Here is a 238,221-nt window from a genome sequence, read left to right on the forward strand (position 1 = left end):
AGTCATAAAAACATGGAGAGCTATTGTTGGAGCTCAAGACAATACAAATTACTTCCCCCAGACAAAACTGACTCTGGCAGAGATCTCTGGTCTGAAGTAGGATGGTGTTTCTGCCTGTAAACGCCTTTCAAGGCCTGGCTGCCTGAACACAAACAGAAGCAACGTTGTCACCACAAAAATAATAAAACAGCAATCGTTTTGTTGGCTTGTCACATATTACAGCTAATTATTTAATTACTCAAATTTAAAATTTTACTAGATTTAGCATCAAAGCATAAAAATCTAGTGATTGCAGTGTCAGAAAGGAATAATATAATTAACGTATTTAGTAGTAACATATTAAACTGTTGATTGCAGTGCATTAATCAGCAGAGATGATAGATCCATGGGAGCTGGATGGAGCACAGGCCTGTGTGGGGCTGGCCTGGCTCCCCCCTGTCCCATCCTCACACATCCCTGGGCTGGGAGATGCACTGAGGGGACAGCCAGGCCCGTCCCTGCTGCGAGGGCAGCGCAGGGCAGCTGGAGCTGAGCTGCTGGCATCACCACACAGGCACACAGCCTGCACCATCCCCACAGCCAGGCCACGGCACAGGTGGCAGTCTGGGGACAGCCAGACCACAGCACAAGTGGCAATCTGGGGACAGCCAGGCCATGGCACAGGTGGCAATCTGGGGACAGCCAGGCCACGGCACAGGTGGCAGTCTGGGGACAGCCAGGCCATGGCACAGGTGGCAATCTGGGGACAGCCAGGCCATGGCACAGGTGGCAATCTGGGGACATATCAGGCTCCCTTCTCAGGGATGTGCTGGAGACCCCCTGAAGCCGATCTGTTTTGCCCAGGCCTGAGCCCACAGAGCTCAGCTCCACCCTGCTCCTCCCACAGAGACATGACTCACATTGAAACACTTAAATGAACCAAGATCGAATTCCCAGGGTTATCCACAACACAACAAATTCAGAAAGCAGTTGGGGAGTCCTCTTGAGACAAAGAATTTGTTTTTACAGTCACCTCCAGAACTGATCACCCAGCAGTTAGAAGTAGAGAAATTGTTTCTTCCTGACATAAGCCAATAACATTCCTTCTCCCCTCCACAGCCCCAGAGCCAGGCAGCCAACAGAGGGAGCAGGAATTCCTGAGCAGTTCTGCCATCCATCCCCTCGGCTGTTTGCCCGCTGATCATGCTGGCACACAAACCAGGAGGCAGCAAAAGGTGCCAGCCTTACAGGAATAACTGCTCTGAATTCCCTTCTCCTGCAACAGGACGTGGGACAGCTTCACTTCTCAGAGAACCCTGCTCCAAACATGAGCAGTGAGCTGAAAATAGGAAAATGAAGCAAGACACCAGTAAAGGCAAGGCCAGTCTGGAAGGAAGGACGTGAAACAGCGGCAGGATAAGGGTTTACATTATTGAGCTTAGCTCTCTTCCACAAAATACTTCCCTGATCAAAAAGGGTGAAAGAGATGAAACATACAGACTAAACCAGACATACCTGTCTAATAATTACAAATTACACTGATTCATTTCTTCAGATTAATTTCTGTCTGAAGAGAAACACTCTGTATTCGCCTTTCTCCCTCAGCAAGCACAGTGGTCTGCTCGTCTTTCCTGTGAGCCAAGTCACGTTCTCCAGCATCACAGAATGCCCACACCACGAAATCCTGCCCACAATCCTCCCTGAACCCACCCAACTTCCAGACCCACACCTCTCCACATGCACTTTGTTCTCCAGCCACCCCGTGGGACAGATAAATAAATGGTTTTTTCTGTGGTGGATCTGCTTCTTTATCCCAGCTGAAAATGCCGTTATCCTATAGCTTTATCTAAAACCTATAGATTTTTGTTTATATTCACATCACAGCCAGGTTTGAGCTTCCCAGGGTGCTGCTTCTTAGGGACAATGTGTGTTGCTGAACAAACTTTGCAGGGTTTCACAACAGCAAGTGAAAGGTGCACGTGGGCATCAGAAGGGCACATCAGGCTGATACAAATTGCTAAATTCCAGACTGCCCCATCTGCCTGGGACTTCTTAGTGAGGCATTCTTGCAAGCCGAGCACAAACTATTCTTCAAATTAAAAGAAATAATTTACTTAGGGGTTTTTTTTCCTCCCCAAATAACAAAATTCGAATATATTATTTGAAAAATTACATTTTCTTTTTCCACCTCACTGCGTCCAATGATTGTGGTGTGATTATTAAACACTTCATAAATAATAATGTGACATTTTTAGATTGTGTGTCTGATTAAGCAGCCATTCTTCTCTCCCTGACTGCGGCCCTGGACAGATGAGATTGCTGCAGACGCCGCAATCTTTGTGTCTCCTTCCCTGGGGATCAGGGATCAGAAGTCACCCCGTAACCCAATTAAATCTAAGAGGATATGAGCTGATCACTTCGGGCCAGCTCCAAAACTCAAGCTATCCATGGGGCATCTTGGCACAATCTTCTCTGGGCAGCAGCTCTGACCCAAGAACACAGCTCGATGCAGTTTCCAGGGGGGATATTTTACATAGTGAGTCACTTTCTCTGCAGTGCGCAAGAATTTTACTCAATTAGGGTTTGGTATTAAGAACTCTAAGAGCAGGCAGTTCCAGATGAAGACAGAACTAAATCCAGGGAACTGAAATATAAGAGAAGACAGGTGTTATCTACAAGCAAATAAGTGAACTTGAGAGATAAATACTCTCTCAATGAGGCATCAGACAGAGTCCTTTGAGGATCAATGTGTTGCTTCTTCAAAAAGTTTACTTCCCCCTTTTAAACAGTAAAAAAAAATTAAAAATAAAACAAAATTTTAACATTATTTATTAAATAAAAAGCCAGAATCCAGTAGCAATTATCCCTGGTTATTCCAGTGCCTAGGATGCAGCCGTGCCTGTCAGAGCTGTCACACAGAGCAGCACGGTGAAAGGGACATCTCCTCACCCACATTCTCCCTTGCCTAGTATGGCATTTGGGTGGGTTAATCCCAGTCAGAAAACCCAAATACTTTCTCTGTTTTCCTGAGCACAATCACCATTTCAGAAAAATGACCAAAGAAAGCATCCCCTGTCCATAAACCCTCCCAACCATCTGTCTGGATATTACTGACCTTTCATATTATGCAGGCGGGAGGTGGAAAGGACAGGATAAGGAGTGTGGTGGGGGGGGGAGGTGTGGAAAAATGTCTTTGCTGTAACAATGACTTATTGCATTTGGATAATCTCTCTTCTTGTCCCGCTGCTAACATGGTAATCTCTCTCCACCTCCTGCATGTCAATAATGCAATAACCTGCTCCCCGCCTGCATCCATAACACAACAGCCGCTCGCCGCTTTCAGCAGCACTGATGAATTCTAGAATTGCAACAGCTCAGATGGTTCATGCGAGCTCGTCCCTGCCTCCCACCCTCATTACATTTTAATTTCACTTTAAAGACAGTTGCTATCAGCATTGTTTGGCTACAGCTTCTGTAAAACAAGCTTAGGCTGTGTGTGAACTCGGGAGGCTCCTTGGCTCAGCACAGGTGTCGGGATATTTTCTATCAGTGTGGTTTCTTTGTATATTCTCCACTGAAAAGTTAAGGCAAGATTTGCCAAAGACTTAACTAGCCAACAGCTCAATGTATTCTCAGAAGAAGCTGCCCTAAACTCAGCACTTCTGAAAATCTGTTGCTTATGCTCATTGTGGCAGGTCAGATGCTCAGCTCACTGTCCCCATTGCAACCTTCAAATCTGTGCCAGTTACACTGACACCAGTCCACCAGTTATTGATTAAGCAGTGTTGGTTTAAAGCATAAACACACACAAGTGCTCTCCCCAGTCATGTTAAGTAAATTATGGTTTAAAAAAAATTTCATCTGATAACAACAGCTAAAAAAGAGTTAAAGCCAACGTGACAGGATGGAAAAACTATCTGAAGTTCATAATCAAGTATGCTTAATATCAGAGAGCATATGGCAAAAAGATCTTGTAAGAGAATCCTTAATACTACAGTGAGCCTCACACACTGATTAATATCACCTCCTCTGTACAGTCTAGCATGGATAGATTCAAGCAGAAGCTGATAATTTTCAGAAATGCCGCTTCTCATAATGATAGAAGATGAGATTTGGTGAGTTATGTTGAGAATTATTGGCAAAGGTTAGGTGATTTCCCACTGGTGCTAGAGGGAAAACATTGCTTGCAAATTACCAGCATTTGTCAGTACTAATATCACATTCCACCTCAACTGTCAACATTAATAGGTGTCTGTACAGCAAGAAGGGGTGACAATAAGCTTGATCAGACCTTGAAATGAGAAGAGGAGCATGCTATAGAGCATAAAGACATGGAAATGTGCTTGCAGTGGCTCCTGCTTAGCTCCCAACATCCCACCTGTCGCTGTGGGGGTGGCACTGCTCACCACGCTCTGCCAATTATCACATTTGCTTCCCTGTTCTCTCTCTTCCCATCTCTCCCTCATTTGCTGGGTAGAATTCACTGTGCCTCTTCCATCCTCTCTCTTTCCAGTGACTGCTCTGCTTTCACCTAGCTGTCACTAGCCCAGTGTTTCTGTTTCCAGTAAGTAAATGCAAGATGCTTTTCCAAGATGTTTTTCCAAGAAAAAGAATGCAAGATGAGAGGCTTTCTGAAAGGTTTCCTGGTGCCTGGGTAAGGCAGGCTTTGATTATTCTCCTACCAGCCCCCTGCAGAGCCCTTGGACACAGAGCACGGAGCCACCAGGAGGGAGGTGAGAGACAGGGGTCCTTACCAGGCTTCTGTCACCCACCTGGGCATAGCAGCAACTCTCTCTATCCCTTGCAGCATCTAACCCCCTATTTAAACTTTGAAAGTTTCCAGGATTCCTAAGATGGCAAGGTTTGGATGACTGGGAAAGAGCCTAACATACAGCTGTATTTACCTGGTCTATGAGTGCAGAGCTCCTCAGATAAAACCAATACAGGCAGAGGTCTACACTCCTGGCAGGGTATAATCATCACTGGTGCTCAGCTTTTAATCAATGTTGTGCTGAAGAGTTGCTAAGGTATTTTCCTTCCCTGTTTTCCCCCTGTACATATCATGGTCAAGGACCTGACAGTACTTGGAATTCAGCTTTGGTGACCAGTCTTTGTTTCAAGCAGGCAGAATAAACTGTGGCTTCACTCCATACATCTTCATCTTCCAGGCTGCTCAGCCCATGCAGCTGGGGACAGGGACCAGCTTTGTCCATAAGTTAATGTACAGGCTGATGTGCAGTTTGGTGCCCCAACCAAGGACAGCACATAAAATACAGACATCTGCTCTGCTGAGCCTTTCAGCACCAGAGGTAGCATTAATTTAGCTCAGCCACAACCAGAGATAAAAATCATTTCCATTCGGCTCCTCCTTCTGTCAAAGTGAATAAAATGTAGTTCACTTCCTCACCTCGCCTGGCCCCGCAGTGATTAGCATTAGCAAACGCAATCAGCCTGTGGCCACATCACCACTCTGCATTAATGCAAACCTGGGGAGGGCCTTGGCTGCTATCAGCACAGAAAGAGAGCCTCACCTTTTAATATGGTCATTCCTCACATGGGGGCCGGTGATAAACGGAGCTGTCAGAACAGACAGCCAACCCAGCCCGGGCAGAGATGGGAGAATTCTGGGGGCTTCTCATGGAAAGAGAAGGGAAAGCAGTCAATAAACACTGCACAAATCCTCAGGAGTTAGCAGTCATGGAGTAACAAGGCACTCCCTTTCACATAGAACCATAGAATTATAGATTGGCCTGGGCTGAAAGGAATCTTAAGGCTCATTTTGTTCCACCCCCTGCCATGAGCAGGGACACCTTCCCCTATCCCAGGCTGCTCCAAGTCCTGTCCAACCTGACCTTGAACACTTCCACAACTTCTCTGGACAGCCTGTTCCAGCCTCTGCTCAGACAACTCTGAATGCAGGTGCAAATGCTGAATCCTCCAAAACCCTGCATCTGGAGGGCCAAACAATCGTCAACAACAAGCAGCTTCTGTCCGAGGAAGATTTGGTTCTTGGATTGTGAAGGCCCCAGATGTCATCCCTGAGCACTGGAAATATAAAAAGTGTCAGGTTTAATGTTAAATATCTCATTGTAAACCTGTCTGTGATCCTGTGCTTCTGCAGCACACACCACCCACACAAGCACACACCCAGATAATCCAAGAATTAATAGTCAAGTCTTTTACAGCCTCATTCACCCTCTGTAAAATGGGTGAGGAGACACAAGGTTGGTTGCCCTTGGGACTGGACTGTCAGTGTCTCTGTGCAGCAGTTTGGCTTGAAAAACTGCACACAGACTCTCAACCCACATTTAGAAGTCTTTTTTTTCTTAAAACTACTTTCTGTGATCCAAAGAGTTGTTGTTTTAAGGCAGTTTAATTCATTATTCTTCTCAGATAACATTAAATGCTCAAGTGCATTTTTTTTCCTTTTCATTTCTTTCCCTACACTCTCCTCTTTGGCAAATAGGACTCTCAAGTCCCTTCTGATCACTAATAACATGGGCTTTCATACCCTCCTGGAACAAGTGAAATTTCTTTGACGTCTTAACTTTGCACAATTAGATTTTAATGAGAGAATATCACCTTGCCTTGAGCTAACTCTCTTGCTTTGCTCTTCCAAGGCTTTTGTAGTCATTTCCTTACAACTTAGAGAAAATTAAAGTTCAGCACAGTGTTTGAACACTGCGTACCATTTCCCCAGAACTTTGTTTATTCACTTCAGACTGCCACAGGAGGGACATGCTTTCAAAGATGTGATGTAAACCAGGCAAAGGAAGAACATTTTCTGCAAGCCTCCATTGTCCTGACATGGTCTCTCATGTCATCTTGGGGAGTTGCATGCAAAGGCACTTCCCATTGGGTGACACCCAGGGTGATGCTGATAATATAAATAAGGCTCTGATGTCATGGTGCTCAAAATGTCTGAGAAGCCAGACAATTGCCATGCTGTCATTTACAGGAAGGTCCCCAGCCCAGAGAGACACCAGAGCATGGACTTTTCTCAGAACAGTTTGTCCTCTGGGATGGAGCAAAGTGTCCCTGTGAAATGTGGCACAGCACTGAGATCCTGGGCAGACATTCACTGAACCCACAAGAGGGATTCAGTCCCCCTGCAAACTCTTCCCTTTGCTGATAATTTACTGTAATTAAGCCATATGTAAGACTCTTTCACTCTGTCAGAAGCAGAGACCTTCTGCTGCCCATATGCCAGAAAGATAAATGAAGGGCAAAGCTCCTGTGAAGAAGACAAACTTTTTGCTTCTTGATTAAAGAACAGCAAAGACCCTTCTATAAACGTGTCTGCTGGTGCCCAGATGTTTTGATAAATGAGCGAGATCCACAAGGAGTCCCCAAGAACAAGCAAGAAATAGCTGGTGACCACAGGCTTGGTGTTTCCAGCTGCCCTACAGATGCAGGACTGGGTTTTAGCAGGCCCTACCCCTGGCACAGGTCACTGCTGCCAGAGCTGGCTCTGTCCCCAGATTTACACCTTTGAGTAAGGGCAGAGCAGCTGAGGGAAGCTGGAAAGAGCTCACCCTTCTCAGTGGTGCCCACTGGGAGGACAAGAGGCAGTGGGCACTAATTGAAGAATAGGAAATTCTGTTTGAATATATGGAAAAACATTTTCCTTTGAGGATGAAGAACGGGAACCAGCTGCTCAGAGGGGTTGCAGAGGTTCAAAATGGGTGTGGACATGGTCCTGAGGTGGCCCAAGTGGGGCTGGACTAGATGTGTCCAAAGGCCTCTGGCACCTCACCATTCTGTGAATCTGCTACAGAGTATGGAGGAAAGAGCCTGAATTTTGAGCTCTTCGAGCTGTCACAACTGAAATTATTCCAATTTCTTAAAATACCAGAGAAAAGGGAGTTCTCATCTTATAGACAATTTATTTCTGCAGATTTGCCAGACAGAAGAGACAAATATCTGCTGTTGTTTATCTCACTGCACTTCAACAAGTACAACAACAAAAATCTAAATAAGCTCAAACCTTTCATGGAATCTACAGTAAATTGTTAGCCAATGTGGGTTTTTTTAATTGTAAATATATAAATAAGAGCAAGGATCTAGAGTTTAGTGCAATAAAAGCAGAAAGCTGATTCAGCAGAACAAGGCGTAGTCATAAAAGATTTATTACGCTTTATCAGCAATATCCACAGTCTTTCTGTGATTAGAGTTGCATTGTGTGTAATTATCTTATAGAAATTCTGCTCTTTGATGTGCTTTATCCACCATGCTGAAATACACTTCAATTCTAGTGGGTTTTCATGGTTGACTGGAATTTACATTATATCCTTTGGGTCTGCAGGGCCAGCATGGTCTGTCATTCGCAAACTCTTCATAAATATTCATATTTTTATATCTATATATGTGTGTGTGAATATATATATATATATACATATATACATATCTATTATATGTAATTCTGTAAAGAGACAGCCCTAGAAATTCTGTTCCTAAAATAAATACTGGAAAATAAAGAGTCCTCCTTTCCCAGGAGTGATCCTTGATTAGTATTTCATAGTCCAGCCTTCCCTCCCTTTAAACATGAATTAGAGAGTGATTGAAATGTTTACAGCAATTTGCAAGCAGAGGTTACTCTCTGCTTTTAATTTTAAATGTCCAAGTAAATTGGGGAAATAATTTCATCTCAGTTCATTAAGCTTGATTTTCCTCAATCAGAAAAATGTCCTTTTTTTTTTATTTTGCTTTTTAAAGTTCCCTGATTTCTTCCTTACCCCCTATGCCCATCAATGGCTGCTATCAGCCAGGAAAACTACAGGTGTTTGCAGGCCAACCTGTGTAAGATGCAAATGCTTCCAACTACCTTGGCTGTGCACCTGATTGTGCTTTTGTGGAGTTCAGCATGGGGGAAGTAATCACCTTCAATGGGAGCAGAATCAATTTTCTGAATAATCACTTCCTCCTTGGGAGATGCTCAGGACCACGAAGGAAGGGAAAAAGACTGGAGAGCAACGGGTGACAGAGGTTTAAAGAAGTTGGGGGAGGGAGGGGGGCTTTATAAGCAAAATTCATTTTGTTCCCCTGTTTGATAATTAAATGGAGGTTACTCTGATTAATTATGTCCAAAGAATACTCAGAATTGTAGATCTGTGCCATTTCAAGCAACAGATACAGTTGAAATGGATGTAGGAGTTATAATTCTGCCTGTTTTACATGAATCTCACCTCTGTCACCTCTCTCTGGGTGCTGTTCCGTGGATATGATTTGGTTTTCAATTCGATAGCAGAGATAGAAAAATGCACAGAACTAATGAGCAGAATCCATTATTACAAACTGAAGGGACAGTGGGTCTGGTCACCTCCCAGACCCAGAGAAGTCACGAGAACCCAGGAGCAGAAACCAGAGTGTGTCACCGAAGTCATCAAAGGCCAGCCCTTGTTTCTGCAGGAGCCTCCTTCAATGCCTTCAGCAGGAGCAGAGCTGCACCCCCTGGACCACTGAGCCAGGCTTCCTGTCCTGGCATGGGATTCTCCATGTCCAGAGTAATTCCAGCACCTTCCAGGGCTGCAGCTGAGGAGAATAGTCAACAGTCAAACCTCAACAGCAGGAACATTTCCCCAGCCCTTTCCTCTCAGCTGCAGAGGGTACTTCATCATCTGCCCGTGGATTTCTAAGGTGTACATTGAATTAGATTGGATTCCAGGTCAGTTCAAGGAGGGAAGAACATCCTCCATGACCCACTCAGCCTGATCCTCACTTCATTCCAGCCTCCTCCTCCTGGCTTCATTACATTCAACTTACCAGCTCTTCCTATGACAGGCCTACTGAATGACACAAAATCATCAACAGCCTGTTAATTAGCTGTTGTTAGCAGTGTTGTTCACCAGATCTCGACTTGTTTGTGTGGGGAGGAATTATAAATCCCATTCCCTAACCATGCATCCATGCTGCTTGCCAAGAGATGAGGGGTGAGGGATGGAACAGCCAGGTTCCTCAGTCCTCTTTGTTTTTTGTCCATCTGAATGGCAGTGGGGTGGAGAAGGCTGGAGATCAGCGTGCAGATCTGGGTGTGGGGAGGGCAGACACCAGCGCTGTGAGAAGGAAGAGAGGGGGAGACGAGGTCAATACATGGGAGTCAGAACTGAAACAAGTTAAGAGCTGTATGCCTGTTAGCTCCTCACAGCCAAATAATCTGCCTCTGAAAGGGAACACTATCAGAGTGACTGCAGAGGAACACAGATTGGTTTAATAATATCAGAAACTCTTTTGAAGGCAGCTGTGTAGCTTAGAGCAGGTGGGTGCAACTCGACAGGGAGGCCTGTCTCTAGGTAGGGACTTTGTTAAGGAGAAGAAAGGGGGGGAGGGAGAGATATAAATTCTGTTGTCAAGTAACATCACGCTTTAATTTCATGCCACATTATGACAATCTGGTCTGTGAGGCACTCCCAGTGTGTGGCTGCAGAGCTGCTGTATTACAGCTGATAGGCCCGGGAGACCTGCAGCCCTCAGCTAATTGTAAACCCGATTAAATAGCAGTGTGAAGAAGTTTGATTAATTCAATCTATCTCCATGCATCAAGGCCAGAATCAGACATGGCACGAGCTCCAAATCTTTGGAATATCAAGGTCTTTGTTCTTTATGCTTAAAATAAAATAAAATATAAAATAATGTTTAAAATTAAGCATAAGAAAATAATGAAATTATAACATTATGAAATGATTAAATATAAGTGACAGCTCTACTTTTCTTCCTAGAAAATGTATAGCCTTTCTGTCTTTAAAAAATAATGCCAAAAAAAAGCATTTCAATTAGCATCTTTATGTGCTTACCCAGATAAATTACCATACTAATAAACTTCTGATAGACTTTCAGGGGCTGTTTAACCAAGGGTTTCTGATCCTGCTGAATTCATGGTCTCTTGGGCAGGATGGATTTGGACCTGATTAATTTTAGTTGTTTCAATTGTGGAGAAACCTCCAACTGCTCTCTTCTAAGTGCATGTGAGACAGAGAAAGAAGGTTTAAGAGGGACAGTTCCTGCCATCCCAACTGGTCTGGCTGGCCTTTGGAACACCACAGCACCCACTGCACTCTGCACAGAGCAATAAATTCAATTCAATCATTGTACACAATTCCTAAATGCTTATGATACTGCCTTCCACCTCCTGAAATTCTGTGAGACTGCCAAACAGTACATCCAGCTTCTGAAGTCATCTGTTTGAAGAGCAATTCTGACCAAGAAAAGTGTGAATATTCCTAGGGAACATTTTGACTTTGCCTGTTTCTATTTGGAGACAACTGCAGCTGCACATGCTGGAGGTATTTGAGTCTTTCTCCCCACTAGGCAGGGTCTTCACTGATTTCCAAGGAACTGAGGGATTTTTCCATGCTCAATTTGCAGTGAAAAGAGATCTCAGAAGTCAAGTTGCTTCTTAGTGGTCTCTTTTAGTGTCTCACTATCTACAGAAACAAATACAGGAAATGGTTTAAGAGAGATGAGGCTCATTTCCGTGTCTCAATAAGGGATCACGTGTGTGTAACTCCCCCTCCCCTCGGGCACAGCCCACTGCATGTGCACTCACCTGGTCCCTCCTGCATCCCTTATTAATGGGAGGACTTGCAATGGCACCAGGAACAGAGCCACACAAAGAGTAATATTAGATTATTTCTGTTATTCATCAGTATCACAGTTGGACAGAAACCTCTTAAATCTGCCTAAAGTGGCTTCCTATGGATGTTGGTGCTACCACCAAAAAATAATATATTGTGCATACAGGTACAGCTTCCCTGCTACCCACAGGCTGCTTTTTGTGTGTGATTATAAAATATCTGCATGACCCTCCTAAACTGAATATCATTTGATGGCAGAAGCTGAGCAACTGTACTATGCAGGAGCCTGAAACATTTCAGAAGCCTTTTCCCTCCTCTTCCTTTTCTCCCCCACCAGCAAATGTGGAGGACTTCCCAGGCCTCACCACACTCCTGGAATGCATTCTCTCAAAAAGCCCACTGAACCTCGAATTATTATTCCATGTCGAGAAAAGCAGTGAACAGTAGAAAATGACGGTTTACCCAAATGGAGGTGAAAATGCACTTTCTCCTGTACTTAAAAGAAATAACAGCTTTCAGCAAAGATCTAAATCCTAGCAACAAGCACTACATAAATGCAAAAAGGTCATCTCTTTGTTAGAGAAAGGTTACTTTGCTGAACACATACTTTAAAAAAATAATCTACTAAAGGAAGTTAAGCTTGGTAACATTTCTGTTGTATTTGCACATGGAGAGAGCAGGTCTGTGCACTCCCTTTCAGGGCAGGAAAGTGAAGGACGGTTGATTATAATGAACAATTTTCTTCTTCGAGTGGTACAAGGATGAGAATCTGAGATAAGTTTCAAATGGCTACTTAAAAAGGAAATTTGGTCTCTGCTGGGAAAAGCACTGGTTGTCAGCTGTGATTTCACCTGGATGGCAGTAAAGAGGGGCTTTATCTACCCTACTGGAAATGGCCAGAATGATGAGTGCTCCTGCACCCCTGGTGCCATCATGCAACTTTTTCCTTGTCCCCTCTCCTCCTTGGCTGAAAAAATGCTTGGGGTAAAATTTTGGTTCCAGCAAAAGACACAGCAAAACCCCCCTTGCCTTCAAAAGAGAGAGGAGACCCCAAAGTTTGGGAGATGGGAGGCTCTAAGCCAAGAACCTCCTGTTTGAACAGACAAACAGGCAAGGGGCGTGGAGAGAAACAAAGGCACAGAGGGCTGATCTGTTCAAATCCTTATTAAGCAGGAGAGTACATAAGAATATATTTAATTTTACTCCTAGTCAATAAAGTAACAGGCTCTGCAAGCCAGATTGGGTAAGCTGCTGTTCAGAAAGAATCACCGTGAGAAACAGGGAGAAATAAGATGATGAAGCCAAATGTTGAGGGGACAAAGGAGAGGAATGCATAGCAGAAAGTCTATCAGAAATGCCCAGAAAACCTTGGTCCTGCAAAGGACATCAATGAGAATACAACAAGTTATGGGCTGCATGAAACAGGGACTCCAAATCACTTGAGTCCAATTCAGAAGGATGCTGGGGGCGGGGGGGAAATAATCTCCACAGTGTTTATTACGCTGGTCTAGATCCATTAATTCTTATGTGATTCAGTACATCACCTTCTTCCCTGGACCAAGGTCCATCTCCAAGATAACAAGTGTTCAGGAATTACCACATCTAAACAGACATATAAAACCTGGGCTTTTTACCTAGGTCTGTTCCTGTCTTTGGGTGAAACTCTGCCCTGCTGGTGTCAGATGGAAACTGCTGTTGACTTTACTGGGAGCAAGGATTATATTGTCTTCTGGGGAAATACAAACAGTTACCTCCAGAGCCATTAACAGAAGGAGGAGAGAAATCTCTGGTCAATAATAACCTAAGCCTAGGAAAATAAAAATGCAGTTCTCTGTCACCTTGGAAAGATCAACATCATTTGTCATGTGGTGTTTATTCAGCAGAGCAACAACTGCATTTGTGCTTTTGAAGGGAAATGAAAGGGGAAGGTAGCAGGAGGGGGAATGGGAGAGATCTGAGCACAGGAATGTACTGCCACTCCAGCCTGCTATCATTAAACCACATCAGAACTTCATAATCATAGTGTTTAATTAAACAACAGAGGCATGGGTTTATGCATTAATAATGAGGCCTAGCACTTTAGCATGTCAGGCTAAATACAGTTTTAAATTAATAATGTAGCACTGCAGCATTAGTGAGAAAATGAAATCTTATTAACAACTTAATAAAGTCCCTTATTTGCTAAAGTTCCAGCTCTCAGGGAACAGTATTATAGCAAAGCATTTGCATCCCTTAAGGGGGCAGATGGGAGGAGGTGCTGCTTTCTCACACCCTCCATAATTCCATTATATATAGCTCCCGTAGTCACTAAATATTGCCTGGTGTCTGCCAAATGGTGCCTTATGGTGCTTCTAAACCTGGCTGTGACATGCTGGGTAATCTGCAGGCGCTCTTTTTAGACACCCAGGAAGGACACTGCCTCCCTTTTTTCTGGTACTGCACTGGAGAGCCAGCAGGGGATAGATGGATGGATGGATGGATGGATGGATGGATGGATGGATGGATGGATGGATGGAGCACTGCCCACCAGATCAGTGCTCTGCAATCTTTTGTGAATGGTCTTCTCAGGGCTGGGACTGCAAACACTGCTCTGTTAAAGGGACTGAAGCACAGAAAGCAGCTGAGAGCATGAGGGATGGCAGAAAGCAACCATTTCCTGTGGCTTCCAGGGTTAGAAACCATCAGCTCATCACTCACAATGGCCTCTCTAAGCATTCTTGGGACACTGCTCAGTTTAGAGTGTTTTATTTTCAGGACAGACTGAGGGTGTGCATGGTGAGGTACTCCAGCTCTGCTTATAGGAGCCACTATTTAAGCTACAGAAGCTCCAGCAATTTATAACCGGAGTTTCACAAGCTTTTGGCTTCTTGATTCCCACTGATTCACAGACTTGGGTCACCTCAGGCGCACAGTGAATTGTAAAAGACTAAAGACTGGAGCCCCATCTGCTCATCCCTACAGCAGAATCTGAAGCCTAGGGCCAGGTTTCCACTTGTCAACATGTTTGTCACAAATTTACCTACCAAATTCCCATAAATCCAGAGAAACAGCTCAGTATCTCTGCCATCCAAGTGCTGGGTCTCTCTCCACAGGCTTGAAAGTTCCATCTGAGCTTGCCTTGCTGAGGAAACAAAGAGCAGGCTGCAGGACCATAATGAAATGAGTAATGTGGGGACAAGATCCAAAGTCAATGAGCTGACTTGAAATAGCTGAGCATCAAGGCCATGGAGAACTGACAGCAGCAAAGCCACAACCAGCCACAGCCATGAAATTCAAGAGAGATCATTAAAAAAGATTAATAGAGACAGGAGCAGACAAGGTATATCCAGCTATGAGTTTGTCAAAGAAGGGTCTCTTTGGGATGTAAAACACTGATCAAACATCTTGCGCAGCTTGAAAACTATTGAATTAGGATGGAAATCAACCAACAACACCACTGAATGTTAAAAACAAGACTGGAGTAAAGCAGTGGGTCAAATCCTACCTTTGGTTGTGCTCATGAGACCATAGAGCTATTTCATCTTCCTTCCCCTTCTGTCTGCATTCCCTAATTTTGCTCTGAATTTGTTGGACAATGTACCAACATAATGTACCAGTCTTTCAGAGTGCTGGAAGAGCACATGAATGATTTGGGTAAGACCCTAACAATTCCCCTTCTCAGGGTTACAACTCCCTTGAAAAGGAAGAGTCTTCTATATTCCATGCCTCCAAATTGAATTTGTGTTTTCCATCATCCCATATCTTGCTACAGAAAAAAAAAATACTGATCTTGCAAAAAATCTGGCGTGAGATCCTCATTGTGCTCTTTTTTTTGTCTCAGGTCATGCCCAGTTTGATGGACTGAGGAGGAAGATGGGGCAGAATGATCAGTGGGGAGCAGAAAGCCTGTGTGCACTTGGAGCCCTGACCTGCATGCAGAGCCTGCCTGTGCATTCACCTCCTCCTGCAGACACCCAGGGAATGTGGGTTCCACTTGGAAACCACAGAGTTCATGGGAAGTAGCAGCTCGTGCACTCTTTGTGCAAATGAAATGTCTAGGACATAAAAATCACCTTGGAGTGCCTTGTCTTCCATCTCCTCTGTTAAATAATAAATAGAAGCCTAATGGAACTGAGCATGACTGCAGGATGCAGTGCAAGTGAAGGCAGAGCAGACCTATGTGTTCCCCCTTACTTCATCATCAGTGAGTAAATGGGTCACTGGAAAATGAGATCTAAGTAAATCTCCATCCCTTTTTTATTCTGTCTTTATCCTCAACCTACTGTAATGAGATATAGCTCAAAATCATACACCCCTGCTAAAAACACTAAATAGAAACATTACAAATTATCTCATCAAACCGCCTTATGTTTCTACTCTGAGCTCAAGAAAACTTCAGGAAATAAAGTTTTTCATTCTAGAAATCCTTCATTTGGTTTTTAATTGTGCAGCAGGATGTCTTGGGATCTGGTCTTTTTCTCCACCCACCCCCCCTTTTTTTAAATTTTCTATTTATTAATATTTAATCTCTGCACAGCGCAGGAGAAAATCATTTCTGCAATAACATCAGAATGGGAGAGTTAGAAATCAATAGCCAAGCTCTCACAAGACACATTCAATCCCTTCTTAATCCATTTTCAACTGCTCCCTTGTCTTATTAGAACAGCCAAGTTTTCCCTCACTCGTTAGGTTGGGATATTCATGTTGCATGAGGGAACTGAAAGCTCCCAGAGAAGCACAAAACTTTGGAAAAGCAAGAAAGAGAACAAAGCATTTTTGTTTGGGGCAGAAGGCTGGAGATCATCCTGTGCCCAAAACCCTGCTTAAAAAACCCTCTGATTGAAAGCCTGTCCCCATTTCCTTGCATCGTGGCACATCCTGCATCCACTGCCAGCCCCAACCCACTGGAACACCTTTCCCTTTCAGTTTTCCTTCTGGAACATCTTTCCCTTTCAGTTTTCCTTCTGGAACATCTTTCCCTTTCAGTTTTCCTTCTGGAACATCTTTCCCTTTCAGTTTTCCTTCTGGAACATCTTTCCCTTTCAGTTTTCCTTCTGGAACATCTTTCCCTTTCAGTTTTCCTTCTGGAACATCTTTCCCTTTCAGTTTTCCTTCTGGAACATCTTTCCCTTTCAGTTTTCCTTCAGGGTCCTCTGTCACACCCAGCTCTCTCAAGCACCTCAAGCATCACCTCCTCTTCTCATGGGTCACTTCTGCAGGAGTGTAAGAGCCAAACAAGCACACTCAGTGGGAGAAGCCAAAAAGTCAGTGAGCAGGAGAATCCCTTTCACCTTCCTTAGTGCCTCTAACGTTTAAGGATGTGACAACATGGGCTTGATATACGGGCTTGAGCACAGACACCAACAGCCATGACTGCCAGTCTGACCAGGCACCACCTTGACCAAGCCACACCATGACTACACATGAGTTATTCAGCTCTGAACAGCCAGTCCACCCTTTCTTTCTGTGTTCTGCTGCTTCCATTAACACTTTCTTCTTGGCAAACCAAGCACCTTCCCACTGGTATCCTACAGCTCCCGTGCTTCCCCCTGGCACTCTGTTTTATTTCAGTGAAGGAAGGCAACACCTTTGTTTGGACTCCAGGGCAGTAGCTGGGGTCCCGTCACTGCCTTCTCTTCAGTAGTTGCATGATCTGGGATGAAATTCTGCATAAAAGAAGTCAAGCTTTCTCTGGAAATACCTGCTCACTCCTCTCTGAGCAGGGCTCAGTATCTGGAATTCCCTCAGCAGAAGCAATAACGAGGGCTGCTCAGTTTTTAGAGGGTGTATCCAGAGCTAAGGATCGTCCATGCATTTCTCGCTGCCATAAAGAACTTTGTCCTAGTGCTAAAGGGCTGGTAGTCTCAGGAGACCAGGTAGGAGGAACAAGAGAAGGAGACTGGGACTTGGGAGCAGCAGGAACTCTCCATCCAGTTTATATCTGTATACTACCTGCAAGAGTGAAGCAGAGCCATATGGGAGGGAATGATGTCCCCCCCAGCCCGGCTGCTGCAAGAAGCGACTTTGCCAGCAGAGGGAACTGCAGACCGGATAATCTCTCCTTCCCCACTGAAACACTCACCAAAAACCGTAGCTATGCTGCCTCTCTTCTCCTGCCTGAAAAAGAGATGTTTGAGGTTCCTCTGCCACTGCGCTTGGCCAACTTGCTGCTGGTTGGTTTGGTTGTTGAGAGCTTTCTGTCTAAAGGGACTGCTAAAGAAACCCGTTCAAAGAAGAAACCAATTGAAAACTCTGTTTACTGTATTTTTTAAAAAAATAATACTAATCCTGCAAATCCCTATAACTATCTTCTTGCTGCCATCTAGTGAAGGGGAAAAAGTATGACTTGAGTGACATAAGAAGAGCAAAACCTATCCCAGAGGCTTGTACTTGTTTAACAAACTCTAACTTTGAATAAACTGCTTCAAAACAACCTTTAAAGTTGCATGAAGATTTCTCTTTGGAAGTCTCCTTCATAAAATGCCCTCCTAGGTCCTCGAATGGACAACTGCTGGTGAGAGCCTGGCTTTGTCATCATCGTTTTGTTGTACTGAAACTCTTCATGCTGCTCTTAAAGCTGTAGGAATTGTGGTGGTCTTTGCAGGATCAGGCACTAATGGAAGCTTTCACTGCCTTTTATATTACCATGAAAACAATTACAGTAGGAGAACCACAAGCACAGGCTCTACACACCCACCTAATTTCTCAGGCTAGGTTTTATAAGCAGAATCAAACTCCTTGTTAGGACCTGAGAGAGCTTCAGGACTGAGAACAGGAGTCTTACGTGCAGAGTCCTGTGTCTTAGCCTTAAGATTCCCCAAAATAACAGCGGTACATTCCTGCATGCCTGGGGAATTTTTGGGAGGAAAGCCTCAGCTGCGTGACAGACAAGTGATAAACAAGGAGTCAGCAGAAACACAAACACTTCAGCAGCTCCAGTTCTCGTTGCTCTCCTGTCATGCTTCCATGACTTCTGGCTAGTCCAGACCTGTGTTTTTGGCACACACCTGCCAGAGTGCGTTCTGCCTGCTTTCCCCACCTTGGGTTTTTATCTCTATCCACCAATCATTTCCAAACAGCCAGACCCAGCACAGCATTGCCACAGCTTGTGCATTTTCTACACAGTTGTTCTTGCTGGTTTCGTGCTGTTACACACAGGGGATGAAGTATCCACCCATCACTTCCATCAGTTCGGGAGCTTCCAGTAGAGTAACCCCGCTCATCCCGCCCTCTCATCCTTTTGTATTCAGCAGAAAATGAGCCAATCACATAATTTGATGCTTGAACACTTCCTCGCTTTCCACCCTCCTTGTGTTTGGATATAAGATCCAAACCCTGACGTGCTCGCAGCAGTGAGCAGGGCTGTATTTCCTGGGATCCGTAGCACAGGTTTGGGATGACAACCTGAGACCCGAACGTGCTCACGGCTCTTACTGTGCCACTCAGCCTTGGGGATCACTTCGGAATTTGTAGCGCTTTGCCCGCCCCTGGCTCTCTGCCGAGGAGCCGGGTGGGTGCCGGGGGGCGGTGGGTGCCCGATCCCCTCCGGTGGTCGCTAGATGTCAGCACGGGACCGCCAGCCCGGCCCGACAAACCCGCACCGCTCCTGTGAGCGACAGACCCCGGCCCGACAAACCCGCACCGCTCCTGTGAGCGACAGACCCCGGCCCGACAAACCCGCACCGCTCCCGGGAATGACAGACCCATCCCAACAAACCCGCACCGCTCCCGGGAGTGACAGACCCATCCCAACAAACCTGCACTGCTCCCGGGAGTGACAGACCCATCCCAACAAACCCGCACCGCTCCCGGGAGTGACAGACCCATCCCAACAAACCTGCACTGCTCCCGGGAGTGACAGACCCATCCCAACAAACCCGCACCGCTCCTGTGAGCGACAGACCCATCCCAACAAACCTGCACTGCTCCCGGGAGTGACAGACCCATCCCAACAAACCCGCACCGCTCCCGGGAGTGACAGACCCATCCCAACAAACCCGCACCGCTCCTGTGAGCGACAGACCCATCCCAACAAACCCGCACCACTCCCGGGAATGACAGACCCATCCCGACAAACCCGCACCGCTCCCGGGAATGACAGACCCATCCCAACAAACCCGCACCGCTCCCGGGAGTGACAGACCCATCCCAACAAACCCGCACCGCTCCTGTGAGCGACAGACCCCGGCCCGACAAACCCGCACCGCTCCCGGGAATGACAGACCCATCCCAACAAACCCGCAGCACTCCCGGGAGTGACAGACAGATTTTATTTTCTGCCATGGTCTTACACATGACTCACTCCTTTCTGCTTTTTGTTTTGTTTTGGGGTGTTTGGGGGGTTTTTTTGCTTGTTTTTTGTTTGTTTGGTTTTTTTGTTCTAGTCCAACACATCAAAATCTAAATTCCTGATTCTCAGTTTTCAGTGAGAAACCGGGTTGAGTATTTTCAAAGACGTCTATTAACAGCTGCAATTTGAGGGAGAAGTTCAAAGCAAATTCTTCCATGTGCACTTTTTGGTAGCACATTAATCCTGAATGGATTTCAGATTCATACAGGCTCCAAATGATTTCTCTAAGCTGTGTGTTTTGGAATTACATATAAAGCATCAAATCCTCCTGCTCTGCTCTCCTGTAGCATATGCACTTCCCAAGCTACCCTTCAGTGTTGAAATAACCCTTGAGGAACTAATCTGTTTAATAAACCATGGGAGACCCTGTGTGAGAAGTGTTTGCTTCTAATTTTCAGCCCACTTAGATGCACGTGACATTCTTAGAAAGCCAGCAAGACTTGTATTGTGCCTTTACAACCAGAATTCCTGGATGTTTATTAACACTGCTGGTTCTTCTCATTGCAGGATCTTAACACATTACCAAAAAAGTAAATTATTTCTAGCAGGGGACAATCCTGCTTTTAACATTTCCTCTACATCTTTTTAATGGAATTACTTATGCCAGTGATGATATTCTGGTACCTCCTTCCATTTGTTGTGACTTGGAGTGTGGGAGTGGCTCCAGAGATGAGAAGTCACGCTGTGCTCACTTGCATTTGAAAGTCACAGTGGATGTATTGAGTGTCACCGTGAATATACAGAGTGATCTGTCCCAGGAGTAGCTAAGTGGTTCAATTCTCATAAAACAATTAAGTTACTAAAATCGGTAATTGGTCTTCATGGTTGGATAAGCCCGATAAGGGGAGCAAAAGGAAGATGTGACCATATTGTAACATTCAAACACTAGAGGTGAGGTAAGAGAACATCAGTGAAAAGTGTGATGGACAAACCTGCTGCACACTCTGATGCCAGGCTCAGACAGAGCCAGTTTTATGTGCTCCACTCCTCCAAAAAGCAGGAACGCAACCTCCCAGATGTGCACTCACAGAGCAGGGGAGCAGCCTGGTTCAGGCAGCAGCTCTGCAAGCACAGCTGAGGGTGAATGTGTCACTGCTCATCTTGGCTCTCCTGGCTCTGATGTGGAGAAGGAAAGGAGACAAGCTCGTCATTTCACATTAGCACACGGCACACAGGGAGGTGATGGGAAGAGGACAAGCCAACTACGCTTTAGAGAGGGCCTGAGAAAAACAAACCACATTCTGGAAGAAGCCACCTGTCACTGTAACACCCAGGCTATTTACTACAGCAGATAATCTGCCAGGTGCATCTGCAGCAACTGGTTGCATCTGCCTGCAGGCAATATCCCCCTGCTCACATCTTTGTGTCACTGCACAGGATTCAGGATTCAGGATTCATCCCATCCTTTCTAAGCAGATGGTTGAGGGGCCTGGACCAGGCACATGTCATGCATGGAGAAAGCCTGGAATGCCTTTATGCTATGTATAAAACCAACCTCAGAAATATGGAACAGTTTCCAAACTCTAGAAAAGAAAAGAATTGTGACCTCTTTTTGTTGCAATTAAAGTTTAGGCCCTTTTTGTCATCTTGATGCAGGAATATGGGACTAAACACCCTGATTGTCCTTCTCCATGCAGCTCCACCTTTGCCAGTGGCTGCCTCGGATTCCCCTTGAGGTTCCTGCATGGATCAGACACCACCAGTCACGGTGATGGTCCCTCCCACCCTGCAGGCCATGCTGTGGTTTGTGTCCTGTCCCAGGGTCACTGCTGGCACCCACAGCTGGGGAAAATGCAGAGTCCCTTCAGAGAAGGGCTGGGTGATCACAGATCGAGCCTTTTCCTGGCACATGGAAGGGAGGAACACTGTGAGCCCCCAAAGAAAACGGGAATAGATGGGGCCTTTGCCTTGGAAATCTCCCTGCACAACAGGTGCCTTGTCTGTCAACCGCACCTGAACCAGCACGACTGGATCTCAGGCACTGTGTGTGCCCTGCTGCTTCCCTGTGCCTCCAGCATCCAGGGACAGTGCGCTAAACTGAGGGGAGGGGAGGGGAGGGGAGGGGAGGGGAGGGGAGGGGAGGGGAGGGGAGGGGAGGGGAGGGGAGGGGAGGGGAGGGGAGGGGGGGAGGGGAGGGGAGGGAGGGGAGGGGAGGGGGAGGGGAGGGGAGGGGAGGGGGAGGGAGGAGGGGAGGGGAGGGGAGGGGAGGGGAGGGGAGGGGAGGGGAGGGGAGGGGAGGGGAGGGGAGGGGAGGGGAGGGGAGGGGAGGGGGAGGGGAGGGGAGGGGAGGGGAGGGGAGGGGAGGGGAGGGGAGGGGAGGGGAGGGGGAGGGGAGGGGAGGGGAGGGGAGGGGAGGGGAGGGGAGGGGAGGGGAGGGGAGGGAGGGGAGGGGAGAGGAGAGGGGGGGAGGGGGGGGAGGGGAGGGGAGGGGAGGGGAGGGAAGGGGAGGGGAGGGGAGGGGAAGGGAGGGAAGGGGAAGGGAGGGGAGGGGAAGGAAAGGGAAGGGAAGGGAAGGGAAGGGAAGGGAAGGGAAGGGAAGGGAAGGGAAGGGAAGGGAAGGGAAGGGAAGGGAAGGGAAGGGAAGGGAAGGGAAGGGAAGGGAAGGGAAGGGAAGGGAAGGGAAGGGAAGGGAAGGGAAGGGAAGGGAAGGGAAGGGAAGGGAAGGGAAGGAAGGAAGGGAAGGGAAGGGAAGGGAAGGGAAGGGAAGGGAAGGGAAGGGAAGGGAAGGGAAGGGAAGGGAAGGGAAGGGAAGGGAAGGGAAGGGGAAGGGAAGGGAAGGGAAGGGAAGGGAAGGGAAGGGAAGGGAAGGGAAGGGAAGGGAAGGGAAGGGAAGGGAAGGGAAGGGAAGGGAAGGGAAGGGCGCTGCCCTGCGATTGGCGGCGGGTGTCCCCGCGGCCCCTGTCGGCGATATAAGTGCGGCGGGGCCGTTCTGCGCTCACTGCCCGCCCCCAGCCCGGGCGCAGCGCCGAGCGGAGCGGAGCGGCGGGGCCGCCTCCTCCTCCTCCTCAGCGCCCAGGCAGCGGCGGCCGCGCGGGATCGCCGGCGATGGCTGAGCTCAAGTCGCTGGGCAGCGAGGCGTACCTAGCGCTGGCCCCGGGCTACGGGCCCTCGGCTTTCGCCTACGGAGCCGTGCGAGGGGGAGCCGAGGGCCCGCGGGGCCCCTACGCGGGGAGCGGCGGGGCGGACTTCCACGCCGGGGCAATGGGCAAGTCGGCGGAGAGCAGCGGCGAGCAGAGCGGAGACGAGGAGGACGGCTTCGAGGCGGGCGTGAAGGGCGGCCCGGGCTTCGAGCGAGAGGGGAAGCTGAAGGGGGGAGCCCTGGGCAAGAAGCCCAAGGAGCAGCGCTCGCTGCGCCTCAGCATCAACGCGAGGGAGCGGCGGCGGATGCACGACCTGAACGACGCGCTGGACGGGCTGCGCTCCGTCATCCCCTACGCCCACAGCCCCTCGGTGCGGAAACTCTCCAAAATCGCCACGCTGCTCCTGGCCAAGAACTACATCCTCATGCAGGCGCAGGCCCTGGAGGAGATGCGGCGGCTGGTGGCCTACCTGAACCAGGGCCAGGCGCTGAGCGCCCCGCTGCCCGCCACCCTCAACCCCTTCGGACAGTCGCCCGTGTACCCCTTCGGCGGCGCGGCCGTGCCCGGCTGCCCCGAGAAATGCACTGCCTTCACAGGAGCCGCCTCCGCCCTCTGCAAACACTGTAACGACAAGCCTTGACTTCTGCCTTCTTCGGGCTTTTCCTTTCTTTTTGGGTTATTTTTTGGTTTGGGTTGGTTTTTGTTTGGTTTTTTGTTTTGTTTTGTTTTAGTTTTTTTTTTGGTTGGTTGGTTTGGTTCTTTTCCGTGCACTTTTCTTTTCACTGCCATCAGCCCTGGCTTCCTTCCGTCAGTTAAGTCTGGGCTTTCTTTTTTGTTCTTCTCTTAAATACCACCCCCTCCCCATTTGGAAATATTTGGCAGTTCACGTGGACCCCCAAAACACCCACTTTCTACTTTATTTAGTTCCCCCCTTACATGCAACTTCATCTGTAGAGTTATTTCCTTCCCAGCCTGTCAGTGGATTGTGAGCGTAATGTTGCTTTTCGCTTGCTCTGAGCTACAAAGTTTTTGAGCAGTTTTGAAACAGAACTAGAGAAAAACAGAGAGGGAGAGAGATCTGGAAATGGAAACCTCAGCGAATTTGCCTTGGCATGATCGACCTGTGCTAAAAATAGATTTAAAGGAGGGAGGGGAAGCAAAATCCAGCTGCAAACTATGCAATGTTTCAGAATCATGGGCAGAGAGGATTCTGTGTAGCCAGCTGGGGTTGGACTGCACCCGCAAATCCAAATGGAAATCATTTGGTCAGTGCTCACGGGAGGGGGGATGTCCAGTATTCTTGCTTAAAACAGTTGATGCTTCAAAGTAAGATGCTTTTTTTTTCTCTCTTAAAAAAATTAACCCTTTACTGGACTGAGAGGAACCTGTGATTGTATGCTAATGCTTGCTGTTTGCCTGTTTCTCAGCTTGGTTAAGTTTTCCAGATGATTTTCCAAAGTCGTTGCTCATCATGATGAACAAAGCAAAAGGTGACTTAACATATTTATATGTATTTATAATAAATAAAAGACATGAATAACCACTTTCTCTGTCCTACATGTCTCTAAAACCAGCTGGCAGTCCCTGCAGAACCCCTGCTGGAGCCAGGTAAAGCAGAAATGGATGTGACAGGAGCAGCTGAGTGAACTTAGGGGAATGTTCAGAATACTTGGGAAAAGCTTGTGGATGTTCAGCTCCTTATCAGCAGTGATTTGCACTTTTTCTCCAGTTTCTCCTGAACCATGAGCACACAAAAAAGTTGCTTATGTCTGAGTTAAGCAGGCAGGGGTTTAGGCTGTGTGCTCTGGCATTTGCTGGGGAAGGCTGTGCCCTGACAGTGGTGTTTGACCGAGGTTGTTGCAGCAGCGAGCTTAGCTCTGAGCACACCCATGGAAAACATGGCAGGGAAGGAAATCGCTTAAAGACTCTGCTTATCCCTTTGGCTCAGTTTTCTGTTCTATCCACAGCTTGACCCAACATCTGGGGTTTGGGCCACTTAATATCATGACTGAACTAATGATCTCTTGCCAATATTGACTGTGTTCGTACAAGTTACAAAGTGCGTCTCTCGCTGGCTGAGTTCTCGGTGTCGCTTGCGTTGTTTTACTTTGGTTTTCTGGTTTATGTTGTTCAATGCTTTGGTGCCTTGTATGCTTCACTAGTCATTATATAATAATGATAATAATAATTGAGGTGCATTCAATGCTTTCTGTTTGGGTTGGAAATACCCATCCAATGTCAGAGCAACCACATAAACTGGTACAGTCGCAGCCTCAGGGGCTCGAGCTGTCCGTGGCCATTTGTGTTAGGAGTGGGGTGTAACTATTTAGGGTTATTAAACCAATTTCCATGCCTGTCGCTAGTGTTATGCTAATTTGAAAAGGACTGCCATCCCTCTGAAGCGCTTGTCCATGGCACTTAATTTTAATTAATACATTTCCAAAAGACTTTTTGTGTTTGGAAAACGAAGTGTGTGATTAAGCCTTATTCATAAAGACATATGTTTAAAACTGGTTCCTGCTCATTTCCATTTTTATATCTTCATTTCTTTCCTGTAATTAAAAAAAAAAAAAAGAAAAGAAAAAGAAACGAGTAGTTTTACAGAACATTTTATTTCTTGTACCTTTTTCCATAAAAGAAAATTTTGAAAGTGCTCTTAAAGCACGTCTGATGAAGTGAAAGCCAACCAAAACCCCTACTGAAGCAAAAATTACTGGAAACTGCAGATCAGCAAAGGTCACTTAAAATTTTGCAGACTGAGTTTTTGCTAGGAAATATTTGGGAAAAAAAAAGGCCAGTTTAACAGGGAATTATAATTTTTAAGTAGAAGTATGTTACTTCTGGTTAAAACTACAGAAGATTGATTACATTTAAATGGAGATTAGCTTAACTGTTCATTTTCCGCCAAAGCTAAAATAGTTGGAGAATAAGGTACTTAACAGCTCAATATTTCATCTGAGTTTGGTTTAGTTAAAGACTTAAGGCTAAAAATAATGGAATCTGTAATTGCTTCTTTGTCAAATAATTATGGCCCAAAAAAGAAATCTTACTAATTTCAGAACCTAAAAACTCTTACACAGTCAGAGACAAGACATTTTTGGAATGATGGGTTTTAGTACAGTGATTGTTTTAAATCTCTCCCTTTTATTTACATCAGTAAAAACTTTCTCATACTATCATACCTACCTAGAATCCTAAAATTCTACCTTCTGAGAATCCTTTAAATATTCAGAAGGTTCTTCAAAAGCCCACTTGGAATTAAATGATCTCAGGAGGCTAAATAAGGGATTTCAAAAATAAAAGGGAAAACCTGCATTAAAAATTTTTTGAAAGGAAAAATGTCAAGTTTGACTATTTAAGTGCTGTTAAAAGGCCAGATATTACAAACAAGTGCAGAATTTATCAAAGCAATACTAAGGGCAATTAACCTTAAAGTACAACAGTTTCAATTCAAAAGGAAAAAGAAGACGAATCATAACTTTTCCTGCAACAAACAATATTAAGCTAAAACTAAGTTGACCAACTTCTCAGTTAATCTGGAAGTCCAGACCTGTCAGCTGCTTCTGGCCACCCTGGACTTGCAGGATTTTTGCTGGAGCTGGGATGGAGCCCATTCCGAGCCCTCTGAGTTTCCCATGACAGGAAGGCACCTGCTCCGAGGTGATTTCCACCGTGCTGAGCTGCTGCTAAAACTGCTACCAAGTGAATGCCTCATACTTCTCAAAGATGATTTTGTTGGGAGGGGATAAACAAGCAGCTGAGCGTTGCATTTGTGTGTGTGAAGCATCAGTGCTAACCTTGCAGATGTGCGTGGTTATCCTGAGGATGAAGCCCTGTACTTGTCATTTGTTTTTCACCTTCTCTGGCATATTTTGTGTACCATGTAAGGTTTTAAGTGTCTGTTTCCATTTGGTGTTTCAGAGAATATGAAGGGAGGACTTGAGAAAAACTGAAGATCTTTTTTTTTTTTCTGCTCAAATGTTCTTGTTATGATGCCTGTTTTTTTTTTTTTTTTTTAAGAAGGATTTATTGTGTATGCTCAGATGGAACTGAAATACAGATCGTGTGTTCTAATGTACTTATTACCCTAAGTTGTTCATACTTGGAAAACACAATGCCAACTTTTAATTAAATATAATATATTGTTTTCTAACCTCACTTAGTTTTTCTTTGAACTCCAAGACTGAGCAGCAAGAAGTGTCAGAAAGAGGAAATGCTGCTTCACTATCTGTTGCATTTTTTAATTGTGTAATTCTTATTATTAACCAAAATGAAGGTTTTACTAACCAATATATATAATATCACCAATAGGGGATTGGAAACTGCTGTCAGCTTGTACTGCATCAGCCCAGGTTTAACATTAACAGTTGAGCCTGCAAGGTAAAATGTTCTTTAACCAAACACAGTTAAGCAACAGGTTTGAAAATGGAGAGTCCAGAAGGCAGCTGTCTACCTCAGATGCCAGCAAAAAGTTAAATCAGTTCGAGTTCCTGGAAAGAGCATGAGAATCATGAAGCTTTCCTTGTCCTTTGATCCATATCTCTGATTTTGTGGCATTCTCTAACAATACCTGAATATTGCTGCACGCTGAGCTTGTTTCCAAGACTTTAGAAAGTGATTGCTTTCTGTTCTCAGATCATTTTCTGGTATTGTCCTTTACATATTCATTTCTATAATTTCCATTTTCTAAGAGCATTTGACATTTTTCAGGGTGAAATGAATGTAGGGCCTAACCCTGGCGCTGTTTTGCACATTGGCAGTGTTGGTGATATTGGTGACAAGACGGGGCTTGGTGCTCTGGGGCACAGCGGTGGTTTCTGACCCAACAAGCCACCTTTAAGAGGCTTCAGAGGCCCAGAAAAATGTGTACAAGCTTTACACATTTATTATATCAGCCTTGTAGCTTGTGTAAGGTGTAGGGCACGGTGGATAAACCCCTCACATAAAAGCTCTTGTGGCATTTCAGCCTGAACCTGCTCATCGACAGCGAGAGTCACGGCACGTCCCGCCAGGCTGGGTCCTCACACGCAGCAAGTCTCCAGCCCAGTTTGCCACAGCTGGAATTATTTAGTTCACAGTTTAGGAGAACAAAACCAAGCATTCCATGTTTCACTTCCACAGCATTGTGTTCATCAGGTGTGTTCCTTGAGTGGACTCTTGAAAACAAGAGGTTGGACCCTGCAGCGTTACTGAAATTTACCTGTGCTTGTTCCTTGCCATGTGAGTTATCAGGAGAGAAATCATTGCTCTGGTCTGAATCAGTGAAAATGCTTCTAAAGAACGCTAAAATACACCACCAATATTTTCAATTTTCAAAACTGTTTTTATATTGTTCTCTATCATTTGATAGAATTTTGATTAGTATTGCAGAGTAGAAAAGTTGGGGGCGTTTTGTTTTCACTAATCCTGATTAAGGCTAGAAAAGACTCTTGATTACAGTAATTTTAATAATGTAAATTTGTTTGTGATATGTCTTTACTCTTTAATCCCCTTTGGCATTCCATTCAAAGGGAGATGAAAATTTCAGGGATTTATAACATTTAAATCAGTCGTTCCATGAATGTTTCTCAGGCGGTTTTTCTCCTACCTGAAATAAAAAAATACCTAAATGGGTATGTAACATATTTTGTGATCAGATTAGAAATACATTTGCATGTGGTTTTTGTGGGAAAATAGCTTAATATCAAGCACTTTCTCTTTACAATAAAGTATATGTGCATAAGAGAAAATGGAACCAATTATCGAAACCAATAATATATTTGAGATCTTTGCTATTCATTCAGATGTTTTGAAGTAGGATTTTCATGAAGGACTTTATATAATCTTTTGATAATCAAAATTCACATTAATTCTTTTAGCCATTACCCCAAATTCTTATTTCTATTTGTATTTATGAATACATACAGCTTTTAAATTATCCATTTAAGTTTTTTAAGTATTCTTAGCTTCACTTCACAATAGTAAAATCTGAGTTAATGTTTATTCCTGAAACATGGAACAGTTTTGAGCATAACCCTTGTATTTTTTTTCAAGGCCAAATAGATTAATCTTAAGCATTAGCATTACAATAAACTAATGTATAGAGATATTTAGTCAATTTAATTCAGAGTGAAAATAAAGGGGTTTATTTTTTTTTTTTTTGCTATGCTTAAGGCAGTGAAATTTTCAGAACAAAGACTTGCAGAAGACAAAACACAAGTACTTAAGGTCTTACAACACAGAGAAGGAGAGTGTGCTGCTTTTCAAACTCCTTGCCCTGGTGGAGCAGCTCAAATATATCTATATTTAAATTATTTAACAGCTTATTTTAATTTTTATGTCTTCCAATTCATCAGTGATTCATGTTCATTAAAATCTGCTCTGTTAATGCCATTTGTATTTGCTCAATTCCTCTTCCCCCACGCTAACATTGATGTTTTGCGTGTTTGTGTGTATCGATACAGAATTGTACCAGGAATATAACCCAACCTTCCTCAGCTACCAATGGGAAAAAAAAAAAACAAAAACTATCTGCTCTTTTGCCTTAAGTATTTCAAAGGGAAAAAACATGGCTGAGCAAAAAAACATCACCCCAGTTTTTCCTCCAAGCCCACTTTTGTCTAAAGTAATGAGGCCATAGTCAGTTGGCTCCGAGGAGGGTTGTGATTTAGTGTGACGTACAGTGAATCATTGCAGATCCATTCGGACTGCATTCGTTATTTTAATGAGACACAGGCAAATCTGTTTTTTGGCCGCAAACCTTAAGATGCAAGCATAATGTGAAATGGTTGTTGATTGCCACAAGGCAACTGACATTATGGATTTTTATCGCCATCATTATGCACTTTAAAACTCCCCACATCCCAGGATATTCATCCCCTTTCCTTTCCTCCTGTGAATGACAGGGAAGCCACAACATTGACATTTAAAAGTGAAAAGCCCATCTATTTAATTTCTGGGCTTATTAAAACCTTACGTTGCATCCTCTGGTCTGCACTTTATTATTTTATTTTTTTTTTATTCACGCTTTCCCAGAGGAGGAGGAAAACCCCCACCGCAGCACGGTCACCCAAAAAAGGTCACATTCAGTTGGGCGACAGCAGCACTAGGTCCCCACCAGCCTCTGCTTGATGTAGTATAAGAAATGACAATGAGGCGGGCATATCTGTGCCCGAGCAGTAATCACAGTAATGGTGCTCATCAGAATTTACCAGTGCTGAACTTTTCCAGAGTCTGGAGCAATGCTTCCTCCTCAGTGCTACCAGTAAGGGATTTATTGTGCTCGTGTTTGCCTTCAAGCAAAGGGCACCCATTCGATTGTTGAAGAAAACACTTTCAAAATGAGGTTGTGCTGGTAAATGTGGTTGTGTGTGGGCATGTTTGTCAGTGTAAAATGCATATGTTGATGCATATGTGTAGTGTCTTCAAGCGTGCATTCACGAATGAGTGTTCCTATAATTTATTTACCTTCTGTGTCTTCTTTCTGTCATTTTCTGATTGCTTTACCAGCATGTTTTAATATGTTTTCATGAAATTTTGTACAACATCATTTGGCTCTAGCACAGGAAGTTCCATTGCATAAAACCACTGTTCTTCTGAAAAATTGCTTTGGCCTGTTCAAGCCAACAAACTCACAAAATAATATTTTTTATCCTTTTATTTTATCCTTAATAAAAAGAAGTGATGTTTTGGGACAGTACAGGGTGTTGGTTTCCCATTTTGCCACCGGCAGCTTTGCAGTGGGAATGACAGAGAAGCAGCATACCTTGGCTTTCCCTGGTTTCCAAATGAATCCATCCTATTTTTATTGATTTGCTGAAAGTAAATCTCATGTCTTGTGCTCTTCACACAGATGTCATGAAGAAATCCTTATGCCTTCCATTTGAGAATTACATTACCTTAAGTATTTTTTATCTCCTGGCAGCTTCAGTGTAAAGCAAACTCTCCAGCTGACAGCCATAGTGGGTGCACTCAGTGTTTACAGCAGAACTGAGGCTGTAGGGGAAAAAGATGAAAATCTTTTGCAAAATGTTAAAATGGCTGCTGACTTGGAGGCCTCTGGCTCAGTTCTACATCCTTTCCATTGTCCAAGAAAATACAATTTTACTTCCAACAAGTTTTCTCCCCTTGGCTTTTTCCCTCTCGTTCCTGAGTCGGTTTCGTGGAAGATTTGAGGACAGAAAACACTTTAGTTACAGGAGCTCTATTACTCCAAACAGCTCCTGTTGCAATTGGATGTGGCACTGTAGAGAATAATCTTGGTTCCTGGAGATTGCACAACACAGGAGAGCTCATTCCTGTCTGACTAGTCTCCTTTCAGGTGCTTACTTGTAGCAGTCCACAAAAACCCTTTCTTGGGGGTAAGCAATGCACAAAGAGCACCTTCTCACTGCTGTTTCTCTCCTGTGTAGGTTCTTTATTTCACCAGAATTCCAAATAATTTTATTTCGCCAAAATTATTTCACCCAAAATTCCCTGTCAGGCAAGAGTTTTCCTTTTCTTTATGTTTTCACCTTCTCATTGAAGTTCTCATCCTTGCTAATTCTCTCCCCTGTAAATGCTTCTGCCCTCGGTGGGTTTCTGATCCAGCCTGCAGACAGATTTACTCCTATAGAAATACACGATAAATTATTTTTTGACCACATTGAGTGTGTGTGCCTGTAGATATTTATTTTGTTTTGGTTTTTAGAGTTAAATCCAATTTGGAAGCGGTATGTGATCATTTCAGAGGAATTCTAGAGACTTCCTTCCCTTGCCCTTGCAGTTGCCTTGCCCTGAGGCACAGAAAAGATCAAGGCATGTGCCCGTGGACACACAGTGACTGGAGCCGGTGGCTCCCCAGATCTGAATTTAGATGATGTGCTCTTCCTGCTTCCCTGCATGAGCCCCACATCGCTCTGCCCCCGGCAGCATCCACACTGACATCTTCCCTCCCTCCTCACTCTCGGGGTCCCTGGGAAGATCAGCCCTCTGCTGTGGCAGTGGTGTCACCCAAGTCACCTCCTGGTTCCTCTGGAGCAGTGACAGCCACTTGGGAAGGAGGTGTAGCTACATCTTGGCTATTTTCTCTCAGTCCCCTGCTGCTACAGTAGCCCGAGGCGACTCGAACCTACCCTGGGGACCAGCCAGTCCCCAGCTGCTCCCGAGTGGAGGAGCAGAAAGGTGGCTTCAAGCCATCTTTGTTCTCCAATCCTCGTCTTGTGCTGAGCCCGGTCAAGTCATAGGGGAGAATCTGGGCCAGAGTTTATGAAATGCTTTGCTACAGAAACTTGCCCTGGCTGCCAAACGCATCTTTCTGGTTCTCTGAGCTCCCGTGTCCTGCCCTTCTCTTCCTGCCCTGCAAAGATTCCAGCCGGGATCTCTGTGAAAGCACCGGTCTGTAACGTGAAGTGTCATCGCCGGGCTGTCCTTTGCTGCTTTCTCCGTGTCTCTGTCAGTGCTGGAGCCACGGGCTCAGCCCCCGAGAGAGCCCTGCACAGAGCTGCTAACCCCGGCAAGGGAGCAGGGCTGGCACACCCTGCGAGGAGGAGGGCTGGAACTGGCTGAGCAACATCTTGTTTTTCTTTTTGCAGGGAAAACAGACGCTTCTAACAGGGATTTTTTTATTCGTGTAGTCACATCCCTCCTTAGCCTCTGGTTCTGAACCAGCCCCGGTGCACACCTGTAATTCCCCTCCTGGTCTGACACCCAGATCTTGGCTCTCATGCCATGGAGTTAAGCCATTTCTCACACTTATTTTGCACCAGTATTTCTCTCCCAACTTCAGAGAATCTTCTCATTTTCAAATGAGACAAGTACCAGCATCATGAAATTCACTTTTTGTAATCAGCATTATTTGGGCAGATTCTGATACTTCATTTCTACTCCCTGGCCCTTGCTGTGATTTCCTGTGTAACACCTCGACACACACACACGCACACACACACAGAGTTCTGCTGCTGAAACACTCTCAATGGCTGGGTCTGGTTGTCTGGAATAAAAGAACTATTTTCATCTACCCAATGGCATTAATGGAACTGACATGAGGAGTGTTCCAGTTAGAAGGGGACAACCCAGGTGACCAAGCCAAGGCATGGAAAAAATTTTATTCAGCCCAAACAAAAAAGTCTGTCTCTGCTCATTTGCATTGGAGTGTCATTCCCGTCAGGTCCTGCAATAAGAGTAACACTCATTTTTTACTTTAATATAATCTAAAAACTTCTGAGAGCTCTAATTCTGTGGGCTGGGGTTTTGTTGGGATTTGGCCAGCACAAAGTGGCTCATCCTGGCAGTGATGTGAGGGGTATCTGCTCAGGCAGGAATGCCCCAGGACCAGTCCCATCATGGACAAGGCTGATATTTATTTTGTCACAAATATTCTGATGATTCTCTAATGACTTTCAATCGGTTTGCTGCACTGACCTATGATTCATTCATCACATTATCCCAGCTGTGGCCTGAAACACTCTCTTTAAGTTAGAACTGAAGTTTATTCTGATCTCAGTTTTCATTGAGATGTGGTAATGTCCTGAGTTTGGGGATTCATTTGGTCCAGCTGTTAAAATTCAGGAGCAGTATACCCCATATTTGGAGACAGGGGATGGTGGAGTTTAAGCCAAATATAAAAAAACCTCCAATGCAGTGGACATTGATTTTGAAGTAAAAACATTAATAACTTGGGGTGGACTGGAGAAGCTCTTTTCACATAAACTTGGTCATCACAATTCAGAAACCTTGATTTCTAGTGTCCGTCTAAACAGTCGTGTACAGAGGAGACAAAGTGTCTTTATTCATTCAGCAGCTGAAAAGTGGAAATTACATGTCTTTCCTCTTCATTTTCTCTGGGAAAATCTTTTAACTAATTTATGGAGTAGTTAATCTGGTTTCGCACGTGTGTGGGTAAATGAGCATGTCATGCGTCTTCATGTGCAGGAGAAAAAATTGTTTCCTGATGGCAAGATAATGGAAACATATTGGGGGTGAGAGAAGGGTTTCATTAGAAAAGCACAGCTTCACCAGTACGATCCTTGCATATGAATCATGACTCATCTGCTCCAGAATGAAAAAAAAAAAAAAAGAGAGAAAAAAATAATCACTGGGAGTCAGATTATTGTACCTAACTCAACATCTAAAAGTCAGACAACTAATTAAGCCTGGGCTGTCTCCATCCTGAGGAATAATAGATAACAGCTTCCCAAGGGTAATTCATGTCACTGTAGAATAGGTGGACAAGTCGCCTTCTGGGGATGCTTATCTCTTGGCATTGACTGCAGAAGCTACACAGATAGCTCAGAATAGATGCCTGGTTTTCAGGGGCAGGAACACAGCAAGAGGAGCCCCTGCCTTACAGCCTAGTGCTAGAATTAGGACTTGAAATGAAAGCTTAAAAGGTCGTGGTTTCCTAGCAGTTAGAATAATCTGTCCCCAATAAGAAGCAGCCCATCAGCAGCCAGAATAACCCAGGGCAATGTGAAATTAAAAGCAGTTTTCATTAAGGCTGCCAAGGGAAAGTGTTTGTATCTGTGGGAGGCAAGTCTGCTCACTAAATAATATAGGATGATAACAATGAAAGAGATAAATGAATAGGGGCACATGGAGTGAATTATGCTGACAAGTCTGAGTTAAGCTCTGAAAGTTGAAGGCTGTGGACAGTGTCTGCCTCAGGGACTTGGAATGTTCAGCCAGGTCAGAGCCTCTCTCAGAGGCCCATTAGAAAGATCTATTGAGTCATAGAGTCCTAGAATAATTTAGGCTGGAAAAGCCCTCTAAGATCATCATCCAACCATTTACCCAGCACTGCCAAGCCCACCACTAAACCATGTACAATATTTTTAAATCTCTCCAGGGGTGATGACTCCACCACTTCCTTGGGCAGCCCCTGCCAGGGCTTGACAACCCTTTCTGTGAGGAAGTTTTTCCTAATACCCAATCTAAACCTCCTCTGGCACAACTTGAGGCTGTTTCCTCTTGTCCTATCACTCGTTACTTGGGAGAAGAGACTGACCCCCAGGCAAAGTGAATTTATCACAAGATTTTTGAGGGAGGTTAAATTTGTATTTCTCTGTTGCCCAGGAGCTGTGAGCTGAACATGGTTGATGTTATTTGCCGTAAGAAGACGATGCTCAGACACACTGCAAAAATCAGCCAGAATGAACGGAGAGAAAAGTCCCAATTCCACAGCTATAAACTGGGAAAAGAGCAGTGCACATCCAAGATGGCATTTTGCACCTGAGAACACAGCAAACAGCAATGCATTTCTGAAATGCATAGTATGGCACTGCACTGTGTGCTCCCCTCTGACTAATGCCATGTGAAAGTGGCCTGATGCAGTGTGTTATTTGTCCTGATGTATTCTGGAGCTTCTGTGAACAAATGCTAAGGAGGCTGTGAAGCTGTCACGCTTTGTAAAGGCTTCTCAAAGGTTGTAGATTTAGTAGCTACAATTCAAAAATGCAATCGTGTTTTTAAAGCTTTTCTCTTCCCTGGGTGGAGCCTTCACAGACACCCAGAAGGTTTTTTTAATTGATGTCCATAACTCTTCCACGGTTAAAGCAGGGCAGCAGAGAGGGCACTGAACTGCAGTTGCACTGTGATTTACTGCCAAGGTTTGACAACAGTATTCCATACATATCCACTGGAAAATGCTCCTAATTTTCCCTCAAACACAGCAAGTCTGCCATCCGAGATATCTACAAATTCTGAAATTCAGTGATGGAGCGAGGGCGGAGAGATTCATCGCGTTTAACCCGTGACTGCCCCATTTTTCATCCTTACAAGGACATTAAACACAGTAAAACGAGTCCTGTGTCTCCCTGAAGTGGGCAAACGATAGGTTAAGAGAAAGCAAATGAAAGGTAAGATTAATAGCATTTATCATGGCAGATAGACTAGCAGTTTGCTAATTAAAGATGTTAGAACATAGAAGCAGCCAAGGATCAGTGGCTTTTAATGAGGATGTTGTAGGGTGATTTAGGTCTAATTTTCTGCTTAATAAGGCTGGTTTAAAAAGTAATTTTGTTGGGATGTGACTCTCCTAAACCTGTTCATTATCAGTGATGGGACTTCACTTCAACACTCCAGGAAATGTTGTGTTTAATTAATATTGTGTCGGCAAGTGGATATGCTGACAGATGAGAAAAAAATTGATGAAGAACTTTCAAGGACATTGACTTCATTACACAGCTTCATTATAGCCTGAATAACTGGCTAAATATGTCACTGGAAAGATAATGTGCCACTTTTAACTCTTTTCAGTGTGTTGTTCATGTAAGTAAGCAGAGGATTTCTTTCAAAATAGCCACTATTGAAAAAAAAACCCCATCAAGGGATCAGATCTGCATTTTCTCATTGCTTCATTCTCTTTATGAGATTTCTAACTGATGGTAGAGATGTAAAGCAAAATACTGTGGGTTATTTACATTAATTCATCAACCATTTTGCTTGGGCAGAATGTGATGTTAGTAAGCGATATTCTTCACCATTGGGTAATTTTCCACAGTGCCCCTGAGACAGGAGTAGAAGTTAATTTAGAGGTTTTTTATTTCTCTCTGCACAAAACTGCATCCTGAGGTATAGTGATGGATTGATCAGTGCCTATATATATAAATTGGGTACCAGGGTGGGAGGATCTCAAATGGATCTTTTCACCTCAGCTCAGAATTGTTGCACAACCATCCTTATTCCCCACCAAGGAACACCACTTTTAACTCTGATTAGTGGGTAGTGTGTTTGCAGCCAATGCTTCTGCAGCATCCTTTAACTCTCTGATGGTTTTCTTTGCAGACTCACCTTTCCCTTGGTTAAGGTTAAACTACGAGAAAATCACCCTATGAAACAATTTTTTAAAAAAACACACTCTATTAATTCAATTAAATTTTGGCCACTGTAGTAGCTCACAGTAGTTTACAGACCACCCTCCATCACTTCACTGAATTTTCAACCAGAAAAGAAAGCAAAAATAATCTGTTTCAGACTAAATTATGTGACTCAAGTGTGACCTCAGAGACTTTGAGTTGGGGTCCTCTGATCATTTTCATAAGATTTTTTTTCAGCAAGGAAAAAAAGCTTCAAGTCTGATCTCTTAAACAGGAGTTGGGAAGAAAAAAGAAAGTACTGAGCACAGGATCTGGAGCAGCTTTTAGCTGGGGGTTACAGAAAAGCATCCTAAAGGCCTGTTACAATCTTCCTAGTGAAAAACAGGTCCAGCAGCAAACCATTGACTTTTCCTGGGCTTCAGTTGCCTCTTCTTTGAGAAATAAGACTGTTAAAGAAGCAAAGGGAAAATAACCAGAGATCAACCTTTGAGGCTGAAAGCAAAAGAAGAAAAAACTGTCTTCAATCTTAATCATTAGGGTTATTAGCCAAGAGAAGAGGCCCAGGCAGGGGAAGGAGAAGAGATGCTGGCTGGAGGCGACAGCTGGACTTTATCGGATGCGTCAGTTCTCTTTAACACCTCCATTTGGTGGCTGCTGTCACCTTCAGATGAGGGCTTTTACAGGATGGGATCCAGGAAAGCATTCTGCCATGTCAGCCCCATTACACACCAGGAGCTTTGTCCCCATCCCAGGATTTGCATTTCCCCTTTGCCATCGCTGCCGGAGTCCCACGCTCCGGAGCGTGTCCTTGTGCCAGGGGTGGCACCGGGCCCTCCCCCGGCACCTCACAGCTCTGCCCACGTGCCAGCACCCATTCATTAATAATGACTCATTATTTTCTTACCCTCAGTAATAGAAAGGCAACACCCAGCCCAACTGTTCCATGAAAGAGGAGCTGACAGTGTCCTGTCATCACCGCAGAGCTGAACCCGCTGCTGAACCCTCTGCCTGCAGAAACTCAGTGAGACATCCTGGGGCTGGGAAAGAGGAAAGGACCAACCAAAGCCACCATCCCCTCCCTGGAATGGCTCTGTTGGTGCCTGCATAATGGCCCCCCAATGGGTAATTGCAGGATTAGAACCTCAGGGTTTAAATATCACAGGGGGACATCTGCCAGCGGAGCAAAGCAGTGCAGAGATGCTCTGAGACACTCCTATGGATCAGCCCGTGGGAGAGAAGGTGCCTGGGGGATGCAACACTGGCTGAGCCTGTTAAATGTGCATTTGGTTGATATGTGGCATCCTGAGTGAAATTCCAGGATTTTTTCCTTGGATTTTCAATGGTTGGACAGCCAGAAATATCACAAGGACTTAATTTAAAATAGCATCTTTCCTTACCTTGCTCCATGGAGGGATGTGTCTTACCAACTATCTGCACTGGTTATGCATTATACATAACCAATACATTTAATTGCATTGGTTATGTATTATAGCCAAAAATCTGCCTCCTTCCACTTCTGGCTGCCTGATGCCTGCTGCAGTCAGGAAGAAGCACAAATTTTCTTGGAAACAAATTATTTACAGCAGGGCATGTTATTGCCAGACTGGCTCAGCTAAGAAGTAAATGCAGAAGTTTTTCAGAGCCTGTTAAGCCCAGCATGGGTTGAGATCCACTGGAAACCTTAGCCATGTGGGCATGGATGAGGCTAAAGCTGTTTAAAATTGGGTTGAATAAATGTGATGTGGGAATTGATTGAAACTTTTGCTTGGGCCAGGAAGACCCAACTGTGTGGATGCTCCACAGTGGGCACCACGTTCCAGTTTGGATGCAAGATTCTCATTTCAGGGACTCTTGGCTTCTGTCTGATGGGCAGGAAACTCAGGATTTTATTCTGTTTGGCATTTCTTGTTCCTGAGCTCAGTGCTTAATTGTTCCCTGGCCAAGGGGCTAATTAATTCCTATGCAGGGCAATTAAAACACATCAGATGTGATCAGTTTTGCATCGCTGACAGTGAGGTGACACAGAATGCAGCCCTGGACAAGGAAAAGACACATTCCCATTTGCCTTCTGATCCTTCTGCAAACAGAGCTGGATCCCAGGGTGGGGGGCAGGCTCAGACTGAGCTCAGGCAACTGGAGGAGGAAGCAGCCACATTTTTGGGGATGAGCTGCACAGTTCATCCCTTCTCCTGCCCTGGGTTTGGCAGGAGGGAGCTTGGTTTAGTTACTGAAATTGGGATGTGGGCTGTGGGTTAGAGACTGAGAAACCCCAACTGCTCTGGCAGGGCTGTCTGGGTCATCTCCAACACCCTGCTGGGTTGGTGTCACCGTGCCATCACACAGGGAGGAGCTGACACGCCCAGGGACAGTGGGGAGCTCAGGGGCAGGGTAGGGCATCACCTCCTGAGTGGCTGGATCGTGCAGGTAGGAAGATTTGGAAGCAAAGGGTGGTAGAGACCCAGGTGTGCCAGCAGCACACGCCCTGGCTCTCAATAGCAGCCTTTTGCTCACTCATGTGGCTCCTGGATTACCTCAAATGAACATCCACCTTTGGGGCTGGAGCAGAGAGTCCTTCAGCACACACTGTAAAAGTATGCAGATGAAATTTTGAAACCAAAGTGCCATTAGAAATCTGGCTCTTTGCAGCCTGTTGTATAATCCATTACAACACACAATTATGTAATTGTCAGTTTTCCAAGAGTTTAGTATTTGGATCATGCCAAAATCAAAAGTGTGTTCTTATTAACATCCCGAATGTACTTAAGTGTTTAGTAAATAGCAGAAGATACATTTCTTGCCCTAGAGAACATACGGTCTGAAAAATTAATATTGATTCTAGACAAACCAATGTTTGCTTACTAAAATCACGTGCTGAATACTTTATAAACACCCACCCAGCTGCAGGGATGTTGGAAGCTCTGTCTCCCTCTGATGCCATAAACACAGCCTGAGTCTGTATTCAAGGCTTCACCTCACCATGCAGCTTTAAAATTGTGGCAATAATGTTATTTAACAACATCTCCCATCAGGAAGAGCGAAGGTGAAAAAATTCAGACTTTTTTCTTCAGCTCCCCAGTGGGTTTCTTTTAGGCAAGGCCCGTGTACATTAATACAAATCATATTTTATGTTACTCACAGGACATAGAGATAATCAGAAAGCTATCTTCATAAACAGAGGGTTATTCATAATCCCTCACATGGCATTTCAATTATCAGTCTGATGACGATGTGACATTATGGATGAGGTTGTGATTAAATTTTCTTGTGTAATGACCCTAAGTAAATCTTTGCAATTTTCATTTTGCAGAGATTTAATATAGATTGGTGGCCTGTTGTTTGGCCCCTGTTTAATCCAAAATCGCTCATTAAATTGGGACCAGTAAACATCTGATGATTGCATTTCATGGACTCAGCTATGAATTTAACATATTAAATCTACATTCCAGATGGATATAAGCATCTGTTCTCATTATGGTTATTGGTGTTAATCTGAAACCCTGACCTGTTTCCCCTAACATTACTCATATTAAATTCCATCCCAAATTCTAACATATATTGGCATGAGGGCAGGAGGTAACTAAAATACCTTCATGTGCACATAATCCAGTGAAAGATGAACAGCAGAAATTAAGGGACAAATGACACAAACTTCTGGTTCTCAGAAGGTGGCTTTTGCTGCTGCAGAATGTAAAACAACTGCTTTTGTTTTCCAGCATTGAAATATAACCCTGAAAAACCCCAGCAGTCAATGCTGTTTGAACATGTACTCGCTAATCAGCGGGCTTGAGCTGTATCCTTTACAGAGCAGCACAGCCCTAATTTGCAAATCTGATTTGTCACTAAATCTCGTCAGAGTTTGACCCAGCATCTTGCAGGCACTTCCCTGGCAGTAGCCATGCTCCTCTGCTCCAGAAACACTCAGCTCAAAGTCAAATTAATCGGTGACTTCCAAAGACCATTAGGAAGAAGATATGTGTTCCAGGGCTGCTGAGAGCTTCTCCACACTGTATGATTCATGTTTATTGCAGCTGGGGCATTTATTTATTAGATTGCTCAGTGTAATGGGAAATTTTAAATGACACACATTGTATTACAGGGAGGCTTAGCAAAATATTATCTCCCTGTTATTGTAAATCAAACAATTCTCAATGTCAGCATGGATCACCTTTGCTCAGCAGAAGTTTCTCCAGAGGGTTTGTATAGTTCCTTGGATATACATATATATATATATATATATATATATATTATTTTTCTTTCATTTTAGGAAGCATGCCCCCTTCCCAAGCTGATGTGTGAGACAGAGCTCACAGCTCAGTGCTGGGTTGGGATCCTGGCTGCAATCCTGGGTTTACCTTGGCTTCACACCCAGGTCCTGTGCCTAAAGGATCAGACAATTCAGCCCCACTGTATAAAGATTAGTCAGAAGGGTGGGTATAGTTTTTGCCTTGAAAAGGAGAAAAACAGTCAATATTTTAAAAGAGAGGAAGTAGATTTGTTGTACCAATCTTGTACCAAAAGGCACAAACCCCTCCCAACACCTCATTAGCCTATTCCCTGGGGTTTTCCTGGCTTGTTAGGGCAGGAGAAATCCATCCTTTGGGGCGGTGGGAGAGGGAAAAACAGCCAAGAAAACTGCAAGTACCAGGAAAGTCTGTCTGAATTCTAGCAAAGCTGGGCTGCAGCCAAAAATCTGAGTTAAGCCCTTGCTGGGGTTTGCCCTCCTGTAGCACCAGACAGACCATGAATGGCTTTAGCAGGAAAAAACCTTAGGGGAGGGCTTTGGGGGATTTTTAAGTATCAGATATTCACCTGCCAGATAGGAACACTGTCCCTGAAGGACAAAGTGTTGGAAAAAGTACCAAGCTGTGGTTATTGGTTGAGAAGTGAGACGCAGTATTTCCTGATGGCTGCACTGGGCAGTCACTTGTCTGTACAATTTCTGTGTGATTTTCACAGGTTGAAAAGTGCAGAAACACAAATGCTTTATTTCCAATATGGACTGAGGTTTGTACATACAGGAAAAGGGGATTTAAGTGTGTACTATGTATTAGAGAGCATCATCTCCACACAGAAAACTGGCATGGCCTCATGTACCCATTTTGTAATGGGAAAAAATCTGATCTCTGAAATACTGGCTCAGAGACCACAGAACAGAACTGGGCAGGGGAAAGAGCTGCAGTGTCTAGTGGGTGAAAATAGCCACCAAGGTGTGTATTCGCTATCACCGGTGCTTGTAACAGAAGGACAAAACAAACCCAATCCCTGTCATTAGTAATTAAAGCTGCATCACTCAGGGCAGAGCGCTGTGTGTGTGCAATGAGGCTAATTAGCATCAAAGTGCAGTCTGACTGAGGCAGTTTGGTGCAGGCAGCACGGCAGAGGGGCTCAGCAGCGAGGCTGGAGGCATTTCAGACCAAGCAGTTTGGCCTGGGCTTCCTGCCCTGGTTCAGAGGTGGCCAAAATGTTGGTCAGCAGCAGCTGCTGGTGTTGGGATGGCAGCAGTGGGTGCCCGAGTGCAGAGTGAGGAGCTGCTGCCTCAGGTGATCAACACAAAGCCATTTCTGCTCCATAAAATGTGCTTTTTATACCCAAGTGTTGTTGCACCAGGTTTTTACCAGGTTGGTTGCAGAATGAATGGGCAGCAGAAGCTTGGGTGTGTGGGCACCACCAGGAGCCACCAGCTCAGCAGCCTGGGGAGTGGGAAGAGGGCAAGGAAAGGGGTCCTGGAGGAGCTTCTCTGGCAGAGAGGGTTACAGCAAGTGCTGTTTGTTTGGGTCATGCTAGTGGAAGATATTTCTGCCCATGGCAGGGGTTTGGAACCACTTGAACCCTGAGGTTCACTTCCAACCTAAGCCATTCCAGGATTCCATTATGTGATTCTGTTTGCTGGTGCTTCCCCACTGGCTGCAGCCCACAGGAGCAGACACACAGAGTGGCAGATAACCAGCAAGAGATTTCCACAGCCCAACTGTGGAACAACACTCTTTTCTGTAGAGAAAGCCAGAATTAAAAATACCCTCCCTAAGAACCATTTTAAGCAGATCAAGAAACTATGTATGCCAATGAATGCACTCCTTAAATTCCCCCCAGCCTGCAAAATGAGGATTTTTAAGAGGGAATAATGCTGAATACTGATTTGGGGGAACTGTGATGTAGCTCCCAGCACAACAGACCAAAGATTTTAATTGCTTGTTAACTCCCATTGTGGCACACGAGTTAGCAAAGCTGAAGCAGTCTGACATAAATCACATGTCCCAGCCCAATAAATCTCCTCTCCAAGTGACAGCTTTGCAGACAGCAGTGAAGGAGAGCGGCCGATGCCCAGACCTGTACGTACAACTGCCGCTGAAACCGGTGACAGATCTGTTGAGACCAAAACACTTGGCACTCTGCTAATGTCTGTCATTATGGTGATTGATACAGCCCCTCTATCACACTCTGCAGTCGTCTACATTTCCAAAGCTTTATTAAATTACGGCGTCTCCCAACTGTTATCCGGCATCAGTGCGAGGAAATGACCAAGAGCAGCCAGGGACAAGTTGAGGTTTTTCAGCTCTGAAGAGCTGTGGAGGTGAAAGGGCTGAAAGCAGAGGGTTGGCTGACTTCTCTAAAGGCTAAAAAGCTGAGGACAGGGTTACCTTTATGTGTAAGGACAGGAGCTGACACTGTCCCCGCGCTGAGCACTGGAAAGGTTGCTGCTGATAAAAGAAACAGGTTATTCTACCACTTAAAGCTTGGCAGGACCAAGGGACCTGCTGCTGCCTTCAATGTGTAATAATTATCAAGGTTGAAGGATTTATTTTGTGAGCCCTGGTGCTCTCGGGGCTGGGGTTATCTTAATGACTCTGCTGCAAGTGTTCCCTTTGACCTACCTTCAGTGCCAGCCCCAGGAACAGGTGCCATTAGAATATATTCCGCCCCACTGAAAGTCCTGTCTTCATGGAGACTTTAGGAGGAAGAATATACAGATATATTGTTTCTATAAATCCCCTGATATTATCTTTTATCGGTAGTAATAAATGTCCATATTAATTAACTTAATGGTTTTAACTGCAGTAATGACTTTGTATTAAACTAGTGAGCTTTCATGTTCCACATAAAAGCTGCAATATTAAAACTCATCTACAGTATTTTTTTCCAGCTCCTATTGTGCTGAAACAAAGCAAACCTATTGCTGGAATATTCCAGCCACCAAGGCCAGCAAATGAATCAACCTTGCTGTAAATTATATCCACTTTTAAATGGAAGTATACTCAAATTCAGAAGATTTTTGATCAAGCCACAAAAACAATACAAAAACAACGCAATCACTTTTCCCTTTTATTTCTGTATTTTGCTAACAAACAAGTGAATCTGGTACTCAGTCTTTCATCTGTTGCTGTGAACATTCTGTGTGTTCCCATAAATATTTGAGAAAAATTCATTAGTTTTTTGCAATCATTTTGAAATACATGTCATTGCCAGAGCCAAAGCCAGAGGAGGTGTTGGCTACCAGTAAAGGAGAAGGAAATACTGCATGTAGTGAGAGCTGTGAGAGAATATCAAAGAAATAGCTTCAAAATTTCCTTTGCATTCTCCAGGCTGAAATTTCTTTACATTATATGTGACCTCATGCAACTGGAAGAGTGGAAAATGATGATTATCTGTAGCCAGGGCAGTGGTGCAGGAAAAAAAAGCTTATCTCCATAAATTGACATCTGTGAACAGCTTTTCCTGGTTCTACCAGGGCTGTGTCTGAGCCAATTTAGTCACTGGTTTTCTGTGGATTTAAACCAGCACGACTGTCTTCACCATCTGTGTGAACTGGCCCCATTTTAGAACTGGCTGCTACCAGTGCTTTTCCCAGCTCTAAAAAGCTTGGGCAGATGTGTTTGTTCACGGCTCCTAAACCCTCCTGAGAAAGCCCATGACCCCTCCAGACATCCCAACACTGCCTACACAATTCCTTTCAAGCCATCCTTTACCTGCAGCTGAAATTGCAAACAAAACCTCTAAATAAGAGCGTCTGAACACACAGAAAGTGCTGCTGCTTTCCAAAGGTATTTCATCTCTTGCATTCCATTTGGGAGATAAAGAGGGGGTGCACCAGAGGGAGAGGTCCACAAATGGAACCCCACATCCATCCACAAGGACTTCCTTCATGTCTGAGTTGCACTGGAGGACAACTGAGTCTGTGTGTAACAGGATTGGATTTGCACTATAACAGCAATGGATCTCTGCAAATGAAAAATTTCTCCTTAAAACTCTTCATGCTTTCTAATAAAAGCACATTGCGGGCACAAGCTGATTAAAACAGAAGTGGAAGCCAAGCCCTCAACCAGGGCACAGTGAAAGCTTTCTAGTCTGGTCCATAATCCCAAATTCTAAAAACTGCAAATTTATCTCTAAATTCTCCAAGAAAAAATTGCTGGGTTGTACTGGCCCTTACAAGCAGCAAAGTGAATTAAGAAGCAGCTCCCAGTCCTTTGCATGGCCACCAAAAATCAGATCCCACTCCTCCTGCTCTCAGCACTGAGCCAAGCTGCTCAGTGTCATGGACTTCCTCATGGAATTTAGGCTCAGCAGGTCCTTATCATTATGTGTGGGGAGAGTACTTGCCAATGAGCTTATGGTGCAGCGAGGAATGAGGATTTCTTGGCTGGTTGTGATGGGTTTGGGGTTTCTGAGCAGCTTCAAGCAAACCCCAGAGCATCTTCCTGAGAAAGAGATCAGCCAGCATTCAGGCTCCTGATAACTTCTTTAGGTCTTTGTGCTTTTTTGATGGCAGGAGCTGCAGCTGTGGTTGCAGTCTTTGGCAAATCTGAGCCATGGTGGGGCTGTGCAGCCTGGGGCAGTGGAGCTGTGTTGGGGGACATGCCAGAGCCTCGCCTGATGGCTCCCTCTGGGAGTGCTGGTTATCCTGCAAGCTTTATGTAAATATTTTTAAGTGGCACATCTGTCTGAATTACCACCGTGCCCTCCTGGATTGCTAATTGTAGGTTTTAATTCAGCTCTGACGACCAGTTTACATAAATTAGGGAGCTGGCAGTAAGCAAGCTTTGAGGAGATGGGATATGGATTTAGTGAGGACTGATTTTTTTCTCTCTGAAATGCTTCTCCTCACAATCTAGTGTCTCTTCCCTTAGCTTGAATCATTCTGGGAGGAAAACAGAGTAATTCAGCTCTGCTTGTGGAAGGGACACAGAACTGTTTTGTTTTCACCCTGGCACCAGTGTGCCCAGCTCACACCACTGGTCTAATTGACTTTTAACTGGCTATAGAAAAAGAAAAGGATTTGGCATTTAATTTCTGTGCCATACCCCTCTGGCAGGAGTCAGAGCCAGAGCAGCTTGGCATGGCTGTGCTGGCTCAGCCAGGGGAGGCTCTGGCTGACACGAGCACGGTGTGATCCGTGCTGGATGCAGGGTGTGCCAACCAACAGGTTGTTGTTACAGGATCACTGCAAGTCTTCCTCAGCAGCACGGGCTCCAAGCCAGCTCTGGCAGGCAAATAAGGCCCAGCAAAGTGGTTCAACACCCAGCCCCAGCTCCTCTGCCAAAAGGCTGGGACTGTCCACAAAGGCTTTAAACTCACCACTTGTTCTCCTGGCTCTCACCAATGCTGGCTGCATCAACACTCCCTCATGCACGCTCTTGATGTGGCAAACCTGAAATTCGAAATTTTTTGCACCCATTTCCAGCAGTCATCAAGGTAGACATGCCTAAATTAATTCATTTGGTGTGAGGAGAGACTGCTGCCTGCTTGGGAGCAGAAGTTAGCTCAACAGAAGGGTTTGAGAGGGATCTGGAAATATTCCTTGAAGTCAAAATCTTAAATGTTTTGTAGCCAGATTTCACCAGGGAAGATTAACAACATGTTATTTGAATGTTGCCAGCCCCTGTGAGGTACCACACCCCTGGGGTGGATGAAAAATCTGCTTCATCATAACCCTGTTCAGAAGGAAAATATCTAAGTCCTTATATTAAATAACAGCTGAGCTCTTATATCTTGTGGAGAAATGGCCTTTTAATACAAATTAGAGCCCAAATCCAAGCTATGATTAGAGTACATGGTTGAAGAGAAGCCATCTGATCATGTGTCTGCCATCACCAGAGCACACATGATCTGTAATTTCACACTGAGTTCCCAGTTTGCATTTTAGGGAGTTTAAACTTCAAACAGAGACTAATCAAGCAGGTCAGTATTCACTTTCTCCAAACTCTGACCTTAGGACTGTGATGTCTTCAGCTGATATGCTTATCCATCTCATTCCCTGTCTTCTGCCTGAAATTAATCTGGTCAAAGCCATTTTCCTGCTGTCACGTCCTCCTTTTCTCCCAAGCAATCATGCATTTAACACCACAACCACTGACACAACTGATGCAGCCCTTTAACCATCAAGGCACACAGGATTTGTCCCAAAATCTGCCAAATGTCCCTTGCATGGACAGAAGCTGTCCTACAATCGCAGACAGGAAAGTCAGAGTCTCCTTTGGCAGCTTGTGTTTGCAAGCAAAGTATTGCAGCCTTCAAGCAGCAGCAAAGGTGTATTGTCTGATGGGGTTAAAAATCAGTGCTCTTCCAATAAATATGTGTATTCTGCAAGTGAATCAGAGAGGGTTTTTTATTGTTGTCTTCCTCTTGCATCCTTGATTCTCTCCTTTCTTCAGGTGTTCAACAGCTTTAACACAAGACTTACAGAAATAGCCTGACATGTTAGTAGAGATCAGGATGGATGTGCAGTCACCCAGCCACACACTGTGCAAGACCATGGTGCTGCACCTATAAAAAGGAGCCATCTGCCACCTGGCATCTCCCACACCAACACTGCAATAGCCACTGCCCATTAGAACCAGCTTTGCAAGAGAAACAGAGAAAGCAATGAGCAAAACCCATCTATTTTACGAGTGGTTCTTTAGAAAAGTCAATGGTCAGGCAGGATGGGCTCAGAAATAGAGCCTGATTTAAGGGAGGAAAGAATACAAGGAGAACAGGCTGGAAATATCCTGCCAGAGTCAACCTGTTGAGACACACACATGCTTGAACTGAAATGATCTAGCTGACTAAAATAGTTGCTGCAAATGTGTTTTGTGCTGTGACTTTGTTTCATCTCATTTAGACACCTCAAATCTTCTAGATGGTTGGAGAATAAGAAGAATAAAAAATATAAACACCTCCTTTAAAAATATAAACCCAGAAAAGCAAAACTAGATAAAGATGTGGACCTGGGAGAGTTGGTCACTCCCTCTGTCCTGTCTGAAATGAGACTGCAGCTCCTCAAGGCACCAAGTGATGCCTGTGTGCTTTCTTTTCGCTTCCATAAGATGCCTCCCACGTGTTAGACCTTCTAGTCTAGTGAGAACATCCTGATCCCCATCCTCACTGCCATTCTGTTTTCTCACATTCCAGTCTGAGCCTTAAAACACAACATTATCTCAAATCCAAGGAGCCAAACCCAGCACTGATGTGATGGATCTGAACAGGACTGCAGCCAGGTGAATTTTTTGACCCTTTCTTCACAACACATACACCAAGAACAATTAATTTCCTTCACTCTGGTGACAATTCAGCTGCATCCAGGTTGGTCTAGAGCTCATTAAATCTGGCAGAAATCTTTCCATCACTCCAAGAGACCTGGAGCCAGCCTGCTGCCATGTGGGTTGCTAGGGGTGCCACTCATACTGAAGCACAATCATGGTACATCACTGCATCCAGACTTTCCAGAACAAAAGCTTGAGGGTTTTTTTGGGTTTTTTCTTTGCTCTGTCTGGCTGATACTTTTTATGGAATCACCCAAGGGCCAGGTTGTAGTTCTGTAATTGTACAGGGCTGTCATCCTCATAAATATTAAACACCACTTCCAAGTGAAACTGCAGCTCCTTTTACTGCACAAAGCGATGGATATCCCAGCTGAAACCACTCTGCCTCCTTGCTGGTGCCTGCTGAAAAGTGACTGTGGTTCAAAATATTTATCAATGCTTTGTTGTATTGGGAGAATGCTCAGTGACAGATGGACACTCTCTTTAAAACCTCAACGTATGCAAATCTCCATACAAAAGAGCCCAGGATGTTTTTAATATCGCACACTTGCCTCAGGACATGTTTTTAAATCCCCACTTACCAAGGGGCCTGGCTTTTTATCAGTCAAACGCCTTAAGCACTATGTCAATGTGGACATCTGGCCGCGTGTTTAAAAAAATTTTTTATTTGCTAAAATATTTAGTGATGTGACAGGGGTTTTAGCTGGGGACATCAGGTCTAATGGCATATGTTTCAACCCAACTGCTCAGAGAGGAAAAATTAACAAGGTAGCTTTTGGGGCAGTTTACGTTTTAGAGTGTAGTAAGCCAAAACTAAAGGGAAGGGAAAACTAAAGAACCAGGCATAATTTGAGGGTATGAAGAATTGAGGTTTAATGCACTGGAATAGCTTCTTGGGATTGTTCTGATTCTTCTCCATCACTTTGATGTACAAGAGAAATTCTCCTAAGGATCTGTGTGGGTTTTAAAAGATTCTTCCTCCTTTTCAGGCTGAGGTTGGCCAAGGAGATTGGCTGAAACTGTTCCCACGAGGGAGCCTGAGCGGCTGATAAAGGGTTTGGAACCGGTGAGAATGGGTGGGAGATGATTACCAAGGAGTAGATGAATGAAAAACAACAGAAAGAAAGGTGTCTTGAGTCTTTCAGGTTTGTTTCCAACCTTTTACACTTAGCACTCAGCAGTGACAAATTCCCACCCAACACCATCTGGGGAGCGAGTCTCCAAACTTCTCACAGGTTTTGGTGCTCCATCAGCACCCAGACCGTGAAACAGAATTGTGATCCCAGCAGTACCAACCATCAACCTTGCCTTCCTCCCAACTATTCCTAGCAAGCACTTCTTGAAGGATATTGTCAAGCTGGGAAGGGAGCAGAAGGTGTTGAACAAAACCATCCCCAGGCAGTTGGTGATGCCAGGGCTGGTGGCTGGAACCCCTCCGGAGTGGTGAGGGATAACACAACACCCCAGCCTGGTGCCAGAAACCCTTCTGCTTCCGGAACAGCCACCTTTTATCTTGAAAAATTAGATATGCAAAAGTGATTCCCAGCCTACAGATGTGCCATGGTGTGTTTGTTAAAAGCAGGAGCCTCAGCTAATTGTTACTCACCTGCTCGAGCTATTCTGCTCTCAATTAACACCCCTATTATTAGAAAGTCGCCACATGTGAATTGAAACACCAGGCATGTTTGCCTTCTGCATGGGCAACCAGGCAGCCTGAATTGCTTAGAGAAACCCAGGCTTCCTCACCTCAGTGCTGATGCTAAATCTGAAGTCATTTAACCATTCTGTAGCTGGTCCTTCACGAGGGTTTGGTGTGACACTGTTGCCCATGAAGGAAAAGTCATGTGAGGCACATCACTGCTGCCACGTTTGGGTATCGAGGAACTACTTCATGGGAGGGCAAAAGTTTCCTTCCCTTCATTCAGGGAGAAAAATCAACCAGAAGAACCAACCCAGTGTCTGACCCTTTGTCTTCTATCTCTGTGGTACCTGCATTTTATGTCACTGCAATATTCATGTTCACATTTGACGAACTAAGACCCCCTGGGTTGAATGGTGCCCAGTGCAGCTGCAGGTATGTAAGTATGCACAGTTTCAGGTCAATATGTTTGAATAAATGAGGCCACTTTCTCTTCAGACAAAAAGAAATCTGGCTTTTGGACTGGCTGGCAAATGTTGCATCACTCCATCTCTGGGAAAATGAATGAGAAAATGAATTTGGTAGAAGAACTGCAGATTACAATGCAGTGTGATGATGGAAAGCTAATGAACAGTGAAATCCATGGACTTCTGCTCATTTATGCAGAAAAGGCCAAACTGTGCAGGAGCCAATCTCCATCCATATTGGTGTCCTGTCTCCAGCTGTGACCAGAGCTCTGCCACAGGTCCCACATCCCCCAAAATGTTGATGTGACCAAGCCAGTGTGAAATCTGAACACAGCACCACCAGAAATAAGTTTGAATCCTGGAGCACAAAGCTCTTATTTTCCCAAACAAGAAAATGCCTGCTTTTTCCAAAGCGCTGTTTATTGTCATTTACGAGTGGAAAAGGTTGATTTTAATGGAGTTTATTAAAAATGTTTTCACCTGGGAGTTGCACAGATGTTACAGTGGGGCCTGAAAGGTTTGATAGAAGATACCTGTGCCCTTCTCTGACCCTTGTGATGGTGGGAAAGGAGGATTTCTGCAGGGATGAACCAGCAGGTGACAATTGTCTGGAGAGCTGGTCCTGCTCCATGAGGTCCCTGTGGTCCTCCAGCCACCCCCTGGCTTTCATGCCTACCACTGAGGGCTCCCCAGCTCTGCATCTGCTCTTCCCTCAAAGGGAGAGATTTTGGCTTCACCCCATCCCTGTTCTGGAAAGAGACAAAATGTCATGGTGAGATCCAAGGCATATCAAAAGAGTGAGACTCCGTGGTAGGCACCAAGCACAGTGATAGATTTTCTGCTTATTTTCCAAATGAGAAGGTGATATCATCCTCCTGGAGCTAAAGCTTTTTAGCAAACCCCTAAATTACTTTTTTTTTCATTTAATAAAAAGTTCTTTTTCTCTAGAATACATTACTTTCTTTGTGTCATGTGCTTGTCTTTGCTGCATTCCTCCTGAGAGCAGTTGGTCACTCTAGTTCTATGAAGTATTAATACCCCACCAGTGATATTTATGTACCCAGATCTCTCTCTTTTTTTTTTTTTTTTACCTTTAGATGTTCAACAGCATGAATATTCTTATTTTTTATTTAAAACTAATTTGGAGTTCTCGCTCTCTAAGGGGTTTCTAATCACCAAAAAGTGCCTGAGGCTAAAACTGATTGACAGGAAAATGTTGTGGCTTCTGAAAAGTAAATTGTCTATTGACAGAGCAGTATACAAAGGAAAATGCTAAATGCTTATTATTTATGAGCTATTAGGGAAAATGTTATTAGCATCTGTTTCCCACATGGGCAAAAACACCTGTCAGACATCAGGAAACTATAAAACGATGCACAGTTAATAGTTACTTTGTTTAAAAAGTCATTAAAATTGAATGTCAGCTAAAACTTAGGAAAACATTATTCTTCAAAAGGCTTTTAATCTTGCTGTTCAAAAAACCAAAATGAAACAAAACAAAACAAAACAAAACAAAACAAACAAAAAAAAAAAAAAAAGAAAATAAAAGAAAAAGACCTTGCCACATTTTAATTTCTGGGAGCAGAAAGGAAGAAGATGTTTGATTTGAAAGTGATGAGGCAACTTGTGGTACACAACAAACAAGGCATGAAAAAAGAAGAAAAGCAGAGGAAGAAAGGGCCAGGTTGGGTCCCTCCTGGAGCTGTGGGGCAGCAGAGGGAGAGCAGAGCAAGGTCAGGCATTTACAGGGGCTTTCAGTTCATTTTGGGGCTGTTTGGATTTCACTTAAACCTGTAAATAGGGGAGGTCTGCCTTTCTTACAATGGGAGACTCACACAACTAGACCAGATTGCTCCCAGAATTTCACACTGACAGAGAACAGGTTTAGGTGGGCTCTTGGGAAGAAATTCTCCCCTGGGAGGGAGGTGAGGCCCTGGCACAGGTTGCCCCATCCTGGAAGTGCCCAAGGCCAGGTTGGACACTGGGGCTGGGAGCAGCCTGGGACAGTGGAAGGTGTCCCTGCCATGGCAAGGGTGGCACTGAGTGATTTTTAAGGTCTCTCCCAAGCAAACCCTTCTGTGGTTCTGTCATCAGCCCCAAACTACAGTTGCCACAAACCAGGACCAAACTCTGCTCTGCACAGGGTGGGTCACATCCAGGCTGGGCTTTCTTACTGTGTCTGGAAATAAAAAGGAAAGCTGTGGGCAAAACTTCTCACAGAGACCAGCCAGACTCCTGTCCTCTGTCTCCATTCCATCTGAACAAGGGTTTGACTGGATTTTGATGAATTTTCCATGGGCAGAATTTCACAAAGAGCTTCAGTTTGTTTACATAGGGAGCCAATTTCCTTCTAAAAATTCATATATGATTTTCCAAGCAGCCCTATTCAGGTGGCAAACCTGTTCTCCATATTTTATACATAGCTGAGCACAGCAGCAGCACTTCAACAGCAACCCTGGTAAAACCAAAGGCTTTTTTCAACACACAAAGTGATGGCACCTTCCCTTCCAGCTGGTCAGACCTTTAGTACAGGTTTTAAGACCAAATCCAGGGGATGTAGAGCCCGAAAAGTGAAAATATGTCTAAAATGTGTTGTTCTTAGTGTCTGAGTAAGTGTAACAGCAAAATGTACACGCAGAAGCCTTAGTGGAGAACAGCGTGGTCCATCTTCCCACAATTGCACAAAATCCCTGCTGTTGCAAAGGAAATAAATAATTTCTGTCTGTACAATTCAAATTCCTCTCTAGATAGGAATTTCAAACCTGGAATTTTACTTTGGGAAATATTAAGAGAAAACTAGATGGTTTTTGTAACAATCACTCACCCCAAAGTCACTCTTGGTTTTCCTCACAGTGAATGGGATCTCACTGATCCAAGACACAAGGACAAACCCATTGTGACACCAGTAAAAGTGCCAAAGAAATATAAAATAAAATACTGCTTGTCCATTTAAATTATTTAATGTTATTAACATTAATTACCATACTTGGATACCCTGAGTGATTCACACGTTGTCCCTCCCCCCAACCCTCTCCTCCAAAGCTGAACTCTGAATTTTGACATCCGCTTGTTCTCTCCATGGATTTCCTTCCAGCAGCAGAAGGGATTTGGCAGATGGTATCTCACCATCCCAGTCCACTGTGCTCCAAACTGTATTTCCTCTGCATCTCCTTGTTTTGCTCCACAGCCACCAAGGCCCAGCCTGGTGCCTCCCTGTGTGTCCCAGTTTCCAGCTGTGACATCCATGGGGGCACTGGGGGGGCTGGAAGGGTTTGGTCCATGCCAAGACCCAGGGTGGGCTCAATTAGTGCTGGTGGGTATCAGGAACTCTCAGATCTCTCTGCATCCTCTCTGATGAGGCTAAAGAGATGCTGCAGGAGTTCAGTGCTGTAGCGCAAGCAGAGGGTTGTATTTTAGTGTGAAGAGTAATATAAATTATCTTCACCTGGTGGAACCGCTGGTTTTATGACTCAGTTTTATCACAATTTCTTCTGCAGCCCATAAATTGAGATAACGTTTGGTCTGCTCATTGGAAATGGTGTGAGGGATGGAGGGATCAGGCTGAGCTCCTGGAGGGATTGGCCATCCCCAGACACACTGGGAATGTAACAGCAAGGTAAAGGACACCTCATTCAACACCTGGCAATGGCCAGCTGGGGAGGCAGACAATGCTCTCAGTTCATGATTAAATTCATTTCTGGGACAGGTTAAAGTCACAATTACCCTGCTGACACTTCAGCAGCACAGAGCAAAGCAGGCACTTTCCAACCAGCATCATTATCCAGGAGAGGCAAATGTGCTTCCCAGTAACTCTGTTGGGCTGATCCAGATGCCAGGTGCCTTCATGAAGATGTGGGGCTGTCTCCTGCCCTTTCCACCCTCTCTCCCAGCAGCAGCAAGCGCTTCCACCTTGCCTGATCCCCCCAGGCAGGAGCCCTCCTGGGTGGGGACTTCAAGATGGGCTGGAGCTGCCTTTGATGTGCCATTTTCTCTTTGAAATGCAATGTCTCACTCATCTAATCCTCATCACATTCGGGAAGCTTCTCTTCAGTCTTTCAGATCGGGATGTCAGGGGAGTAGAGTCTATTTTTGAAAGGGGCCAGTTTGAAGGGGTTTTTTTTGTTTAAAAAACATAAATGCATTTTTGATCACAATGTAAAGTAACCTTTATGGTGGGTGAGCCTGGTTGGGTTGAGGTTTTATTGTTTTGTGGGGTTTCGAGGGTTTTTGCTTGGGACTGTGTACAGCTGTCAGGCACTTTGGATTTGTCTTCCTAAACTTTTCCCTGATGCTCATTGTATAGTCCATGCATTTCAAACCTCCCCACTGCCTTTCCCACCATATGGGTGGGATCATTCTGGAGAGAGCTGTGCTTAGAGAGAACAAAAAGCAACACCATGCCCACTCCAGTGCCAGGGAGTAAATCCTAATCAGTGGAATGTGCAAAGACTAAAATCTGGTGTAATTTATTCCATTTGGTTCATGGAGATGCTCCCCTCCAACTCCTGTGCATGTCTCAGGAGTGGCAGGGACTTTCTTCCCAAAGAACACCACGAAGGATGGGAGCTTTGCTGTCCTGTCCCAAAATCCTGCATCCCTGTACTTGCCCTCAGCTGGACACAAATGCAGCTGCTGGGTCAATCACGGTGCAGAGCAGCTTCCAGGGACCCCCTGGGTGCCAGGGTGGGGTTTTCTTGGATCCAGCTTTCCTCACAGACCCTACAAACACAGCAGCTTTTCCTCACCCATCCTGGAGCCAGGACCCACGGGCGCAGCAGCGCCAGGGATTTAACTTTGAAACGACTTGCACTCAGCCTGGTTTTCCCCACACTAACCTTTCCTCCTCCCAGCCTTGAAAGTTAGAAACATCTTTTGTATTCCAGAGGCCAAAGGGCCAAACTTGCCTTTAATTAAAATGCATATTCTTTAATTAAAAGCCCCATAACACATGAAGGGCATTCATTGAAATACGATGTGTGACATAGTCATTACCCTGCTGTTAATTACTAATTAATGAAGCTATTTCAATTAATAGCTTCCCCACTGTCACTCTGGCTTTGACAGGGCTCCGTGCTGAGAAGCTGTAGTGGAATCACAGGCGATCGTAACTCCTGGAACAGCACCAAAAGGCATCAGCTGAATATTCATGTCGGACGACGTTAACACTTTTCAATTAAACATAATAAAGTAAAAGCTCTGTCAAAAGTGTATATCAAACATGCCTCAGCCTCTCCCTCTCCCCCTCTCCTCTTCCAGCTTGTCAAAAATAACTACAGAGAAGTAGGAGGGGAAAAAGTGGTTTTTTTCCCTTTCCTTTCGACACTTCAGGCTGGGGCATCGTTTATCAAGCAAGTGGTGCTGCTGCTCGGGGGACGATTTACAAGGAGCCTGGGCGAGCACTTGGGCTCACAGGCAGCTCTTTCCTCTGCCCAGGCTGAGCTTTGCCTTGCACTCCTGTTTCCTCTCCCTTTCCTACAGTAAAACTGCGGTGGGAAGCCGGCAGAGGCCCCCAGGTGCCTCCCCAGCTCTGTACAAATATTTGGGAGCAGAGGAACAACACATTTCCCTGCTGTGGTCAAAGCATTCATTCCCTAGAGCAGTTCTGATTACAGGGCTGTGTCTCCAAGGGGGCTGCTGGTAAGGGCTGTTGCAAGGAGCAAATAAAAAAAAGCTATTTTTGCAGTTGATGATAAGTTATATCAGACCTGAAAACTGCAGAGCAGAGCAGAGCTCTCTTGGGCGCCATCTGGTTGAAGTTTTCCACTCAAAACACTTGGAAAATGAATCCAAGAGAAATTCCTGAGGAGTATTTCCAGATTGAGCCCCAAATGTTTTGTTTGAAGAACTGTTGTTTTGGGGTTTTTTTCTGGCAGATCTTGGGGAGGGGGAGGAATCTTTTAGAGAGATAACATAATTTACAGAAAGCTGGAAATTGGGAGAAAAGGAAGATACTGTCCAGCTGTCCCTGTTTAGGTACTCAGAGGTACAGAGAAGTCTCATATTCTGCTTTTCTTGCAGAAAGCAAAAAAAGATTATGACTTGATGTGGGATACTTCTACCATGGGGGCAGGGAAGGGAGATTATTGTGATTCCTGCAGGAAAAAAGGAAAGAAAACATGAGGAACCACAAAAAGATGTTTCAATCTGTGTCTCAACTCGAAGTTTCTGCCTGAAGCTGAGCAAGATAACGCTCCTTGCATCGCCTGTTGGCAATGCACTGCTGAGGCATGAGCTAACACTCATCATGTGAGGGAACTGATAAATAAATCATGTGGTTTGCACTTATTCTTTGTGTCAGATCATGTTTCTGCATTTCAGTGTCCCAAACAGAGCAGTGGCACACCAGGCAATGTCCTTACTGCTGAGTGCTGAGCATCAGAAGGAAAAATTATTCATCCAGATTCCTGGTGGCTCTGAAGAAATGCAAATCCATTTTTTTCTGTTTGCTGCTCGTTTCAAATTCTTGCTTTGCTCTCTCTGGGTTATCTACCAGGGGTGGTGTCACCTGTCCAAACGTGCCTGAAGGCCCTGGGTAGACAAACACCATCCCTGGGAGCCAGACTAAAGCAGGGATAAAAGGAGGGGTAGGATGTACCCACCACTGGGATTTTCCCACCCACACCACTATCCCAGCCTCCTGGCCAGGTCTTTGCTTCTTCAGGAGTTAAAATCCCCCGTTCTCATCTCTTGCTCTGAGTGCTGGTATCCATCTCAGGCAGGTGGAGCTCCATCCTTCCTCCCATCCCCACCCTTCAGCTGCAGCCAGCTTGTCCCACCCCTTGTACTGAGCCAGGCCGTGGCCCTGTTTCCTTCCCCAAGCTCACAGACATGTAGATGATTGTCTTTGACACTTCATGGTTTCCTGCTCTGGTCCTCCTAGGCTGAGACTGGAAGCAAAAATCAAACCAGCTCTTGAATCCAAGGATTTCATTCTCAGAGGAGTGTGGCTATGACACCCAGCGCTTCCTTGGCTCAGAGGGCAGCATGAAAATTAAGATCCTTTCCTACAATGTTTTCCTTTACTCTGCCTCATAACATCTGCATTTTTTATTTCATTCTTCTCCTCTTTTGACCATCACCAGACCTTGCTAAAGCAGCAAGGGCAGCCCAGCTGATCTATCCAAGCACCACTGAGGAGCCACCATTGTTTGCCCAGCTGCTTGACATATAAAGCCTGGTCTCAGAGGTCTCAATTAGGGTTTGGGGCTGACTCGCCTCCACCTCTCCTGGGAAGAGGTTTTGCCTCTTCTGCTCAATTATAAACTGTGTCTCCTCCATGTGCAAGAGAGACCAGGAGGGAGGGAGCTTTGGGCTGCTTTAGTTGTTACCTCTGAAGCATAATTCAGAGATGTGCATTGCTGTAAGACTTCACAGATTGCTCTTACAGTGTAATAGGCCCTTGATCTGCTATGTTTGTGTAGAGCACAGAGGCCAAATTAATTAATTGGACAGAGCCCCATTTGGTTTGGATGCTGTGCCCCTCTCTCAGAGGGTGCTGCTGGTGGCAAGTGATGCTTACAGAGATTTCTCCCTCTTTCCCTGGTGCTGGAGTGACTTCTGTGCCTGCCTGCCATGTGTCCGGTTTTATTCTTTATTGTTAGAGTAAAGAAAATGCAGAATTCACACAAATCACTTTTCATATATTTACATTAGAAATCCTGTTGTTTTAAAAGATACCAGAGCTCAAATACCAGTGCTGAGAACTTCTGCTCTGTCTCCTGCCATTCCCAATGCTCCTTCTTGCCTGAAAAAGAAAAAAAAAAATGTTTCAGGCTATGTTGAGAGAAGTATTGGCTGAGATTGGAGCTGCTTCCCTGGAAATATTAATCCACCAAACACGGATGAATCTCCTGGAATAATCCTCTCTAATGCACGTTCAGGAAATCAATTCACTGCTTTATTCTTTAATCCAGAAATCTCCAAGGAGGAGGAGGAGGGAGAGGATGAACAGAAGAGGATAAAAAATTGGCACTGCACTTAAGGAAAAGAGAGAAAACCATGTATTTGGTGAGAGCAGTGACACGTTCTTATGGTCAAAATTCACCTGCAAACACCGCAGCCCTGGGAATTGCCAAAATATGTAATTTTTTACTCATGCTCCAGTTTTTAGCTCTGCATTAAACCTGCCTGAAAAGGGTGATAAAGATGATTTTTGCTAAAGCAAAATTTAAATGTTGTACTCCCAGCTAACTCCAGGCACAAAATCCCCAAAGAACAGACACCAGTCTGAAAGGGTTTGTGGTGGTCCTGGATCCAAACCTTGTCCAGGTGCAGAGCAGCCCGTGTTCCACCAGCCCTGGTCCTCCTGGAAGGACAGCCCAGGGCTGTGCAAACATTTCTCAGGTCACCACTTTGTTGCAGTGCTTGTCCTACTTAGAGGCTTCTGTAAAATGAGATTGCAAGGGCAGGAGTTTATGCTGAGCTCTCGCTGGCCCAGGTGGCTCCTGCAGTGGGAACTGCAGCCTCCAGCCCTTTCTAAAGTACAATTGTGTCCCAGATGGGCTGGAATAAAATTAAATAAGAGATGTCAATAAATTACTCATCTGAAGACCTCTTCTCTGATATCTGATTATGCTCCTGCTGATAATACTTCTTGTTCAGGAGGTTTATTTCACTAAATAACCAGTGACTGACCAGGGTCTGGGATGCAAAATAAGAGGACACATCCTCCCTTCCGTGAGCCTGGGGACACTTGGGGGCCTTGTCTGCTCCCCAAAACCTGCCAAGTGGTTTTGTGGAATGGAGCAGGGGAATGGAGGAGCTGGAGGGAGGATGCTGGAGGAGGCAGAGAAGATCTGCAGGCTCTGAGGAGTGGGTTGGCTCAGCAGCAAAACCAAACAAAGGTGACTGAGACCAGGAAATTCGTGACACCAGGTTTGTGGGCACCTTTGGGGCAAAATTAAAGCAAATTATAGAAAGGCTCCTGTGCCCAGCCAGGGTCCACAGCAGCTCTGAGCATCTGAAGGGCTGAGGATGAGACTCATGGAACATCCACCCCACCTGTAGCTCACACACGGGAGAGGCTGTAAATGAGTGGGTTTGTCTGAAACTTGGTAGGAGAGGGGTGAAAAAACCCGACATTAAAGGAATTTAACAGCTGCAATGAGCCTAGATGGTTGCACAGGAAAATCCCCTGTCACCCACAAACAGTTTGCCTTTAATGAGAATGCAGGACATGCTCGAGTAGGTTGCTAATTCTTTGTGTGAAATTCTCCTGGTAATTGCTACACATGTACATTTCCATTGTCTTCCATGGAAATGGGATTGCAATCATTTTCCTTTGAGCTGAAATGAAAAACAGTTTTTTAGAGAACAGTGAATGTCAAAGTTGCACAAGATCATGCCCAGCATTGTGTTTGGAGACACAAGTGCGAGTCACCCATATACTGGGAGTTGTAAAGAGCAGGGGAAAGCAATTCAGGAAGGGATTCAAGGGATCAGCCAAAGCTTTTCTGGCAGCTACTTCCTCAGTCAAATCATTAATTTTTGTTAATCCTTTGCAAAAAATCTGATGATTTTAGGAACAAAATTTTACAGTATATCAGTCCTGCTTTAGAGGGCCAAATCCAATTACTGGATAATGGGACTCTGGCCTCCCAGGAGCAGAGACACTTTGGAAGATATGGGTTTATGTGGGGGTTTCATCTCATTCCATTATTGGATTAAAACCTACCCCACCCTTAATCCTGCACCAGGAACTGTGTAAGCAGGAGCTACACCAGTCTGGAAAACAGCTGGAGCACAAAAACCCCGGCACTGCTCGGAGATGCCCCCACAAACTGCACCGCAGGAGGATCGGTACTTTGGAGGTGCTGGTAGAAGGTAAAAGCTCCTTTTTAAACCCAAGTTGTACTTGTAGGAACTAAGACTGCTCTTCATGTGTTTTTCACGCTCTGGGGACAGTTTACAAACCAAACCAAACCAGAAAAATTGTTTTGAAGAGAGAAACCAAACAGAGAAGAAAGGGGAGAGCACTTGAAGCTGCTGGTGGGAGCTTGATGCCCTGGACTGCAACCCCCTGCCATTGCTCCCCCCCCATCACCCCATTTTTAATTACAAGCAGCCAAACTGTAAAGACCTTAATGGATGTCTTAATTATTGCATTAAAGTTTGAAATGGAAAATTCCTCATTACATGCCATGCAGTAGGTCACAGCTGCAATAAATGGTGATATTTTGCTTGTTACAGGACTGGGTGCCCTTTGAGAGCTGCTGTCTTTGGGGCATGTCCTGGCCCTGGGGAGCTGCCAGGTGGATGTTAGATCAGGTCTCTGCTGTGAGAGCATCTGCTTGTGTTTTCCAGGCAAAACTATCAGTGAGGAGTGCTCTTTGCTATCCCTTTCCTCCTCCAAATAGTGCTACTTTCCTCCTGTGTTTTGCTTTCCATCTGCTTGAATGTGTTTATTGATTTAGTGTTATGCAAACTGCAATAAAACAGGATCCTTCTAATGATCTCCAGCCAGCTATGGAATGTATCCCAAACCATTTAAATACAAACCCAGCCCCAGCAGCAATACGAGGTACCTGATCAGCCTTTAAGGCCCTTTTGCACTGTGCCTGTCCCTGCTTGCTCAGGGCAGGCAGGAAAGCTGAGATCCAACCTGGGATCCTGACAATTTAAGGAATGTGACTGAAAAAAGACTGAAAAAATGAAAGAAAAAAAAATAAGAAAAAAAAGAGAAAATATTTTTAAAAAAAAGACAGAAACACCAAACCCTTCTTTTCTCTCAGGATCTGCACAGTTGGAGAAGAGCAGGACAGGCTTTAAGGTGGGTCTGTGACTCCTTGAGCTGAAAAGCTTTAAATCACCTAAAAGATCAAAAAAGCTCAAATGTGCATGTTAGAGGTTCTTCATACCTCTGTAAGGGGAGCAAAAAGACAGGGAAAGTTGAAGATAACCTGAACTGTGCTACACTATCCTCAGCATCATTGCCATGCCACCAAGTTTCATGCTGTTTTTTTTCCTAAATACATTGATGAGAAAATTAGAGTAGCCTACAGTACTTAGAGATATTCTCTCGATTATATGACCCTGGGGCTGAGGTGTTAAAATTCACTTAATGGCTATTTCTCCTTTTAAAATGTGTCCAAAACTTTTCCTCCCTACAATAACTGTGCAATTGCCCTGTGAGGGGTGAAAGGGAGCACTAGGACAGCAAATCCTGGGGCTCCCAGAGGCAGCTCCAGCCACCAGCCAGGGCTGCAGGTGGGCAGGGTCAGTCTGTGCCAGCCAAACCATCCACACCAGCCATGGTACCTGTGCCAGATGTGCCAGATGTGCCGGGCTCAGCACTCCGGCCGCCCAGGAGCTGCCACATCCCAGATCTCACAGCTCCCTCTGTTGGCATCTGCTCGAACCTATCAGCGAGGATATATAAGAAGGTGGAAATGTGTTTTTATTTTTTTTTTCTAGCATGATTGCCATGTGGAAGGCGATCTGCCTGGGGGTGTGTCCCACCTCACCCTAGAATCACTTCATTTGTGTCATTACTCTCAAAAGGTGACACTGGATCATGCCTGCTGATGCTTTACTGTCCACAGCTTTGCTGAAGGCAGCTTTTCATTCATTTTTCCCAAATCAGTGAGAAGCTGTAGCTGGATGAATTCTGAGTCTGATGCACAAATACATGTGAGAATGCTGTGAAAATCTTCCACCCCAGATACTCTCCCTGCACAGCCTCCCCCAGGAGTTAATCACATCAAATATACTCCTCAGTCCCTCACTGATCACACAAATTAACACCTCTGCAGCCAAAGGAAAACCAGAGTTTGCAAATAATTCATTGCCTTTATTTTTTTAGGTCCTTCCATAGCAAAAACTCACAGACCACAAGCTTTGGCCTAAACAAATAATAGTACAGATATGCAAAACAGTTTCAATACTTCACCAAAGAGGTATGATGACAATGAAACATATGCCTCAAGTGTAGGTCAAACATTTACCTTATTAGCCAGTTACAGAGACAGATAACTCGGACAGCTCACTGGAATGTTAGCTGGATTCACAGAGAAGACTCAGCCAAACCCTTTCCTTTGAAGATCAGTTCCAAATTTCCCAGCTGGCAGATCCAAGGGGTGGCCAAGCAGCCGGATTCAAATGGGAGTGATTTCAACTCCCCAACTCCTCCACAAGAAATGCTGCAACCAGCAAAGAGAGCCAGAATTGACTCCTTGTGCTCCTGACCTGCAGCACGGAATGGCCAGGGAAGATACTCTGAACCCCCACAAATCCCATGGGCTTGTTTTTTTATTCTGTCACTACAGAAAAGGCCATGCAAGCAATCTGCTCAGACTGGACAAAGGACAGGCTGACAGAGATGGCTGCACAGCCTCGGGCCTCTTTGGCAAGCCTGGCTGTGTTTGTGTTTGCTGTTACTGGGTGTTCTTCCCAATTTACCCACTGATTTAAGAATTCCCAGCAGCATTCCTGGCTCCTGGCTCTGCAGCACCCCAATAAAGAGTGGTACCTATGGTAGCAAACAGCCTTCTAGAGAAAAAAAGAGCACAGAAGGACAAAAATAAAATACTTTCTTATCTCTCTGTCCCCAGTCAGGCCACATAATTCTTTATTCTCTTGGGAAGACATCAGGCAGTTGCATCCTTATCCCTAACTCTGCCCAGTAAGTGGTTGAGCTCAGTTTGGTGGTGCCCATTAGTGTCTCTGCAATTAAAAAGCTGTCAGTATTTTCACTACAAATCAGCCTATTCAGAAACTTTACATGGCCCAAACAGGTCTTCCAAGCAGAAATTTGGCCAATAAAAAAAAGGTGAGGAAGAGGATAATGGGATATTTATTTTTTTTCCCCTGAACCTATAGCTTTTCTGCACAGCAAGCTCCTTGGGAAACCTGCTCCTCAGCCTGAGTTTTCTGGTAAACACTAAAGAAACCCAAGAGATCCTTTCAGGCTGCAATCAAGGAATTGGAGGAGAAGCAATGAATTGCTTTAATATTAAATTCACCTTTGAAATTGGTCCAACAGAAGCAAACACTGGAGGCTGGTAGAGCCTCCCCTCTGAGAAACAGCATTGGATTTGGTGGGGGTGCCACTCAAAATAAGCATGCAGAATCAGGCCTCAGGTACATAAAATATAGGATTTGATGCTTAAATTTTAAAATACTTATAAATAACTTTAAGACATTCAGATTCAGAGGTGTCCACAGCCAAGTATTTCCCTGTGACACAGGGAACCACAGGGATCCACATCCCTATGGATGCCCAATGCAGGAATTTGATTTATGCATAACATAGAAACAAAACCTGCCCATGCCAAGCTCTTTGGAAAGTCTCCCCCAGCCCTTTGAGAGCACATGGAGGACACATCTAATCATGCAGAAAGCATCTGGGAGTTGTAGATCCACAGCACAGAGTGTGACCAGTTCTTCCCACACATTCACAGCGTTTGACAAAACAGCTCCTCAGAGGGATTCCTCAGCTGCTGCTGCACTGCAAGGTCAGCCCAGCTAAGCCTGGCCCCAGGGGACAGCTCAGCTCTGCTCTCACAGTGGAGCTGCTCCACCTGGGCTCAGGGCTGGGGTGAAGCCACCAGGGAGAGAAGGGAGACCTTGGACAAAGCCCAGTTTGGCTTGGAGCGCTCTCCCTGCTCCGTGACAGCAGCACTGACACAGCCCCATAGTCCTGGGTCCAGGGCACACATCCAGCCACACATCTCCTGAGGAGAGGCCTGGAATTCACCTCACAACCCTGGAAACACGGCTGGCTCCTGCTGCAGAACGAAGGCACGCGCGGGGGTGAAGAGCAGAGGTACTGGTTGGGATGTTCCTGTCACACCTCAGAGGATGGGGGTGAAGAGCAGAGGTACTGGTTGGGATGTTCCTGTCACACCTCAGAGGACACCTGGTGGCCAAGCAGCCCCAGAGCCAGGTGGTCCCAGGACAGCAGAGCATGGGAGCCCCACTCCCACATGGAGAAGCAGCTCCCCTCAAGAGGCCATGGATCCACAGCAGCCTTGAGAGACAGGCCAGGTCAGCTGCTTTGGCCACAAGGATATTTGTCCACGAGACACAGACTGGGACAGACTGGTCCCACAGACCCTATCCTCACTGGAGACATTGAGCTGGGTGGCTCTGCAAGCCACCAGCTACAGCCCTGAGCAAAAAAATGAACTCTAAATTTCTTTTCTCCCACAGGTCTCATCCAGACCCATTATGTACTTGGTTTCAGCATATTTTTTTTCCTTTTAAAACATCTAAAAAAGAAAAGTAAAACGTTTTTTGGCACTTGTGCAAGAATGACCCATAGATGTGACGTTCTCCTGTCCTTCAGCTGCTTCTTGGGCTCATCCCTAAAGATCCACATACACAGAGTCTGTGTCCACCCTCTGGGCCTCTCCAAAGAGGAGGAATGTGCAGAGCCCAATGCTGTTCACAGCAGCCACCAGGTTGAAAACAGAAATCCAGGAGCCAGTGGTCTCGATCAGGTATCCAGCCAGGTACACACAAATGACACCTGCAGAGAAGAGAAACACATGCAAAGGCTCTGGGCTGGATCCTGCTTTCCACAGGAAAGGATGAGCTGCAGGAAAGTACTTTACCTAGGAGGGCTCCACCTGTATTTGCAACCCCTGGAAAGAAAAAGTGTGAAAAGAAATTGTGAAAACCCAGAAATATGAGCCATTTTATCACAGCTCCCACCAACCCCCAGTCTGCATGTTGGGCAAAATGCCTTTCTGATCATGGAATCACTGACTGGTTTGAGCAGGGATGGACCTTAAAGCTCATCTCATTCCATCCTCCTGCCATGGGCAGGGACACCTTCCACTAGCCCTGCTCCAAGCCCCATCCAGCCTGGCCTTGGACACTTCCAGGGATGGGGCAGCCACAGCTTCTCTGGACAACTGGCAGAGACCACTGCCACAGCCACAGCCCATCCCTGGGCACAGCAGAACACCTCACAGATATAAAAAAGGCACTTGGTGGTGCTACCTGCCCCCAGCACTGGCAGGTTCATCACAGGAGGAAATTGGGGCTGCACACAAGGAACAGACACTGCCCAGAGCTGCTCCTGCTCAAATCCTGCTGCTGGTGACCAGGTCCCCCCAAGAGATGCCACCTCTCCAGCACAGAAACCCCACAGAATCCTTACCAAACAGCAAGCCAGCACACGAGGGGGCCAGGTCCTGCACGTTTACTGAAATGCCACTGGTAAGAAACAGAAGGGGGAAAATGAATGGCTGCTGAATGGAACATGACTGCTTTTCCATCCTTTACACACTTTGCTTTGTGAAACACAAATAAAGGTCCTGGACCAGAAATGGCACTGGCAGGAGAAGGGAGGTGCTGAAAATAAAGCAGGTGAGTATCAGAAGGAAAACAATTCAACTCAAAGTGTTCAGAGGGGCCACAATGGAATTCCCCTCCTGCTCCATCTTCCTCATACTGGCTGGTCCAACCCCTCCATGCTAGAAGTTTGCTGGATTATTTCCAAACCCTACGGCACTAAACTCCACCAGCCTCACAAGCTCCCAAACACAATGCTCAGGCAAGTGCCAGGATGGAGGCAGCCTCCTCTGAGACCCCAGATGTGCAGGGGAGCTGAGGGCCACTGTCCCCATGGTTCTCCTTACCTGTGGTTAAAGGTCTGCAGTCCAACAGAGGCTGAGGCAAACACTATTGCTTTGCAGAAACTGGAGGTCTGGCCCAGGCACAAAGCAAAAATGCTTGAGAGACCAGAGCCAATGACCTGGAAAAAAGGGAAAATGAAACACCACAGCATGTTTCTGTAAGGAACAAAGCAACTCCTGCCACAAACAAACTGTTCCCTTTTCCAGTGGTGTGAGCTTGTGTGCACCCTGTGCTCCTCTTTTTTCCCCCCTCAATGTTCTTGTGTCAGAGGTCTGTCCAGAGGGATGTGATGCTGCAGATCAGAGGATATACACTGTGCTCTAACCCAGCATTTCTATTTCTGTTCACCCTTGTATTGGTGCTTCCTCAGTACCTAAGGGATCATTTGGAATGACCAGGGACAGGTTGTGAAAGAAAACTCCTTCAGAGCACTCACTGTGCTCAATGCTACCACTGATCCAGGCTCTGCTCCTCACCAGGGTTTTCCTCTGGATTTCCTTTCACATGTCCTGACTATCAGTTAAAGTGCAAAGCCAGAAAATCTTTCCTGTTTCCATCTATAACCCCCAACCCAGCTCCATACAAGGTCTAGTCTGCCATGTAATCAGAGTTTAGCTGGTAATTCAGGTATCTCCCACAGCTTCAGCTCTCTTACCTGCATGAACTTACGAATGGTGATGGTTCTGTACCCTGGAGAAGAAAGGGACACTTGGAGTTAAGCACAGCTCACTTTGTTGTCCAGCCAGGAAACTACAAAGTAGATTTCAGATGCCCAGATTCCATCTCCAGGTGGGTATTGTGAATGAAGTCAAAGGGAGCCCCAAACACTTGGATGGGATTTGGACACAGGAGAATTTGTTCTGCTTTTGTACCAGAACCTCACAATGTCTGTTTGCTGGGTCTTCTCCCTACCAACAAACCCACCTCCTCCCACCCAGGTCCTCTTCCCACGCCACATAAGATTCCTTTTTTGAGGAAAAGCCATAAAGAACTCTCACCTTGACTGATTAAATGATCAGACAGAAATCCACTGAACAAGCTCGCTGGAATCGCAACCAGCCAGGGAACCACATTAAACACCCAACCCTGAAAAGAAGTGAAAATCAAGAGAGATTTATTGTCAGAGCTGAGTTTGTCTGCAAATATTTTAACAGTCTGTGGTACCTGTAGAAAGGAAAAATAATGAAGTACTCAGGACTTGTTGCAGCACCTCTACCCCCTTTGCAGAGCCAGCTCTCAGCTGCACCACGCCCCACTCCAAGCTCCACGAGGGAGCAGGTGCATCACAGGGCTCCAGCATTTGTAGATTTGCTGTCTTCCTTTCTTCCCCAGCAATGCTCTATCCAGGAGAGAGGCAGAAAACTTTGGGAAAGAGGGATTAAACGTGGCGAGGTTTACTGCTCAGTGAGATGATGGGGCAGGGAACCACAGAGCCCTGGGAAGCTCAGTGTGGGTTTCCTGTAGGTCCCCAGCAAAGCTGCTGGCAAAATTTCCAGCAGCTTCCACTTCATTAGCAGCGTTACTGTGTGAGGCTGAGGGAGCAGAGCTGGATTTTCTAATGGCAGGATTAGGTAACCTTATGGGCAGCAACATCCTTCGGCCTATTTTCAATTAAGTGAGCTGCAGCTGTAATCACAGACTATTTGTGGTCAGCTGGATTACAGCTGCTCAGGGGCACTTTGGTGCCCAGATCCCACAGGAGCTGAAATCAGTGTGGGCTGGGCTGGATTTCATCTCAGCTGGTTGAACCTCCTCATCCATCCATGCATCCACCACCCCCATTGCTCAGAGCCCATCTCCCCTTCCTGTCTGGCTTCACGATGCATGGGAGGGCTCAATAATCTTGTTTTTGAGTAATCCTGTTAAAGATGCTCCTGGAAATCCAGGAGGGGTCCACCTGCATCTTTCCATGCCTTTGAAATTTGGGTCTGGGTCATTTTTGACAATGTTAGCCCATGGACTTTGTGGGGTGGTGCTTCTGCTGCCTGTTAACAGCAGCTGGGGCTGCTCAGCACATCCACCCCAACCTTGTCTCATCCCACAGCCCATCACCCTGAGTCAAACCCTCCATCAGCCTCACTCAGGTGGCCACAGGCAGCTGCCCAGCTCACCTGCAGCAAGGGATTTTGGCCAGCAGGTGCCACAGGTTCCCCACATTAGGGATTATCATCCATCCTTTAAAATGAAACAACCTCAGCCCCCCTTGCAAGCAGCACGAAGTGATTATCAGCTGCAGGAGCACTCCATAGAGCATCTTACATAAGGGCACCATGATATAATGCCTAACAGATGGTAAATTACTGCTGCACAAGCACATTACTTGAGGTGCACAGATCTTGTCACAACAATATGTTTGCTGGTTTAATACATGATTTTAATATAAATATCAAGTATGCCATAAAGAGCTTTACATATGTAATATGAAAAGGCATTTGTAAGCAGCTCTGGAAATTGTAAAAACCTAACAGAGTCATTGTGGAGAAGGCTGAGTCTCTCTGAGTCTCTGAGAAAATACCAGCTCTCAGCCAAATGAGTCCTGCCTGGCTTTCTGAGAAATGGGAGTATCATTTGTGCTGAGGAGAGGGAAGCTTTTGTACTATTTTTGAAGTACACATAATTAATGGTAATTATCATTTTCACAGGCAGGTTGAGCTGTACAATGTTAGTCCAGCTAAAATCCCTGTAAAAAACTAAGGGTGAATGGTGGTTATTTGCAACAGCATAATGTCATGAGCTTTGTGCTAGTTGAAAATTATCTTTTCCTCAGAAGAAAAGCAGTCTAAAACCCAATACAACCTGCTCTTCCCTGCACCCCTCAGCATCCCTAAACAAGCAACTAGAATCCAGCCTCTGCAACCTGCAGAGATCTCCAAAAGTATGTGCAGGGGTGCCACAGCTCCTAACCCCACAGGGAAACCTCTCACCTCCTCCTGCCCTCACCAAATCCCTCTGCCATCATCTTCCTCCCTCTCCAAGCCCTTTTGGCAGGTACCCAGCACAGCCTCCTCGGAATAGCAACACCTCTGCTTCGGAGCCAACCTACCTTTGACTCGGGAAAAGTTTCCTTAAAGAAAGTTGGCAGCCAGGAGAGGAGGGTGAAGAAGGTGCTGGCCGTGGAGAGCTGAGCGATGATGACAGCCCTGAAAATACACAGCTGAGAGGAAACAATCAGCAGTGACAGGTCATGCTGGCTGGGAAACGGGCACTCCACATTTCAGCTCCGAACAGAAATCCCTGGGATTTTTGTCATGGATAACCACTCCTTTCAGCTTTCTCCTAGCAGCTGGTTCCCTCGCTGCCCCACGCACAGCCCCGGGGCCAGACCAGGTTAATTGAAGGGCTAATTATGCCACTGCATTTCCCACCGCTCCCTTCCAGCCCTGCAGGAGCCCTCCTGCTCCAAGAGATGTTCTTTAGGGTTTTCTAGGGATTTGTTATCAGCTCCATTGTTATTCAAGGCAGGAATGGGTTTGCTGCCCTGCAGCCCCAGCATCCTCCTCCTCCCCACCTCAAAACAGCCCTTGGGAACCGCTTGGATGAGCTTCTGCAGCATCCCAAAGGAAAAACAGCCATTAAAAAGATATTTGCCAGCAATGAGAACACAGCCCGTGCCACCCAGTGCCCCTGAGCAGCGCTCCTTAGGAGCCCATTACAATCTGCATTTCTAACGAGACCCCTGGAAAAAATCACTCCAGAGGATTCATCCAGGGGGAACAGCCTGGGAACGAGAAAGATTTGCCAGTAAATTCGAGCCTGACAGTCCTCTGGACATGCCATAAACCACCTTTGCCAAGCTTACCTTTTCAGCTCTTTCTTTATACAGAAGGAATCAGAAAACTAGTTCTGCTTCTCAAATATATAAATGAGTAGACAAAAACCACAGAGGCAGAAAAAATAAGCCCAGAGAGGAGAAAACAGAGGATGCTCCCAGCCTGGCCAATGCATGCAGCTGCCTACCAGATCGGTGCTTTCCTAAACAGCTGCTTCCAGGGAACTTTGGTCTGCTTGGGTATCGAGAGGCCTCTCGTTAAATAATTCATGGGGATGGTGAGCTCTGCAGGGAATAAAACATCCAAAGGAAAGCTGTGGTCAGTAATTACCTGTGCAGCTTGAGACAGCCCTGAGGTACTGCTGTACCACTTTTAATCTCCTTCTAACCCTTGGGTTTTTGGCTCTACCAGCACAGAATGTTCATGAAAACACCTTGTTACACTGACCAAAATTTTTCCACACCCCTCCCCACCCAGCCACCTTCACCCATGTGTTATATCTCTTTTATAATTAAACAAAAGTCCCTGGGCAGGGACTGGGTTTGGATTCTGTGCAGCACCAGGCACACACCCACCTCCCAGTGAGCTGGGCTCCTACAAACCACACTCACCCTAATAATGCTGTAGCCAGGTGTAATGGTTTGCCCATATGTGGAATTACTCCTAGGCAGTTATTTGGGAAGAGATTTTGTGGATTAACTGGTTTTTAAAAGCTCTATGTGTGGATGCTCTTAGTTTGGAGTAAGTATCTTGCCCTGCTTTAGCTTAATCCACTTTGAAGATCATGCTCTGTTTTGTGTTTTCACTGGTGCTTAAAGAGTACTGAGGAGCCAGATCAGGCTCTCAGCAATGATATAATCCAGCATGGGACTTGAAATAGGAAATCAGCATTACAAGAGCTCAAATCCTCCTTTTTGGGTTGGGGATCTTGGGTGAGACACAGTGTGTATTATAGAACACATCTGAGCAAAAGGCCTTTGTGTAAAACCAGGAGCACTGTCAGCCCCAGGGATGCTGCTGGACTCACCTTTCTCACTCAGGAGGTATTTGCAGGTGCAGTAAACCCAGAGCAAAGTGAGCAAACCAGAGAAGTAGAAAACACTTTCCCAGCCGTACCAGTCCAGGAGGAGAGATCCTGCACCACCAATCAGCAACGTTCTGCAGGGGAAACCACTCAGATGTACTGGCCTGGCTGGGAGCTCAGGCTGAGCACATCGATGGGAGACTCTCCCTGGGCTCAGCGCTGTGTCACTGAACCTCAGAATCCTAAAATGATTTGGGTTGAAGGGACCTTAAAGCTCATCTGGTTCCTTCCCCTGCCATGGGCAGGGACACCTTCCACTGTCCCAGGTTGTTCCAAACCCTGTCCAGCCTGGCCTTGGGCACTGCCAGAGGATCCAGAGGCAGCCACAGCTTCTCTGGGCACCCTGTGCCAGGGCCTGCCCACCCTCACAGGGGAGAATTTCTCAGTCACTACATGTGTGGGTGCTGCCACCAGTCCCACCATGGCTCTGCAACCTGTTCTATTCCCTGAGTGGCATCTGGGGCCAGATCCTCACTGGCAGGAGAAATCCCAAAGGGACCTCACCCTCACCTTCCCCACACTGAAAAATGGTCATTGAGGAAAGAAAAGGAGGTTGCTGGTGTGCAGTATCCCAGAGAATGTGTAAAGCAGCAAAAGAAATGAGAACACTGCAAAACTAAGTGATATTTATATTTGGCTTTTAAGCAACCCTTCCATTTAGAAAGGAAATTCTGATGGACATCAGCAGAGGTGGAGAATTCTTCTCATCTATCAGAGAGGACAGGTGACAAGTGTCAGCCTAACCCTTGCTCCTCCTACTGAATTGTGCTGTTTCCCATAGTAATTAAATGTTGCAAAGAGTCTTCAAAGTCTGGTTTGAAAAAGAAAACAACATAAATCCTTGGCAGGCAGGACAGCAACTGCCTGAGGCTTCCTCAGCTGCAGCCCGAGTCCTTGAGGACCTGTGAATCCACATGTACTTTGGGCTGTGAGTTTTGCCTCCAACTATTCAATGGCATTTCATCACATTTGATGTCCAGAGACTGTCACTTGCTGCTCAAAGGCCTTTGAACTCACCCAAACTGTGATCCAGTCCCCACTGTGCTGTAGGTGAAGGCTCGCTCGCTCTCCCGGACCCTCTGGGACAGCAGGCTGGCCAGGGATGGGAAATAAACCCCTGAGACAAACAGGAGCAAGGCAGGGAGCAGTAAGGCAAAACAAAAGCAAATTTAAACAATCCAGAGTAAGCTAAACACTGAGACAAAGCAGCAAAACCTTTGATGAATTCAAAACAGGGATATAAAATAAACTGAGTGGATCCATTGCCATCAAAGGTTTGTTTGTGCCTTCTCTGTAATCCTGTTTCATCATCACCGCTGCTTCTGTAAATCCATCAGGGACAATGCACTTCCCAGTGCTGCAGCTTGGAAAGAGGGAAGGAAAATCACCCCAAATTATCCAAAAGTTTTGTCAAGGGCAAATTTTCTCAGAGTTTTTTGAAGGAGTTTTAAAGTGTGGAAAACCAAACATGACCAGAGATGTTTTCCAAAGCCAGTAGCCTCTGTCTGGCAGAGAGATTTCTACAGGGGAATGACTTGTCAGTGACTTTCTCTAGAAATGTCACTGTTTTTTCCCATGGAAGTTGTGGATGTGGAGGCAGTTTTGAGGCAGAGAACTGCTCAGAACCCACGGGAAGGGCTCATGCCCTGCAGACCACGGGACTTGCATCTCAATGTGCTACACATGAGCCTCTGCACAAGAAAGCCCCTGAACAGACAGACACACAGACACACTCAGGACAGGGGTCTCACCTTGCAGCAGCCCCATGAGGAACCTGGAGGAGGTCATAAAAACCAGATGGGCTGAAGTGATGTGGGTGAGCAGCGGGGTGAGGACTGTGAGCAACCCCCAGGCTGATGCTGAAAGGAGAAGAACCTTCTCACCTCCTATTCTGGAAGACAGAAAACACATTATCAAAGATAGGAGAGCCAAAGGGCAAAATCCTCCAGTCCACACTCAGGTGCCCTTCCCAGTCTAGCCTGTTTTTAAGAGCAACCTTTTGGTCAAACCTGTTCTTCTCTTGGCCCTTGGGGAGTAGCTCTGACCTTTTCCCTTCCCACCTCCTGGCAGCACTGCCCATCCAACTCCAGCATTCGCTGATCCCAGAGATCTCAGCACTGAGCCACTCAGGTCTCTGATGGTGGTGGTGGGAAGCCCAACTGCTGCCACCTTTCTACCTCTCTTAACCAGTGATGGTGTTTTCCATTTGCTCTTTTACATCATCAGCTCTGCCTTTTCCCATTCAGGTTGCTCTGGGTGTTTTCTTGTGAACTCTTAAGGACCCTAATTAAATACCACAGTGCACTGCATGGATAATGCATCCCTTCCAGGCATGTGCTCCTCACAAAAGATTTCATAAAAAAGCTTTCTCAGTAAGAATAGATTGGCTGGGGAAGGGGACTCAAGTAGGTAATGATTCAGAACCTCCCTTACAGCCAGCTGGGGAAAATGTTTGTTTTTTAATTCATATGACACAATGGAGATAGCTTTTCTAAACATGATGGAAACAGTGTATGGGGACTTGCTTGAGAAAAGACTGCAAAAGAATATAGGGCAGAAAGACTGGAAGTGCTGAACTAAAAACAAAGACTTTTATGAGCTTTCACTGGAGTGGGGCTGAGAATGTCTTTCCAGTTATTCTGGTGTGTTCAGAATAACCTGCAGTTATCCTGATAAGCAGCATTTTAATACCACATCAACAGTTCTCCCTTTATCCTAAACCCTGTATGGCTCTGCAAGGTGTAAGAGGGAGAGAAAAAGACCTGAGCATCTCAAGGAGTCTTTACTCCATTTCTCTTGAGAAGCCTCCTCTCCAGCTGATGTTCTGACAAAACTCCAGGAATATATTTTTCTCTTGGCTTTTATTTTTATTCTAAAGCACTAAATAAATCTCTGGGTGTATGACACACTCTCAATGTTCTCTTTGACTAGTACTCCATTCTATATTCTCTTCCTTTATGTTTAATTACACCAGTGCAGATCAAATTGCAAAAGCTGTATTCACAGAATCCTGGAATCACTTCCAGGGATGAGACATGCTTCTATCTGGACAGTCTAAACTACCCACATCCCTTCTCAACCAGAGCTTCTCCCCATGGACACACTTGACCCTCCACCCCATCACTGAAACTTGGCTCTGCCACAGCTCACACTGGAACCGAGGGGTCAAAGCCAAGCTAAGTGTCATTAAAACAAGAAAACATGAGTATAATTTCCAGTACTGATCACTGATGTGTCCTCCAACAATCTGTGTCAAGCAGTAGCCCCAGAAGAAGCTGCTGAGCACGACGCCGAACTGCTTCTTGTCCCAGTGGAAGTGGGAGCTGAGGGCCACGGCGCAGATGGGCACGGTGACACGGGCACAGTACAGCAGGCACGTCCCCAGCAGCAGCATCAGCGTCCACACACGGGACTCGGGCCTGCAGGGATGGAGAGCAAGGTGGGGAAAGGGCAGGGGGGATGCTGGGTCCGTGCTCAGCCAGGATTTAGGGGTCTGGCTGGCCTTGCAAGCCAAGTCTGCCTCAATAAAATGAAGGTCAGCACAACTCCCCCGGGGCACAGCAGTTCTGACACAGAGTGTATCCCATCTGCTTTTAGGAACAATGCCAACTTCATCCCAAACACTGTTCAGCCCCAGCAGCAATGTCTGTCCATAGGCTGCAAGGTGCTTGGACATCACTGGCTGTGGATGGAGGGAAAGGCAGGAAGGAACCTGGCTTGTTTGCTTTTTTTCCACCAAACAAGAAACTGCTCTTTAAAATACAGTGATAACAAAGGAAAGGTCAGGGCATGAGGTTAGAAGTACCTGCATCAGACACACCTCTTGGCAGCAAACATTAGTTATTTGGCATTTCTACCCACTCCTCAGGGGAGGTGGTCTGTGTGTTACCCTTCCTAAAAAGGAGAGATATCAGGAATTCTTTAGAGAGACAAGACTTGATGGGTCTGAAGAGCTCAGAGAGAAAAGCAAAATAATTAAGCCTGGACAGATAAGAAAATTTAGATAATAAGAGTGAAAATATGTTAACAGAATATATATTTCTGGTGCATGAGTTCTCAGCCTCAAGAAAAGGGCTCCGACGGGCTGGAAGTAAGTAAGAGGAAAGTTAATGATTGTTTCTGGAGCAAACAAACACATTTTGCTGCAAATATCAGGCCCAGGTATAGGTAAATCCTTCTGCCTTCCCTCAGCCATGCCACTTTGGGTCCCCACTTTGGCAGTGAATTACAGAGTTAAAAGCTGAGTAAGAGCACCCATTATTGGTACTATTTGTATTTGATTATTTCTATGCCCAGAGGCCAGAGCACAAAGCACTGAGCTAACAGACTCTGCTCCAGAGGAATTCACTGTACCAGGGCAGTAACCTCTGGGCTTTCCACCCTGCTAAACACACCTATGTGGGAAACAACCCGGATCACCTTTTATATCAAACAGAGAGCTGATTTCTCTGTACTGGAATTATGATAAATGTGGGTTAATCCCACACAGCACAAACCCATTTATAAAGGTGTAAATGGGCCATCACAGGGGGGAGGTGCAGGAACAATGAGAAGCAGAACAGGCGGGCAGGTGAAAATGCTGGAGGTGGATTTATTGCTGTTTCCTGACAAGGCAGATAAGCAGCTCAGTGCTAACCTCTGGCAGGAGGAACTAGAAGTGTTTCAGTCGGTGTTTAGAAGGTTGGAACCGTTGTTAGTGTGCACACACACGAGTGCACAAGGTAACACAGAAGCTGGCAAACCTCACCTGTCCTTGCTGGAGGAATGAGTAACCAGGGGTTCACCTCACCCAGCCATTTCAACCAGCTGGGAAACGCTCTCCGAGTCCCTCATGGGCTTGCCCTGAGAGGAAGCCATCTTCAGTTGTATCTCCATTTGCTGCAAAACCAAAGGTGGGCTGGTTTTTGATCACCAGCCCCAGCCACTTCCAGGAACAGTGGCTCCACTGACTCCAGCTTGCTACAGAAAAGCACAGGGAAATCAAAGGCTCCAGGACACTGCATGTCTGGGTCAGAGGAACCCCAGCAGGACAGCATGGGTAGGAGGTTTTGGGTATAAGTCCCCCACCAAAGGCAGAGGGCAGGTGGGGATAACCAGCCAGGGAAAACCTTCCAGAGATCCCTCAGGGATGGGATGCTACCAGGTCCAACTCCTGCCTGCCCTGCCCAAATGGGCTGTTGCCAGTCTGGGGCTGTAATCTCTGTTGTCTCCAACAGCACAGCACTGATAAATTTGAGCTATTGAACCTGCAACAACCGAGGTGACAGAGTAAAGCACAGCAGCCAGTGATGTGTGGAGGTATTTTCTATTATTTAGCCACCAAGATAGTTTCCTAAATTGTACTTTTCCCCTGCAGCAAAGGGAGACCTCTATTAGCTTTCACTGGAGTGGGGCTGAGAATGTCTTTCCAGTTATTCTGGTGTGTTCAGAATAACCTGCAGTTATCCTGATAAGCAGCATTTTAATACCACATCAACAGTTCTCCCTTTATCCTAAACCCCGTATGGCTCTGCAAGGTGTAAGAGGGAGAGAAAAAGACCTGAGCATCTCAAGGAGTCTTTACTCCATTTCTCTTGAGAAGCCTCCTCTCCAGCTGATGTTCTGACAAAACTCCAGGAATATATTTTTCTCTTGGCTTTTATTTTTATTCTAAAGCACTAAATAAATCTCTGGGTGTATGACACACTCTCAATGTTCTCTTTGACTAGTACTCCATTCTATATTCTCTTCCTTTATGTTTAATTACATCAGTAGGGATTATGCTCACAACAAGTGGAGAATGTAAGGATGGCTTCAGACTACCACCTCCTCCACAGGCAGCACATCCAGCTAGGAAAATCCATGCAAAGAAATATGAGTGTCAAATGTAATCAGTAGCTGCTCACACCCACCTGGAAGCATGGCAGGAATGATTTCCTTGCAAGGACAATGACGTGTTTGCATCACAGGAAAGAGCTTTGTAAATGCATTTTCTCCTAATTATAGTTATCACAGAGGCTGCAGATGACTCAACATTCTGCTCAGTGCAAAACAACAACAGTGGAGGTTACACGGGAGGAACCTGGACTAGCACAAGGACAGGAATTAAAACCCTCCTTCCAAAACTCAGGAATACTGACAAATCAAAGAAAGTTTTTGTGGGTGAAATTAACCATCTGAGAAGTGAAACTTCACCAGTGTTAACAGATTAAATCTAATAAATCCCCTGATGAGGGAGGGAGACAGAATGTGCTGCAGATAACCAGCCTAAATCAGAACACAGGAAATCACAGCCACTGCTGTCACTGGTGCCACCACACCTGACTCACCTGCCAGACCAAGCATCTCCCACCAAGCATGGCTGAGCCAGTCCTGGCTGTATGTGACAGACACATCTGTGAGAGGGGCCAGCCCCCCACACCATTGGCAGGAAATCACTGGAGCTTGTCTAATTGATGTGTACCAAATTGATGAATTTGGTACTGTGTGATGGCAGCAGCTCCTCAGTGCCCAGCCTGTGCCCTCCTGACCTGCAATCCCCTTCTCCCCACAAGAGACAGGCATTGCAGGTGCATCCCCTCCTGCACACCACCGAGACCCTCTTCACTGAGCAAAGCAGCCATGCAGCTAGGAACACTTCCTATTTCACAAACCTGCAACCATCACCCAGACTATAATTAGCCCAAGCCCTAATGACTCTTCCTGGGTGGCTTGTTGAGCAGCCCTGTCTGATGTTCTGTGGTTCTCCTCCTCCAAATGCAGCCTTGGGCACTGGGTGGAAATGGCTTTGCTTCCAAGCATCCACTGGTTTCCCTGAGACCCGGCTCCCAGCAACCAAATGGATCCCCCACACAGTGGTTAGGATGGATTTTCAAGGATGCCTGAGATCCCCAAAGGGGCAAAAGTAAGCTGAGCTGTCTGGCAGTGGAAACAGAGTCAGCAGCACAGCGTATCTTTATTTGCAGTGTGTTTTCCTGCTGGAGGAATTTCTCCAGTAGATGCCACAGAGCAAATATTTATTCAACTTTATTTCTCTTGACTCGCCTCCCTCCTTTCCCCCAGTCTGTAGGGCTTTGGCAGACACTGCAGGTCACTGTTGAGATGGACTCTCTGGAGTTCAGGCTGTCAATTCCATCCCAGTTTAGCCCCCTCCAAGGCACGAGTCTGGACCGCCAGGTATTTTCAGGTGGTAAGAGAGCTGTGTTAGACAGCAAGACTACGAACAGCCTGTCCCAGCAACAGCTCTTGGCCAGAAGCCATCTGCAATATCTGTGGGTGTTTTTCATAACTGGAAGAAGAGCTGGGAGCTGCAGCTCCTGATCTGCACAGGATGGGCACAGGGACCATCAGCAGAGCACGACGCCCACCTCCCAGGGAGAGCATCTCTACCTCAGGTCCCCTCTCTAAAAAGAGATTAGAAACATTTCTGTGGGAGATGCACAGAGAGCACATCAGTGCAGCCACCCCAGTGCCCTCAGCCTTCTCTGGGCACTCCCCAGACCCTGCCAGACCCCCAGGGCAGGATGGGGATGAGCCCACAAGGTGGTACCGAGCTCCCTGCCACGCCACCAGCTCCAAACCCAGGACACCCAGCAGCCCAAGGCCACCTCCCAGGGGAATGTCCCCAACACGGGCAGCTGGTGCCTGTGGTCCCCCTGTGCTTGGTCACCTGTCAACCACCGTGTGTCAACACTTCCCTCCTCATCACCCATTCCCAGGCCCATGGGATCATCTCTCTCTTTCCAGCTTACCAGCCTATAGCTTTAATTTACAGTAACCTCCACCACAAACAGAACTGACTGACGTGGCACCAACACAGCAGCCATGCAGACACACCTGTGCCAGGAGATAATACCCAGGTTGTTATTTTTAGCCCTGTTTGACAGTCCTTTCACTTCTCACTCTTTGTTTTTCTCAACAATTTCTTCTTCAAAATCTAACACACTTGTCAAGAGAAAGGCTTGGAGTAATTCTCCCCCCCCCCCAAGCAGATTTTGTTATGCTGTAGACCAGCTCCAAGCTAATGATTTATCACTGTCAAAAGTAGCTTTGGGGTTTGGAGGAGAGTTGTTGGATTTTTTTTTTTTCCCAATCCAGCTAGCAGCCAGCAAGAGCAGCACAGAGGACACAGGGCTTTTTTTTTTCCTGGGAAAGCTGCTGGCTTCCTGTCCGCCTCCTGTGCTCAAGCTCCCTCCACAGAGCCGCAGATGGCAACAAAGTGGTGTTCAGCAAACGAGCTCTGGGTTTATTCCCTCTCTTCGATTCTTGCTTTCGGCAAAAGCAAAGATGAAATTAGATTTCAGCAGCTCATATGAGCTGGAAGTAGTTGTTGAGTCCAGGTGGAGGTGGTGAGAAAACATAATAATAAAGCAGAGACATGTTCTGCACACTGATGTGAGGGCATACATGGATCAGCCAGGAATGAAACGTGTGCCCTGCTTAAGTTTTCCACGTAAAAAAAGTTCTAAGCAAGGTCACTATTAAACCCAGGGTGAGGAACTTGTAAAACAAAAATCTCAACCACCAAAAATACCTCAACCAACTAAAGCTGCAGCCTTATGTTGACAAAAGATGAGGGCACAGAACTCAGAAAAGACAAATGACTGTTGTCTCTGGGCAAAGATCAGGTGACTGGAGACCAGCCTGTGGCCGGGGTAGGACTCCTTTTATCTCTGGAGCTTAAAGAAACTGCTATAATCACCCTTTGTCTTCAGGTGTAGCCAGAGGCTGGGAGATGCAGAGTGGCTTCAGGAGTTATTTGCTTCCCAGGACACAGTGACTTTTTCATGCTGCATTTCTCTCCTGGAGGCACCATCCGAAATGTGAGCCCCACATCCACTGCTGGATCTGCCGGTGGCTGTGTCAGCAACCTTCAGCAAATGATTTCTCTTTTCACTGCTTTGGTCTTCCTCAGTTAAACCAGAGATGCTTAAACACATCCACTGCCCGAGTGGTCCTGCTTTGGCATGTTAGGATCAGCACTGAGAAATGCTCTCTAACTGTCCAGATGTGCTACATAAGCACGAGGGCTTTTTCAAGCCCAAAACAGAAATCCCCAAATGCTGTTCTTGGAAGAGATATGTGATAATGGAGCCATTGGAAACCTGCAGAAAAGTTTGGGAAAGGCAGGCAGGAGAAAACACAAGGCAAGAGGAGTGGAAGAGGAAGGAAAAGCCAGTTGAAAAAAGGGAGGACAAAAGAAGAAGCATGAACAAAGACAGAAAAATAAACCTGCCAAAATAACTGTTTATCTCTCCTTGCACTGACAGATCTTGGAAGGCTGCCTGGCATGTCTTTTGTTGGAGCATGAAAGGAGAACCCATGTCACTTCCCCCACTTGATAACACCTTGCCTCCATGGCAATAACTCACTGCTTGGAAACTATGAAAGTTATTTATTTGCATATACTGTTCACAAATTGTGCTCCAAATTCACTTCACTCAATGAGGTACATCATACAACCTGACAAACCTGCTCGAATGATCTGGTAGCTCAGACCCCCTTTCTGCTCCCCCTCACTCACCCTCCACCTGCCCCGTTTACTTTAGGCCATAAAACCTCCATAAAACCTCCCCAAAGAAGGGCTGTGACCACGTGTGTGTCTACACTAAACAACGGGGACATGATCTCAGCTTCTGTAAACTACAGCAATATAGATAATGACCTGACGTGCCTTAGGGTTATCCTGCTGCTCCTTCCCATTAACAGGATTCTCTCAATTATTAGCAGCACTCAGCAGGGTCAGAATCACTTAAAATGCCTGTCTCGATCAACAGGCTGTCTTCATCCCTTTTGTTTTGGAAAGTGTTATCTATGTTTTGCATTTTTCGGAGATTTGAGAAACAGGAGGGCTTGTTCTGGTCAAATGGGTTTTTTTTGTTGTTTTGTTTTGTTTCTTAGAGGAGAAACAGATGAACTAAAGTTTTGCCTCGTGTAAAGCTGGTGTTGGGTCCCACGACTCCCACTTCACAAAGTCTTAGGGAAAAGTTAGCGAGGGAGAGACAGAGAGAAAGAATTTTCCTAAGTGTTTTAGGGGGAAAGAATCTTCGGATGTTAAGCGCCTCTGTGCCAAAGGTCTTTAAGTCCCACCCGAGTACTCTTAAGGTGAGCGTGGATTTGATGAGACTTCCCAGTCTCTGAGTGCAGGAAAAGCCTCCCTCGGGACTGCAGTTTACAGCCGGCTATCAGCCTGCTGCCACTGCAGAAAGCAATGGGTGAGGAACACCAACTCATCCACGGCTGATTGCTGCTGGAAGGGCAATCCCTGCCCTCGGCCTCGTGCTCCTGTGCCCTGGCACTGTGTCACCTGTCCTGCGGCTGTCCCGCTGCCCTCCTGCCAGGGCGGGATGGCCACAGTGTGACCCCAAGGAGAGGGGAGCCCCAGGGCTGGCCAGCACAGCCAGACAGCAGCCAGCTGAAAGCGAGCCGAATTTCCAAAGCACAGGGAGTCCAGGGGCTCCCAGTTTGGAAAAGCCTCTGACCATGAATTCCAGCTGCCCCACTGGTACTTTGGAATCATCTCCCCCCACCTCTGACAGGAGAAGGGGCTGATCCTGAGGTCTTTGTGCTGCATGACTTTCCCAGGGTGGCAGAGAGGAGCAGCACCGTCCCAGGTGTCCCAGTCTGCTCCGAACACTGGATTACCCAGCCTTCGCCTGTGCCCCTGCTGTTAAAACTGGTCACTGGGGGTTTAACTGTATTTTAAGTATTTTAATGACTTTACATCGAGAGCAGTTCAAGCTGTCTAGCTGCTGCCCAGCTCCTATTCCCGACTTTATCTTAATGAATGACTATCGCCAGTACAAACATCCCCACTGGAACACTTCGATAAGAACCTCATAGCGGTTTCGTGTTTAATTCACTGATTACAGGCCAGAAATAAGCTCAGTAGTTGTTTCTTTCCCCAACCCTGTTTTTCACAGTAATTCCCTATCTGCACCCTTCCTTCTACCGTCTCTGCTGGAGTCCGGGGGAGTGCGACAGCGGACCCGCCCGGGGCGGTGGGACCGTGTCCCTCCCGGCGGGCAGCAACGGGGACAGGGACAGGAGGGTCCCTGCCCGACGGGGAGCACCAAGCACCTCCGAAATCGCCTCTCCGGGAGCGCTGCGGGCCGCCCGACCCCCTCCATCCCGGAGCCGCGTCTTTCCCAGGAGTTGCGGGCGGCGGGGACCGAGGATGCGGGGGTGCCCGGGGAGCGCCGCCAGCAGCGGAGCGGCTTTCCCGGGAGCGGGTCCAGCCTTACCTGGACCAGTACGGCTCGGCGCCGCCATCCCGCCTCATGCTGTCGCGGGATGTTCCCAGGGGCACATTCCTGCCGCCGCCCCCCGCGGCCATGCGGGCAGCGCCTTCCGCCTCCCCGGCTCACATCGCCCGGCCGCCCGCTGCCTCCCTCCCCCGCCGGGCCGCGGCCACGTGTCAGCGCCTGCCACCGCCCCCGCCCGCCGTGCCGGGAAGTCCCGCCCGGCCCGGTGCCGGTCCCGCTCTGCGGCCACGGGCAGCCTCGAACCCGCGGAGCCGGGGAGCTCCGGGGGGCGGGTGCCGGCCCGCGCCCCCTCCGGCACCGGCGAACCGCGGGGTTCTGCTCGTTCCCTCTCCTCCGGTATTCACTGACACCCCCATCGGCCGCAGCGAGGGCAGGGAAAGAGAGACGGACCGGGGTCCGTCCTCCCGCTCCCTTACCTGGGCAAGGAATCGCTCCCTGCTCCCGCAGCTCGCACGGGTTTGCCGGCAATAAAGTCCCTGCTCCTGCTTTTTAAGGATTAGAAACGAGTATGACATTTGTTTCCGAAGGTAAAATAAATAGGGATAAGTGTTGTTACAGCTTGATTTATGTCTGTTGGATAAAGGTGCTGCCTTGCTGTATCTGAAAGAGATAATCTAACTCCTTTATGGAAATAAATAATTTAAATGATGGTTATCTCAGTCCACAACAAAAGGACTCGTGACTCATTTAAAGATCATGAACGAGCAGGCGGAAAAGCCTTGTTGAGGCATAGTTCAGGTGATACCGTGGCTGACTGCAGCCTGGAAAGCAGGAACGGCAAAAGTTCAGGTGAGCAAAGGATGGAGGAGCTCCCGCACAGCCTGAGCAAGGTCGTGCATGGCCCCCGGGAAAGGTACCAGAGCTGCTGGACTGCACCAAAACACGCAGGTGCAGAGCAGACACCTCCTGTCCGCTATTCCTGCAGCCAGAAACCTCTAAATCCTTGGTGGAATTGAGCCTTTAGCAGACCAGTATTTAGCAGACTAATAATTCAAACATCCTTCTCCCAACATGAATCCCTTGGCAGGTCCCTGATGAACAGTTTGCTACATAAATCAGGAGGCATAACACTATTATTGAGGTGAACCCTTGAGAATGAAATAGCAAAAATTTGGTTCCTTACACACCAAAGACAGATCCAGAAAGGTTGCTGAAAAAGCAAAAATCATCAAGTCATGCTTTATCCTTTGCTTTAGTATTTCTTCTTCAGAGAAAAGAGATCTTCCCCAAAAGGCCCATGGCATAGTCAGGCCCAGTCACACAGACCTGCTGAATACCGAGAACACAAATACAATGAGCTTTCCTGCAAGTAGAGACGGAGGGGAGCCACGTGTAGTAACCACCTCAGCTCTCATTCAGTCGTAGGCTTTCCTTCCTTCATTTGAGCAGGAAATGAAACTATGGAGTATTTTTATTCACTCTGCTACTGTCCCCTTTTCCAGAAGAGGGAGCCAAGTCATGGCAAATTGCAGCCAAAAATGTAAATCATTGTTCAATGTATGTTGGGTTTTTAAACTGTATGTTTGGAGTTGTTAACTTGAGGCAGGAGGGGAGATGAGCTCTGATGTAACTACAGAAGTGAAATCCATGTAATAAGCTCAGAAAAGAACTGAAGAGGCCTTGGGCATGGTAGAGTAACCACAGATCCAGAAAACTTAGGAACTCACAGCCAGGTACAAGGGATCCTGTGTTCAGTCTCACCGCCGAGGGGTGCAAACATTTTCAACACTGACACTGCAACAATGAATCATACTTTTAGTAAGTTACTAGTCGATTTGGAAATCAAGCACAAGTTTTCATTATTTTTGTACTCGTTGGCTCCTCTCCTTGTCCTGCTCAGTGTCACCTCTTCAATTAGGAGCTTGACTACTCTGCCTCCCAGATAAGAAGTTACTTTCATTGTCCAAACTAGTTGCAGTTGAAAGTGTTTGACTGCAACATACATCACATTCACATAAATAAGTTTAAAGAGTAAATATACAGCCATCGTTCCTTTCACTGCTGTATTATTTTCCACAAGCAAACCTCCCACCAAGCTGATTAAATGACAAATGGAATCAGCTCAGAAGAAAGGTGCTAACTAAAGAAAATAATCTTACACAAGAACACAAGCTCCTCTCATTTTTCCTGTGTTCAGCTTAACCTGTCAAAACATTCAACCAAACAAAAGTTTATTGGGTTGATATTTGACCTGACATTTACTATCCCTATAGTTTTTCCATACAATGGTTGAGTTATTTGAAGATTTTATGAAGTTAAACACAGATTAGGATCAAATCCTGAAAGGGTGTGAAAGGAGCAATAGGCTCATACGTTCCATGAAGGGCAACGGCTGTCTCCTGACAGGACAGTGATTGCAGCTTCAAAGTTCCACAACCCAGAGCAGTTTCAATGCAACTTCTCCACACAATAAAGAAAACACATGTGGGTTTCTACTGCCAAATAATCCAACTCGGCAAAATTACTAGGCAGCAATACACTGAAAAAAAGCAAATTTTCAGAGAAGCTGGCCAACAGCCCGTTTGTAAATGAACAGCAACTTCCTTACAGCAATTGATCCAGGTGAGACAAGGTAGCAGGATATTGTTGGAATGCTCATGTAACTACTGTCGCAACCCTGTTGTCATCTTCATAAAGAACACGACAACATGCAGGGCCTTCTCATCTGAGGTGCTTGAAAACATCAACCTGCAGCCCACCAGTGGTTTGATCAACTTTGTGCTTAACTTAATCAGGTGAAAGCTGGAGAGGAGTAGAAGGGAATAAAAATAGTTTGTAGCACTTCAAGGTGCCCATGGAGTAGTACAAATGGTTTTGAGGGTGCTGTTCATGACCTTTGTGTTCTGTCTCTGCTCAGCTGAGCACTCCAAGCACCGAGCAGGGCTGGGGACATTCTCACACAAAAGCTACAAACCCTCCTCATCCCTTTTTGTTAAGGACAGCAGAGCAGAAACAATTCCTGACACGATGTCGCTTCTGGAGGGAAGAGAGAGCTACAGTGCAGGTCAGAACCCGTAGCCTCAAGGCAGATTTGGGGCAAAGAGGACTCCATATCCTGTTCTATTCTGGCTCTCAAGGATGCTCTCAGCCGTGGCTGACAGCAGCAGCCCCGTTTCCCGTGAAGACACAACACACAGGGATCCAACTCCATTTAATGAGCTTTGTAACCCACTTGGACACAAGGTGGTTTGAAATAAGTCCAACAACACTCAGCTAGTCAAGGATTTTTTTAAGTAATGCCTTTAAGCTTATACTCAAGCATACAAAGCATAAATTTTACAAATTAAAAACAATAAAATCATCCTGGAATAATGTAGTGGCTTTTCCTGTACTTACAAGGAGTGGAAAGGAGTCAGAATTCTTTTCAATTTATCTTTAATGTGGATGGAAGAAGCTGAAAGTGTTTCAATTAAATCATCTTAGAGAGAGGTACTTCACCTGGCTTAAAGGTGTATGCCTCTTCAAAAGTCTTGAGAGGAAATGCTTTACTCAAAACTCTACTGTTAAGTTTCTGTGCAGCAGCCTCTGCTTTTCCAGCTATATAAAATTAAAGTTCAGCAAGTATTTCTCCAAGTACCACCACAATTTTATCTTCAGGGAAGTCTGTGAACCCCCACCCTTCCAAAATCCCTCCTTGGTACAACAGAAGCAGCCACAGCTCAGCTTAGATTTGACAGGCAGAAACAAAACACGGGAACAGCACAGACAGTTACAGGGAGGTGATGGCTTTGGGAAAAGGAGGGAGATTTGTAGCCTAATCAAAACACACCTGCTATGCAGCCTTTCTGCAGAGGTATAAGACAGGATATTTTACAATCCAGCTTCTCCACATACATGGCATGAATGAAAAAGTCTTATTTGCTTTCACCAAAGGCAAGGCTGGGGGAGGATGAGTGCACCACCTCTAATGACCACACCTGTCTGCCAACGTCAGGTTTGGAACAAATCTTCTTACAAAAGTTATTTTCATATTGTTCTAAATTCAGTGGAACAAAATATGTATTTTTACACTAAAGCAAACTGATCAAAGTGGAATTTAATGGTATTTGTTAAAGTGGTTATCTAACAAAAATGGGTTAACAAAAGCCCATTCATTAGTAGTCACCAAATAAGACACTTCTCATGCATATGACAAAAATTCATTTGTGTACTGAGACATCTGTTTACTGTGTACAATATTTCCATAAATTATAATATGTTTCACAGCCCCTACCATTCAAGAATATTTCAAACAGATTATATATTATATTTGTATATGCAAACTATTTTATATACACTAATATAAAGATCCTTAGAAGTACCAATATCACTACCTTTATGCTTTCTCTAAAATGCATAGCTTTCGAGTATCTTCTTGCAGTTACCAAAAACTTTACAGATTAAAGCTGCTTATCAATGTGGCATGTTCATAAAACAAAGTGAAATAGATCTAGACTAATTTTATATTAAACCCCTTAAAAAATGTGTTTATTTTTTAATGGAAAAAAAACAAGCTAGTGGAAATTCAAGTAATCTATGCTCAATCATTGCCCAAATACTCGATGGAATTAAGGTAGCGTTCTAGGAGGACAGTGAACTTCTCACCCAGGGCCATAATACTGCATTTCTCATAGAGAAAAATGCTCATCGTGCCACAAAACCGCAACCACTTTCCACTTCACCCAGGAGAAGCTTTACAGGAGATTCAACAACACAAGTGTCAGAACACAGAGGAAAAGCTGATCAGTCCTACATGAAGAAATTAGAGCTATTCCAGTTTTGTTTCTGCAGTTTGTTATTAAACAAAGTTACATTAACCATACAGTTTCTCACAAACTAAAAGTTATACATGGTTTTCAGACATCAACCGACTTAAAAAAAAAAAAAAATTAAAAAAAACCCAAAACAACCAAACCCACAACTGTTAAAAGTTTGTTGTTAGAATAACCAGCCTGGGTGAAGGAAAGCCAGACTGCTGCTGTAGCTAGGGGGCTACTGATACCTTGCTTGTTATATATAAACTTGTAGACCTCCCTACCACAAATGCCACAAAGCGGAGAACAGAACAATCAGTAAGAAATGGGAACAAATGATTTTGTTTCATCCATCATCTCGCTTAACCTTGGTGCTCTGCATCTCTCACAGCTGCTTAACAAACAATGGCTTCCCCCCCAAAACAGCTACACAAGTAAACAGTGTTCACAGTAATGCAATCAGTAACAGGTTTTGTTAGTTCCCCTAAGCCAAGTGTATCTGCAAAGCTTTATACAGTTTAATGCATTAAGTATTCCAGTAAAATTAAGTGAAAACTAAGTTTCATTCTACAGGGTAATACCTACCATACAAGACTAGATTATGTACAGTATGGGACTGGTGTGACAACTGCCTGTGTCTCATGATGTTAAATGTTTCACTCATCAGCTTGCTCTGTGGTGGGCAAAACTTGATCTACAGACCTAAAAATCTAGAGATAGATTTGGCAAGATTAGTACTTCCTGCCACTGGGTATAAACCAGTGTGCAGCGCTGCAATCACTCGACCAGAACATCCCATACCCAGAAGATTACAATTTGTTGACTTGAAAGTCTGGACTTCACATTGAAACTATAGTTCTAACTGGAGTGAGGACAGCCAGTAAACAAATACAGATGAGGATGAACTGCATCTCTTCAGAAAGGTATGGAAGAAGTGAGAAAATGCAAATTCCTGGTTTTAGACAGCCCTGCTTTGCTTAGTTCAAGGCATAAAAACAGCCCAAGTAGCTCTAAAACTACAATTCTTATTCAGCAAGCATGAAGGCAGATCCTGCACAAGATGATGCATCAGAGGCCTCCACAAGCATCTCTCCCCACCACTTGTTTTTCTAATATGAGTCTTTCAGCTTACAGACATCCAGTGGCCCTCAAAGCTTTAGCAGCCACCTGGAATCACTGCAAATTTAACATAAAGGGGAAAAGGCCCCTGTTAAAAAAAAAAAAACCTCAAATGCCTCTGGGGCCATTTTGGTCATTTTTGAATATTAAGAGAAAACCTATTTTCATCAATACTCCTCCTGAAAAGATGGGTCACTGATCCATTATGAACATAGCTCTCACCATATAAAGCACCAAGAAGTCAGAAACAAGGAAGAAAAAAACAAAACAAAACAAAAGTCCTTAAATTATGATTTACAAGTTTGTACACTATTTCCTAAGCAAAAGTTCGACCTTACTGCAAAGTTTATAGATGAAAACTTGACCAGTTACTTTTAAGGGGAATGTATATCTGGCTATAACTTAAAGGTAGAAAATATTCACTGTTCTATATACACATTTCAAACAGGAGACAGTTAAACTGAACAGTTGCCAATATAACTCCATATTAACTCACTGGCCACTAAACTAGGCATCAGCAGCCAATTAGAAAGCTTGAGTTCTGGATTTTTAAAAATGCTATTTTTCCTGTCCTGTTTAATTGTTTTTTTTTTTTTTAAAAATGTATTATAGTGCATAGCCTAAGTCAGACTTCCAAAGAGATACAGCGCCTTTCAATGCAGTTTTTGCAGCATTTAAAAGGGACTTTTCTCCCTTCAAATTAGATGTTCATTGAAAAATCTGAATTGAGTGCTGTACTGTAGTAAAAATATTTCAGTCACAGACTGATATAAATGTATACTGTGCAGTGCTAAGATTTTTTGATGTCCATCTGCACACGTTTTACTTGGGCTCTTCAATTGTCCCCTTGCTGAGGTCTGTCATTTTGGGGTATTTCACTTTCTTCTGGTCCAGCTCATTCTGAGCCCACAGTAGTAGTTTCAGTAACTTTGCCAACTTGGGTGTTGATTCACGATTTTCATAGTCTAGAACAGCTTGATTAACCTCACTCCATACCTGGAAAAGAAAAACTGGAGTTCAATGACAGTTTTCATATAATTAACACTGCTAAAGTCATGCAGACACTGGGAATATCACACCTAGTGTGCTAATTCCTCAGGAATGGCCAGGACAAAGCTCCACAGACTACAAGCCTGGAGAATGCAAGGAAGAGAGCCAAGCAGTTGAATACATTTGGAATATATTAACACCATTTTTTTAAATTTTGCTCAACAAACACTTCTGTTCTTTTGCATATCACTATGTAAGTTTTTTCTAAGCATTTCAAAAATATTTAGATTTTATTTTCATAACATACATATAAAAGACATCAGTTCCCTTTGAGAAAGGACTACCTTCTGTCGCTGCATCATGTTCAGCAAGTCTCCAAATGGTGATTCTTCGGGATTATCAAAGGCAAGCAGAGCCAGCGTGCGCTCCATTTCTGTCAGGCATTCCCTGCTCTCCTCCCCTTGTTCTGCTAATTGGGTCTGAGCAAATTCCAGAGCTGCCTCGGTCTCACGCTGCCGAATCAGTTCAATCAAGTGCTGTTGCTACACACGAAAGACACAGCAATATTAGCCCAACAAATTAACAAATCTCCATTATTTCAAGCCTGGAAGATTCAGACACTGGTGTGTAATCTGAGACAAACACTAATCTGTAATTTGACAGTTTGAGGTCAATTTTTCTCAATGTGTGAGACAAGGAGCAGCAATTTGGCTGCAAAATCTACTGAAAAAGGGAACTTGGTGCTTTTGAGTAACAGGGTTAGAGAAGATGGATTACTAAAAGTTATTATGTTAATAACTGTATATGGTGGCTCCTGTACCATGCCACAAAATTTCCCATTGCTACAAAAAAACGCCAAGAACATCCACAATTTCATCCATGTTCAATCACAAATCTCCAACATAACCTTAATTTCTTCACTACTTTTCCCATTCTCTCAGCAAACTCTAAGACAAAGATAAAAGTTTGCCACGTGTCCTCACCTGCAAATGAAAGTAGAGATATCTGTTGGTATCCAGCAGCTCTGGATGGAGGCTGTTTATCAATGCAATGGCTTCCTGGATCTGTCCTTTCAAGATCATCTCACGGATTTTTATTCTTTCATCCAGAGTCTCTAAATCCACACTGGGTTCAATTCCAGACTCCATCCGAAATTTCTCTGCTGCTTCTTTAAAGCCCTCTGAAATAGGAATATTTTACCCATAGAATGTATTGTATGAAACACTTCAGAAGAAAACCTATCAGCTTAAATGAAAATATTTGTATGTTGCTTGTGCAATTTGGGGGTTTAAAGATTAACCCAAAATTGTGAAAAATTCTTCTCTATATACAAAGTCATTTATCCAACAGGCATCTAAGAGTAAATGCTTAATTCATTCTGAACTCATGTATGCTCACTCTCCAGGGAAGCAATTTGCGGTGCAATACCTCTTAACATGGAAGCCTCTTTTATACTTAAATAAAGCACTGTGCTTATTGCAAAATGAGATTGTGAAAGTCACATTTTCAAGTGGGTGGTTTTGCTTTGTCCTCCAGCCCCAGATCTGTTAACACAGATCCAGCAGTTTTTCTGAGATGAAAACAGACAAGAAGAAAGAAATTTGCTTTCTTGTGTAGCATTTAATGTTATAAAAGTTTTTTAAATCCCAGGTCTTGCATTCATAAGACACAAAACTGATTTACACCACCCACTAAGATGCCCTTCCTTCAACCTAGAGAATTTACCTACGCTCAGTGTAAACAGGGGTGTAGATGGATACAAACGCCTCCGCCCTAGCACAGCTTCCTGGGATGGCATGCACCTAATTACTAGCAACAATTCCCAAAGGGTTTGGGTTGTTCTAAGTATAAAGGCAGGCCCTGTGCTGAAGGGGTTAATATTCTGGTCCTAAATTATTTTGACAATCATGCCCTTTCGGAGTTTATCTTTCTGCGCAGTTAAAACTTGCTTCCTATAGTTGTTCTTGCAGCTTTCAGACTGTTATTTAACAACAGCAACTTATCTTGAGCTGTTTCAATGGCACAAAAAAGGACATCACGGAGAAGCAGGTCATGTTTACAGCACTGCAGAAAACACTTTGTTTTCTCTATCATTTAGCAGGAGAGTTCAGGCTCATAAATGTCATCTGTATTCCATGAGAACTGCTCAGTCTCTGATTCTTTGTCGGTCTGCAGCTAAGAGAACACCAGAGCAGTTGGGCTTTGCTAAGAGAAGCCAACAGCAATCACAAAATTCTCACAGCCCTTCACTCCATCCAGTTCCATATTGTACCCCAAAGAGATAGAGTATATGACACACATTAAGAGCCTCCAGGCATTACCACCCATTTTTACCTGTGACAAGGTAGTTCATGATAAGGCGGTTCATGTCTGCTCTCTGGATATGTAAGTTATTAAGCTTTTCCATCCATTCATCTTTCGTGATTTCATCAGGTTTTTCTGCATAACTCATCCTGGACTCCAACTACAAAAGAAAAGCATCTCAATATGATTAAAGAAGAAATAAGTTTAATGTGTTTAAGAATTGTGTTACTGCCATCTTTAGAGTTTTCTATGAGATCTTTTAAATTAATACTCCAAAATTGACCCTTTAATCTTCAACCAGAGTTTTGCACTTTTTTCCTCCTCATTCCTGCACTCTTCCATATATATTTGTCAGGCTTTAAAGCTTCTTTCAGAAATCTCCGAATAAAAAATTTAAATACCATCTTCTTCTACTTACTGTTAAATCCACTCCATGTAAATCTTGCATAGAATTTACACAGGACATACAGCATCACAGCGTGAAACCAGCGAATCAGAGTTTGACAGCCAGCCATGAAGACTGTGACAAACACAGCAATGCCTACGTAAACAGTCTCCGCATTAAATCTTAACCAAAACTTCGGACAGCTCCCTACATTGCACAGCTACAAAACTGTACATGGTATATTAACCTGTGTACAACTCTGGGTAAGAGTTTAAAGCTTTACATCAGCTCAGCTTTGCTGTCCCCAGAAGTTCTCCTGTCAGCGCTACTAAAACGTTATCTCCACTATTTTTCTAGACAGTATTTTTGTTCGGATTGGCAAGCAAAGCATTTTACCAAAGCCGCATTTAACGATTTCTACCTCAAACTCACGACCACGGGGGCAGCGAAAAGGGAGGGCAGGCGGCCACAACAACAGCAACAGGCACCGCCACTGTGTCAGACAAGACGAGCGGCAGCGCGACTCCTCATCGTGAGCCGCTTCCAACAGGTTCTCCCTTCTCTAACCCGCGGCCGAATCCACCCCGCACCCGGCAACTCCAACAGCGGGAGTGCGACCCGCCCGGGCCCCGATCACTCCCGGCCCCGCGTTCCGCCGCCCACAATCGCGCTGGGGGAACGGGGCTCCCGCCGCCCCGGGCCGATGCTGCGGCCCGACTCAGCTCGCTGCGGCCCCGGCTTCCCCCGCCGCCCCGGCCCGGCCCTCCGCGGGCCACAGGGGCGTTGGGCCACGGGAGCGCTGGGCCCCGCTCGCCACAGGCCCGGCGCCTTCGCGGCAGCCGCGGCGGGCGGGCGCCGGCCGGACCGGCGGGTCCGGCTCAGGGTGAAGGCCCCTCTCCCGCCTTGGCCCGAGGCCGGCGCGGCCCCCCCACCGCCATCTTACCGCGCGCGCCCAGGGCCGCTCCGACGCACGAACGCGGGGCCTCCGCCGCCTCCGCCGGGCCGCAGGCGCGCGGGTCTCGCGAGAGCGGCGCTCGCGGCCAATCAGCGCGTGGGGAGCGGGCGAGAACACGCGACCGCGGAGCGGAGCCGGGGCAGCGCTGAGGCGGCGGGGGTGGCCACGGCGGCCATGGCGGACACGGAGCCCTGAGGGACGCGTCCGCCTCCTCCTCCTACTGGTTTGCGCGTCCGCTCCCCGCTCGCCTCACGGCACGGACCACCGGCCCGGTCGCGAGCAGCGGAGGTGGAGGCTGATCCGGGCCGTGCTCGACGCGAGGGGCGCAGGAACCGCCGTGTGAGGCGGCGGCTCGTGCACGGACACAGCGGGGCCGGTGCGAGCAGCGGTTGTCAGGAGCGGCCGTGGGAGCTACGGCCCCACCACCTGCCAGGGAAACGGGCAGGCAAAGCCTGCGATATCCCTGTGCAGCCCCGGCAGTTTCCACGTGTGTTGATCGGCTGGGCTGGGTACTGTCGTGGCTGAGGATTGATGGTCTCTGTCAAAACGCCTGGTGGCTGCTGAGGCGTTGATGAACCCACTCCGGGGTTTATAGGTCACTGCAGAAAAAGCAGGAACACAATGTTGCCAAAATAGGTTCTTGCACCCGGGGAACTAGAAGCTAATCCACACATAGAGTCGAGGTATTTATTTACAGTTCTGTGCAGAAATGGGTGCTGGGTAGCAAATCCACAAAGCCGGCGCACCAACTATCAATATTTCTTACTATTTATATATTTTAGCAAATGAGTTAGTGTTCATTGGCTACAAGTTGATTAATCCGCATGCTCAGTTTGGATCCATCAGTGGTCACGATCTGCCCCTGCCCTAATTACCTTTAACCCAGTTGGAGCTGATTTCAGAACAATTGCTGAATTGGCTTTATTAGTGTCTTCCTTATCTTGGAGTTCAGCCAGATGGCCTTGTGGCCCATGAATTCTGCATTCTTTGAGTCTGCTCTTTTTACCAAACTTTGTTAACTTCTCCAAAACTTCAAAGAACATCCTCCCTTCAGAAAATTTTACATATTCAAAATTTTGCAACAAAACCTCGATTTGTGCATTTAAAATGCATTTAAGGCTTAAAATGTACACTTGTCCATGTGAAATGCTGCAAATGATACTCCTCAGGAAAATGTACTTTCATTCACATATGGGGAATATGGACACAGTTGTACATTTTTCACTCTTGATTTTGTAACTAATGAAGCCCAGGCTCAACAACTCAGTTTCATTACAACTGTGCTTACGTTGAAACAGAGGAAACCTACAATGTAATAAATAATTTATTAGAACCGAAGAATATCCCAAGTTGGAATAGATACACAAAGAACAAAGTCTTAAGTCCTGATTCTATGCAGAGTATCATGGCCAGCTGCATTTCATCAGGAACCACAGTGGTAGGAAAAGAAATAATAAGCTTCAAATTGATAGAGAGTAGGGACACCTTCCACGTGATGAGGTTGCTCCAAGCCCAGTCCAACCTGGCCTGGAACACTGCCAGGGATGGAAATCTTGATCCATCCTTTTTTTCCCCTACTAATGCACTGAGTGCAATGAAAATTCTGCATGTTTGGGGAATTGAGCAGTATCTTGAGTAATAAATGATACATATTTTATACTCTAGGAAGATCCAAAGCTATGCAACAATGCAGAGGAAAAGGTTTCCTACATAATTCTCTCTTTTCCTAGCACCAAACACTCTCTTCTTTCAAAAACCTTTGTAATTCTCCCAAAAGTTGGAAAAAACCTTTTCTTCTATTGCTCAGGGAAAACCTTACAGGATACTCCTGTGACTCCCATGTTGGATTAAAATGCATGACTACTTTGCTCTTGGGAAATTATCCCAAAATTTGGCTTCCATATGCCACAGTCCTACAAGAATCTTACTGAGATGAGGGCAGTAGTAACATGAAAAGTTGGATTTTTGGTGGGCAAGATGACAAAATTGAGATTAAAAGAAACTTATAATAACTGTAGGTGCAGTTTATAGATTTTTTTTTTACATGAATTAGAATTTTTTAAATCCTAATTTCAAAGAGGTGTTTTGATGACTAATATTTGGAGTTACATGGAGTGAATTCCAAACTAAAGTCACTAATTCCAGGAGAAGTCACAAAAATGCTTATATTGAAGGGAAGGAATTTACCTAGAATTAGAGAGTGGGGAAATTCTGCAAGTTTGCCCCAGCCGGTAAAGAAAGGGTTTACTTTATTTATATGAATGTGATTAACCCTCATTAAAGTATTTCTCTCTGTTCATCTAGTCTTTTTGGAAAATAAGCACCAGGAGCCTTGGAGAATCAAGAATCCTGAAGAGGCATTACCTTGACACCTGACATGTCTATTTTGTGATGTGCAGAGCTCTGAGGACAGAGGCCTTTTTCCACTAAAAGAAAAAAAGGTAAAGTTGGAGCACAGCTAACAGAAAGTAGTCTCTTCTGACTTAAATGTATTAATTATCTGTTAAATACAACAAAATCGACAGAGACTGAGGAGGGAAAAGGACTTGCTTGTTTGCTTTCATCTATGCTCTTTTCATGGGCTGATTCTTATCTTCAGTTTTTTCCTGGCTGCTGTAATTGGCTCACTCAGAGCAATCAGTGGCAGAGAACTGAGGGAAGGAATGAACATAAAATAAGTTGTATTTATATTTAAGGGTTGTGCATCTTCAAACAGTGGTTAAGGGGAAGGTGGGTGAGACGTGACATTGCAGATCTGGAGGCATTGTGCCACACAACAGTGATGTCTTAGTGTCTGTCACAAGGTTTTATGGGTCACACGTAACAACCCTTGTGTGAGACACTGCAAATATAAGTGAAGCAAATTTTAGAAACACAGAGTTTAAAACCACCATTAATTAGGGAAGTCCAAGGCATATATAAGATGTGTCAGCTGCAGAGGAAAGTCAGTGCACTGGCCACCCAAAAGGTTTTGGAAGGAAGTGGAAAAAAGTTTTAAGGAGAGTTAGTGCTGAGGGATTTGTAGGTATCTCAACATAAGCTTCTCTGGTGTCTTAGGAGGAAAGACAGGTAAGGTGCTTATTAGACTGTTTTAGAAGCTGATTGATGGTTATTAATCCCTGCTAAGATTTCCCAGCAGAGTTTTCATTTCAAACCAGCAACAAATTATCAGCATGTTACAGGAGAGAAGCCCTAAACTGAAACAAAACTCATAACCAAAAATGCTGCTCCTGCTTTGCTGCCAGAATGATAATAGATTCAGACCAGTAACCCGGGAGTAAATTCCCCAAATTAAAGGAAATTAGGCTGTAACAGGAAAAGAATTAGGAAGACAACGAGGCAAGGAAAGAACTAAAGTGTGCTGTTGATGAAAGTGACACATGTTTAGTCAGCAAAGGTAGATCCTCTGACTGGCTTTAACACAAAGATGTAGAGGTTTTGTGGTTGACAGTGTAGTGTGCTCAGGTGGCACTACTGGGGGTGCAGATTGAATCACCATTATGTTGAAGTGGTTTAAGCCTCTTACTAATTGTGTGTAAGAGGAATTTAATACCTGTTTCACTGTAGGATTCCTTATGGCAGGCATCTCCCGTTCACTGCTGCTGTGCAATTCCTTGTTTTGCCTGGTCCCTCTCTGTTGGTGTGTAATTCCTGGTTTTGAGCACTCCCTAGATGCTAAATTTATCCATTAAAAGCATCTTATTAGCTTTTCCCAGAGCATAAATCACAGAGCAGCTTCATCTACCAAACTCTAAGGTATTTCCCCTCCATGTAATTTCATTTATTGCAGCTCTGTAGCTGCAGAACAAAATCTGAATTCCTGTTTGCCTGTAATTGTGGTGTTTTGTACTTTTGCACAGGACTCTGTTGTGGTTTTTTTACCTCTTGGTGTTCCTGGGTGAAGTATTAAAACTGCCCAGCTGGAGAAAGAGGCTGACTATGCTAATAGCAGGTTTTCCAGCATTATCCTGAGCTTTTGCCACTAGAAGTCTCATGAATAGACTCCTAAAAGATGTAATCAAATTACTTGACAGAATCCTGTAATTCTGTAGAATTATTTCTAGGGAGGATTTTTTTTTAAAACTAATGCTTTCATTCCTTAATCTCTATATCTACCTGGAATCCACCTGAAACATGTATTATTCAACCCATGAGGAAAAACGTGCAGGATCAGGGTAATCAAAGAGCCAAGCCTCACGCCTTCAACTGTCTAAGTTATCTTCAGGTTTTCAGGTCAGGAGTCTCACTATGGTGTTGGGGGTCTTCTGTACCCCTTGGGATCCCTCAGTGACTGTCAGGTGTGGATGTTTCTGGGTGCCAGTGCCCCAAAAAGCGACAGAAGGAATTCAGCGCGTAAATGGAAGTTACTTCTCTGTAGCTATTTGTTGCAGCTTGGATCCTGCAGTGTTTTTTGAGTAGCTTATTCACTGAGGAAGGATGTTTCCTGTGGAGGTATTGGATGAGTAGATTCAGAGAACATTTCAGAGAACATTCAGAGAACATTGGTGCCAGAGGAAGGCATTACAACAGCAATTTGCCAAACAGTGTGAGTGGAACAGAAAACCCAACCAAATCCCAGTGGTATGTGCACAGGTGGGGAGCACAGCTGCTGTGAGCAGGTGGCTGTGCAGCAGCAGCTTGGCTCCTCTGCCATGTTCCTCTGCTGCCCATCCACCCTCACGAATCGTGGCCAAAGCTGCCGTTCCCGGGATCAGCTCGGGTTTGCGAGAGGTGAAACGGGAACGGGCCTAAGGGAGCCCTGAGGGGCGCGGGGAGCGAGCACAGAATGGGGGCAGGCGCCACGCCGTGTGAGGAGCGGTGGCCATGGCGCTGAGGGTCCCGTGTGAGCACCGGCAGCCCCCAAGAACGGTGGCTATGGCGCTGAGGGTCCCGTGTGAGCACCGGCAGCCCCCAAGAGCGGTGACCATGGCGCTGAGGGTCCCGTGTGAGCACCGGCAGCCCCCAAGAGCGGTGACCATGGCGCTGAGGGTCCCGTGTGGGCACCGGCAGCCCCCAAGAGCGGTGGCTATGGCGCTGAGGGCGGGACCGCCAGGTCCTCCGAGAGTCCCGCGCCAAGGGCGGCGCTCTGGCCCCGCCGCCGCCATCTCGGTGTCGATGGTGGCGGGGGCGGGGCGGCCCCGCCCAGCGCTGCCGCGGAGCGAGGAGGAAATGGCGGCGCGGCGCGGCTGAGACCCTCGGCGGCCGCGGCGAGAGCCCCCTCTTCCCTGCTCGCGGTGAGTGCGGGAGGCGGGTGGAGAAGCACCGGGTCGGGGGGAGAGTGGGAGCGGGGCCGCCGCTGCGGCAGGGAGGTCGCGGGAAAGGCGTCCTGGCTGCCTTTGGGTTCGCTATAAAATGGAGGCGGGCGGGCGGCCGGAGCGGCTCGGGAGTGGGGGGGGTGCGGGTTTGGTTCCCCGGGGAGCAGCGGGGTGCGAGTACGGCACGCTCTGGCCCGGCCCAGAGGAGGCGGCGGCCCCGTGTGAGGCTCCGGAGGAAGCCTTTGGCTCACGCTGCGGCGGGGCCGGAGCGGAACGGCCGCTCCCCGTGCGGAGCGGGCTGAAGGCGGCTCCTCCATCTTGGGGGGAAGGAGAGGCGAGGAGAGGCGGGATGTGCTCGGAGCCCGTCGCCGTCATGGCCAAGCTGACGCCGGGAAGCTGCTTCGTGACGGCACCACCGACTGCACCCACCGGGCCCCCGCCGGCGGTGGCTTGGGCGGGGGAGCGTCCTTGGGGACCCAGAAACCCAACCGAGCCCAACCGAAATCCTTCCGGGGCTTCGGCGGGTGGGACTGAAACTTACCTGCCTTGGAGAGATGTTGATTTTCTCTGGGCAGAGGAGGGGATCTCTTTATTGGTGAGTTAAACACGAGGAGTTGGACTTTATCACGTTCTGCTGACTATTTTGTAGGGAGAAAAAACCGAATATTTAGACAGTAGGAATTATTGGCCGGTTTTAAATATTTTATGAATTTCTTGGTAATTCCCTATCCCTGCCATTAATGTACTTAAATACTGTCTCTTGGAGGTGGTGATAATTTGGAGCTGTTTGTTTGGCTTGTGAAAACCATTATTTGGTGGCGACCAAATTTTGTTTCATACAGTTAAATGGTTTATACCTCCAAGTAACAGCGTATGTTTTAGTTGTGGTTATAAAAATATTAGTTATAAAAATGTCTTAATTTGTCGTTTTTAACTTAGAAAGAATGTTACAGTCTCACAATGTGTTATAAAATGCATGTGTATTATGCTCGCCCTGCAGTTTTTATCTCAAGTAATTTGAAACAGTGTAACATGCTCTTTTTCTTGCATGGGCGTTCATGGGTTTTTCTTTCAGGAACTTCTGGGAGAAAAAAACTGCTGATTCCTTTTATTTAACTCAGAAAAATGTATATAGCATTCCTGAGTTCCCTGCGTTTTTTGGTTGGTTGGTTTTTCCCTGGATAAGAGAGTTCAGATTTTTTTTCAGAAATTGCTCTTTTGAATACTTGGTAATCACAGTCGTGTTTAACTAAATTCTTTGGCAGGTGGTATTAAACTATATTTTGCCTCATTTTATGATAACTTTTTCCCCTGTTCTCTTTTTTGTTTATTTTCGTCAGTTTTCTTTTAAGGGGTAATTTGAATTATTTTAGCTTTAACTGTCTTGGAGCTGCTTCTACAAACAAAATTTGCCAGCTATTTAAGCAATCTGATTGCTGCTCAATGAAAAATGATGTGTAGTTGCTGTCCAAGTGTACCATATACTGTGTTAATTGTAGTAGATATTCTGAGTTGTGCTCCACTTTAATGTGTGCCAGCTGCTTGTTATCATTCCTTGACATTTAGAACTTTCTATAGGAATAAATATAGAAGTAAGCTCAAAATAGCTCTTCAGTTAGACTTTAAATTTTTTTCCCTTGACAGTTCCAGAAACATGTCACACATAAAGGTGTTTTAATGCACTGGGGTGAAAGACTAAAGGCTCAAGTTGGCCTTCCGGCCTCCATTGAGACTGCTTGACGCCAGTGATTAGAAAATCAGATAATTGGTGCTTTCAAGACCAGCATTTAAATAATTTTTTTACAAAGTTTTTGTGTTTTTCTGTTGGTATGCAAATGAAGGCTTTGCTGTGTTGCAAATATACATACAGTATAGAAATACCTGCAATTTTTAAAACCGTTGAAATATACAATAATAACATAAACTAATGTCTGTTCACACAGTGCTTCAGAGGGTGATTTCATATAATTAAAAGATGTATTTTGAATTAAAAAAAGCAAATAACACCAAAACCCTGAAACCCCCCAAAGCAATACAAATATAATCTAATCTAGGTTAGTAGATAAAATTGAATAAATATTTTTTCAGTGTCTAGTAGACTCCCAAAAGCCAGTGTTTGTTCTGCTTAACTGAGGTTCACTACTTGAAGATTTTATGGCAGTTGATCACGTTATTTGTTTTTCAGTTTAAGATAGTAATTGTCTTTATAGATGTAACTTAACGACTGTGGGATTTTAATTCTGTACAGCCTGAAACTTTAAGCTGGAGGTATTAGTGGGAAGAGGAAGAGCAAGGATTAAAGGGGTTGCGCTAAGAGTTATAAAACGTAACTCATAGAAGTGGGAGCAGGGCCTGGGCTGGATGAGAGCGCCATTAGATGGCTTTAGTTGACAGAACTGGTGTCTGCATCAGTTTTGTTCTCTGGTGCACTTTCTGCCTTGAGTCTCTTGTGCCACAAGTAGGGCAGTGGTAGGAGGTCTAAAGAGAGGATTTTCATACAAGTAAGATTTCCCCAGTTTATGCAAGAGCTGGTTTCTGTTGTGTGTGCAGTCAGGCCTGACTTCTCAGCTCTCAGTTAATGCTTGGAGGATTCACTGCTGGGAAGTTTTTATCTTAGGCAACTTCTGAAATAAGCAGATATTTGACAGGTGTTATTGATGGTGGTCTTGAGAGCACTGGTAGACTTTAAGGTTAAAATTCTTAAATTTCCAGTTAGGCAGCTCAAACACACGTATTAAATGAGCTTTATGCATGTTCTCCCAGTAAATGCGAATCAAAACTGGAAACTCAACTGTGTTTACTGCATCCTTAATAACATAATCAGTGTGCTGTAATTACTGTGTTTCACCAAATTTGGAAGTTCATTTCTGTTTACTTCATTTAATGAAGCTGTTTTTGATGAAATAATAAAAATGATAGCTAGTTTCAGGGGTTATATTTCACTTTTTACAAATAAAATAAGGAAAAATATAACCACATGATTTTTGTTTTTTCAACATCTGTACTGGTAGGGTCAGAATCTTAAACTTTAAGATTCTCTGATTTAGCTGTTTGATTTACAGCTGAACATTTTTAAAGGCCCTGATAAAGAGCTAATTTCCCTGGTGTCCAGGTAAAGGAATGCCAGAGGGTGTTAATTGCCTTCCTAAAGCAATGTCTCCTGGGTAGTTGCTAAAGAGATCAATTTCAGTAGCAGAAATTGAACATTAGGCAAATAAAGAGTATGTATTTGCAAAATATTTTCATTCAGGATGATGGATGGAAAGGGAATGCTAAAGGTGCCGTGTATTGACTGATACCCCGGCAGTGTTTGTAATTGATACTTCTGTTGACTAACTTTCAACCATGACTTGTAAAATTGGCTTTTGCTGGAGCCTTTAGAAGGTTTCTTGTAAAGAGATGATGGTGCTTGGGTTTTTAATCTAAGCATTTGACCATCTAAAATTGTGTTTGTTTCTTAATCTGTAGAAAAGAGGAGGGGGGAAAATAGCAGAGCTCTCTACACTGCTTTGATCCTGCTCACAGCTTTCCTTAATGGGCAAAATCTGTTTGTTACCTGATTTTTGCTCATGCTGTTCAGACCCTGAAAGCAGAAGTAAACCTGACCTAAAATGTCAGGTTTTTGGGGGCTAAATTTTCATTGTTAGGCCAAGTAGGGGAATATTTTACTCAGAGGAATGTGAGTAAAGGCTTTAGAAGGTGTTGTAGGAGTAATGAAATGCCAGATGTCAGTCTTTTACTAAGTTAGTATCTGCCTAGGCTACCCACGGAGCTGTGACTAGAAAATAAAAATGACACGTATGTAATAGTTTTCTTCCCTCTTAAAAGTAATGTTTTCGTAAGTGCAGAAAGCACTACAGTCAGTATGGAATTTGTTTCCCAAACACAGTTACAGGTTTACAGCTTGAAAGATGTGCAGTGTACATGCCCTGTGTTAAGGGATACCTAAGTTTGTCAGTAGTATTGTCACAGTTCTGTCCCCAGTTGTTGACACAGCTGTGCTGGCAAAGCCTGTCCTGCCTACCACCTACCTTAGAATGTCTTTACCAATGTAACAACTTCTTCCAAGGAATTGAATTGAACTTCAAAGTCTTTTTTTCCCCCTGAGATGAACCTCTTCCCTGGTTGGAATGGCCTGTGATAGTGCTGAGATTGTGTTCAGCTGCACTGAGAGCCCACTGCACAGGGTGGTGCTCACCTGCCCCACCCTGCAAACAGCACAAACAGGTAAAAGTACACTTTTGCAGATCTAATTACACCAATATGTGCCAGCATAGCTCTGTTGATTAGGGGCTGTAGCCCTTAACCTTCCTGACTTTCGCAATTGTGACAGGCAACATCTGTAGTACAGATAGGATCTGTTACTAAATTAAATCTTCGAGTTTGCCAGATATCTGATGGGCCTGCTGCTAAAGTGCCTTGAGTATGTCTGTGAGAAATTGCTGTTTAGCTTAATTTAACTGTGAGAACTTTAATCTGGCTCAAAGAAGCTCTTTTTGCTACTTGCCCAGAATAAAATGCCTGCAAAATGCTTGGTGCCATTCTCATTCTGTGCATGACCTATCCAGCAGTCCATCCCTTCTTCCCTTGACTGCTCGGGTCCTGTGTGCTGCAATCTGAAGTAAGAGGGTTTCAACCTGAAAGAAATGAAAATAAACTTCTGTGTGTGTGTGTGTTTTGCTTTGCATAAACCAGGGAGCTGCTCTGTGTTTCTGCTTGGTGCAGTTCTGTTGTACTGTGGAGTAGCTCGTTGTCTTTGCTCTCTAACTGCTGCTGGGCCCAGTCTGTGAGTGCTGCTAATCTGGTATTCTGCTGCTGTGCACACACATTAAATTCCTCACTTCCAGGAGGTCCCACCTGCAAGCCCTGCAGGGCTGCTGTCCTGTGCGAGCACAGGTTTCCATCCTGTGAGGCACTGGCCCTCCTATGAGGCTTATGTAAGGTAAGTGAGCAGCCTGACAGGAACCATGGAAAGCCCAATGGTGTTGCAGACACAGCAGAGGGTTTATAAGATGTGACTAAAGACATTTTAATTTGGAAAGGTTAATGTCTTTATTATTGCAAATACAGAGATCAAGTGAGTGTATCTTGTTGTTAAGGGAAGCTATTTATTCTTGTAATTAATCCATTTTATTTTAAAAAGTAAGCTGTTAAGTTGGTTTACTCTAAAGTTAAATTTAAACTCTTCACTATTTTCTGCATTTGAAAAGTATTGATCTTGTGAAATTTATCAATGTATTAAGTCCCATTTTTAATGATGGAAAAATCTAGAAGGAAATTGAAAACTTGTTTCTGCATCTTTGAAAATTTCAAAAAGTAGTTAATGTTTGTTTACATTTTAAATCTCATTAGTTGATTGGCATCAGTCAGCACTGTGTGTTGGTATGTGGTGTCATGTGAATGTGCACTTAATGAGCTCTCCTGTACCAAGGCAGGACGAGTGTTCATACCATGAACATTTGAAAGATTTTTTCAGCGCCAAACAAAAAAGGCAGAAAGTCTGCAACCCACAAGGCTACACTGAGATGTCCTGAGTGTGCTGGGTGCAGAGAGGTGGTAGCAATGGGTGCTACTGAATAATTCATGGCACCACATCATTACACCTCAGGGTCCTACAGTATCTTTGAAGGTTTCTTGATAAAACATAAGGGAGATTGAGGAAGGGGATCTCAACAGGTGTGTAGAAACCTCTGGATTAATTTTTTCCTCACCTGCTCCCTCTGGTCATCTCACTGTATTGGTGTGCTTAGGTGTCTTCTGGGAGCTTTACCTTCCTGTACCATAAACACCCTTTCTTTCCACCACCTTCACAGGGTGCAGATTCTTTGTCCTTTGGTTCAACCATTTCTATCATGGGTCAGCCTGATCTCCCAAACCAGTCAGTTCTTTCCCATTACATTTGGCAGGAACTCACTGGGGTACTCCACAGCACTGAAAAATGAGGCTTTACAAGGAGCAGAACCTCTCTGTAATGAGAAATGGGGAGGTGAGGACGGAAGCAGTGGGTCTGAGTAGACCAAGGTGTGTGAGAGTGGACTGTAGGTGTCCATGGTGCCATCCCTGACAAATCAATACCCTGCTGTGCTCTGTGCATCAGAAACTGAAGTACTGTCCTCATACTAAAAGCTACCTTAAAACTAGATCTTGGTGATATTTTGTCTTAATTTGGCTGTAAAGAATTGTTCCTACTGGCCTAGAATAATTACTGCTTCCTGCAGTGTTTAAGAAGAGGGCATGTTTTTTAAATTAGGCTGGGCTGTTCCTGAGGAGCATGGCTGTGTTATTGCTCAGTCTATATCTTGAAAATGTAAAAGGTTGTTAAATTTTTATAATGGGAATAATACATTGACTCTAGATTAGGAAGAAATGAACTGCCAGTTTTAAGTTGTTAGCATTGTGGGTAGAGGAGGTGGTGGCTTTGTAATCTTGGGGTTAATTTAGTGTGTTTTATGATAGCCATCAAAGCACTTAAGAGGTAAGTGTTACAGGTTTTGTGGTGTTACTTCTCTTTGGTTTTATGCTTTTAGTTCTAATTTATAAGCATTGAAGTACTGGTATATGATTTTTAATATGGTATTTTAAATGTAAACTTCTGGTATAAAATTTTTGTATTTACCAGGAATATCTGGACTTTTGACCTTTAGCTGCAGCTTGGCTATAGCAGTCAAGCAGTGATATAGTCATTTATTTGGAGTGCAGGGGGAGGAGTTAGGACCACAATTTTCTTGTCTTACATACTCCAGACTCAAGTTTAGGGCTGTGACTTCTCATTTTTCAGCTCTCATTGCCTCTGTCACAAGCTCCATTTCACAACTGTTTGGAAGATGTTTCCCTTCCTTCATAAGATACTTAAATTAGGGAGCAGTGGATACATTTTACATGTAAATGAAAGGCTGGCTGTCCAGTGCAATCTGATTTTCTGTTCTTTCTGTGCCAGTGGAGTATCTGTCCTTGCGTCTTTCATGGCAGAGCAGGTAGAGGGAACATCTCCAGAGCCAGGGCAGATCCTGTTCCTGTTGTTCTTGGTCACTGACTTGCACTTTTGTCCCTGGTCTCCCTGGAACTGCTTGTTTCTGTACAAAGTAGGTGATGCCCTACTGGCATCTCTAGGGCTGCTTTTGTAGTGATTGTTGATTCAAGGGATTAATTTTGCTGCTGCTTAGCAGAAAGTAAAGGTTTCCCAGCTATCATCTTTGCCAAAAAGGGATGCAGAGTAATTTTCAGTGGGATCAATCTTTTGAGTAGGAGTGCATCAACTAACCCATGCCAACATTTATTTGCATCAGAAATTAAATCCTTATATGAATTCTCATACTATTTTGTTTTACATCATATGGTTCCATTTGCTGATTAGGAATTTTTAACACTTAAGGGAGGCTACCTAGGCTGAGCCCAGTAACTCTTTTACAGGTAATAAAATGAGAAGATAGTGTAAATTGGGACTGAATTAACTGTTACATCGTTCTGGTAAGGATGTTTTCAGTCCTTTTGTAACATCCTGCAGTTTCTTTGATATTTAAGAAACCTGACTGGGATATCTTTGTTTCAGCCAAGTACTTTGCATATCAAGCTAATTCTGAAGAAAGCCATAGAAAAGTATATCTAAAAACCGGGTACAAATCATTCTAACTGAAGCTGCTATCTGTACTGGAACAGACTGGATTTGTGTTAGGATATGGACATGAAATTCATCTCTGCTGAGTGATAACTGCTTTGAAAATCTATCTGGTGTAAAATCACACTTTGAATTCCTTTGCAGGTGCAAAGAGTCTGTCTTTACTAACTCTCATGTTCAGAACCTTATACTGGCCATTGTGGTTGTTGAGATTTCCATCCTGTCCACGGGGCATGGCCATTGCATTTCCATAATGCATCTAAAACAATAACTGGAGTTTCAGTGTGAAGATTTTAAACGTCTAAAAGATGTACATGCTGTCTATCACAGGTTTAAAATAGGAGTGAATCTTCCTTCGATGGCTGTTTGTGAAGGGAGGAGTATGTGTGTTATCTTTTCAAAATCAGACATTTCTGTAGAGTTCTCAATTCAAGTAGCAGATAAGAGAATGAATAGGTGTCAGGTTTTAATCATTTGGATTAAAGTGTTTGTCCAAGGGGTGGTGTAATCCCTAATGAGGTACCAGCTTTGGTGCAGATTACAGCAGTTTGGCTGAGTGTTGAGGAGTGCTGACATCCAAGGTCAGGGAATAGGCAGCATATTTTGCTATCTAGATGGGAGAGTGAGGGAATAAAGATCCCTGGTCTTTCATACATATTCCTCAAACATTGAATAAAATCCCCAGTAAACTGAATCTGAAGAATTTGTCCTGAATACTGTCAAACTTTTTTGTATGCAAATCCTCAGATAAAGGAAATTAAGTTACTTTTTTGGGATGGGTTTAGTTCGTGTTAAAGGTTTTATTACTAGGCTTCCTTTCAAGATTGTTTTTTGGAGTGAAGTCTTCCCAGTTAACTGAAGCAGGGAATTCAGAAATTCCAGCTCCAGAAATGACAAAACCTTGATGCAGTCAGAGGACCCACTGAGCTGTTATTTCTTCTTCAGAGAAATGAGAAAAAATAAAAGTGGAAGTTCTGATCTGAATGAATATTTGTCATAATTTATTAAATCGTCCTTTATCTAGAAATACAAGCACAAAAAGATGGGCAAATGTTGCTTTTCTTGAAAAAGTTTGCTGTGTCCTCAGATAAAGATGTTATGTTGGGCACCCTAAGAAGGGCTTAATGAAGTCAGCAACAGCAGATCCAGATGTCTTCATAGCCCATCCTGCCATGAATATCTCAGCTCTGTGTTACTGGCAGAGATAATCTTTCCTTTTTCACCGGTGATTTCTGAGTGCTGGCTCACAATGGAAGGTACTAGATAAGTATTCTTCCAGTGTGGAAGACTTTCTGAATGTGAAAGGGAGATTACAAGCAGGGTTTTTTGTTTGGTTAGTGGAGATGTGTTGGAGATTAGAATTTTAATGAGTGTTGTGAGGGGGATTTGAAATTTGGGACTCTCTTTTCAGTCTCTGAGTCAATTGGCTGCTGAGTCTGCTCTGGAATGTCTTCAGTCTGTTTACTGAAAACCACAAGGGTTCTCAGTATTTGGAGAATCCACAGGGCTACTGAATGTGGGTGCTGGGCTTTCTGCTCTTGCAGTGTGGCAGCCCTGTGATTGATTTCAGGTTTGTTACTCCTTGGGAATAGTTGATGAAATTGAAACTAAAAGCTTGTGACAGTTTTGTGATATTAATAGGGTACAATACTTCTGTGCTTCCATTGCTTCTGCATATAAGTCTGGAATGTAATCAAGTGCCTAACTTGTTTTGGAAAAATTGAAACATTTTACCTGAAAACTAATGGGAGAGGAAAAAACTAAATGTTTTCTTGACTGGACCTTCTCTCTTGAGATACTGTGCATCAGCTTTATCCTCCACTTCCAGTTAAGTGACTGTTTCACTGGAATGCTCATGCTACTAAAGCAGCTCCAGATTTGTATGTTTAAATTAATTTATAGTTAGACATTTTCCCACTGGAGACTGCTTCTCACAGAAGCTGTGAACCCCTGCAGGAACCTGGCCTTTTGAACATATTTCTGTTCATGTTAGTTTGCCTTTTTATCTCATCGTTTATAGAGATTCTTGCCTCAGTTTTTTCAGGGGAACAAAATAACCTTTCTAATATTCTGCAGAATATTAGATACAGTTACCTAACATAGATAGAAAGATGGGATGATGCTGATGGGAATTGTCTGCTAGGGGAAATAAAATAATTTTTAGTTTTCAGCTGGAGCTTCCAATTTCAGAGATGTGATTAATATATTGTGTTAAGAGAAATAAGTAAAGTTATCAAGGACGTTCAGCTCATTTAAAACAAGATTGCCAGTTCTCTGCTTTGGCTGGCATTTCTGTCAGTATCTCTGCTGCAGTTGAACACTGAACTTGAGAACAAACAGAACAAAGTGAACAAAAAATTCCACTGAATCTGGAAGAAAAAGAGGTATTTGAAGATTCCAAAGTTCCATATGTTGTTGTAAATATTTTTGCAGGCAGTTTGTAGAACATTTGCTTAGAAGTGCAAAGTAGAATTGTGAGTTAAGGCTTCATCCTTTTGTGTTTTGATAATACTTGATTTTTCAGCTTCTTTTATGCAATTAAGTTTAGCCTGTATTAAGATGCAATTCTGCAAGAGCAGGTTCATATAAAGTAAGTTTGAAACTTCCTCTGAAAATGAGGAATGAAAAATATTTTGAACAACATGGGAAAGGAAAAAATGGAAATAGTAATAAGAAACAATCAGGCATTTTAGAGCAAACATATGGGCTTTGTAACTTTAGTGTTTTAAGTGCACTATATTTTTTATATATATATATGTATATTTTTATCCCTCAAATTTGGAATTATTTTAAAATTAAGGTTCTGTATTTTTTTTTTCCCTGTAGGTAATGGTGATAATACAGGTAATAGCAATTAGACAATATCTACTAGAGCAAAAAGAATGATTCTGGCATAGAATCTTGGTTTCCAGGTATTTCAGGTGTTAATGCTGTTCTCTGTTAAATCAGAGCTGTGCCCTGTGCTGCTGAGCCACTGGGTGTGTAGTGAGTAACCCTGGAAAATGTGCTTTGTGTTCAACCAGCTTTGTCTCCTAAGAGATGATGCTGGCTCTGGGTTTGGAATGTTGTGGTGATTCTTGGTGACTCAAACGTAATTTGAAGAGCAGGTTGCACACCGCGGCTTGAATGTCCAGGTGCAGCACTGTGAACACAGCCCTGCAGACAGTTCCTTCTTTAGGTTCAATACCCAAACAGGAGGTACTTTCTGTGTCTGCTGGAGCCTTAGTTTGTTTCATATCTTAATACAGAGATAAACAAGAAGTGATTAGCTGACTTCCCTCTCCCTTTAGGCATATCACTTAAAAATTGTGTGATGTGTGATCAGTTGGAGATTCTAAACAGGGATTGAAAGGTTCTTATAGAACTACACTGTGGAAGGAGGCACTTTAAACTCAGTGACTGATTCCCCAGATATAATCCCTGATTGAGACAATGGAGGAAAATACCCATTAGAGCAGGTATTCAGTGCCATGAGATACAGCACCAGGATCTTTCTAACCAGTGTGTTCTGTTCTTTTTTGCTGTTGAATTTTTTCTCCTGTTCTTGGAGTGGTAGTGGTTGGTTGAGGCAAAGAATGTATGTAATCCTCTATAGAAAAGGCACAGGGGAAAGAAGAAATACTGATATGAGTCTAGCTCTATACTCCAATTAGTACAATTAGTATTGTTTTTACTAATTCTGCCCTGCCACAGTCATGCAAATCTTGTGATTTATAGTTCATGAAATAAAGTGATCCACTGATGAAAATTGCATTTGGGGAGAGTTTTGTCTTCTCCCCATTCCTTATTTTTCAGGACAGTGACATTGGAGAACACGTAGAGATGATGATGGCTTAAGGAGTAAAAAGTGGTTTTTGAAGAGCACAGAAGCTTTAGGAGTTGGGGCTTCAGAGATTTGAAAAGAATAAAAAAAATAATTAAAATCAAACTTAGACTATATATTGGCGTGTCTATGGGGGATTATCTAACCCATGTTAAAATTTGTATATCACCTCACCTGAAGTATTAATAACCAATTTTTATTCCTTTCGGAGAATTATTATTGTTCTAATGTCCTGCACCTGCTGTGGCAGTTCCCCTGTGTCTTTAATTGCAGGGTGCTGAAACACAGGGTCTGTGTTCAGTTTAGCTCTTTTGTCTTCACTAATTTATGTCATAGTCCAGTTCATCCTGTCCAGCTGGTCCTTCTTTACCTCCCAAATTCTTTTCTACTCTTCTTGTAGTCTGGTAGTTACTTTTGTGTTAATGCAGGCATTGCCTACTGATGATCAAACTTACATGCTCAAAGCTGCAGTGTCTCCTGGATTGAAATTTTGTATAAATCAGTAAATCTGCCCTATTGTGAACTGGGCCATGCTAATGGAGTTTAAAAGCGTTTCTGTATTTTCATTGACAGTCTGCACTTAGTAAATTTCACTCTCAGAATGCTGTTAAATACTGCCCATGGACTAAATTCTTCATCAGTTTTGTTACTGTTCTGGATATCTTTATTGAATCTAAATGAATTAATGAGAGTGCAATCATCTTTTATGTTTCTTTCAAAGGTCTTGGCTATTGGTATCTGGGGAGGTGCTATTGCTTAATTTTCCCAGTTGCAGTGTTTTTCTGAAAGTGCAAAACTGTCAAGCCAAAATAATGGAGTTTGCTTTATACTGTAATGCAAGCAAACCAATTCCAAACTCAGTTAAACAACAGTAAGATAAGTTAATAAATATATCGATGCCTTATTTTGTCCCTTTCTTTTTTTCCAGGAGCCAGCAGGAAAACGAGGATTGATAGCATTTGGACGTGCTGACAACTCAGAGATTGTGTGGCACTTGTGAGTCAGGAAATCCAGCATGTGCTGGCTGGAGGATGCTGAATGACTCTGATCCTGTGCTGCCCTCCTCTGGCTCAGCTCTTCAAGGAGAAACAATTCGAGCCTCTGATGCTGTGTCAGGTACAAAGGACATTGGAGAGCATTCTTAGTTATTTACATTTTAGCTGAAATTTAGATCTCAGAATTTGGGTAACCTCTGCTTATAAGTTTGAACATTTCTTCATGTTCCAGAGTAACCAGAGATGTAAATTCTAGCTGTTTTGACTTACTCTCTTAATTATGTTGTGACCTTTTTTGTAGAAATATAATTTTAGTGCTGTTAAAAAAAGGAGTTAAAAATTTATTGTTAGTTTTTTTTTAATGGGGGAGCTTAAAAAGAATTTAATCTTGGATTGAGACAGTTTGAGTTCTTTACCTATAGACTGCAGGCTTAAATTTCACATTTTACTCTGTCTCTAACATTAAAAGTTATCAGTTACTATTTAAATTAATGTTCTGACGTCTGCTGCTTTTCCAGTGACATTTATAGTATTCACAGTTACAACTGAAGTGTTAATTTTTTCAACATATCTGCATAGATTTTTATGTTTCCATAGCATTGCCCCTTAACATTTCTGTTCCAGCAGTGTTAAATGTAACACTGAAAGCACAGGATTTGCAGAGGAGGGATTGTGTTAAGACAGAACAGTAATGGAAGTGATGCAGCATATGAAATGAGGAGGCATTTATTCCCAGGAAACCTTGGAAAATGGGAAAAGCTTTCTGAAGAATGCCTCTGAAAACTTGTAGCTGTGTTATGTACAGCTGTTCAAAACATCTGATTCTTCAGTGCTGTTACTTAGGAATTCTGCTCATGTTCCCTTTTGGCTTACCTTTGTAATTCCTCAGCCAGGGATACACATATCCAGAAACATCCTTAGGGAGAGTTGGGGTGCGTTCTTTGTTTCCAAATAATTTTCTATTTAGCCTGTTTGAGGTGCAGTTAGTACTGCACATTCCAGTTCCTGGGGAGCAGTGGCACGGCATGGCTGCAGAGCAGTGTCTGTGCCCTTAGGAGCAGTTCCAGGGCATGCAGCTCATTGGAAATGTATTAAATTGAGTACTTGTTTAAACCAGGTTATTCCCAAATGTATCAAAATACAGATCCTACATTTATTTCTGTCATTTTCTTCTGCCTTTTCAAATAACAGAATCTTCTAGTAAGGTGGGAAGGACTTTTGCAAAAACAGAGATCTGCTTGTCAGCACAGATTTTCTGGTTTTTTTTGTGGCTGAGTCTGTGACAGTTGGAGGTTCTTTGCTGAATCAGGGTTTTTTTGGGTCATTCTGGTAGATACATAGGCTGAAAACATTTTTGTAACCACGTCAAGGACCAGCCTTTCTTACATTTCATTCCACACAGAAATGAGTGGAACTGCTGTAGAGTTTTTCCCCAGACAAACTCCAGGGAGTAGTGTCATACTATGAAGGAGTTCTTTGGTTTTTTTTTTTGAGAAATACCAGAAAATATCAGAAATCCTGAGACTACTCAGTAATATATGTCAATACAGTATCCAAACCCACATATTTAACTTAGCACTTTGAAGGAACATTTGTGGCTTGAAATACAAGTGTTTGTTACAATTAATACTGAGATCAGAATATTTGGTAACTATTTAGACTGTGAATATTTTTGAATGAGAGTTTTGGACATTTTGTTTCTGTTCAGCATTTCAGAGTGGGGACAGTGTTGCCTGTACTATGGAACAAGCTAGAAACGCAGTGCCATTAGAGTCTGAACCTAATACTGACAACATGGAAAACAGTTCTCCTGGTAAGAGTTCTTCCTTTGCAATTGAAAGTGTGCTTATTCGTCCGTCATGTATGTGTGTGTTACATGTGTGTAAATTATTTTAAATAACTCAAGAGTTTGTAACAGGCACAGCTGGACTATGTGGTCACAGTGATCAGTGATGTGTGTAATTGCTACTGCTGTTGTATTGCATTCACAAGAAAAGATTTTGTGTTTTGAGGCTCATCATATGAATTAGAGGTACATGGATGTCACGAAGAAGGGTTTTGAGAAAGCACATGATTTGTCATCACCACCACTTTATTAACTCTTCCCTTGTTTTTAGCATCAGTGTTGGATGATAAAGGTGAGCAAAGCAATGAGGAGGAACAAAAGTCTGTCAAGCCGACAAGTAAAGAGTTCAGGAAAACCTGGGGGTTTCGGAGGACCACGATTGCCAAGAGAGAGGGTGCAGGAGATGTTGATGTGGACTCCAGTGAGCAGCAGCCTCAGCAGCAGCAGCAAGGCATAAACCTCAGGAGGAGTGGACGGCAGCCAAAGCGCACAGAGAGAGTGGAAGAGTTCCTGACCACGGTGAGACGCAGGGGCAGGAGGAGTGTTCCCACGACCCTGGAGGATTCCAGTGAAGCAGCCTCTGGGCCAGCCACGGATGCTGAAACTGCTTCTGAGGACAGTGTTGAAAGCACTCCAGATACAAAACCTGTCACTCGGAGGATTTGCACCAGGAGTTGTAAGGAGCAGAAAAGCCCTAAAAGCAGACCCACAAAAGAGGAAGAGGAAGAGGAAGAAGAAGAAGAGGAGGAGGAAGAGGAGGAGGAAGATGCTACTTCTGATAGTGACAGTGATGGGTTAACACTAAAGGAACTGCAGAATCGGCTAAGAAAGAAACGTGTTGAGCAGAAACCTCAGCTGGTGTTGAAGGATGTGCAGAACCACCTGAGGAAAAGGAATTCGGAACAAGATCCTGCCAAAACAGGTGATGTCACACCAGAAAAACAGGAGGAGTCTGAGCTGCCTGTCAAACAGGAGCCTGAGACTGCAGACAGCACTGAGATTGCAAGTCAGGTAGTTGTGTCTGAGGAGGACACAGAAGATCTAGAGGCCCAGAAGGAGGAAAAACCAGCCCTTGGTGCAAAGGGAGCCTCGGATGAGGAACCCGAAGAACAGCCCAAAAGCAAACCCGAGTCTGAGATCTACGACCCAAATGCCCTGTACTGTATTTGTCGTCAGCCTCATAACAACAGGTAGGCAAAGGGCTCAGCTGCAGACACAGTGCAAGGACTTGGAATTTTTCTGTGATGAAAAATGAAGCCAAGATGCTAGTGCTTACTTTCTGAATGAGCTTTTGGGTTTGTTGAATTTTGATGGGGAGTTTATAACAAGTACTTAAAAGAGCATAAACAAACACAGAAATAACCAGTGAGGCAGAACCTTGCACTGGTGCTTTTTTGGGGTGCTTAAGTTGTGTTGCTTGAAATATTCAGTGAACGTTACTTGTCTTTCCATTTCACAGTGTTTTACTGTTCCTTGGTGGGTTTTTTTTTTTCAGGTTTATGATTTGTTGTGATAGATGTGAGGAATGGTTTCATGGTGACTGCGTGGGTATTTCTGAGGCTCGAGGGCGATTGTTGGAGAGGAATGGTGAGGACTATATCTGTCCAAACTGCACCATTCTCCAGGGACAGGATGAGCCTGTTTCAGAACTAGACCAGCAGGAAGCTAAAGTGGAGCAAGGAAATGCTGATGGCACAGAATTCACAAGCATAGGAACAATTGAACAAAAATCAGTTGAGGATCAAGGAATCAAGGGTAGGATTGAAAAAGCTGCAAATCCAAGTGGAAAGAAAAAACTAAAGATATTTCAACCTGTAAGTATTTTAATTGTTTCTTTTTTTTCATGTTTTACTGAGTACATGGAGACAATGACTTATATGCCTATAAACTTGATTTTGAAGCTACACATAAGCTGAACAGTCCACTGAACAGTGCTGGTTAGCAGAACCATAGTTCTCTCACTACAGGAATTAAAACTTAGTTTCAAGTGAGGGATTTAAAAATTTCATATAGGTGTAGGAAATAGTTTGTGCTATTCTGCCCTTTCAAAGTAATGTTTTGGAAGTCAAACAATGAGGTATTCTTTTATTATTTTAATAAAAATATTGTAATTCTGGGCTGATTTATACTGTCTTTGAAATATTCACAAACATTTTGGACATTTTCAGTGGTAGTAAAACTTCTATTTAACATTGACAAGTCTCTATTAGAGTTAATTTCAGCTGTACTTCCAGTTAGTCTTTGAAGTTCTGATTTTTGTCGTGATGATGCTTTAGGTTATCAACACATAGAGAATTTCTTTTTACTACCTTTTTAAATCTAAAAAATGTATATTTTGAACTACTTAAAAATCTGAAGTTTAAGTTTTGTAATAAAAAGTTCCATGCCCAATTGAAAAGGCATAGAAGCTTCTTCAACTTAATGTATATGAATTTCAAGAACCACGTGCTACAGTGGTTGTCTTTGTTCTGCCTAAAGTACTGCAGTAGTGCCAGTGTCCTGGACAATTCCCTTTACATTTCAGAGCTGTTCATGGCACCACAGCTAGATTAATGTATAGATAGAACAGTTTGAGCTGATTCTGTGAATATTTACTATTTTAAGATAAATGTGTGGAAAACAGTATTCTCAAAAATATTTTCAAATACATTTGTACTTCTTTGTACACAGAAAGGTTTTTGAGAGTCCAGTGCTGTTGGGGTTGGCTCTGCTACTGAATATTACCAAGTGCTCTTTATCTTTACTTCTCAGTTAAGTGTGTACATGATGGGAAAATTCCCAAATCCAGGTTTTATCAGGCTGCTTCAGATAAAGCTGTGTACTGACTTGTCACTGCAGATAAGTTATTTGAACTATGCAAATACTATTTATTTAACTGGAAATGTTCCTGGATAACTTAATTATTGGTAGTTAAAAATGGTGAGAGGTTGTTTAGAACTACAGTAGTTGTGAGTGTCTTGTATAATTTTTAGGAGTAATTTGGAAAACAGACTAAAAGCATAATACCCAGAGGTGATATGTTGAGCCTAAAGAGCTTTCAAGTATTTCTAGACTTAATGCACTGTTTTCAAGGAATGTGCTATTTTCTGAATTGTAACATTGGAAGAGGAAGTGCTTCATCTGTAACATGTGGATATAAATGGAGAGTCATTTTGAATTAGAGGAAAATTCAGATTGCAAAGGCAAACCTGTAAATGTGTAAGGAGTAGGAGGCTATATGAAAGTTGTGTTTAAGAATGTTTTTTTATGTAAGTTGGAGATTGCTGAAATTAAAATATGTAAAACCTCTAGAGCAGGAATAATCTGTACACCTGAATATCGAGTGCATCCTCTGACAGGTGTGCATGGCTGAGGACAGCAGCTGATGGGGATGGTTTAGACACCCTGCTGTTGAGAACCCAGCTTTGCATTATTGAGGACATTTCTCACATGATGTAGAGGATCATTAAAAAAACACTTGTGTATGAATGGGATTTGAAAATTTAGGAAACCAGCCTCCTTTATCTCAGGACTAGCAGACATGAAAATACAGCACATCCTGAAAAAAATGTGTTAGGAGTGAAATTCTTACCCTTTGTACGGGTTGTTTGTGTTGTGTCATGAACAGCAGCTGTTCTCATGCTGGCAGTTGTGCAGATCAGAGCTGCAGTCTGCACATGAGCTGTGTAAGCATTTCTCCATGTTACAGTGCCTGTTCTGCTGTTTCCTCTTTGAAGTCTGACCCCACTCCATTTCTCTCCGTATTTGAAGGTAATTGAAGCTCCTGGTGCTTCCAAGTGCATTGGCCCTGGCTGTTTCAACGTGGCCCAGCCTGACTCCGTGTACTGCAGCAATGACTGCATCCTCAAACACGCTGCAGCCACCATGAAGATCTTGAGTTCTGGCAAAGATGCAAAACCAAAACCTAAAGAGAAGATCAAGCCAAAATCTGAAAAGCCTGGTGTACCAAAACCTCAGCAGCAGGTAAGCTTGTGTTAATGATCCAGAGCAGTTGCCCTTGAGCACTGTTCCTTATTTCTGTACTCTCCTTTTTGACTCAAAACTGCCAAATCCTGCACTGAAGAGGAGCTTTCTGTTATTTTTATGTTCTTGTTATTCTGTTGCCTTTTTCCATGGTAAGGAAAATAAAATGTTTTCCTGCAGTTTTAAATAAATCTTAATAATTGCCTTTAGATGGGGGAGAGTTCCTTGCAAGAGTTGCCTAGATGGCAATAACTTAAAAAAAGTACTATTCTGAATAATTACATCTTTTTTATTTTACTTTAAATCAAATTAATTCTGTGTTCTTAAACTAAACTTCAAATTACTGTGTTTTGGAGTAATTAAATAATTTCAAATGGTGCACTATAAAAGTAAGGAGTTTAGTATAAAAGAAACTGTGTACCTGCATGTAACTCTCTCTGCTTGTTTGGAAAATGCAATGTACTTGATGATTATTAGTAATCAAGCTACTTTTAATTATCCAGATGGGCATCAAACCAGTTTCAAACCAAAAGAGACAGTTTCCTGAGAAAAGAGAGGTGAATGTGAAGAAGACTGTTGTGAGCACGGCCAAGACTGAGGCAAACACCCAAGCTCCTGCTCGAGAGCCAGTGGCAGAACCCGTCACGCCGTCCTGGGCCAGTGATCATAATTACAATGCTGTAAAGCCTGAAAGGACTGCTGCCATTTCACCTGCACTGTTGTTCAAATGTATGTATGGCTTAGGGATATTCCTGAATAATCATATTTTCTTTGAATACCCATCCATTCTTGGCTCTGCAAGACCTAGGGAGTTTAGGATTTGGGGGTTTTTTTCTTATTATGGCACCAAGCTACTTTTCCCACCTTCAAAGATTCACTCACAGATACACACAAATAAGAGACACTTTTAGGAGTTTCATTTGTATCATATGACAGTTGTATGATTAAGAGCCTGTTGACCTACCCAGCTGATTTCTGGATGAAAACTACATGGTTAAGCTTGAAATCTTTCCCATAAAGACAGTGTCTGTTTCTAATCTAGAAGGTAAGTATTGATACATATGTGTTAAGTTCTACAAAAAGTTGTGCAGTGTGCACTGTGAATCAGCAATTGCCTGTACTAATTTCAGTTGTATTTTTGTAATTTAGATTTGGCACCTGTCTGTCAGGTCTTGCATTTTCAGTGCCTGGTGCCGAGAGTGAAATCTTCAACGTGGTATCCAACGATACTTGACACCTCTGCAAACAGCTTTTAACTGTCAAGTATATTCCTGCTGCTTTTCTTCCTTACATGAAATAACTTAAGGACCATCCTTTACTTCTATGTTTGGGGGGGCGGGGGGCAGGGGCGGGGGGGGGAGGTAGAACTCTGTTCTTTTTATTTTCTTCTTTTCCCCCTTTATCTGTTCATATTTCACACATTACCCACACATACAAGAGTACATCTCAACTGGATGTTGGGCAGAGATCCTGCCTTGCATATTTTTGCAGGTTTTGAATAGCATCCTTGTAACTCATGTAAAGGTAAGTCAGTAACTGCTTTGAAGCCTGGACAGGTCTTTCTGCTTATGACATCTTTTGATTGACTCCATCTCAGTAGTTTTATAGAGATGAAATCTGACATTTCAGTTACAAACCACGCTCATGTTAACTCCTCATGTTAACTCCTTTGAAGAGTAATGAATTCAGAAATTCAGTTCTCACAGCTTTTGTAACCACACTTCAGCCAATTTACATTATATTTTGATAAGTAAACCTAACTGTTGGACACTTACATGTGAAGTTACAGATAAGTTTATAAATAATATTTAAGATGAGATTTTCTAGTTAGAATTTTTAAACACTGAGGGAGCACCAGCTATCCTAAATTGCTGTTGATGAACATGGCACATATCAGGTATATTTTAATGGTCTTTACCCACATCAAGTTAAATGGTTGTAATTTTTCTGTGTACGTTTGCTGTGGATTAGGCCCTTTACCTTTTGTATTAAACTCCCTTAAGGTAGATATTTTAATTAATTTCTGTTCTTTTAAGATTATTTTAAAGAAAATTTAGCTTTTTTTCTCAGAAACAGTAGTGTTTTAAGCATAACTAAAATTAGTGGAAAGACATAAATGAAACTGTAAGGGCTTATTTTACTTAAGATTTTCCTGACTGTGACTGTTGTGGGTGTCCATAGAACCATTTCACTTAAAATGTTCTTATTCCTATAAGGTCTGTTTTTTTCCTAGGAGACAGGAATACAGGTTTTGATGCAGAAAGTTTGAGGGTTTTTCAAGGGAGTTTGCTTTTAAGATTTACCACACTGTAGGTTTTACAGATTTAACCACTTCCAGTAGAAAACTGGATTCCTGCAGTGAAATAGTAAAATTGTTTCCAAAAGACTGTAATTACCAGACATTAGTAACAAATAGAGAACAACCTACTTCATGTGGTGAAGAAGTCTCATACCAAATGCAAGGAAGAACTTCAGATTGTTTTTGTTAAGGTAAGTTGCACTGATATGTGGGAACTCTGCCATTACTAAATGCCCAGATAAATTGTTTGTGTATTTGTGAAAAAATGCATCCTGCTTTTAAATGGATAGGTGTGAGCAGTAATCTTCCTAAGAAGCTGCCAGTGCACCATCCTCAAAAGTACTCTACCATATTTTATTTCTGTAAGAAATCTTTGTGCTATTCAAAACCTAAAAGTTACAGCATTAGGGAAATTCATGAGAGTCGTCTCACTTCAGGTATCTAAGAGTGAGAAGTCTCTAAATCTGAGCTAGTCTGTCAAGGAAAACAAGTTTATTGGACCAAACATAATCTGGTTTAGGTGCAAATCTTAGAAGTAAATAACTCCCAGTTTAGAAATACGCATTTCTGAACGTTGATTATGAAGGACTTGGAGTCCAGAAGAGGCAAAGGACTTCCAAATGCAGTATTTCAGAATACCTGTGTTCTTCCAGAGCTTCCAGCCATGTTCACCGAATCCTTGTTTGCAACTTCAGCGCAGGAGGCCTTTTAGGAATTAAGAAAACTTAAACTGCTTAACAGAATCACTCTCTAATACTCTTTCCATCAGTCAATTTATCATTTCAAACATAGATTTATTTTATATATTTACTCTGTACTTGTGAGTTACAAGGTTTTGTTGTTATTACATGAGATCATTGTTCAGTTTAGTACCAAGAAAATGAAGTCACTTTTAAAGATGTAGGTGATAGGAGTATACCATGTGTTTGCATCTAAGCCTACCACCAGGGCCCTTCTCCTAACCTGTTCTGCAGTTGTGAAAAAAAGGGATATTTAGTGCTACTACTGTGCAGTTACACAGAACAGTGGTATTTCTTTTTCCTTCTGTTACCCCATTAGCTTGTGTTTCTTCACTTCCTAACTTTCCTGTGACTTTTGGGGATATGAGTTAGGGATGTACTTAGAAGTGACTTTGTACACCAGAACGTGGTGTGTGAGAAATGACACTGTCTTCCATCTTTCTGTGCCCAGTGAAAATAATCCTTTTGATTAATTTAAAAACTAGAGTGGGAAATACCTTGATTTGATAAATGAATATTAAGTAAAAGAACTTCTAAAGTTTCAGACAGCATTTGGAGTACACATATAAAAGGAAATTAGGTCTGAGTTACATTCCCTTTCAGAAGAGTTGGTTTTTCTTTTGTTAGGAAAATTGGTATTAATGTAATATGCAGTGCTCAGATTTTATATTGCATTTCTGGAGTCATCCTGGCTTCCAAATTCATACAAGTATGTGGATTGTTGAGATTTCTGAACATTGTTCAGAGAGCCATGTTACAACAGCAACACTTGTAAGAGACTTTTTTCTATATTTTTGGTATTAATTGTCAAGCAGAAGTCAGCAGTAAATGCAGTTTTAAAATAGAAGATGAATCCCAAAGGAGGGCAAGAGGGGTGTAAGCATTTGCAGTATCCCAATTTTTAAACTACCCAGTCCTAAGTATGCTAAGCGTTCATTAGTGCTTCAAAGCTTTGAAGTTCACCCGATTTCAAATAATAATTTACTAAATTCTGGTGTTAAAATGGGTTAAGTATCTTTCCTGCTTTTACTGAAAAAAGCAACTAAGTATGCAGGAGAGTGAGGAGGGTTTATTAGGTAAAAGCTCAAAAGGAAGTATTAAATTACTGTTCATGTGGGAGAACTTCAGAGTAAAAAGCACTTGTCACACCAAATCACTAAACTTGTGTTTACATTAACTGCAGACAGATATACAGTGTGAATTTATAGCAAATCATGATCATACTTTATTTGGTACCAGTATTTCACTAAAGTTCTTAATGAATGGGGTTTGGAAGGGAGGGGGGGAGTGTTTCCTTCAGAGAAAACGTCAATGTTTGTGGTCCTGCTCCTGCTTCCCAGCAGGGAATTATGAAGAGACAACGCTGCCACCTCCTGGAAGTGGGAGCCCTGGCTCTGGTGATACAAACTTCCTTTTGTTATCCCTTTTCAGTTTTTTTCATCTCTTCTGCAGCTGAACTTTTCGACACTCAAGAGCAATTCACAAAGGGAATAGGATGTGCTTGTGTAGTTAAAGATCTTGGACTGTTTATTCCTGTACACCTCTTACAAAATAAGGAGACTTTGAGAATGGGACACAGGGATGCCCCACCAGCAGAAACTGCTGTGTGTATCAAAATGGCAGGATTGTAGCATGCATAATTTATGTGTGCATTTCCTTGTGTCTTGATTTTTTTTGTTCTTTATGTAATAACAGCATGAAGACAGGAAAGAAAGAAAACCATTCTAGAGAGAGCAGGGGGAATAGAGTGTACTAAGGACAGGATTTATGGCTCAGGAAGTAATAGTGGTGTGTAGGGAGCTGTAAGTACTGATATGAAGAGTAAAAGATAAGGTCTTGTCTACCCACAGGCTGGTGCCAATTTAATGCTGCTTTTCAGGCAAGATCATACCAGCTGAAGTTGTGACTGTTGAGTGCAGTGGATGTCCATATACTGCAGTTGGCTTAGCCTAACTTAAAATATATTTTACTTTACTTCTTAAGCCATAGGTATGTTTGCCTGCAAGGGCTGGACTCCTTTGAGTGTGAGTGCTTCCTCACAGGAAAAACTGGGCTGTACCAGGTTCCATACTATTATAACTGAACTACTGCTGGCAGCTGAATTGACTCCTAGAAAGCCAAGGTGTCCTGCTTAATGCTGTGTTCTGCAATGTAGGCCCATCCTGAGAGGCAGTAAGTATTGAGTAGTACCAGGGAAATGAAAATTCCCTGATTTTGGTACTGACCACTTTTTGGGACACCTGGCTGCCCTGTATGTAGGTCTGGCCTAAACGTTTGAACTAGAGTTTTCAGAAAGGCTGCTGACTGACCAGTAATGATCAGCATACCCAAGATGAGTCTGCCAGAACTTCTGAGAAATTCACCTTGGAGACCTGGCTTTGGAAGGGTTGTACAGGAGTATAACCTGGCAGCTCCACTGCTGAACTCCTCTCGTGTGACTGGCAGGGGCTGTGCTGGCCTGGGGCTGGTACAAGACCTGAGCCCTGCCTGTGGAGGGAGGCAGACCATAGTGGTGTTGAAGCCAACGTCCCCTGGGACCCAGCCAGTTAAAAGGAGCAGTGGAATCCTTGGGGAGCCATTTTCATCTCCTGCCTGTGAACTACTGGAGCTCCCCTTCTCTGCTCTGCAAGGTATGTCACACGTGCCCTGTGGCTGGCAGCCACGTGAAGATTTTTGCCATCTCTTAAGTTAGGAAGGCTGGTCCCTGCTCCCGGCATGTGCTCCTGGCACGTGCCTCTCAAACACCCAGCACAGCCGAGGCACTCGGAGACAGCAGGCCAGCACTCCTGCCACCAGGGGTGCTTTGGCTTCAGTGTGAGAACCATTGTTCAGGGGAAGGGTTGGGGGGCAGAAACCTGGTACAGCTTTCAGAGGCATTGTGCATATGAGGGTGGTTAATCTCATCATCAATACTGAAAGTGATGAAAGTTTGATTAAAAACACTCACCACCCTCTTGCTGTTTTGCTTTCTTTTACTAATTTTACTTCAGTTCAAACTTTGAACTTTGCTTACTTGACTGCACAGCCAGTGAAAAAGTTCTTTGCTAGTCCCCAAATAAAAGGGATTTTTTTTTGAGGTGATCACTTGTACTTTGAGTCGAGTTTGCTGCTGATTGACTGTGTCCGGTCTGTGCTGAACTTGGAACCCGAAGATGGCCTGTCCCTACGAGGAGTGATGATGCCAATCCATGAACAGTCTGGAAAATAAGAAGCCCTTTTTTTTTGCCTCAGATAGTGCCCCTCTCTCTCAGGAGAGAGTAAAGATGCAGTTGTCTAACGTAGATAGCTCACTTCAGTATCATGTAGATTAAAATAAAACTTGTGTGTCAAAGCTACAGATGTGCATCAGCACAGAGCTACAGGTTGGTTTGAACACAAATCACCACAGAAAAGGCAGGCCCTTGTCTCTGAGTCTCCTGAATTTAGAGACAGGCTTACTTTGTGTGCCTGAATGTAGAGGCTTGGCACACAGCTTAACTGCAGTGCAGATCAGAAGTGATGGGAGCTTTCAAAGAACAGCAGTGGGGCAGGCAGCACATGCCAGATACTAGTGTTCAATAAAGTTTGATTTGGTCTTGGAAGTGGACAGAGATGCGGCAGGTAATAGTGAAAACTAACACTGAAACCGATTTAAGAACAGCTCAACACGTCTGAATTAGAGCTAGCACTGAGTTATCTTTGAGGGAAGTGACAAAAAGCCCTGCAGAAGCAGGTGTGAGGAGAGAGCAGTGGAACAGGCTCGGAGCTGCTCCTCATCTGCACAGCCGCGGGCACCGGTGCTCGGTGCCACCAGAGGGGGCTTCGGGGCACCAGCGGAGCTGAGCAGTGCCCGAGGCACAGATGTCAGGTGACCCCAGCACGGGACTGGGCACAGCTGGCTCGGAACTGGTAAGTAGCTTCCCGTTGTGGAGTGCTTTAGGACTGACAGCTAAAGCACCTGCTCACCCGTGTCTTACTCAGTTTTTTCAGTTCCAAAAGGTTTCACCACTCGTGATTAAAGTTCGGTAGTGACCACTGCATTGGGGCAGGGGGGGGCTGGTTAAATTCTACTCTGTTCATGTTGTTCCTGTCACTAGTCACACAGGAGGGGGCCGTGGCACAGCTGTGTCAGACAGCTCCTCTTGGGACATGGGGCTGAGTAGTGGTGGGAAACTGCTGAACCACACCAATTCTGAGGTTGGGAAATCCTGCCCGTCCTCTACTTCAACAGTTTTCCAGAGGGGAAATGCAGTTGCTAAATTCTCAGCTACTGGCAAAGAGGGGTGAGGTGTTTCCCTCGTAGGCCAGAAGCCTGTGCTGCCCTGGGTGCCAGAGCGGAGAAGCTGCAGCACGTTGGGACGACGGCGCAGGGACGGCCACCACAGCCACCTGCGGCTGAGCCCGAGGAGCCACAGGACCGAGCGGGACTTGGAGGCTGAGGTCACTGCCCGAGTCTTGTGTGACACCCAGAAGGCTGGCAGGGCAGGTCCTGCAGAGGTGACTGCCTCTGCTGGGCTGTGCACACCTGTCTGTAAGGACCAGTGCTGGTGCCTCTAGAGATGTGCGCTTGTCACGGGATGGAATTGCTCAGCTCTGCCCAGCCTTTACACTGGCTGTGTAAATACTTTCTAACAGGTATTAATGGGTTTATCATAACTGCAGTGCTGCAGTTCTCCCCTCTTCATTTTCTTCCATCTAAAGCTATAAAAACCTACTTTAAAGAGTAGTAAAAGTGGTCCAGTTTTAAACAGGTGGATCACAAATGGCTGTTCTCTGCTTAGGTTGCATTATTAATTGTGTGGAATTTTACAGATTTATTGTTAAAAATGTTAATTACCAGCTTTCTTACTGTTGGTGCCACAGAAGTTCATATACCATGCATAAGACTGAAAGTTAGTTATGGGGTTTTGTTTTTTTCCCCTAATACTGCTGTAGTGAGAAGTCCTGAAAAGGAGCACTAAAAGCCAGACAGGCCTGGGCTGCCTCTGTGCTGGGCAGTGTCTCCTCAAGTGCTGGGTTCCTGATGTCCTGCTCCCTTGGGCCTGCACTCCCATTGCAGAAAGTTCTGTGCAAGCTGGACACGACACAGCCATCGGCTCCTCTCACACTGCCTGGAGGAATTCCATCCTGGGGAAAGAAAGTAGATAAATATAGATGGAAGAGACCATGGGAAGCATTAAGATGATATTAGACACCAGAGACAGTAGTGCTGGTGTATGAACAGCCTTATGCCAAAATCTTAATTCTGTAGAGAAAATCACAGTACTTTACATGGCTGCAAGATGTATTGCACACAAGTGTTTTAATGTCCTGTCAGAGGAGCTGTGATGCTTTTTTTAATTCAGAAAACCATCAAAATTACAGCTTTACTGGAGTCATTGTGAAATGAAGATCAGGTGTAACAGCCTGTGGTTTGTCCACAGCATTTAAAAGTTTTAACATCAACTAGAGTCAGAAATTAAAGTTCTTTTGAAGAGCTGTGATTTGAGTAATTGTAATACTATACAGAGAAAAGCAATAGCACATTTATTCTGATATTTAAAAATTGAAAAAAGTAGGTAATAGTCTCAGCAAAGTAGCTCATCACAAATGAGATAATTTATACAGAAATCAGGATTAGTTTTTGAAGTGGCTTTCAAAAGCTATTACTCTAAAGAAAGATTGGGTGGAGAGGGATAGGGGAAAGAACCAGAATAGTCTTAAATGCTATACAGAAATGTTCTTTAAAGATTGGAGAAGAAACAGAGTCTCCTTTGGATAATGTACATGCTGGTGCTGTAATTCGGGGTGTTGGTGAGGGACTGGGATACAAGTACAGCCTGCAAATCCTTCATGCGAAGTTAACAGCCCTATGCTGTGCAAATCCTGCTTAGATTGGGCCTCCACAGTGGCCTGGCAGTGCTGAGACACCGTGTTGAGAGGTTCACAAGTACCTGGAACCATCGGGCTCATCTGTCCCAGCAGCTGCTGTGGCAGTTCTGTCCTGCTCTGCACGCAGAAGCCTCGGTCATGGCTGTGTTGTAATGTCAAGTGTAACGGCACAGGGAATTTCCTCAGGGGAGGGGTTCTGTGTCTGTTGACACCTGGTGGGAGAGATTCTAGTTCTGTCTGTGGTGAGCACACCAAGTAATGTTTGTTAAGCCTGGGAGGAATGAACAGCTTTCTGCCAGAGGACTTGTTGGGTTTCACCCTGGGAACGTTTTGGCTCATTAGTTGTAGCTGCACCTCGGTCTCTTTAGCCCACACCTCCCTCCAGTCAGTAAGGATCCCGTTCCTGTCCTAACAAGAGGCCCACAGAACAAAGTGGGAAATTTGGAATTACTGTTATTTTAAATTGTGTTTGTGACATCAGGCCAGGGAGGTTCACCTGGGTGTTAAAAGTGCTGAATAGAAGAACCACCAGTTGCCTTATTCTAAATTGCTGGTAGTGAAACTCCATGTTAATCTCATAAGTAGGATAGACTGATGTTCAGTGCTTGTCTCATCCTTTTATTTTAAATTTGGTTCAGGGTTTTTATTACAGGTCCCCTGGAATTACTGATGAAAAGGACCAAACCCACCACGGTATAAAACACAGTGGCCAGTCTTTGCAGTGGCATTGACTGTGCCTTCTCCTCATGCTGCCCATAGACTGCACGGCCAAGCACTTGGAAAGCATGGGCTGAGGGAATACCTGCTCATGATGTAGCTCATCCATTTGCTGAGCAGCTGTGGCATCTGTTCAGAAGTAAAACTTACATACAGCTGCCACGTTCCCATACCTGTCAGGAGGTGCTGTCAGCTTTGGGGTGTGCTCATGTTGTGGATAGATCAGGAGTGAGCTGCCACCCCAAGAGATAGCACTGCTCCTTCCCCACCCTCCACTGGGTGCTCCTGGGCCTTGGATCTAAAACCAGTGCAATGCACAGTGAGTTGCTTCAGCTGAATTATGGGGCAGCACATTGACACTGTAACCCAAAACCTGATAGGACAAAAATTCTGATTTCTCATTGTCAAAACAGGGTAAGAGGTGTTTTTTAAGGTTAGCTTCATGTACAGCTGTCACGGGTTATTTGTTTGTACAGAGGATCTAAGTATTCTGGATTGTTTATCATGACCTGCACATGCTTGATTGGACAGTGTCAGTTTGAACAGGACCTTGGTAGTTCTGGAGAACTAAAAGAGTCACAGCTGAGGTAGCACATACAGAATCTGTACCATCCATGCCTGATCAAAAGTCCTGCTCGGGAGACACTTGAAATTGGTATAAAATAGTTGTAGCTTGAAAGTGTCAGACATGCATGATACTTGGGAGCTGTTTGTGTGTTTTCAGTTGGCTAAAGAAGCATAAAAATCACACACCTTTAGAACAGTCATGGTGTCAGCAGCTGGCAGGTCAAAGGATGCCACTGTGTGTGCTTGGACCTTACAGACTGCTGATCTTCAGCTCCAGGAATGTCAATCTAGCTTTGTACTAGTAGCTTTTATTTATTTATTAGTTTATTTTACAAGTCTATATTCTTGCAGTAATAGAGCTGTTTGTAACAGAAAGGTGTTTGGTGTGGGTATAGTTCTTATATACACAACATCTGATGGACACAAAACATCTTGGTTCTGCTATTTTTCGTTCTATCAATGTAATTTTTATTAACGACTTTGAACTACTCATTAATTAGTGGTTAAAGAATTAAGAATAAATTTACAGTCGTACTTCTTCTGTAACCACAAAGAATTAAATATCTTGGTACTGATGATTAAATTTTGCTGTCACCACTTTGCAAGCTAAGCTGTTCAGTCCTGCCTTGCCATGGCAGGTCACAGAGTGTGCTGCTGTCCTACCTGCCTTAAAAGGTACCACTCTTTTGTGCAGAAGATCAAACAAACCAGGAGAAAGAGGATGGGAGTAATTCCTGCAGTGTTATCAATGTACATGTTTTGGATATTTGCCATCTCTCTGTTCAAGACTGGCCTCAAAACAGGTTACGTCTCGAGTTCTGGGGACCCTGCTTGACTAAATCAACCATATCAGCAATAGTTCCTTATCCCTTTCCTCCCTCCTGGGATTGCCAGAGTCTTCTTGACAACTGGAGAGAGGGAGACATAGGCACAGCCACTGTGGGTCACACGGAAGGTGTCTCTCACTCAGACAGGAATCAAGGCCAGTCTAGGGAAAACTGGGAGTAGTGTGAGGGATAGTAATTGCATTTCATTTATAGCAAAATCATCACAGCCTATGAAATGATTTAATGTGCTTTCAACATACAGTGGGTTTTGTTTTACACTTCAAGTAGTTAAATCTGGCTCAGAAAAAATCCTCAGTTGTAAAGTACTTCTAGGAGAAAATTTGGGACAAAGGTACTGTGTCTCTCAATATTCTAGCTTGTGTTCCAGCAGAAGTTGAGCGTGCACCCTTGCACTTCATCTTACAAAAGATCAATTCCTGTGGTGTTTCTTGGCTCATCTCCCACCACTGTCCATGGAAGCTGCTAGCACCAAGGGCCAGTTACAGGGAGGGGGGTGAGGAGGGGTGTTGCTGGAAGTGCATGCTGCTGTCCAGGGAAGTGCTGATCTCCATAGGCATGGAGAAACTTGCAAGGCCTTTTCTTCACAAAATAAGGGAGTATCATTTATTCCTTAAGAATTCCAAATCTTCTGCAATTTGAGAGATGATTGCATTGGGAATTTATGCTGGTGTGTGGGGTGTTTTGAACCAGACCTCCCCAGGAAGGCTTGGTCCCTATCGGGTCCATCTCAGGACAGCTTAGACCTTTTCCAGTGATTCCTGCTCTCATAAGAGCAGACCTGGAAGGTGAAGAGAGACCAGTTGGCCCTTGGTAGAGTTACTGGAACTCCAGGATGTTGGCCAGGAAGTGTCCTGCACATTGCACCTAAGGCATGTGGGATACATTTACAAACCCTCAGCAAAGTTTGAATCAACTCTTATTTTAGGAGTTGTTATTTGGTAGTTTCCCTCAGAACCCATCCTCATTTGAGCTTTCAGGATCCATGTGCTGGTGTTTGCCCACTGTAACTTTGACGTTTTGGGAATGATGTTCTTTTGGATGGGGATGTGTGTGTTTTGGGGTTTGGCTTTTCTTTGCTGGGTTGAATTGTTCCTGTCAGTCCAGAAGGTGGTACAGAAGAAATGCAGTTTAAAAGCATATAAAATCCTGTGCAAGTATATCTTTTACAGGTGTGAAAACTGGAGCTTTTACTTAGACTTCGTAAATTTTCATGTATGTGGTGTGTAGCAATTATTGTAACATTAGATTTTTAAATGGAAAACTGAATATTATGAATAGAATAGTTTGAGAATGGTGAGAATTAGATGGCTACAGCTTGAGCAGCAGTGTTAATGTTTAAATATTCTTTAAATCTAGGCTTTAGTTAGGAACTGAATAAGTTTATTAACCTTCAGTAATACTCAGCTTAGGGTAATATTAGTACCACTTCAAATTTATGGACTTTGTCGTCAGGTCAACCTCTGTAATTGATTGGTTCTGTAAAGTGCTATGAGACTTTTTCTGTTTAAATGTAGGGTGTTGATTGTACTGCATTATTTTCACTTTATGTATTTGTAAGAATTTGGGTTGATTTTGAAGCTTAACCATGAAATCGCACTGAAGAATCTTTGAAGGTGGTGCCTTCCCCCCCCCCGGCATTTTTCTTATGCACAAAATTTTCAAAAACAAGTCAACCATGACATGATTTTTAAAATCAATTTTAACAAGGCAAGTGAGAATAAATAGCTTAAATTGCTTGGCTGGTGCTTATTCAGTGGAGATGGTATTTCACAGACTTCTCTGTATAGATTGATATTTGGTCATCATGAATACAAAGTTATAAAGTTAAGCCTTTAATATTGTATTTTCCTCTTTGTTTTTATAGCTCAAAGGGAAGAGAAAAGGAATGAAGATCGAGCAGAGTCCACATCAGCACCAAAGAAGGCTGTGGTATCTATCATGGAGAAACAGTCCTCTTCTCTCACCAAAAATCTGCCTTCAAAGAAGTCGCCATCCTACTCCAACACGTCTGTAGCTAAACCACCACTGAAGGCTGCTGGAAGTTTCAAAGGTGTCATTCCCAAGAAACCTTGGCCTGCATCAGGCAGTGTTCCTTCCAAGCAGTCACCTCTCTCTCATGGATCATCAGTTGCCAAGAAAGCAGCTCCGTCTTCCAGTCTGAGTGGAGGACTCAAAAAGCCTTCACTGTCTTCCATGTCAGCTGCAGCTGGAAGTAGTCAGGGAAAAGCCTCAGCCAATCCTGCCCAGTCACAGCCTAACTCTCAGATTCGGCAGAATATTCGACGATCCCTAAAAGAAATTTTATGGAAGAGGTGGGAATTCAAAACACTTTATTATAGGAAGCTACATCTAGAAGTAGCATGCAGAGTTTAGTTTGTCTTGATACGGAATTTTGAGGGGTTGAATTTCTGCAACAAATTACTACAAGTGTAATCAGCATCTCAAGTTTATGTTTGAAATAAGAATTCATGGTAGAAAATAAATGTGCATGTGATAAAGCTTTTATGAAATGCTATTCCATTTATATTGAGACAATCACAGTTGAAGGATTAAATCACAGCATAGAAGCTTCTATAATCTAGGTGCTCTGAGTTTTAAAGTCTAGAGATGGCAGTGTTGGAGATGTAGAGTTGTAGGGAGCATAGTACAGGAAGTACCATAGTGAAAGGTTAAAGCTCATTGAAGGAGAGAGATTCCCTCCTGTCCCAACATGAAAATCAATGAGAAATTCTGGTCAATAGGCAGCTATCACTTAGGACAGGAAAAAAATAAACAACATACAAAAAAATGTGGATTTTCTCACATTAATTATTAAAGGTAATGCCAACCGTAAAGACTTGCCATAGAGCCACGTCCCTCTGGTATTGTCTCTGAAAAGGAAATCCTGGTCACAGTGGGGAATGAAGGACTGAAACTCATGTGCTTGAGCTCCCAGTGTCACTCCTGGCAGAGAAGCTCCTGCTGGCAGTGCCACGAGCAGGAGTAAAGGCTGACTTGGTCTCCCAAAGCCACGTCATCCATGGCCATCTGCAGGCAGTAATTAAAGTTTGCCAGAGTTCAAGGTCCTGAGATAGACTTTGGCTTTGAGGTTTCATTTAAAGGAGTCTTGAGCCTTTTCTGGGTGAGGAGCAGCCGAGGTCAGCTCTGAAAAATTTATTTTTTGTGACTGTACCTGACCATTCACCCCTGACCTAAGCACATATTCCTGTTCTTGTTTGCAACAGAGTCAATGACAGTGATGACCTGGTCATGACAGAGAGTGAAGTAGGGAAAGTGGCACTCAACATTGAGAAGGAGATGTTTAATTTGTTCCAAGTGACAGACAACAGATACAAGAGCAAATACCGTAGCATCATGTTCAATCTCAAGGACCCCAAAAACCAGGTTTGGAATTTTCTTAAACAGTGAACTTCTATAGAAATGTGCTTTTGGGCTTAAATGGTATGTCAGACTCTACCCTTAACATCAGGAGTTTCAAAACAGAGACTTACTAAATTATAAAATGTTATTATAAAGCCACTCAAGCATTTTTAACAATATTTTAATCTTAAGTAGGAGTTCAAAGCCTACTTTAGTTGGTGATTGGTATTTACACAGTTTCAGCATTTGGTATAATATATTTATACTTGGGGTTTATTTCATCCCTGATTTCTGGTTGTTGCACCTTTCCAAATTTGTTCATATGTAGGTGATATTTTAATGGAGAATTAAGAAACTGGAGCAGGTTTTCCCTGCCCAGCACTGTGAATATTGTCAGCTACCTGAGCAGGTTCTCTTCAGCAAGGCAAAAACCTCTTCTGTTTTCAGGGACTTTTCCATCGTGTCCTTCGTGAGGAAATCTCCCTGTCAAAGCTGGTGAGAATGAAGCCAGAAGAACTTTTATCTAAAGAACTGTCTGTGTGGAAAGAGAAACCAGCTAAGGCAGTAAGTAACTTAATTTTTCCCTATGACCTTAGGTACAAGTTAAGAGCAAGTTTGGCAACCTTTACTATCCATTATACATTAATGCACCATTTTCTTCTTAACAAAACACTAGTAACGCTCAGTTTCAATACACATTTTCCCTACCACATACCAAATGATAGCAAAGTACAGAGTGAAATAAATATATGTAGCTTTTACCAACACTGTTTTGTTCCTTTCAGGTGGAGTCAAGAAGCAAATCTCATGAAATCAAGAAAACGGCCGTAAAACGGGAACATGTGCCTGCTGTCAATATGGAGGATTCTCCACCAGTATCTGACTCTGATGTGAGTACTAGGGCTGTTCCTTCAGCATGAGGATGTGGAGGGGGAGAAATGGCAGTTAGGACTTCAAATTTCTTATCAGAAGTGCAGATAGTTTCACTGAACTGTGGGGGTATCATTGCCACTGGGTGTTCTATGAGCATTCCTCAAGGGTGAAAGACTGCAACAGCCAGTGATGGGTGTATTTTACAGGCACCTCAAGAATGCTGTTTATTTTTCAGCCCTTGATGTCAATTTACAGAAAAATCTCTTTCTGAATGTGAGCTCTACTTAAAAGCACTGTGGCTTTTATATGAGGACATGTATCATGTGATAACTCTATCAAACATTATATGCTTTAAGCAAGGACTTCTATGTATTTTTTAAAAAAACTGAATTAACAGTTTTTGAAGTATTTTTTTTTATTGTTGAAATTAATGATCAATTGTAATATGTTTTGTGTTTATTCACTTTTAGGAACAGCAGGAGTCAACCCGAACTGCACCCAATTTGAACAGTGCTCCTTCTCTAGATGTTTTTAGCAGTATGTTGAAGGATACAACCAGTCAGCATCGAGCCCATCTTTTTGACCTGAACTGTAAAATCTGTACAGGTATTTATTGACAATGCTGACCTTGAGCAAAGTAAAAGAACTGTTACTTAAAAGTGTTGTTTGTTTGTTTGAAATAGTTTCTCCAAACTGCTGTTAAATACTAATCAAAAGCACTTGATTTAAATCTGTAGGCCAGGTTTCAGCATCAGAAGATGAGATACCAGCTAAGAAGGTGAAGTCAGGAGCTTCTGCTAAGAAGGTGGAGTCGAAATCAAAGCCAGAAGTGCAGGCCAAGTGTGAAAGTCCTGCAGCAGCCCCGGCAGCAGAGCCTGACAAAGAGCCCGTTGCTGATGATGCAATGGATATTGATGTTGAACCGGCAGCAGAAACAGTTTCCCAGCCACCCACAGAAATAACTTACACTCCTACAAGCCAGAGCCAGAACAGCACAGACTCTGCTGGATCTGAAGAGGTCTCTGCTGTCCCTGCCTCCTGTGCTGGCCCTGTTGTCACAACTGTAACGGTTTCTGGCAGAGACCCCAGGACAGCCATGGGCAGCTCCTCTGGGACCGTGACACCGGCCCCACGTCCTGGGCCCGCAGCTGACAAAGTCTCCACGGGGGAAACCAAACAGGAAACTTCCAAACCAGTTACAACTGTTCCCAAATCGATATTAACCAAGCCTTCTTCCTCACCAGATCCCAGATACCTGGCGGTTCATCAGTCACCCAACATCAAGTGCGTATCTTCAGCAGCTGCCACATCCCTCCTGTGGCTCTCTGCAGCTTCCCATGTGTCCCATATCCTGTTCCCTTTCCCTCAGCCAAAAGGCTTGTTGAGGTTTAAAGTTCAGGGAGCCCAATTCACATTTTTAAAGTGCCATCTTTCCTCATTTGCTTTCTCAAGCTTGGTAAAGTTTTCAGAGAATCAATGTAGGTTGAGAACAAAGATTCTACAGTGTTCCAGCATAGAAATAAAACTTGAAGGTATCATACAGACTTAGAAGTCTGAATATACATTAACATCTAGAAAGATATTGCATGGGAAAGATTGCTTAGAGGCATTTCCATGTTTTCATTCTGTATTAAAATACTATTGCATCTAAATACAAATTAAAATTAACCAATTGGTAAGCTTGAAAGGAAGTGGCTTTCTTTCACATTCTGAGTATACACAATAGTAAAAATAAATACTGCTGAGTATACCCTTTTGCAATTTCAGTTAAAATAGTTTTATTCATAGCAAGTTCTTTGAATTTAGAATGTCTTTCAGAAGGATATTGTTTACTTAGTTAGTGAGAAGTCTATAATTGGTTTTATAAAAGTCATGCATTTTGGCATCTCTTTGCCTGTCTGCAGCTACAAGTTCATTTTCTGCTACTTCTTGCCTTTTTGACTAATACCAATATAATGGAAAACATTAACAAAGCATCTAGTAAAAATGTTATTATTCAAAAGAAAGTATCAGATCAATAGGAGGAGGGAAGAAAATTTAAAATAATTTTTATTTTAAAAGGGTCCATCCTCATTGGCATTCTGTAACCAATCTGTTTGGATTTGTTTTGCAGTGCTTCAGAGCCTCGCTCACCTCAGGACAGTGATACTTCCCTCTTTCTCTCTCGTCTCAACACCATTTGGAAAGGATTTATTAACATGCAGAGTGTGGCCAAATTTGTCACTAAAGCGTATCCAGTTTCCGGGTGCTTTGATTATCTTAGTGAGGTGTGTGTATGTTTGGAATGGGTCTGTGCTGCAGTTCCTGGTGCTAGAAAGGCTGGGGGCACTGTGTGTTTATAGAGTTACATTACAACTATAGCAGTGGTAAATTACATCTTTGTAGTAATAGGAAAAGTAGCTCAAGAAAAAGAATTTAGCCTTTTAAAAAATCCCTCACAAATCTGTGAAGAATTCTAATGTCTTTCAACGTGTTTATTCATATTTTAGAACCTAACGTGGAGTAATGGCTTTACATCACTTGTTTAGGAGTCAGTGTTTTAAAGTTGTGTGCCTTGTTCTGTTCTCAAACTAGATGGGTCACTGATGTGATCTGTTTGAAAATTTTGTTCAGCGTTTTATGAAAAATATCATCCTTGTTACTAATTTTCAAGTAAAACCAGTTGGATGATACTCTTCTGAGAGGGTGTACATACATTTTCAGTAGAAAAGTTTTTCTTTCTCTTTTTTCTCTCAAGGGCATTTTAGGTGACTTAGGAATTTTCAAACACAAATGTATGGTTTAGAGCTTCTTAGGGTTGCTTGTTCTTCAGAGTTTTACTTTCGTTGAAATGAGTTTCACTGTCCTCGTGACAGGAAATTCACCATAATTTAAGTGACTTGGGCTCTCTGCAAATGTGGAGAAAAGCTGTATTTCAGATAGCAGCTTCCCTTTAAAAGCCAATATATGTGCATATTGTAGTTTCCCCATTTGGAGTGTGTATCTGTTCTGTGTATCCTGTTGGCCTTTGGGTCACATACCATAATTAAACACCTCCAAATTTAGGAATAGCCTGGCTGAATTTAAAAACATGTATACAAAAGTCTACTAAAATTTAACTATCCACTGGGCTACTGGGATGGGGCAACCTGCACTGCCTTTTTTGGTTTTCATTTTTGGTTTTCTCACGCTACCATGTAATACTTCTTGTTTAGGATTTACCTGACACAATTCATATTGGTGGGAGGATCTCACCGAAGACAGTCTGGGATTATGTTGGCAAACTCAAATCTTCGCTTTCTAAGGTATTCACTTAAAATCCTTTGCAAAACACAGGAGAAATAGACAGCAATGTAAAATGACAACTTCTTATAAAATAGAGTAGTAAACAACAAATACTGACATTGATCACACATGGAAAACTACCTAAACCACTTCTTTGAAATTTTTGATTTATTTTAGTAATTTGTTTATTGAGCTGTAAATCTTGATCTGTCTTCACTGCACAGTAGTTAAATCTTCATACTATTTACTAACTGAAATATTGAAGACTGAAATTCAAATTTTAAAGAAAAGGCACTTATCATTTAATGTGCTTAGTATATTTTAATATTAAAACCACTTCAGAAGTGAAAAAATTATAGACATTATAGAAAAAAACATGAAACTAAGAATTTTCTGTTTATTTTCATTTGAGCTTCAAGCTGTTCAGCTTGATGTAAGATACACAAGTAATTTGTGTTTCTGAAAATGACAAACCTAATTCTACTTTAATGTTGCAAATTGAACAGCAGTAGTCTCTTTAATCTAGAGTGTTGCCCTGAAGGCATAGTTGGAGTGATAAATGTGTAGTTTATTTTTACCTCTGGAATTTGCCCTTTACCATTTCATTTGCTGGTATGTTGCAGGTTGAATTTTTCCACTTTGCTTTTGTATTCCAGGAATTGTGTTTGATTCGTTTCCATCCTGCAACAGAAGAAGAAGAAGTTGCCTATATCTCTCTCTACTCCTATTTTAGCAGTCGTGGTCGTTTTGGTGTTGTAGCTAATAACAACAGACATGTCAAGGATCTCTACCTGATCCCCCTGAGTTCTAAGGACCCAATTCCTTCCAAACTCTTGCCCTTTGAGGGACCAGGTAAGCACAAAACAGGGGAGGTACAATGCTAGGTAAAATCACAAGACAAAAGCCAATCTGAGACAAGTTGTTGAATATTCAATGTAATCATTAGTTAATTTTTTTTATATAAAACCAATTTTAAAGTACATAATTAGGAAAAAAACTGGAAATCAAACTCCACTAAGATAAAATTGTCCAAACTTCAGTCTTTCCAACAAGATGGTCATATGTCTTAGGATAACAAGTTTACATGTAAAATCAAGGATGTGGAACAGCCACTATATTAAAAAAAGCCAAACAAAGCCAGAAAAAACTCCCACCCTATTATCAGCAGCTTCTAAATTCACCAACCCTAGACCCTTACAAGCCATTCACCATCACTTAATTCAAGCAGGAAACTTATCCGACAGGAGTCAAGAAGTCAGAGTGAAGACAAAGGTAACATTTCTGGTGCTTCCAGTGCATTGTCACTGCCCATGCTGAGTTAAACTGTACATGCAGGATGAGGCACGAGGTGTTTGAAATGTTCTGTTCTACTTGGTTCAAGCTCTAGTCAAATCATTGACTTCAGAAAGTCAGTCCTTTGGGGAAAAAGGGACCATTCCTTAGGGTTAGATTCTTCTATCTTTAGATAAAATTACCTGTAATAGTGTTTGGTGAGTTTACCCCATGTTGAACATGGTGACAGAAGAACTGAGAATGAATTCAGGTGCGAAACACCCTTCTACAAAATTTGGAGTCATCTTCATCTAAGGATAAGGAGATGCATATGCTAATTTCCAAAGAAGGATGTAGGTTTTATAGCAAGCACTAGGTTGAGAAGCTGAAGAGCTGCAGGCTGCAGTGAAGGCAGAGCTCCGTTGCTGTGGCCATGGCCAGCACTACACGGTAGGTATGGAACAACCAACAAGGAGCTCACCTTTCTGGGAGGCTGACTGAGCTCTACCCCTCAGATAGTGTAGCATGAAACTCAATAAAGCATTCTCAGAGCTTCAATGCAGGAGCAACAGTGGCTGGGACAGGTTTTCAACAAATGGAACATCATGAGTTCAGTGCTGTCCCTTCCTCCATGAGATGGCCAAGGGTGCTTGCTCTGCATCTCCAGACAAGATTTTTCTCATACACTTCAAATCTCTTTTATTTGTCCTTGAACAGTGCACAAAGTAGGTGATTGTTTTTAGGCAATAGCTGAAAAGGCAGGATTATTGCTGTCTAAATTACCATATAACTAGAATTGTTGAATCTCAGCACTTCATAGTCTGTAATTTACTGAATTTTTGAGAGCTAGGCAAAAACTTAATCCCATTTCATACCAAGAATTGAAAACACCAAATACAGAACTCCTTGGCACAGGGATGTGGGTAAAGAATCCTAACACATGGACTGGCTTTTCCAGGAAGAAGAAATACCATCCTTTTTGGACAGTAGCACAAGTATAGGATTGGCCATTGAATCTGCTGTAAATATCTGCTGGTATGATAAATAACTTACTTTACCTAATTGTTGCCTCTTAGACTCCCGTGAAAATACCAGCTTTCTGTTTAACACTTCTTTTACTTCTCCATTATGAGTTTCATTTCAAATTAAATTCTACCTTGGATTGAAGGTTGACAAATGTAGTCAAGCTTCACTATTAGTAAGATTTTTTTAATGTCAGACTGGTTTTGCTGAGTTTCAAGTGCAAAAGTATTTCTAAACTGGAAGGAGTTGCTCAGAACAAGTTCAGATCTCGTCTGCAGATGCTCTCGGAGGCAAAGTTTCTAAGTCAGGTTTTGAAATTGACATAAATAGTTGTAGGCCAAGTAGATTAAAGGTTAGCAGAAACAAGGTTCCAAAGGCAGGCAGGCCATGAGATGGAACAGTTTCACGGAAGATTCACTAAAGAGTTCTACCATCAATTAACACTGGAAACTCCTGTGGCAGCCTTTATCTCATCTGGGCCAAGTTGTGTTGTGTTTTAAAAGTGGGTGAAAATAATCAGGTAAGCTGTTCCTCTTGTTTTGTGTATGTATGAAAACCACAGCATGTAATCCACACCTTTCTAATGACATCTGATGGAATTTACTGTGTTTTCTTTCTTTTACCATCAATAAAAATATTTTGTGGAACGTGGTCATTGTCTCCTTAAATTTGTGTGCCTTCCAGTAGAGCCTCGCAAGGCCTGGAAAAGTGTTGCCTTTAGATGGTCTGTCATATTTAGATAAATATGAGCTGAGGGGGGAGGAGGGAGAGGACAGTCAAGCCCTACCACTCCAGAAATCCTAGTTAGAAGGTATTCCAGCTGTATCAGCCAGTTCCATCAGGCACGTATGGATTAGGAATTTCTCCTGTTTTCTGATGGATTGGATTTGGAGCACAACTGAGGACTGCGCTAGTACCTAGAAGATCTGCAGAAAACTTTGACGTGAGCAGCTTAAGAACAAAGGAAAATGGAGGGTTATCTTGATTTATATATCATTAACTTAGATATTTATTACCAGATTTTATGTGTCACGGGCTCTTCCACACTGTCCTTTCGCAGTGGTTTACGGTGTGTGAATTTATTTCTCTGTTTCACATACACACCACTTACAGTTGTAAAAGGCAGTGTAATCAGGCTTAATTACTAATAGAAAGTGATTTATTGAGGCATTTAGTGGTGATGGGAATGTAACAACTGTCTTAAGTAGCTGAATTTTATCAAAACAGACATATGCCAGCAAAGATTCCACAAATGCTGATAACATCTTTTGGTAGTTTTTGATAGGGACTATGAGTTTTCATAAAATATGAAGGCATGAAATCTCCTCATGCTGTTTTGGAATGCTCTTAAAAAAACAAATGCACCAAAGTTTTACCTGAACTGTGAATGGAGTTTGATGTGTTCAGCTGAGCAGATTTCATTAGGAGAAGCAGCAGTAGAGGAACGTGGCATTACAAACTTGAATTTTTGTGCCAGTCAGTTCCACTCAGCAAAGGAGCCTGAATGTGGAGCAGCATCACAGTGCTGGGAGCGATCTGTAGCCCTGAATTAAGGGGGCACAAATCTGATGACAATTGTCAATAGCTCTCATCATTAATTGGGACAAGTGTTTAAATGGCATTGATAAGATACAGATAAAATCTTGTGTTGGTCTCTGCAGTTTAAAATTGACCACAGGTGTGCTTAGTCTAATCCCATGGGTCTGTCAGGGACAGGCAGAAGTTGTGTCTTGAACAGTGCAGCTCAGCTTTTACCAGCTGCTGCTGCCAGGGAAAGATGAGGCCAATATACACATAAATATGGTAAACTTGATCTAATGAAAAAATGTATTTAAGGCTAAGGAAAACAAATATTAATTCAATTCTAGTATTTAGTGTATCCTGTTTTAATGGCTTTAGTTACAGGAAGTAACTCAATAAAAACAGACTGGGGATTTCAAATGCGTAATAGGATAATAACTGTTATAAATAATTTAGCACTGCAAACTACCAACTCTGCCAGAACAGCTTGCAGCACTTTTAAAACATGTGTTTGTGAAAGGCAGTTATTGAACAGTAGTGGCAGACTGCAGTCAACATTTTGTTGTTCATAAAATTAGGCACTTACCTGTTTCTGGATATTGAGATAGAATAGGGCTGTGGCCTTTGAAAGCTGCTCTGGCCACATGTCTGTTGGAGGAATCATGTAGTATTTGATCTCTGAACTGAGTGAATACAGTCAGTATTATTAGTCAGTATATTAGTCAGTTTAGGCAAAATTTCTAATATTTGTGTAAAATTCCAGTATCAAAATGTAATGTTTTAATGGATTTATTCTATGATGACTAAATTCTAAACACAGTAATTTATAACTAATGCTATTAACTTGCTGCTGGAATTTTTTACCTTGAAAGTGTATTAGAATTTTGCCCTATTTTAATTAGTGTCTTGATCTCTGTTTCTTACAGGGATTCAAACCTGTTTTCTCAGTAATTGCTGTTTATTAGATATCCTGCCTGATGGATTTTTGACACCTGTTTATTTCAATTATTCAGTGTTTGAAATTCATTGTGACTAATTGCCTAAATCACAAGTGCCTGTATGAAATTTGGTAACCAAAACATTTAACAGCAGCAGAACAACAAATGCCTACTGGCAGTTTCTGGGTGAACTCCTGTTTGTGAGATGCTCTGCACTGGTCAACACCCACCAGCTGGGGAGTTGTTATTCATTAACATAAATTTGGGAAAACAGCTGATGTATTTTCCTCTCTAGATGGTAAATTTGGGAGTCCCAGTAAAACCTCTGAGTTGTTTCACTAGATTAATATATGTGTGATGTGGTTTGCAAATGGAATGTATCTGCTGCTGTGGGGTTTGTGGATTGTGTTGGTATCAAAAGATTTTTGGTGCTAATAATTAGATATTTAAAATTGTTGCTTAGTGAGAAGTTAGTTTAATAAGAACAAGGAACATGTATATAAAAATCTCCTACTTATGGGATCTTGAATAGCAGGGTCAACATAGGTTAGAGCTCTTATGTTGCCATTTACCCACAATGAATTTTTTATTTTGCATTATTGTATTTTATTTCACAGGTTATTTTATGTTTCTGTATTACTGCTTCCTTGCTGAATGGAAATCATAACAAATGGCAAATATGGGGAAGGACAGTGGCCCTTAAATGAGGGTCTTTTAAAGGCCATTTAGTCCAGAAGTGAAAAGATTTTCTACCTTTGCCACCACTGGATGTTAAAGGATTTAGTCTCTGCCCTTCATTCTAAGCATGTTTATGTGCCAGTGGAATTGTGCGTGTAAGAGGAAAAAATGTAATAGCAGGAGACAGGCCTACAGACCTTTGCATTTTTCCTGTTTATCTGAAACTTTATTATTTCTGGATATACTTTTCCTTCAAGTCTGAAACTCTTCACAAAGGAATGGGTCTGCTTGTCATGGTTTTTACTGACATACCAAGGCCTGATACCCACCCTGTGTCCGGAGGCTCCAAGGACATCTCACCCCCACTGCAGGTCCTGGCCCAACCAAACACCTCTCCTGGGCTTGTCTGGGACATCCACGGTTTCCCTGCTTCTTAAAATACCTCTTAAAATAATGGCTGGCTGGAAAAAGCTTCAGCGAACTGAGAGTAATTGCCAGCTTTAACACTGTTCCCAAATGCTGTTTGATGTGATCTTTTTTGCCATTATTGGTGTTTGTTTAGCCTGGAGACAGACAAAATATTTATAGATTGGTGTCAATGTGGACTTTTAGCACGGATTATATGACACATAGCACATAGCAGTGTTTAGCTCAGGTTTTCTTACTTTTCAGTATCTGTGTGTAATTGCAAACTACATGTAAATATTTGATTTTTCAGGAGGAGAGGTGGGGGTAATTGAACAGTAGAAACAATGTAAATATACAAAAATAACATCTTGCTTCCGTTTGAACTTTTGCAGAAACACTTTAACAATGATGCCTGGTGCTGCAATCCTTTATTGAAAGCATTGAGGAAAGGAATTTAAACTTTTAAACTCATGTATAAATATATATAAAAAAAGTAAGAAACAAATGCATATGCTTATGGACTAATGAAAATTGCTAATAGGTCTGATGGAATTTAGAAAACTGTTACCTTTATGACTTCTGTACCTGCCACTTTGTAAAATAATAGGTTTCTACTGAAAGCATCATTAAAAATCAGATTTTTACATATACAGTCTTTGTGTTCTCTTTCAGGTCTTGAGTCATCTCGGCCAAATTTAATCCTTGGGTTGGTTATCTGTCAGAAAGGAAAACGTCCTGCCACTGAGACAGAAAAAATGGAGGAGAAGCGAAGCAGAATTCAAGCACATGAGGAAGCTGAACCATCGCTGTTCTCTAAAGCACCTCCAGCTTCACAAGAGAAGAAAACTCCGAAATACATGCTTTATTCAGGAGACTCCACTGTGAGTACAACACCACCTGGATCTCCTCCTCCACCTCCACCCCCGCTTCCTGTTCCAGACACCTCAGCAGTGACACCTTCAGTATTAAAAATATTGTCATCCATTAAAAGCGGCCCCACAACTACTGTGACCCCACAGATTTCAACAGCCGCTCCTACAAGCAGCACTGCCACGCACTCGTCATCCTCAAAAACCGCCACGCCTCTTGAGCACATCCTGCAGACCCTCTTTGGCAAAAAGAAAACTTTCGAGCCTGTTGCCAAGGATTCTGGAACTGTTCAGTCTTCCAGTCAGGAAAGTCAAGCTGCAGCAGATAGTGGGATGTCAGCCGTTCCTCTGTTAGATCCCATTGTGCAGCAGTTCGGGCAGATGTCCAAGGACAAGGCCATAGAAGAGGAGGAGGATGACAGACCTTATGATCCTGAGGAAGAATATGGTCCAGAGAAAGCCTTTGAAATGCAGACTGGTGAAAGTGACAAACGCTACAGTGTGGAAAAACCATCTACTACAGCAGAACTGGAGGATGAGGCCTATGATCCAGAGGATGAAACTATCTTGGAAGAAGCAAAAGTTACTGTTGATGATTTACCCAACAAAATGTATACGGACAGTAAAAGCAGTTCTTCAGAAACACCTGCTTCATTTGTGTCTGATTTATCTGCATCCTCCTCCTTGGTAGAACAGCAAAAAATGCTGGAAGAATTAAACAAACAAATAGAAGAACAGAAAAGGCAGCTAGAGGAACAAGAAGAGGCGCTCAGACAACAAAGAGCAGCTGTTGGTGTTTCAATGGCTCACTTTTCAGTGTCTGATGCTTTAATGTCACCTCCACCAGCAAAAGCTTCCCTAATAAAGCCTGAATTATTCCATCAGGACCAGCAGGCTACACAAAAAGTAGATTTGCCTTCATCTTTAAATCAGCAAGCACAAGTTGTAAACCAGGGCTGTGACCCAAGGCAGAACAGAGATCCTCGACAGGCTCGAAGGATGGCGACAGAGAATGACAGTGCTGATTCTCGAATAAAGCCACAGGTAGTACAGAACGAGATATCCACAAGAGAAGTCGCTCCAGCAAGTTTTCCAAATGCTTTGCAGACTTCACTTGGTAAGGAAAATAATGCTTTAATTTCCACTACTCAGCCTGGTTTTACTGCTGATAATTGGGTTTCAAGTGAACAGACATCTACGGTGCCGCAGAAGGAGACATCTAACAGCAAATTTGAACACACCATTCAAGTTACTTTGGAAAACCTGGGTCAAACAGCTTCTGGAGATCCTTCTGCTTCCAAACCTATACGTAAAGTGCTGCTTCCAACACCTCCAAGTACATCATTTCAGCCTAATTTCTCCACATCAAATGACAGCCCATCTTTGCAAGATATGCATCAAGTGTCATGGCCAAATGAGTCAAAGGAAGCAATGGGAAGGGATTCCTTTTCAAATACAATGTTTCCTCAGCAGGAAAAGGCAGCTGGACACTTTGAACCAGAGATGGGTCTTTCATCAGTGCAATATGATGAACAAAGAAATTCTCAGTCTCATCAGTTTGTAGAACAAACTGAATCTGCACCAGTTCAGAGTGAGGGCGGACCTCCTCCACAGCACTTTGAGGAAAACCGAGGATTTCCTATGTCTGGGCAGAAAGGGGGACCTCCAATGATGCTCAATGCACCTGGAGCACCTCATGGACCTAATTTTAGAGGGCCAGCACCACAGTTCTCTGAAGAGCACAGTTTTCCAAATAATGATGGGCAAAGAGGACCTCAATCTGGAAGATTTGGAGGTCAAAAGGGTCCCATTCCTTCCTTATTTTCTGCACAGCATGGACCACCTCTTTTTGGTGATAATAGGGGCCCTGCCCCTTCTTATCATGGTGGTCCAAGAGGAATGTCACCATCTCATTTTGAAGATCATAGGGAACCTCACATGGAACAAATGGAATTCTCAGAGTCCCAGTATGATGAAATGATGGGGCCTCCAGGACAGTTTGAAGGGCCAGATTCCCCTCAGTTTATGGGAAACAGAGGACCTTTTCCTTTTGGAGGTCAAAGACGACCTCCACCAGGTCAGTTTAAAGGACAGAGAGGAGGCCCTCAGTTTGGAGGGCCAAGAGGTCCAGCCCCAGGTCATTTTGGGGGACCAAGAGGGCCTCACCCAAATCAATTTGAAGGGCAGAGAGGTCCAGCTCCAAATCATATGCCTGGTCCAAGGGGACTCCTGCCACAGCCATATGAAGAACGGAGAGGGAGCCCACCACCCAGATTTTCCAACCAAAGAGGTCCAGGACCACATCAGTTTGGAGGACCAAGAGGAGGCACACCTCCAATGTTTCCAGAAGAAGATGAACCCCATTCTAGATTTCATTACCAAGGTCAGTCACCACAAGGTATGAAACCACCCCCAAGACCACTCCTGGACCTTCCAAGCCATCCACCAACTCACAGGAAAGAGATGTGGGAGGAAGGTGGACCATCTGCATCTCTTTCCAATATGTCTGGACAAGGACCTGAGTCTGAAGGACAGTGGCCCACATCTGACTTCCGAGAAGGCAAAAATCCTGACTATAGAGGCCAGACATTTGAGGGGAGACAGAGAGAGAGATATGAGGGAGGAAATAAAGATAAGGGTTTGGATCAGCCAGAGCCTCAACAAGCAGATAATCGCCAAGGTAGAGGCTTTGAGGAAAGACGAAGGGATCGAGAACATGGCAGACCTTGGGAAAGAGACCGTGGCAGAAACTGGAACAGAGACAGGGACTGGGAGAGACACAGGGACAAGGAATGGGATAAAAATAGAGATAGGAGCCAAAACAAAGATAGAGACAAGGATTTGGAGCGGGGTAAGGACTGGGAAAGAAGCAGAGACCGAGATAGGACAAGAAACAGAGAGAGGGACTCTTACAGAAGACGTGATAGAGAGCGATCGAGAAGCAGAGACAGGGATCGCGACAGAGAGAAAGACAGGGACCGGGATCGAAGCCGGGAAAAGGAAAGGGATCGAGACAGAGATCGAGATCGCGACAGGGAAAGAGGGAAAGATCGCAAAGATAGGAGTAAGAGTAAGGAAATTGGTAAAGAGACAAAGCCAGAAACACCGAAGGAAACTCAGAAACCAGTGGAAACTGAAGCTTCATCTTCCAGCAATCAGTCATAGACCTGTGACTGACACTTCCACTAATACACTTTTGCAACACAGCAAGGACTGCATATCTGTAAATACTGTACATATTCTCATCTTTTAAAAATTCTGTTGTAAAACTAGCCTTACCCGATGTACTGACGAATTAGTAATTTTTGAACAACTGTGAATGAAAATAATCAGATAGATGAAATGCAAGAACATAATGAACTTTCACTTGCTGCATTTTGTGCATAATGTTTTTCTTATAAAGATTCACAATGTTACCTGTACTGAAATTCTGTTTTTTCTACTTGCATCTTTATCTTAAAGTTTCCATTTACAGTACAGAAATGGAAAAAGTCTAAGAAGAGCATATTGCTTTTAAAGATTATAAAGTTATGTTTTCCAGTAACTTGAATTGTAATTTTATAGGAGAATTTAATCCAGACCTGAGGAGCCATACTTTTACATCTCATTTACATGGTATTTTGGTGTCAAAATTGTTCCTACAGCACACACTAAAAATGTTGGTGTCATGTTTCTTTTACAGTGGCAGGGTCATGTGTTTAGGAGAAGGCTGCAAAAGAGGTGTTAATAATTACTTGTGACTGATGGAGGATTTGAAAATGGAAGGTTTTAAGCTTAAAGTGCACTATCTTCCTTTTATATACACGTATTTTGGGTCTGGAATCCATCTGTTAAGTGTACAGCAAAGAAACAAGTCATACTTAGTTATTTTTCATATTTTAAATCTCATGTTTACAAGCCTGTCATTAAAGAAAATACAAGAGTAGCACCTTTATAACCAGCAAAACGTAAAAAAGCATCAGACACTTCTTTTGAAAAGTGGTAAACCAAAGGAAGGAAGAACATTTGGTTAAATAGGCCACTAAATCTGTTACTTCAATTGAACTGATTTAGTGGAGCATTTTTTGGTTTTGTTTAGGTTTTGCAGAATTTTTCCACAGATTTAACAAATGTCCCAATTTGATTGAACTTTTCATTATAGAAGTGCTCTTTCATTCTAAAAGGGCTCTTGAAAAATAAATGATACTGTTCTTTTGTTAGGCCCTACTTAGGCTGGCAGTGTATATAAAACTCTCCAGTGAAAAAGATACAGCTGCATTAAAGTTTAAATTATGCTGGTACATCATGTTGTGATTGAAGAGGGACATTTTTCATGGTGAAATACATCACATTGCTACTTCCCCTGTAGTCCTCAAGCATGTAATTCTGAAGTGTGAAATAAAACCCCTCTTTAGTTTATTTGAATGTGTAAATTAACCACTGGATAAATATTTTGGTATTTTGCTAAAATAAATTTGGAAATGTAAAATTAGATTCCTGTAAACATTTTCCATCTTGAGGACTATATTACAGGTAGCATGTGTGTCACCACAGTCACATTGGTGCATCCTTGAGGTCCTTGTACATCCAGGATTTGCTGGCTGAAATGATCATTTGTGTCCTGAACCCGAGAGAAAATGGTAACATGCAAAGAAATCCTATTAAATGCAAACATCAACTATGATGTAAGATTTCTTTTCTAATGAGATGTTTCTAATTTAAAGACATACATAAAAGTATGCAAAACGTGTGTTTGTTTAGGTTTACTTGATAGAAACTTCTGTAAATTGTATTTTATATGGCAAAATATATCACTGTACATTAAAATACGGGACTTCACAGGTTTTTGTTACTGTAAGTAGAATAAACACCTACAGAGAGCTGTTGTCCATTTCTTAAATGTGTATGTGTATATAATTTTCTATGTTTTGCTATTTCTCAACAAACCACAAGAGCCTGATGGCACACGGGTTTTGTTTCCTCATAGTTTAATGAGAGACCATTTGCAGGACATCACAGCCAGCCAATGTTAGCTAAAACAATCTATGCTAATGATTATTTTCTCAGTTCTAAGGCATCCCCTAATTTATTTTGAAGGCTTTTTTTTTTTTCCATTTGAATCACAATGCTTGGAATTTGAAGATTTTTACATCAAAAAACTAACAAAAAAGGAAGTATTAATTCAGGTCACACCATTTATTAATTTCTTGGCTTTACATTTTCATGAAATAGGTGTGTGGCTTTTCATCTTCTAGGAAATTCTTCTTTAATAGTTTAGGGAATCTATTTCTGCTTTATGATCGGTAAATCCATCCTTCCATAGATCAAGTGGCAAAAATGGCAAGGGCGTAGGCTCCAGTGACTTTGTTAAACCACAGCTTTGTGTAGCTAACAATCAGCTGGAGTTGGATTTTGCAGCAGGGTTCCTGTATTCTTCAGAGCAGCAGGTGGTAAAAGCCAGGCTGAAACCAACATAACAATTTATTCAATTTACAGACACGAAAAATGGTATTGAATTATTGTCCTGCATTGCAAGAAAGAGAAAAACAATTCTCTGGCTTTGTCCAAACTTTTGATTAACATGGAAAAACTCACTATTTTGAGCTTTTGTCTATGTTTGTACATAAATCTTTTTTTTTTTCCTGTAAGAAACCCTGCAAAGTCTAGAACTATAAGCAGAAATATCATTATGTCTATTAAAGGCAGTACTATTCCAACTGTAAGCATTGTAAAGGGAAGTGTGGTGGAGGATCAGAGAAGTAGGAAAGTATGTGTTGAGTTCAGTGTGCACAAAATTGCTTTTAAAATTTCTGCGTTTGTGCCTAGAGGTGAGACTTGTGGCTGCATTTCATGGACATGTCAGTGCACACTGCCTTGGGACCTTTTTTCCTCTCAATTTTCCCGTCCGTGCTCCGGGGCGGGAAGCGCCGGGGACCCACCGCTGCTCTGGTGGGGCTGTCCCCGCGGGGTTCGGGGCCCCAGGGCCCCTCGTGGGGAACGACAAGCAATTCTCATTAATCCAGCTGGTTTTTCCCGTTAATCCAGCTGGTTTTTCCTTCTCATTTTCCAGCTCATTTTCCTTCTTGCACAAGTGGTCCTGGTTTGCCCACGCCGTGCCGCTGGTGATGCTGTTGCTGCAGGTGGGGCAGTCCCCTCAGCGCAGCTGAGCCCTGGCCGCTGCTCCCTGAGCTTTCCGCTAGCGACAAAGCCAAATAACAGAGTTTAGCCGCAGGCTAAGCAGCCAGTGGGTTTAATTAGTTAAAATTTGGCATAACAGCGTGTACCCAACCAAGCACCGCAAATCAGCTAAAACAGTAAACCGTGTGTCCAGAACCTGAAATAAGTCTGTAAATACACATCGCAGCCACATGTTTTCTTCCCTTATCTCCTCGCAGCACCGGTGCCCCCCCGGTCACGGCCGTGTTTGGCCGGCCCGGGCCCCGTTCTGGGTCAATTTCAGCCCTGAGGGGCGGGCGGGGGCGGGGCCGCCTCAGGGGCGGGGCGGGGCGCGGGGCCCCGCGCGCGGGCGGCGGTTACGCGCAGCCGTTGGCGGCGGCGCGCGGCGCGCTCGGGCAGCGCTCGGCCGGGCTGAGGGGTCGCGCGTCCCCTCCCGCCCCCGCCCCGCCCGGCCCTGCCCGCCCCGGCTCCCCCCGGCTCCCCCCGGCCGCGGGGGCCTCGCTCCCGCCCGCCCGGGCTGCCCCGCCGCCGTCCGGGCGCTGTCTCAGGGGGTGCCAGGCCGCAGAGTACCCGCAGCCTCCCCGCCGAGGCCGGGGCGGGGACAGGTGAAGGCCGTTTGTCGTGAGCAGCTGTGCTGGAGGGGGAGGGAGGGTCTCACCCCGGGGGGGGAGACATGGTCAGGGTGTCAGGTACCCCGCCAGCGGCAGCTTGGTCCCCACTCTGTTACCTCGCCAATCAGGGTTAAGTGCAATTTTTTCTGCCTTTGGGTTTTTTTAATGGATAGTACCGACAATTGAAGGTCTTATGGTTTTTTGTTGAAAGGGACATTGGTAACTGATTAGGTTTGCTGTAGCCATGTCGGGATCAGCCCCCGAGGAGCCTCAGACCGTTCCTCAGAGCCCAGCTAGTGTTCCTGACCCCGCTCCCGTTGCTGTCGGACCTGGAGGCTCAAGTGACAGTTCCTTTGGTGAGCAAAACCTTGGCTTTGCCACCCCCGAGGCCAGTCTGGTGGAGATGATGGACATTGAGTACACCCAGCTGCAGCACATACTTTGCTCACACACGGAGGCACAGAGTAGTGAAGGTGAAGTGGAAGCCAGGCTCAGCGCTTTCTCCTCGCCTGGCCCCTCTGCAGATCCCCCTCTGCAGCAGCCCTCCCCCAGCACCAGTCAGGATGGGGGCTCATCCAGCAGCTCTGGGAACCAGTCGGTCTGCCCAGTTACCTGTCAGTCAGGGTTGCCTTGTGACAGCTACTGGCCGAGTTCTAACCCACACCTGGGCTATGCTGACTTGCAGGAGCTCAGGATGATGTTACTTAGCGAGTCCAACCTCCCTGTGAACCAAAGAGAGAAAGTGCCCAACAGTAGTAGCTCTGTAGAAGTCTCGGGATGCAGTGCAGCAAAAGCTAAACAGGGTGAAAATTTCTTGGGGGAGAATAAGGAAAACGTATTTGTTGAAAATTCGGCACTGGCACCAGAGGTTAGATCTAAACCTGCAGTCAGAGCTCGGTTGGAAGACAGATTCAACAGCAGCCCGACAGAAAACCCCAGATGTCAAGAACCCCAAGAATCTGGAGTAACTCTTAACAAGTGTGTTGCAATTACTTTTAGTTTATGTTGTTAAACTATGTATCATGTAGTTCAAAAGTGATTTGCTTAATGAAACCTAAGAATAGTGCTTGTTTTAATATATGAGAAAGATGGGTTGGGCTTTGTTAAACTGTGCCATCAAATGTGGCTGCGACTCCACTGAGCTCAGCTTAGGCCCCTCTGTTTATTGCATAAATGGTACAGCATGGAGTTCCAAAATTTATTGCTTTACAACTTTATTCTTGATAACATGTACTGTAAATAAAGGTGAGAGAACATTACCTAGTTTTAACATGCAGCTTGCTAAAAGCAAAGTAGATTTATGATGATGATGATAATAATAATAATAACAGTAATAATAATAATAATAATATATTTGGGTTATAATGTGGAGGCCAGACTATGGGGAAAACTTTGAGCAAAAATATTGTTTTACAACCTAACCCTGTACCTATCTTAATGTGCTGACAAAATGTTTTATTGAGGCATGAAGCACCTTGTTACTGCACAGAATAAAATACCTCCTTGACTGATTTTTCTTTCATTTGGCCCCTGAAGTGGGCAATATGGCAATAACAGTGATTTCTGTTTACAGTAAATGAAAGTGGTGTCTTGGTGATACTTTTTAGAATATTTGTAGCTGTACTTCATTTCTGCACTCATTTCCAAGCAGTCAGCCTGGTATGTTTTCTGTGTTTGTTTGTTTTTGTTTGAAGTTTAGTGACTTTGATCCGCCAGCCCTCAGAAGTGGTGGGTGTTCCTCTTCACCAGCAAGGGAACAGGTGTGCTGCACTAGGGAAAAATAAGGCTGCACCTGCCACACATTCCTTACCATTCACATACCCGTTCTTTACAATGAATGCATGTTCTGCTGCTGCAAGTGCTAATCCTTCCCAAGCACAGGTAACTCTCCTCTGCCAAGTTCTAATGCTGACAGTATTAGCTCCCTGGGTATAGTAGAATTCTGAGGGTTTGTGGCTAGTGTGTGGCTAGGTTTGAATGGGGATGATCAGAATGATCTGTAATGCAATTTATTTATTAATCTTTAAGACAATCAAGTAATTTTTGTGGCATTTGAAATAACATGTGTTTCACTAATAAGCAGTAGGCCATCAGATTTCTTTTTTTTAGGGTTTATCAGTTTATCATCATTTTCATCTGTGCAAGACAAGGAGAGCATTTTCTATAGTTCCTTTCTTTCTAATTCATTTTGATGATAAAAATATTTCCCCCTCCACAACTTTGCAGTAACCTCTGAAGTGAAAGTGATAGCATGGCACCGAGAAATGTCAGAGGTATCTCCAAAATTCATCACTCTGTCAAAACCCCATGGTTGTGTGTATTTGGGATTTATTCTGCCTGAAGAAGTAATTTAGGATTTAACAGAAAGATATCAAAATAGTCTATTTTTTTTTTTTTTAATGTATATAGTCCTGTAAGTATTTCCTTTTTGATTTCACAGACCTGTGGAACATCTTGCACTATTTTGGAAGCTGCCAAACATCAAGACCTTGGGATACCAAAGACATTCCCTTTTCTCTATCAGGAAGTTGAATCCACAAAACAGACAGTAGGTGCTATAAATAAAGCTTTGCCTGAGGAAGTTTGGATTAAAGTTGGAGGTAAACCATTTATCTTCTTTTACTTGCTTTTCTCTTGGTCTTCAAATCTAATTTTTTTTCTGAAGTTTTGTCTTTTCTGGTATTAATATGATTTTAATGAATGTGAAGTTTTTTATGGCAGAGATGCTCAATAGGCAACATGGGGCTAGATTTCTCCAAGAAAGTTCAACACCTATGAGTTTAGCTATACTTTCAAAATTGTTTAGCACTTCTGGCTTGAAATGAGGAGACTTCAGGTTACAAAGTAGCTTTGAAAATCTGGGCCTTGGTCAGCAGCTGGTTTCTTTAGAATCATAGAATCATTAACGTTGGGAAAGACTTCCAAGATCATCAAGTCCAGCCTTTGACCAAACACCACCAAACCCCATGGCAGAGGAGTACATTCTTTGACCCCAAAGCTGATCCAGCAGACCCAGTCAGTATCAAACTGAAGAATGTTTAAGGGCTGCCTCAAGTGCTCACCAAGGGCAGGCACAATCTCAGTGGGATCTCTGAGAAAATTGAAGCTGTGTGGATTTTGGAATAGCAAGTGCCTTAGGTTTTCTGCAGGACACGTCTTGATGTAAGAATCAATATAGACTGGCAGTAAAGCTTCCAAGATTTTTCCACATAAAAAACTTTCCATGATCACTATTTTCAGTTTAGTGGGAGAGTAATAAATAGGTCATTATTTTCATCTTTATTTTTCCAACAAGACACCTTATGCAAGCAAGCCATAAACAGAAGTTGCAGTCGAATAAATCTGTTGGATCCAAACATGGACCGCAAACCTCTCGGTGAGATTCGGAACGCCCGGGACAACAGCCAGAGCACTGCAGCTGCCCAGGGCCCCTGGCAGTCAGCACAGCCCAGCTCCAGTGTGCAGGTACAAAGTGGTTCCCAGGATGGAAGCGCCCAGAGAAGGGAAAGGCACAACCGCCTGGAGAGAGACAGGAGGTAATTCTGGGAGCAGGGGCCATGAAACACCTCTTGAAGCCTAAAATACTGGTACTGCAATACTCTGATTATCCAGAGTAAGTGTAAACTTGACATATTTTGTGTTAACTCCAAGAAAAAGCAGTGCCGGAGGTGAGGGTTTGGTGTTTGTTAGGGGAAAAGAAAATCTCTGTTTCATTGTGGTTGTCTTTGTGATTTTACTCTGTAAACAAACAAAAAGATATTTCCAAACATTTCACCCATTCTGTAAAAATGAGGTGTCTTGTGTGTGACAAAATGAATACACAAAGCTTGTAGCAAACACAAAGCAGTCCCCAAAGTCCATGGCTGGTAGCACATGTGAGTAGTTTTCCTATTTTCTGTATTTTTCCCTTCCCTCTGGCCCGTGGTTGATAACCTTGGGTGTTTGCCTGCAGGCGCAGGATCCGGGTTTGTTGTGATGAGCTCAATCTCCTCGTTCCCTTCTGCACGATTGACACTGACAAGGCAACAACTCTGCAGTGGACAACTGCATTCCTCAAGTACATTCAGGAAAGGCACGGCGACTCCCTGAAGCAGGTTTGAAATCTCATTTCATTTTTGGTCTTGATGAAAATGGGAAATGTTTTAAAGCTGTTATAATGTAGAACTGAGATGCAAAGCTTCTGCTTGATGCTGTTTGTGAAGGACCCACCATATCCTTGAACCTTCCTTTAAATTTTTATTTTTTATTTTTTTCAGCTGTTTGAGTTTTTTTTTTTAGTTACACAACTCCTGAGCATGATCCTATTTGGACAACAATATAAAATTAAGGTTGTCTTCAATCATTCCTCTTCTCCTTCACTGTCTCTATTTTCTCCCTCTTTCACAGAGTTAGTTCAGGGAGGGGGATCACAGCTACATGCCCACACTGTATTGAGTGGGTGAGCAGAGTTAAAGGGTTACATGCTTTAAAAGCAGCTCCCGTTCTCCTCAGCAGTAGTTGCAGTTCCAGAGTAATTCTGGCTCTGCCAAAAATTTTAGGAGGGTGTGTACTGGAAAACCTGCTGGTCTAGGTACAGGTATGGCCCCTCTTCCTTCCTATTGAAGGCTCTAGAGAAACAGAAGCGTCCATCTCAAGTAAATATCTACATTAAATATAACATTTATCATTTGTATTTTGATTTTTTTTAGGAATTTGAGACTGTGTTCTGTGGTAAAACAGGCAGGAGACTAAAAATTGGAAGACCAGACTCATGTGTAATGTGTCCAGCACAGGAAAACCGCACAGCTATGGAGACCAAATAGCCTGACCTGCCCACCCTGAATGGTGTGACAATAGTCCAATCCGTGTTTTATTATTTACATGCTGAATAGGAATTTGAAAGTGTAACTTGTAAATATATATAAATAGAAATTTAAAGGAAACATTCTTTAGTGCAAATGGAAGTTAACTACCAGCAATGGAAATCAGTGCCCTGTTCAAAGGGTTTTGGGACCAGAAGCTACAAGAAAATGTCATGACTACGTATTTATACCTTTATACCAGTTATACAAAATTTGCTTGTCAATCTGCTTTGGGGTCTTATTTAATTGTTTGCTTTTACCTTCTTTTTTAAAGATGATGCAGTACAGACTGGAAGAGATGTAGAACATCCATCTGCCTGTTACTTTAATGGCTAGATGCAAACTCATTCTTCCAGTGTAAAAAGAAACTAAAGTTACCATATTATAATGCCCATTTTTTCACTTAAAATGTAAATATTGTATTGGTTATTTGGATGAGTGCATAGTTTCTAAACTGTGCGTATTATGAATTTTGCATATATATTTAACATAATTAGCTCCAAAGAGTAGTGCAATGGTGTTGACATTTTTAAATTCAGTACTACTTTTAATGTCTGCCACACAACTGTCCAACAGGTTCTTGTGCTGTTACTTAAGACCAAAAGTGGCATATTTTAAATAGTAGATATTTAAATGCATAAAGTATTTTTATATTTAAAGAGGAATATGATGCTTTGTTCATAGGCTTTGGCACGGACGGAAATAGAACTGTGTGTGAGCTGAGAGGGGTTTTATTAATTTTTTAAAATAGATGATGCTAGCAAGTTTTAAAGTATAAAAAGTTCTACCAAAATTAATACTGGTTTAAATCACGGATAAGAACAATTGTGCAGCAATTTATGTCCAAACAATCCTAGTAAAACCAGTTCTGGAAAATGCAGTTTAGCCAAGTTAATTTGATTTGTATAATGACATTTACAACATCACAAAGAAAAGGTTAAAAAAACTCTCCTTTTATTTTTACAACAGTTCATACAGGTGGTTTTGGCTGGAGTTTAAAAGAGCATCCTTTCTTAGGCGGTGTTCCATCACAATTACTGTGCAAATCGCTGAAGTAGAGGTCATGAAAATGCTGTTACTTCATTTCCTTCGTTATCATATGGAAATATACAAAAATTCTTCCCTGGAAATTAAAATATTTATATTACTCCTTTTGCAGAATTTGCTTGCAAGAGGATTACTGTTTACTAGTCTTGGCAAATGTTTGAGGTGCAATCTGAAAATTTCTAACTGGCAGCACAGACTAAAGCAATGGTCATTCCTTAGGCCAGAAGGTTCAGATATTAAAATACAGGATATTGAAATGCCTGATTTCCACTGATGGAAGAGGCAGCTCGGTGCCTGAGTGCCTTAACAACGTGTCTGAGTGCACAAACCTGCAGGACTGAAGTCAGTGGGAGCAGCACCAAGGAATTCAGTGGAAAAGGCTCAAACTTTCTTAGCAAAAAGTCGTGATCTTTAGTACATGGGGGGTGATGGTAAAAAGGAGCAATGCTTCCTCTTGCAGGTCTCTTGAGCAAAGGGAAGAAGGAAAGGTGAGGTTGTTTAGCAGTAAAAATTCTGGAAAATAATTGGGGAGCGGAAAAGATAGTCATAAAGCATCTTTTAATTAGTTTTCATCTGATGCTTTCTTTTTCATAGAACTGTGTCAAAGTCTCCACTTAATAGAATAGAAGGAGCATCTGTCCTTTTAGCACTAGAAGGATTCTGTTTTCTTACAATGCACTGTTTATTTAAATATTCAGTCACTTCTTCACTTCTTGTACTGTTGGTTTATGATTTTTTGGAAGTTGATGCAGCAACAGCTCCCATGCAAGCCGACGTGTCACATATTCCTGGAGTTCCCTGAGCCCCAATAGTCCCAGGAGTCCCAGGATCCCCTGGCAGCCCAGGTTCACCCTGAGCACCATCACGGCCGTTTTTGGTAATTCCAGGCACACCAGGTGGTCCTAAACAAGAGAGGGGAAAAGATACATGAAATATTTCCATCTTTTCTTTTTTAATATCTGTATATATGTGTTGATTTTAGAGATCTTAATATACTTTGAGTGTCTGTACATCACACTTGTTATGGCCTGTTGAGTACAAGGTGTTTTCAATAAATTTACCCTGAATCTGGAGTATGTGCTTTGGATTTTTTTATCCCTAATTTGGTCAAGGGCTGTTTTGGTTGTGTGACCTCACAGTTCATTAATATGGATTAATGCAATTATTTTATGGAAGATTCTGAGACAACGTGGTATAAATATTGTTCAATTCTATGGTATAATTTTTGTGGAAGAATTTAAGATAACATGGTTGTAAATATTTTAGCTGTATGAAATTCTGTGAATGGAGAGCCTGCTTTTGGTGCCTGAAGTTTATTCGTTGTACAGGTATAATCCCAATCAAAAAAAGCTGCTTTAACATGAAAGCAAAATAAAGAATATTCTTCCAAGTATTAATTATTTTGCATAAATTAATCTTGAATCTTTTAATAAGTGAATCATCAGGAAGCAGGCATCATCCTTTCCCTTAATCTGGAGAGCCTCAGAGTTGTCACACACCTTTAAATTAGTGATGATAATCTATTGCCATCAGCATGCAGAGCTGTCCCTCCTCAGCCTTCACTTGAGTGATGAAGCATTAAATCATTTCCCCACACTTACCCTGCAGCCCTTGGTCACCATCAGGCCCATCGATGCCTTGGCCAACAGGTCCTTTATCTCCCTTTTCACCGGTGTCACCTTTAATCACAAACACAATTCCCACAGTGAGCTGTGCTCTGCAGCTGGAGCCACGGACAGGAAGGGGAGAGAACAAGAGAAGCTACAAATGCTCTGGATGCTGCAGGGATCTTTGCTTACCTGGCACCCCTCAAGGTGCAGGACTCCATCTAGAACCTCCCCCCCAAGACCTGACCTCTTTTCCCCAGTGCTGAGCTCAGTACAAGTTCACAATTGATTTCAGTGGGCATACAAGAGAAGCAGATTGTTTCAGTTTTAACTTGCCTCTGGGCCCAGGATCACCAAGCTCTCCTGTTGGCCCTCTGTATCCAGGAGGCCCCCGAGGACCAGGATGCCCAACACTTCCTGTGGTTCCAGGAGGACCTGGGGGCCCGGCTGGGCCAGGCCGTCCCGTCATTCCAGGAGCCAAGGGCTTCCTCAGGTTAGCAGCCAACTGTGCAATTTGCTCTGAAAAACACAATTAAACACTGCATCTCCAACATTTGCACTCTTTCTTTGGGCAGAACTTCCTGCCACTGCTCCTGGCAGAGGGAAACATTGAATCTGTCCTTCTCCAGCTAACCCGGAGCTTTTTGGGGTTTTTTTTTCCTCATCTCCACAGACAGAGATTTTAATCATAAATCTGCAGGGTTGATTATTCCTGTTTCTAAAACCACTTTAAAGGATGTCACGTATTCTAACAAATGACACTTAAATAATTAAAACAAGATTCCTGAAGCAAACTTTCAGAGTTTAACCTCATCCCAAACAGGGAATGTAACCTCCAAAGGCTGAACAGTCACTTTAAAGAGAGAAGGACACTCCCTGAGGATCTCCAAGGAAACAAGGTGCACTGAAGAGAGGTGAAGTTCAGAATGACACAGGTTAGGGCAGGAGGTCTCACACAACACTTGTGCCAAAGCTGCTTGCAGTGCATTTTGACCATTGCCATGATGAATCATTTAAAAATACTAATTTTAGAACACCAAAAGACATCCCCAACAAGGTGACCTCCTGAATAATTTCCTTACACTAAAGGTCAGTGTATTTTTTTTCATATGAAGACAAAAAATTAACAAATCTCAGAAGCCATTTTATGTTCAGGATCTACTCATAGGGTAATTAAAGTCACTTTTCTCTCAGTAATACTCACCATTTATCATTTCCCCACAGAGTTCTCTGATATGTTGTTCACTGGCCTCTTTTCCCTGCAGTTAACAGAATAATTTGTCCTTGTAAAAACCTCCTTATCAATAACCAGCCCTGGCAGAAGCTGCAGGACACAAAACACATTTCCAGAAGCTCAGGAAGCAGCACAGGGTCCTGCATGAAGAGCAGGGGGTTCTTTCCCCTCTTCAAAAGGTGACAGCTTCCCTTCAGAACTCTGCTGTATGAATGGCAGAGATTAACGTTAGGCCAGATATTCAATCTGGGATTTATTTGGCCTTATTTTTGCCTGTTGAAATGCAGGACCTTTTTTTTTTGGATAGCATCCAAACCCCAGGATCCATTTGTTCACTTCACAGGCTCCCTGACTTTGCTGCAGAAGCAGCAGGTACTTACAGGAGGTCCAGGTTTTCCTGTGATGCCAGGGACACCCCTCTCTCCCTGGTGACCCATGGGTCCTGGATGTCCTGGGATCCCTGGTGCTCCAGCTGTCCCATTAGGTCCTTGGACACCTTTTGGACCAAGTTCTCCTCTTTTTCCTGGCTGCAGCGAAGAACAAAAAAAAAAAAAGACCAAAACCACTTAAAATGGAAGTCCATTTTTTTCTCCTGGGGGTGAGTTAAGAGTTTCTTCATGTTTCCTGAACTGATCTGGATGATCAGATACATTTCTTATATCCTAAGGGCGTTTTTGCATATATATAGGTCATGATAAGAGCAGTGCTTGCTGCAGCAAAATTATCAAACAGATTTCAATAGCTGGAATTCCACAACCCCCCATTTTTCTCACAGATTTTATAGCATGGTTGTGAGGAAAGCCTGCTTCTAGGGAATGACACCAGAGCAGAGTTTATTCTGTAGTTCTAAACATGCTGTGGTCATACTTACTCCTAAATCCTTTGAGCCATGAGCCCCAGTGTCTGACACTTACCTCTCCTTTTTGGCCAGGGGGTCCAAAGGGACCCTGTCAGAAAGAAAAGGGAAATAAGAAAGAATAATTTATTGAGAAAATGCACGTCTGAAGCCCAGTCTCCCAAGGTGCTGTGACATGTGCAAGGCTTGAGTAGCCTTCTTTTCACAGCAGGGTTGGAGATCTTGGGTGATTGATTCTGACTGACCATAGTGATCCATGGCTTTCTGGAACCGTCTGTTATTTGAGAAGTCAAACTCTACTGAATTTAAGGACACCTACCAGCTCTCCTTTGTCACCTGGCAGGCCATCTGCTCCAGCAATGCCCTGAGAGAGAGACCAGAGTTAACACTGCACCTACTGCTGACAGCAGCATCACCCTGAGGCCTGGGTAACCTGAGGGAGATGGGGGCTCTCAGCAGCCACAGCTGCTCCAGCAAGAGGAAGTTCTCTCTTCCCAGGGCTGAACTCCACAGTAGCTGCTCCCCTGCATGAGGACTGATGCCCTTTGCCACCGGCTGGGACCCAGATGGAAGGCTGAACTCACACGGATGAGAACCATGATGGGTTGGCCAAGGAAGACATCCACAGGCTGGCACTGGCATTCCTCAAACAGGGAACCTAAATTTCAGCTCCCCCTGCTCTGTGTCTCAGAAAACATGAGTTTGCACCCACAGGCAAAGGTTGAGTGTCCCTGTTCTCATGGCCTCCTGAGCAGAACATCATCCCACCCTCAAACTGATCTCTTGGTGAGGAACACCCCTCTCCACGCCTGGGGACAGGAATGCAAGAGTGGCTGAAGCTCTGGTGACATCCACTGTAGCAGCCAGGCCAGGGAGCTTCCCTTTGCTGCTCACCTCCAGGCAGCAGCAGCCTGAGCAATCTGAGCATGGGGTGACACAAATGCCTGCAATCGCTGCCCTGCCCAAGGCAGAGCTGGCTCACCACACAGCTCTGTCATTAGAGCAGATAATGAACATTGTTATGGTGACTCGGTGGCTTTCCAGAGGAAGTTATCCCAAGACAAACAGAGATCAGGTTGGTCTTTCCCCTTAGCAACAAAACAGAGACCACACTGATGCTGGTACACCAAACCAGCCAGGCTAGGAAAGCCTCACTTTCTGCAAGAACACAGTCATGCATTAATGAAAGCCATATATTTGATGAAAACTGGCCCAAAAGCTCATTGCTGAGATTAAACCAAGCTTGGAAAGTTGAGCAGCAACAAATATCAGATTAAACTAGTTCATTAGTGTGCCAGACTTAGAGGTTAGGGTGAAATATCCCTCATCAGGCACATGAAGTCGAGGAAAAGCTGCACTTCTAAACTTAACTCGGGAGGAATTTGATGTGAGGAGCTCCTGCACAGATCCCTGTGGCCACAAAACATGCAGCAAGGGCCTGGTGTTTGTATCACAGCATTTTCATGAGCCTCCATTAGAACAGACAACATCTGTGCCAAGGCAAGGAAAACGGAAGCAAAGAGAGTTTTGGTTTCTGCTGCAGAATATTTTCATTTGTGGAAGAGAAAGCCATTTGTGCTATAAAAAACTGTCCCTGAAATTTGCTTTAAATGCCTTTGCTGACAACAGCATGAAAGTTATCACTTACCTGGTTCCCCTTCGGACCAGGAACACCAACAGGACCCTGAAAATAAGTAAGAGAAAAAAGGCAAATAAGCTCAAACTGTTGCTTCCCTGTGAATTCCTGGTGTGGTCAGACACTTGCTCAGCAAGGGGTCAGAACCAGTCTCCCAGCTGCCAAGTAGGAGGGTGCAAATCTCATTGACACTTCCTAGAAATAAGAAGGGATTTAAGCACCCCTGCTAGCTCTGTGACACTCTCCACAGTCCCTGGTTTGTGTTGTGGGACAATTTCTCAGTCTGCAATGTGAGGAGGAGCTTGGATTTACTCATGGTATAAAACAGACAAGAATATTTTCATACCACAAGGGCAAAAAGCCAAGATGTTTTTCCAAGGCCTCATTAGACTGTCAGTTTTCCTAGGATTTACAAGTAGGTGCTCCTGATTTAAAGATTCATGGAACAACATGGCCATAGGAATAAAATACATTTAGATGATGAACTGATTATCACCCCAGGAATAATCCAGGCAATTTGGAAAATCCTTCCATCTTCATTTACCTGACACTCACAGAGAGGACATGAGACATTTTCAGCCCTATTTATCATTTTTCTGCTCCACAGAGCAGAGCCAACAAGGAGTTGAGGAGAGCCACAGACTTTTTTCTCTACTGCAAAATCTGCATGTGAAATTCAGCCATTTTACCCTTCAAGCAGGATTTCTGCAGCACACTCATCAATCTGGCATCTGCAAACTGATCTTTTTTTATTAACTGGATCTAGAGATGGCTCAGCAGAACAGAATCTTCAAGGAGGACAAACACACACAACAAGGACATTTTATTTTGCTCAATTCAAACACTAAGTTAAAAAGAGAGGGGACTTCTATTAATGAAAAATAACTCAGAAAAACAGACAATGGAATGTAGAAATGGAAGAGCGGCTAAAACCGTTTATAACACCTGTTTTATAGTTGCTGATAGCAAAAATAATATATTCCTTTCTCAACATTTTTCTCAACTTTCTCATCTAAATTTGTATCTCTGACTTCACAGGGTCTCAAGGCTCCATGAACATTTAAGGCAATAAAACACAGTTAAGTCACCAAACACCAAGTCCTGCAAGGGACATTTCCTTAAAAACAAGCTTAACCCAGAGGATTTTCATTCAAAACCCGAATTCACTGCAGTGATAATTCCTAGCAGCAGGAGCAAGGAGTTCAGGACTGCCAGCCCCATGGCTTCACAAGTTTCATCTCATCAGTTAAACAAAACTCCAAACAAACAAACCCAAAAATGGGTTTGGCCAGGCATTTAGTGCTCCAGTAGGGAGCCCAGACAGGCAGTGCCCCAGGTGGCTGCTGGCATCCAGAATCCTCAGGAATTTGATCACAATAAAAATCCTTAGGAAAAATATTTATCTATTGCTGCCTCAGTCAGCAACATCAGCCAAACCCTTCCCCTCCCCATATCCTGCTCCAGCAAGATGGTTGATGTATTTTATCTCAATGCTATTTTATACCTTACAGTCAAATGCTCTAAACCACTCGTGTTTTTCATGCCAGCAAACACATTCACTGAAATGCTGGTTTATATTCCTGACCACAGTCAGCCCAAGGACTGTGAAAAAGCCTGTCAGTACTCAGCTCAGGCATGAGGGGATTTTTCTTTTTTCACAGAAAAGTCTCAGTTGATTTCAGGAGAGTTTGATGAGTTGGCTGCAGCTGGGACGAGGTAATTGCATCGATCCTGAGTGTGCAGTTCTCTTTATCCACGTCAGGACCAGCAGCAAAGCAAGCCCAGGGCAGATCTCTGGGCTCTTTTTGTGTCCCCAGCAGCTGCCACCACCCCCAGCAGCACAGGCTGTTTGTTTAGGCTATAAAAACACAATCTGAGGGCTTAGGGTCAACCACCACCATGGTCACCACTAAACCATGTCCTCAAGGGCCACATCCACGCCTGGCTGGAACACTTCCAGGGATGGGGACTCCACCACTTCCATGGGCAGCCTGTTCCAGTGCTTTACAACCCTTTTTGTGAAAAAAAAAATAAATTCCTAATATCTAATCTAAACCTGCCCTGGTGCAGCTTGAGGCCATTTCCTCTCATTCTGAGCAACCAACAATCACATCTTAGAGTATTCCACACTGAACTTCAGAGCCAGAAATACAACCTAGATTAATTTTCATTGCTTTAAGCACAACGTTTTCCCTCCCTCTGCTTGGAGCAGCTCCCTGGGCACTTCATGCAGGGGCCTCTTCCCCCCTGAATGTATATTTTTCACCACAGCAAAGCCCTGAATGCAGTCAGGAGCCCCACAGCTCCACAATAACGCTCCTGTTTCACACTTCCAGCTCACATCACTCCAAAAGGCTTTTTTAAACCTGCCAGGAGCCAGCACAGAAGGGCCATTGTGGAACCCCTGTGGTGCTGCTGCAGTGGCTTACACAGAAAGCAACTTAAAGCTTTTTTTAAAAAAAAAATCTTTCACCTTAAAGTGGGGAGGAGGGAGCTGGTGAACACATGGCTCCTGTTCTCCTGCAAGCTCCCAACAAATGCTGTTCACTTTGCCCTATTTGCTTCTTTCAAATGAGAATGAACTCATTTAAATAAAAAGTCACATTTACTGTGAGGTGGGATGCCCAGGTGTTTTGCTGTTCAGAAAGAAAAGTCACTGATAAAACTGTAATTTAAAAAAAAAACAGAAAGTCTAATCAAGCATCTGAGTAACAAAAATTCATGAATCAGCTCTCTTGGGAGCTCTCTCTTGCTCCTGGGGAGCGAGGCTTTAGTGGAATCAGTATAAGGAACAGGGAAAAATGTTCTCTATTCTGGCTAGGATAAGACCTGGAAGTTGCTTTTAAACAATGTACCCTGTCTGAAAACAGTGGGAGTTTCTGAAGTGAAACAGAAACCAGGAACAGAGGGGACAGGATGGAGCAGTCCTGCTCCCTGCCCCGAGGTCTGACTTGGGCAGCCTCAGGGGAGGGCTTGGGACACCCAACACACATCAGCTACACCAGGTTTTGGGCCCTCATTATCCTCTAAATTCCCATCCCAAGCAGGAATTAGTCTTAGGTTCGTGTCCTTACCCTGTCACCTGTCTCTCCACGGATCCCAGTCGGGCCAGGAAGGCCAGGCTCACCACTGGCACCTTTGGGCCCCTGTTGGGAAAACAAAAACCAAGTTACAGCTGACAGTGCCAGAGACCCTGCACCCTTTGACACTCTGGAAGTTCACCAGCCTCCATAACATGTTCAGAAAGGTTATTTTTTGGATAATTTCACTCCTTTTTCCCCCAGCACCTGGGGACCCCTTGTGATGGTCGGTACCAGCTCCTCTCCTGGTCCACAGCCAAGGTCAGGCACGTGCCAAGGTGCTCCAACCTTTGGCCTGGGGTCTTTCATTAATAAACCTCTTAAAAAGCATTAAACCTTCAATATCTGTGATCCCACCAAGTGATGCTCCCCTCAGCCAGGGCCAGTGGGAGGTCCCACACCCTTGGAGAAGGGAGGGAGAAATATTGGAGAGCCCAGTGCAGCAAAAGGGAGGAGGAGTTCACTGAAGAAATACAGGCAGAGAGCAGACCAGATCAAGGAGAAATTGAGGTGTCTTTACGGAGATCAAACTCAAAAAATCATACAACAATTTGGGTTGGAAGGGATCTTAAAATTCAGCTTGTTCCACCACCTGCCCCAGGCTGGGACACTTCCAGCAGAGCAGGCTGGTCAGGGCCCCATGCAAGCTGGCCTTGGGCACTTCCAGGGATCCAGGGGCAGCCACAGCTCCTCTGGGCATCCTGTGCCAGGGAACAGGCTCAAAACTCAAAACTCAACTCATCCCTTTGCAAACAAACACTAAATATAAATTGCTCCTGCAGGCAGCTTATCTGGCCTTGTGCTCTTCCTCCCATCCCGTGGCAATGAAGGTGTCACACTGGCTCTGGCAAATGCAAAGACATTTCTCCCTTTCCCTCATGCCATCACCCAGCTGTCTGGCCAGAGGTTTGCAGAGAGCACTGCCCTGCCAGAACACAATGCCCACAATTTCCCCTCTCACCACACTGACCTGGAAACCTCGGACACCTCGGGCTCCTGTGGGGCCTTGGAGGCCAAGTGGTCCCTGGAAAGAGAGAGATCAGCTTTGGTAAGGAGAAAATGTAGGGCCAGGTAAGTCATTTGTGTCATTAACCTGGCAGAGTGTGCAGCTCTGTGCTGCAGCACTTCACCCCATGGCACTGCTGCTGAACCACTGCCAAGTGGCGTTTGCTGAGCTCTGATAATTGCAGATAATATTCTGTTATTAACAGAAAGGCTTCTTTGGATAATCCATGCTTAAGAACATACCATGCTCAGGAGTAGCAGAGATCAGGGACAGCAAAAAGTGGCAGCATGATAGAGCATAGACAACATCCATTAGAGGGATCTGCTATCCCAATATTATGCTTTTAATTGATTGCAGGGAACTACTGCAAAACATGTGCTGCAGGCCCTTGGAAATGAGAAATGGTAATTGCATCCATTTGCTTGGACATCCAGCTTGGTTCCAGCAATGTACAGAAAGGCAGCAGTTCATGCTGTCAGAGCAGAGGCTTTTAAGAGCTCACCAGACAGAACATGAACGTTGCCATTAGGAGTCTCTATTGCCTTCTCCTGAGAAAAATCACATATCCAATAAAGAGCTTGGATGAAAAAAAACCCCAACCAAAACTACCCTAAGTAATTCAGGCATTTAAATCTCATTTTGTAAACTGTCTTCTTGAAATAGATGTCTTCAGCAAGCTTCTGTCACGAGGCAGGGCTGCAGCTTTGGCTCCTTTCAGTGCCATCCCTGCTGGGTGGAGCATTCAGGGACACAAATAAACCTCAAACTGGCCACTGACATAAAACAGCATCATCCTCAAAAAGCTGAACAACTGCTCAGGTATTTCTGTGGTTACTGGTTTCCACTTTGTTTTTCGCTTATAATTCAGGAAGGAACTTTGAAAGTTGTATGTACAAAGCTTTAGGAAAGTTAAATTAAATTGCATCAAAAATAACTCTGCTGAGCTGCTGGTGGGGCCTGACAGGTTCTGAGAAACACTTGGTACTCAGAGCTAAAAAAAAACGAATTGTTTGGAGCCAAACAGCCTTAACACTAGAAAAATCCTGCACCTCTCTTGGAACAGCCCAGTCTTAACCAAAAAAATATGATTCTAATAAAACAAATCAGAAAGAAGAAGCCCAGGTTAGACATAACCATGGGTTCAGCTGCAACTGCACCCCTGTCAAAATTCTGCACCAACACAATTAGCTCAACTGCTTCTGATTTTCAGCTGTAATAATGTGGTACCTTTTGTGAGGCCAGCAACTTTGATGAAAAATTACATAAAAACAAATATTATTAATATAGTTTATTTCTAAAGCTGATTTCCCTCTCCTTGGAAGTTTAAGCAGCAGCAGCTCATAAACAATAAATCATGCAGTTCAATTTTTTCCAAGTGGCACATACCAGAAATCATATTAAACTTGCTGTAGGCTCCTGGATTTCAAAATGAGATTAAGATGGGGGAAAAAAAAAGACAATAAAAAGAAAAAAACCCCAACAAAACCACTAGAAGATCAGATCCAACCCCAACAGCAGCACTAGCTGGGAAGTGACAAGACAAAGAAAGGTACCCAAGCATTTTTAGTAGTGGGATCAAAAATCAGGGTTTTACCCTCCTGGTATTGTTTGTTATCATCTCTGCTGCTGAGCAGGGACACAGCAGGGAGCCATGCAGTTATTCCCAGTTTTGTAGGGAATCCCCCTCTGCTGCTCCAAGGAAAGGGATGCAGGACTGGGGGGGTTTCAGGTGCCATGTGCTGGTGGCAAATCCCAGAGCTCTGCTTCACCAATGCCTCACTGCAGCATGGGCAGAACCTTCTCATTCCTGTCTAATTCTGACTGTCCAGTCCCTCCTGGCACACTGTGGCAACTCCACAAACCTCCTGGACAGCTGCAGTTTGCTCTGCCAAGCGAAATGGGAGGGATCCCTTGGCATTTGCATGGAGCTGTCAGTGAGAACAGGATCTGACCCAGCCTGGGGGGGAATTTCTCTGCTGCCAAAGCTCCCCAGAGACACCACTGACAGAAAAAGTGACCTCTTACTGTAGCCAGAGAGTGACCCCCCACCCCAAACTCTATTCTGGCCCCTCTCTGGTTTACAGACAGCTCTGTACTTACAGTTGCTCCTCTGGGTCCGGGCAGGCCTCTCTCACCAGGAATGCCAACATCACCCTGCCAGGACACCAAAGCCAGCTGTGATATTGAGGAGCCACAAATCCACCCTTCCCACCCCGCTGGGATGTATTCCTGGATGCCAGGCTGTTCAGTCCCAAACTCCTGCCCCACTGGCCCCTCTGCCAGCCCACAGCTGGTGGGTTTCACCCAGTGCCTGTGCCCAGAACCTGCCCAGCCAGCTCAGCGCTCCCTGGGGAGCTCCACACCCCTGTGGAATGCCTGGAGTGCTCAGTCCCCTGGGACTGCAGGTGCTGCATCACTGGAAACTTCATTTATGCAAGGAAGCAGCACATGAGCTCCAGCTCCCAGGTTTGGTTTAAAACTGACCAGCAAAGCCCATGATAAGTGGAAATCTGGGACACTTACAGGGATGCCTGGCTCTCCTGAGGGACCTGCCTCTCCCATCTCTCCAGGGCTGCCCTGCAGAGCACAAAGCAAACAGTTAGGGCATCACTTCAGGGAGCCACTTCTGTCCTACCTGAAGCAACAAAAGGAGGAAGGAGTTAAAACCTGGATCAGAAAATAAAAACAGCTTTAAACTTTTACACTTTAGGCAAAACTTGCAGCACCAGATGAGCTGCACACTCTCTCCTGGCACCAGGGAGGGCTGCCAGACCCAGGGCAGTGTCCCCATGTCCTGTGTGAGATAAGGATCCCAGGACATCCCATCACATTCACTCCTGCAGCACCTTCATATCAGGAGGAGATTCCTGCACCACCTTCCTACAGCGTGCTCTCCTCCCTGAAGATTAGCAGCAATAATGATGCAGAGGGGGAAAACTCATAAAGAAGAGGAGCAGGTGGAAAAAAGACACCTCTCAGAACAGCTTTGTGCTGGACTGCTTTGGTCTGCCCGAGGTTTTCTTTAATCTCACAGGTAGGTGTCAATCTAAAGCTCCAAGGAATTTTTTCTCCTGAGGGAAAATCTGCAGAAGGCAAGATGAGATCATTCTGCTCCTGCTGATGCTCAGCCTTTTGATTCCCAAAGATCAAGCCTCCTCCTGGGACTTTGACAAAAGGATGAGGTTTTCTAAACCACTGATGACTCTCCTGTATATCTGCTGTGTCTTTACTGAACCAGGTGCCAGCCCAGTTATTTTACCTAATTCCTGCTCTTCAGCCCCAGCAGAAATACAGAAACCATCACTTTAGGGTAAATCCTCCCAATCCCAAAGCTAAAAAGTCTTGCTGTGACCAGTTTCTCTACCAGACCCCATCATTAGAGAGATTCACTTACTGGTTCACCCTTTGAGCCTTTAATACCTGCTCTTCCAGGCAGACCCTGAAAAAAATTATATTAAAGCAATGTCAGAAGAAGTGAAGTTATTAAATTTGTTATTCTGGTCTGATTTGACACACAAGGAGCGACCTTTGCTTGAAGCAACAAAAGGTTGAGAGTTCTGTAGCTTTCACTTTAAAAATTAGGATTTTAATGTATCTCTTGCTGCTTTTGCAGGTCCATGAACACTAATCCATGAGAGCAAAGAGCAGGAATATACAAATAGACCACCAGCAGCAACATTTTGAACAGCAGAAACCTCTCTCCAGGGGTGTTCAAAATATTCTGTAAATGCAGGAAGAAAGGTATACTTTATCTCTTTTAAATAGTTGGAAGTCTGGAGAGATGAAACATTTTGCCAATAAGCACTGGTATAAGGCAGGGACAGAGCTCAGGATGTTATATCCCAGGTCTTCCCTCCCTCCATAAGGGATGCACAACAGTGGGATGTGAAAGAGAAAATCCCTCTCAAGTTTAGATTTTAAGGGGTCAGAGAAGCCCACAGGCAGGGAATTACTGTGTGGTGCTGCTCCAGGTATTCTCCAGTCCTGTCTGGCACACTCCTTCCCTGTCTGCATGCTGGGAAAAGTGCATTTCCTCTTGGCTTAACTAGAGCTCCTTGTGAAACAAGCCCCAGAATGACCCTCCCCTGTCCCCAGGAAGGATCTCTGCAGGCACACTGGAACCCCAGAGGTGGCAGGTCCTGCTCCATACTCACAGGAAGTCCATTTGGCCCCTTCTCTCCAGGAGCACCCATGGGAGCTGCGTCGCCCTGTGGATAGGGAGAGGTTAGGAGAGATCCTGCAGCACTGGGAAATGGCCTGGCACAGGTAGGGGACACAGTCCCAAACAGGCTTTTGGACTTTCCTCCCTCCCTGTATGCACAGGACCAAGAGCTGTTGTGGCTAGAGGAGGGAGCACCCACTGGACAGGGGCTCCCAGGTGTTTCCCTACTTCCTGCAGCTCCCAGCCTTCCCTGGCAGCACGTGTTCAATATTCCTGCAGGAGCACGGCTCAAGAACCAGGCAACCAGTACCTGACAGCACTTTGTCTCCAGGCTATTGAAGTCAACTCTGTCAACAGCTCTGAAAAGGCATCTCTGAAGGCCTGGAGTCCTACACCCAGGGACACAGCTGGGCTTACATCATGTGTGCACCTTCCTTCTTCAGGGAATTCCCTTGGGATTAACTAATAGGGGAACTTCACTCTACTTCACTAGTGACAACACTAGAAAACTTTTTAGAAGGAAAAACTTTCCAGCCAAGCTTCTTGAGGAGCATCAGTAGCTTTGCAGCACTCCCAGCAGTCTCGGGAATCTTCCCTGCAGTGTTTAAGTAGGACTTTACAAACCTTCTCACCATCGAGTCCAGGAGCTCCATCCCGCCCATCCTTGCCAGGCATTCCCTGCAATCATGGACAGCACACGTTTAGGTCAGGAGGAGGCTCTGTGGTTTGCAAAATACATTCACATCAAAGAAGATTTTGGCAACGAGCCCAGCCCCAGTTGTACTGGGAGATTTCCATTAACAGCATTACAACTGTGGCTGAGTCCAGTGGGTTTACACAGAGACACGCAGAGCAGAAGCTTGACAGCAAAGATGGCAAGAAACAGCTTTTTCCTATCGTGTTTTATCTCCTCACCTGCAAGCAAGACAAACAGCAAGACCTGTGTCCTACTTAATTCACTTACAGGTTCTCCTATGAGTCCACGAGCCCCTGGGTTTCCTTTTGGTCCAGGTTTACCCTGGAAAGCAACAATAAATCCTGTGATAGCCTGTGTAAACCTGAAGAACAGTCAACAAAGATCATGCTCAAATTCTGTAGGGACATTTCATTCCATTTCAGCTGGGTCCTCTGTCCAAGTAAGCTGTTTTGGAACACCAGGAAACCAGCCCACTGCTGGATACAGCACCTGGGAAAACTCTTGATCCTTTCCAGGGATGGGGATGTAAGATCTGCTCCCCGTGCTCCAGGCTGTAGCAGCACTTGGACACCTTATTGCTCAGGCATCTTCAGTAAGAGTTAAACATCTCATTTTTGAGATGGTGCTTCCATCCCTTTCAAGCAAATGAAGGGGGCACAAGCCATAATAAACCTATGGAACAGTCTTTGGGCTGTCAGTCACATCCCAGGGTGGAGCAAAGGGTGTTTGACTGCACTTACAGTGTCACCTTTGGGCCCCCGGAATCCCTGAGGTCCTTTGCTCCCTTGGTCCCCCTGTGAGAGAGGAGGAAAAGCTATTAAACATCTCCATCACTCAGAAGTTGCTGCTTTGAGGGTGAAATGAGGAGGTTTTGGTGCTGTTTGCTGGTGTCAGCAGAGGTGTGAGCACACACAGGCCCCGAGAGCTCGGCTGTACTTTCTCAGTTACATTCTAATTCCTGACACACTTTCTGCTGCAGGGACTTTGCCAACAATCCCTCAGGGCAGAGACCATCTGCCCTTCATTCAATGAAGCAATTTCTTTAAGCAGAAACAGAATGGAAGAAAAGCTTTAATATTTACTGTCTAGATCCTGCTGGCTGTAATGAAAGTTTGGTGAGAAAGCACCTCATTTTATTTTCATTTGGATGAATTTCTTCTATAATTGCAAGACTGGGAAGGGGTCCCCAGAGGGTGGTGCTGCAGAAGGGAGCTCTGCAGAAAGATGGGGATTGCATCCTCAGTACACAGCTATTGGAGCAAAAATCCTTGAGAGCCGTGGGCACCTGGGAACAGACCAGGTTCAAGGGATGTAAGCTCACAACAGGGCTGAGGGAATGGATATTCCCTTCTCCAGTGCTTGCCCACAGCTGCTGATGCTCAAGGAAGGGTAGAGAAGCACAGAGAGCAATGAAAATGTGGTGAATTTATTCTGGTGTGAGGCATGGCGAAGGGAGAGGCATCATGAGGTCTGGGTCAGGTAAAATAACATTGCTCTAAGGCAAAGGGAATAATCTGATGGAGGTGGTCAGCACAGCCCCCTGCTCACTGGCAGCAGAGCTCAGCAAGGGGGAACAAAGCAGGCTGTGGAAGGCAGGGCCACAGAGAATGGGATACATTACAGCTTTCCCTGGAGGTCCTGGGATTCCAGGTGGGCCTCTGAATCCAATGTCACCCTGCAGAGAACAGACATTATTGTGGTGCTGGGCTTGGCAGAGGATGGAGTAACAGAATCCCCACCTTGTACCACAACCTGAGAAAACACAAAAGCCCTGGAAAGACACCCTGTATCTCCTGCTGGTTTGCATGATAGATATGCAAAAAATCCCACTCTGAACAATGGGTTTTTACTCTGGATCTCCCCACCTTTGTACCTCTGATGTCATTCATGGCCTTGCTATCTTGATAACAGTCTTACTTCTAAATAAAGGCATGACTTCATCCAACTCAAAACCATTCAGCCTCTGGGCTGCTGGTCAAACACTGTGCCAAGAATCCAAAGCCTCAATGAGCTGGAGATTGACCCTGTCTTCACTGAGGAGCCTTTTTGTGTCCTGAAAAACCTTTATCCACCAGTGATTCTTTGGCTTTTTCCTTTTTTTTTTTTTTTTTTTTTGCAAGATTCTGTAACATTGTCAGTCTTGCACTTTGGTTGGAATGATTCAGCCTGGCTGGGCCTGACCCTGCCCGTCCCTCGGGTGTGTGGATTCTCCTGACTTTGGAAGCTTGTTCTGATGGAGGGACTGCAGGGAGCAGCCCACCCTTTATGCCTTTACAAGTTTCCCAGTGGAATTCAGCAAGGGAAAGTGCCACTGGCACCTCTCAAAGGACAAACTGGTGGTGGAGAGGAAAAGACAAAAACAGAAGTTTTTTCTTACTCTGTCGCCGGCTGGACCCATTGGACCAGGGAGGCCTCTTAGTCCTCTTGGGCCCTAATTAAGAAAACAAATCAGCTCCAACTCAATCACTGTTTGTGTAGCCAAGGGGACTGATGGCTCCACTGAGCTCCACAGTGCAAGGCCATGGGGATGGTGGGAAGAGGAGAGCTGGGGTTACCTGCAGGCCGACACCGCCGGGAATTCCGGGAGGGCCGGGAGGGCCAGGGTTACCCTGGGAGAGAAAAATCCATCAGACAGCAGGAGGGACAGCAGGAGCCTGCAAACACAGCCAGGGACATCCCTGTCTGGCTTCTCCTTGAGCTCACTCTCTTCAGAATTTGCTCTATGTTATAGACAATTTCTTCTATGGGCAAGAACATTCAGATGAGTCAGGAATTTATCCAAGTGATTAATACAGAGCTGTTCCTGAGCTGACATCCCTGCATGGGAAAGGAAAGCTGTTAACTCAAACTGATCTTAACATGATGATCCTTGGAAAGATGAACTTTCTTGGTCCTACAGGGAGAGCAGAGGAACCCAGTGCTCTTCAGTCAGATGTTCAGCCAACAGCCTCATTCCTCCCTGTCTCCTTAAAAAAAAAAATCACTTATTTCTCAAGGTGTTTTTAAAGAGAAAAATCCTCCCCCATTACTTCTAAATTGAAGTTTACCTTCTCTCCTTGTTTTCCTACTTCACCAGGCTCCCCTTTGTGACCAGTGTGTCCCTAGAAATAAGAGTTATGATTATTCACATCCCAGTAGAGCCTTGTTTTAAAATTAAATTTGGTGAGACAGCTGTGAAACCTAAACTCCCACATCCCAAATGACTTCCAGGGAAAACAGTCTGTAGGTGTGCTGTGAAAGGAGATCCCTCCTGGGGGTACCAGTGTATCCAGGTACCAGTGTCAGAATTGATGTAGTTCCAGGAAATGCCCAGATTTGGTTTTCCAGAGTGACTTGCACTGGACTGAGCTCATGGTCTGGAGGCAACTCTCAAATTCAGATCAGGGACCAGAATTCAGTTCCCACCACCTCAGAAAATGGGGATGAGTCACTCCTGAGAAACCCATTCTGCATTTTTAACTTCCCTTTTTAAGTCATCTTTAATGTCTGCATCATCAAGCTTGCAAAGAAATCCGCTGAAAGCTTTTCTATATGCTCTGATTCAGTTTGTGTCTTGGCTCTTTTCCTGTTATTGTGGGAGAGACACAGGCTAATTTCAGCCATGGCAGGTGTTATTCCTCACCACAACAAAGGTTCTGTGCACCACTTGCATCATAATTGGAGAGTTTCACAGGGTTTTCCACTTAATGAGCTTTGAATTTTGAGCAGTTATGCCCTAAACATTTTGTCTTTGTATTTGTATTTGTAATGATATTTATGACTCAGTGCAGAGACCAAACAGACCTGAGAAAGGTCACTTCAGGAGGAATTGAGAGCATTTCTCAGGAGTTCTCCCACTCACTGCCAACTTCTAAATCCTGCTAAAATAACTTGAGTCACTTTTCACTTTGTCTCACTGCTGGAGTCCATAACTGCAAAGACTTCATGTGAACCACAGAGGGGACAGAGGAGGAGATGTTTAACTCCTGAGGGCTGAAACCTTGAATTTACCTACCAGAGCCCAAGGACTAAACATAAATCTGCCTGGTACTACACTGGCTATAAAAACAACAATTGTATTATATTAATTATGTAAGTTACATTTTGCAGTTTAAGAACTGATGAGGATTTTCCAGCTCTCAGGCCTGGAAAGGCAGCACCTGGTTCTTGAGGCAGCCCTGAATTTCTGCCCCTGTTTGTTCCTGTCCATCAGCTCTGCCCCACTGGCCTTGCAGGGGTTTTTAATCTATGCCAAGGGTTAAATTTCATTTGTAGGACTAAATGCCAATGCATGGCTGGTTTGGGAGGTGTGGAGCCTATATATAGAGACTATATAATTTAATGGCAGGGGTTCAGGTGTTTATTTTGGGAGTCAAATCCTGGTGTTGCAGGTGAGGTTTCCTTACCTTGAAGCCTGGCATTCCTGGGGGGCCTGGGGGACCTGGTGGGCACAGAGCTGGGCACTGCAGGGAACAGAAACACTTTGGTTTAACAGGCACATCCAGGGAGCCTGGCTTCATCCTTTAGGTGGAAAAGTCATGTGGATTTTGGCTCTAAATTCACTAAATCTAATGGAATCACAGAATCATGGATTGACCAACATTTCCCTATGGAATGGGGTCCTAGAGCTCCTGCTAACCCACAAAATAATGATTTATGAACAGCCTGCTCCACTTTGAGAGTGGACAGAGATTTTCTGAAGGCTGACAGTGTCCACGGTCCAAAATGCTGAGGAACCCAAGTTTCCCAGTGAAGTTGGATCTGTTTATTTAAATCATAGGACCCTGTTTAATCCTCTGCATTAACTGACCCCAGCTGATTTCCTTTAGCCAACTCCTTAAGTGATACAAGGCACCAGAGTTAGTTGAAGGGCACCAATAAAAAACCAATTCCTATAAGCAGATATCTGCAGATGTCTAGGGGTGGGAGAGCCCCTGGTGGGAACTCCAGCTTGACTGGGAACAGATCAGAGCATCCATGGAAATTTAATGAGGAAAAGGCCATACTCTTGAAACTTTACAAATAACTCTTAATTTGTTTTGTTTTTTTAAAATTTTAGCACAACTTCAGGCAGCACCTCTGTAGCAAAAGCTCAATTTTCTAGTATATTCCACAGGGTAACTTAAATTAAACATGCAGAAATAGCATCATTTTCTATTAACTCCCATGTGATGTGCCATAAGGCAGTCTAAACTGACTCGGAGCTTTTTTTGGGGCACGCCAATTAGAAAACCAAAGAAGCTGTCACAACAACAGCTGTGAAATCTGCAAATGTCACTTCCATCGTTCATGGACTTAACACTCCTTTTGTTCTCCTGAAAGAAAGGGATCAAGGCTTTCTCCTAAAGAAGGAAACCTAAACAAAGCATATGTCCATAGGACCCCGGTGCCACCATCCCTGGAAATAAACAGTGCTGCACACACAGCCCTTCCTGCTGCAAAGCAGGACTGGGAGCATGAAAAGCTGTTGTGTTTTACCAAATGCTGGAGTTGTTCAGCACATGAAGAATGCATGCAAAATGTGCATTTCAGGAAGCAAAAACCAAAGACAAAAATCAAAGACTGGTTTGGGTTGGAAGGCACCTCGAAGCTCATCCCATTCCAGCCCCCTGCTGTGGGCACCTTCCACTATCCCAGGTTGCTCCAAGCCCTGTCCATCCTGGCCTTGGGCACTTCCAGGGATGAGGCAGCCACAGCTTCTCTGGGAAATCTGTTCCAGTGCACATCTGCCTCCTGAAAACATTTCAGTCCAGGAAACACACACCCCACTCTTGTGCATCCTGGTAAGGTGGTTTAAACCCACATCTGCAGGGCTAAACAGGGCATGTTACCTGGTCTGACACTCCCCCAGCTGTGCCAACCAGAAATCACATCAAGGATTAAACCAAAGCACATTTTCATGCTACATAGAGAAAAACCTACCTGAAGGTCCCCACCGCCATCAGGAAGGGCACCTGGAAGACCCTGCAATTCAGGGAATGGTGGCTTTTAAATACAAGACAAACACCAGGAGGAAACACAATTTCTAGGACAATTTTTACAGACCCAGCTCAGCTGGATCAGCACAAGGCACATGCTCAGCCCCACAGCCTAAAGTGCCCCAAAACCAGGCACATCAGGGGTGTAACCAGCCCCTGGAGATTCCCAGCTGGGCTTGGGAAGACTCTTGGGCCTTAGGAGATGGAGGCAGCAATTAGAGAGGAGCAGCTGTGCCTGCCTTCCTCCTGGCCTTGGGAATGACCTCCCAACCCCACTATTCAACACTCCAGAGAGGCCACAGCAAACCCAAAGTAAGGACTTGATTGCAAGCCCCACTTGCTGGCCCTACAAGAACAAATCCTGATCCAAGCAAGCACAGAAACCTCCCCTGAGAGAACAAGCCCACCCCATGCCCTGTGTGCCATAAAGGTGGGGTTCACTGGGTCCCTCCTCACACAGAGCACAAATAACAAACAGGAGATCATCAAAACATCCAAGAGCAGCCAGGGAAATGTCCCTGCTCTCCTCAGAGCACGCTGTTTATCCCCTGCTGAATGCTCATGGCAGTGGCAGCAAATAAAAACTGCAGCAAGAAGAAAAATCAAGACTCCCCCCAGAAATTTTTTGACATTTATTTGCAAGTCTCAACTTACAGGAGGCCCAGGTGGTCCAGGAGGCCCTGGGAATCCTGGCAGACCAAAAGGTCCCTAAAAGGAGAGAAAAATAAGAATTCCCTTTCAATGTGAATGCAAAGAGATGTGAGGTGGGGCTACCACAATAGCACTTCAGAGAGAGGTAAGAGACAAAAATGAAACTCATTCCTCTGTGGTTGTGGCACATTCAGCAAATGAGGATTAAATGGTAGGAGAAACTCACAGAAGGGCCCCGAAATCCATGTCCACCTGGGAGCCCACTGGGTCCTGGAGGCCCCTGTAGAACAGAGAGAATGGCTTTTACATCTGTGGTGACCTTGACACCCCAAAGCCCAGGGGCAGCCACAGCTGGGCTGTCCCCACCTGCCCAATCCCCCCGAGGAGCTCCATCCTGCACCACGCCAGCAGCTTCCCAACACACATCTTGCTTCTTACCCCACATTCCCCTGGAATTCAGAATTCACTGCCAGTCTGCATCCCTCAGGCACAGGGCAGCTCCCAGGAGCCCACCAAACAAAAGCTGCCCCAGAGTTGGGCACTTGCACTGTTCAAAGGCTGCTGTGCCTTGAATTTACTCCAGAGCCAGCTTCCCCAGGGTGGGGGCAAGCACAAAAACCCCACAAGGTCAATGATCTGCAGGACTCCACGTCCCTCTGCCTGGCAGAGTAGGAGGACCTGAGGCCTGGGGTGGGTTTGTAACATTCAGGGTGTCCAATAAAATCAGAATATTAATTTATAACCTTTTTGGAAAAAAAATAATCTTGTTACTTACTGGAGGTCCTGGTAGTCCTTTGCCCTGAAAACAACATTTGAGACAGTAAAAGATCACTCAGAAACCAAACATACAGGAATAAAAGAGAACCTCAAAAAACACTGCTATTTTTTTTTTTTGTTCTAAGTTTCCTTATCACTCCCTTGCCCCTAATGATTCTAACTTGCAATCAGAGCAGAGTCTTGATGAATTCTTTTGCTGCCTCTAATAATTTGTATTCCCTTTCCATCTCCATTACCTATGAGACATCTGTAAGAGGTGTGTGGTGACACGAGAGTGGGGCATGGAGAGGAAGAAACCATTCCAGTTTATCTATTTCTCCTCTTTCTTATCCAAATGATAGCATTTGATCTGTCAGTCTGTATCCCAAGCTGGTTTGCTTTTAGAGCACCTCAGAGAATAAAACCAGATCTGTGTTACCAGAACAGGTTACACATACATATTTAAACATTTCAAACAGTATTTTCACTAATTCTGGCTTTGATCCTTTTGTTTGGGGTACAAAGCTTCCCATCCTCTCTTGGTGATGGTTTTGGCATTACAGTCCACACTTTCATCACATGTGCTGTTCTGGGAGGTACTTACAGCTGGTCCAGGTGGCCCAGCAGGTCCTAATGCACCCTATGGGAATAAAACAGGATAAAAATTAGCAGGGATAAAAGAGAAACCTCCATATGGGGAGCCACCAAGGCCTGCTCTCCTTGGCACCAATCTTTGCTTGGAAACTCCAGCAGTGTCTTGCAGAAACAGGACATGACTGGAGATGCTCAGCTGAATTCAGACATGTAAGGACAAAAACTTATGGATAATAACTCTGAAAGTCCCAGCTGGCCGCAGATGGATACCTAAATATCCTCCATGAATATCTAAATGTTCATAACTTGTATTATATCTAATTGAAATATTCTTATTCATAGTACATTCCTATTGTAGATCAAATGACTAAGTTTCCTAAAACTATTAACAACATTTGGATTTGTTCTAGTGAATTTTATTAATTCATCAATTTTCCTTTCAAGCAAAGCCAAAGATTTGGCAGCTTCTGCTTCTTCACTTGCTTCCTTGACAAATCCCCATCTCCTTTTCCTTTTCCTTTGAGTTCCCACTCTTAGGCTTGACTGGAGCCTGGTGAACTCATGGCTTAGACTAGAATGAAGTCATTCTTGAAGCTGTGAAATTCCTGCTTGGCAGAGAGACCTCTTTAACCCCTTTGCTGCATTGCAGAGCTGCCAGCTGGCTGTAAAATTAACTATGGGTGGTAATCCTGAAACAGAACCCCAGAATGGGTTGGGTTTGGAAGGGACATTAAAGACCACCTGGTTCCACCCTCCTGCCATGGACAGGGACGCCTTCCAGAGGACCAGGGTGCAGGGACAAAGCTGGAACATCTTGCACAGGGACAAAGCTTCCAAGGCTTCTCCCCAGCCCAAACCTCTTTTCCAAACATTCCCAAAATGCTGCACAGAAACACCTTGAGGATGATGTCCTGAGCTGGAGTTAAACAGGATCTGCCCCTGGGACCAGGGGAACAAGATGGATGGGCTGACCTGGAGAATATCCCAGCACACACAGCTCCCACTGTGACCCCAGGGATGACACCTGCCCTCCCCTCATGTTCTGAGGGCCAGAGGACATTAGGAATGTTTTCCCTTGTTAAGCTTAAGGAGAAAGACACAGAGGACCCAAGGCCTTGTTAAGAGTGGTCTGGTGAGCAAAGAACTGTAATCCAATAAAAATCAGCTGTGCTCTGAATGTCAGCTCATTCATTTCTCCTGCTGCAGGTTACTCTGCTCTGCCTCCAGGCACTTTTATTTATCTTCAGGCTAAAAATCCTTACAACTGCTGATGGGACAAGCTGGGATCTCCTCCTGCAAGGAAAACATCAAATTCCTGGCGCCTCCTGACTTGCACCCTAATTCTGAAAGCAGCTGCATTGCCCCGTTCTGCTTTGTCCAACAGGCCAGAAAGTTGGCAGAGCACCCAAAATGCCACATGTTGGCCCTTTACACTCCCAAATTTTGATACCTTGGAGGGTGTAAGGTGCAGAATGCAGCAGTGAAAATTCCTGGTAAGGTAAGAGATTGTGAAGCCCCTGAATGAGCATTAAGGCAAGGAAGAGACTCTAATTTACATCTCAATTTTAATAACATTGTCTGACTCGACTCATTCTCCTGGTAACAATGTTCCTTCTGTTTTGATTAGAAAACACTATCACCATAATTTTTCACTTTGTAGTAATTTACTCTGTGAATAGACAACTATGGAGTGTAGAAAACACTTGATTATTATGACACTCATAAACAGAAGTGAATAATTATGTTTTCCTTATTGCTTTCACTGGAAACTTTAGCAAACAGCAAACTTTAAAATGGCCTTTGAGAACTTTCTGATGAAGGACACCAGTATCCATCATGGAGGTCAGCACCCAGCTCAACCTCAGCTAAAAATAAAGGGGTTTTAAGACAGAAAAAATAAGTAGACTTGATCTAATGAGTCTTTAAGCAGAAGCAGGAGGAAAGCTAATGGAGGCTGAGAGCAGCAGGAGATACTTAGGATAAAAATCCTTTTGGAAATGTTTGGCAATAAAGTGTTACTGAAAACTGGCTTCCATGAGCCCACTTCCCTATGCTAAACAGCTTTGCTCTCAGACACTCCAGTTCAAAAAATTAAGCTTATTTAGAAGAAATCAGAGTGCTAAGCATGAATTCAAACCCACAGCAATAAGTAAACAGCTTATTTCAGTGAGTCCTGCAAGACTGAAATATGTTCTAAAAGACAGGGAGAAAAAATTCAAGCTGGGCTAACAACACTGTCCATTTAGAGTGATAAAGCTTTTAGAGGCCTTCCCTTTCCCCAGGTTTTTATTAGACCAATTAAAACAATTTCCTAGATGGACCACTGACCTTGAAAAGCTCCCATAAATGATGAGGGGTCCCAGGTTTGCCCCAGGCTGCCAGACTGAGTTACAAGATATGGGAAAGCGCAGCAAACCCGAGCACGCAGCGAGGGCAGCTCTGTCTGGGGGCTCCTGCCCAGCAGCCAGAGAGGAAATTCTGCTGCCCAGAAATTATCTGCTCAATTACCCTGCAAGGCAGGAGCTGTGTGCTAACCTGGGCATGGGCACTGCCCAGGTTAGCACACAGCCACCCAGCCCAAAACAGGGCACAGAGCAGCTCACAGCCTTCTGCGGGTGGTCCTGAGATTTCCTACTTTAAAAATCAGGGATCTGTTCCCAGATGCTGCTGGACTCTTGCCACGGAATGTCTGAGAGTGGCCAGGATTTTACAGGCCTGAATCTCTGGGGAGAAAGGTGGGCACAAGGGACAAGGAAAGGAGTGGGGTTTAGGGTGGTGGTGATGGACAGAGGCTTGGAGCTGTGATTAGGATATTTGGGTCCTGCCACTCAACTTTCCCAGTGGCCACACAAACTTTGCCTGTCACACGGGGAAGGATGAAGAGCATATCACAAATACATGGCTGTACCACTCATCTCCTGAAATAACTCACAGATTTTTTACATCTCAGTAAGTCCTTGGGGCAACAAGTGGATTATTGGGATGTAATGAACAGGTACAAAAATCCAGCCCCTCACTGCAGCCCTGAGTCCAAGAGGCCAGCAAGCCAGCTGTGGACACAAGGCTTATATTCCCATCTGGGAGACAGGAGAATAGCCATGCTGGATCACAGCCTGTGCTGAGAGGCTCATTAATGATTATTCCTTAATGTCACAAGGAGGTCTAAAAGTGGGTGATGAGTGTGGATGATCTGAAGGACATCTGTATCATCTCTGGCAGATATTTCTCTGTCCCTGTGGTGCCCCTCAGCAGAGCTGGAATATGCAGGAAGCAGAAAAGCTCTTATTTCTTGCGAGGCTGGCTAGGGAACACTATGACAACTAATAATGCAACCATATGGACAGTTCCAGAAATAATAAAGGGCAAAAGTTCAAACAATTAATACACAGCAGCATTAATTATAAACAACACAGATCTGCCAACTCAGACTGCAGATAAAGGCCAAAATAACTTCACTTTGATAAACTTCACAAGTGAGTCTGTTGGCTGCTTCAGGAAACTTTTTGGATACTTGAAATATCCCCAGTACAGACACCACTGAGGCAACCCAAGCAGGTTCAAAGCTGTTTGAAAGAAAGGTGGATTTCATGCCCTGCCTAATGAACATTTCAAGGATCTTCTGCAAGGGTTTACATGAGAATCAACACTTGAATATCACTAATTTACAGCAGAATTGAAAATCATCCCTACAATCAGTGGCAACAACCATTTAAAGGGACTTAGGGTGTAATGAGGTACTCACACGGTCTCCTGGAGGCCCATTTGGGCCCGGGGGGCCATCAGTTCCTGTTAAACCCTGTAAAAAAAAACAACAAAAGATCATGAGAGTGAGATCCTGCCAGCAAAAGATCTTCAAATTGTTCTTATATTCCTTAATTCAGACTAAGGTGCTTCTCCTTCAATTTTTCCTGACATGCAAGACATAAATGTAGGTCCAGGACTCGCATTCCTTCTCCAGTGGGAACAGAGAAGGTTGATGAGACACATCAGGGAAATGCTCCTGCCCATGGGAATGATTTAAAAGACTTTAGAGAAGATGACAAAATACTCACATCCACTCCAGGAAGGCCAGGCAATCCAGCTTCACCTGCAGCTCCAGGCTTCCCTGGTGCACCTTTTGGCCCCTACATGAGGTAAACAGTCAATTATTATAACAAAAGAACAAAAGAAATGTAGCAAGGATGCAGGGATGGAAGCTCATGTGTTGATGTGTTAACCTTACACCACACAACAGGAGAGAATCTCATGAATCTTCCTATGAATCCATATCCAAATGTTAAATTTCAGTGCTTTGGCTCATTGCCACCTGCTCACAAGCTGTTGTTAGTAGCGGGTAGGAAGGGATGCAGTAAGTGGCCAAAGCAAAGGGCTCTGCCACCTGGTACAGTTTTGTTTGAGCACCTGGTACAGGTTTGAGCACCCCTTGGCAGACTGAGGGGCTGAAGCAGACTCAGAGCAGTGCCAAAAATACCCATGTGATGTGGCTTGGTGCCATGGCACCTGTCATATATTATACAGGTGATGCACAAGCTTTATCTCACTTATTTCATTCATTAATTTAACTTTCATTCTGTTCCACTGATAGCAGTGAAGCAGAAGAACGTGTTTGTCCCCTGGGGCAGGGCTGAGCATCCCCACTCCTGGGAATTCTGTGGCAGATGAAGAGGAAAGTGCCAGCCCGTGCCCTGTGTCCTCACAAAAGGATGGAAAAGTCAATGCCAAGCAGGAAATACTTACTGGTGGGCCTGGCAAACCAGGAGGGCCTGGCTCTCCCTAGAACAAAGAGAAGAAGGTGTTAGTGCTGAACCTCTCTTTGTTGACTTTTTCCAGTTTCACGTTTCCAGCTGCACTCAAACCTCTCCTTGTGCCCACTCCAAGATTTACCTCACTCAATCTCATGAGCTCTAAACCCTGCTACCTCCTAAGCAGGATGAGCCTGGATAGCCTTTTCCAACATCTACAGTAGCAAATTTGGGGAAATCCACATCCCCAGCCTCCCAGAGAGAACCAGTGACCCTGAACAGTGTCCCCAGAACTTCCAACTTCTTCCACACAAGTTAGAATTTATTTGCACTCGGGATTGCCTTCAAGTGGGGCAGAGAGGAAGCTGGATGGGGGTCACAGCTTCCAAACATCTTCATGGTGAAACAGAAGGACACAGGGATAAACTCCAGCTTTCCAGAGCACAGTATGGAGCTGTGGTACTGCCAGGAGCTGGGGATTACCACCAAGTGAAGAATGAACAAACTGTCTACAATGATTTTCTTCATATGACTAAACTTGGACAGGAAAAGCAAACAGGCACAGCCCCCAACTGATTTCCACCTAATCCAATTGCACAATCTGGATTAAACACAATTTTCATATAATATTTCAAAAGTAGTCTATTTTTGAAATATTGTAATAAAAAGAACCTTTCAAGAACAGCAATAAAGGTGTTTGTGAGACAGTATTTTGTAAGTCTTTAATCACTTGTTCCAGCTCAGCTAGATGTAATGACATTCATAAGCTCCAAATAACAATTTGGGTTTTTGGTTTTTTTATTGTTTTATTTGTATTTATATTGTTAGGTCCCAAAAGAAGCAAACATTTGTGAAGAGCAGGAGCTTGACTGGAGCTTGATTTCCAACTCATCCCACAGAAAAACACTTTGTGTCCAGTCCAGAGGGTACCCTGCACTCCTGGCTTTAGGATTAGTGCACTGAATATTGTCAGAGGTGAATATTGTGCACTGAATATTGTGAGTGGGAAGGCTTTGGGCAAGTCTCTCCAGCCTGGAGCTGCTCAGGATTTATGTCCTGCACCACTGACTGACCAGAGGGCCCCTAAACAGAGGCATCTTTATGCTCTGACTTGCTGAAGCAACTCCTTCAGTATCCTTTGCCCACAGTTTTTCCATAAATAGTTATCATATCATGGCTGGGGAAGGTTCACTGCCAAGGAAATGAAAGGAGCAGTTCTTTTGAAATGAAAAGGCAGCTGGAAATGGCAGTAGGGGTGGTTTGCTCCTCCAGCACCTGGGATTGCCAGCCCCTTGCATTTTTCCTTTCCTCTGCAGTGGGAATCTGCACAGGGAGGTCACAGCAGCAGCAAAGGTTTCTGGGCAGCATCTTAAACCTTGATCCTGCCGTGGTGGACCCCTGCAGGACTCTGCAGGAGCAGCAGAACTTCAGAGAGATGAAGCAAAAGCCTAATCAGGGTTTGTACCCCTGATGCCAGATCACTGGGAATTAGAGGCAAGGGCTGTCAGCAAAAGGAAATGCTCTCCTGGTGCTGGATGAGAGAGAAGGAAGTTTACTTTTTCTCAGCAAGTCAAGCCAGGAAACAGAAGGCAGGGAAAAAAAAAAAAGCAGCTTGATTTTTGAAAAGTGACAATTGCTTATTAGCAATTTAGGGAATTACATCCCCAGAAATAATTCACAGGAACTTGTCACTAATTCTTTCCATCAAAACATGCTGCTTCTAGTCTCGGGAGAGAAAGATTTTGCTTGTTACTGAGTATGAAATGAGAAGCTTGTTAAAGCTTTTAATTATAAAATATTTCAGAGGGGCTTAATGTTGCAGCTCCCCTGAAAGGCAGGGATGAAAGCTGGACCTTCAAGAAATTGTGGTGATGGAGTTCATCCAAGGAGATATCCTGAATAATTCAGCTGCACGCTCTGCACCTCTCCCTGCTGATGGGAAGAGACTGCTGAACACCTCAGCAGCACTCACTCAGCTCAAAGACATCCAGCAACACTTCCACACTTCCATCCAAAGTCACCTGTCAGGATGACCTGGCTGGAGTGGCTTACAGAGTGCAGGAATAACAATGCAGAAAATTTTCAATTGCCATTTTAAAAAAAAGTCTCAGCACCAAAAGAAAAAATAATGGTTTCACTCTGCAGAGGCATAATTGACACTGCCACTCAGGATCCACATGACCCTCCTCATGCAGCACTAGGAAAATGCAGAACTGTGCTGAATTTTACATACCATCATTTTTTGGAGTGTACTGACAAAAAAAAGGCAGCTCTTAAGCAGGGAGGTGTGTGACTCTGCTCAACACCAGCCACAGCCCTGCATTTCCTCCTGTGCAGTTCCTGAAAGGCCTCGATGTCCTGCTGAAGAGCAGGAACCATCCTGGAGCCTGCCCCTGGACAGCCAGACCTTCCCACCTGAACAGGGCACCTGACATCCTCTGTCCACAGGAGGTATGGGCTCCAAGTCTCTTTTTCTGTGTAGCCAAAACTCCAGAGTGAAGTTGGGACTGCAGGAGTTTGCACCTTAAACACTTTACTCAGCCATTTGGTTTATTAGGACTAAGTTCTTCACATTAATTAGATGTTGTTATTTGATCCTGTCCCATGGGGAGCCTTCCAAAGCTTTTAGTTGTGGATAAAGGGGTGTAGGTCCACATGACTGACAAATCCCTGGGCTCCTGTTTCCAGCAGCAATCAGAAGCCATGCTGGTGCTGTTCCAGAATTAAACATCCTGTAGAAAGCAGGAACTGAACAACTACAGGGTTTCTTTCCCATTTCCTCTTTGCAGAAGTTGAAACTTGAAGTCTGAAGGGCTTCATCCTCCCCAAACTCTTCTTTTTGCTTCCACAGTGAATCACAGCCAGCCTTTCCCACAGAGTGCTGGCCACAGTGATGTCCTGCTGCGGGGACTCCACTGCTACAAATGGGAACCAGTGTCCTCTGCCCTCTTCAGAAGTGTCCCCTGGAGCCTTTGTGACAGCACCAAAACCAGTGGAAGCTGCTGAGGCGCCAGCTCTGAGCATCTCACACTACAAAACCAGAGGGAGATTCCCAGGAACACAGACTCCTTTAGCCAAAAGGACACTCAGAGGGAGCAGCTGCAAATCAATGAGGTTCTCTCTTCAGCCCAGCCTGGCTCAGGGAAAGCTCCCCACTGCAGGCACAAACACTCCTTGTTCACCATGTACCAGAGAACTCACATATATATTTTTTTTTACCTCCTTATCCAAAAGAAAATGACCTGCATGGAATGAATAGATTTTTTCAAGGTTGCTTAAGGGCCCAATTCCAATAAATGTACTTCAGACGAGCTTTAAAAACCCCTGCACTATTCCATAAGCAGCTCAGAGAGACAAGAGCTGCTCAAACTGGAAACTGAAGCAGGAACACAGACTTTTGCATTTGATGTGGTCTTGCTGAAGGTCCATCTGATGCTCATTTTATCCACTGCCAACTACAGGACACGATTCAGTCCTTATCCAACAGATGATGGGAGCAATATTTTTAATTTCTATGGAAACATCAATTAAAATTAACAGAAGAAGATTTTCTCTTCCATTAAGTCCTGGGTTATGTAGTCTTCCCCCTCTGCAGGAGGTGTAAGGAGCTGCTTGCTGAAACAAAGGCTCTTCATTTTATTTGCCTTTTGGGCCACTGCAAACTCATGTCTGGCAACACAAGAGCCAGATCCTGACACGTCGTGTGCCAAAGTGAGGGATAAGCATGATGACAATATTGAAATAAAACTAATGAGACAAAAGCAGTGTCCAGTGCTGCATATCTGAGTCTCTTGTAGTCCCTCTAGAAATGTAGATGCTCTGAAGCATTACATAAATCTGTCTCTGAACTGCTGAACGTGTGCTGCCCCCACACACATCGTACCCCTGCACTCAACCTTGCACCAAAAGAGAAATATTCTGCTTTGCAAGCAGGGTCACAAACCCCTGAGCTCTCCCTGGGGACAGGGGATTGGTCCTGCCAAGAACCTGCTCAGCACCTCCACTCGCTGCTCAGACTCCTGCAGAACGAGGTCTCTTGCGAGGACAGTGATTTTTCAGGTCCATCCCCCCAAAGGATGTCCAGAGGCTGCAGATGTGGAGAACAGGAGCAGCTTCTTTGCCCCACCCCTCACCCGAGCCAGCCCCTGCCCTGTGTCACTCACATCAATGCCGTCCTTGCCAGATGGTCCAGGGGGTCCTCGTGGTCCAGGAGGGCCTTGTGGTCCAATTCTCGGAAGGGACTGGGAAAAAGTGAGAGACAAGAGCTTATTTTTCCATCAGAAGGAACACACAGGCTAGATCAGAAATCAATAGCCAAGTCCTAGAGCTTAACCCTAAATCTGCACTCCTCCTCCAGCCTGGATGGGCTCAGTATTGCTCCAGAGCAGTGCAAGGCTCTCTGGAAAACCCTTTTGACTGAGCACATTCCCAGCTCCTTTTACTGGTGGTCTATACTGGGAATGCAAACTGGTCACTGGGCAGCAAAGGGGTTTTGTTATATGGGAAATTGTTCTGACTACAGGCACGTTTTGGGCTGGGCAGAGGAGGAAATGCAGAGCCCATGGAAGAGGTGCCAAGTGCTTGGTAGAAAGAATTAATTTATAGCCCCAGTCTGATGGGGTGATGGCAAAGCCAATGAAGCCAGGAGGAGAAAGTCTCCTCTCTGAGCACAATGCCACTTGAAAATCTTGGATTTTGGAAAGGTCTAAGGTGGGGGGAAGGAAAGAGAAGTCAAATAAATGACTTCTGTATGGAGAGGGCTCCAGAGAGCAACTTACTGTAGCTTCAGGGAACAAAGGTTTCATTGTAGAAGCAGCTCTGCTCACAGCAGAGTTCTGAATTCCCAAGCCAGGCTGCGAAAATTCCTCACTAACAATGAAAAACTCACTGAGGAGTCACTTCCCCAGACAATAATATTAACACCAGACAGGGAAATTTAATACAGCTTCATGTCTCAAGTGAGCAAAGGTTAAACATTCTGTAAATGTAAAATTTGAAAACTGATTGAGGGAATGAGTAAGAAATTCTGATTCAGATAAAGACCAAGATCAGATCGGTTTCGCTGCAGATCTGTTACTTCGTTGTAAAAGCAAACTGTTTCTCTTGCATCAACATATCTTCCCTTTCCAAGGCTTTCTCTCTCCTAACTGCAGTCCTGAATGGGGAAATCACTTCTACAAAAAGATAAAGCAGCAGTTTTTACACCTACCCACACAGGTACAAACCCAGGCACACATTTGTAATAAACTTTAGAATAATAGCCTGCCTATTGCCACGTTTCACCCCACAGCTACAACACACACAGACCACTCTTTTTTACCCGACAGGTTTTTCCTTGAGCATGAGACAAATGAGTTTTCTCACCTGAGCTGATGCTGTGGCCAAGAGCTGACACAGGGAGAGGAGCCCAAGAGCAGAGAATCCAGCCATGGTGCCCAGGCTCTGCCTCTCTCCCTTTCCTCCGGGGCAGCCAAACCCTTTCTCCTCAGGGTCCAGCAGATCCCTCCTCCTCCTCCCTGGTCTCAGCTTACAGAGCAGAGACTCCTCGCCTCCAGATAAACCTGTGGCTCCAGCTGGAGCAAGGCGAGAGGGGCCGAGCTTGGAGGAGGTGGGAGAAGGAGGGGGAGCAGCAGGCAGGCAGAGCAGCTCTCATCCATGCCCTGCTGGGCAGCCCCAGCCTCCTGCTCCCGGAGCCTATGGAAGGGCTGCACTGGGAGATGGGACACAGGAACAAAACCGGGTTACTCCAGCTGCAAACACAAAGCTGTTCCTTAGGGCTCACCCAGGACATTTCCCAAAGTGTGTCTCCACCTCTGTGCTGGACAGGTAAAAACCACAGCAGGGTGAGCTTTCGTGCCCGAGGCCACCTAACTGAGACAGGGACAGTAACAAACCTGTAAGAGTGCTCGATCACTACAGAGAAATGCACTTACTGCTTAGCCAGGTGCTTTGTTAGCTCTGGAGGTTGTTCACATCTGGTTTTGGGGTTTTCTTTAAGGTGATCTGAAAGGCACAGATTCCTTGAGAAGCGATGAATGCTGGTCAGAAAACAATCACAGACAGATACAAGGAGGAAGGAAAAGAAGGAACATTCTCAAAGCCACAAAAAAAATCTGACATATTGTGAGGAAGAAAGAGGACTGTTCCCTGCCTGGTGATCCCAAATGACAATAGATTAATGAAGATGCATCTCCTGCAATGAGCTTCACAATTCCCTTTATTGATTTAAGACAATTTCATCCAAATCAGGGCTTGGAAGTGGAGAGGAACAGTGGCCAGCTTCCTCAGGGCTGAAATGACACAGCTAATTTGGTTAGAAGAGAAGTGGAAAATCAAAGCTTAGCAACTGAAATACCTGATTTTAGCCTGACATCTTTACACCAGGAGCCTGTAAGAGCACACAGTGCTTGTCTGTCCAGCTCCCCAGCAGCCAGTATTCCTAGAGCTTTGGCAGAGGACTCAGATTTACCAAGTTCCCACAAGATCCTGTGGAACAGGCAGTTGGGGACAGAAAGGGAATGTGCGTGTCTAAGTCTTCTGATGGCTTCAGAGTAACTGGAATCCTTTATTAGACACCCCAAAGAGGAAGAGCAGCTTTGCACAGCTTGTACCTCCTCATTCACACAGAGGCCAGCTGATGGCAGGAGGGAAGGCAAAGCAGACCCAAATTCCTCAGGCACACCTCCAGAGCAAGTCAGGGCTTTGGGGGGCAGGTGGAGCCTGCCCATGCCCAGCACAGGAAGGGCCCTGGGGTGTTCTCCTTCAAACCCATCCCACCAAAAGGATTCCTGGTAACCCTCTCACCCCACACCCACAGGCAGCACAGCTGAGGGGACATGATGATTTAGAGGAATTTTTACAGCATAGACACCCCTGTTCTTGTGTCCTGAGGGGAAAAAACCCTGAACTGAAGCTCCCACAGCCAGGCTGGGCAGGTGCCCTCCTGCCTGGAGCCCCAGGGCATGCTCAGAGTCCCGGTTTGCTCTGCAGAGCACCACACCACCTGTGGGAGAAGAGCTGCAAAAGCAATACCAAATATTCTGAAACATCCAGAGATCCTGTCCCTCAAAGTGTTCAAAGCCAGGCTGCATGTGGCTTTGAGCAACCTGGTCCAGGTAAGGTGTCCCTGCCATTGGCAGGGAGGTTGGACCAAGATAAACTCAGGTCCCTTCCAACCCAAACCATTCTGTGATTCTATGAATTTCCAAGCACATCACTAAACAGGCAGCATGGGGGGGCAGGGGTGTCTTTTCCCCAAAAACATTCACTGGGCAAGTTTTAGAGGTGAGGAAGACTGGGCATCACCTCCACATGGAAGCAGCAGCAGATGTGTGCCACGGGGAACCCAGCAGAGCACCCACTCACTGGAGGGCACCAAGCAACAGCTCATGGCTGCAGGAAGGAGGGTAAATACATGGTCATATTCTCAAAGATGAAAAAATGTAAGTGGAAACTGGTATGCATTAAAGTCATGCTTTAATAGGGGAATTAACATAACAGACTCTGTGATACAGCTCTGAGTGCTGGGAAACACTTTGTGAACTCACCACACACACCCACAGCCAAAACTAAACCTGGTAGGAGGGAAGGGGCTGGTCTGAGCACTCACTCCAGGCTGGGGCTCACAGTGAAATCCCATTAAACACAAAACCAAACCTCACCATAGCAAGATATAGGATCTATGCCCCAACTGAGCACATATTCACAATGAAAACTTCATTAAATAAGAAAATTACTATAAATCTGTACAAAAGTCACAATTAACAATTCTTAGGAATCCGTTAGGAAAGAATTATCACTCATCATCTTCAAGTATTTATATCTGTAGTTAAGTGTATTCTTATTGGCTATTTAACTCCATCTGTTCTCAAGAAGAAAGAAGTATTTAAAAAACATTAAAGCCTTTTTTTAGTACGTATGTGACCCTGAACATCTGATGTTAAGCTTGCAGACTTTTATTTCCACACACATATGTGGCATGCTGGATCAGAATCTACAGCCTGGGAAGACAAATCACCCCTCAAATTCCTTGAAAGATAAAGCTTCTTAAGAGCTGCAGCAGAGAGGAAAAACACTGACATTGCACAAGCTGCTGTATCTGCTCTCTGACCATCTCCAACAGAAACCAAACAGCACCAAAGAACCTCAAAACCAACCCAAACAACCTGAGCAAACAGCAAGTTCAGACCTTTGGGCTTTTGGAAACAATTTTCTCTGCTTCATGAAACAGATCCTCTGTTGTAAATTTGTAGGAGTGAAGGTGCTAAACTGTTTTAATGCTCCTTCAGACTCGGTGGAATATTGTGTAAGTGTGGCAGAACAGCTGACAGGGAGGTCAGGAACACTGAGGCAGGCAAAGAGCTGGCAAGGTCTGCAAGTAAATTCTTGAGGGCTGGAAATAAACGAACCAGACAAGCATAGCCTCTCCAATTAACGTTTCAATTAACTGCCCCACAAAGCCCAGTGGTTTCCAGACATGCTGCACTGGAACATGCCCTGGCTGTCTGGCATTAAAGGCAAAGCAACCCTGCCCTAAGTAGGAAAAAGGTTGGATCTGACACATCAAACATCATGCCATGGGCCTGCAGGAAAGAGCCTCCCCAGGCCACTGCAAATTACCAGCAAAAGCTGAAAAAAATGCACTGGGAAATATTTGTGCTGCTTTGCCAACTGAAAGATGAGGGCCTTTGAAACAGTCATGGACATAAAAATCTGTGGAAGACTATAAAGGGTCTAAAAGTGGTGGGAAAATCTGGGGAAGAGCACTCTGAAGAGTTTTATGCAAAACCTGGAGCTTTTTCTCTTAGAAACCAGTGGGCAACTTGTAGTCTTAACTCTAACAAGAACTACAAAGCAACCTCTGTGGGGATAAAGAGAAATAATTACTCAGCACTTTGCACCTCAGAGAACAGAATCTCTACACAAAGGTTCATGCTGGTCAGAGACACATTTTGGCTTCAGTTTTTTATCCCAGTCTAAAGCCAAACCTACATTCCTTACAGGAGGAGAGACATCTATACTGACATCAAGTGAAATCCATGTACTCATCTCTTTTAGAGAAATAGCACTTTTGCCAGGAAAATCTCCTGGTAAGGTACAGCCTTTCACAATAACAAACAGAAGTTACACAGAAGTAGAAAGGCCTGGCAAAGTAGGTCATGCTGTCTTACATTAAAAATTGTGTCTTTAATAAAAGTTAAGTAATTCAAACAAGGAGACAGATCAGTTTTCCTCTTCTCTTTCAGCAGGGACATTACCAGAATCAAAGCAAAGTGCAAAAATCCCCGTTGCTCCAAGATAGCCCTGAACATCAGATAAAACCCAGGAACAGGACATGGCCTGTCCACGAAGATGAGCAAATGAAGAGTTTTCCTCTTTAGGGTAACCAAGAGCTGGATCTCAGTGAGTTTACTAGAGATGATTAAAAAAACATGGAAGAGTGAAAGCAAGATAGGGGCGAGCTGGATCATCCCACAGGAAGTTTATTCAGTTCTCCAAGCCACCAAAGCTGGCTCCCAGCACACAGGGCAGTGCCATCTCTGCTGGCTCGGGCGCTCGCTGTGCTGCTCTCACTGTGCTGCTCCCTGCTCTTCACTATGCTCTGCTGCATCCTCAGAGCCTTCACCTTTTCCTGGTGGGACCTCAGCACTGCTTTCTTCGGGACAAGTGAGTGTGGTGCTCTGCTCATGACTCTCTGGAGCTTGCTTCTTGTCTGTGTCCTCTGCTTGTCCTTTTTCACCTGCCTTTTCCTGCTGTTCTAGCCCATCTAGTTCACTTTCACCGCCCTGGAGTTTGCTGTTGCAGTGGTGCTGATCACCCCCTGCTGAGTCTTGAGCTCCACTCGACTTCCAGCCATCCTTGCTTGGAGCAGTGCAGCCAGTCCTGGGGGGCCTGGCATCAGCCGGGGATCTCACAGCCCCATCACCTGCACCACCATCCCCACCCCCCTTCTCACTTGGCACTTCCACATCTGCATTTTTCTCACTGGCATTTTCTTCTCCAGCCTCACCGTTTGCAGCAGGATTTGCCTTGGCATCAGAGGCTGAGGGCTCCATGCTCAGGTTTATGGCCAAGCTGACTGGTTTGTTTCTCAATGTTTTTTTATCAACTTTCCTGCGTTTCACAGCTGCATCCGTGGCCTCTGGCGCCGCCAGCTCTTTGGTGCTTGAATCTTCTTCCTTCAGTGCTTCCTGCTTCTCTTCTGCCTGGGAGACTGGGTCTGAGGAGGGGATCTCTGCATCAATTGCACACTCTCCCAGATTATGGGAAATGTTTTCAATATCAGCAGAGGTTTTCAATGATCCATCTCCTTTAGCATCTGCCAAATTTGCATTCAGCTTTCTCTTCTTGCTCTCCTTTGTGCAGTCATTCTCTGCTGTACCATGCACTTCTTCAGCTTCACTTTTTAAATCCTTTTCCTCCAGCTGGGCAAATAAAGCTGCTTTCTTCTCTTCATCATCTCCTACCTTCAAAACATATTTGCTTATCTTCTTTACGTGTTCATCACTCATTTCAGGCTGCAACTTTGCAGCATCTCCAGCTTTCTGTTCCACCTCTGGAGACTGGTTCTGATCCTTCTCCACAGAATCACCCTTTTGACACAGAGTGTCCTGTTTATCCTCGGGCCTTTGGTGCCGCTGTGGCTTGGCAGAGCGGGGTCTGTACTTCTGGAGTTTGTCACGAGGCCCCCACACAAAGCTGCTCTGAGGTTTGAAGTGTTGCCAAGCATAGTGGACAAGTTCTCTCCTCTTCTCTTTGTTTCTGACAGTGAACAAGAAGTAATCCAAGGCACTTCTCTTGACGTTTGGTAATGTCTCCTCGACAAGAGTTTCTGTGAGGAAAAACTTCACCAAGTGCACTTGATAGTCTTCATATCCCATTTCCCCCAGGCACTTCAGGATGCGAGTAATCCTCAAATTGTTGTGGCTGAACCTGAAGGAAACAGGTAAACAAAGCTGTCAAGGGAAAGTCATACAAGTCACTGTGAACCTCTGGGGCATCTACAAAATGTTTTAGCATTTACTGACTGTGAGCCATTAAAGACTATTTGACAGTGGAAATGGGAGCACAGGTGGGCTTACTTTTAAAGCACCCACTGCTGCTGTCTGCCTTCAGCAGCTCCTTCCTAACCCTCCCTGGGCTGATAGGATTCATCATCTCAGCTGCTTGGAAAGGTTTTGGTTTTCTGAATCAACCACCAGTAGGTAAGAGCCACCATACTGGGGCAGACACAAAAGTTCTGCCCCTGACAGAGACCCTAGAGGGGTAAGCCTGTAGTGTTTAGAACACAGGCATGAAAAGATGCTGCCAAAACCTCAGGATTTAAGTTAGACACAGCTGGTTTTTCCTTTATAATAGTTCACAGATTTCAGGTTGTTTTTTTCTTTTTGTGATTATGTCCCTCCTTTCAAGAGGTTAATACCACCAGGGAGGTTGTTACTTATTCCACAAAACCTGCAATAATATAAAGACAAACCATTTTCAGAGCACTTTTCAAACAAGGACTCAAAGCATTTTACACACATTAGGGGTGCTTCACAAACAATCAGGGAACCATATGGAAAGACTTTTATTCTGTTAAGCTACAAAACAAAAGTTAAAAATACTTTCACTAGATAACATTTATTAACAAAAGTCTCCATTCCTCAATGGCTGAGGATTTCCTAGAGATTGACATTTTCCCCTTAAAGAAGTGCCTGGCTGCAGTAATTGCTCAACAGCATCAACACATTCACCTGTTCAAGTTTTCAAATCGTTCACGCCAATTCTCTGCTCTCTCAAGCTCTCCAGTTTCTTCGTTGACCATATTGATTCCATAAAATCCCAGCATGAGCTTGTAAGCACGGATAAACCTGTCCATAACTTCTTTGGACTTCCTAAAGGCCTGAAAACAAGACAAAACAATTATTAAAAGGGGCAACTCCCTAATTACCTGCACCAGATTAAGTGGCACCTGAATTCTAAACAAGGGTTGATTGTATCACTAAGCATTTCATTTGCTGACACAAGACAGGCAAATGCTTCACTGTGAGCTCTGTGCACACTAAAACCCAAGGAAACAATGGAAAAAACCACTAGACTTCAAATATAAGGTATTTAGGGGAAATCCTAACACACTTCAGATCTCAAAGAAAAGAGACAAAAGTTTAAAAAAAATACCTTGATTTCCTGACAGGTGAGTGGCCTGGCACGCCAGTTCATCCCATGTTCACGCAAAGGGAACAGCCTGATGGGAAAGAAATTTTCAGGCCAGTTGAGCAAAGATGACATCCAACCCAGGTACCCAACTTGCTAAAACCAAAAAAGATTCCAAAATCTGTGAGATCACAGGCATCTCTTCGAGAACTCCCATCCTTATGGACACAGAAGTAGTTTTCTAGTAAATCCCTCCCATAAAAATATTGTCTACACCAAAAACAAAAAGCTTTTTGTGGATCTTTCTCTTTGCCCTAACTTTGGGCACGAAGACCACGAACTACTGAGATATATTGCCACAGCTGCACTGGAAACCTGTGTTTTCAGGAGTTCCAGCGCTTTGCTACCTCAGGAATGCAACTTAAAGTAATTCTGGGTCTTGTGTGAAGATGAAATCAGGAACACAGATCCACCTGACACTTAAAGGAAGCACAATTAGAGAGGCACTGTGTTCATGCAGACAATTTACCACTGTATGTAAGAATGGTTTTCTTCCAGTGTTTCATACTTGTCCCCCCAACATGAAAGCAGAGTTTCAATAAACACACCTGCAAGGAAAAGGAAAAATGTCAGGCAAGAAGTAATACCAAATTAAAATTAAAGTTATCCAGTCAGCCACTTCACACAGCTCACTACCCAGACTCAGATATGTATACACAGGCACTAGCCTCTCCAATATGACAACCAGCCAGAAAAATACCTTTGTTTTCTACCACTAGAGTATTAAGGAAAGTTTTATAATGGACATTCTAGGTGAGCTTTTGTTTGGTTTGGGTGATGGTTTTGGTTGGTAGTTTGGTTTAGTATTTTTATTGTTCTACACGTATGAAACTACTCTTTCATCAACCAGCTGCAGCAGATGGCATCAAACAGCCACCACACAATGTACTCACCGTGAGGCAGAAAAGCCACCTCATTTTTATAAAAGCTTAAGTTCCACATCTCTTCTTCCTCCTCATACTCTGGTTCTTTCAAATCCTGGAGACAAGAACAAGAAATGAACAAGCAGCAATCTTTTAACAGGCAGTAATCACTCCAACACTTCTCCTTGATTTTCCTCACAGTCCCTACACATTTCAAGCTAAATCCTCAAAATGTGCTTTAGGAAGTAGCACCTTGTTTCTGATGCACCCACATGCATATCATCCCTTCCCCCTCACAATTGAGTCCTTGGAAGGTGCTGATCCTGTAAATGCAAAGGCACCTCCCAAATCTGGGAAGTGTTCCTGAAGGCAGGAAGGGGTGAGGAGAAGCCCCAGGAGCACCTACTGGGTAATGGTTTCTGTATCTCTGCAGGTCCCTGGCCGCAGTCCAGTTGCGCCTCCCACTGCACTGAAGAGAAGAGACAGAGCAGAGATTCAGAATAAAATCACCTTCTGCAAAATAAGATAAAGTGAAATAAAATAATGCCCTGACTGAATTCAGCACCTCCCACAGGTTCCCCCTGCATGTGCCCTGCACTCCACATTCCCCAAACCAGCCAGACTGCGGCTGCAGTCATTTCTCTGCACTCCTGATGACAACTTTAAACCAAGAGAAGATATCACTATCTCCTGTAACCAAAATACTTATTTTTCCTTCTCACATTATTAATCAAGGCTTTTATGTTTTATGTATATCTTTTATCCCACTTGGGTTTGCCAGTGGAAAAGATCAGAATGACCTGGAGATCTCAAATGTGAAAATGTAATTGTTTTTCCTTAACTCAAAGGTTTTAAAACAAGACATGTCTCTGAGTTGCTATAAACCTTAGTGAAGACAGAGGCTAGACTTTAAAATTGCAGAATTTAAGATGTAGAAATATCCCTTGAATTCAAGATTCTCATTCCCTGCAGACCTTGCTGAAATAAAAGTTTACTTCATCTTTGCTTTATGTTCAAGATTAGCCTTGCTGATTTAGACAGTGGAGAGCAACTGAGCCACATGGACTTCTAATAATAATCTTCATTATTACTCAACTTTCCATATAACCACACTTTATGTCAAGCCTACCTGAAAACCCCTCCAAGACAGCAGTGAGGAATTTGAGCTTTGATCCTGCAAATAAAAAGCATTTAGTTGGAACATTCTGAAATCAAACTTCACTAAGAAAACAAAAAATAGATACAAAATGAGAATGCCCACAGCAGTGACTCACAGGATCCCTATTAGTTGCCAAGTGACAGATTTACCTAGTTACAGCTGAATTCACTGTATTTTATGCATAATTCAAATTGCTACAGAGAAAAACCTGTGTTGCCACATGAATAGGCACCAGGTTCTCATCACAGATGTGGTAGATTCATTCCAAGTGTCACATTTAGACTGAATTCACAAAGAACAGCTTAATTTCCTTCTCTGAACTTCATGGAAATAGAGGTTGCAAATATGACTTAGTTTAAAGTGCATTTTAACTGAAATATATACAAATTCATTTATCCATTGGATTACCTCAACGATAAGGGATTTTGTTACACTTTGCAAGCAACACTGACAGGTTTAATCTTGCTGACTGCTGAACTATCTTACCTCAAACCATGACAGCATTTTACAGTGTTCTGTGAATTGAGAACCACCAAAAGAAACAAGACTGCTCATGAACAAAGGGCATCCAACGCACAGCACAGCCAGAGGGTTCAATGCCAGCTCACAGAGAGAACAGGGAAGCTGGGAATGGGGGTAAGATATGCAGAGTCTTGCAAAACAAGCATTAAAAGAAAATTAGAAGAAAGAAGCAGCAAAAACTCCCCCAAGTTACTTCCTAACCTCATTTGATATTTGTAAACACCACGTGCACAAAGAGAAATAAAACCACTTTCTAACAAACACTGGTCACTAGTTCACTAATTATTAAGGCAGGAATTGGTCTACATTTCTAACACCTTGCTGTAATGAAGTCACCCATTCAGTTGCCCTGATGACAGTTATGTGGCATTAATGAAAATTTTGTCCCCAATTATCAAATAATCCCATAAATTCTTTACATCTAAGATTCTAAAGCGACATCCTTGAACACAGTCAGGTAGGACAGGACAACAGCAGACTGGGTCCCACTTAGGAAGAGAACTGGACTGCTGAAGAGTCAGTGCAGATACAGAGACAGATGCAATGCCATGGTGTGAGGGGCTGTAAAAGGCTTGTCCAGAAGGAAACCAGATCCAGGGAAAAGGCAGTCTGGAGCATGGCAATCAAGAGAGTAAGATGAGGAAGCAAAGAGAGCGAAACTCAGCTTCACTCCTCCAAGCAGGTGCTGTTTCTGGGTCTCTACAAACTTCCAGCTTAAGGCCTTTCCTTCCAGGTGAGAAAGCAAACCAAACAGAAAGGCTGAAACTTCCCTGTAGAAATCAAACACCTTTTTGTCTCACAGCAAAACTAAGTGGGTTTCACGCTCCAACCTGCATCACACCAGGCAGAACATGCGCTGCTGTGGGAAGAGCAAGGGAAGCAGAGGACGTAGCCAGGAAAAGGTGACAGAAAGAGGATCTGGTGAGAAATCAGCTGGAAAGCTGCTGTAACCAAAAGGGATGTAGATTGTGAACAAGGCACAGGAATAAGAAAGACAAGAGTCCAGAAGAGTGATTGAAACCCTTTGTCAATGAAGATTTAGGAGAAGGCAGGACCTTGGGGTTTTTTATTAAAACAGCTGATCATGAACTCCAGGTGTTACAGCAGTCTCAGAGAGAACTTCTTAAAATCAACACAACCCCCGAAGTTTTCAAAGCTCACTTGTAGAAGCTGAAGGCACTGAGATGCAAAAAAGCTGGAAAGACACACCTGCAGGAACTTCAGGCTGTGAACAGAGACAAGAGTGAAATGCAGACAGAAGCAGAATTTTAAGTTTGTTTTGAAAGTGCATAGTGAAAATAACAATAAAAAACTCTAACCTCAGGATCAAAGAAAGATATTAGCTGCTTCAGGCATAAAGAAAACCATCCAGGCTGAAGGGAGAAGAATGAGAATTAGTGTAAAACAAGCAGAAGTACAAACAAGTTTGGGAAATTGATCCATGCCTTTGGCTGCAAAGGCATAAATGGCTAGGAGAAGATTTACTGCTGCTTCTTTGTGCATTCATTCCAGTGCCCTTACAATTTTTTGGGCACTGTCAGACAGAGGTGACTACACATTCATCACTGAAGGAAGAGCTCCTACTTAAAAATGAATAGTATTCCAGGGGCAGTAAGTCTCAGAGACAACAACATCCTCCTTTGTAAGGCAAAGTTGGCGAAGTCCACTCACTTGAGTGAAAAAATGGTCCTTGTTTTTACCGTTGTCACCATCCAGAGCTGCTCTAAGGGAAAAAAAAAGAACCTGAAGAACAAACACATTCAAACAGAATAATGGGAGTGTTCTGGAGTTATCAAAGCTTGTGAACTCCAGCCATGTACAAAAGAAAAGTTGATAGGGTGCACTCAAACAGTGCAAAAAACTTCAAAGGAAATCTCTGCCTCTTCACTTCAGAATTACAGCTATTCCATCCAAAATACCTTTGGCCTTTCCCAGATCTATACGCACACATTCTTCCTTCAAAAGTGTTTTTTGCTGTATTTTAATGCTTATTAAGCAAAAAAGAAAGTTTAATATTAAGCTCTTTTATAAAGATATTCATTAGAAAACTTTATCTGCCTATTTGTAGTCTAAAGATAAGGATGAGCTGCTGAAACGAAGCTCAAAGTGCAGGAGTGGTTTCCTTTTCCTAGAAAGAGGAGGAGTTAAAGGACTGTAGTGTGTTTTATCTGACACAGGAAGTACTGAAATGGAAAAAGTTGTATTTACCAAAGCAGTGCTGGAGAGGAAACTATTGACACCCAATGTCAAACTGAAAAACACTGATGCTATAAACAGAAACCTCAGATAAAGCTAACAAATTCCTTTTATTTCAAATAAGTATTATTTTAAGGCACCAGACACAAATGCTCGTGTTTTGCAGCACCTTGCTCAAAATTGCACATGTATCCTTAGTTTTTAAAACACACTATTTTTTGGTTTTTAAAGTTGCTCTACACATACTCCCTAAGAAATAAAACATGTCTACAAGAAATAAAGAGTTACAGCTCATTTTTAACATTGAGCAGAGGTTATGTAATGGATTTTTAGGGATGGCATGAAAGAGACTAGGGAAGGCCACCATACAAAGCTGAGGATACCAACCAAAAACTTAAAAGAACATCAAATCCAGTAGCCATCAGCAATGGCCAACAGGCAGGTGCCACACACAACACAGAACCTGTATTTATGGGATAAAGTACCCACATCATAGAGAATGGTGGGGAAAAACAAATTAAAACCCAGCTCATGGCAATGTAATGGATCTTGAGGAGTCACGAAGTGACAGCACCCCTTTAAGCCCCCCTCCTCCAGGGGGATTTGCTTCCTTTAAATGAGGGCAAATTCCGTGCCGAGGATCCCCCGAGGGCCGCGGTGCCTCCCCCGGCACCGAGCCGGCGGTTCCGCCGCCGAGCAGCGGCTCTGCACGGGAGAACGGGGAGGGAAGGCTCGGCAAGGGGCTCCGGCCAGGAAGGGCTGGAAGGGGTCCCCTCAGGCCGTCCCGCCCCGCAGGCTCTGCTCTGTCCCCGTGTCCCCCACACGCACCTGGCTGTACCGGCAGCCCCGCGCCCGGCCCTGCCCCAGCTGCTCCCCCGCATCCTCCCGCTCCTCCGCCGCCGCTCCCTCCGGCTCGCCTCCGCCGCCATCCTCCTCCTCGTCGTCCTCCTCCTCCCCCTCCCAGGTGGAGTCGTATTTCCAGAGGTTCGCCTCGTCCTCCGCCTCGTCCTCCTCCGCCCTGAGGGCGAACCAGGCCGCCATGGGAGAGTGAAGAGAAAGGGAAAGCGAAAGGGACCGGGATGTGGCGGCGGGACCGCCCGCCCGCCCGCGCGCACAAAGCCCGGGCACGTGTGGGGGGGACCGGGGGACGGAAGCGCGGCCGGGCCCGGCCCCTTTCCTGCGCCGCCGCTCCCCATTGGCCGCCGCCCGCGCGGGGCCTGCGCCCGCCCGCACCGCGCCCCCGGATCCGGCACCGCCCGCGGACCCCGCGCCGAGCGGAGCGAGCGGGCCCCGGACAGCAAAGGGGACCCGGGAGCGGCATTCCCGGCCCCGGACAGCAAAGGGGACCCGGGAGCGGCATTCCCGGCCCCGGACAGCACAGGGGACCCGGGAGCGGCACTCCCGGCCCCGGACAGCAAAGGGGACCCGGGAGCGGCATTCCCGGCCCCGGACAGCACAGGGGACCCGGGAGCGGCACTCCCGGCCCCGGACAGCACAGGGGACCCGGGAGCGGCACTCCCGGCCCCGGACAGCACAGGGGACCCGGGAACGGCATTCCCAAAGACCCAGCACTCTGAAAGCGAAGCGGGCCAAGGAGCGGCTGCACCGGGGGGAATTAAAGCGTTTACATTTGCCAATAAGCAAGTTCACATCCAGACAATTCCTAAATCTGCGTGGCTGGATTGACTGTGAAGTCCCCAAGTGGACTTTCCTTGCTACGAGGTTGGTGCCGAGTTGGTTGCACCAGTACACACCATTGTCGACATATCTCTACTTCAAGCTATATAAACATTTCATTGGCAGAGCAAAAAATTTTGATTAAAATCCCATGGATGAGAAGGATTTGCCCATAGGGACATGAGACCTGAGAGTTACAAAATCTGCACTTTATGACCAAAATCTATGTAGATCGTGAAGTAACCAACACTTTAATGCGAAATTACTTTCAAAGTTGGGCCAGATTTTAATCAAGTCACACAACAACTGCCATTTTAGTAAAATAAAAACAAGTCAAATTTATTCTTTATATAAAACAAGAGAACCAAATTAGGCAGACAAGAACTTGACTATGTACCTAAGAATAAAACCAAAAAAAGACTCCTAGTGCCTCACCTTGAAGGCAATACTGAGAGATCAAGAAGTAATTCTTCTTTTTATTAACTGATAGTTAATATAGTGAAACAAATTTAGTGCCCTTTCAGCCTGCTTCATTCACCATTTAACAGGTGTTCATTGTCTGCAATCCATCTTTTGACAACACAAAAATAATAAATTCATCAAATCTCAATGTTCTAGCATATAAAAGATAAGCATTACAATATCAGCAAGATTCTTCAGTTGTAGAACAAAACGAACATTTTGGAAAACCAATTCCATTCACATCTACTAAAACTGCTTTAGAAAAATAAATAATTAAGTACAAACCCCACTGTCATACACTACTGTATTACAAATGGATGAAGCAACACCTCCACGTTCATGCACAGCTCAGCTGATCCCTTATAAAACCATGTGTCATCACCAGATATTTTATTTAGGACACGTAATAATTATTTGGGCTAGGGGCATTATAATTTTCACTTCACTTATGGCTGAAAAATCTTACATCAAAAAGGGTGAAATGAGGTTCCTCCAGCAAAGACAGTGACAGAATACATAAAATGCATCTGCATTTTAAAGAATTTTAGTTTTACTGAACCAACAAATTGAGGCATTTGATACAAATGGAAGGGAAAGGGCCAAACATTACCCACAGACGGCCTGTAATGCTCACAGGCAGCAAAAGCAGAAAAAGCAATCCCACAGTTAGAGAAATCACCTCTGCTTTTGATGGTCCGAGGCCCTGTGCCCCATGGGGCACTCTCCATGAGCTGTGCTGACACCGAGTGTGTTGCTGGTTTGAAATGCAGCCCTGGTGCTGTCCCCCTCCCCTGTGCCAGCTCTGTCCCCACACCCCGGGAAGGCAGCTCCTCCCTGCTGCCCAGAGAACACCCCAGGATGCCAATGTGCGGATTCCTCAAGTACTGGCCAAAAGTTTATGTAGCGACTTTGTGCTGCTCCTTGTTTTTCCTGCTCCCTCCTCCCATCCCAGAGTTTGTCACTGCTCCTCAGCTCTACGTCCTGCGTCGTTTGGCGGCGCTGGGACTCGAGGGGTTGCTGTTGGCATTTAGAACCTTCTCGGTGACTCTGTTGCGCTTCCTCTTATCAGATCCTTCTTTGGATCCAGGATCTGATGAAGTTTTCTCTTTCTCTTTGCTGCTTGGCTTTTCAGTTGTTTTTCCTAAACTTCCAGAGGGCGCAAAAACTGAAACAGGACCAAAGTAATGATTCCAGATCAGAGTCATACACATAGGCAAACAAGAGTGATATCAAACTTCTTTATATTCCATAAAACTTCTCAAAACAATCGACTCTCAGCATACTTGTCCATCATTTAAGTCTTACTTTCAGTTCTAAAGGAAAAACCTCTGAGAAAGGCACATCTTGCTTTTATTATTTGCTTTAAAGACAGGCATATATTGTGACAGGCTAAAAATCAAACTCATTAAGTGGAATTAAACAGCACTTAATATTAAAATACTTAAAAGGAACACTTACAGAAACATAGGACCAATCTATGGAATTTATAATCAGCAGCAGTCATTACATTTGGTACCATAGATAATTTTAAAACTGAACATTCAAAAATTTAATATATCTTAAAATACATTTTAGATCTTTTATTACAGTCTTTAAACACCACTTATTCAGTGATATAAATATGATGAAATTATATAGTTAGCAGTTGGCTTGGTCTGTTAAGATAAATAGCAGGATCTCTACTGTTCACATTTGACTTGTTCTACAGCAAAGTGTTAGGAAAACAAGCCTTTTATTTAAAAGCAGCAAGATAATGAGAATAAAATAAACACTCTGCCCACCTTCCCATTTCAGCACACAATTTTTACAATCTCTTTTGATTTTTAAGCCCTATTTCCCCCATGACTACAAAGTTCCCAACACAGAGCATTAAAGTTCAAAAAAATCAAACTCAGCTTTCTTCCAGAGATCCTCAGATTCCTTCAGACTCCCAGGGGTTTGTCAAGTACATATTAAAGCAAAAAATCTCCAAAGCTATACAACTTTGTACAGATGATTTAGGAGCAAAGAAGAAATCTTTTCAATAAGCAGCTGCTTACTCTGTGCACTCTTAAATTAGTCAAGTTCTTAGCATGAGCACAGGTCAAGTCTGAGTACAAATCACAAAGTACACTGCATTTGTATTTACATTGTAACATTAATTTCTTAATTACAGTTGGTTTTTAATCTCTTATTACACAGTAGAGAGTTACAAAATTACCTTCTTCAGGACCTGCATGCGTTTCCATCTCTTCTTTTAAAATTTCCTCTTTCACTTCTTCTTCCATCATTACTTTTCCTACAGAAAGGATTGTTAGCAATGGTTAAATGGTTTTAAAGAACCATGTGGATTTTTTCTGGATTAGTAGCCCCTGCATATTTGCATTTTGCAATATTCCATGCAACATTCCGCAGTATTTCAGCATCAAGAAATTATTATTGACACGACAAAGTGAACTGCTAAACAGGCAAAATATATTGCAATGTCTTATCTGTACTAAGATTTTACGTCACTGAATTTTTAGTGTAAAGTTTAGTGTACCCAGTAGTTGAGAAGCACCCCATTGAAGTTTAAAATATCCCAAGAAGTCCTTTGGCAGGTGCTTGAACTTCCTAGTTCCTACTCTGGATAGCACACATCAGCTAAATTTCAAAATCCAGCTCTCACTGCTCAATCTAAGATTTCCGTCAAACTCCTGCACATTTTTATTAGATTCGACAGTACATGCTTTTTTGGGGGAGTTTTGTTAAAGATTCTGAGATGAGATTAAAGCAACCAAGAATGAGAGACTCAATCAGATCTCACCTTCTCTCACTTCTTGAATCATTTCATCAGGAAGAGCAAAATTCTTCTCTATATTAGGGAATGGAAGAATCTCAGATTCATGCTTGGAAAGAAAAGAAGGATCTCTGTGAGTGACTGGTAAAGACTTTAATTTGAATTTTGACATGCAATCTCAAGTTCCATTTTACATGCAGTTAGGAGCTAAATAAATTTTAACAAGACACTTCAGATGTTAGCGAATCAGGAGGCTTCTGGTATCAAACTGATTACTGAGGTCAGGATACCTGAGATCACAACTCTTGATCATTTGAGATGGTTTTTGGAACCCAAACACAGCAAATTCTTATGTAAACACATGGCAACTTTCTCACTTGACACTTATGTATGTATCTAAACATTTTCTGGATCTGCATTTAGGCAACTTAATAAACAAAGTCAGAACAAGATATCAAAAAAAACACTAAAAAACCCTCACAAGCCACTGGAGGTTTTAATATCTCCTATCTAGTCTACTTTTATTCAGGGAAAACCCCATCAGCTCACTGGAATGACACCTAATTCTAAGTACTATGAAAGATATGACAGGCCCAGTGATTTTGGCGTGTCCAAACTTCTGAACTCTGTGAAACCATGTGGCAGCACCAACCCTTTATACTCACAAGAGCCTGCATATCATACATGGTGCTCAGATGGTCCCAGATCACTTTGGATGAGATCTGCCGTCCGATATTCTGGCTGAATTTATCCCGGATACAAATCATGTGGAAATGGCGATTCACACCTGGGGGAAGAACCCAGTGCAATTAATGCTGCTAACAGTTTTATTTATGACATTAAGAGATACAAAAAAAAAAAATAAAAATAAATATTTATTTATTTATGAATTTAAAAAGCCATGTTATTACAAGGAATCCATACATTAGAGACAGCTGGTAGCTGGGCAGGCTGATCTTTCACCCTACATTGCAGGTGCTATTCTCTAGGGAGCTGCGGGTGCCCCTGTGGGTAATTCTAGCACACAGCCAGAGCTTTTAGAGGGTCTGTGAGAAACATCCCGAGGAAAGTAGAGGCAGTGCTGTGTCCAGTTCTGGAGACACAGAGCTCCTGGGTCCACTGAGGGCAACAGAGATGAAGGAACTGGAGCATCTCTCTGACAATGAAAAGCAGAGGGACCTGGGCCTGTTCAGTCTCCAGAAGAGATGTCTAAGAGGGGACCTTAGCAATGTTTATGAGTATCTCAAGGGGGGTGCCAAGAGGATGGATCCAGGCTCCGCTCGTTCGTGCAGAGCAATAGGACATAAAGCAATGGGCACAAACTGATGCACAGGAAGCTCCACCTGAATACGAGGAAGAACTTCACTGCGAGCACTGAACACACTGCCCAGAGAGACTGTGGAGTGTCCCTCACTGGCGATGTTCCAGAACGGCCTGGCCACAATCCTGTGCCATGTGCTCTGGAATAACCCTGCCTAAGCAGACGGCCCCGCGGTGCCTGCGGCGTGAGCCGCTCTGTGATGCCGTGGAAGCGCAGGGCAGCCGCTCACACAGAGGCCCGGCCGGGCCCGGCTCTCCCTCCCACAGGCCCCGCCGCAGCCCCGCGGCCCCGGCCCGGCTGCAGGGAGAGCGCGGGGGCCGCTGGAGCCGCCCGGGATCCCCCTCCCGGCCCCGCTCCCGGTCCCGGCCCCCGCCGCTCCCGCAGGCCACAGCCCGCGCTCACCTACGGGCTTGTGGCCCAGCATGGCGTGGAACAGGCAAACCTCCACCTCCGGGCTCCACACCACCGCCGCCTCCTCCGCCGGCGCGCCGGGCTCCCCGCCGGGCGCCGCCGCCGCCGCCGCGGCTGCAACAGCGGCAGCGACCGCCGCGGCCGCCCCGGGCCCGGCGGCGGGCAGGGGCGCTTTCCCCACGGCGGCGGCCGAGCCGCCCTCCGCCTCGCTCATCCCCGCCGCGCCGCGCCCGCAGCGGCTCCTGCCGGCCGGGAGCCGGGCACAGCCGGGCCTGGGGAACCTCGCGGGGCCCCGCAGGTTCGGGGGGGCTCCTCTGGACGGGGCCGCTCCGCGCTCGCAGCGCCGGAGGCGGGAACTGAGCACGGGCCGAGGCCGCGGCACTGCCCGGGAACCGCCTCCCGGACTCCTGGGAAGAGCTTTAGGGACCACTGGGAAGAGCTTGGGGAACAGCCGGGAAAGTCTTAGAGGCCTCGGGAAATGCCTCCTGGGGCTCTGGGAGTGCGGGCGTGGTTCAGGGTCTCTTGGGCGGCCGTGGAGGCAGGAGAACGCTGCCAGGCCCGGAATCCGCAGGGCTCTGCATTTTGGGATCCCTGGCACTGGAGTGGGACACAGTGGGGCTGAGGGCAGGCCCTGCTGCCCAGAAAGCCTCGGGCACCCCAGTGCTCGCCCTCTCGGTCTGTGAAGTCTTGGCCAGTTCAGTATTTGCCCTCATGGCCTGCGCTTGTCTGGCCCAAGCAGCTGCCACGGTGGAAGGACGTCCCAAGCACTGCAACCCCCCCGGACTGCTCCTCCTCATCACAACAGCAGCGTTTTATATCAAATACCAACCTGGCATTGATGCTTAACAAATAGCTGTGCCTGGCTTGGTTACAAAATGCAGAACCCACCAGCTTTGCCCATCATTTAAGATGTTAAAAAAAAAAAAAAAAAAATTGTTTGGAAAGAAAGTATGTATCATTCCCTTGGAGATAAGGGTTTTTTGCCTTGTTAGGTGTAATTAGACACACAGGCATGAAATAGAACTGCTGTTGCTTAGGTGATAGGGTTTTCCAATTGCTCACTCTGCACTTGAAGATTTAATCCATTTTGTGACATTAAAAGTATTTTAACAGCAAAAAACGATCACATCATATGCAAGGAATGAGTGTTCTGTGTGAATAATAAAGCAGTGGGGGAAAGCACTCACAAGCAGAGACATTATTTTAATGCAAATAATCCAAATAATAAAAAGCAGGAAGGGACAGATGCAGTTTTCTGAAATTGAACTTTCCATATCTGTTCATACCCAGAGAGCTGACTCGTATCATTGTTTTGGACTTGATGTAATTAATACCCCAAGTAGGTTAATTTAACATTAAATAAACATTTTAAATGAGTTAAACCCAAAACCTCAGATGTGAAGCCTTAGGGAGTTTGGAAGTGTGAATCCTGGGTGTGGATGCCTGGCTACGATTCCTCTTCTCCAGTGGGGTTCAGTCTGGCCTCTTGGAATGGAAAGGATTCTGTGACTCCAGTCTGGCTTAGATGTTGTTGAAGTTCTCTAGGAACAGCTTTTTGTGAGAGCTCCAGAGTGAGAAGAGATCTTGCTGGAATAACTTCTCTGCATCAAGACTACAGGAACCTCAGAAATATTCCTTCTGCCTGTTGTCACTGCTGTATCTGTGTCCTGGCTATGCTGGACCTGCCTTCACACAGGCTTCACTCTGGTTTCCTCATTTTGAGCCAAAATTACCTATCAACAGGACTCAACTGATCTCAAACACAAGTCCTCACAGCCCTAAACCTCAGCTCTGTTTAATCTCTCAGTGTTTATTTGATCTCTGCTGCTGCCTAGACTTCAGCTGCTACTGAAAGGGTTATGATTTCCTGTGATGGCTGCACAGCAGGAGGAAATGAGCTCCTGAACAACAAAATCCCTGTTTTCATACATGTTTCTAGGCATAGAAAAACGAGGGGAGCAAGAAAAGCAAATAAATTTCAGAGTATAAAAATTTTCCCCCTGTAGAACAGTTTTCAAAGTTTTGCAGGAGTAACTTATTTTTAAGCCAGTGTGAGACACTGAGTCTCAGCACTCTCATCTGTCACATTATGCTCCTACTTAAAGACATCAAGAAGGAATAAGTGTGTCAACTCAGACAGCAATTTTTATGTCACTAAGTTCTGATGGCTAAAAAAAGTAACGTGTGAAACAGAATATGAAAAAACCTACTTCTACCTCTGAAAATACAATGGCATCTGAAAACAATTCAATACAGAGCAATAATATTAATGCAACAGGAGCAGTGTGTGCATAAACTGGCTGCTATTTTGTTTCAATCACAAATAATTACATTTCCCTGTGTCTAAATTCCTTTGTCACGTTCAATGCCTCTAGGAAACATATGGGAGCCTATAATAATGCCATGTACAGCCTCCACCTGGATCTTGACCAGAGTTTAATTTTTCCCTCATTAAATTTGACTGGTTTTTATTCTTTTTTTTTTTTTTTTTCAGTCACTGAACAGATTTTTCAGAAAAATTGACACTTCTTTCATTCAACTTTAAATCCTATTTTGTGTTTAAGCGGATTTTGCGCTGTGTAAGATGTGTATGATTTTATTCCTTGAAAACCTGGCTGGTTGCTGTGTCACCTAAGGGTGCTGAGCCCTTGGCTGGATCAGTGTTTCCTCCCCAGAAGATGATCAGTAATTTCCTAAGACTTTGCAACAACTGAGAAATCCGCCTGGCATTTGGCATCCTCCCTAGAAGCATTGGATTTCTGGGATAAGCAATATGGCTACAACTATTTCTGTCATTATTTTGGAACACCATGTGCTAGTGCCCTTAACAAAGCAAAAATTTCATTCCAAATCCTGTAATTTTTGGTGTGCCTCATGAACATTTGTGAAAGATTATCATCTGCCTACTTTTGCATTAAACCCAGCCATTTAACCTTTGCTGGAGGGGTTTCAAACTTCTTAAATATAGAATCTAACAGGATTTTTCTTACACAGGTAAGAAGCACATGCAGAAGGACATTTTTCTGGAGCCTCTTCCTGCACCAAATTACTCTCAGATCCATAAATCCTCCTACAAAATAAGTAATCTCAATGCCTTGGCACATTTCAGTATTTCTGAATAAAATATCCTTTGTGACTTACGAGGACCTCCTGAAGAGTTCTGATGTGATTGGTAAGCTTTAGCTATACTTTCAAAATCCATTTTTTTTTCAGTGTGTAATCTGTGGGGAGTTTTGCTTTAACAGAGCTGTGTAGAGAATTGTCCAAAACTTGGAAATTGTTTATTTTTCATATCTTTCAATATATCAGTTAAGGTAGTTTGATTTGCAGATGGTTTTCTCCCTGTTAAATCTGTCAAGGAGGTAGAACCACAAAGATAAAGCTGTTTGTTGTTAGAGTCTTATCACAAAGCTCTTTAGAGCAGCATTGCCTCTTCCTCTTCCAGTTAATTACCTTTTTCCTTTGTTTAAAGGTATATTTGATTATAGTAAATGAGGACATTGATGGAAAATTCACTCTCAAGATGTGCCCTGCACAGCTTCTTACAGGTGCAAAATAGGGAATTTAAATCAAAATAGGGGTGAAGCAGCAAGGCTGAGGGCAGCAGCTGTCAGACAGGGGATCCACTCTGCTCAGACATATGTTCTCAAACTCAATTTTCCCCTTGTGATCAGTTGTGCTCGTTCTCCCAGCGGAGAGAGGCTTCATATTAGGTGGGCATCAGATGGCAAACCTTAAAAAAGTAGATGGAAACACTGCAAATAATTATCCCTGAGCACACACAGAAGCGTTTGTTACTGCTGCTGTTGTGCTTTAAAATATCCCAGCGCAGAGTGGATTGGAGAAGGAAAAGCCATCTTACTGATTTTTCAGTTTAATAAATCCATCGTAACACAGAGGCATAAAGATGAGCCAGTGGATTTATAACGAACAAGCTCAAGGTGAGCACAAGGATCAATTCCTGAATCCTTGGCTAGCCCAAGCCAACATCAGAGCATGTTTTACTGAAGGTGATTTTTACTGATTGTGCCTAAGTGTCAGCCAGACTAAGGTCCCATTAGCCCAGCTGGTCAGGACAGATCCAGAAGGGATTCCCTTCCTTGACACTTTCAGGGCTGTAATTAGGTTTTCCCAGCTCACACCTTTCTTCTTGGGGACATTTAAAAAAAATATTTTTCAAACAACAACTACTAATTTGCAAAATAACAAAGAGCCAGCATGAGCAGAAAGGATCTTCAGGAGGGAAGCAGGGAAGCAGTAACCCTGCCTAGCTGACATTGGAACAGCAGTCACACTCGGCTTTCGCTGTGGCGGAGGGTGGCAGCAGATTTTCATGAAGCACGTGTGCTCCTTTAAGCACACACAGAACTACTCAGGGGCCTGGGAGAGCCTCTTAGGGCCCTTTTTTTTTGGCATTTCATTTTTACTGAGGTTATTCATGAGCACCTTTCAGCAGAATCATCCCTTAGGCTACAATGTGTGGGTGATGCCTGAAGTTGTTTCCTGGGATGGATCTAAAGCAGGGGCAAAAGGGACAAACTGCAGCCACAGCCAGGCAGGCAATGCTGCTGGCACAGAAAACAGCACAGAAAGCTGTGGAAGGAACAAATCCACTTGGAATTTGGCTTGCAATGACAATAAATCAGTAAAACCAGTCAGGCCTAAGCCAGGTAACTTGTCAAGGGATGTCTGAATTTGTAGAAATAGGTCTTGAGAGTGTGTCTCTGAAACAGGAGTCCACAGAGTTCTACTAATTTGATCTTTTTTTCTCAATGGTTATAGAAATAAGTTCTGTCCCATTTCCTGTTTTGTTTTATAAACACTTCTGGTTTGATTCTAAATTTTCATTTGATTTACAGAAGTAAAACAGAGCTGTGTAATTCTGTCTTTCCTCAAGGTGCAAAGTGTATAATTACTCACAGTAGGGAATGTTTGACAAACCAATACATCTCATCCTGGAGCTTTGTCTGTTGACCCAAATTCCTCACTGTCCATCACCTTGAGAAGAAATTGGATTCTCAGAAATCATCAATATTTTTGCAGTGGCTCCATTGCTAGGAGATGTTCTTAACCTGGGTCACTTTGCCTTTAAGCAGGCAGATGCAGCCCTGGATCAGGTGCAACTTTGCCTGGTGCTGCCTAAAATCTCTGAGTTTTGTCCTTCACCATTTTCAATGGCTCCACCACTATCTTTAACAGCACTAAACCAGACTGGCTGGAAAAAAAGTAGTTTTATGCCTGAGTGTGAATCAAAGGGGAAAAAAATCCCTTGATGTCAGTGAAGGTAGAATTCTATATAGAATGTATTCTGTTTTCTGTTTATTTGTTTGTTTAGGAGATACCTGTAAGAAGAGACAGGGGACAATTGGTTATTATTTTTTATGTCTGGGACTCTTACATTTTTTTTTTTTTTTTCTGTAATTTACAGCACATATTGCAAAGCCAGTTATTCCTTCTAAAACAACACAGACAAAAAAAAATCCAAAATAACTGTATCAGTAATTTAAAGTATTTGGGTTAGATCTGAAGTGTTTCCATCTTCGTAGCCAAAAAAATGTCAGTTTTTACCATGTGCCTGCCTAGGGTGTCTCAGGAGCAAAAAAAAACCCTGAAGTAAATAAACAGGTTTAAAGAAAGGCTGTAGACAACACTGTAAAGACTGACATCACTATATAAAAATATGCTAAAAAAAATATATATATATATATCAATCTGTTCCTGTAAAAGGCACAGATACAGCTAACAATATCACCAAGGTAGAATGTGCAATTGTTTTTGTTATGGATTGATACACTTGGCTACTTTCTGGTTTCTGATTCAGCAGGCAGAGCTTTATTTCAGTGCATTGCAGCTTGTGTGGCAAAACTCAGGGATTTTAGAAACTGTAGTGAGGTGCTATAATTTGATGTAAAAGCCAATGATGCCAATGAGGGATTGCTTAAGAAGTTTGGCAAATTATATATATCCTTATGAGAGACTTAATTGCATTAAACCTGCCCACTGGATCAGCAGTCCTCTACTGCATCCAGAATTCTAATTACCACTTTCTGCAGGGTTTCCTACTCAGAGCAGCCCCTCATTGCACTCTGGAGCTGCAGGAATTTGTAGTGGGCTCACACAGGCTGACTTGGCCAATGTGCTCTGCTGCTTTGCTAAGATCAAGGTCTGCCTTTAAATTACTGCTCCTGCTTTATCCCTTGTTTATTTTGCTCAGTATCCTCTATCCCAAAGTTGATATTTGAAGTTTGGAGCATTCACTCCCAACTGCAACTTGAGATTCCTATGGGAATGCAACCTTTGCTGGGTCAGGTCTGTCAGCAATGTTACATATATATGATAATTCCCACCTGAGCACATATGTTCAAGTGTTCTGAGGACAGCTGTGATTCACAGACCTCTTTTTTTTTTTTTTTGGTTTTTTTGGTTTTTTTTCTGGAATGGAAAGAACTGAAAAGTTGCACATTTAAATAGATTTTATCTCTTTGCATTTTGGGAATAATTCCCCCCCCCCCCCCCTTAGAATAATGGATAGAAGTCTTAACACTTCCCATTTCTTCAACTGCATCAATTGCTTTGAATAAGGATCTCATTTTCACATGGCTCCTATAGACCTGATGGACCTAAATTCGATGAAAATTACATAAAATTGAAGAGCAAATGTAAGTGATGGCAGGGCAGCACTATTACTATCATCTACTTTGCATAATCACGTTAGGGACAGAGCCTGGGAGCACATTCCACAGCTTTTCCCAGCAAGCTGTGGCTGGAAGCTTTTTGCAAAGAGACAGAGCTTCTCCTTCTATTCAGGATTTCTCAATTGCCTCAGCCATTCATGCTGGTTTTATGCTCCTTGAGAGAGTATCAGAGGTGAAGTATTAAACGTAAGGCATTTTCTGAAAGGTAGGAAGGCCCCAGTTTCTTTCATAATAGATAATTTCACCATTTATCTATGTGAGACACTTAGAAAGAAAATACCTGTTTGATTTTATCGTGTGTGTTTGGGGTCATACTTTTAAAAACTCACCAACTCTTTTCTTCACAGACTGGAACAGGGAGGTGAGGGATGAGGTTGATCATGCACACAGGGCTTTGGATCCCACCTACACATCCTGCTGCTCCTGACTCATCCTCCAGTCCTTGCAGGAGATATCAAGTATCTCTCCTCTTCTCCCATTCTTAAAACCATCTCTGATGAGATCTGAATTACTCCCACTTTTACATTCCCTAGGGAAAAGGAAATGCTGATACAGAAGATGCCAATGTCTGGGGGGGTTTTTCTCCTGCCTTCCCAAAGATTCTGGTCAGCCCTTAGGAATGAGGGTGGAGAAGCAGCATTTGCTACAGATTTGCTCTTGGAGAGATAAAATTTAAGAACATCCAAGCAATATCAGAGTTGTGATTCCCCAACGTTTTTATGCCTATTCTTTAGCACACTGGAGATGCTGCTGCATGGCCAAAAGAAATTAATGAGGACAAAAAGCCTCTTTTTTTTTAATATCTTCATTCACTAACAATTTTTCCCATTTTCCAAGGAGTCTTGTTCTGGCTGGATGGGGCAGAGGCAAAGCTGACCCTTCATTCACACAAAATCAGTACATTTGTTAACTGCTATCCTCATTGAAGGATTTTTTGCTATATGCCATGTCTCTATGCATTTTGTATTTTAGAGACTGAATATATGTGAAGGAAAATTTAATGTCTAATTTATATTTGCCAAACTTATTATATCTGAGATCCAGGTCTTTCAGAACATAGCTCTTTTTCAACCTTTCTTGGCTTCTATGAGGTACCAAAACCTTAAAAATAAAAATTTCTTTTTGCAGTAACTTCAGAGAGACTAAATTAGGCCCCAGGTTCACTCGCAGGCTTGGAATAGGAGTTATTCAATCACATATATGTGACTTTCAAAAGCTTTTCTTTTTTAATCCCCCATTAGAAGCTGATGAAAGTTTGTTTGGAATCCAGGTACACCTTGCCATGTAATAGAGTTCAATGGACTTTAAGAAAATAATAAGTAAAAATCTCTTTTGCCTCAGCAGTAGGAAATTTGGGGCTCAGGTGAACTATAATCTTTCCTATTAACACTGCACACCAGAATTCTGAATTACTCCTGCAATGATAATAAAAATTTACAAGGTTTAAAGGATGGTTTTATCCCCAGTGTTTCATTTCCCCTCCCTGGAAGCTATTACCTGAAGTGCTCTTTACTTTTGGTGATGTTAAATATAATCACCACAATTTTTCATTTGAATGACTGTCTCAACTAGAAAATATTTACAGCTGGGGTAAGTTTAGAACTTGCATCTACCAATGTTTTGTTTGATGCTTTTAAAGGGAGGGTTCTGTGACCTTACAAGAACCATCTGACCTTGGTCAGGGGGCAAAATGCTCCGGGTCTGTCAAGTGGAAAAACCTTCCACCAAATCTACTTTGACAAAGTTGAGTTTCTCAGAAATTCCCTGCTATAATGGCCTGTCTCAGGATGTCTTTTCCCCCTCATATCTGGGTCTACTGTTCTTCCTTTTACTTCTTAATCTGAAGACCAAATGCTCAACAGCTCAAGTGGGAAAAGACCTAAAATAAGAGGTGAAAAAAATAATGTTTGTTGCAAATTTTTTTGTGCTGGGCCATTCATTGCCTTGGTTAAATGATGCCCTTTAAACTGGTCTCATCATTTTAATGTTCCTTTATTTTGTTTTTTAGTTTTTTATGGGAAGGATTTTCATCAGTGAAAGCAACAGAAACCCAGATGTAGAGTTAGCCCTGGGCCTGCTGTGACTGCTGTCCTTGTACAGGTGCCAAATGCTCATTCCCAGAGCTGATTTTTTGTTGTATTCTCATTTCAGAAGCTCTAGTCCTGCTCAGGACAACATTTTATTGTCATTGCCTTTCTGAGTGTCCAGCTGGGATGATCCGTGGTGGCCTTCATCCTTGGGCACAGCAAGGAAGGGAACACTTCCTCCCTATTTTGTGTTTGGCACTTTCTCCCCATTTTGTGAGTAGCAGCTCCTAAAGTTGTTTTAATGTGTCTGGCTGTTACATCCATTTAATTTAATTTCATTTCTCTCCATTGCAAGGGAGCCTGGTTGGTTTCTGAATATATTCCATGACAAAGGTGGGATTAAATGGGAATATTTCCACCCTTAGAAAACGACTTCACGTATCAGGTGTGTAACTGTTTGTGTACACATGTGCAGAAGTGTAATTCATCTTCAAGGGACTCAGGGAGACCTAATGAACTTTGCACTATATCCACAGTCTGATCTGGAAGAGGAATCCAAACCCACAATAATCTACATTCACTTTGAATTCTTTTAGTCATTCTTCATGTATCAGCTTAGTGGAGTTGTTAAGAAAAACAATCTTTTCTCATTTCCCACTTTACCTTTTATTGCTGCAATTCATATCTGTATCTTATCTCTGTGCCCTGATGGAATTGTTGCTAATTTATTCAATTTCAGAACATTTGCTATCTGCTTTCACTGTGATCAAGGTAGGCTCATGCAAAACTGTGCTCTTCTAATCAGTTTTATTAGACAGGATCGCTGATTAAATGCTTTTATACTTATCTTTCAGACCAATTTCTGAAATTAATTTTGACAACTGCTGTTTGAGGCTCCTGTTTCTAGTACAGGTAATAATCAGGTTCATAACAGGAAGCTCTTTGACAAGCATATTTCTAGAAAATGAAGATCACAAACTTACTGGAACAGTGAATACTCCATTTGTGCTGCTCCCTTTACTCTTCAGTTATGAGCAAACAGTACTTTAAACCATTTAAACATGATGAAGTTTCATTTCACTGGGCGAAATCCACTGAGTTCAGTCACTGGAGCTGCTCCTAATTGTTTAATACGTCTTAATAAAGGAAACTTCTTTTGCCACCAAACGCTGCATTTTAATTTTCAGTTTGAAACAACAATTTCCAATTACATTGCAAAAAAAATGGCCAATCATGGAAAATAATGGAATTATAAAACTTTGTGACCTATTATAACAAGAGGTCAGCTGAGGAAAAACTTTTCATTTTGACCGTTAACTCCATTGTGAGTCTAAATTTTTTTCTCAATTTTCTGTTCAATTGAGTCTTCTGCCAAGAGATACTATATTAAAATTGTTTTTCTCTTTATCCAGTTAATGAAAGGTTATAATTAAGATAAGTGGGATCAAGCATCAGATCTCAAATTGATGTTATTGGGTGGATGCAGCTGTATTTTTCCTGCTTTATTTTATATTTATTGCTGTATTTTTGGCCTTAGCAACCGGAAACCTGAATGTTCTTCAGAATCATCCTTAGTTTTTTGTGCCTTTGCATTCAGCCTCAGAATAAAAACTCTTTGTAATCCTCTGGGTTTGATGCAGGGGTTCCATAGACTCCAGAGCTCACAGGATTTACAAATCCAGGTCATCTCAGGGGCGGGGGGGAAACCAAAGATTAATGCAGGATAATTAAGAAGGAACTTCTTCTGACAGTTCCTTCCTTTCAAATTCAATGTAACTTTACAAGTAATTAAACATAGCTCTGGCTTCCTAAGGCAAAATGGTTTTAAGTGTGGTCAAGCATCTTGTGGAACCCTGCTGATGACACTGGTGTCCCTTCTGTGATATTATTGCAGGTGGCAGAGCAGAGCAGTAACAATTTCTAGCCTGAAGGTTTTAGTTCTCCAATCTTTTCACCGGTTGCCACTCCCCACGCCGGGTACCATGGGCTGCTAATCCAAGCTCAAACTTCTCTTAGCATCAGAAAAATGTCTGATGTTAATCCTCGTGCTCTAAATCTGCCTCTGGGAAAAATCCTGGCACAGAGCTAACACTTACAGAGCTGGAAGTGTTTGGAATTAAACTGTTTTAAGTGACAAACAATTTATTTAAATTGTTTGGTCTATAGAGATAAGTTTCAAAAGGGAATCTTTGTACAGATTTTCTTAAACTTCACATAAAGCAGAAATGCACCTTTATCAGAAAAGAAGCAATTTTTTTTGAGGTTTAGCATCAGTAGCAGTAATGGTGCTTTTGTAGATGTTTTGTTTTTTCTTTTTCAGTTTAAGTAGCAGTGGTGAATTTGTCCAACATCCCTGTGATATGTGCAGGGTTATGTCTTGAAACTGCAAGAGAGGTACTGCTGTCAACATTTCTGGAACATGCTGTTCTTCCCCACTCTCATGAAAACAAATTTTCTGGTTTTCTGTGTTTTTCTTCTCACCAGGCCACCCCAGACATCTGACTCCCAATGTATAAATTTTCCTATAAAGTTAATCCCACACATCCTTAAATGCAAGTCTGTGACTAAGTTTGTCAGAATTCTTTGTCTGTGTGCTTTTGAGTTTCTCTGAGGGGCACAGCAAGATGAGAAGTGGCCAAGTCCAGCTGGAGGTGGGCTCCTGCCTGGTTTCTGCAGGAGGAGAACAGACTGTTCAGAGAATCATTTAGCAGCTGTTTATTAGAGGCATAGACATGTGATTTTGGGGGCAGTAAAACTTGGCAAGAACTTTAATTTCAAGAGAAAAAGCAAACCAAGCAAAGGAAAGCAAAAAACTGCCAGTCACTTATCTCCTGCTTTTACAGCAAATTTAATCTTGTGTTTTATTCCATATTCACATGGACATTCCAATTGTTGTGTGCAGCACCTTAATAAGAATCTAATCACACTGACAATGAATTTGCAGAGAAACTTATTGAAAAATGCTGCTAAGTGCAAGAAGTTTTGGAAATGTAATAGAGAAGTTCACTGGGTTTTTTTTAAGTATGAAGGGCTGTAATGTAATCTGACAAATTGAATCTGAGATGGAGCTGCTGTGCTGAATTTCAAGGCCCTCAGCAATGAGGAAAGTGATAAACTTTGGTTTCCTTCAACCACTGAGGTGGGATACATTTACAAAACACAATTAAACAGACTGAAAAGCTCTACTCCAGTGCTTTGGCAGGAACTAGGAGATTTGGTGTTAGGATATATCCATGTGTAGCTGCATCTCTGCTCTCCCAACAGCAAGGACGATTCACCACATCTGCCCCTGACACAGGGGACAGGGTTTGAATTCCTTCCTTGAATTCCTTTTGGATTTATCACTCACTGTCAGCTCTCCTAAAGCTTTCCTCATTACTTTTTGCCCTGTGTCCTTCTTACCATGCTCAGCTACCCCACAAACTGGGGGTCTGGAATTCTCCTCTGGATTACCAGAGCCTTTCTCCCACCTTTGTACCATAACACTGGAAATTTCTTTAGAAGACAAGATTTCTATTCAGTAAATCCCTTTTAACCAAGCAATAGTACATTAAGAAGGAACTATGACATCTAAAATGAAAAATAAAGCTGCCATGAAAGTGCAAGAAAGGCAAAGTGCAAGAAAGGCAAATAATTAAGTGAAGTTTATATTCTCTCCCAGTTTGTATGTGGGAAGTGTTCAGATGCTGTGCTGATGAGGGGTGATATAAAATGGTTGCATAATATCAGAGTTTAAATAAAAGGTGTGGAAAGCCAGTGCAAAGATGTGTGAATTCTGAGGAAAACTAGAGTTACAATTAATCTGGATAATGCTGCAGAAGGATCTTCACTGAAGTCCAGTCCCCAGGAGCTGAGACTCTCTGCAAAACTTTTCTTGCTCTTCAGAAAACAGCTTTGAGTAGACTATGATTTTAAATACTGTGGGCATCCACACACTCAATTTTTGCGAGGATGATCCCTTAGGAGGAAGAGAATTAGAAAAACGCTTTAATTTCCTTTGCTGTTCAGCTGCAGTAGTTCATCAGGAGGGACAGATGAACATTTCTGTTTTCCTGGGCAGACAAGCATTTGCCTTTGTCCTTTCTGTTACTTAGAGAGCTGCTGAACGTATTTTTAAGTAGAAAGTTGTGTAAAACAAGAACTGAGGTGTGTCTGCCTGAGAAGAAGCTGATGCAACAGATCTGAAGCTGCCATTCAATGGAAAACTCAGAAACCAAATTTTTTTTGCTAAAGGAGTGAAATAGCTCCTAGAAAAGCTGCCTCTCAATCATGGGAAACTCAAACATTTATATTAGACAGGCAGAACAAGCTGGAAGGATAGGAAAATGCAGGAGATAAGGGAGGGTGGGTCTCCCAGATTTGAGGGTATTGCCAGAGGCCAGCTCAGGGTGCTACCACCAACGCAACTGCCCACGGTGTGTGCTGTGAAATCCATGGAATCCCATCATCCTTGGCAAAAGCTGCAGCTGCATCCTCTGTGGCACACTCATCCCAGCTTCTGGGGCTTTACACTATGTCCCTCTACTTCCCCTTCTCTGCAGGAGACAGAAAAGATGCTGCTTCTGCATTTATTGCTCGCTGTGCCAAGATCCTGGAGTGTCTGGAGTGCTGAAAACACTTGAACAGCGCCGAGCGGAGCCGGCTGCTCGCCATTCTCCCAGTGTGCTGACAGCTCACTTCTGGAAACTTTAACTGTAGAGAGGCAGCAATTTGTCTGCAATTCCTGATTTTTAGCTCTTTTATTCAGCCTTAAAGGGGGATTCACAGTACAAAGTGGGCAGAGCAGCAGCACAGGCAGAGGCTCCCAGATCCCCTCTGCACTGAATCTGAGGCTCTTGGCTGGCAGCATCCTCTCCGTCTTGGAAGATGCATCTCCTTGTTTTCACCTGGGACTCCAGCAGCACATTTAAATCTGAATTGCTATAAAAGCACATCACTGCCCTTAAAAGTGGGAATCCTTCCTCTTAAGAAGAGCCTCCAAATGTCAGGATTGGCCAAAGCCACGACTTGGAACTCAAGTTGTGGATTTGTGCTTGAGGCTGGGAGGGTGGTTTGTCCTGAACCACGACTCCAGCAATGGTCTGAGGCCAATCCTGGTTTCCCAACTCCTTTCTCAGAGTCTGGACCTTCTTTTCTGTGCTTCAAACTACTGCAAACTATGAATTTCATGGTTTTACATTCCTGAGAAGATAAAAGACCCTTCTTTCACGGTGTCTGATTCTTGGGCTTGTGAGAGACCTCTTATAATGTGTGATAAAATTGATCAATGTGCTCTTCCTTCCACCTGCTGCACTGCTGTTTCTCCTGTCTCTGCTCTAGTAACACTGATATTTGGAGCAGATTTTCTAGAGAGAGCTGAAAATTCCCTCTTCCCCATGTATTTTTTATCCTTTTGCTTTCCCCACAAAATCCTCTGATGGTGTTCCTGCCTTCTCTTTCGCCATTAACAACAATGTTTTGTGACAAGAGCTTTAGTTGCAGTCAGCATGGAAAATTTGCTGTTATTTTAAATAACCATCTGCTCTCCCCACAGTCTGCTACCTCACCCTTAATTTCTTTATTTTTTGGATGTTTATTTTGATTAGCTTTGTCACATGGTGCTATAAGGAAATCTTGCTTCACTTCACATACTGCTGCCATGTTGATACAGAAAACTGGCTTACAACCAGAAAGATGCTATTTTTTCCATTCCCTCTCCTTTTTCATTTTTTTCCCAGTAAAAGTTTTATGTAACGAAGTGTTGTGTAAGGAGGAGAACAGCAGGGAGTACATCAGAACTCATGGATTTTATTTCATCTCTGTCATAAATCCACTATGGCACATTGGGAAAAGTCAGTATAATCCAAATTTTCTTATTTGGATCAATGTGAGAGCTGCTGAAATCTCTTCAATAGATCCATAGTCACACATGTGTAACAAGGATTAAACTCTAACCTGGAGCAAAAATGGAATCTTGGAAGAACCTTCTCTATCAGGGTGGAGCTGATGCACTAAAATAGCTCACCTTTGCTTATTTACATTAAAATTGCTGGCACACAGATCTTGAATTTCAGGGTAATATTTAAATGTAGGTGTTTGATATCTGTGCTGTAAATGCTCTTTCTCCATTAGATGTGCACTGACCTCAGTGCACAAGGTTGTGGTAACTAAGCAGCCACAATTCTGGGTGGAAAATCTGCACATGTGGTGGAAATGGCCCAAACCACAAGAAATCTCTCTTCGAGGAGCAAAAAATAATGAAGAAATTAATACTCATTTTGCAAATGCAAATTTAACTCATGTGGTTGAATGAAGAAATGTAATTTGGCTTCCTGTGAGAAACATTTTCAGAGGAAATATGGGTCCCACTGAGTCCTTTGCATACATCACAGTTCCTGCAGATCCACGGGGAACAGAGGGAAGTGTGGGAGTTCTGGAAGTGCTGCTGTTCACTTACACTCTGCTTTTCCATAGGAAAAAGTGCTAACAGTGCTGGCTTTGGGTGTACAAACCAGCTCTGCTGGCCCTGCAGGTGAGACTGGAATCAAGGCACAGTTACCTGAACGAACATTTTGGAGAATGTTAGTGAACAGCCTGCCTTTATTTATTCTCATGTATCAGCGTAAACTGTGAGTAATTCTAGCAGAAAAAAATGAGCAGAGAATGAGCTGCTGTGGTTCTGTCAGAGATTTCAGAAGTTCACTTGAGGTGTAACTGTTACAAAACACGAGGGATTCCTCCAAAAGCTTAAAACAGACACCTGTGTTCTGACAGCACACGTGGCTTCCAGGGGGATGTGTGAAGAGCAGCTCTTCTGAAATCAGAGCAGCTCAGTTTCTCTCTGAATTAATGCTGTAAAGATCTCATTAGGTTTTCAGATATGTTTTTATACATTTATCTTGTTTTTTCTGGGGTTAGGCTAAGTCATATTACAATCCAGCATCTGCAAACTGAACACCAGCAGGGGTAGTAAGCAAATCTGTTCTGTTTGTGCCCAAAATTGCTACCAGTGAAAACAGGAGTGGGAGTGTCCTCAGGATGGATTTTCCTTTATCCTTCCCTTTGTCCTAATCTCCATTCAATATTGGCTTCTGAATATTTTTTCTACCTGCCCATTCTGTTAGGTTTTTCTGGAAATAAAACCCCAGACCAATAAACTAACTTAGCCAACAGCAAACTTCCAAAAAAATCCCAAACAAAACAAATGAATCAACCAAACAAAACCACAAGAAAACCCCAAGAAAACAAAAAGCCACGAACAATGACAATAAGGAAAAAACCAAACAAGCAAGCTTACAAAGGACAAACAACCCCCCCAAAACCCCCAAACAAAGCCAGAAAAACCCCTTCAAAGCAGAAAAAAAAAACAACAGGAAAAAAAAGCCCAATAAACCAGAGTTGCTGCAGTGATGTGTTAATGCTTACTAATATTGGCCTGCAGAAAAGAAAATCTTCATTACTGGTGACAGCTAAATAAGCAATATTTATCTTATCTACAGAGTGCAGCCATAGATTCACACCAGAAATGCTCTCTTCCATAGCACAGCTCTTTCTCTGGGCTGCTGCTGACTACACTTCAGTCCTTATGGGATTTCATTGAGTTTATCTGGAGAATTAACACCATGAAGGACTAGAAAGTGCATTATTTCCTACAGCACACAATACCCACTGCTGCTGCTGCTGGTACTCAGAGAAAAGCAGTGATGGATGAGCAGAGGAGGCTCCCCTGTCTCAGCCAAGGGGAAACCACATAGATCTTGTTACTGCAGAGCCACAGACAGGGAAGCTGAAAACACTGGTCCAGAGGATGGATTGAGATGTCCTGGGGAAAGTTTCCTGAACTTGTTTGCAGAATGCTCTATTCTGATTGGTGCTAACCTGAGGCAATAACAGGCAACTCTCAACCAGCAAGAGAGAAACTTTTGAAAATCATAAGTGACTTTATTTTTTTAAAGGGGAAGAGTAGCACAGTAAGTGTTTATTAACTTAAAACCCAAAAATGTCATAAGTACTAAATCTGTTTTACCCCAGCTACACTCAAAATGATTTTTTGCCATATCCTGTCACATAGACCTTTGTTTAATGTCCAGGTGTATTTCTTCTTTGTATGGCCATACTACTACAAGCCAGGAAATCCCATAAGACAAATCCCATAAGAATCCTTTTGCATCAGTCATTTGTAGATGTATCTTACAGAAACAGAGTCTGTCGTGAGTGTTTATAGTCTGTAACTAAAGCCAGGTGCTACAGTGAGCCCCAGCTGCCCTGCTGGAATGGACAACCTTAGATGTCCTGAAAAAATAGAAATAAAAGTTGACTTTCAGTGGCTCAGAGATATTTCACATCTTTCGTCTATTAACTCATTTTCCACAGGAATTCTTGTGTGAACAAACTCTGAGTTTGTGTTCCAAATGATCAGTTTTTGTTTCATTTCATTTCATATGATAGGAAGAATTCCTGAAGGAATTAGTATCTGACAAACCTCTTGGCAGAAGATAGCCTGGCAAGGAGATGGGTTTGTTAATGCTCTTCATAGAATCCCGGAATGGTTTGGCTTGGAAGAGACTTTAAAGTTCATCTTGTTCCAACCTTCCTTTTCTCCCTGTTCCTCCAGGATCTCCAACCTGGAAAAGTCCCTCCAGCCATAATCCACAGCTCTGGTTTTAAACCTTTTCATTTTTCAGCAATTTTCAGGCTTGGGATGGCTGGGCAGAGTGATACCACCAACCTCTCCCATAGCTCCCAGGTCAGCCAAGGGGGAGGCTGTTGAATGATGTGAATTAACCCCTTTGTGCCCCAAATCTCCTCCTCCAGAGAGCAGAGCTCAGGAAATTGCAGAAAAGTCACTTGAGAGCAGCACTGGCAACTCCCCCAGACAGTGCACGGGGAGCTCAAAAGCAAATTGCAGAGGTTGGGGCAATGCTGCTTAGTTCAGTCCTGAGATGGCACCTGGGAACCAGGATTCGTCTCCACAACAGGAACATGCTAAGGACAGCCTCCAGAACCCGTGAGTTTAGTTTGCTGCAGGAGAACTGACAAGACTTGGAAGGTGAGTGCTGGGTGAACTGGAGTATGAAATCTCAGCGCAGTGCGGCGCTGAACGCAAGGCACAGAGCAGAGCGCCAGGGTGCAGGGGGGATTAAAGCTCTGGCTGACACAAACTGCACTCTTCTGACTCAGAAGGGGCTTAACTGATACCTGGCTTTAAATCATTCCTACCAGCTGGTGTCTTTTCCTAATTATGCCTAATTATATTTTGACTCTGAAAGTTGTAGGGTTACACAGTCCTGCCCAGATTACCTTTAACCAGCTAAATCAGGAGTCATTGGAGGCATTGCCCCAACATATAATTTACTTGACAGCTGCAACATGTTGAAAATTTCCACAGGGGTTTCACAGCCTCCGCTGAGTTCTGCAGTGCTCATGGTGCTGGAGTCTTTTAAAGCCAATTCAAAAGTGTTTACAGCCACAAATGGGACCTGTCTGCAGTGGAAATGCTGCAGCTGCTTCCCTTTCCCTTTCCCTTTCCCTTTCCCTTTCCCTTTCCCTTTCCCTTTCCCTTTCCCTTTCCCTTTCCCTTTCCCTTTCCCTTTCCCTTTCCCTTTCCCTTTCCCTTTCCCACATCCCAATGCTTTCAGAAAGTTGGTGGCACTGGCTTTTGCCAAAACACAACACAGAAATTATTATATATGTCTAATCAGTGATTGTATTTACTTATTCATGAGATGGTGTCTGAGGCACCTGTGATACAAGAGAATCTGAGAAATTTTTTAAAAGGTAAAAAAGTCAGCTCTCCCCACTGGAAATCCCCATCCCCTGAGTACCAGGAGAGGTTGGCAAAGCCTTCTCCTGTAGTGGTCACACAGCAAAAGGTGTGGCAGGGGCTGAGAGCCACGAGGCCAGTGTGACACAGCTCTGAGACCTGGGAGCACTGGTCCTGGTTTGCAGTCTGCCCACACTAGGATTTCAAAGGTGCATGGCAAAATTAAAGAAGACTCAGAGCTCTTGCCCTGTTTTCCCTCCTGGTTAGCTATTTTGTTGTTACCTCATTTGTTTTGTGCTGTTTAGTGGGATGCTGACCAAGCTGCATAGGGAAACTCATTAATTATTAAGAAATTGTCTAATCCATCAGGACATCAGTACTGCCATAATGCTTCCCCTGAGGAGACCAAAAGAGCTTTGAGTAAGGAGTTGGAGGTGTTCCAGTGAGAACATGCAGCCCCAAAAACCAGCCTTATTTCTTAAGTTTGTTAAATGAAATTTCCAGATGTTTCCTTCCTTCTCAGCATTGTGCACCAAAAAAGGCAGAACTCCCAGTTTTTAGAAAATGAAATTTTGTTTTCTGAGAAATAAATATTGCTGAAGGGACTAAGAGACAGGATCCCGAGGGATGAAATGCTCCGTGTCCTTTGGGCACCACCATGTTATTACATGAAATAATACAAAAAGTCTGACCAAGGACTACTTTATAGTAATAGTAACACATTACAACCCTGTTGATCTTAAAGCTAGAATGGAATAAAATCCTCTTGTTTTACTTCCAGGTGCATCACAGACATGAAATATCACCTATTATTTGCTGTTGACCTATTTTTGCCTGATCTGAAGATAACAGGATTTTATTTACCCTATTGTCTGTGCCTGACCTCGAGTTTTAGGTGCTGAATTTTGTTCCTCTGGACATTAAGCCAGAGCCAGGTATGCATCATGTGTCAGAGATGGCACAGATTTCCCACCCTGCTCTCCCTCAAAGAGGGCTTTGGGCAATTCCACTGCTCCTCTGCCAGTAATTCCCTACTGTGTGGCAAAAGAAGATGAAAAAGTGCAGCACAAGAGGTTCTGTAGCTGGGTATGAATAAGCTCTAAATCTGTGTTTCTCAGTCCTTACACTCTAGAGAAAGCATCTGATCCTTCTCACTTCCATTTACTTGATGGCTTGAAGCAGGAAAAACCTCAATAAAGTATTATCTGTGAATCACTCGAATTTAAGAAAGGGTTTGCATTAAATCTCCTGTTTCCAGCCTTTCTTCTCCCCTCCTCTATTAAAGTCACTAATTAGGAGTGGAAGGCTCAGGAGCTGCTGTCTGGAGTGATAAGGACACTTCCCTTGAGCTGATTAAAAGGCTTCTTTCCTAACCACGAGAGCAAGGCTGTAAGCCTGCAACAGGGCTCTTCATCCCTAGATGTGATAGCTTCACTCTCCTCCTCTGCAGTTCCAGGTGGCTGTGATTCATCTTTAAGCTCTTGATAGCCAGGAGTTTTCAGGATGCTCGGCATCCTCCTGGCAGCTCCAGCTGCAGATGGCTTTTCCTCTTGAGGCCAATACTCTGCATCCCCTCTCTTTTAAAGATGTTTGTGACAGGACTGTGAGCCAAGGCTGGTCAGAAACAATTTTGGTGGAGAAAGCAGGTTCTTTGGAACCTTTTAAGGAGCAGAAAAAAAACAGTTTGTGTAAAGCTTTTGCCAGAGATTGGTTTTAAAGTTCTGTAAAATTAAATTTCTTGTTGAAATGAAAAGCCTCTAAGTCACCCTCACTGTCCATTTGTGATCTTCAGAACAGCCTTAGATGATTTTCATCTTCCTCTGTGTTTAATTTATACCCCAGACTTTGAAGAAAATACTGCTTGTATCATCAGCATTTGAATATATAAGTTTGCAAATAATACAGTAATCCTTGTCTACATTAAAGACTCTACTAATCCAAGGTGAGAAGTTTGAACGTGGCAAATATTATCCTGACACAAGAAAGCAGCTTTCCAAAGGAAAATAATTTCTGAATGGATTTTGACTGCTCTGTGCTTAGAGTATGTGGTAAGTTTAGCAATAATTAAATACACTTCAATTTCACTAATTGTTTGATATGGGGAAATTCTTTAGACAGTCTTATGTGTCAGATTTTCAATGACAGAGCTGACAGATTGGTCTCTTATTTTCCTTTTACTATAAATCATGGAGTGTGACTTGCTATGAAACTCAAAGTATGGAAATGAGACACAATGAAATGCAGAACCATGCAGGGACTGGAGTGTTTACATTTCATTCTAAGCAATAAGGCAAAGGAAAATACCTGAGGGAGGGAGTCTGTGAGTGCAAATGGTTCCCTCAGAGGCAAAATCAAGCACAATTAAATTGAGGCATAATTATGTGGAACACAGAAATGTACAAATTTTTTGTAAAAAAAGAAGTCAAACCCCCCTGTTTGTTAACAGATAATAAACAAGCAGTGACAATAAAGGGAGTGAAGGTAAAAGAAGTTATATTTGAGAGTGAAGGAAATGATGAGAACAGACCAGCTGTGACATGCCAGAGGGAATGGGCCTGGATTCCACATATTTCCAGCATGAGAACGTCCTCAAGGATCTGAAGAGAGGTTTGTGCAAATTGAAATGGCCACAACTGCCCTGCGATCAGGATCAGGGGGATCTGTCCCTGGCCTGGGGACACAAAGGACATAATGGGGTTCCCCATTGTGAGACAGGGAAGAAGAGGTGAGGCTTTGAGTCCTTTGTCATGAGGTTGCCCTGGGGTGAGACTTTGGGTCTCCTGTTCCTTGTCTCTGCTTTTGTGAGCACTGCTCCATAATCTGCTTTAACAAAATGCAAAGATCTTTGTTAAGAAATAAAATACCATCTTTCAAGAGCTGTTCTCCTTCTCTCCAGGAAATCTGACGTTGTCTTTGTCTACCATCCTGGCCTCTTTTGTGTTCCCATCAATCATCTCCTTTTCCTCATGAAATCCTGCCCTGTTTCTCCAGGTCCATGTCTTTTCATGAACCTCAGTGCATTGCCAGAAAACCTTGATGGCTTTCAGTCCCTGGAACTGCACTGTTTCCTTTGTCCTGGCATGGAGCTTGCATGCAGCTCTGCTCTTTAAAGAGAGCTGGAGCATCAGTCAAGTGGATTACAGGAAGCTGGCAGATTCCAAAGGCTTTATGAAAAATGTCTGTTTTCTGGCAGCCGGATTGTCCCTTGAAAAGGGAATTCCAAAGCTGAACTTCTCTGCATCTGAGAGCTTCAGGTAATTTGTGAAATACATACAAGCTTCATTTTTTTGCCCACAACATGGACAAGTCTGATGAAAAGAAGTTATTTCTCTTTACCATTCATTTAATGTCCCATAAATTAGGAAAGATCAGCAAATAAAATAAGAGCCCATTATCACTTGTTATCCATAACTTTTCCATTCAGACACAGTCTCTGCAAAACTAATTAAGGCACTAGTGGTGGCTAATGCATGCACTCCAAATAATGCACACTCAGGTTTCAGCCAGAGCAGCCGAGGTTCGTTAACATTAGACACCAACAAATTAATCCAGTCTGGGGTAATGCCTCCCGATTCAACTTCCCACAGCCCACGTAACTGGAGCTTTGGTGTGTGCTTGACAGAGACTTTAAACTCCCTGGAGACCCTCTGCTCTCCCCTTTGCATTCCAGCCCTTTCTAAAGGCCAGGTCCTGGCTGCTCTCAGCTTGACTTTCCGTGGAGTCTGAGATGAGCTGCAGGGCTGAATGTTGTCCCACCTGGGGACAGGTAACAGAATGGGATCAAAATGATGATGTTGATAACAAAGGGGTAATTTTTAAATTATCCCATCACAGCCACAGCTCAGAAAATTGATTTCAGGGAAGACCCTGGGCTGGGATTCAAGAAATGGGTCAGCATTAAGTTGAAACCTTTAAATTAGTGACAGGACAAGGGAGAATGGTTTTAAGCTGGAAGAGAGAAGGTTTAGAATAAGTGTTAGGAAGAAATTCTTCCCTGTGAGGGAGGTGAGGCCCTGGCACAGGGTGCTCAGAGAAGCTGTGGCTGCCCCATGATCCCTGGAAGTGCCCAAGGCCAGGCTGGACAGGGCTGGGAGCAGCCTGGGAGACTGGAAGGTGTCCCTGCCCATGGCAGGGGGTGGCACTGGATGACCTTTATGGTCCCTTCCGGCCCAAACCATTCTGTGGTTCTGTGAAACTCAAGTGAGATTGCAGAACCTGTTTCCCCACCTTGTCTATTCACAAAATTACTGCAGTAACTGTTTAGGAAGAGTCATTCTACCTTCTGCCTTCCACCGTGTCTCCAGCAGGTGCTGCCTCTCAGCCAGGGATGTGCAGCGACTGTCACAGTGGGACTTACACAGGGACTGCAGGAAAGGTGCAAATTGACCAAATTACACAAATTTGTGCTGTGAGAAACAGAAGAATGGACAGCCAAGCCTTGGAGTCTCTGACAGATGGGGGTGGCAGGTTGGACCGTCCCCATCTCACAGGGATGACAAGTTGTAAAAACCCAGTCAAGCAGTCAGCCAAAAATCCTGCAGATGAAGCTGCTGGAATCACCAGCAGGTGTTGGGAAGCAGAACCAGCTGAAGTGGCTGCCAGACACCCACATTCAGCAGGATGGGGATCCCTCTGCTCATCGCGTGGGTTTGATTGAAATGAGATTCAAACAGGACTTTTTTTTTCTTACAGGTGGCAGCTCTATGCAAATTTGAAAGTGAGAGTTGATAAATACACACTTAGGGATTGCTTTTCTCATCCATTTTGATTTTGATCTTAGAGCTTTATGTGCTTCCTCAGGAAGGTGAAGAAACAGATACTGTGTTAATAATTAATGGGTTGGCTAATTGAATTGCTGTCCTTTTCACTTGTGTGATCAGCCGGTATTCGCAGCTTTTTAGAGTTGTTTTTTTTTCCATTAGGATAAGAAGTGGTAGATGTCTGCCTTGGATATTCTTTGGTATGAATTTATGAGGAATATACACAAATTTTCAGTGAACATTGCAGAAGCACAGCAGGCAATTCCCTTGATGAGAAAAAATCCTTGTCTAGTCCTCCTGCATGCGCTCCCTCCAGAGAGATCTGATTTTCTGTCTGCTCTTGAGGAATCACAGAATCCCAGGGAGTCTGAGAGAGAGCCCTGCTTCATCCAGTGACCCTGTGCAATATGAAAACAAGGTGAGAAGTGGCAATAGCATGAGTTTTTTTGAGGTACAGGTTGTTAAACTGTGCTTTATAACAAGCACAGGGCGCTACTTGTGGTAAAACATGATCACGTTTAAAAGCAGAGAAGCTCCTTCAGCCCCTCAGACTCAGAATTTCTGTGTACTCCAGGGAACTGATGTGTTACCTGGAGCTGTCTGAAAGGTCTTGATGGCAGCATTCCTGAGCTCCAGGGTCCAGGAGCATTGAGTCCATCCCTAGCCTTCACGATCAAGCAGAAAATCCTTAGAAATCACCAGCAACTCCAAATATAGTATAAAAAACTCCTCTGAGTAATAGGAAAGGCATTTGGGGAGGCTGAATCAGTAGAGAAAATGCTTTCTTTTACTCTTTGTCTTTCAAGTATACACAGTGGAGACTATTTCCTCACAGTGCCATCAGCTTCAATGTAGTGTTTTCCAAGGAGATTGTTTGGATTGGATTCCAGAGCACACAAACACATATCTGCATGTTCTCAGTGCCACAGCTGGACAGAACTAGGGCCACACCTCCCTTCTGGCAGTGTCACAGGGCCACCTGGCTCTGAGATGTCTCTGTTTTACCCTGGGTGCCCCCTGGCACCAAGGTGGAGTGCCCCATGTCCTGAGCTGGCTGTGCATGGACGAGGCAGTGAATTAATTTGGCCTGAGGTAGCTCAGATGGCAAAAATCCTTGACTTATCTGCCAGGAAAACTGCAAATGTGCTTCAGCTGAGTCTGTCAACGTGAGAGGAGCAGAGGGTTGCCCACTCAGCCAGAAGATGAATTTGTGCTTGTTCTGTCAACTGCTGGAGATTGGAATGTCAATATTGAGCCTAATAAACTTCTAGTTTCTAAAAGATTAGCTGTGCTGAGATCATGTTTAATAACAATCTGGTCCACCTCAGACCATGCAATGATCTGCAGGGCTGTCTCTGGGCTGGTGGTGTTGCCAGTACTCTGTTTCTCAGCTCTGCTTAGGTGTGTGATTCACACAAATTAAATTGTGGCCTTGGGCAGCTTCACTCTCTTTCCATGTGCAAAGCAAAGAAGGTAATTTAAAATAAAAGCTGGGGTCTAGAGACTGAGAGATTAATATATTTTCTTAGGTTTCTCCAGAGAAGCCGGGGCAGGAGGCAGGTGCTGAATGAATACAAGCAAACATCCTCATAAGGAGTGTGTGACACCACAGATTTGATGGTCAGCCCCTAGGAAAGGGCCAGTAAAACCTCTGTGACTAATCAGGCTTTTAAAAGACCAGAAGTTAAATGTCTCAGATCCCTCTGCAGTGCAGACAACTCTTTCCCATCCAATTTGCAAGGCAGTTGGAAGTGCAGTGAGTGCTGATGGATGTCTGGGTACCAAAATGCTTTAATTACACTGCCTTCCCCAGAGTTCATCTGTGTGACGTGTACAAAGTACAAGGAAAATATTGAACACAGAGATTTCTTTCCTTTGTTTTTGTCTTGGATGGATTAATTAAAGATGTCATTGATCTTGACAGGACTGCCTTGGGGTAGTGTGGCTGATGCTGTGCTTGCTACCAGTAGCTGGTGATGAGGGTAGACACAGGGATTTTTTGTGCTGTATTATTCCATTCGAGTCCACTTGAGTTCCTTTGGAACAACATTTCTCTCTAGAATTATTACATTCTCCCTCTATTTATTGGTAATGTGTGGAAACTTATTCCCTGACACGGGAAATTAAATTGGTTGCTGGTGACTGCAGGGGTTTTTTTGAATATTCTTTAAATCACAGAATCACAGACTGGTTTGGGTTGGAAGGGGCTTTAAATCTCACCTCTCAAATTCCATCCTCCTGCCATGGACAGGGATCCTTTTCTCTAGACCAGGCTGCTCCAAGCCCCATCAAACCTGGTTTTGAGCACTTCTAGGGATGGGGAATCAACAAATGCAAAGCAATAATTTAAAGAGCAAATGGGAGACATTTCCCACCCTGTGCCCAGATACCTGAGCACTGGTGAATTTGAATAGTGCTCATCTTGCAAGTATTCCAAAGAAGTTCCTAAAGGTTGCTCATCAAAGCCAGGATTCAGTTGTCAAATGCTGTCAGACTGGAGCTTGCAAAGATGGGGAAGGATGGAATAAATGGATTTGTGGGCAGAGGGCAGGTGACAGGGTCAGAAGCACATGACAGATCTATTTCTCCCAGAGACCTGCAATTTATCCTGTGACTGTCACTTCCATTTAGAGGGTCTGGATTGACTTGGTGACCCAGAGGTGAGTGGTGGGTGTGGAGCATCTGTCTTGGTTCTAATAAGGCTGCAGCCATGGCTCTACCTTAGAGGCACAAATGCATTTATCACTGTAGTACCCTCTGGTTGGGCAACAATACTGAGATTTTTCTTATTTATTTTGGAGACATCAGAAGAATAAGTACAGGTCACAGGTCTTGTGGAGCAGGAACTAAAGCATATTCTCCTCACTCCCACTCCAATATCTTGACCACAAGACTCACTTGTCAGGTGGCATCCTAAAAACCTGTTCTATTTAATCTATTTCTCCAGGGACTTCTGAATTTATAGTATGTACCTGCTAAAAATAAATCTGCGGAAGATAGGGGTTTGACAAGTTTTTCACTACTCCAAGAGTGTGATCATTTTAAAATCAGCTGTGCCTGGTTTTCTGTATTATAAGTTATTGTTTTTGATAGAAAACTCTCATTTGTATATTGGCTTCCACTCCACGTCCATTTATGCTTGATACCTCTCTAAATCAGTGATGGCTAAATTACAAGTTACTCATGGACAGTAATCAGTGCTAAATCAAGTTTGATTCCTCTGATGAGAAGCCTGGAAGACAGAAATAAGGTGCCTAGAACTTTAGACCTTCCCCAAGAAACACCTTGTTCTTCCTCTAAACCCAACAAATGCTTGTCTGTTATCAGGGACAGAAATTCGGAATTAGCTTGTTTCCAAAGAGATCTCCATGAGCAGTTATTTATTTGGAGGTATATAGTTTCAGGAAAGAAGAAAAATAAGAACATCTGTCTGGTCTTAATTTCTGTGTCAATATTTCTTTCCCCCCCCCCCCATTTCTGGATTCCCTTAATTGTTCCTTTCTTCCTTTCTTGTCATGTTCAGGCCCTGAGCCACGCTAGGCCTCTAACAAGAACTAGGAAATGTAATTATTCCCACTCTCTCTGTTTTCATTATGTCTGTATTAATAGTCTTCCTTTTCCCAACAAGCTCTGCTGACAGGGAGCCATTATCATCTGATGCACATAGGCTGAGTACAAATCCAGGTTAATACCCCAGGATGCTGTGTAATGCACTGTCCTGCTGCTGGGCTAAATCTAATCCAACCTGATGGAGGAGCACCACAGCACAGCTCGCTGCTGCAGGGCAGGATGCCAAATCTTGACAAATTTTGCAAAGGGCTGGCTCAAAAGCCCTCATCCTGCACCAAAATCTCCCACCCCAATGTACAGGGCAGTGGTGGCTCCTTGTTTCAGTGCCACCCTGGCCTCTCTTCACCACCTCTGAGGAGAGCAGAGGGGAGAAAGGCTGTCAGAGGGGCATCCCAAAAACACCACCAATCCTGGCACCCAGCTCAAGGAGCCTTTCTCCTTTTATCTTCTGTATGGAAATGGGCTGATGGGTTCAGGGGGAGCAGAGGCCACTGAGGATGCCAGCAGAGGGCAGGGAGAAAGGAGGATCCTGTGGCCATATGCAACCACCCAAAAATGATTAAATTAGAGGTGTGAACACAGCGCCTTCCTGGATCCTGCCAAGGAGTTTAATTAAAGTCACTTGCTGTAGCTGAGTGACCCACTTTCACTCACAGCTATCACATCTGATGTGATGTTTTAGGAGATGGGCTACAAGAGCAGAACAGCATTTCCATCTTTCTGTCTTTTTTTTTTTTTGCCTTTCTAAGCAGAGGAAACGACAAATTCACTTTGCAGGCAGGAGAGGATGATGAACTTTTTATGTTGTAGTTGTGGTAAAAACCACTGACACGTGACATGGCTCTTCTAGATCCCAGCTCTGTCAATAGCTCTTCCAATCCCATAATCCCTTTTTCTGTAGGGATAAAGTTTAGGTGGAGAGACAACTCCATCTGGAAAATTTGAGTAGTTTGCCTTTGTTTCTGTCTTCTATCCTCACGTGTCCCAGTGAATTTAGAATTGTAGAGTCTGTGTTGCTCAGCAGTGCACGTTTTTATCTCTGCCTGGGACAGGTTTTGCCTGACCCTGAACTCCCTGGTGTGCTCACTGTAATATTCCCAGGTTTGGGGGATTTTCTGCTCCCTGTATTGCAGGTCCCTACAAGTCATTACTGCCATGGCACCATCACACACCTCTAGGGGAAACTTCCACATCTGCCCTGGATCTGCTGAGAGACAAAACAGTGCAAAGTGATCACAAAACATTGAAAATTGTTCCAATCGTGCTCCAGGAGTTATACAGACTCATCTTTAATCCTGCTATTTCTCCTAAGAGTAAGGCCATACTCTGAGCCAGAGAAAACAGCAAGGTAGGAATAATTTGGCTGGGTTTTTTTTTTATTATTTTATTATTGTAATTGAGGGTTTTTATTCTCTCCCAATGCAGTTACAGCTGTTTGATTCATTGGACCTTGGTGTAACTCTCTTTGGCAAACCATGCACTGAAATCCAGAGCTACCACCTGCACATCAGCAGGAAGCTCCACTTCTCTCTCCACAAAGACACAGATTTATGACAGCTGCTGCCTTCCCTTCATCTCTATAGCAGAGTTAATTTAGATTTATCATTCAATTCAAATCCAGGGAAAGTTCCAGTCCCCAGCAGCCCTCGCAGCCATTCATTTTCTAGCAACAATAACTCTGACTGAACAATAGAATCTTGCTTGTAAAGACTCAATAAAAGTTATGCTGATACTTGAGAAAAAAAATTGCTTATCTTCGACCCATGAAAGGAGTAAACTCACCCACCTGTCACAGTGATGAGCCCAAAAGGAAATTTTTGAACTGATGCTCCCAAATCTCTGGATTTTGGCCAGAGTGGAAACCAAATGTAGGCAAAGTGTGTCCAAGTTAGAGCAACATCAAACCCAGAGAGACCTTGGCTTTGCTGTTGTCTAGAAGTAAACTAAATAAAACTTGGCAGAAAGAACTTCTACCACAACATCAATATTTTGCCAACTTTTCTCATTAATGGGACGTGACAGGACAGAAATATCACATGTCCAACCAGTGCAAACCCCAAAAAACTGCCCACTGCTGGGGTAAAACACCTGCCCCAGGAGCAGGGAAGGAGAGCCAGGAGACCTGGCCATTGGCCAAAAGATCAGACAAAGATGCTGAGAAAAGATATGACTACTCAGGTTTAATTTCTTCCAAAGAATGCTTTGGTTTGAGCTCTTCTCTCATTAATATAATTTCCCACATTTCTGCCCTTGATGTATATCTTACATCCTGCCACCGTTGAAAAGTGAGGCTGGAGAGACTGAAAAACTTCAAAATCACAACTATATCCCAATTTATCTTTTCCCTCCAGTCCTTCTTCCAAAAGAGAGCAGTAAGAGGCATCCCAATCCAAGAAAACCCTCCTTCCAGCTGCTCCCACAGCTGCTGGGAGCAAATGGTTTCATCCCTGCAGTGGGTGGATTGCTAATTGCTTCCCTGCCCTCCACCCTCCCCCGGGATTGCCCAGAGCATCCAATTCTCATCAGAAGCAACAAATGATTGGCAGAGAGATGAAGGCTTCAGCAGCTCCTGCTGGGGATGTCACTACAAATCTGGGAGAGGCAGGAACGTGGGGAGATGAGCCTGGGAGAGGATAGAAACTGCAAAGGGCAGCCCATTGCCCTAACACAGCCTGGGCCAGCCTGCATCTTTTCTGGGGTACTCCTGAGCTGAAGGAAGAGCTTTTCACTGTGCTCAGAAATCAATTTTTGCTTTGTGTCCATGTTGTTTAATCAATATAATAAAGGCTGAAATAGCTATTGGTGCCTTTGATATAATAGTAGTTGGCAGTCACAGACCTAAGGTAAATAATTATAATTTGCAGTAAGTCCCTGTGCAGATGAATGTAATCTTGACATTTGCTCTCATATTTAAAGCCTGATCTATAAGACAGGTTAGAGAATCATTGAGGTTGGAAAATACCTCCAAAGTCGAGTCTAACCATCTGCAATGGGAGAATTGATTTCAAAGGCTCTTGAAACAGGCTTTGGCAAGCTCACATGGTTCCACATGAGAGATTAATAACACTAAGAGAGTTTTTATCACAGTCAGATTATCAGCAAGACATGACAGAAACTATTTGGGCCGTTGGGAATGAATAGGATGTGAAAGCCAAAGGTACACGTGAGAAACTGTAAATGTTAGGGAGTGCCTTTTCTAATTAGGATTCAGAGAATTTAACAAATGGGATTCCTTGCAGAAAATTCTTGGCCAAAACCAGATCCTCTTGGTATTGAGTGCCAGGGGTTTCAGGAACACATTTATTTTTAGGCATGAGAAAGGGAAAGTGCAGGTCAGTGATGCACAAACCAAGCTGAGAGTCCTATAAAGTAAAGGGCTTGGTCCTTCCTCTACCAAATTGTCCCCTTTTGTTCCTCATGAAACATCAGCAGTTGGGGGATGTTTGAAGGTCCAATGTGTAGAAGAACTGAAATAACCAACTCCAGAGGCTGTCAGAACATGATGGAAGAGCAGGAGGGTTTGACAAGATCCCTCCAACACTTGGGATTATCAAGTCAGCCAAGACCATGGATATTGTGGCACAGCTGACAACTTTCTCTTGCATGGCCAAGATGAAAACTCCATCTGTGCCCATCAGGTCATGCAAATATTTCATCAGTTCTCTCAGGGTTGAGCAGCAATCAGATTTTACTGAACAGACAAATCTCTGGATTTGTCAGGACATTTTGTAGAAAAAACAAGGGCTAATTTCATGCTCAGGTTATCTGTCCCCATCTACCTGATCTTGATTTGGAACAGGTTTTATATCTTCTTTTAGCAGATAATTACCCTCACATACTACAGTTATTCTCTGTTATTTCCTGCTTCTTTTTCTTAAAAAAACATAAAAGAAAATGAACTTAGTTTGTCCTTTTCCTTTAAGCATATGGCTTCTGACACATATAAATCAATATACTTAATAGAAAATATGCCTCCTGAAGGGATTTATAGAAGTAGAAAGACTCTTCATGAAACATGCACAGAGCATCCATAATAGAATTATATCATGTGAATCTATTTGGAAACAATTTGTCATCCTGGGACAAAGCTACAGCCAGGAAGGAGTATTACATGAGAGCTTTCTCTTTGCACAACATATTGCTGCTAGCCTGACTGAAAACCACAAACTAAGAAACCTTTTAGTTTATTTAAGTGCCAGATGCCTGATTTAAGGCAAGCTGGGCCTGATCCCAAAGCCTATCAGAGATGATAGGAAATCATCCTCTGAATTCAGCTGGCTCTGACCCAGATTTACAAGCTGGTCTCTTACAGGCACATTTGTACCACAGGCAGAGCCACTGACCAGGGGTATTTATGTATTCCAAATGCTTTCCTTACAGTCTGGATGTGGAGTTCAGGCTGTGCTTACAAACAGTTGCTGGAAATCATAAATAAAGGCTCTTTGAGTGGCCTCAGTTTTCTGTACAAACTTGTGGCAGTGGTGCTGTTTTGAGGCTGCCACTTCTGAATTCACGTGCTTGGAAGGGGATGTGGAAACGGGCTCACTATGAAATTTCATGCTACAAAATCACATTGTCACTATCATTTGATGCCAGTCTGGGGTTCTGAGGGAACAGAGAGAGAAAAGCCCAAAACAATTGGGTTGTGTGTAGGCAGCAGGACTACTCAGAGAATCATAGAATGGTTTGGGTTGGAAGGGACTTTAAAATTCATCTGCCATGTGCAGGGATACCTTCCACTATCCCAGTTTGCTCCAAGCCCCATCCAAGCCCTTCCAGGGATGGGGAAGGAAGTACATAATGGAGCTGAGTGATAAATAAGCAATGAAAAAAAATAAACCTGCAGACAAAACTGTAAACAGAAAAGGTGATCATTTCCCAGGCTGGCTTTTCAGTAACAGATCTTTTCCTCGTGTTTTTCCAATCCTCGCTGTTCTAAACCCTGATGTTAGGACACGTTCTGCTTCCAGCCACATCAAGATTTATTTATTTGACTTTAATGTGGCAGGTTTTTAACTGGCTGGATGTTTTTGTCCACCTTCATTTAAGCTGCCCTCTGGCATCCCAGGATCCACTGGTGCTGCCCTGAAAACTGGAGCTTCGGTGTTTTGGAGAGAGCTGGAATAGCAGGGGGAGGCTTTTGTGTGTGACTGTGTGTGTGTGTCTGGAGCCTGATGAAGAGAATGAACAGAGCTGATAATGGATGCTCACAATTAAATCCAGGCCAGGTAATAAAATCAGGTGGAGAATAGACCTTTGGCCTCAGGTTTTAATTCTTGTTGACAAAGAAGAGAGTGTTAATGCAGTTTCATGTACTGCTACCTTGATTCACTTCTCTCCCTCACCAACAAATACACTCAGGGTTTCTGCACAGATTCTGGCAAAAGTGACTGAAAATACTTGTTCTCCTGTGTAAAAATTCCTACTTTGGAAGCCTGGCTGTACATCTGAGCGTTCTGAGAGTTGCTTTGGCTGTTGAATCTACATCTCAAGGAAATCCTAGCAAAACTCAGAGGAAGGAAGAATAGGTAAAGTCCAATCAAATTGTTTTCTTAACCAGTGAGAGCTTGGAGAAGACCAGATCTCTTCTTCACTGTGGAGGAAAACCAAATCTGCACAGATTTCCTTGCCATCCATTTATGAGACAATATATTGCTATTTCCACTGTCACCATCATCCAGTGGTGATGGTTGCAGGTTGGGCTATAGGAAAAGCCACTGGGATATGCTTTGCTAGCCATTATTTTCCTATGATGGTAAAAATTAGTGTGTGAATGTCCTTGATTGCACAGCACACATCATCTCCTCACCACCTTCCTTCTCCTCCCAACCCCTCTTGAGTGCTACTCTTTGAATTATGGCTCCTCTGATCCATCTGCTGCCAAAGGTTTCTGCATTGCTTTGTGGATGAGCTATGTTTATGTTAATGCTTATATTTGTGTCTGCTTCTGCCAAGGTATCTTCCTGTTTAGTGAAAAACATCACTAAAAAACAAGTATTGAGAATATTATCGTTCCAACACAGAAACAGGAATTTCTGCTAATCCAAACCAGGATACAGTGCCCAAACATTTGGATTAGCACAGCTCTGCTGCATATGGTATTGAGTTGCGAATAAATCAGAACATGTTCTCTATCCAAAGGTGGACAGATGTACCACTTTGATAGAAGGCTGTGGGCATCGGCTCCTCCAGATTTTAAAATGTTGCCAAGCAGGTAGGATTGGCACAGATCTGAACTGGGCTGCAGCCCTGCTTCATACAGTTCAGTCAGGGGGAATTCCAGCTATTTGGGGTTTACAGGGGGAAGGAGAAAGAGTCTGTGTCTGTGACTGCCACTAGAAATGCATATTGTAAGAGAGAAGGACATTTTTTTTTCCTGTACAAATTGCCTCAGTTCCACTTTCCTGGGTAAAACAACAAGCTACAGAATCAGCTACACTACTAAATGAAAACACAAGTTGAAAGAGAGCAGTGTAGACTAATTGAACAGGATGAAAGGAAATATATGTGTAGCAGACCTGAAAAGGAGACAGAGAGCTAATTAAATGTAGTACAACAATTTCACACAATGTCTTTCACATGCAGCAACATAAAATATTTTGCTGGATCAGTGCACCGAGAATCAGCTGTGAGTCTGAAATCTTCCTAAAATCAGAAACTTTTTAGATGTCTGTGCTCTGCCTTGCCATTGTCAGGCTGCTGCAGAGAGCTGCTATGAGGGGAAAAAAATCATAGCTCATCAGCCCTTCCTGAGATCAAGGTGAAATTCCACCATGTCAAGCAAAGAATGGGAAAGTGGGAAAAGCAAAGAGACCAAAACTCTGGGTTGAACAAGAAATCAGAAGGAGCAATCTGCCATGTGCCTCTGCAAGAATCCATTTGGGCTTTTTGAGTAACCCTTCCCATGATCTCACAAAATTCATGCCTGTGCCTCTACACATGGGGCATGTTCCTGTATGTGTGCATGGAAGTGCTGCATGTTCTTT

The 238,221-nt window shown here is 44.0% G+C and overlaps 8 protein-coding genes across 15 annotated transcripts; 3 read left to right on the plus strand and 5 right to left on the minus strand.

Moving 5' to 3' along the window:
- Positions 1-22,838: 22,838 nt before the first annotated feature.
- On the plus strand, positions 22,839-27,116 carry BHLHE23 (basic helix-loop-helix family member e23). Its single transcript, XM_005524805.3, has one exon. The coding sequence runs from the start codon at positions 22,924-22,926 to the stop codon at positions 23,596-23,598; it is 675 nt and encodes a 224-aa protein (XP_005524862.1). The 5' UTR covers positions 22,839-22,923; the 3' UTR covers positions 23,599-27,116.
- A 35,006-nt stretch (positions 27,117-62,122) lies between these two features.
- Positions 62,123-82,159, minus strand: SLC17A9 (solute carrier family 17 member 9). 3 transcript variants are annotated; one of them, XM_088064691.1, is made up of 14 exons: positions 82,014-82,150; positions 78,607-79,874; positions 74,013-74,210; positions 72,543-72,682; positions 71,809-71,908; positions 70,735-70,865; positions 69,895-69,991; positions 68,981-69,077; positions 66,936-67,023; positions 66,593-66,627; positions 65,940-66,055; positions 65,459-65,514; positions 64,908-64,937; positions 62,123-64,822 (listed from the first exon to the last, which is right to left on the minus strand). In XM_088064691.1, the coding sequence occupies exons 3-14, from the start codon at positions 74,183-74,185 to the stop codon at positions 64,659-64,661; spliced, it is 1,227 nt and encodes a 408-aa protein (XP_087920817.1). In that variant the 5' UTR covers positions 74,186-74,210; positions 78,607-79,874; positions 82,014-82,150; the 3' UTR covers positions 62,123-64,658. The 3 variants fall into 3 exon arrangements, with proteins under 3 accessions (XP_087920817.1, XP_005524863.2, XP_087920818.1); XM_005524806.3 differs by lacking the exon at positions 78,607-79,874 and having other exon boundaries at positions 82,014-82,159; XM_088064692.1 differs by lacking the exons at positions 74,013-74,210; positions 78,607-79,874 and having other exon boundaries at positions 82,014-82,159.
- Positions 82,160-85,245: 3,086 nt separating this feature from the next.
- On the minus strand, positions 85,246-92,588 carry GID8 (GID complex subunit 8 homolog). 2 transcript variants are annotated; one of them, XM_014254079.2, is made up of 5 exons: positions 92,509-92,588; positions 91,211-91,340; positions 89,860-90,056; positions 89,221-89,418; positions 85,246-88,882 (listed from the first exon to the last, which is right to left on the minus strand). In XM_014254079.2, exons 2-5 carry the CDS (start codon positions 91,326-91,328, stop codon positions 88,709-88,711), a joined length of 687 nt encoding a protein of 228 aa, XP_014109554.1. In that variant the 5' UTR covers positions 91,329-91,340; positions 92,509-92,588; the 3' UTR covers positions 85,246-88,708. The 2 variants fall into 2 exon arrangements, with proteins under 2 accessions (XP_014109554.1, XP_005524864.1); XM_005524807.3 differs by lacking the exon at positions 92,509-92,588 and adding an exon at positions 91,987-92,127.
- A 5,055-nt stretch (positions 92,589-97,643) lies between these two features.
- Positions 97,644-146,103, plus strand: DIDO1 (death inducer-obliterator 1). Its single transcript, XM_014254073.2, has 17 exons — positions 97,644-97,754; positions 110,142-110,329; positions 111,917-112,021; positions 112,326-113,244; positions 113,550-113,868; positions 115,805-116,017; positions 116,521-116,746; positions 128,903-129,350; positions 130,263-130,422; positions 130,846-130,962; positions 131,184-131,288; positions 131,742-131,877; positions 132,009-132,555; positions 133,385-133,538; positions 134,466-134,555; positions 135,192-135,387; positions 141,048-146,103. The coding sequence occupies exons 2-17, from the start codon at positions 110,245-110,247 to the stop codon at positions 144,407-144,409; spliced, it is 7,182 nt and encodes a 2,393-aa protein (XP_014109548.2). The 5' UTR covers positions 97,644-97,754; positions 110,142-110,244; the 3' UTR covers positions 144,410-146,103.
- Positions 146,104-148,108: 2,005 nt separating this feature from the next.
- On the plus strand, positions 148,109-153,953 carry TCFL5 (transcription factor like 5). 2 transcript variants are annotated; one of them, XM_088064725.1, is made up of 7 exons: positions 148,109-148,989; positions 149,706-149,892; positions 150,452-150,611; positions 151,307-151,547; positions 151,964-152,105; positions 152,700-152,835; positions 153,822-153,953. In XM_088064725.1, the coding sequence occupies exons 1-6, from the start codon at positions 148,256-148,258 to the stop codon at positions 152,811-152,813; spliced, it is 1,578 nt and encodes a 525-aa protein (XP_087920851.1). In that variant the 5' UTR covers positions 148,109-148,255; the 3' UTR covers positions 152,814-152,835; positions 153,822-153,953. The 2 variants fall into 2 exon arrangements, with proteins under 2 accessions (XP_087920851.1, XP_005524866.1); XM_005524809.3 differs by lacking the exon at positions 153,822-153,953 and having other exon boundaries at positions 152,700-152,850.
- Positions 153,954-154,616: 663 nt separating this feature from the next.
- On the minus strand, positions 154,617-186,375 carry COL9A3 (collagen type IX alpha 3 chain). The gene is made up of 32 exons (XM_005524948.3): positions 186,242-186,375; positions 185,041-185,118; positions 180,873-180,908; positions 180,188-180,259; positions 179,878-179,931; positions 176,146-176,181; positions 175,561-175,584; positions 175,012-175,065; positions 174,789-174,842; positions 174,079-174,120; positions 172,563-172,619; positions 171,225-171,278; positions 170,733-170,786; positions 170,555-170,608; positions 169,799-169,852; positions 168,918-168,971; positions 168,445-168,498; positions 168,105-168,158; positions 167,473-167,526; positions 166,713-166,757; positions 165,842-165,895; positions 165,419-165,472; positions 163,283-163,336; positions 162,307-162,378; positions 159,245-159,280; positions 157,916-157,960; positions 157,655-157,687; positions 157,121-157,267; positions 156,711-156,765; positions 155,843-156,025; positions 155,501-155,578; positions 154,617-154,801 (listed from the first exon to the last, which is right to left on the minus strand). Exons 1-32 carry the CDS (start codon positions 186,305-186,307, stop codon positions 154,626-154,628), a joined length of 2,037 nt encoding a protein of 678 aa, XP_005525005.2. The 5' UTR covers positions 186,308-186,375; the 3' UTR covers positions 154,617-154,625.
- Positions 186,376-188,336: 1,961 nt separating this feature from the next.
- Positions 188,337-198,932, minus strand: OGFR (opioid growth factor receptor). Of its 4 annotated transcripts, none has more exons than XM_005524949.3 (9): positions 198,641-198,932; positions 196,936-196,989; positions 195,065-195,109; positions 194,342-194,404; positions 193,966-194,050; positions 193,542-193,620; positions 193,037-193,103; positions 192,613-192,761; positions 188,337-191,809 (listed from the first exon to the last, which is right to left on the minus strand). In XM_005524949.3, the coding sequence occupies exons 1-9, from the start codon at positions 198,851-198,853 to the stop codon at positions 190,447-190,449; spliced, it is 2,118 nt and encodes a 705-aa protein (XP_005525006.2). In that variant the 5' UTR covers positions 198,854-198,932; the 3' UTR covers positions 188,337-190,446. The 4 variants fall into 4 exon arrangements, with proteins under 4 accessions (XP_005525006.2, XP_087920778.1, XP_014109714.2 ...); XM_088064652.1 differs by lacking the exon at positions 196,936-196,989 and adding an exon at positions 197,288-197,339 and having other exon boundaries at positions 198,641-198,813; XM_014254239.2 differs by lacking the exon at positions 196,936-196,989 and having other exon boundaries at positions 198,641-198,931.
- An 819-nt stretch (positions 198,933-199,751) lies between these two features.
- Positions 199,752-204,655, minus strand: MRGBP (MRG domain binding protein). The gene is made up of 5 exons (XM_005524810.3): positions 204,433-204,655; positions 203,375-203,496; positions 202,737-202,818; positions 202,152-202,229; positions 199,752-201,116 (listed from the first exon to the last, which is right to left on the minus strand). Exons 1-5 carry the CDS (start codon positions 204,653-204,655, stop codon positions 200,926-200,928), a joined length of 696 nt encoding a protein of 231 aa, XP_005524867.2. The 3' UTR covers positions 199,752-200,925.
- Between the last annotated feature and the right edge of the window lie 33,566 nt (positions 204,656-238,221).

Source organism: Pseudopodoces humilis, chromosome 19 (genome assembly GCF_049639895.1).
Source record: "Pseudopodoces humilis isolate 2021_Gansu_Grassland_sample_001 chromosome 19, ASM4963989v1, whole genome shotgun sequence".
Lineage (NCBI taxonomy): Eukaryota > Metazoa > Chordata > Aves > Passeriformes > Paridae > Pseudopodoces > Pseudopodoces humilis.

Bases quoted from the DNA above. Each gene is read 5' to 3' on its own strand.
- COL9A3 (XM_005524948.3), bottom strand. From the start codon at position 186,307: ATGGCTGGATTCTCTGCTCTTGGGCTCCTCTCCCTGTGTCAGCTCTTG. The intron at 176,182-179,877 runs GTGAGTACCTCA...TTATTCCCATAG, and splicing joins ATGGGCCTCCAGGAGACCGT to GGTGCATTAGGACCTGCTGG. The intron at 162,379-163,282 runs GTCAGTGTGGTG...TTTTCCCAACAG, and splicing joins GAGGTGTCCGAGGTTTCCAG to GGGCCCAAAGGTGCCAGTGG.
- DIDO1 (XM_014254073.2), top strand. From the start codon at position 110,245: ATGCTGAATGACTCTGATCCTGTGCTGCCCTCCTCTGGCTCAGCTCTT. The intron at 113,245-113,549 runs GTAGGCAAAGGG...TTTTTTTTTCAG, and splicing joins CGTCAGCCTCATAACAACAG to GTTTATGATTTGTTGTGATA. The intron at 134,556-135,191 runs GTATTCACTTAA...TTTGTATTCCAG, and splicing joins TCAAATCTTCGCTTTCTAAG to GAATTGTGTTTGATTCGTTT.
- GID8 (XM_014254079.2), bottom strand. From the start codon at position 91,328: ATGAGTTATGCAGAAAAACCTGATGAAATCACGAAAGATGAATGGATG. The intron at 89,419-89,859 runs GTGAGGACACGT...TTTCGTGTGTAG, and splicing joins ATCTCTACTTTCATTTGCAG to CAACAGCACTTGATTGAACT. The intron at 88,883-89,220 runs GTAGTCCTTTCT...TTTCTTTTCCAG, and splicing joins ACATGATGCAGCGACAGAAG to GTATGGAGTGAGGTTAATCA.
- BHLHE23 (XM_005524805.3), top strand. From the start codon at position 22,924: ATGGCTGAGCTCAAGTCGCTGGGCAGCGAGGCGTACCTAGCGCTGGCC.
- MRGBP (XM_005524810.3), bottom strand. From the start codon at position 204,655: ATGAGCGAGGCGGAGGGCGGCTCGGCCGCCGCCGTGGGGAAAGCGCCC. The intron at 202,230-202,736 runs GTGAGATCTGAT...TCCTTTCTGTAG, and splicing joins GATTCAAGAAGTGAGAGAAG to GAAAAGTAATGATGGAAGAA. The intron at 201,117-202,151 runs GTAATTTTGTAA...GTCCTGTTTCAG, and splicing joins GCATGCAGGTCCTGAAGAAG to TTTTTGCGCCCTCTGGAAGT.
- OGFR (XM_005524949.3), bottom strand. From the start codon at position 198,853: ATGGCGGCCTGGTTCGCCCTCAGGGCGGAGGAGGACGAGGCGGAGGAC. The intron at 194,405-195,064 runs GTAGGCTTGACA...TCTTCTCTTCAG, and splicing joins TGTCTTGGAGGGGTTTTCAG to TGCAGTGGGAGGCGCAACTG. The intron at 193,104-193,541 runs GTAAATTGTCTG...CTTTCCCATCAG, and splicing joins AACCATTCTTACATACAGTG to GCTGTTCCCTTTGCGTGAAC.
- TCFL5 (XM_088064725.1), top strand. From the start codon at position 148,256: ATGTCGGGATCAGCCCCCGAGGAGCCTCAGACCGTTCCTCAGAGCCCA. The intron at 149,893-150,451 runs GTAACTCTCCTC...TTGATTTCACAG, and splicing joins CTAATCCTTCCCAAGCACAG to ACCTGTGGAACATCTTGCAC. The intron at 152,106-152,699 runs GTTTGAAATCTC...GATTTTTTTTAG, and splicing joins ACGGCGACTCCCTGAAGCAG to GAATTTGAGACTGTGTTCTG.
- SLC17A9 (XM_005524806.3), bottom strand. From the start codon at position 82,105: ATGGCCGCGGGGGGCGGCGGCAGGAATGTGCCCCTGGGAACATCCCGC. The intron at 71,909-72,542 runs GTGAGACCCCTG...TGTTTGTCTCAG, and splicing joins CCTCATGGGGCTGCTGCAAG to GGGTTTATTTCCCATCCCTG. The intron at 66,056-66,592 runs GTAAGAGAGCTG...CCTTTTTTCCAG, and splicing joins CCATTCGTAAGTTCATGCAG to GTCATTGGCTCTGGTCTCTC.